This window comes from Rhinopithecus roxellana, chromosome 10, assembly GCF_007565055.1.
Source record: "Rhinopithecus roxellana isolate Shanxi Qingling chromosome 10, ASM756505v1, whole genome shotgun sequence".
In the NCBI taxonomy this organism is placed as follows: Eukaryota; Metazoa; Chordata; class Mammalia; order Primates; family Cercopithecidae; genus Rhinopithecus; species Rhinopithecus roxellana.
This window is the reverse complement of record NC_044558.1, coordinates 70,592,817-70,881,174: the sequence shown is the minus strand read 5'-3', so window position 1 is coordinate 70,881,174 and position 288,358 is coordinate 70,592,817. Positions and strand designations below refer to the sequence as shown.

The following is a 288,358-nucleotide window of genomic DNA, read 5'->3' as shown; positions in this document are numbered from 1 at the left end:
GCCTGCTAAGGAAACACATACGCTTCTAAGACTGGGCTGAAAGTCTCCTCAGTTTTGATTCCCTTCTCCCAAAGGATAGAAGATTGTCTTTCTTCTTGCCACCTGTGTAGCTATTACTAGATTATAGTGTTACTGCTGAACAAGCCTGGCCTTCAGATGAAATTAGACTGTGAGCTCCATGAAGATGGAGACATTCTTGTCATGTTTGCATCCCTGTACACAGCATACAGTGGAGTTGAAGATGTACTGAAGGAGCTGAAGAAGCATGGTCTGACCATGTGTCCAAATTGGGATTCAGAAAACCAGATCACTCTAATGCTAGTTCAGAGCTCTTCCTCTGATGATACATTTTCTGCTACTTAATGTTATTGAGTACAAACTAGCAGACCCTAAAACAAGGATTTAACCACTTCAAAACTGGAGGTGTTTATCAGAAACAGAAGATAAAACTAATAACTAAAAAAAGTGATCTGGGAAAGAGGGAATAATACTAGACAAAAGATAGAAATATGAAAATTTTAAAATAAACTTGCTATCAGTTCTACACTGTCATTTTCAGAATATTTTTCAAGGCTAACAGATTTCCCATCTTCCTTCATTCACTTTTGAGCAGTATGTCGGCAACTTCCCTAGAAAATGATTAAAGTTGTGGGTTATGTGGGAGAGATCAATCCATTCTTCTTTGAAGTAGTGTGGCTTAACAACCGGTATGAGATATTGCTACCCTTGCACTCTGGTCTCTCTAAGGCCTAGAGTTAGGCCCTAAAAATTTAACAACTGGAAATCAAAATTTACTATAGAATCAATTGACAAATAATTTTAAAGAATACTTCCTTTTATTCTCCAATAAACTAAGATATAGATAAGATAGAGCTGCTTAGCAGGTGATATGTTGTAATGCCAATAGTTCATAAAATCATTCTAATGAATTTCAAACTATTTATGGAATTTTGGGAATTGTTAGTGTCCTCTCTTTTTGATGCTGCTGTCATTAGTTTAAAAGAGGCCCCTATCTGAACAAGATAAGACATAGGAAACCTGATTTTTTTCCCACTGGATTAACAGTCATTAGGTTCATGCTGGTAGTTGTGCATCACAAAATGACTTTTCCATCAATGATGGACCACATATAGGACAGTGGTCCCATAAAATTAGTTCAACCATTGTGGAAAACAATGTGATGATTCCTCGAAGACCTAAAAACAGAACTGCCATTCAACCCAACATCTCATTACTGGGCATATACCCAGAGGAATACAAATCATTCTACCATAAAGATATATTCATGTGTGTGTTCATTGCAGCATTATTCATAACAGCAAAGACATGGAATCAACCTAAATGCCCATCAATGGTAGACTGGATAAGGAAAATGTGATATATATATACACGATGGAATACTATGCAGCTGTAAAAAAGACCGAGATCATGTCCTTTATAGGAACATGGATGGAGCTGCAGGCCATTATCCTCAGCACACTAACACAGGAACAGAAAGCCAAATACCGCATGTTCTCACTTATAAGTGGGAGATAAATGATGAGAACACATGGACATGTAGAGGGAAATAACACACAATGGGGCCTATCAGAGCATGGAGGTTGAGAGGAGGGAGAGGATCAGGAAAAATAACTAATGGGTACTCGGTTTAACACCTGGGTAATTAATCTGTACAACAACCCCCATGACACAAGTTTATTATATAACAAACCTGCACATGTACCCCTGAACTTAAAATAACTTAAAAAGACTATAACAGCATATTTTTACTGTACTTTTTCTATGTTCAGGTATGTTTAGATACACAGGTACTTACCATTGTGTTAACAATTGCCTGTGGTGTTCAGTACAGTAACTTGCTATATAGGTTTGTAACCTAGCAGCACCAGGCTAGACCACACAGCCTAGGTGTGCTGTAGGCTACACAATATAGGTTTATGTAAGGACATTCTATGATGTTTACACAATAAAGAAATCATCTAATAATGCATTTTTTAGAATGTATCCCTGTTGTTAGGCGACAAATGGCTATATTTTGTTGTCAGTGAGAGGCAGGGCGTGCTGAGTGTAGATCCAGACAGCTTACTCCTTGACCCCATCAGCATTACTGTTTTTCTGTTTGTTTGTTTGTTTTGTTTTGTTTTGTTTTTTGAGACAGAGTCTCGATCTGTCGCCCAGGCTGGATTGCAGTGGCGTGATCTTGGCTCACTGCAACCTCCGCCTCCCAGATTCAAGTGATTACGCTGCCTCAGCCTCCTAAGTAGCTGGGATTACAGGCGCCCACCATCATGTCCAGCTAATATTTATATTTTTAGTAGAGATGAGGGTTCACATGTTGGCCAGATTGGTCTGGAACTCCTGACCTCAGGTGATCCACCAGCCTCGGCCTCCCAAACTACTGGGATTACAGGTGTGAGTCACCGTGCCCAGCCAGTATTACTGTTATTACTACCATCAACTCTGTCACATGCCTATTAATCCTGAGCACCTCTGGATCTAGAGAGGAGCACTAGAGATACCTATGCCACTTCCTCTCTCAGACAAGTCTGCAGCTTCCAAGGGCCCCCCTCACCTGCAGGCAACACTTACCAGGGCTCATTATGTATTTCATTAGGTGACAAGTGGGCTCAATGTCTTAAACCATTTACCATCTGGTGCAGAAGCTCTGCATTTCAGTATTTCTAATGAGTGACATGTTTGTTTGTAGCAGTGGCACTTACGAACTGAATATCAATCCTACCTAGAATGCTGTGGTCATTATCGATAAAATAAAGAATGAAAGTCAATTTCTCTTCAATCAGCCGAATAATCATCTAGAGCCTGTATCATAATTTCTAGAAACTTGGTTTTGACACTTAGGAACATGAAGTCAGAGAGAGAAACAGAAAAGTATTCATACTGTCCAAATTTCACGAATTTTTTTAAACATGAGCACTTAGTAAAAATCAAGCACTGGGTATATTTTATCTCATTCCATCCTTATATTAACTCTGTATTGAGATGTTGTCATCAGGTCATAGGTGTGAAAGGTGAAGCACAGAGAAATTAAGTAAATTGTCCAAAGTCTAGCACTTGAAGTAGTAAAGACAGAATTCAAATCCTCACCATATGTCTTCAGAATCTATTCTTTCAATCACCATGCTATCTGTCTTCCTAATAAATCAATGATTGATGTATTTTCTCTAAATGACCAGCCTCGGGTAGTGAAACAAATACTAATTTGGTTTGAATTCTGGTTTCTTTACTTATTAACTGAACTTTCAGCAAAATTATTTTATCACTATAACCCTTCTTTTTTTTTTAACCTCTAAGTTGAAAACAGTATAACCTTCCTTGATATAGTTATGAGTTAAATAATACAATAAATAAAAAATTATTACTATTGTACTTGGAACATAATAATCCTTTGGTGAATATCAATTTTGCACTAAACAATACCTGTCATTAGCATTATGAGGGCAACTACCACACCGAGTTTATCCTCATAAGTGAAGTGATAGTGTTATTAGCTATCTACTACATACATAATCCTCATCATGTGGCAGATGCTGTTCTAACTCTTTTACTTACATGAATTCATTCAATTCTCTGAACCACCTCCAATATACATTAGGTTAGGGTTATTGCTATTCCTGATTTTCAGGTGAAGAAACAAGGGCAAGAAAATCAGGTAACTTGCTCAAGGTCATTCGTAAACACACAAGCGGTGGAACCTGGATTTTAACCCAGGCCAGAGTTTGTGATCTCAACCACTGTTCACTCGTAACATACTAAAGTTTCAATAAATATTTGTAGAAAGAATGTGTAATTCCTGAAATTCCACAATTATTGTTCTTTTTGTTACCCTTAAGCTTTCTGATCCCTGAGAAATATGAACCCTAATGGTAGACCACTATAATTTCTTCACTTCAACTTTTATGAATTTGTTTATTGGTCCTACAAGGTTAACAGCTTTTGATAAAAGAGAAAAAAACATAAACAGCAACAAAAAATGATTAGAGAAAAGATTCACTTAAGAAGCTATGCTAAGCTGGGTATGGTGGCTCATACCTGTAACCCAGCAATTTGGGAGACTGAGAGGCTGAAGCGGGAGGATTGCTTGAGTCCAGGATTTCAAGACCAGCCTGGGAGACATAGTGAGATCCAATCTTTACAAAAAATTCAAAAATTAGGTGGTCATGGTGGTTCATGCCTGTTGCCTCAGCTACTTGGGAGGCTGAGGTGAGAGGATTGCCTGAGCTGGGCTCATACCACTGCACTCCAGCCTGGGCAACAGAGTGGGGCCCTGTTTCAGAAGCAGATGAAGAAAGAAGAAAGAGAAGGTGAAGGGGAAGGAGGAGGGGGAGGAGGGGGTAGGGGAGGGAGATGGAGAGAGAGAGGGAGAGGGTGAAGAAGGAGAGGGAGAAGAAGAGAAGAAGAGGAAGAGGAGGAGGAGGAGGAAGACGAAGAGGAAGAAGAAGGAGAAGAAGGAGAAGGAAGAAAAAGAAAGAAGAAAGAAGAAGAAGAAAGAAGAAGAAGAAGAAGCGAAGGGCTTTAGACTGAGCCTTCTCCTTGATAAAGGGGCATTTTCCTTTTCCTTTTCCTTTCCTTCCTTTCCTTTTCCTTTCAGTTTAAGCCTTTTCCTTTTATTGCCTTTCTTTTCCTTTTCATTTTCCTTCCCCTTCCTTTCCTCCCCTCCTCCTCCTCCTCACCTCTCCACTCCTCCCTCCTCCCTCGCTCTTCTTCTTCTTCGCCTCCTCCTCCCACCTCCCTATGCTCCTGACTCCAAATTAGTTTCCCTATCTTACAGCCCCTGAAAATCTAATACTTACTATTAGGGCTGAGACATAATCATCCTAATTTTAAAAATCATTTTTTTCTAGGATTGGAAGAAAAGGCCACAATGATATTTCTTTCTAGAACATGTATAAAGGTTTTCAACAGATGGACAGAATAAAATCCAGAGCAAAATACTTCAATCACAATTTATCTTTTGGGTTGGATTGTCTCAAAAATGCATAAAACAATAATAGTTTTAAAAACCTTATGTGCAACTTAGAAAAAGGTAATTCTCTTTGATAAAAGATATTTTTGAATACTTTATTTAGGTTGCCTTTCAATCTACTCTCAGTTTAGAATTTGTTCATATATCATCATTTAAGTAGACCTTCTGAAAACTGTAAGCGATACAAATACTAATAATTTGTATCTTAATGATAAAAGCATATTATTTAATCTATTATAGATTTTGAGGGTTCACAGAAAAGTATAAGTCTAAAACAAACTTCTAAATAAGTTAGATGATTTTTAAGAGATATAAATTTCTTAGTTAGGTGTTTTTTTTTTTTTTAACTTTATTGATGCCATCATGAAATAATCCCCTGCAATAAGTTTGCCACTAAGTTTTCTCACATTTACTGTGTTGGGAAACCATGAACCTGACAAATTGGAAACAGGTTTAACTATATCATTCTCTCCAGTGGTAAGAATTCCTTTCAGACTTGAGAAATGGCCTAAATGGCCAAAATCACATAACTAAGAATTTCTGAAGCTAGTTAGCTCTTGAACCCAAGGCCATCTCAATTTGATGCCTGTGATATTAACCACTACACATGCAACCAAGTATCAGACTATCCAAAAGGCATTTTGTGGAAAAGGGAAGGACTTGAAGACTATCAAGCCTTGGTATACCAATCCCTTGAAAGCTGGCACACATCAGCTTTGATGCTAAAATTCTTCAGGACACAGTATGAAGTGCTCATTTTTTAGTTCTAATCTTGCAATCTTGATTGAAGGAAAACCACTATGGACTTGTTTGAGAGTTAACAATTAGAAACCAAGTGATATGGTTTGGTTGTGTCCCCAGCCAAACCTTGATTTGTACCTCCCATAATTCCCACATGTCATGGGAGGCACCTGGTGGGAGGTAACTGAATCATGAGGGCAGGTCTTTCCCATGCAGTTCTTGTGATGGTGAATAAGTCTCACGAGATCTGATAGCTTTATAAAGGGGAGTTTCCCTGCACATGCTCTCTCTCTTGCCTGCCACCACATAAGATGTGACTTTGCTCCTCCCCATGATTGTAAGACCTCCCCAGGCACTTGGAGTTGTTAGCCCATTAAACCTCTTTTTCTTTATAAATTACCCAGTCTCTGGTATGTCTTTATTGGTAGTATGAGAACAGACTAATACACCAGGATACGACCAATGTCAAGCTTAAACATTCTCAAGTGGGAAATTCAGAAGTCATTTAGAAAGACAATAAACTATATGTTGGTTAGACTACGAACTCTGGAGTCAGGCAGCCTGGGATGAGTCCTGCCTCTGTCTTTATTTAACTCACTCTTAAATTTCTCTATCATTAAAGGACTGTTGTAAAGATTAAATGCAGTAATGTAAAGTGTTTAGTGCAGTGCCTAGCAAAACATAATCTCCCCTCCAAATCTCCCATTTTTCAGCTATTTGACATTGGGCAATTCACCTACTTCTATGTGCCTTAATTTTAATTCTGATATAAAAACATGAAAAATAATACAAATTTTGAAGAGTTGTTAACAGAATTAGAAAACTCGTATAAAATTTCTGACATTTAGAATTAATCGTAATTGTGATTAATATTAAGTAAATTTCAATTCTTTAACATATTATTAAACTAAATTTGGCTTAAGGTTGCCCTCTGTACCTTCAATCCCTTTCTAATGAACTACAACCTATGTTAGTAGGTAGACAAACTAAAAGCCTAATTTAGTAGTACAGTATATTTTTTGTAACATCTTTATCTTAGCCAACCACAGCAGCTGATCATCAGCCAATCATAGGCTGGTAAGTGATCAGATCATGCCTCAATAAGGCAAATGCAGAACTGTAACCAATGAAGCTCATTCTGTACCTGCTTTCCGATTTCTGTCTATAACTGCAGCCTGCATATATTGCCGAGTGGTGATCTCTGAACCTCTTCTGGTTCCTGTAAAAGTATTTTCAAATTTTCACATTTTAGAAGAAACAAACACTCTTCTGGGTTCTGAGCTAGTCAAGCAGAACCCTTAATTATTTGAAAAGCAATTTGTATATTTCTGTATTCTGGATGTTCCTTTTGACCCTTTCAAATTCTTTTTCTTGTTTTTTGTCCCTTTGATCTTTGGTAAATAGTGCAATGATTTGCATCTTTGTCCCAGTAAAGGAGGATTTCTTGAAGTCCCTCTTGTCTTCTGTTGGTTTTCCTTTTACTAAATACAGTGCCATCTGTCAATAAACACCATCTAAGCATGAGAATCTATTTTTAAAAGCTTGCTATTCTATTGTAGATTACAGAAAAAATATTTAAAAATTGACGTAAAGATAAAAGTTTACATACGTTCCCCCCAAATTTAAGCAAACAAAAAATGTAGGCTGCCCTCTCTAACTTCAGGTTCTACATTCATGGATTCAACCACCTGAGGACCTAAAATATTTGGGAAAAAACTCATAAAAATAACAACAATCAAATAGAAATAAACAATACAATGAACAACTATTTACATAGTATTTACGTTACACAAAGTATTATAAGTAATCTACAGAATATGGAAGGTGCATAAGTTATATGCAAACACAACACCATTTTATATCAGAACTTGAGTTTCATATATGAATTTTGTTGTCCTCGGGGGTAGGGAATAAATTTCCCACAGATGCTGCACGATGACTGTAGATGCAAACAGCAAGCTGGTGTGGTTTCATATTCAGTCCCAAAGTCATCATAAGATGACCACAGTAGATCCTTTGTGTTCATCCCACGAGAGTATTTCCTACACGAAAAAGTTCTTAGATCCACCCGGGTTGGGGCTTTGTTGATTGATTTGATTTGCATGCTCATCCATGAACATGTGCTAGAAGAGGATGGACCTTGCTCATTGGTTTAGGCCTAGGTTACAACTCCATTTGTTAACTGCACAGTGGGACCCATCAAACCCCCTGGTCAGAGAATAAAAAAGAGTTGGATCCCTAAACTAAAATCTGGGGTGATAGACAGAATGAGGAATAAGGACCTCAGGATGGTCAATAATCAATGTTTCTCACTGAGCATTCATATTACTTTACAAAATTAGTTCACGCTCCTCTCTATGACTGGATGGCAAAGTTACCATCACAGCCTGTATCAGTCCATTCTCAAGCTGCTAATAAAGACATACCTGACACTGGGTAATTTATAAAGAAAAAAGAGGTTTAATGGACTCACAGTTCCACATGGCTGGGGAGGTTTCACAATCATGGCAGAAGGTGAAGGAGAAGCAAAGGCACATCTTACATGGTGGCAATCAAGAGGGCTTGTGCAGGGAAACAGCCCTTTATAAAACCATCAGATCTCATGAGACTTATTCACTATCACAAGAACAGCACAGGAAAATCCTGCCCCCATGATTCAATTACCTCCCACTGCATCTCTACCATGACATGTGGGGATCATGGGAGCGAAAATTCAACAAGAGATTTGGGTGGGGACACAGCCAAAGCATATCACAGCCCCTGACAGGCAATAGACATCCAAGCAGTGCACCTACAGGCTTTGTTCTCAACATAGCAGGCAAAGTGATCTTGTAAGGGCTGGGCTTTGTCAATCCTAGTGTCTTTCTAGTTCATGCTAAGTAATAACCAAATGTTTTACAATAACGAAAGGGCCCTTCAGATCCTGGTCTCCCCATTACCTCTCTGTCCTTATCACCTACTACTTCTTTATCACAATCTCTGCTCCAACCATGCTGGCCTCCCCATGGATCCTCCACAACTGTGGGTGTCCCTCTGCCTGGAGCACTCCCCACTCAGACAGGCATTAGTTCCCCAGGTCCCTGAGGTAGTTCCCTTCTCTTCCCTCAGGAAGTTACTCAAATTCACCTCAGTCAATCCTTCCCTTGCCAACTTGTCTCACTTGTATCCAGCCTTCCCAAGATATCCTATTTCTTCTTCCCTGTTTGATTTTTCTCCATAGCATTTATCATCATCTAAAATACCTACATTAAATATTATTTTTTCTTTTTTTCTCATCACTAGAATATAAGTGATATGAGGTCAGAGGTTTTGGCTGTATCCCCAGAATACTTCATGACTGTATCCCCAGAACCATAACAGTGAGTGCTCAATAAATAACTGTGAAAAGAATGAATGATAGGTCGAGTAGGGTGGAGGATGCAATCCCAGTACTTTGGGAGGCTGAGGCAGCATATCGCCTGAGGCCAGGAATTTCAGAGCAGCCTGGATAACATGGTGAAACCCCATCTCTATCAAAAATTACAAAAATTAGCTGGGCATGGTGGCACACACCTGTAATCCCAGCTACTCAGGAGGCTGAAATGGGAAGATAGTTTGAGCCCAGGTGGTCGAGGCTGCAGTGAGCCGAGATGGTGCCACTGCACTCCAGTCTGGCAATAGAGCCAGACCCTGTCTCAAAAGAAGAAAATAAAAGAAAAGAAGAAGAAAGGAAAGGAGAGGAAAGAAGAAAAAAGTGAAAGGAAAGGAAAGGAAGAGAGAAAGAAAGAAGAGAGAAGGAGGAAGGAAGGAAAAACGGAAGGAAGGAAGGGAGGAAGGAAGGAAGGGGAAGGAGAAGGGAAGGGAAGGAAGGAAGGAGACGGAAGGAAGGAAAGGGAAGGAAAGGAAGGAAGGAAGGAAGGAGAAGGAAGGAAGGAAAGAGAGAAAGAAAGAAAGAAGAAAGAAAGAAAGAAAAGAAAGAAAGAAAGAAGAAAGAAGAGAAGAGAGAGAGAAGACGAATGGAAGGAAGAAGGAGAGAAAGAGAAAGACAGAAAGAAAGAGGAGAGAGAGAGAAAGAAAGAAAGAAGAAAGAAGAAAGAAAGAAGAAAGAAAGAAAGAAAGAAGAAGAAGAAGGAAAAAGCAGGAAGGAGAGGAAGGAAGGAGGAAGGAAGGAAGGAATGAAGGAAGGACGGATGGCCAGGAAGAAGGAAGGCAGCTGAAGGCGAGCAGAGAGAGAGAAGGAGAGGAAGAGAAAGAGGGCAAGGGAAGGGAAGGGAACAAGGAATAACGAAAGGGAAGGGAACAAAGAATAAGGGGAGGGGAGGGGAGAAGGAAGGAAGGAAGAAGGAGAATGGAAGGAAGGAAGGAAAGAAGGAAGGGAGGGAGGGAGGAAGGAAGGAAGGAAGGAAGGAAGGAAGGAAGGAAGGAAGGAAGGAAGGAAGGAAGGAAGCAAAGAAGGAAGAAAGGAAGGAAGGACCAATTCTCTTATTCATCCTCCAGGCCTTAGGTGGGCAAGTCTCCCTAGCCCTCCATACCCCAGGAAAGGTGATGTGCACCTGCTCTGTATTCCAGTAGCTCTTTCTCCATCACTCTGGGCTTCATCACGTAGGTGCTATTAACCTCACTCTTATTTCCCTGATGCCCAGCACAGAGGATACACTCAGTAAAAATGTAAATAAAGTTGAGTGAATAATAAATGTCTACAGTATGGAATTAACAGTGAATTCTCAGAAAGATTTCAGGAAATCTTATGTTGTATCAAATTGTCAGTTATCCCAGAGAGAAAAATAGGTTAACATAAAATGAAACTTTTTTATGTCAGTTTTGTAGGGCTACTATATCATCCCACTCATGAGAAGTTAAGTGTATACCCTGATGAGCCCCTGTTCTAAACCAAAGCATATCCTCAAACTTTCTTCAGTCATTTGAGTTTTCTATTTTCCTTTCAATGCCCATGACCCAATACACTCACACACCCACCTGACACAGTTTGTCATCGAATGCAGCATATTAAAGTAATATATTCATTCACATGAGCATACAGGCATGAATTATGAAACTTCTGAGACTCTGTTCTGCTCACAAAGTGTTCTATGGGTTGGAATAAGAGGCAGAAGCTTGAGCTAACCCAGGAGCGGGTGGGAGGGAGGAGCCCAGAGGTGATGCAGCTCCTGGGGCCCCACTCTGGCCCCAGCACACCTGGCTGTTCTGCCAGTGTGACTCACTATGAAGCCCCCTCAGAAGATTTGGCTGACATTGCTTCCTGCCCCAGTCAGACTTGGCTCCACAACTGGAACAGGCCACGGCCTGCAAAAGAGACCATGAGTCAATTCAACAGTGAGGAGCTGGGGAAGAGAGAGGAAATAAGGCAAGAACTGAAACTGTCTGTTAAAACAACATTCATTCCTCATAAATGTCATCCTTTATACTCATCCTTTAGCTCATCTGAAAGTCTTGTGAACGGTTTGAAATTCTAAAAATGATTTTCTGTTCTAGCTACTCTTCTACACCCAACGTGTGATCCAGAATAATTTTAAAGTTCTAACAACTGTGAATCTAAAGATGTTAGAGTAACAAAACTTCCAAAAAAGAGAGTTCAAAATAATCTGAACTCTCATCTATATAATAGTTTTGGTCTCATCTACCAAAACTATTATATATGAGTGGTTTGAACATAATTTGATTGATATTTGACTTAAGTTTTTATTGGGAAAAATACATTTATAAATGTCAAATGAATTGGTACAAAAGCCAGATACAAATGGAATTAAACCGAGAAACAAATAGGTAGTGCAGTACATCAGACTTTAATACTGAATTTTAGGCCTTTTAGGTAATATTGATTTTTTAAAATTCCAATACTACTGTACATCAAGTATTGTGAAACTCCCTGATTTTCACAAATACTAGTAATAATACAACTAATATTGAGTACATACTATACACCAAGCCAGATATTCTATGTTGTTGTAGATAACTCATTGAATCCTCAAGACAACTCTATCATGTAGACATTATCATTATTCCCATTTATACAACCGAGCAGACTGAGACACAGAGAATTTAAGTGGCTGTCTGTAATCATGCAGTTAACAACCTGCAGAACCAGGATTTAAATTCATGCTGCCTGACTCCACATCACCAGCCATCAGCTGTAATTCTTCTCAGTGACTAAAAGTCATTCTTAGCAATCACTGAGTTCTTCTAGCCTGCAGGCTAAGTCATTCTTGAATTGATAGTAGAGGATACTGCTTAAACACTCAACATATAACCTCCACTTGCTGGAAGGAGCTGAACCCCAATAGATTTCTGCCAGCTGGAAGTTATGTTGGACCAACTATATTTTCTACCCCAATTCCCATTCTCTATTAACTTTTTACCTTTAAGTGGTTCTTGGTCTTGGCTCATACTCATACTATTGACTATAACTTTTGTCCTATTTGGCCCTTGGATTCTCCTGTCATCTCGGAAAAATGACTTTATTTCACACTTCCAACATGGCTTACCTCTCAGAATAGGTTAAGGATTTGCTTTTATGGTACAAACCTAGGATTGACCCTGATTTTTATTTCTGTCTTTTCTGCAGCTGGAATACGACAATTGCTAATATTTACATTGATTCTGGAAGACTAGAGTCAATTTAAATACTGGCAATTCCATAAACAAGTACACTACATACAACAGTGTATAATGTCTTGAAGACACATTTTTTAAACTTTTATTTTAGGTTCAGGGTGTGTATGTGCAGATTTGTTATACAGGTAAATTACATGTCATGGGAGTTTAGTGTACAGATTGTTTCATTACCCAGGTAATAAGCATAGTACCTGATACGTAGTTTTTCTTTTCTTTCTTTTTTTTTTTTTTTTTTTTTGAGACCACTCTGTCACTCAGGCTGGAGTACAGTGGTGTGATCTCAGCTCACTGTAACCTCCACCCCTGGGTTCAAACAAGTCTCCCACCTCAGCCTCCTGAGTAGCTGGAATTACAGGCATGCACCACCATGCTTGGCTAATTTTTGTGTTTTTAGTAGAGATGGGGTTTCACTGTGTTCACCAGGCTAGTCGGGAACTCCTGACCTCAGGTGATCTGCCCACCTCGGTTTCTCAAAGTGCTAGGATTAAGGAATGAGCCACCGCGCCTGGCCCCCAATAGGTAGTTTCTTGATCATTGCCCTCCTCCCACCCTCCGCCTTCAAGTAGGTCCCAGTCTATTGTTCCTTTCTTTGTGTCCATGTATAGTCAATGTTTAGCTCTTACTTATAAGTGAGAATATGTGGTATTTGGTTTCCTGTTCCTGCATTAGTTCACTTAGGATAAGAGCCTCCAGCAACACCCATATTGCTGAAAAGGACATAACCTCATTCATGTTTTACGCTGCATACTGTTCCATGGTATATATGAACCACATTTTCTTTATCCAGTATACCATTGATGGGCATTTCAGTTGATTTCATGTCACTGCTATTGTAAACAGTGCTACCGTGAACATATGTGTACATGTGCCTTTATGGTAGAACAATTTATATTCCTTTGGGTATATACTCAATAAAGGGATTTCTTGGTCTAATGGTAGCTCTGTTTTAGTGCTTTGAGAAATCATCAAACTCCTTTTCACAGTGGCTGGACTAATTTACAATCTCACCAGCAGTGTATAAGCATTACAGTCCAGGCGTGGTGGTTCACGCCTATAATCTCAGCACTTTGGGAGGCCAAGCCGGGTGGATTACCTGAGGTCAGGAGTTCAAGATCAGCCTGGCCAACATGGTGAAACCTCATCTCTATTAAAAACGCAAAAATTAGCTGGGTGTAGTGGCACACGACCGTAATCTCAGCTACACGGGAGGCTGAGGCAGGAGAATTGCTTGAACCCGGGAGGCGAAGATTGCAGTGAGCCGAGATTGTGCCGCTGCATTCCATCCTGGGGACAGAGCAAGACTATGTCTAAACAAACGAACAAACAAACAAATAAATAAAAATAAATAAGCATTCCCTCTTCTCCCCAACCTCACCAGCATCTGTTTTTTTAATAATAGTCACTCTGACTGGTGTGAGATGATATTTCATTGTGGTTTTCATTTGCATTTCTCCAGTGATTAGCGATGTTGATCACATTTTCATATGCTTATTGGCCACATATATGTCTTCTTTTGAAAACTGTCTATTCGCTTCCTTTGCCTACTTTTTAATGGGATTGTTAGTTTTTTGTTGAAGATACATTTTTCCCCCCCATGGGCCATGACCAAGATTGCTTACCTTTAAGAACATTCCAAGTAAAAAGACCTTATAACATCTTCTCAAAATGACTGCATGCATGCTTAGGCTCTTCTCAAATCTTCCGTAAAAGTTACAATTCTGCACCAGATATTTGCAACATACAACTTGGCATGCTACTGTTGGCTTTTTAAGCTTAGTTGACTTGTAAGCTATAGACTTATTCAGATGTTGCTACCATACATCATCCTAAAGCAGCAGAGAATGTTGAAGAAGATTAGGTAGCCATCACTGTAACCCTTCTTTATATCCTAGCTCCAATTTCATGAGCAGCAGCACCATGAGCTACCAAATGGGGAGGGGATATCTCACTCATTGGTTTCTATCCAGGCCTACCTGAAAACTTAAAAGAAAAATAATTTGCTTTTAAAATTAATTCGACAATATTTGTTAAGGATAAATTATGCACCAGGTAGTGTGGTAGGATTAAAGGTACTGTGAGGATTAAAATAATAATAATAATAATAATGTTTAATTTTTTACTTCTTTTCATTCTAAGATCTACACTAAGCACTAAAAATGTAATTCATCCCTTCAACAACATTATGAGATAAAGCCTGTTATTATCCCCATTTTATAGATGAGAAAATTGAGGCACAGTAAAGTGATTTGTCTGAGATCAGATAGCTAATATAGAGAGGAGCTGGATCCTAATTCTGACTTTAGTCTGAATCCAGAGTCCTCACTTTAAACCATCCCACGCCCACATGTATTTATAGAATACATCAGATGTGCAGATAAATAATTTTAGTCTTGTTTGTGTTTATTCTTCATCCACACATCTTTTAAGTCCCTCTTTGGTAGATACTCTTCAGCTCCATCAGTATGGTTGGGTTTCAAGGGTTCTGCTATACACTGTGCAGAGTTCAGCCAAGCTCATGTGCCGCTCCATGCCAAACAGTATTAGAGGCATTCCTGCTAGGTCGTTACAAAGCAGCAAACTATTAGAAACATTTTGTCCATGACTGTGGGACATAAACATTTTATTATAACATTTGATGACTAGAGGCACAAAGTGAAAGAAACCATGGCTGTTATTTGTTGATTTACCAGTGCAGATGCTGAAAGGGAGAGTCACCTGCTAGTTCCTCTCCCATTGGTGTTTCACAACAGAGTGTCATCTAGATGGTTTTAAGTTTCCCTGAGACAGGTGACTACTGACTGCCAGGAAATACTGTCCTTCAGTGATAATGCTTTTATTCCTTTCAGTTCTTGGAGCTGTTGGTTAGAAAATTAAAGCCTAGATATGGCCAGATAATGAAGAGCCTCATAGGCCATGCTAAAATGCCTAGACTTTTAAATTTTATGTTATTCATTCCAAGTGCTCCAAGCCCTAACATGGTTTCTTCCCAAGGTCTGGCTATCATACTTGTGCTAACTTTTGCTAACAAAAGCTCTCTCCTCCCAAAGGAAAGAAGCAGGTTCCTCTGAGTCCCCTTTTGTTTTTCACTAGGCCTGACCTTGGGCTCTGATCTTGGACTGTTAAGTCTAGTTTCAGCAATAATCCTTCTGTTTTGGTTTAGTGAAAATCTGCCATCTTGGTCTCTGATCAAATTCCTCTCCCTACTCTTCATATCCTAGGGCCCTAGCCTTTAGTACAAACCCGTCAGGTCTAGTTAGCTAGAAGCCCCCGGCCTTGTTGTTTCCTGTTAGCAATTTTCCACCCCCTGACTCCCACCCTGCTCCTTGGCTATAAGTCTCCACTTGTCTTTGGCGTACTTGGAGTTGGACCTGTTTTCTTGCCCCAACTGCAAAACTCCCCTTGCAGTATTCCCTGTTGAATAAAGTCTTTGTTGAGGCTCAGAAAACAATACCCTAAAATAAAGGCCTCAGAAGCAAAAGTTTTTATCTGACCTTCTCCCATCCTCCTGTGTCTCATTGCCCCCCTCTCCGAAGGCCAGCCATGGAAACTAGAATCCCTATTCCCCAGAGCGAGTTATGGAAACCAGCATGTGTTTTCCCCAAAGCCACTGATAAAACCTTAAAATAGTACTTTAATCTTCCCTCTGCCTTTCTGTGTAAAAAACTGGCCATAAAGAAATGATCTGATCCACCTTGTTTTTACTGTAGGTCATAAGACCCTCATTTCAGAAAGGGTCCTGCCCCAAGCCCAGAGGAAGGAATGCTGCTCAGAGAGGCCGGGAAAAACCTAGACAGGCCTTGCTGGGTCTCCCACTCAGTCTGTTAGCATTTGATCATACCCTTTTCCTCCAGTCATATTTCTACAAGGCTGTCCATACTTTGTTGAACCTAAACATAAAAATAGAAAATCCTCCCTGTATCTTTGGGTCTTCATTCTGAAGGCTCTTGTGTACACACATTGAATAAATATGTGTGCCTTTTCTCAAATTAATCTGCCTTTGACAAGCTGATTTCTCAGTGTCTCTTCAGGGGGCCCTTGGCATCTACATCTTCCTTACCACCTTTAACAATTGTTATGAATATTTTCACTTTAGTACTTTTTAATGCCTTTCTTCTGTGTCATTAAAAATATCTTTTGGAATCAGCTCCATTTATAAGTTGTTGATGAATCACAACAGAGACGCTGTGTGTTTTCTCAGAAATTTAAACTTTCTATCATTACTTTTTCAAATGTTTATGAAAACTGAAATAAATCAATTTTTAAAAATACTGAATTATACCAGAAAAAAGGGGCTTAGAACATTTTATTAATAAGTGAAAGGAAAATAGATTTTGGAGCCCCCAAATCACTAAAGGGAAACTGTGTCTGGAATTGGTTCCTTTTGGTGGGTTCTCCGTCTCACTGACATCAAGAATGAAGCTGCGGACCCTCGCGGTGAATGTTACAGTTCTTAAAGATGGTGTGTCTGGAGTTTGTTCCTTTCAATGTTCAGATGTGTCCAGAGTTTCTTCCTTCTGGTGGGTTCATGGTCTTGCTGACTTCGGGAGTGAAGCCACAGACCTTCGCAGCGAGTGTGAGCGTTACAGCTCTTAAAGGTGGCACGTCTGGAGTTGATCCTTGGGGTTTGTGGTCCCGCTGGCTTCAGGAGTGAAGCTGCAGACCTTCCCTGTGAGTGTTACAGCTCTTAAAGGTGGCACACCCAGAGCTCCCGGTGGGTTCGTGGTCTTGTTGGCTTCAGGAGTGAAGTTGCAGACCTTCGCGGTGAGTGTTACAGCTCATAAAGGTGATGCAAACCTAGACAAAGAGCAGCAGCAAAATTTATTGCGAAGAGCCGCCACACCTTGGAAGGGGGAGAGTCTGAGGCGATTGGCTTGGGTGGCCTGCTTTTATTCCCTTGTTTGGCCCCGCCCACATCCTGCTGATTGGTCCATTTTACAGAGTGTTGATTGATGTGTTTACAAATCTTTAGCTAGACACAGAGTGCTGATTGATGCATTTACAATCCTTTAGCTAGACAGAAAAGTTCTTCAAGTCCCCACCAGACCCAGAAGCCTAACCAGATTCACCTCTCAAAACTGGGAACTTCTTAGGGCAAACCTGTCTCACATTCTACACAAAGTGACCCCTCTGCTCACTGAGATAAATATACATCTGATTGCCTCCTTTGGAGAGGCTAATCAGAAATTCAAAGGAATGCAACCGTTTATTTCTTATCTACCTATTACCTGGAAGCCCCTCCCCCACTTCTGCTTCAAGTTGTCCCACCTTTCCAGACCTAACCAATGTTCATCTTTTCATCTTCCATATGTTGATTGATGTCTCGTGTCTCTCTAAAATGTGTAAAACCAAGCTGTGCCCTGACCACCTTAGGCACATGTCACAACCTCCTGAGGCTGTGTCACAGGTTTGTGTGCTCAATCTTACAAAACAAATTTTCTGGCCGGGTGCAGTGACTCACGCCTGTAATCCCAGAATTTTGGGAGGCCGAGGCGGGAGGATCACTTGACATCAGAAGTTCAAGACCAGCCTGGTCAACATGGTGAAACCCCATCTCTACTAAAAATACAAAAATTAGCCAGGTGTCCTGGCATGTGCCTGTAATCCCAGCTACTTTACTCGGGAGGCTGAGGTAGGAGAATCACTTGAACCTGGGAGGCAGATGCTGTACTGAGCCGAGATCGTGCCGCTGCACTCCAGCCTGGGTGACAGAGTGAGACTCTGGCTAAAAAAACATAAAAATAAAAAAATAAACTTTCTAAATTAACTGAGACCTGTCGCAGATATTCAGGTTCACAAATATATGGCCTGAAACCTGTCAAGTCTCAGAGTAAAATTTGCAAATGAACTCATAATGATTTTCAGTTTTCTTTGATAGTGAAGTAATACTCAACAGTGTACAAAAAAATCTGTCCATTACTAAACTCAAAGTAAAGTAAAAGCTAAGCAGCTTTAATTGCAAAAAGAAACAAGAAACAAGTGATCAGCAACCAGCAGGGCTCATATCAACTTGTAAGATTACTCTGCTTTTCCTAAACATAATATGCTATTGAAGGAAAATAGTTTTAAAATATTCAATTAAAAAGAAAAGTTTCACATATTAAAGATGTTGTTTTGAGAAGCAGTATTTCACTCTAGAAAGTGAGATTTATTATGATTATACAAAAATAACATTTCCTGTCACTAGAGTGGATTTTCATGGTTTTTCCAACTTTCTGAAAATACATATTGTTAGGGCCTAACCAGATGAACTGAATCCTGGAACTGGATCAGACCAGTTGAATTGCTAACATTCCACCCTGCCACCTTAATCTGATAATTCCAATCCTTCATACAAGTATCCTAAACCACATTTAAATTACTACCTGGGGGAGCATTTATATCTGCTAATGACATAAACAGGATGTGTTAGCTGAAATTCTTAAAGGCTTGCATAACTCAACTGGGATTTCTGGCAAGTAGTTGACCAAGCTGTTTGTTTTTAGACGTTAGGACCTTCTCCTTTTCTGCTCCCCCTCCTCTTCCTCTTTCTTCAAGGAATTCAAGGACAGGAACAAACTCATTCTATTTAGACTCTGTCTAAAGTCTACCTTTAATGCTCACATAAGTTGAACAGATCCCTCTTGGAAGGATATTATTTTTCACCATAGGGAGCTCTGAGCAGATTTTCTCCAAAGAAACAGAGGCTGAAGCAGAAAATTCGAAAAGATTTTGACGTGTGAGTTGCTGAAACTATGATTTAATTCTCTAAAATTATGAAAAAATCAAGCATCAAATATAAAAAATATTGAAATAAACATTCCATTCATGTACCTGCAGCCCAATTTCATCGAATATTGGCATTTTCGACACAACTTCTTTAAAAATCTTTTTAAAATGAAATATTTCAAATTTGAAGCCCACAGTGTACCCATTCCTCAGTTCACTTCTTTCCTTCCCAGATTTTACCACAATTTTAAATTTGTACTTATTATATTCATAAACATTTGATACTTTCATCATAATCCATATAGTTATATAGAGACATATTTAAGATTAATATATTTTCATCATTCATTAACAATGTATTATTTGTTATTGTGTTTCTTAAGAATTCTGTTTTGCATATACAATTTTTGTCGATTTTTAAAAATTATATGCTATATATGTAATTCTGATTTTTTTAAGCTTTATATTGTTTGATATGCATTTTCTCCTGCTGATGGAGATCTAAGTTGTTTCCATCTTTTTCCTATTATAGTTAGGCCTTGTTTCTCTCAAGTTGAATGTAAACAATTTCATACATCAACATCAAACAAGGCCATCTGTGGCTGTGATAAATCAGGACAAAAAGCAGGAGTACTATATAATCATGTTTGAAAATAGACAAAAATATAGACATTGTTTAACCAGCAAAAATTACCAATCACACCTCTATCCTGGCTAATATGTGTGCTGCTTCTTTACCAATTATACCTTTCTATTCATTCTATATTTCCTTCCTTCTAGATAATATTTAATAAAATACCCAATCATACAATTACCCCACTTCCAAACAGCATCCAATTCAGAACAAAGTCAGTTATACTTTTAAAACACTCACCCAAATCACTGAACATGAACCTAAATCCATAACAAGTCTCAGCTGAGATGCCTCCCAGCTTACCATAGTGAGTGTTCTCCCTCAGCACAAGTCATCAACCCAACTTGTTCAACCAGAGGTGTGTTCCTGGTGGTCCTTGGCTGCAGAGCACCAACACTACTGAGGCTGAACACCTTTCCACATGGACGTTGGGCAGAATAACCATCAGGACCACAAGCTGATTTTGTCTCCAAGATAATCAGACAGGGCCTATGCTCTCTATGGTTTCCTTTTTCTTCTTTTTTCCTGAATTGATAACTTGTGTCCTTTTTTCTTTTTTATTATTTATGTATTTATTTTAGAGACAGAGTAGCGCAGGCTGGATTGCAGTGCCACAATCATGGCTCTCTGCAGCCTCCAACTCCCAGGCTCAAGCGATCCTCCTGCTGCAGCCTCCCAGTCCTTAATCAAATAATAACTCTTTCTTTCTTCCCATAACTGCCCAAAACAGAGCTATTAGAAGCTCTATCAGAAAGAATGTATTCCCACTGTTTTATCCTTCAAAAAATTTAAATTTCATATCTGTTTGTCAGCTGAGATTTCTCATAGTCTCTGAGCCACTGATGGTCCTGAACTGTTGTGGCCTTATTTTCTTTAATATACTTTTTCTACAACTTAATGGTATTGAAGAGGAGGGTATGTTAAACACATGTGCCCTGTCTGCCATCTTGAGCTGGCAATAAGAATAGAAGTAATTATGAATTTTTAAGAAATATTCCAAAATTCCCTACATATATTTCTTGGCTGGTATTGAAATGTATAATTGATATATAAATGAATACTCCACACAAAACATTTGTATAAGTGAATTGATTATTAATTATATTAATTAATGTATAAGTGAATACATTAATGTATAAGTGAATACTCCAAACAAAACAGACCCATTGACTATAACGTAACTATAAATAAAGCAATGATGAAGAACTAGGTAGCATTTGCAGGAGCTTTTCTTGGCATCTCACTTGCCACTATATATTCTGCCACTTGCTTCCATTTGCTCATATCGTTTTGAAATCACTTCTCCAGGGCAGTGTGATTTTGCTTTTCCAGATGAGGTGAAATGAAGAACAAAAAACTTTTCTAAAGATATACTAATAGAGTAATACATATATTTTTAATGCTAAGCATTTACTTTTATATAGTTAGCTTAGTCTATCAAAGTCTAGACAAACTATGGAAAACGAATTTTTAAAAACTTTTTTTACTAATTATAAAAGCAGTTCATATTTATTAGAGAAAGTTAGGGAACACATTCAAGCACAATGAATGAAAGAAAAATAAATGTATCTCCTATCATTAGAATGGGGAACTTCTTGAATCTCAGTTTGGCCTATGAGTTCTCAAAGTGTTTAATAATGGAACTAAGATATGTGTCAGCTGTTTCCTTCATCTGATTGCACTACTCATCAGTTAGCAAGTTTTTTTTCCTAAGATCATGCAGAAAGGTATCCTAATGAAGACTTTAGAATTACTTTTCCTTTTCCATAGAAAAGGCATAACTTTGGCTCGAATTTGTCAAATTATAATTTTTTTCATACATACTCTATTTATTTATTTATTTATTTATGTATTCAAAATAAGAATTCTTCAGCCATTCTGTACTGACTTTAAAGTCAGCAATTTCAAACCTGGTTTGCCTGTATTTTTCTTCTTTTTGTTTGTGCAAGTAAGATTTGAAAAATGCATGTGGGTTTCAAAACTCCTGCTGTGCCAGCCATGATTTCCCATAAAAGGGGGAACATTTATTTGTGTATATGAAGTCCTGGACAGCAGTACTTGGTCAGACATGAGACAGATGTATGTGTGCACAGCTGTTTGTGTTTAAGAACAGAATAGAGACATAAATAAGGTTAGATATTCTTGGTTTGCTGCTAGAATATTTTCATATAGCATATTCAAAGGAATATCTGTCATAACTCAAAACAAGGAGAAATTTATCAGAAACAGAGCACAGAGACCTTCCCCACAGCCAGGATAAACAAAACCAATATGGGCCTATCAAGCTCTCGTCTTGTAAAATAAACTTCATTGTACAAAAGAAAACCACCTGATTTATTCCTGAAGATATTGTCAGATATTTTCCCAAAGTCAGATAGCACTGTCTTCTATGAAATTAAAAGATAGAGGTAGATTTTTTTCTGACGTGTCTATTGCTGTCAGAATTGCAGTTGTATTTAAAGCTAATAATGCTAGAAAATAACGTGGTGTGAAGAATAAACATTGCTGTCTTTGCAATTCAGCTTCCTTCCCTAGCTATGACACACTAGCAAACTGTTTCTTTTATGGAAAAAAAAAAAAAAACCTGTACTTAAGCAATACTGCCACTTTTCCAGTATATTTGAACGGCAAAATAATTCCTAGAAAGATTCTCTTCTCTGTGTGATACCAAAAGGCTCAGAATAAAAAATTACGAAGCTGAGGCCCAAGGTCAAAGAGATTTCTAGAGAGAGTCTTAGAATTTGTTTTATGGCTATGAGAATGCAGAAGTGTAAGAACTAACTCAGGAAAGACTAACATGGAATATTGCTAATTCTTTTATTTATTTATTATTATCCTAATGCATAAGCCCTGTCCAATTAAGAAAAGTTAACTATGCACTACAGGATAAAACAATTTATTTGTAAATCAAAATTCATTCTAATAATTTTTTAAAAGAAGGTATAATTAATACTCATTTTCACACTGTATCTGTCAGGATTTTCACATCTCAACCCCTCCTTTCTCTCTCCTCAGGTCTTTCCTTTAAGAAAAGTCCTTTAAGAACTTAGAGCAGGTCTTCAGGGTAACTACACACTTTGTTTAGAAGATACTGGTGTTTTGATGAAAATCCTAAAACAACTCCTTTAAAGGGTTTGTTTAAAAGAATCCGCAACATGGAGATATCCATAAGACTGAGATGCTACACTTTATTTACATAAGTTTGGACTTTGAAGAAGCGTTTTGCTTTGTTTTGTTGTCAACCCAATAAATCATATTGAGAACCATGGGTGACTTACAATGTTCAAGACCTGAAAAAGACAGCTAAGAGTGGTCTGGCCTTTTAACCTCTACTCTGATTACTTAGCTTTCATTAAAGTCATATGATGAAAACAGAGGATTAAAAATTAGAATTGCCTCTAGAAATAAAGTATTCCACACTATGTCTAAAAGTAAGTAGACTGGCTAAGATTGTATAGGTCTCCCAAAATTGTAAAACCACTTTGATACATGTACGTAGCATTTCTTTAATATATTTTTAGAATTACATATTTTGCATAATTATGCATGCAGTGAAATCTAATAGGAAAACAATGGAAAAAGAACAAATTAGGGGAACAATGAAAAGTGCTTTTTATTCTTCCCAGAAACTTGAAATTAATACATGAAGCACTGTTATAAAGAAGTTCATGCTGTAAAACAAAACATGTGTTTTATTGCCATAGATATATGGTAGCATCATAATTTAAAGGGGAGGAAATAACCTAGAGAGTTATATTCAGTATTTTTAAGAGGAAGCATTTTAAATTAAATTATATTTGGAATAAACTTTTAGAGTGTCTATTTTCTGATCTGTATCTTTTATCCTTAATCTTTTTACTCCGAGCATTATGTCAGGAATAAAGGCTGATGACTGCTAGTAGAGAAAGAAAATTAGCAAATTTACTAATTTAAATGCTGGCACAAATCACAGGGAAAAAAATCATGCAACATAAGACAATGCAAAGGTTTTATCCTTACACCTGCTTAGTGCCACGCCTACCAGGATAACACCTACAACATAACAGGAATTCCGTGAGGGAATTCCTCAGCGAATTCCTCAGGACCATATCTTCAGTCACTCTTGTATGGCCACGTACTTGAACAATGTTACTTTTGCAGAAGGGAGTGCCAATTCTGCCTACATGAAAATAAGAACAATGTGTCATATACCATCTACTGGCAGTCTTTGTCTTTTTACTGAACCTAAATACATCTATAAACATTGTATAGAACTGACGTTCCTGTTTAGCACATATAAATGATATCAGGTTTTACATTTAGTTCTGCAATTCTTTTGCACTCAAAATTAAATGGTTGAATTTTATAGGTGTTGATTTTGAGTTTTCTCTGTTTGTACTCAGAAGTTCGTAATTTAGAACCTAAAATACGCTATTTACAATGCTTATGGATTCTAGAAAGAATATACACATTGTAAATAAGCAAAAATCTTCTCCTGAATACTGTGTAAAACTACAAAGCTCTTCAAAAGTATGTCATGTTGCAAAATTGCCTAACTGAATTTCCAACTTGCCCATTTTTCCAGTAGACAAGTGATTATTTTGCAGGAAATTTTCTCAAAAATGAATAAGTAGGTTGTCATATGAGACTGCATGGCATATGTGTTCTTCACCTGGTAAGATATCTAGATTCGGAATAACTCGCAATATTCATCAACAAAATTTAGAAAGAAGAGTTTTCTTCAACAAAATAATTGTTTTAAGCAAACAAGAAAAGAGAAGCTTAAAATATGCATACTCAATGATACTGTTGATATTTGAAATAAAAAAACACTGACAATTTTAATAACTGAAGGGCTGGGTCTGACACTCCTACATAAATATAATGAACTTACCTCAATTTGTGAAAGGTAATGTCTGATATTACTATTTTAAAAAAAAAAAGGAACAAACTATTAGGTTAGTGCAAAAGCAATCGTGGTTTTTGCCATTACTTTTAGTGGCAAAAATCACAATTGGTTTTGTACCAACCTATTACTTAAATGTCCTAAGTCATGGCTGGGTGCAGTGGCTCATGCCTGTAATCCCAGCACTTTGGAAGGCCGAGGCGGACAGATCCCCTGAGATCAGGAGTTCGAGACCAGCCTGACCAACATGGAGAAACACTGTCTGTACTAAAAATACAAAATTAGCCGGGTGTAGTGGCACATGCCTGTAATCCCAGCTACTCAGGGGGGTGAGGCAGGAGAATCACCTGAACCCAGGAGGCAGAGGTTGCGGTGAGCTGAGATCGCACTATTGCACTCCAGCCTGGGCAACAAGAGAAAAACTCCATCTAAAATAAATAAATAAATAAAATAAAAAGTTTCTTAAGTCAGGTTTAAAACTTACAATCACAGAGAAAGCAAGTGAAAAAAATCCATATATTCATATGCTTTGTTCCTAAATTAATGATACAGTAAAGGTAAAGAACCAAACATGAGAACGAAATGGGTGGACCGAAGGTGGGACACTGAATTAGCTACTTTATATGTTCCATTAATGCACTCGGTGGAAAAAATTAATATAATACATTGTCAGTTTTTAAATGATATCAATATTTGTTAACCAGGCTTAGAAGCTCTTTTTGAAATGTATTAGCCATGACAATAACAAGAACAGCTACATATCATTAAGTTTTTAATATATGCCAGATGCAACATGTAGAGAGATTACATTATATAATAAATATAGGAGAATTTTCCTGATAACCTAGTAAGGCAGGTTTTTGTGGAGTTTTGTTTGTGTGTTTGTTGATGTTGTCGCTGCTATTTCATCTCATGGTTTGGAAAATTGAAGTTTAGAGAGGTGAAGAAAGTTTTCCAGGTCACCAACTAATAAGTGGCAGATCCAAACCCAGATCTGTTTTATTAAAATGGACAGTTTCCAAATTTAAAAAATACAGACACAGGACAGGACATCCAGTTGTTCGAATTTCAGATGAACAACAAATAATTGTTTAGCATAAGTATGTCCCATGCAATCCTTGGAGCACACATATTCTAAGCAATTATTTTGTTGCTTACCTGAAATGTATGTTTATTTGGGTAGCCTGTGTTTTGACTGGCAATCCAACGCTAAAGCTGATCCAGTTTCTTAACTCCCTGCTATTCTGACTCTGAAAAACCAGCAAGGCTGACCCAGGATGAAGCAGAAAACAGCCACCACGTACTTTGCTTTCTGGACAAGTAAAGATCAGTGATCACTGTCTAGCTGCCCCTTCAGCATCGTCCAGTAGTTCAATTGTTCTCAATCTTATGTGAGTGTAAATATCATCAAGGGTGCTTCTTGAAAAAGCAGGTTCCCTGCCAGGGTCTTTGGCTAGGCCTAGAAGTGTACATTTTTAACAAGAACCCCAGATGTCTCTATGCAGATGGTTCTTGGCCTATTCCCTGAGAAACAGTGAAACATCTGGCCTGCTGAAGAAAAATGTAATGCCATTTGAAAAAGTGCTAGAAAAACTAAAAATCATTTTAGGGATTTATGTGGGCTACCAAATGAGGTCTGACCAAAATGATTAGAAATGCAGTCTGGAAAAATATAAGCTGAGAAAAGATACTGTTGAACTTTATATTGTCTTGACCCAGAGATCAGTAATATTTTTTAAAGTGGGGTACCCAATTAAATCCAAGGCATATTTGATAGTCCACTACTGTTCTTCTGGACATTAGCCAAGGGAATTAAAGGCTGATGCCCTTGAAAATGCTGGATACATTAAATTTTAATATTTCCTTTTTTCCCTGCTAGGTTATTCATTTTCAATGAAAAGCCTACTCTCTACTAATCCAGTTGGTCATTTAGGGTACAGATGATTCAATCATTATGCCCTTCTTCTAAATTATATTATCCTACTGATCTTTAGAACCTTCGTGTAGACTAAGACTTTAAAATGAGAACCAATTTGAGTAAATTAGTGTAGCTAAATGTTTTTCACCTAAATGCTGTAAAAGAGCTCAAATCCTAAGAAATCTTATAATGGTTTCTTACATTATAATGTATACATTATATACATTTCTTATTGAGTTGCTAAGTAACTCAGTTACTTTGTAATTTTATCTCAGAACATTTTTTTCAGAGACAAGGTATTGCTATGTTGCCCAGGCTGGTGTCACACTCCTGAGCTCAATGCATTCTCCCACTCATGAGTAGCTGGGACTACAGGCTCATGCCACAGTGTCCAGTTCTTTATCTCTCTATATTCTTTCTAATGTTACCTATAACCATATTGGTATCTGGATTCTTAACTGTTACATTCTATTTTCTTTCCTTATATGTCCACAGTATTTAAAAATCTGTTATTTCAGTAACAAGATGGCTATTTTTAAAAAATAATTCACATCAGCAACAATCCTACCATTCCTAATTTGCAGTTTTATGCCTCCTAGAAAGAACAGAAAGCCATCAGCAGGTAATAACTGACCAAGCTTTTAAGAGTCATTGAATCATCTTCATTTTATATATTATGCCAATGATTTTCCCAAAGTTTCTGTTTGTATGCTGAAATACCACATCAAATAGGTTTGGATCTGCAGTAAATATCAGAGCCATGCCTCAAGTAAATAGGCATAGTGAATCTTCAGAGGGATTATTAGGTAAGTGTGTTAGTCTGTTCTCACACTGCTAATAAAGATATACCCAAGACTGGGTAACTTATAAAGAAAAAGAGGTTTAATGGATTTACAGTTTCATATGGCTAGATGGGTGTCACAAGCATGGCAGAAAGCAAAGGAGAAGCAAAGGCATGTCTCGCATGGCAGCAGGCAAGACAGTGTGTGCAGGGGAACTGCCTTTTATAAAACCATCGGATCTCGTGAGGCTTATTCATTATCATGAGAACAGCATGGAAAAAACCTGCCCCCATGATTTAATTACCTCCCATTGGGTCCCTCCCAAGACACATGGGGATAATGGAAGCTACAATTCGAGATGAGATTTGGGTGGGGACACAGCCAAACCATATCAGTAAGAATTATTTGTCATTCATGTTGGAGCCTGTCATGTGCTGAATTCCACTTCTGTCTTGCTCTCTCTCAATCTCTCTCTCTCTCTCTCTCTTTCACACACACACACACACACACACACACACACAAACACACACACACATCATACCACACAGAACTAGAACTATGTTATTTGTATTAACATGCTCAGGACTAAAGGTATGAGAGTGGCTCCTCATCTCTCCATGGAACTTAGAACAGAAGCATTGTGCAGCCATTTCTTTCATCCATAAAACATTTTCTTACATGACATCTACTTTTGCTAGATGACTGAGTGGTTGGGTAAATGGGATGGCACTCTACTGTCCTTACTAAGAATTATGTATTCCCACTAGTAGATAGCATGTACAATTTCACTTACCTAAAGAATTCTGGGTCTTTTGCCCTTCACATAGACTTCTACATTGGCTTATCAGTTTTTTCAAAATGTCTATTAGTATTTAGGATTACATCAAATATATAGATCAGTTTAGGAGAAGGCTATTGTGTCAATAAAATTGAGTCTTCCAGTTCATGAAGCTATCTTGTCATTAGTTTAAATTTTCTTTACTTCATACAGTTTGTTTTTCAATTCTAGAATTCCCATTTAGCTCTGTTATTATGGTTTCAATTTCTCTGCTGAATGTGCCATTACTCCACTAAGTTTTCATTCATTAAAAATATGATTTATGCTTATTTTTAGTTTATTGAAGATAGGGATACTATCACTTTAAAATTCTTGTCTGACAGTTCTCACACACAATTCATCTTAGACTCAGTCTCAATGAATTTTCTCTAGAGAATGTGGGGTTTTTTTTGCCAGTTTTCTTTTTTTGTTTCATATTTTGGGGACTCTTGGATTGTATCCTTGACAGTATGAATTTTAAGTTGTAGAGATTCTGGATTCTATTGTTTTTCTTTGATGGATGTTGTTTCTTTTGTTTTAGCAAGTAATTTTCTTGGCTGCATTTGAACTTCAAAACATTCTTGATTTTTTTCAGTGGTATCCCCTGTCTCAGCTCAGCTCTTTTGCCTTTTGCTGGGCTGCTTTGAGTCTGTTTTGTGCCTATCTGGTTCAAAGGATAGTGAAAAATGCAGCCAGACAGAATTTGAGGATTCTTTTCTGGCCCTTACCCTTGTGAGATTCACCTGCTCTCTTTAATGGTTAAGGTTTTGTGACTACATGCTTCTGGTTCCCCTTGCCAAAAAGACTGGCTTTTTGGTATGTATTCCCCTAGTCTGCACCTAGTCCAGGTAAAAGCTGTAGAGAGGGAAACCTACTTAAGGAATTCCCCAAGTTCCCATGTCCAAGCAACATGGATTCCCCACCAAATCTGCCTTCTTCTGTTCACCGTTTAGTACTTTCATGCAATTTCTTTGTGTGCTACATCCAGGTTTTCTAATTATTTTCTGTAGAGTGACTTGTCCCATAGGGTCTTAGTCTATTATCCCTTAGCCTATTAAATAGAACTCTCTACCTAAGAAATTAGTCCGCCACATTGCAAAGATAACATTGAGTCTGTGAATTAAACTTGGACTTTTTGGAAATACTCTCTTTACCCCACTAGAGACAACTTCCTTAATTACTGGTGAGTCCAACATGGCTAGACCCTTTCAAGTCAGGGTTGGTCACTCTTGAACATCTAGATTCTAGAAATTCTTTATCTATTACACCACAGTTTTTCCTTCATCAGTATGGACATTAGCCTATAACATCAAATGGTAAAGCTGAAAGTGACAAACCCCTGGTCATTGTTTTCAAAAGATTAAAAAAAAAAAAGTAAAAGAGAAAATGGACAGTTTCAACTGAAATGAGATTTGGGAAGTTCCACAGGATTTGTTTTCCCATGCCTTTTTTGACTTTGGTCCCTGTTTTAGGTGTGACTACTGATACAGCCTGCTCTTCAAACTGTCCTCTTGAAACTGATTTTAATCTCTCTTTTTTTAAAACTTTAGTGGATTTACCAATTTACTAATTAAATATTTATTTTCTAAATGTTTACCTCTCCCTCCCAATTCTGTTTTTCTCTGGCACTTATCTTCATTTCCCATGACTTTTTCCCTTTTAATTTACCACCCACTAAGACTCTAGCTTACCAAATATTCTTAATATAACTTTTTAATTGAGCTGTTCTTGAATCCCTCTTTCATTCTCAAATCCCTACAGATTCATGGCAGAGACAGGTCACCAAAGCTTCAATGTCTCTCCTTCTTTGACTTTCTTCATTTTCTTCTAACAGCAGACTTAGCATTCTTCTTGCAATACTGAAAATATTTGCTTAGGATTTTATCCTAATATCCCACTCAGTGAGACATCAGTGCTAATGAAATAGCAGGGAAATGTCACAGAGAATTTTCTACACTCTACAACTTAGTGACTAAAGGGATCTTTATTTAATTAAATTTTATATCTGTCTAATTTTCAGTCTTAAACAACACTGAATTTCTCAGGGTGCTTATTTGCATGTTTCCATTTCTTTTGTGTTAAGGACATCTTGAATTGGCTAGATATCAGGAGAAAAGTCATTTTCCCTTGAATACGATGATATGGTTTGGATATTTATCCCCTCCAAATCTCATGTTGAAATGTAATCCCTGATGGTGGAAGTGAGGCCTGGTGGGAGGTGTTTGGTTCATAAGGATAGATTCCCTCATGAATGGCTTGGTGACTTCCTCGTGGTAATGAGTCCATTCTCACTGTGAGTTCACATGAGACCTGGTTGTTTAAAAGGGTATGGCACTTCCCTTCTGTCTCGTGCCCCCGCTCTCACCATGTGACATCACCTGCTCTCTTGTTGCCTTCCACCATGATTGTAAGCATCCAGAGACCCTCATCAGAAGCAGATGCTGGAGCCGTGCTTATACAGCCTACAGAACTGTGAGCCAATTAAACCTCTTTTCTTTATAAATTAGCCCACTTCAGGTATTTCTTTATCGCATTGGGAAAATTGACTGACATGTATGTGTGGTAAATGGAATTTGCCTCATAGACATACTCTAGATTTCCCAACAGTTTCAGAGTGAAGCAGGTCACTGAGCAGGGCCATCATCCAGGGGTCTCTAAAAGCCCACAGACATTGACATCTAATCAGAGAGGTCAGGCAATATATAAATAAACTGTCAGTAATGATTTTTTTAAAAAAATATTATTTTCCTGTAGGTTGAAAGGAAGATAACTGCTAATCTCTATGGATCTGAAATAGTTTTGCAGTACTTACTCTGTGTCAAATACTGTATGTTTTGACAAAATATGTCATGCATATTAACCCAACTGCAATAGGTTCTATTCTCTTTCTGCTAAAGTTCAAGAACATATATAAGATCATACACTTAGAGTGTGACAGAGCTGGGGTTTGTGCCCTGGGATTTAGTTCTAGAGTTTGTCCCCTCACCCAACCCGAAAACCTGCTTCTTAGTGTATGTCACTTATATCCTTAATAGAGAAGAGGACTCCAAGAAAGGACTCAAATCCAACAATAAATGGAGAATAGAGATGCTAGGATAAAAGAAAATGCTCCAAAGAAACTTAGAATCTACAGTTAAAAACAAATAGTAATAAAGCGAAAGAGAGCACATCATATATTCGACTGAACCATTTTTGTATATCAAAAATGACTGAATATCAACAATTTCAAATGATTCAGTCTAATATTAAACCAGGATAATTAAAATAGATTCTCAAAGGGAAAATCTACTAGTAGCTTGGAATTAAAAGCATTAGCTGGTTTAGCGAGGTATAGGAATTAGTAAGATGTGGTTGGGTGAGATGGCTGAAGTTACATTTTTTTTTTTTTTAAGACAGGGGTCTTGCTCTGTCGCCCAGGCAATCTCCGCTCACTGCAAGCTCCGCCCCTCGGGTTCACGCCATTCTCCTGCCTCAGCCTCCGAGTAGCTGGGACTACAGGCGCCCGCCACCATGCTTGGCTAATTTTTGCATTTTTAGTAGAGACGGGATTTCACCATGTTAGCCGGGGTGGTCTCGATTTCCTGACCTCGTGATCCGCCCTGCCTAGGCCTCCCAAAGTGCTGGGATTACAGGTGTAAGCCACCGCGCCCGGCCTCAAGTTACATATTCTTAAAGGTCTTTTCTGTCAATGTGGGAGCGTGAGGGAATAAAAATGTACTGAAAGTCTCATGTTAGTGAAGAAAGGCAGAGCTAGGAACAAGAATGCCTTGGTGTGGTGTGCTGTGGGTCAGCATTTTCTTTTTGTAGAATGGTGGAGAAACATGTGTTGATTACAGCATCAGAACAAGGAAGGTTGCTCCCGGGAAGCTGCTCTTCACTGCAGGCATGTCGCCAGGCTCTGCAGAGCAGGCAGGTCAGGGAGGGGGCTTCCCCTTTTGCGAATGGCAAATGAAATTTCTCAAACCCGGTCAAAGCTTCTTTCTCTGTCGGAGGTATCATCCACAGTGGTAGAGAACCTAAATATGCAAGTGCCTTTATGAGCTGCCTCTGGGAAAATACAACAATGTAAAAATATCGTGACCTAAAAAATCTGTCTGAATTTGTACTGTTGGGCAAAGTTGTAAACATTGCTGACATTTCTTGATGTCAACTTAATTGTACTTTCTAACATTCTTTCTTCATTGCTTTTGACTAGACTGACATATACTCATAATTACAGTATTCTTAATAATTATATCTATGTCCAAATGTCTTTAAGAAACCAGAACATACAACTAAGACTACTTGAGAAAAAAGCTTTTAAATGATTATAATGTTCTTGAAAATGAATAGTTAGAAGCAAGTTTTGGGTAAAATCTTAAGAGCCATATTTGTTTCTGTTTTCCATTTCATTTCCCTTCTCTATTGAACAGGATGCTCTCTGAGTTAGCATATGCTCAATGCTTGTGTAGTATTTAGATTATCTTTGGAAAAGGTTGGAATTTTCTTTTTACTACACAGTTAGCATACTTACTGGGACACAGCAAACTTAGATACAACTCCAGTGTTACTGAAAAGGGAAATAAAAACTTGAAAATTGTAGAAAACACTGTAATTTGCACACATTGTTTAATATGTCCATTTTAGCATGGTATATTGAATTTAGCAGAAAGGAGGAAATTCATTAATAAGAAAGTTACTTGAACTGGAAATAATGGTATAACTTATGACCCTCTGGGAGAAGGAGGCTAAATAGAATCAGTTGAATCTGCGACAGACTCAAAGTTGAGGATACTTGAAAAGGACAAAAAAAAAATGCAAAGTATGCTAGAGAAAAGTCATACTAATTGATGGGAGTCCAGTGACCAGTGCCCAATATCTACTGAAAATTGGAAGAGGTTAGGAGAAGACAAATCATTCCAGTAATAGCAATCATCAAATACTTTAATATGTTTAGCTGAGAGATTATATTCTCCTCCCTATAGCCTGGTTGAGAATTGACAGGTTTTTAAAACTTTTAAGTTCAGGGGTACATGTGCAGGTTTGTTATATAGGTAAACTTGTGTCATGGGGGTTTGTTGTACGCATTACTTAATCACCCACATATTAAGCCTAGTAGCCATTAGTTATTTTTCTTGATCCTCTCCTTCCTTTCACCCTCTGCCCTCCAATAGGCCTCAGTATCTGTTATTCTCCTCTAAGTGTCCATGTGTTCTCCTCGTTTAGCTCCCACTTATAAATGAGAACATGCAGTATTTGGTTTTCTGTTCTTGTGTTAGTTTGTTAAGGATGATGGCCTCCAGCTCCATTCACGTTCCTGCAAAGGACATCTCATTCTTTTTATGGCTGCATAGTATTCCATGGTATATATGTACCACTTTTTCTTTATCCAGTCTACCACTGATGAGCATTTAGGTTCATTCCATGTCTTTGCTATTGGGAATAGCACTGCGATGAACATGCATCTGCATGTGTCTTCACAATTGAATACTTTATATTTCTTGGGGTATATATCCAGTAATGGGATTGCTAGGTCAAATGGTATTTCTGTTTCTAGGTCTGAGGAATTCCCACACTGTCTTCCACAATGATTGAACTAATTTCCACTCCCATCAACAATGTATAAGCATTCCTTTTTCTTTGCAACCTTGCCAGCATATGTTATTTTTTGACTTTTTAGTAATAACATTCTGACTGGTGTGAAATGGCATCTCATCGTGGTTTTGATTTGCATTTATCTAATGATCAGTGATGTTGAGCTTTTTTTAATATGAGTTTTGGCCATATAGGTCTTCTTTTGAAAAGTGTCTGTCCATGTCTTTTGCCCACTTTTTAATGGAGTTGCTTGTTTTCTTCTTGTAAATTTGTTTAAGTTGCTTAGAGCTGCTGGATATTAGACCTTTGTCAGATCCATAGTTTGCAAAAATTTGCTCACATTCTTCAAGTTGTCTGTTTACTCTGTTGATAGTTTCCTTTGGTGTGCAGGGGCTCTTTAGTTTAATTAGATCCCATTTGTCAACTTTTTGCTTTCGTTGTAATTGCTTTTAGCATCTTTGTCATGAAATCATTGCCTGTTCCTATGTTCAGAATGGTATCACCTAGTTTGTCTTACATGGTTTTCACAGTTTTGGGTCTTTCATTTAAGTTTTTAATTCATCTTGAATTAAGTTTCGTGTATGGTGTAAGGAAGAGGTCCAGTTTCAAGCTTCTGCATATGGCTAGCCATATCACAGCACCATTTATTAAATAGGGGAATCATTTCTCCATTGCTTGTTTTTGTCAGATTTGTTGAAGGTCAGATAGTTGTAGGTGTATGGGCTTATTTCTTGGTTTTCTATTCTGTAACATTGTTCTATGTGTCTGTTTTTGTACCACTACCATGCTGTTTTGGTTACTGTAGCCCTGTAGTATACTTTAAAGTAGGGTAGTGTGATGCTTCCATCTGTGTTCTTTTTGCTTAAGATTGTCTTGGTTGTTTGAGCTCTTTTTCGGTGCCATATGAATTTTAAAATGATTTTTCTAGTTCTGTAAAGAATGACAGTGATAGTTTGATAGGAATATCTTTCAGTCTGTAAATTTGGGCAGTATGACAATTTTAATAATATTGAGTCTTCCTATCCATGAGCATGGGATGGTTTTCCATTTGTTTGTGTCATCTCTTATTTCTTTTAAGCAGTGGTTTGTAGTTCTCCCTGTAAAGATCTTTCACCTCCCTAGTTAACTATGATCCTGATTTGACTCTCAACTTGACTGCTGTTGGTGTATAGGAATGTTAATGATTTTTCCACATTGATTTCGTATCCTGAGACTTTGCTGAAGTTGTTTATCAGCTTAAGGAGTTTTCGGCTGAGACTACAAGGTTTTCTAGATATAGGATCATGTGATCTACACACAGGGATGGTTCGGCTTCCTCTCTTCCTATTTGGGTGCCCTTCATTTCTTTCTCTTGCCTGATTGCCCTGGCCAGGACTTCCAATACTTTGTTGAATAGAAGGGGTGAGAGAGGGCATCTTCATCTTGTGTCAGTTTTCAAGAAGAATGCTTCTAGCTTTTGTTCATTCAGTAGAATGTTGGCTATGGGTTTGTCATAGATGGCTTTTTTTATTTTGAGGTATATTCCTTCAAAACCTAGTTTATGGAGAGTCTTTAACATTAAGTGGTGTTAAATTTTATTGAAAATATTTTCTCCGTCTCTTGAGATAATAATGTGCTTTTTGGCTTTAGTTCTGTTTATGTGATGAATCACATTGAATGATTTGCGTGTGTTGAACCAACCTTGTATCCCAGAGATGAAGCCTACTTGATCATAGTGGATAAACTTTTTTGATCTGCTTCTGGATTTAGTTTGCCAGTATTTTGTTGAGGATTTTTACATTGATGTTCATCAAGGATATTGGCCTGACGTTTTCTTTGTGTTATTGTTGTTATGTCTCTGCCAGGTTTTGGTATCAGGATGATGCTGACCTCATAGAATGAGTTGAGGAGGAGTCACTTCTCTTCAATTTCTTTGAATAGTTTCAGCAGGAATGGTACCAAATCTTCTTTGTACATCTGGAAGAATTCAACTGTGAATCCATTTGGTCCTGGGATTTTTTTGATTGGTAGGCTATTTATTACTGACTCCCAGGCACTGGAGGGGCAAGGAAAGCAAAATCCTCCCACACAGACAAGCACCAGCAAAGCATTGTGTGGGAGTTGTTGGTGGCCCTGGGGAAGCTGCCGTATGGGGAGGGGGTATGGAGGCTGTTGTGTGGCTGTAGGAGTTGCCATGCTGGAGCTCTCTGTTTATCAGGAACAGTCTGCCAGTGCAGAAGCTATGGTACTGGCCCCCTGGGCACGCAAGACTGCCTGCCAGCAGGTGTGGCCATTCTGGGACCTGGGAGAAGCCATCAGACCAAAGGGTGCTCTAGTCAGATCGGCTTTATCTGATGGGCAACATTGCCCTGCAGAGTTCATGTCTGAAAGTTCCCTTAGAGCTAACATCTCCTATGGGAACAAGTAGAGACTAGGGAGTTGGCTATCCCTGGCTGTGTTCTGCTATAGATGCTCCCACACCACACCCTCTGGGCTCCACATCAGCTGGTGTGCTGCCTCTATTCCTTCTCTAAGCAGCTCTCCATGCCAATTTGAGTGCCCATGGTGGTCAAGGGGTCTCCTCCTACATGAGTTCTAGAGACCCATGTTGAGAGTGGGTTACTCTTTGCTAGTTCAACTCACCTGTGCCTCGGGAGCCACTGGGGGCCAGGAATAAGTCCCAGTGCATTGTAGCCCATGCAGGGTTTCTAGCTTTCTCCCCCTTCAGCCCAGCTTCTCTGTCTTCCCTTCATCCACTCTCAGTGCCTTCCCTCTAAAGATCTGTCAGAAGCAAGCCAGTCTTCTCAGTCCCTCAGTGAGAGCTGTTCCACTGCATCTAATTGGACATCTTGCCACCAAATCAAGAAATGACAAATATTATGAAAACAACCAACCAAAGAAGAAAATTGAAAAGGGAAAAATGGAAAAAGATAAGGCTTGCTGAGATGAGAAAGATTAAATTTGGGGTTCTGGACTGTGTAGCAAGAGCATACTTCAGACAACCTGAAACCTGAGTCTGCTGAGGAGTGCTGTGGGCTTTTAGGAAATCTATCTTTGTTTTGTTGAATACCCCAGTAAACACCCTGGAATGTGTGGGAATTATTTATATCAGTTGCTTCTGGTGAGTGGGCTGGTCTTCAAAACAGTCAAGGTGAGGGAGATGTAGATATAAAGCCCTTCCTGAAAATGGCCGAAGGAGCATCTCACGTCTGGGGGCATCCTCACTCCTCGTTGGCGACATCCTTCACATTTTACATCCTCTGTCATTAAATAAACTTTGGACCCTTCTCTGTTGAGATATTTTCTTCAAAAACACCATCACACCATTGTAACCAACATGATGAAGTTTAACTAACTACTCATAGAAAGGGATAGCAGAACTAACTTCTAAATTAGCAAGGGGAAATTTTTTAAAAATATAAAAGTCAAATATGTAGTAATATAAAAAGGGCATAAAAAATATATACTTGAAAAACTAGAAGCAGCCAAGATGAACTCCCCTCTTAAAAGACACAGACTGGAAGATTACATTTTTTAAAATCCACATTTTTTTTTAGGTGAAACATGCTAAAACTCTCATGATGAATAAATGAAAATAATGGAATGGCAAAAAATCATATCAGGGAAGTTCTGCACAAAGCAGAATTCAGCAAATATGCTGTGGGGAAACCCCCAGTGAATTTGAATTATATCAGTCTTCTAAGGTGTCACAGCACACCCCTATACCAGTCCAAGCATGGCTGATCTCTCCTTCGCCTGGCAGAGAATAAGGAAAAAAGAATAAGGAAATAATTAGAATAAGGAAAAACACATGGAGATCATTAGCTTACCTCAGAAAGTTTCTTCCTCTTTGGGATTTTAGTTATCCTGGTAATCCTTGCTTATATAGATGAGTGAGTTGAGGAGGAGTAGTTCATCTTCAATTTCTTTGAACAGTTTACACAAGGAATGGTACCAGCTCTTCTTGATATGTCTGGTAGAATTCAGCTGTGAATCCATTTGGTCCTGGGCTTTTTTGTTTGTTTGTTTGTTTTTGTTTTTGGTTGGCAGGCTTTGTGATGTCTTTTAAAAATAGGCTTGATGTTTTTAAAAATTTAGCTTTTCTAGGTCAAAGTAGAAGTGCTGGTTTGCTGTGACCTCCTACATCCTCCTTGAAGTGGAAATCCCACTTATCTATTAATCTTTCTAATTTCATTTGTCTCCCTCTACATCCATTCAGTTGCCAAGTCTCATTGACTGTTTCTGCCAAGTTGCTTGAATTTGGTTCCATCTTTTCTTATTCACAGCCACCACTTTGGTTAGTCATTGGATTATCTTCCTAGGATAACTACAGTGACATCTAATTTCCCCATCTCTAGTTTCTGTCCTGTACAACCAATGCTCTAGACAGTTCTGTAAACTAATCATTGGTAAGTGCAGCTCCAGTGATGTTGGTCTCCAGCTAAAATATTTCCATGGCTTTCTGACAAGGTATAATGTCAAATTTTGTTCCCAATTTAATGTCAAATTTTTGTCCCATGTTATCTCTTGTTTTATGATTCATATTGCTTACACTTCATCCAAACAAGACTACTTAGTGCTCCCTTAACATACTCCATACATTGCCACTATTTGTCCTTTGTTATGTTGTTCTACTTGACAAATTGACAAGTATTTATTCATTTACCCCTAAATATCTGCTTACAGAATCCTACCCATGATTCAAGTCACTGTTTAAATGCTGCCTACATCTTCGTTTATGCTTCAACAGGATCTCATGACTTTGCCTGATTCTAAATCTTTCTGGTATGTAGTTTTTACTTGTCTTTTGGCACTTACTAAAAATTCTTTCCTACCTTATATTGACTTGTCTATCTCCATTAATAAAGCATAAAATTTTGAAGTCAGGGACCCACTTGTACGATCTGGTAAAACATACACCTATTAAACCATTTTGGGCAGCAAAGAAGAATATCTGTGAAGGAACAAAACAATGAACCACATAATCTGTCTAATTGTACATAGATATTTTCTGATGTGGGAACCTATTCTCTCCCTTTTCTGCTTTGTTTCTCAGCATATTTCTGCCATACTAGAAGTAGGAGATATTCATATTGCCTCTAATAAATGGTTGGAGTAAAGTAAACCTCTTGGTTGGTTGTCTGTTTTAGCTTTTTCACCTTCAAAGCCTTTGTATAGAGATGATTTGGAGCAAGTAGAAAATATTGCTCCAAGCAGCATATTGTCTTAGTTTATAATTCATCTTGAAGTTTAAATATTCAGTATTTGTCCACAAAGTGCTTTCAGCACCTCAGAAGAATAACATAATTCAAATACAAACTGCCATTATGTTGTTATCTTCAGCTCTCAGTTTATGAGGTCATATTTATTATTCGTGTAGTGGAATACTTTACATTTCTACAAATCCTTCCCAGAAACAGTCCCACCCTAAACAAAACTGTTCAAAGTGAAGATTCTTAGTTTTAAAGTAAAAATAAATAAATGATAAAACTGGATAAAATGATCTGTTAAGGCCCATTTGGAACCAAAGAGCATCAATGAGAAACTTTATAAGTGAAGCAGAGAAACATTTATTTGTGCATCAGCTAAACTCTGTTGCCTGCAAAGTATCAACTGTCATGTTCTGTAAAACGCTGTGAGTCATACAGTTCCAACAAGCACTTTTCACTGTCTATCATCAGCCGATGTGGACTCCGAGCGTGGAGAAAACGAGCATAAGGGTCTCAAGCCTGAAATGATTAATAACATAGTTGAAAGAGATTATAAAAGGAAGATTCTTTCTTGTCATTGGATAATCTGTTATAAGCTATTTGGGTTGTATCTACATTTAATAAAATAACTATTTAATTCAGTAAACCTGGTTTAAAAATGTACAAGCTAATAAGTGTAAGTCATGTAAATAAATATAGTGTAAATAAATATCATAAATATAGTGATTTACATAATTTTAAACCAAATGTTCCCTGTCTCTGAACTCCAGGAGCAGATTAAAAAGCCCCAGAGGAGGAGTGTAACAGAGGAGTAAGAGTGTAACCCCTAAAACCAGACTGCCTAGGGTCGGATCTCCAGCTCAACAATTAGCTATACAGCCTTGAGCAGGCTGATTGTAATTGCTCAAGGTATACCATTAGCCTGTATAACACTAACCTTGATTGCAGTATCAGTTACTGGTTATATACATTTGTCAATACTCATGTAACTAAACACTTAAGATCTGTGCACTCAATTTTATATAAGCCACATGCAGTAAAACAGAAAAAAATATTTTAAAAATAGCATTCTTATATGAAGACAAAAAAAACCCAGTAGTTATCACGTATGTTTGTTGTAGGGATTAAATAAGATAACACATATAGCCCAGTAGCATTGCTGCCAGTTTAGTATAATCTACAAAAAAAAAAAAAAAAGAAAAAAGATAACACATATAAAGTACCCTACAATTTATAATTATTTGAGTAAGGGACCAAAATTTTGCAAGGTAAATATTACTATCCTTTTTGTTTGTTTGTTTTAAATTAATGAGGAGGCCTGGAGCAGTGCTTCATGCCTGTAATCCCAGCACTTCTGGAGACTGAAGTGGGTGGATCACTTGAGCCCAGGAGGTCTAGGCTATGGTGAGTTGTAATGGTGCCACTGCACTCCCACCTGGGTGACAAAGCGAAACCCTCTCTCAGAATAATAATGATAATAGGGCTGGGTAGGATGGCTCATGCCTGTAATCCGAGAACTTTGGGAGACCAAGGCAGGTGGATCACTTGAGATCAGGAGTTTGAGACCAGCCTGGCCAATATGGTAAAACCCCGTCTCTACTAAAAATACAAAAATTAGCCAGGAGTGGTGGCACACGCCTGTAATCCCAGCTACTCTGGAGGCTGAGGCAGGAGAATTGCTTGAACCTGGGAGGCAGAGTTGGCAGGGGCCGAGATCACGCCACTGCACTGCAGCCTGGGCAACAGAGTGAGACTCCGTCTCAAAAATAAATAAATAAATAAATAAATGAATAAATAAATAAATAAATAAATAATAAATTAATTAATTAAAGAGGACGCATAGTCTTAAAAATGTATACAGTCATCCTTCGGTATTCATGGGAGATTCATTCCAGGACCTCCTATGAATGCTAAAATTAACAGATACTCAAGTCCTTGACATAAAATTGTGTAGTATTTGCAACCTCCCATATACTTGAAATCACCTCTAGATTCCTTACAATGTCTAATATAATGCAAATGCTGTGTGAATAGTTGTTACACTGTATTGCTTAGGGAATAATGACAAGAAAAGTCTGTACATGCTTAGTACAGATGCAATTTTTTTAAAAAATATTTTTGATCTGCCATTAGTTGAATCCATGGATGTGAAGGGCTGATTGTACTAACTTGCCAAAGGTTTAAAGCTGAGCTTTAAAACCTGATCTGTTGAATGTCAAAGTTTTCTTCACTGAAATAGAAAATTACAATGTGGACCTTCTTTAGGAAGTTTGGCTGGATTGAATGAACAGTTTGGTATAAATTCTGTTCTTTTCCTGTAGTTTAACCATGGGAAAGTCTCTCAAGTCATTCAAATGTTGTAGTAAAAATATTCTGAACACAGAAAATTCAAATCTGAAAGTTTACAATTGAAAATCTTAAACTGGATACAGCAAGGGAGGGATGAAAACATTATGGAAAACGAGAAATTCATTCTTGCTGTCTATTAAACACTAAGGGAATATTTTGCTGTTTCAAATCTGTTTAGAACTGGTACTTTTCAGATGGACAGCCTAATAAATGGTGGTAGAAAACAGATAAACTCTTTGCATGACTTTTTGGAGAAATATGTATCAACATGAAAAATATATAAACATAACATTAGGTAAAAACCATGTTATTTATATGGTTTGAATAAAAAGAAAATCATTATAAACTATACAGCTTGTCTGTATGAACCTATTTCCAAGTGACATTTTGTAGGTTATGAAATATTCACCTAAAATTACCATTTGTATATAAAAGACTTATGAAAAAATCTCCAAATTTCTTCTAAATCACAGTTTAATTTAGTTCCACTTTTTAGCTCATCTCCATTTGGATCAATGAAGGTGATCCTGAGAATTAAGTAGCACTTTAAGTAACATATTTGGCTTTTATTCTATATTAGTATGATAAACTCCTTCATATCTTAAGAGTCATTCTCTTTGATTTTTGACATTCTCACATTTTAAAGAAATTATGTAAAGGGTTTGACTATTCTTTTGGAAAATCTCATTTAACATACATCAGTAGCAGGATTTTTATGTAAAAAATCAATGTTTCTGTCATTTATTCATTAAAATAATACTGGCTATCTGTTCAGAAAGAAAAAAAAAAAACGTGTGCAAAGTGTGACTGGTATAGAAAGGCATCCTCAGAGAACTTTCAAATTAGCAAAGGGAAACAGAATTCATACTGAAATGACCATCGCAGACATTAATATTTAAGAATGTCATTTAATACAAGGGCAGTGGACTCAAAGTAAGAAAAATATTTCTGAAAAGGTAGTTTATTCTGAACACAGAAAGTTCAAACTAAAAGTTTATAATTAAAAACCTTATATCTGATACAGTGGTAATATAGAAGACTTAACAGAGAGTGATTCAATGAGAAAAACTAAAATGAGCAGAGAAACAAAAACACAAGAGCAGAGACCCAAAAATAGGAAAATAATAAGAAGATTAATACCAACCGGTATAACTACAAATTTCAGGTAGTAGAGAAATAGGAGATAAACATTAGAAAAAATGGTTCGTGGCAGATTGAGAAAGTCTGAAATGCCAGAATAAAAAGTTTAGATTTTTATTCCACAGGTTGTGAAATGCTGGTTTTATCTTTATTCTAAGCAGTGGTTTCCAAAGTACGGTCTTAGGAATCCTGAGGTCCTCCAATGAGTCTCATGAGGGGTTTTATGAGGTCAAAACTATTTTCCTAATACTACGACAGTAATAGCAGTTGTCATTCTCACTGCCCCAGAGTTTGCAGTGTAGTTTTCCAAGATGTGTGAAGTAATCCAGGTGTCTTCTCTTAAGCAAGACATTAAAGAGATTTATAAAAGCATAAACACATGCCATTTTTCTCAATAATCATGTTTTTGTTTTGGAAAATGTTTTTCATAAAATATATTATTTATATTAACATGTAATGGTGTATTATAGGTATTTGAAAACAAATTCATATTTTTAGAGGTTCTCAGTTTTTATTCCTCAACTAAATAAAAATATATAACCTACCTAAACAAAAGCTCTTTGCTGTCTTCATTATTTGTAAGAGTTTAAAGTGATTCTGAGACCAAAATATGTGAGAACCCTAACAGTAATCTGGTCTTGATATAGACTCAATCATGACCTCTAGTGGATACATCCAGCCATTTTGTAAACTTGAGGATTTCAGATTCAGTCACCAAATTTAAAAGAAAAAAAATCATTTGAAACCTCACTGTCATTTCTTCTTGAGAATTCAGTCATGATCTTCTACCACAGGTACCAAATCTAGTTTCAGGCACAGTGGCTAGGGCTACAGTTTTCCAAGGTATCCCTGGACCACCTACCTGCTTCAGAATCACCTGTGAGATAGGCTTACAAGGAAGATTCCTGGGCCTTATCTAGAACTTTCAATCAGAGTCCCTTGTGATGCAGCCCATCTGCATTCCTGAAACTGGATCCTTTCCTTACCCCTTATACGAAGATTAATTCAAGATGGATTAGAGACTTAAATGTTAGACCTAATACCATAAAAACCCTAGAAGAAAATCTAGGTAGTACCATTCAGGACATAGGCATGGGCAAGGACTTCATGTCTAAAACACCAAAAGCAATGGCAGCAAAAGCCAAAATTGACAAATGGGATCTAATTAAACTAAAGAGCTTTTGCACAGCAAAAGAAACTACCATCAGAGTGAACAGCAACCTACAGAATGGGAGAAAATTTTTGCAACCTACTCATCTGACAAAGGGCTAATATCCAGAATCTACAAAGAACTCAAACAAATATACGAGAAAAAAACAAACAACCCCATCAAAAAGTGGGCAAAGGATATGAACAGACATTTCTCAAAAGAAGATATTCATACAGCCAACAGACACATGAAAAAATGCTCATCATCACTGGCCATCAGAGAAATGCAAATCAAAACCACAATGAGATACCATCTCACACCAGTTAGAATGGCAATCATTAAGAAGTCAGGAAACAACAGGTGTTGGAGAGGATGTGGAGAAATAGGAACACTTTTACACTGTTGGTGGGATTGTAAACTAGTTCAACCATTATGGAAAACAGTATGGCAATTCCTCAAGGATCTAGAACTAGATGTACCATATGACCCAGCCATCCCACTACTGGGTATATACCCAAAGGATTATAAATTAGTCTACTACAAAGACACATGTACACGTATGTTTATTGCGGCACTATTCACAATAGCAAAGACTTGGAATCAACCCAAATGTCCATCTGTGACAGACTGGATTAAGAAAATGTGGCACATATACACCATGGAATACTATGCAGCCATAAAAAAGGATGAGTTTGCGTCCTTTGTAGCGACATGGATGCAGCTGGAAACCATCATTCTTAGCAAACTATCACAAGAAGAGAAAACCAAACACCGCATGTTCTCACTCATAGGTGGGAACTGAACAATGAGATCACTTGGACTCGGGAAGGGGAACATCACACACTGGGGTCTATCATGGGGAGGGGGGAGGGGGGAGGAGGGAGGGATTGCATTGGGGAGTTATACATGATATAAATGATGAATTGATGGGTGCTGACGAGTTGATGGGTGCAGCACACCAACATGGCATAAGTATACATATGTAACAAACCTGCACGTTATGCACATGTACCCTAGAACTTAAAGTATAATAAAAAAAAAAAAAAAAAAGAACCCCACAGTGTTCCTATCAACACTGACATTAAGATTCTTGTTTTAGTATATTTGTGCTGTACTTAAGAGTTTACAAAGAATCACCAAAAAATGGTGGTTAAGACTTACATGGAGTCAAAAACTTTTGCTCAGTTGTAATTTCAGTTCTCACAGACTTAGGTGCTTTTCCACTAGAAGATATCTTGTTATCAGGTAGACATTTAGAACCTAAAGTTGATGAGTCTGTCCAAAGATAAGAAGAACTTGCAGGTCCCTAGTGAGACCTTAATTCATCAGAGAACCACTCTACTCTCCTGAAGGAGGAAAGTATGAGTCAAACCTGCACTTCTAAGACTAACATGCAAAAGAATCACTAGAGATTGCAAAACTTAAAATATTTACTATCTGGTTATTTACAAAAAATTTGCCTACCTCTTGGTCTAGATCAATGTTTTCTAAGCTTTAACAAACAAATAAATCTTCTAGGGATCTTGTTAAAATGTAGTTTCTGATTCAGTGGATCTGGGGCCAAGATTCTTATTTCTAATAAGCTCCCAGGAAATGCTGCTGAGCTGCTGGCCACCTGAGAGCAGGTTTGAAATGCAGAACCTTGGGCCTGAGGGCATGCCCACTGACTTGGCAGGTACCTTTCACCAGGAAGCACAGGTAATCCTCATGCCAGTGAATGATTACACCGGAAACACTGGTGTCATCTATAAAACAGAGCATGGTTTTTGACTTCTGACAAAGCTGCATTGGAATCCCACTCTTATTTGTCAGGTGTAAGAACGCAGCATACAACTCAAGCTCTCCCTAACATCCTCTTTTTCCTCTTTAAAGTGATGACAAAAATACTTTATCCACCCACATCATAACCTTGTTGTGAAAGTGGAATGAGACAATGGAAACAATTGGTGAATAATAGCTAACACATACTGATAGCCAAGCCACTGCTGTGAATAATTTACAAACAAAGAATCAAGAAACTGACAAAGAAATTCGGAGTACTGGAACAACTTGTTTGAATTCAGGCAGAGAAGGGTAGAACTGGTATTCATTCTTGGCTCATATTATCTACTTCTGCCCTCTTAAAGGCCCCAGCCCTGTTCAAAGGTCTGTGTTGATGACTTCTATTATGATTCGTGAACATATTCCGAGACACATCTCTATGCACAAATGAAAGAAACCTACAATCTGGGCCAATAGGAAAAATGTTGCAAACCTCAGTACACACACCTGACCTTTCCAAAACATCAAAAAGCAATGGAGTAAATCTAAAGTTATCCTGACCAATATCCTATGTTAGGGCAATTTTTTTTAATGAAGATTAAGCTTCAAAATATCCAGCAATAGTCAACTTTTATGATGACTATATCACATGCTGGAGGAGATAGCAGTGTAAAAGGACCTCAATTATCTAGTTTCCTCATCTTTAAAATCACCTTAGAGATTGCTCTCAGGGCAGTTATGACACCAAAGCCTCCATCTGCTTACAATTTCCTTTGCCTTCTGAGAGCTATTTCAGTCCTTGCTATTTTGCTCAGCAGGAAGTCACCATCCCTGCTATTCACTTTCATTTTTCCTTCCTGCCCTTATTAGAGGTTACAGTCATTGAAGGGTCTTTGGAAAAGCTTTATAAAAGGCAACAGCATCCTCTACTGACCGTGACTTATAATGTCAAAGGGGCACCAACTCTGGCATTTGAGCATGATTTGCGTTACTTCTGCTTTAGTACCCTTATCAGGGATTTTTTTATGTCCTTATTTTATGCTGACTTTCATATTAAAATGAAACATTGGTGTGTGAACTCATTTTGATTAGTGAAATAAAATGGCTTTCAGCAGAATAGTACACCAGGTGTTGTTTCAAGAAACATATAATTCTCTGCATATGGCATGGCCTTGTTTCAGAACTTCCAGGGCCTGCATTGTGATTCTTTGCCTAACTCTTGTCACAAATTCCACATGGCATTTTTCCCACCGTTGATACTTCCAGCACCATAGGACCTGTCAGATCACATGATCCAAGTGGCAGGGCTGCTTGGATCCCAACCTGAGTGAGCTATAAGCCCTTTCCCACTCTAGACGCAATTCGTAGAACTCACACACTGTCCCATAATTCAGTAGAAGAGCCAAAGCAGTGTTTTTAGTTGCGGAACATGCTGCTTCAGAACGCAAAGAAGTCTTGCAGCTACTTTGTTCTCTTTTTCATGGTAACAGCTGTAAGATACAATACTTTGATTTTTATCAGGATGAGATGTCCCAGCAGAACTCTGATCACTAAAATCCCTTAACTCATAGGTTTCTGTCAGGTTTCTGATGTTTTTTATGGGGTTTGTCTCCCCTCCTCTGGAGTGGGTATATCTTACTTAACAAGACCTCCATCGTGTCAGCCACTTCTTGCTCATCTAATCCAATCTACATATAACCATCAATGTAATGGATCAATGTGATGATCAAAGATGACCACATGATCCATATTTCTTTGGAGTATGACTGTCACAGAAGATGAGAAAATTAATACAGTCTTGAGGTGAAGCATAATTGTAAATGTAATTTTTTGGGTGCAATCCATGTGATTATTAACCATTTCTAATCTTCTTCCCTTTGGGGGATAGAAAAGAACACATTTGGTACATTGGTGGCTGCAGACCATGTGTCTGAGGCCATATGAAACTGTTCTAGCAAAGAAACCACTTCTGCCACCAAGATTGTGTTGAGAATTACTATTTGGTTGAGTTTGTGGTAGTCTATAGTCATCTTCTAGGATTTGTCCAGTTTCTTCAGCATACAAACTGGTGAATTAAATGGAAATAAGATGGGAAAGACTACCCCCGGAACCTGGATTCGTTAGATCCTTAGGGGTGGCACTAATCTCTGCCATCCTCCCACAATATCACTACCCCTATAATGTGATAAGACTTCCAGACTGGGTGTGAGATTTGGAGACCTCCATCTTCCCCACTATGACAAATCTCACCCCACAGGCCAAGGACCCAACGTGAAGTTGTACCAACTGCCATGTGTTTCAGTCCCAGTTGTACCTTCAGACTAGAGGAATAATCACCATTGGGACCTGTGGATCTATGGACCTAGTGAACCCCCTATAAATCAGAACACAGCCAGGATTCCATTTATTATCTGGACTTCATCCTAATGGTTATGATGACACTTCAGGTCTCCAGATGTAAGTGTCAGCTCAGACCCAGTATTTAATGGTCTCTGAAATGCACAGTCATTCCTCTTTCCCTAGTGCACAGTATCTGAGTAAATGTCCACAGATGTTTCAGGGGAAGGACTGGGGAAACTATTAGCATATAAACTCACCAGGGTTTGGCAGTCTTTCCTCCTGGATACCAAGCGACTCTTCAATCAATGGGTGTTGGGTCTGAAAACTGCAAGTCCAAACATTTGGCAAAGAATAACAGTGCTTGGTCTCCTTTGATGTCTTCTACTGGTACACACTGAGTAGTGCCTTTGTTGACTCCCCTCATATTTTGCCCCTTGAGATGATGTGTTCCATTGACTATCTCCATAACTCTCAGCAGGGCAGGCACCCTCAAATGCCACTTCTCCAGCTTCTGCCAGTACATATTGGCTAGGTCTCGCAGCTCCTTTGGGAAATATCTCTTTTCCTTTGTTATAAAGCCCAGTAAGTTCCTAGCTGGGTCATGCTGTGACTTAATCCTACTTATAGGTCCAGTGGCTTAGTGCCCAGGAGGAGAAGGAAGGGCAGATACAGAAAGAGGTACCTAAAGCCTTGTGGAAGAGGGACCTCTGCATCATCTTCCAGAATGGAAGGAGTACTGGTTCGTATTAGGGAGAGGCTGGCCATTTCTGCAGGGTCAGAAAGTTCAGAAGTCTTTCAGTTCAAAACATTCAGAGGTATCAGGCCAAGTGATTCTCTTCATGTGTCCCAGGGTTTCCCAAACAGGTCCTACCCTTGGTTTATCTTCTTTTTGTTTCCTTATGTTGCTAACGTTGATCTTACAAGCTGTGATTGTGTTTTGCTTTTATTTAAAATTACAAAATATTCTGGGTCTTTCTTTAACCTACAAGTTGTTTGGATGTTTTGTTTTTAATATCCAAATTGCATTTTCTGACACTATTACATTTTCACATTTCTTCTTGTAGTCTGTCAATTTTTACTGCTTATATTTTGAAGCTATGAGTTTTGGTGCGTGGGTTCAGGATTGCAACATCTTTCTGATAAATATTTTCTCTGGTTGTGTCAGAGGCATTTGAACCAGAGTGACTCCATCTTGAATAGGGGCTGTGTAAAATAAGGCTGAGACCTATTGGGCTGCATTCCCAGGAGGCTAGGCATTCTTAGTTACAGGATGAGATAGAAAGTTGCCACAAGATATAGGTCACAAAGATCTTGCTGATAAAACAGGTTGTGATAAAGAAGCCAGCCAAAATCCCCCAAAACCAAGAGGGCAAGGAAAGTAACCTCTGGTCATCCTCATTCCTCATTATACGCTAATTATAATGCATTAGCACGCAAAAAGACACTCCCATCAGCACCATGACAGTTTACAAAGCCATGGCAACATCAGGAAGTTACCCTATATGGTCTAAAAAGGGGAAGAACCCTCAGTTCCAGGATTTGCCCACCCCTTTCCTAGAAAACTCGTGAATAATCCACCCCTTGTTCAGCATGTAATGAAAAAAATATTCTTAGACAAGCAGCCCATGCTGCTGCTCTGCCTATGGAGTAGCCATTTTTTATTCCTTTACTTTCCTAATAAGCTCGCTTTCACTTTACTCTATGGACTTGCCCCAAATTCTTCCTTGGATGAGGTCCAAGAACCCTCTCTTGGGGTCTGAATGAAGACACCTTTTCAGTAATAGTTGTTTGTAATAACTGTCTTTACCTTTTGCAATGCTTTAGGCTTAAAGAATATTTTGCAAATTTTAATAATTCCGCAAGTTTCATACTTACCTAAAATATCTCCTCCTCAGCCCCTTATTTTCAACTTTTGCAATCACTACATTTTATATGCATTTCTTTAAAGCACATAAGCTGGACTTGAAAAATGAAAACAAAACCAAATTTACTGATATATCTTGATTCAGTTTTACCATCTATTTTGTGCTTTTTGCCATGCTTTTCCTTTGTTTACTTTATTTTCCTCCATATCTCCTCCTTGATGAATTTTTGTTTATATTCTCTTTCTCCTATCCTTGTTTAGGAGTTAGAACTTTTAATAGTCACCTTTATAATTTTAAACATGCTTATTTAACTAAAGTCTAAATTTTATCTCTCTACTTTCTTCCCAAACAAAATTAGATCTTCAGAAAGTTTTAATTACAAATCACCCTCCTACCTCTTTCAAACTCATTGTAGGTCAGCATTTTAATTTCAAAAACAAGACATTTTTATTGTTAGTTTTTGCAGTCAGGGCTTATTCAGATTTACACAGATTTTAACTAAATCCTTTGCATTTACATTCTGAGATCAATGCCTTTACTACTGATGTAAAATTTTTAATGGTCAGTAAAGGGTCCATGAGTAGGTCACTGAGCAAGGGTCCGTGAGTAGGAAACACAGTATTTGTATGAAAATAACTTTATTCCACGTTTATTACTCTTTGTCTGAGTATACAACATTGGAATGACCGTTCATTTCCCTCTGCACTTTGAGCTTGGCTATGCATATTGTGGTTGCTGCTGCTCTATCTTATCCAGCATCTCTGCAGTGAGTGGAGACCTATGTTACCCCAGCTCACAGAGTGGCCATAGCCAGAAGGTCTCTCTAAGAAAAGCTTTCAAGTAGAGCCCCTTCAAGTTGGGATTTCCTTTCGTTTCAAACAAAAACAATCTGATTTATAAACCTGGCTTTGTCTACTCATGTGTTGAGGATATGAGCAAGATTTTTAAAATGCTTTCCCACTTCACAGTCCAAGTCTAAATGAACCAGATAAGTTTTTCCTTTTTGTCCCATTGTACCCTGCATTGACTTGAATTATAGCACTGTCACAACCAAATTCACTTACTTTGGGTATGCCTAGCTCCCACACTAGAATGTAAGCATGATGAGGGTTGAAAAGGTGTGTACTTAGAATTGTATCCCTAGCTCTTCACAGGGTACATATATAAACAATGTTTCTTAAATGAGGCAATGGATGAATAAGTTATATTTTCTTTGTTTTATTTTTTCTTTCATAGTTAGGGTCTCATTCTTCTACGCTGGAGTGCAGTGGCACAATCATGGCTCACTACAGCCTCAAACTCCCAGGCTCAAGCAATCCTCCTGCCTCAGCCTCCCAAGTAGCTGAGACTGCAGGCATACTCCACCATGCCCTGCTAATTAAAAAAAACTTTTAGTAGAGATGGGGTCTCACTATGTTGCCCAGGCTGGGCTTGAACTCCTGAACTCAAGTGAGCCTCCTGCCTCGGCATCCCAACGTGTTGGGATTATAGGTGTGAGCTACTGCACCTAGCCATTGATGTTTTCAAAAGTGGGAAATCTTAGACCTACTTCTGAATTTCAGTGGCTGTATTAGTCCATTCTCATGCTGCTATAAAGAGTTGACTGAGACTGGCAACTCTTAATTTATAAAAGAAAGAGATTTAATTGATTCACAGTTCTTCATGGCTGGGGAAGCCTCAGTAAACTTACAATCATGGTGGAAAGAAAAGCAAACATGCCTTTCCTGACATGATGATGAGAAGGAGAAGTACCAAGCGAAGAGTGAAAAACTCCTTATAAAACCATCAGGTCTTTTGAGAACTGACTCATTATCAAGAATAGCAGGATGGAGGTAACTGCCTCAGTGATTCAATTACCTCCCACTGGATCCCTCCCACAACATGTGGGGATTATGGGAACTACAATTCAAGATGAGATTTGGGTGGGGACACAGCCAAATGATATCATTTCACCCCCAGCGCCTCCCAAATCTCATGTCCTCACATTTTAAAACACAATTATGCCTTCCCAACAGTCTTCCAATGTCTTAATTCATTCTAGCATTAACCCAAAAGTCCAAATCCAAAGTCCCATCTGAGACAAAGCAAGTCCCTTCTGCCTATGAACCTGTAAAATCAAAAGCAAGTTAGGTATTTCCTAGATACAATAAGGGTACAGGCTTTGGATAAATACACCTGTTCCAAATGGCAGAAATTGGCCAAAACAAAAAGGCTACAGGACCCATGCAAGTCTGAAATCCAATGGAGCAATCAGTAAATCTTAAAGCTCCAAAATGACCTCTTTTGATTCCATCTCACATCTAGATCACACTGATGCAAGAGGTGGGTTGCCAAGGCCTTGAGCAGCTCCACCCCCATGGCTTTGCAGGGTACAACCCCCCTCCCAGCTGCCTTTGTGGGCTGGCATTGAGTGTCTATGGCTTTTCCAGGTACATAGTGCAAGCTGTCAGTGGATTTACCATTCTGGAGTCCGGATGATGGTGGCCCTCTTCTCACAGCTCCACTGGGCAGTGCCCCAGTGGGGACTGTATGTGGGGGCTTCAATCTCACATTTTCTTTCCACACTTCCCTAGCAAATGTTCTCCAGGGGGGCTTCACCTCTGCAATAAACTTCTACCTGGACATCCAGGAGTTTCTATATGCCCTTTGAAATCTAGGCTGAGGTTCCCAAACCTTAATTCTTGACTTCTGTGAACCCCTAGGCTCAACACCACATGAAAGTTGCCAAGGCTTTGGTCTTGCACCCTTTGAAGATATGGCCTGAGCTGTATGCTGGCCCCTTTTAGCTATGGCCAGGATGCAGGGCACCAAGTCCCAAGACTGCACAAAGAAGCAAGGCCCTGTGCCCAGCTAATAAAACCATTTTTTCCTCCTAGGCCTCTGGGTTTGTGATGGGAGGGGCTGCCATGAAGACCTCTGACATGCCCTGGAGACATTTTCCCCATTGTCTTGGCAATTAACATTTGATTCCTTGTTACTTAGGCAAATTTCTACAGCAGGTTTTAATTTCTCCTCAGAAAATGGGTTTTTCTTTTCTATCACATTTTCAGCCTGCAAATTTTCCAAACGTTTATGCTCTGCTTCCTTTTTAAACTTAAGTTTCAATTCCAAAGCATATCTTTGCAAATACATATAATTTAATTATTTTAACAGCACCCACATCACATCTTGAAAACTTTACGGCTTAGAAATTCCTTCTGACAGATACCCTAAATCATCTCTCCCAAGTTCAAATCTCCACAGATATCTAGGCCAGGGGCAAAATGCCACCAGGCTCTTTGCTAAAACAGCAAGAGTGACCTTCATTCCAGTTCCCAACAAGTTCATCATCTCCATCTGAGACCACCTCAGCCTGGACTTCACTGTCCATATAAGTTTCAGCATTTTGGTCAAAGCATTCAACAAGATTCTAGGAAGTTCCAAACTTTTCCACTTCTTTCTATCTTCTTCTGCGCCCTCCAAACTGTTCCTACTCCTGCCTGTTACCCTGTGCTAAAGTCACTCCCACATTTTTGGGTATCTTTACAGCAATGTGCCACTCTCAGAACCAATTTACTATCTTAGTCCATTCTCAACCTGCTATAAAGAACTGCCTGAGACTGGGTACTTTATACAGGAAAGAGTTTCAATTGACCACATGGCTGGGGAGGCCTCAAGAAACTTACAATCATGGGGAAGAAAACACATCCTTCTTCACATGATGGCAGGAAGGAGAAGTGCCAAGCAACGAGGAAAAGGCCCCTTATAAAATCATCAGATTTATGAGGACTCACTCACTATCATGTGAACAGCAGCATGGGTGTAACTTCCCCCTTGATTCAATTACCTCCCAACAGGTTCCTTTCATGACACATGGGGATTATGGGAACTACAACTCAATATGAGATTTGGGTGGGGACACAGCCAAACCATATCAGTAGTGGTTCAAATACTTCCCGGACTTCCTTACTAAGGCGAGTTGTCTAGAATCTCAACTAGGTGAGTCATGTAGAATCTCAATAAGCTGGGGTTTTGCCATTAACGAGTACATCTTTATTTCAGTAAAGTAACTCATAAGCTTCTTTATAATAATAATAACATTGTACCACTTAATGAGGAGCACTTATATTTGAACTTGATGTGCATCCTTAAAGGCATTTGCAGAACAGTTATCCCTGGAACAGAAAAGACTAGAGGTAGGTATGTCTCACCAGAAATGTACAATCAGATACGTTTTTACTTTCAAACAAGACTTCATATGTTTTTACCTTTGCTAAAACCTATTAGACCTTAAAGAACCAGGGCTTTTATTTTGCATGGTTGTAAAACTCATGTCTTGATCCCAAAATTTTATTTACAAACATAGACTAAAAGATTCAAAGAAGCCATGCGAGCCTACAAAAGAAAGTTAATAATTCTATGTGGGTTATGATTTGGCTTATGGTTAGAATTAGAAAGTGACCTCTATCTCTACATTTTTGAAAGAACTGCCTCTGGCAGCATTAAACACAGACTGATATTAAGTAGAGATTGCATAGTGATCTTTTTTTCTTTTCTTCCCTGCTCTTTGCTTCAGAAACTGTCTGGTTAATTCAACACAAAATAAATTATTAAAGCATATCCAGTTGAGCCAGGAAGAAAGGCCAAAATCACTCCCCTCGTTGGTGCACTGAAGATTTGCTGACATAGCAGCTGTGCATTGAACTTGTCAGCTTGCTCTACTGATGCATGATGCTGCCACAAGAGCTCCTGCTGCTGCCTCTGGGCCCTGGATCTAGCCATCACCAATGTGCCATCTGTCACTGGTGTGTACTGCACTGCTTCTACTTCTCAGAGTCACTAACTTCTGATGAAAATCAGTGATGGTGCATCTGACTGTTGGAGCTGAGGTCGTATGTCTGGATCTTAGTTGCAAGGGAGGTCAGGAAAGCAAGTGTCTGATATTTTCAGCCTCTTCACTGGGAAACGTGATTCACCTGATAAAGTGAGGCATTCGTGAAACATAAGAAAAATGATGTAGATACTGAACACAAAATAAATGATGACTTTTCTCCAGGGAATGTCTCCAGCAAGATTTTAAACTATCCTAGATTCCATGCAACTTTCCTTTTCAGTTACTTTTTCTCACACCCCTCCCTAAACCCCAAGTCTGGGATTTTTTATACCTCAATGACACTATACCTCTTTTATTTCTGGCTAGTCCTAACTAAAAACAAAACAAAAGCAAAACTCCAACACTTCTTACTTGAGAAAATTCTAAAAACTGCATACCAAACTAATTATATACTGTGTGATGACAGGGACTGTGTTGACTTGGTCAATTATTCTTAGTCTAGTGTCTTGGTTAGAGTTGTTTTCAATGAACACATGCGGAATGGCTTTGGGAAATTCATCTCTATTGAATTAGGCCATTAGGCCAGGCTCTGGGAAAGTTGATTCCTCTTGGCTATCCAGACCTTGTTCAGAGAAAGCAGAGAGATATCCCATCACCTGTCAGATTTGATATATTGGTGGTGGTTACTCAGGAAACTATACTAAGAGTTTTGAGGATATATCCAGATTGATTAGCAGTAGGAAATGTCTGGAATGATTAATGCCTACTCTGGGTGCCAAATGGGAGACTATTGGCACATTTCCTGGTATCTACTAACTCTGGTGTAGATACAGATACATTATTATTATCTTTTAAAATTTTACTTTAAAAAAAAAAGCAAAAGAGTTTTTTAAAAAAAAATACTTTTATGAAATGATGGAAAGACAGAACCAAAAGTCAGTTACTAGCTGATGGAATAGATAAGTGTTTCCCTGTAAAGAAAGTCTTCGTGCTAATGTAACTGAAGTTGGCTACACTCTGGCTTGGTTGGCACCTTCACAGATACCTCATACTGACATCATCTTTTTCAACCATCTGGGTTATACATTTGATGAAGCTGCTTAGAAAGCACTTGACATTACCTTCCAAGATGGTTTTATGATAGGTCATGCCAAGGCATTCATTATATGATATGTTGAAACAGAAGAGAAACCGGGCAAAGGAAAACAGCAGAGAATTAGGAGGAAGATCAGAGAAAAAAGGAGTCAGAAGGGGCAGAAATGGCAAGCTCTAAATGAGACCACTGTTGAGAGATCTAATCCACACATTAGGCTGTGGCTAATTTTTTCCAAGGTGAGGGGTGATTGCTAATTCAGAACAGGTCAGAAGCACAGCAGTGGTGTTCAGTAGAGATGGATGGTGAGAGCACCAGGTTTAAGTCAGATGGTCTATACTGCAAATAATGTATGGAAAAGCAGAAAGCCTCTTCACTTTCCCTGGGACTTGTGTTTCCAAGAGGCAACACTTCCTCTACTCCTCACTACATACACAAAATGTTTGTATGCTTTAGGATTAGTTCACAAAAGTATTGACCCTACAGGTCATCATGACAATAGTACTGATAGCTAACGTTTATGAAAACTTATTATGTGCCTGACCTAGTGCAACATTTTACATATTAATATCTGCAACAAAATGAGACAGGTACTATTAACATTCCCATGAAACTCAAAGAAATCAAGTGATTTTCCCAAGATCACAGGGCATACATAAGCAGTAGAGCTGGAGTTTTGACCCCAGAACCAGTCTTATACTAACTATAATGCTTTCAAAACTGCTTTCAATATTTAAAATAAAGGGATTTTGCTAACTGGGTCATTTGTACTCCTCAAAACATTTTTATGAAGAATAGCTCATTTAATTTCACAATTTTTATGCTGGGAGGGTAAGCAAGACATTTTTTCTTCTATTCATTTTGCAACTGAGAATACTGAAGCTCAGATTGTATCAGTGTTTTGCTATGAGACCACACATTCAAAAAGTGGTAGAGCACATCAAAAACTCGGGTTGTCTTAATTATAAAACACTGGGTATAAAACTGTGACAGGAGTATATCTTTGCTTTCACATATGTAAGTTGAACAGTTTTCTGTATCACAAAAGTGAACAGTAGATTGATAAGCTACCCCTGAACAGTTTTTTACTCTTATTAAATACCAAGTAGCTTTACACATTTAACAAATAGTAACTCCTAACTAGTGCACCAGACACAATTTATACATATAAACTTTCACAGCTGAAAAGTACCTTAGAAGTTATTTGTTTTGAATTTCTCATTTTATAGCTGAGGGAAAAAATACCCAAGTGGTGAAGTTATTCAATGTTGCCTTATTCGTTACTGCTACACCTTGGTCCAGAAAGCCTCTGTTCACATTCCACGTTTTCCCCCTGGATAGAATAAAAATTCCTGAAAAAAAATTATCACATGAAAAGCTTCTTTATTTTCTCCTGGAGGTCAAGGAAGATTTTATATTGTTAAGAATGTTCTCAGATTGAAGTTGCAAAAAGAATACATGTATGTATGAATGTAGGATATTAATATAGATGTCGATATCAATGTTAAATTGGGTTGAAGACACCTCAAAGATAGTTTACCTAATGCATTGCAATAGGTGTGCCTCAAGATTTCCAGGAAAGTATGGAAGAAATTAGGTTGGTAATTTTTATTGATTCTTCTGAGGAACTGTTATGGCCAGCAGATGCCACTGTTGTCAGTGTAACTATTCTTTCAAGTTTCAAATACGGAAAATTACTAGAAAAAGGGGTAAGTGAAATGTAGCAAAAGTAATCATGTTATCTTTTAAAGATTAAGTAGTGCAAGTACTGTATAATTGAATCCTATTATTTGCCTTTTAGCAAAATAGTAAACACTTAGCAAATAAAGACATTCTAAAATTATAAGAAAAAAATTAACAGGAAAGAATGAGGTCTCTACGTTTGAAAATAGTACTCATTTTTAAAAATTAGGGGGGCGGAGAAAGATGGCCAAATAGGAACAGCTCCAGTCTCCAACTCCCAGCGTGAGCGACACAGAAGACCGGTGATTTCTGCATTTTCAACTGAGGTACTGGGGTCATCTCACTGGGGAGTGCTGGACAATTGGTGCTGGTCAGCTGCTGCAGCCCGACCAGCGAGACCTGAAGCAGGGCGAGGCATTGCCTCACCTGGGAAGCGCAAGGGGGAAGGGAATCCCTTTTCCTACCCAGGGGAACTGAGACACACAACACCTGGAAAATCAGGTAATTCCCACCCCAATACTGCACTTTAAGCAAACGGGCACACCAGGAGATTATACCCACACCTGGCTGGGAGGGTCCCACGGCCACGGAGCCTCCCTCATTGTTAGCACAGCAGTCTGCGATCTAACCGCAAGGCAGCAGCGAGGCTGGGGGAGGGGTGCCCGCCATTGCTGAGCCTTAAGTAGGTAAAAAAAGCCACTGGGAAGCTCGAACTGGGTGGAGCTCACAGCAGCTCAAGGAAACCTGCCTGTCTCTGTAGACTCCACCTCAGGGGACAGGGCACAGCTAAACAACAAAAGGGGAAGCAGCAGAGGCCTGTGCAGACGCGAACGACTCTGTCTGACAGCTTTGAAGAGAGCAGTGGATCTCCCAACACGGAGGTTGAGATCTGAGAACGGACAGACTGCCTGCTCAAGTGTGTCCCTGACCCCTGAGTAGCCTAACTGGGAGACATCCACCACTAGGGGCAGTCTGACACCCCACACTTCACAGGGTGGAGTACACCCCTGAAAGGAAGCTTCCAAAGTAAGAATCAGACAGGTACACTCGCTGTTCAGCAATATTCTATCTTCTGCAACCTCTGCTGCTGATACCCAGGCAAACACGGTCTGGAGTGGACCTCAAGCAATCTCCAACAGACCTACAGCTGAGGGTCCTGACTATTAGAAGGAAAACTATCAAACAGGAAGGACACCTATACCAAAACCCCATCAGTACGTCACCATCATCAAAGACCAGAGACAGATAAAACCACAGAGATGGGGAAGAAGCAGGGCAGAAAAGCTGGAAATTCAAAAAATAAGAGCGCATCTCCCCCTGCAAAGAAGCGCAGCTCATTGCCAGCAATGGATCGAACCTGGTCAGAGAATGACTTTGATGAAATGAGAGAAGAAGATTTCAGTCCATCAAACTTCTCAGAGCTAAAGGAGGAATTACGTAGCCAGTGCAAAGAAACTAAAAATCTTGAAAAAAGAGTGGAAGAATTGATAGCTAGAATAATTAATGCAGAGAAGGTCATAAATGAAATGACAGAGATGAAAACCGTGACACGAGAAATATGTGACAAATGCACAAGCTTCAGTAACCGACTCGATCAACTGGAAGAGTATCAGCGATTGAGGATCAAATGAATGAAATGAAGTGAGATGAGAAACCAAAAGAAAAAAGAAAGAAATGAACAAAGCCTGCAAGAAGTATGGGATTATGTAAAAAGACCAAATCTACGTCTGATTGGGGTGCCTGAAAGTGAGGGGGAAAATGGAGCCAAGTTGGAAAACACTCTTCAGGATATCATCCAGGAGAACTTCCCCAACCTAGTAGGGCAGGCCAACATTCAAATTCAGGAAATACAGAGAACGCCACAAAGATACTCCTCCAGAAGAGCCACTCCAAGACACATAATTGCCAGATTCACCAAAGTTGAAATGAAGGAAAAAATCTTAAGGGCAGCCAGAGAGAAAGGTCGGGTTACCCACAAAGGGAAGCCCATCAGACTAACAGCAGACCTCTCGGCAGAAACTCTACAAGCCAGAAGAGAGTGGGGGCCAATATTCAACGTTCTTAAAGAAAAGAATTTTCAACCCAGAATTTCATATCCAGCCAAATTAAGTTTCCTCAGTGAAGGAGAAATAAAATCCTTTACAGATAAGCAAATGCTTAGAGATTTTGTCACCAGCAGGCCTGCCTTACAAGAGACCCTGAAGGAAGCCCTAAACATGGAAAGGAACAACCGGTACCAGCCATTGCAAAAACATGCCAAAATGTAAAGACCATCGAGGCTAGGAAGAAACTGCATCAACTAACGAGCAAAATAACCAGTTAATATCATAATGGCAGGATCAAGTTCACACATACCAATATTAACCTTAAATGTTATTGGACTAAATGCTCCAATTAAAAGACACAGACTGGCAAACTGGATAAAGAGTCAAGACCCATCAGTCTCCTGTATTCAGGAGACCCATCTCACATGCAGAGACATACATAGGCTCAAAATAAAGGGATGGAGGAAGATCTACCAAGCAAATGGAGAACAAAAAAAAGCAGGGGTTGCAATCCTAGTCTCTGATAAAATAGACTTTAAACCATCAAAGATCAAAAGAGACAAAGAAGGCCATTACATAATGGTAAAGGGATCAATTCAAGAGGAAGAGCTAACTATCCTAAATATATATGCACCCAATACAGGAGCACCCAGATTCATAAAGCAAGTCCTTAGAGACTTACAAAGAGACTTAGACTCCCATACAATAATAATGGGAGACTTCAACACTCCACTGTCAACATTAGACAGATCAACGAGACAGAAAGTTAACAAGGATATCCAGGAATTGAACTCATCTCTGCACCAAGTGGATCTAATAGACATCTATAGAACTCTCCACCCCAAATCAACAGAATATACATTCTTCTCAGCACCACATCGCACTTATTCCAAAATTGACCACATAATTAGAAGTAAAGCACTCCTCACCAAATGTAAAAGAACAGAAATTATAACAAACTGTCTCTGAGACCACAGTGCAATCAAACTAGAACTCAGGACTAAGAAACTCAATCAAAACCACTCAACTACATGGAAACTGAACAACCTGCTTCTGAATGACTACTGGGCACATAACGAAAGGAAGGCAGAAATAAAGATGTTCTTTGAAACCAATGAGAACAAAGATACAACATACCAGAATCTCTGGGACACATTTAAAGCAGTGTGTAGAGGGAAATTTATAGCACTAAATGCCCACAAGAGAAAGCTGGAAAGATCTAAAATGGACACTCTAACATCACAATTAAAAGAACTGGAGAAGCAAGAGCAAACACATTCAAAAGCCAGCAGAAGGCAAGAAATAACTAAGATCAGACCAGAACTGAAGGAGATAGAGACACAAAAAACCCTCCAAAAAATCAATGAATCCAGGAGTTGGTTTTTTGAAAAAATCAACAAAATTGACAGACCGCTAGCAAGACTAATAAAGAAGAAAAGAGAGAGGAATCAAATAGACGCAATAAAAAATGATAAAGGGGATATCACCACGGACCCCACAGAAATACGAACTACCATCAGAGAATACTATAAACACCTCTATGCAAATCAACTAGAAAATCTAGAAGAAATGGATAATTTCCTGGACACTTACACTCTCCCAAGACTAAACCAGGAAGAAGTTGAATCCCTTAATAGACCAATAGCAGGCTCTAAAATTGAGGCAATAATTAATAGCCTACGAACCAAAAAAAGTCCAGGACCAGATGGATTCACAGCTGAATTCTACCAGAGGTACAAGGAGGAGCTGGTACCATTCCTTCTGAAACTATTCCAATCAATAGAAAAAGAGGGAATCCTCCCTAACTCATTTTATGAGGCCAACATCATCCTGATACCAAAGCCTGGCAGAGACACAACAAAAAAAGAAATTTTTAGACCAATATCCTTGATGAACAAGGATGCAAAAATCCTCAATAAAATACTGGCAAACCGGATTCAGCAGCACATCAAAAAGCTAATCCACCATGATCAAGTGGGCTTCATTCTTGGGATGCAAGGCTGGTTCAACATTCGCAAATCAATAAACGTAATCCAGCATATAAACAGAACCAAAGACAAGAACCACATGATTATCTCAATAGATGCAGAAAAGGCTTTTGACAAAATTCAACAGCCCTTCATGCTAAAAACGCTCAATAAATTCGGTATTGATGGAACGTACCTCAAAATAATAAGAGCTATTTATGACAAACCCACAGCCAATATCATACTGAATGGGCAAAAACTGGAACAATTCCCTTTGAAAACTGGCACAAGACAGGGATGCCCTCTCTCACCACTCCTATTCAACATAGTGTTGGAAGTTCTGGCTAGGGCAATCAGGCAAGAGAAAGAAATCAAGGGTATCCAGTTAGGAAAAGAAGAAGTCAAATTGTCCCTGTTTGCAGATGACATGATTGTATATTTAGAAAACCCCATTGTCTCAGCTGAAAATCTTAAGCTGATAAAAAACTTCAGCAAAGTCTCAGGATACAAAATTAAGGTGCAAAAATCACAAACATTCTTATACACCAGTAACAGACAAATAGAGAGCCAAATCATGAATGAACTTTCATTCACAATTGCTTCAAAGAGAATAAAATACCTAGGAATCCAACTTACAAGGGATATAAAGGACCTCTTCAAGGAGAACTACAAACCACTGCTCAGTGAAATCAAAGAGGACACTAACAAATGGAAGAGCATACCATGCTCATGGATAGGAAGAATCAATATCGTGAAAATGGCCATACTGCCCAAGGTTATTTATAGATTCAATGCCATCCCCATCAAGCTGCCAATAAGTTTCTTCACAGAATTGGAAAAAACGGCTTTAAAGTTCATATGGAACCAAAAAAGAGCCCGCATTGCCAAGACAATCCTAAGTCAAAAGAACAAAGCTGGAGGCATCACGCTACCTGACTTCAAACTATACTACAAGGCTACAGTAACCAAAACAGCATGGTACTGGTACCAAAACAGAGATATAGACCAATGGAACAGAACAGAGTCCTCAGAAATAATACCACACATCTACAGCCATCTGATCTTTGACAAACCTGAGAGAAACAAGAAATGGGGAAAGGATTCCCTATTTAATAAATGGTGCTGGGACAATTGGCTAGCCATAAGTAGAAAGCTGAAACTGGATCCTTTCCTTACTCCTTATACGAAAATTAATTCAAGATGGATTAGAGACTTAAATGTTAGATCTAATACCATAAGAATCCTAGAAGAAAACTTAGGTAGTACAATTCAGGAAATAGGCATGGGCAAGGACTTCATGTCTAAAACACCAAAAGCAACAGCAGCAAAAGCCAGAATTGACAAATGGGATCTAATTAAACTAAAGAGCTTCTGCACAGCAAAAGAAACTACCATCAGAGTGAACAGGCAACCTACAGAATGGGAGAAAATTTTTGCAATCTACTCATCTGACAAAGGGCTAATATCCAGAATCTACAAAGAACTCAAACAAATTTACAAGAAAAAAACAAACAACCCCATCAAAAAGTGGGGAAAGGATATGAACAGACATTTCTCAAAAGAAGACATTCATACAGTCAACAGACACATGAAAAAATGCTCTTCATCACTGGCCATCAGAGAAATGCAAATGAAAACCACAATGAGATACCATCTCACACCAGTTAGAATGGCAATCATTAAAAAGTCAGGAAACAACAGGTGCTGGAGAGGATGTGGAGAAATAGGAACACTTTTACACTGTTGGTGGGATTGTAAACTAGTTCCACCATTATGGAAAACAGTATGGCGATTCCTCAACGATCTAGAACTAGATGTACCATATGTCCCAGCCTTCCCACTACTGGGTATATACCCAAAGGATTATAAATCATGCTGCTATAAAGACACATGCACACGTATGTTTATTGCGGCACTATTCACAATAGCAAAGACTTGGAATCAACCCAAATGTCCATCTGTGACAGACTGGATTAAGAAAATGTGGCACATATACACCATGGAATATTATGCAGCCATAAAAAAGGATGAGTTTGCGTCCTTTGTAGGGACATGGATGCAGCTGGAAACCATCATTCTTAGCAAACTATCACAAGAACAGAAAACCAAACACTGCATGTTCTCACTCATAGGTGGGAACTGAACAATGACATCACTTGGACTCGGGAAGGGGAACATCACACATCGGGCCTATCATGGGGAGGGGGGAGGGGGGAGGGATTGCATTGGGAGTTATACCTGATATAAATGATGAATTGATGGGTGCTGACGAGTTGATGGGTGCAGCACACCAACATGGCACAAGTATACATATGTAACAAACCTGCACATTATGCACATGTACCCTAGAACGTAAAGTATAATAAAAATAAATAAATAAATAAATAAATAAATAAATAAATAAATAAATAAATAAAAGAAAAGAAAAATTAGAAGTTCATGCAATGGCCAATGTTGATTGATAGCTACATTTAGTAGCCAAGATATATTTTATCCTGATGAGTGACATTGAGGGAGAATAAAATGAATTAATTCTGTTCCTTTTTGTTGTTATAGCATCATAAAACAGCTTTATATTTTTCAAATCCGTACACAGTTGTGAACAAGTTGTTTTTGCAAAATTTATTATATTACTATCTTCTATTTCCATCAGTGTTTGTACATGATGTTAGGGGTTTTTTGTGTGTGTTTGTTTGTATGTTTGTTTGTTTTAAGAGACGGTCTGGTTCTGTTGCCCAGGCTGCAGTGCAGTGGCACTATCAGAACTGACTGCAAACTTGACCTCCTGGGCTCGAGCAATCCTCCCACCTCAGTTTTCAGAGTAGGTGGAATTACAGATGCACACCACCATGCCCAGCTAATATATAAAGGATAATTTATAGTACCTTATTTATTTTAAAAGACATGTTTAAAACAAGAATTTATATACAATTGTATTTGAGGTTTATAACACTGAAGGTAGATTATGATAAGTTAAGGATCTATATTGGAATTCCCAGAGCAAACACCAAAAATAGAGAGAGAATTACCTGTTTTACAATTTTTAAAATTGCAGTACTGACTTTATTGATTACAATCTCTCAATATCAATACTACAATTGGAAAAATCAATAAATATATAGAAAAGATTTAAACACTATGATAAACTAACTTGACATAATTACTGATTGGACAGGAAAATGAGATATTTTTATTTTAATATAGAAGAGAGGCAAACATGGTTTATGAATGAAGAAAAGGAACCAGTGGTGAGAGAAAGGAAAGGGAGACAGAATAATCAATGGGAAGAAGTCCTAGAGAATTCAGAGTAGGGGAAATTAAAGGCAGAGGTTGAGTGATTATCCTCACACATGAGCAGGGTAATTGTTTCTCCATCAGGGCATGAAAAAAAAAGAGAAAATAGTTGCAGGGAGCATGCCATCTTAAATGTTAAACAAGTAAATCGTTATAAGTTGTATATTAATATTTGCAACTAATTTAAGGTACAATACAAAAGCATGCTTTTTGGCAAGAGATTCTCAAATGTTTTAAATTATATCCACATAAAACTGCTTGGCTTTTATTCAGAAATATGACTTTTTTTTTTGTTTCTCTTTTTTGGGGCAGAGGAGGTGGAGAGGAGATGTGTAAGTGGCAGGAAGTTGAAAGAATTTACTTTCAATGGTTTTCTTTCTTGTAAAATAGAAAGTAATGCTACCTTCTGAGAATTTGGGGTTAGAAAGGAGACAAAATATTTGAGCAAAACAGCAACACTTTGACATAGACACTGTGAGGACAAAGAAAATGAACTTAAAATAACAGTCCCAAACTGTAAATTTATATATTTCTTGTTCCCACTCTGATGGTAACTTTTAAAAAGTCCTTTAACTTAAAAAAAAAAAAAAAATCCTAAACCAAAACTGACAAAGGTAATAAACAAGTGATTCTCAGAAAAAGAAACCAAATGTAAAAACATATGAGAGATCCCCATCTACTCTGGTATTCAGATAAATATAAATTCAGACAATGAAATACCATGCTATGTCCCATCATATTAGAAAAAAAAAAAAAAAAACCCAGAAATTCAGGTGTCAGTGAGAACGTGGATCAACTAAAATTTTTATTCTCTTCCAGTGGTAATTTAATTTACTTAAATACTTTGCAAGTACTTGGGCAAATTCTAGGGAGGTTGAAGATGATGTATCACAAGGACCTGCTTCTTGCCTTGGGAGAGATTGTTAAGTCCCCACCGATTTCCATAGATCTGGCCATCCTGCCCTGCAGAAGCACATTTCTCTGCCCCACTGCATAGGACTCGGTCCTGTGATCTGGTTTGATCACTTGAATCAGAGTAGACACCAATAGTCCTTGTATATACAAGCTTTCAGAGGCATTGCAAGCTGTTGCCAGTTTTCCTGCCAGGTTTCCTCTGCCATGAGAAGGACAGAGATAGGAGCTGTGCTTCATCCTAACTGCACAAATTTGATTAAAAATTTCTTAGAATTGGCTGGGTATGGTGGCTAACACCTGTAATCCCAGCACTTTGGGAGGCCGGGGCAGGTGGACTGCCCGAGATCAGGAGTTCAAGATCAATCTGTCCAACATAGTGAAACCACGTCTCTACTAAAAATACAAAAAATTAGCTGGGCATGGTGGGAGGAGCCTGTAATCCCCTCTACTAAGGAGGCTGAGGCAGGAGAATCGCTTGAACTCAGGAGGCAGAGGTTGCAGTGAGCCGAGATTGTGCCATTGTACTCCAGCCTGGGCGACAAGAGTGAAACTGTCTCAAAAAAAATAAAAATTAAAAATTAGAATTTCTAAAGTGTTTAGAGTTACAGACCTTTGCAGTGAAAGTTCTTTTTTTAACATGTAAAGACAATAAAGACAAAGTGCTAATGAATCTTAAAAATATGTTTATTTAAATGTTTATAAATTGTAAGATTCTAAATATGCATGAAAAGATTCCTGGAAAATGTCACACGTTTTGTATTAATGTTTGTAACTGGCTTAAGGCACATAATACAAAATACTTCTTTTGATACAGACATCTTCAAATGTTTATTTAACCACACTGGAACAAAATTGCATTAGAGCTTTACATGGCACAATACATCTGTAATAAATGTTTGGTTGGGAGAACAACACTTTGTGGGTAAAACAAGTACACTAGTATTCACTGGCAAAAATCTATTAGTAGATTCCACGGTTTTTTTTTTTTTTTTTTTTTTTTTTTTTTTTTTTTTTTTTTTTGGTTTTCAGAGTAGGTCTCCATATTAAAATATTATTTGTCTACATGTCTTTCAAAAGCATATTATTATATAATACATGGTTAAATTATCTGCATGTAAAAACTCTTAATACCTGAGAATTTGCCAATTAATAGTTAATTTTTATACTCCTTTATGTTCTGACTTTGAGAAACCTCTGATATAAAATAACTTAAACATCTCTAATAAAACTTTTACATATGTAAATATATTTTTATGTTTACCAAAATAAGATCTTCAAAATTAAAAGAATTCTCACATATTTAATTAATAGAATACAGTACATAACTTGGAGAAAATAGATTTTTAAAGAATATATATACACACACAAGAATTATAAAGGCAAAACAGAATATAAACATTATAAAAACAATGTATTGTTCTTATAAGTACAGTCAAATTTGAGGTAGATCTTAAAAATTAAATTATATCATATCTTTATTATACCCACAAAATTTTTTATTTACTATTTAACCCAAACATACATTTTTAATACACAATTTGTACCTCATTTGAGGACTATTTTTTTAATTGAAGCACCATAATCCACAAGTAAAAATTAAAGGAAAAATAAAACAAGGTATCTAAACTGTATGAGTAGGAAGTATAATGGCTCTGTGCTTTTTTATGTAGCTATTGATTTGCTATTTGTCAGAAAGATTAAATAATGTTTATAGTAATTTTGAATGTTTATTATCCTAATATTTACTTGCTTCATTTTAGCTAGTAGAATAAATTTCATTGTACAGTACAAAGCTGAGCAGAGATTTACACATGTGTTTATAGGTATAAGATAAGTGTGATCCAGTCCAAGATATTAAGAGCAGCACTGTCTTGGTATAATTCATTCAATCCTGGTATTCTCTGTTATAAATTATTATGTTATCTTAAAAAAATCCTGATTAAAAGAACCTTATTAAGCAGTTATTTGAATCCCTGATGAGCACCCTGAAAAAAACTCAGAGACATATTAGACCTGGAAATCTCGGGAAGGGAGAAATAAAGAAATGAGCACCCGTTATTTGAATGTTCCAGAGAACATTTCCTCTTTAGGGCATACATCCCCTTTCTAAATGTTCATATGACTTGAATTGGGAGACCAGTAGTCATGTGAGGAAGACACTTTCCACAGTACCCTCCACACTTGCCGAAAAATCTGGTTCCATCCTGAAAATTGGAAGAAGAAATATAGAAGAATCTTATACAAGCTAATGTCTGCATGCAAATAGCAGAAAAGGCAAATGCTTTGAATCATATGGCTAAAATCATTAGCAGAGGTTTCCTATAAGAATTGCATTTGAGGTCAAAGATCATACCCTTTTGATATTAGTTCAAACTGGTGGACATGGGAAAGTTAAAGGATATTAGATAACCTGAGATTCATTTTAGCTAATTGAATATTATATACCATACTATAATTTAGACAATTTAAATCTCAATTAAGATTTAAATCCAATCCACATATTTCAATCTCAATCCACATATTTTTCATCTAGGTCTCTATTTGCTTCAGTGAGTCTATTAAAACCTCTCCCAATTTGCTATCCAGTATTTACATAAATTTATATAATGTTCTCTTAGACCAAATAAAAGAAGGATATTGTATAAACTTGACTTTAAAGGTATATAATTCATATTCTATCCCATTTATTTCAAACATCTCGTGGAGGCATTAGAAACACACGCTGCAGAAAAGTATAGAAGGTGGTAAAATGGAGAAGAAAACTTAAAACTGGGCTGAAAGTAGTCACTAGAATTAGAAAAGAACTAAAATGGGAGATTGTTCCATAAGCAGAGCAGTTCACTGAGGAACAGGTGACAGAGGTGGGCTGAAGCGGGTTGGTCAGGACATGATAGATGCACTCTCGAGATGCCTCACATCTTTAGGTCTAAAAGTGAAGACTGAAGACATTTCTAGAACACGATGCAAAAGCAGGTTGAACTCCTATCATATCTGGAAAAGGTAATTTTTTAAAATCTAAGGGAGTAAAGATAGAGAAGAAAACTGTAGGTTCTGGGGACATTTTGAGATGGAAGAATGTTTTGAGAATGGAAGCTTTTGAAGTTATCTTTTCTTTCTAAAGCAATTTTAGCTCTGGAGAACCTGAGTACACAGAGAAGGGAATGGCAGTAAAATCTCAGAGTTGAATAATTCCCTATTCCCTCTGTTGTAGTAAGAACTCGATCTTCATTAAACTTATTGGCAAAGGAAAATATGTTTGCATTTCTGTAAGTGTGTCTGGATTTTACCAATCAGTTTCTCACCGGGCATCAGATCTCAAGAAATAGTTATGTGCAACATTTTTGATTGAGATAGAAGTTCTCAATGAAATAAATAATGAGTTAATCTTTAGAATAGAAGTTAATAAAAACACAAATCTTTTGTTAAGTAAAGCCCAATTTTATCATCTTCAGAAACAGAATGTTTTAAAGGCTATGACTATCAGAATACTAAGTTTCATTTATGAGAAATATTTATATAAATAGAAGTATAACAAAAATCACTTTTATCATAAGAAATAAAAATCATAAAACATTAGAGTATACAGGGGTTGTTGCTGGTGCTAATTTATGTGTAATATAAGTGAGAACAAATATAACCTAGATCCAGGTTTACTATGGGCAGGGCTATGTTATCTAAGACACAATAACCGTGAGTAATAGAAAGCGTTTCTTGAAGTGTACATGTTGGAACATTATACCTGCAGAAAATTAAGTGGATTCTATTTGGATAATACAACATGTGCTATAGTTAAAATAATTATATAAATAAACTATAAAAATAGTTATAATTATATATATAAATACTACATAACAGTCTATATTTTTACAAATAAAATAACAATGTTATCTAGATAAAGACAGGAAAACATGAGTACAACATAAATACATAATCCTAATTCTTGAAAAAACTGTGAAGAATATTTGTTAAATGACAAGGGTCTCCAACACCACCCCCATCACTAAAACAGTGAGGGAAGAAAACAAAACTTAACACTCATTTTGAAATATTAAAACCTGCAAACTTTCAGTAATTCAAGTATAGTAAAAAACATACCTTCTTGGAAGACCTGTATTTCAAGTCATTAGCTCCAAACTTGAGATAGACAAAACCTATACGTCCTGGCATTTGGCAATTTATGTCCAGACATCTATAGCCCATATATGGATTCATAAGTATACAAAACCTACACATGCACATTAATACAAATGAATCCCATTTCATTTCATAAATTGATGTTGTGCTCCATTATATATAATCTACCCATTATATGCAATAACTCTTTAGTCATCAATTTCATACAAGTTTACATTTAAGGTAGAGAGCCTTTAATGGTAGTTCACAGCACAGAAGTATTTCAAACAGGCTTTTTGATCCTGCAGGACTTACCTCTGATCTTCGTATGCTGACAGAGGTATAACTCCCCTGAGCAAGCCACTTTGCTGTGCTGGATATCTTCATCCCAGTTCCTGCTAAATTAATGCTAAACTGTCCCTGGATTGTAAATAAAACAAACAAAACTAGATGGAATTTATAAATATTTAAGAATGCTCTTGGCTAACAACATCTGAATAGGAATTATATAAGGATGGACTCAAAATACTCTTCAAGGGTCTTTCATAAAATGAAAGAATATCGATATAACCTTACTGTAAAGAAAATGAACCGGTTAAGGACTTTGAAAATTGATTACAAATAAGTCTTCTCAATTGCAAGTGACAACTGAATTAATACTATATAATGCTGTTTGTGGAGAAGTAACTCTGCCCAACTCCAGGACTCTATGATTTGACAACTAGAGCTAATGGTCCTGTAGAAATTAGTAAATCCTGACAGAAATAGCGTTCATGGGGACCAATATTTGCTGCACTTTAACATTTCTACACTTTCTATTTTTGACCCTTCATTGCTAACTTCTATGATGTTTCACCTATTTGACGTGTTTTCCAGAATCTCTGTTATTGCCCCATTCCTTTTGTGATAAGAATATTACTTCTTAACTCACCACACAAAACTATCTAACATAATATTATTGTCCTGGCAATTATATCTATTTTAAACACCAAAAACGGTGTTTAGATGTGTGATGCCACATGGTTTACACACATTATGGTGTGTGGGTCCCCTATGAGCTTTATGATCTAATTCTTTCCAAGTACAGGATCATTTTTATGTCAAAATATTTCAGACTGTCTTTGTTAACTATTAAATTGCAATGTTAACTGAGAAAATGTGTGATTAAAATAGGTAACACTTGTGTCATATTTATATAATTTTATAGTACAGATTTAAGCATTGAAAAGTAGAACTATAAACAAGTTCAGTCTACTGACAATGTTCAGTATGCATATAGATTCAGAACAATATTAAGACATTCTTCAATAAATAAACATACGTGTGCATGTGTCTTTGTAGTAGACTAATTTATAATCCTTTGGGTATATACCCAGTAGTGGGATGGCTGGGTCATATGGTACATCTAGTTCTAGATCCATGAGGAATTGCCATACTGTTTTCCATAATGGTTGAACTAGTTTACAATCCCACCAACAGTGTAAAAGTGTTCCTATTTCTCCACATCCTCTCCAACACCTGTTGTTTCCTGATTTTTTAATGATTGCCATTCTAACTGGTGTGAGATGGTATCTCATTGTGGTTTTGATTTGCATTTCTCTGATGGCGAGTGATGATGAGCATTTTTTCATGTGTCTGTTGACTGTATGAATGTCTTCTTTTGAGAAATGTCTGTTCATATCCTTTCCCCACTTTTTGATGGGGTTGTTTGTTTTTTTCTTGTATATTTGTTTGAGTTCTTTGTAGATTCTGGATATTAGCCCTTTGTCAGATGAGTAGATTGCAAAAATTTTCTCCCATTCTGTAGGTTGCCTGTGCACTCTGATGGTAGTTTCTTTTGCTGTGCAGAAGCTCTTTAGTTTAATTAGATCCCATTTGTCAATTTTGGCTTTTGCTGCCGTTGCTTTTGGTGTTTTAGACATGAAGTCCTTGCCCATGCCTATGTCCTGAATGGTACTACCTAGATTTTCTTCTAGGGTTTTTATGGCATTAGGTCTAACATTTAAGTCTCTAATCCATCTTGAATTAATCTTCGTATAAGGAGTAAGGAAAGGATCCAGTTTCAGCTTTCTACTTATGGCTAGCCAATTTTCCCAGCACCATTTATTAAATAGTATTCACAATAGCAAAGACTTGGAATCAACCCAAATGTCCATCTGGGACAGACTGGATTAAGAAAATGTGGCACATATACACCATGCAATACTATGCAGTCATAAAAAAGGATGAGTTTGCGTCCTTTGTAGGGACATGAATGCAGCTGGAAACCATCATTCTTAGCAAACTATCACAAGAAGAGAAAACCAAACACCGCATGTTCTCACTCATAGGTGGGAACTGAACAATGAGATCACTTGGACTCGGGAAGGGGAACATCACACACTGGGGCCTATGATGGGGAGGGGGGAGGGGGGAGGGATTGCATTAGGGAGTTATACATGATATAAATGATGAATTGATGGGTGCTGACGAGTTGATGGGTGCTGACGAGTTGATGGGTGCAGCACACCAACATGGCACAAATATACATATGTAACAAACCTGCACGTTATGCACATGTACCCTAGAACTTAAAGTATAAAAAAAAAAAAAAAAGCCAAAAAAAAATAAATAAATAACTCCAGAGTAATCTGTGACAAATCACTTACATGTGAAGAGGCTGTTGAGTGCCCACAAAAGCCAAACTCTGGCTCTCTGATGGGTAAACACATTTTCATATAGCCTGTGGCTTTCACCATAGAACACCAGCAGGCAAGGCATTACCACACACATTTTAGGTCCCTGGACAGAGGTGCCACTTAAGGAATTACGAATGTGCTACCCTAAGTTATACCAGTGCAAGGTGATGGATAAGATGGAGGTGGGCCTCAAATCCATCTGTGTATCAGAACCACTTGGGACTTTGCAAAAATGCAGATTTCCAGTCTCTTCCCAGAGACACTAAATCAGAGTATGTATCTGGGCCGGGGTCTGGTAGTACTTTTGAAAATCTATAAGCGGGCCGGGTGCGGTGGCTCAAGCCTGTAATCCCAGCACTTTGGGAGGCCGAGACGGGCGGATCACGAGGTCAGGAGATCGAGACCATCCTGGCGAACATGGTGAAACCTCGTCTCTACTAAAAAATACAAAAAACTAGCCGGGCGAGGTGGCGGGCGCCTGTAGTCCCAGCTACTCGGGAGGCTGAGGTGGGAGAATGGCGTAAACCCGGGAGGCGGAGCTTGCAGTGAGCTGAGATCCGGCCACTGCACTCCAGCCTGGGCGACAGAGCGAGACTCCGTCTCAAAAAAAAAAAAAAAGAAAAGAAAAGAAACTCTATAAGCTGATTGCCCTACACTGTTCCTTGGGTTTGTATTTGGGAACCACCGACCAGCTAACTGTTTTAGGTATAGTAACTTCCCAGAAAATATATTGGTTTCATCTAGAACTCTAGATATAAGCCTAATAAATATTTCTAAGAAGAAAAAAAAAAAAAAAAAGACATTCTTCAATTACATCACAATATCTCAATGGCTTAAGATTCATGAATCTTTAGCAAGACTGACAAAACACTGGATTTTATATTATATGAATGAAAATATTATCTTGTCATAAAAGCAAAGTCTAAATAAACTCTATATATAATGTGAATTATTAATATTGCTAAAACAATTAGATATCAATTTAGTCATTAACTTGGATTTCTTAGCAATCTTATATTGTATATTTCTCATTTAAAAACAAATAAAGATCAAATATTTGTATAAAACAATGATAATAAATGGAGAATTTTCCATTGCAGAAATAATTAGTTTTAGATAAATTTCAAAGACAATTTATCACATACAACATCACTTGGTTATGAAATTTAGAATATGAACTCTATGTCAGCTTCATTGCTGTATTCCCAGAGCACAGAACAGGGCCTAAGTTCTCAATAAGTGTTTTCAAATGGATGAATTAAGTGCAGCTTTAAAAACATTAAATAGTAGTATTATAAAAGTAAATACACAAATACATATATAAAACTCTTCAGACTCTATGATAATGAATGACACTAAAACTAGACAAAGTGGTATTTTATGTTCACAAATATTTGAATAAAAAGAATTGATTCTTAGGATATATTATTCCATTTGATACTTAATCAACCTGATACAGGTTTTTTGCACTGTATACCTCCAATCTCACATTTCTTCTCAGATAGGCTTTTCACCAAATAAAGTTATTAAAAAATGAAAATATATTCTATCATGTAAATTTCCTGTAACCAGATCCTCCTTGAGTGCCCGGATTGGGCCATGCAACCTAAAACCGTTTTTCCATTCTTCCATTTGTTCTCTACCTCCCTGATCAATATGCCTTAAAAATATTCAAATGTATATACACTGGAAGTAAAAGGAATGAATCTGATGGACTACTAACAGCCTTAGGTGGTCATCAACACAATTAGTTGAGTCTAGAACTATTGATTGTTCCATTTCTCTGGACTAATTTTCATGAGCTTTATTTCTGTTCTTAGTCCTTACTTAAAAAACTACATAATACGATCTCAAAAAAAAAAATGGTAAAACAATTATCTGAAATTTGGTATGATGTTGACGGAGCTGAAAATACATCTCACTCATTTGTTCAAAATTAACTGACTGGCAGAGATGGTGTCAAGTACCATGAGATCAGACAGATCTCACTCTAAATCTGTCAAGTGAAATAGCATATGTACCTAAAAAAAGTAATTCAACGAGAGAGCTATAAGTGCCATAAAAAGGTACTTATACATTCCTATAGGATTTTAGAAGTAATAAATAAGTGAATAAATGTGTTAATTCCAATACTTCATTTAAGATTAAAATTTAAACCTCAAACCTAATCTTTAACCTAAAAATTGTTCAACATATGAGGTCTCTCTCTCTCTCTCTCTCTCTCTCTCTCTCTCTCTCTCTCTCTCACTGTCTCTCGCTCCATACATGCATATGTAGTATGAAATGTCAGGAGAGTAGATACGCAGTATGAAACTTATCTCCTCTTCTACTCTCCTGACATTTTGAAGAAGCAGTCACTACACAAATTAAAATTTCAGTAGCCAAATCACAAATGGAAGGTAATATGATTCAGAAGACCTAGGAATTCAATAAATTGGAAGGTTTATTCTTGAGTAACTGGCTGTGTCAAAGAAAAAGGTAGGTATGGGTATAAGATAGAGAAGAAACATATAGATAGATGCAAGTTTTAACGTTTCACTTCTTGGATTGACTGGTTGGTTCATGTGTGCTCATTAAATAATTATGTTTTACAATTTTTAAATGTACTGTACACATTTTATTATGTATATACTCTATAGATCTAATATAATACCAATACAAATTTTCCATCCAGAATCTCTGTAGATACAGAGAGTTGATTCTAAAATTTATAAAGAAAGGCTATGGATATAAATAGTCGAGATAAGCTTACAAAAAAGAATGGAGCTGGAGGACCCGTACTACTTTAACACTTATCATAAAGCTATCCTAATCAAGACATATGGTGTTGGTGAAGACAGACACACGTAAATCAAAGGAAAAAAAGACCCACATAAATATGGCCAGTACTTTTGACAAAGGTAGAAAGGCAAATAAGTGGAGAAAACATTGTCTTTTCAACATGTGGTGTTAGAAAAATTGGGTATCTATATGTTTTGGACTCAGATGAAAAATTACGTCTATAAATCCCCCAGACTTAGTACAAAATTTTTTTTTTTTTTTTTTTTTTTTTTTGAGGCGGAGTCTCGCTCTGTCGCCCGGACTGGAGTGCAGTGGCCAGATCTCAGCTCACTGCAAGCTCCGCCTCCCTGGGTTTACGCCATTCTCCTGCCTCAGCCTCCCGAGTAGCTGGGACCACAGGCGCCCGCCACCTCGCCCGGCTAGTTTTTGTATTTTTAGTAGAGACGGGGTTTCACCATGTTAGCCAGGATGGTCTCGATCTCCTGACCTCGTGATCCGCCCGTCTCGGCCTCCCAAAGTGCTGGGATTACAGGCTTGAGCCACCGCGCCCGGCCCAAAATTTAATTCAAAATAAATTGTAGGTCTAGGTGTAAAGCATAAAACTATAAAAAGTTTTTGAAGAAAACTTCCAAAAGGAGAAAAATCTCAGTAATTTGAGTTTATTTAATGATTTCTCAGAAATGAGTCTAAATGTACAGTCCATAAAAGAAAAATTTGACTTTATTAAAATTGAAAATTGCTTGGTGAGAGATACTTAAAAGAAAGAAAAGACAACGTTTGGACTAGAATGCCGTATCCAACAAAAGACTTGTATCCAGAACATACAAAGAAACTCAACAGTAAGGAAACCAACATCTCAGGTTTTAAAATGAGTAAGACTTGAAAATGCATATCACCAGCTGGGTGCGGTGGCTCACACCTGTAATCCCTGCATTTTGTGAGGCCAAGGTAGGTGTATCACCTGAGGTCAGGGTTCAAGACCAGCCTGGCCAACAGGGTGAAACCCTGTCTCCACTAAAAATATAAAAATTAGCCAGGCGTGGTGGCAGTCGCTTGTAATCCTAGCCACTCAGGAAACTGAGGGAGGAGAATTTCTTGAACCTGCGAGGCAGAGGTTGCAGTGAGCTGATATTGTGCTGCTGCACACCTGCCTGGGTGACAGAGCATGATTCTGTCTCAAAAAAAATAAAAATAAATAAATAAATACTTAAAAATGAGCATAAAAAGACAAAGGACATAAAGAGAGAGCAGGGGTAGCAATGTTGATAAACGACAAAGGAGAATTTGAGTCCCCAATCATGAAACCGTGACAAGGAAGTGCTGAAAGTAATAATCCACAAAGAAGACATAACACATAATAAATATTATGTATCAAATCATACAACAACTTTTATGAAGCAAAATCTATGAGATATGCATGGAGACACAGATAAGGGAGGAGACCACCCCTCATATTGTCTTGTGCCCAATTTCTGCCTCCAAAGAAAGAAGAAGTAAAAACTAAAAGGCAGAAATGAAATCCACAGGCAGACAGCCCGGCACCACACCCTGGCCTGGTAGTTAAAGATCGACTCCTGCCCTAATCGGTTATGTTATCTATAGATTACAGACATTGTAGAGAAAAGCACTGTGAAAATCCCTATCCTGTCTTGTTCCAATCTAATTACCATTGCATGCAGTCCCCAGTCACATACCCCCTGCTTGCTCAATCAATCACGACCCTCTCACGTGGACCCCCTTAGAGTTGCCAGCCCTTAAACCGGACAGGAATGGCTCACTTGGGGAGCTCAGCTCTTGAGACAGGAGTCTTGCCAATGCTCCCAGTCGAATAAACCTCTTCCTTCTTTAATCCAGTGTCTGAGGAGTTTTGTCTGCGGCTTGTCCTGCTACACAGACACACCCTAATAATAGGAAAAATCAATATACCACTTCCAGTAACAAGAGAGATCAAGTGAACAAAAGGACATGATTTAAACAATGTAATTGAAAGGGTAGATCTTATGGATATATATTAAACTCTACAACTTGCTAATAATGAATACACATTCCAAATATCTAACAACTGACTTTTAACATTCAAACTGGATGCTGGCCATAACCCACTGACATTAGCCAAATATGATTTTTCTCCTACTTTTATGTAATTACCAACCAGTTAAAGAGATCCACATTACTTTGGTTTTTAAAAGTTTTTGTGGCTTTGCAAAAAGTACAAAACATTTACTTTACTTTTGACATATGCATTCTAAAGTCACACCACACTCCTTAATTTCATCTCATATTGCAATGTGGCAAAGTTTATTTTCCCTAAAAAGCGCCATATGTGTCCATGCTCATTTTAGCATTTCTATCCCAGATTATCCTGTCACATGCAAACACAGAGGATGTGGGTTTGATGAATCCCAAACAACAGTATAAGTTCTGTGACATCAAACATCTGGAGAGTATTCATGCAGATGCTGTGTAACATAACACAGAATCTAGTTTATATATTGACAGAACATCTCCAAAAATATTGGGCAGTTTGTATTTTTGGTAACAGTAGCCTCAAGCAGAGAAATACAGGCTGAATATAGAAGGGCACAGTTCCTTTTGACAGCATGTGTCTATGCCCAATAACATCTAATTTTGGAAATGGAGCATTTCTGAAATTTGCGTTTCAGAAATGCCTAGAAAACCATGCAAGGGAGACATCTCGCCCCAGTGGGCAGGAAAAGCATTTTATTACTGGTTCTGCCTATGACTTTCTTAAGGATCTTGGACAGACTGTTAACATGGAACGTCTGTTTCTTCAGTTATAAACTGGGTAATCTCAGTTTACAGCTATATAACTTTTTCAAGATCTTATAGGGAAAAAAGGATTACAGAGAAATTGGAGAAACGGAGTTAGAAAGAAATGGAAATAGCTATCTTATTATTTAAAAACCTGATTGTGCAAATATCTCATTCAAATTTCATGTACATGAAGAAATATTTTATTTGTAATAATTGGGTTTCTGTTCAGATATTTCCTATAAGGAAAGTTCATTAATAAAATAAAATAAAATTTGATTCCATTTGACAGTTATATGATTTACTTGTATATGCATCTCCTGTTATTTTCTTGATGTCTCATTGACCAGACCTTTCCCAATTCAACGTGTAATGACAAGGACCAGATTTCCAGAACTGGGTGACCTTTCCAAAGTAACAACATTTGTTAGGCCTTGTATTAGCAGACTAGGTTCCATTGTTAATTTACTTATCTCTGATTACATCAAATCTATGACCAGAAGGCATAGCTTAAAAGGAGGATGGGTTGTTGGACAAGTTGACCAGTCTTGAGATAGGTTAACCATTGTAGAATGTATAATCTCCATTTAAGAGGGTTGGAATGGATGTGTCACCAACAAAAGACATCCACATATCAAGGAAAAAACTGTTTAGAATGTTAAAAGTTTTAGATTACACATCCTTGACTTAAGAACAGGTATAAAAAGAGACAGTGCAGGACTTCAGGAGAGGAGGGGCTCAGCAGGGAAAGGACAGTCCTGGGAAGGGAACTGAATGGGAAGTAGTAGGTCAGAGTCACCATGTCAGAGATGGGTATTCATCACCAACATGGCTGAAATAGGGAATTGGAAAGAAGAATGGACATAAATAGAGCTAGCCAGCCTCAAAGATTGAATGAGAACATAGGATTCCTCTGCAAAGTTGCCTGCCTTTAAAAATACAATCATGTGAGGAAGCACTTCTAGAATGGTGATGTGAGGAGCCCATGGACACTCTCTCCAGTGAACAAACACCACTGGTGAAAATTATAACTATAACCACCACTTAAAGTCTCTGAAATTTGTTCTATGTTTATATGGAAAAGGGAGAAACATTTATTCAAGAAAATGTATTAAATCTAGGTAAGAACAGTGAGAATCTGTGGCATCTGAAGCATGGCTCACCCTCTTTTCCTCCCACCTCAGCAAGATGATCGTTCTAATCATGGTGAATGCAGTTAAGGATATAGGACTCCATTCTCCCCCAGCTCCCTGTTAAGGCTATGGTTTCTCTTTGAGAGGGGCAGGCCACCAGCATTTCTTATTCCACCCAGCTCTGTACTGCAGAAGTTGAATTATAGGCAAGAGTAGCTGAGAGTCTGAAGCTCCCTTCTTCCACCCAGTCCCTACTCACAGAGCAGTCAGTCCACCCCAGGCATGGTAGATCAAGCACACTAGGCCTCAAATGTCCCCACAAAAAATCATTGGTAAGGCAGACACGCCATGCTGAAAAGGTCAAAAGTCAAGAAGACCAGGGATTACTGCCATGACTCAGCACTCCATTTATACAGCAGGGGTGTTACTCTGAGGAATGGATCACTGTCCCTGTCCCCAGATACACAGTATTGCAGAGCTTCTTCCCAGGGAGAGAATCAAGTTGTAAAAATAGGAAATTCACTAGCTTTTCCTATTGTGACTGAGCTTATTTGGAATAGAACCTGGAGAAGTTCAAGTCTAAGTACTCTACGGAAAAGAAGATTTTAGTGGTGTGTTGTTAAGAGGAGGGTAGTAGCTCAATGAAGGCAAATGGTAGATAAGATTGAAGTTTAACAGAGAGAACCAAAGAATGAGGCAGCTAACAAAGGCTCTTCTTGGGGACTTTCCTGATCTCAGAGACAGACTATAAGACTAATTGAGGCCATGGGGTCTCAATTTAATTGGATCAGTTTATGGAGTTATTTGTGTCCCCAAAATATTGTTGAAAGAATAGGGAAATTGTCTAGCAATGAGCGGAGCTCTTGCTAAGCACCCTATCAGTAGAGACAGACCACGGATAAACTCAAAATAGTTTCAGGGAATGAGAACTGAAGAAAGCCCAGCTAAGACCATTGTTATCCCTGAAGGAGAGGAGTATCACGGTCACTGTGCATGCCCAAGACTGTGCCCACTGAGGAGCAACATCAAAGGCTGCACACTACAAGAGAAATAGAATTCACTGATAATTATGTAGATAATTATAAAATATGGTATAATTGCTTATGTCTTCACTTTCCTCATTTTAACTGATTTAAAGGCAGTCGTACAAACCAAGGTGTATATAATTCTATTATTGACCTGTAATATATAGACGTGTAACATATTTGACGATAAGGGGACAAATAAGACAGGTGGAAGCAAAGCTGTTTTAGAGTTAGGAAATGACACAAGACAATAAGTCAAATCCACAGGAAGAAATAAAGAGAACCAGAAATACTAAATGAGAAGGTTTACGTAACCAACTCTATGAATATATAATTGCTCTATCTTCTCTCATATTATGTAAAAGACATAAAATTATTTAAGTTAATATAATAACAATATGTTGCAAGTTTGTTGCCTTTATAAATGGTATATGTGTAACAAATATAGCAGAAAAAGAGAAGAAACAGGTCATTTATAGTAGTACTGTCTTTATATTTCACTGGAAAGATAGGAAGGTTCAATAGTAAAATGTAAAGTACATTCTGATAAGACACATACTGTAAGCCTTTGAATAACCACTAAGAAAACAATTCAAAAATAATGAAAAAATTGAGGAAATTAAAATGTTACACTAGAAAACATTCACTGAATAAAAAAGAAAGCAGTAAGGAGGAACAGTTGAACAAAGACAACATGAGACATATAGAAAACAAAAAGTAAAATGGCAGATGTAAATCCAGACATAGCAATAGTAACGTTCAAGAAATCCAATCAAAGGCAGTAATCCAACAAAATACTCTGTAAGAGACATTCTTAAGAGCCAAAGATATAAATAAGTTGAAAGTAAAGGGATGAAAATATATATAGCAATTCTAACAGAGCTGAAGTGGCCACACTAATATCAGATAAATTAGACTTTAAAACAAAAACATTACTGTAGATAAAGATGAATATTTTATAATAAAAAGGTCAATATGTTAGGAAGTTATGACAATTATATATTCATGTACAACAAAACCTCAAAATAAATGAAGCAAAACAAAGTACATAAAAGATAGAATTGAGAAATAGACAATTTAAAAATTATAGTTGTAGAATTTCAGCAGATAGAACAACTAAGCGGAAGATCAACAAGAAAGGAAGAGTTGAACAACACTGTAAACCAATAAGGTCTATAGTCTATAGAACACTTCATCCAACAACAACAGAATGCACATTCTTCCCAAGAATGTATTGAAGATTTTCCAGGACAAACTATATCCTATACCATAAAATAAGCCTCAATAAATTTAAGTAAATAAAATAACACAGAGCGTGTTTTCCAGTCACAATAAAGGTTGAAATCCAAAAAAGAAAATTTGGCAAATTTACAAATATGTAGAAATCAAACTCCACACTCTTAAATAACCAATATATCAAAGACATAACTATAGATAATAGAAAATAAAATAAATTAAAGGAAACACACAACATATCAAATATTTTCAGATGCAACAAAAGAATTGATTAAAGGAAAATTTATAACTATAAATGTCTATGTTAAAAAGGAAAAATAATCTCAAATCAATAATCTACCCTTTTACCTTAAAACACTGGAAAAAGAAGAGCAGAGGATTATAATGGAATACTATGAACAATGTGTGACAACCAATTAGTTAACTTAGATAAAACAAACAAATTCCTAAAAAGACATAACTACCAAAACAAATTCAAGAACAGCAAAAATTTGAATACATCTATAATAAATAAATAAAGTAAATTGGTAATTAAAACAACTTTCACAAAAAGCCCAGGCTCAGATGGCTTTCCTGGTAAATTCTACCAAACATATAAAGAATACATTTTTCACAAACTCTTTCCAAACAGTACAATAGGAAAAAACATGTCCCACTACATTCTATAAGGCCACGACTTCTGTGATACCAAAACGAGACAGATATCACAAGAAAAACAAAGATACAACAATCTCTCCTACAAATATGAAATATTCTCGAAAAATACTATCAAACCAGATTTAGCGATATATGAAAATAATTATACACCATGACTAAGTGGGATTTATCACATGAATGCAAGATTGTGTTTCAACATACAAAAATAAATCAGTGTGGTAACACTCTATCCAGTAATGGACAAAAACCACAGGATCTTCTCCAGAGAAAATCCAACATCCTTTTATAATAACACTTAAGCTCGAAACAGAAGGACATGTCCTCAACCTGAGCAAGGATATCTAGAAAATACTCCTAGCTGACATACTTAACATACACATGAAACTAACATACTTATTGCTGAAGGACTGAATGCTTTTTGCCTAATATCAGAACACAAGGATGTTCACTCTTGCCACTTTTATCCAGTATTGTACTAGAAGCTGTAGTCAGGGCAATAAAACAAGATAAAGAAATAAAAGGTATCTAGATTGAAGAAGAAGTAAAATTATCTGTATTCACAGATGACATCACTGTGTATAAAGAAAATCCTAAGTAATCTACTGTTATGAATGAATCTACTGTTATGTAATGAACTAATAAATGAGTTCAGCAAAGTTGCAGAATACAAGATCAATCCATACAAATAAAGGCAAAAATTAACGATTTATTTGGGCCCCAGATTTGGGTTCTCCTTACCAACAACTCTACCTGTCAAAGCCTTCTTACTGTTGAGCTGGAATCTACTGCCCTATCAATGCCTCCTGGAGGAACACACATGACCTCATTCTTCTTTCATGGTATGGTAGTTCTTTAAATATGTAAAGATCGTTACCATTATCTCCCACTCTTTTCCTGGCTACCTTCTCCATTTTCCTTAGTTGACATGATTTAAACCCTTCCTTCTTTCCTATGATCCCCTCCTACTCCTAAGTAGATTGAAAATGATCTTTTACAGATAGAAATTTTAAAATAACCATAATGTTTCAGTATCAAATAAAAATAAATCCTTCCATCTTGCTATTTTGTTTTGTAACCTTATGATTATATTAGGTTGTTTATAAATCACTCCCTGCTCTAAAGGAGTCATACTGAACTCATGCTGGGTGAATAAAACGCCTGTCTTTTTCATGTAACATCACCACATTCTGTTTGAGTTTCTGGACCTGAGTTAAGATGTATAGATTTATTCAGGCTTTTATTCATTTCAGCCTGCAGTTCCAGTGTCTCTTGATCTCCTTTAAGTTCTCTAACAGAAAATGTCCTCTCTTCCTAATATAAGCATAACTTCAATGTCATATGATGAAAATTATAAATGGAATAGTCTAAGAAGAGAGGCCTATGACAAACTATTAACTACTTCTCTTCAAAATCATATCAATATAGTAATTACCACTTGTCTCAGGTAGTAGATTTGATTCATATATTCCATTACCAATGAGTCACCTAAAAGTGCTATATTCATCTAGCTTACAATCCTTCATCTTATCATAAAAATATTGTTTTCATTATCTATGTAAAATCTCTACTTAAAAATGTGAGAGTAAATTTTCTTCTAAGAAGCATGCTCTATATTGCAAATCATGGAAATGACATAAGAGCATGTGAAGAGAACTCTGGAAATAAAGGATAAAAGCAAGAATAAAAATATGAAAATGTATTCAATATAAATTTTACCGATAATAGACTGTCATTTGGAGGATGTTACAGACCTAGGAAGCTATTAGAACTGATGTCAGCAGAAGTGTATGAAAGTCACATGCTTGTGATCCGTTCCTTTGCCTTTTGACAAATATCTATTCATTTCCATGGACTAAATGGAAAGATGAAGAAACTGATAACATATTATGGAAGAAGAAATAGAATCTGTTTAAAATTATTGTTATACCTTTTATACAAACCCAAAATTGGCAAAGATGCTTTTCCTCCAAAGGTTATCTATAACTTTTGAAACAAAGTGTATATATGAAGCTTTACATTTCTATTTACTTATGTTTATTGCAATATTCTGGTCAAAAAAAATAAATGAAGAGAAGCTATAATTTTTTTTCACAGTGAAAGAAAATTAATCAAACAAATATGAGATACCTGTGGGCATCTGACAGCACTGTAGCAATCTCCAGCTGTGGCAAATGGAACTGCATTTCCAAATATTGTTTTGGAAAAACAAAGGTCTGTAGCTAGAAAATAATAAATAGAAAATAATAAATGAAACTCTTTAGCATGGAGATAATAATGCAATCTTTGTCATCAAACACAGAGTTTTCATATTACTTACTTAGTAAACATACATATTTATATATTAATTTTAAAATTTTAAGCACAAATGCCACAATTCTAGTGTATAACACAGACTAGGCTCTCAATGAATAAATTTTGTTTAATACAAAAATGTTCATATCATAAATTGCCCTAACAAATGGCAAGCATATTAGTAATTAAATAGAAGATTGAAAACTAAATAAATGCATTATTACATTTGAAGTCACAGAATATCTGAAATAGATAAAGTGGGGTCAGAAGCAAAATCACTGGAGAAAAAAAGGTTATGTAAACATAAATGACAAAACAATAAAATTGAAAGCTTATAGACAGCATATATAAAAATTCATTTAGGTAATTCATTTAGGTAATTCAAAATCTCTCCACAGAGAAAAATCTCTCCACAGGAAACCAGGAAGTTTTCCATGGTTTACCAGAGTCAGCTTGTAACAAATAGTGACAGCCAACTGTGTGCGTCTCTTCCCAAGCCCAGGTACAATGAGGTCATGTTGGTAGCTTATGATTGGTCATGGCAGGAATATATACACCACGTATATATTAGTGCCTAACACCACAAATGGGACTTTTTCTTCCCCGGATAACTGGTGGTCATTCATCTGCACACCACTATTTATTGTGGCATTTGTGGGTTAGGCTGAAAGATCAGAGACACAACTTTCAAACCATCTATTGTTACTATCTCCAAAAGCATGTCAGTCAACAGCCAGTTTCATCAGCCAATTACACAATGATGACTCATAAGTATATATGCAGTTCACTTGACTCTGATGAGTTACAGCACATATATCAAACTCCTATTGGGCATCATTACTTGGGTGACCCACAGATATCTGTCATTTAACATGTTCAAAGCTAAATGAATTACCTTTTTCCTCAAATTTAATTGCCCTGCTCTACTTCCCATTTCACTAAACTATATTACCATCTGTCTTGTTATTTTAGAAACCTTTCTAAACATTCCATGTCACTAATTCCCACACCCCTTCTATCAGAAAATCCTGTAGTGTCTACCTCTTTAATATTTCTCAGATGGGTATCCTGACCCATGTTTCCAGTACTCATCACTTTTTATCTGAATTGTTACGTTAGCTTCCTAATCATTTTTCATGGATACAATTTGTTCTGCCTCCAACCAACTACATTCCTTCCCCTGCATATGCCTTTACGCTTTTATTCCAATGGCTCCTATAACTTGCAAGATAAAATTCAAATGGATAGTTTCGTATACACTGTTCTTCATGATCTGTTCCCTGCTAACTTCTCTAATAAGCTACCATCCCCCAACCTACATTTGATTTATGTTTACACAAAACTAGACTGTTTTTTATTCTCTGATACCACCAAAATGCTTCTCCCTTCCATGCTTTTGTTCATGCTTCTCCCTCCTCCTAAAACTCATTTTTTGCCACTTTTGTTAACTCAAAGTTGTCTTGAGATTGTTCAAACTATCTGTTCCTATAAACCTCTTGAGAAAAGCAAGGACTTTCAATGCAACAGATACTTATTTACAATATATTTTGCATTGGGCAGTATTATAAATATTGTGAACACAGCAGTGGGTGAAACAGAGGCCAGTGGAACCTGAGTCTTACCAGGAAGAGACAAGTTATAAAACAAATATTACAGTATGTTAGGGGTGATACTTGCTATGTAAAGAAAATAAAGCAGAGAATAGAATGGGGAGGAAGAGAATTTAGTGGTGGAGAGTGGTTCTGGACGGCCTTATTTAGAAGACGAATTTCAGCAGAGACCCAAAAGAAATGAAGGGGTAAAACATACAGACAGCTACAGATGAATGTTCCTGGCAGATGCAACAACAAATGCAAAGGCCTTAAGATGGGGGCATACCTGGTGTGTTCAAGGAACAGCAAACAGGTCACTGTGTCTATAGTAGGAGTGACGAGGGGGCTCGGGGCAGCAGAAAACTGAGAGGGAATAGAGGTGGGAAGGTCATGTTGACTTGTGTTGACCAGTGAAAGGCACAATTCTGTCCATAACAGCATGCACATTGAAAATTCACCTGACAGAAGTTGATGCTGAATTACATGTGGGTGTGGAAGAAAGGTAGAAGATGAAGGTGTTGCTAGGTTTTAGCTAGACTAAGTAGACTATTATTGGTGGCATTTACTGCAGTGGTCAACATTTGGGTTTGAGGAGCAGGTTTGGCAGGAAATATTAGAAGTTCAGTTTTGGATACATTGAGTGTGACATGCCTATTAAACATTCATATGAATACGCTGAGTAGACAGTTGGATTTTGGAGTTTAGGGTAGCAGTCCAGGTTGGAAATGTGCATTTGGGACTGTCATTTAACAGGTGGTACTTGAAATCTATAAATTTAATGAGATTCCCAAATAACAATTGAATCCTACAGCTCCTCAACATTCAGAGTTGTAGAAGATGAAGAATAACTTGCCAAGTCGAGAAACAGTGAGAAAGACAGGAGAAAGAGGGGTCAAGAAAGGCGCAAAACCATTAGAGGATGGTATCCTGGTAAACAAATGCTGCTGATGAATCATGTAAGATGAAAAACAAGACTTTATCATTGGATTTAGGGAAACAGGTTATTGACAACTTTGATAAGGACTGTTTCCTGGAAGTGATATGAATAAGAGATTGATTAGAGTATAGCATGGGGAAAGAGAAATTGGAGAGTGCAAATTATAACTCATTTCAGAAATTTTACTATAAATGAACACAGAGAAACTGGACAGTGGCTGGAAGGGTAAAGGTCAAGATTATTTGCTCATGATTATGATGAAAGAAATAATATGTTTCTCTATGAAGAATTTAAATGATTCAGCAGCAGAATTGAGGATGTGAGGGAGATCATGAAATATGCTGAAATAATGTTCTTGAGTAGGTACAAGGCACTGAGTTTAGAGGACAAGGAGCGGGATTTGCCTTGGATGGGAGCATGAAGAGTTCATCTGGGTAAACAGGAGAAAGCAAAGGAGATAGGTAAAGATTCAGGTAGGTGGGTAGATGTGGCAGTGGGAACTTGAGCAATTCCCTTCTGGTTGTTCTTATTTTCTCAGTGAAATAGCGAGCAAGATCACCAGCAGTGAGTTAGTAGAATGGAGGTACTAAAAATGTGGAAATTCGAAGCTAGAAGAGAAGGTATAAGTTAGAAAAGCAGGAGAGAGAATGGACTAGGGAAATGCAATAGAGTTACTTGGCAGTGCCATGGATCCCTGTAAGCTTAGTACTCATGGGTTTAAAATGGTATCAGTCAGAAGGGCTAGTATTATTTGCCACATTCAGTTTTATGCTACAAGCACAGAATGGGTAGGAGGTTTAATTTAATCAAGGCTGGATTTTTTTACCATACAAGTTTGAGGAAGAAGAAGAGAGGAGCTGAAACTGTATATATTTGACATTGTATGCTCCAGGCCCAGATCAATGCCTGGCAAAATGGCAGCTTTGTTAAAAAGCAGCCTAGTTAACAGCAAATAAGCTACTGAGTGCCTATTAGAAACTTAGAGTGCTAATAATATGCTTATAACCATACACATTATTAAATGATAACCAATATTTATATAGCATGTACTCTATCAGGGATGTCCAATCTTTTGGCTTCCCCGGGCCACACTGGAAGAATAATTGTCTTGGGCCACACATAAAATACATTAACACTAAGAATAGCTTATGAGCTAAAAAAAAGGAAAAAAAAAAAACCGCCTCAAAATGTTTTAAGAAAGTTTACAAATTTGTGTTGGGCCACATTCAAAGCCCCCCTGGGCCGCATGAGGACTGCAGGCTGTGGGTTTGACAACCTTGTATTATATGTAAAACAATGACTAGATACGTTACAAATGTCATCTCTTAATCATCACCAAATAAGAACAAAAAAAAAAAAAAAGAAGGAAAGAAAAAGGAAATGAAGAAAAAACCTTAGTGGTAGTTTCTCATTTTACACATGAGGGAACCGAGGCTTAAAGACATATGCCCAACATGACACAGCTGATAAATGAAGATGAAGAATTACACCCAGACAGTCTAGAATTTATTATTGTAACCATAGTAATATAATGCTGCCACACTGTAGTAGATGGTGGATATTCAGTAAATCATAGCCATTATTATTAATAATAATGGTTCATAATTGTATGACTATAATTTATATATTATGTATTCATGCATATGCTTTCTTAAATTTTTTTCATTGCTTTCTATGACTTATGCACCATGCTAGGCACTGACGATTCAATGGCAATTGAGATGGAACCTCTGCTAGTGAAATGCACTTTTTTGCCTCTTCATGTAGATATGTAAATTTCAGGATGGCAGGCTGCATTTGCCTGGTGTATATTAAGTTCTATAAAGATGTTTTGACTTGATTGTATTATAAATTATTTTCTAGACAAGCAATACGATCTATAATCTAAGGTCTGTGAGTAGGACTTTGTTTTTCTTAATGCCAGTTACTAATTGTATGAATGGAACAAGTTGCTTAACTTCCGTATTACTTATAACATTATGATGTAATACCTGCCTTAACTAATATAAGAGTGTTAAAAAGGTCAAATGAGATAATGTATGGGAAAATACCTGATAAATTATCATTTGAAACTAATTTAAATGATTACTTTAAATCCTGCAAAAAGGTTCCACAAGTAGACTGAGGATATCAACTTTCTTATCCTTAATGTACCTGAGGATTTTAAGGTAGAGGATTTTATCTTGGAAGGGCAGTATCTTACTTGTCACTGTCATTACATTTTTATTAAGAGTCTCCAGCTGGGAGCGGTGGCTGATGCCTGTAATCCCAGAACTTTGGGAGGCCAAGGTGGGTGGATCACCTGAGATCAGGAGGTTGAGACCAGCCTGACCAACATGGTGAAACCCCATCTCTATTAAAAATACAAAAAAGTTAGCCAGGCATGGTGGCATGTGCCTGTAATCCCAGCTACTCGGGAGGCTGAGGCAGGAGAATTGCCTGAACCCAGGAGGCGGAGGTTGCAGTGAGCCAAGATTGCACCATTGCACTCCAGCCTGGGCAGTAAAAGTGAAACTCCGTCTCAAAAAAAAAAAAAAAAAAAAAAAAAAAAGTCCTCATGGTGCATGTCATTGCAGAGGAAGTATGTAGCTAACTGTTTTTTAAAAAGTAAGCAATTTTTGCACAATGCCAGGTCCTTCTCTGTACCCTGGCTACCATATATACCAACATATTGTTAGACATTCATAAGCAAATGGAGGCTTTTTGATTTTAAAATGTAGATTGAGCACTTACTTTTAATTTGCATGGAAGTGAGATCAATTCTTATTTTGCTGAAAATAGTGTATCCAGCAGCTAGGTGTCCACTGTCACATTCACAGTCTTCCCTCCTACTCCCATTAAAAGGACATTGATATGGATTTTTTAGTCTGTAACAACATTGGAATATTTTAGTATTAGGTGCAGTTACTAGGCCATAATGTAGATTATCTTTGGGAATAGAAAAATAAAACACACTCCTGCTCTTCGATATTATAATGTCAACAAGTTAAGAAAGAAGTAAAAATCACTTTAGGTGAACCTACAAAATTCTCAATGAAACATCTAAGAAGAGTTTGTAGAAAAATAATTCAACTGCAATTCTTCTAGCTTTTATTACTGGAATTAGTTTGATTTTATGAAAATGCACATAGTTCTTAAATTCTTCCCTTCTCCATGTCTGACTTCTCAGCCACAGTATTCTTAGTCAATCTCTCTGTCAATAGTCAGTATTAACAGTACAGGTTAATATTCAAGCCTTTATTTCTGAACAGGCATTAACAACATCTGGTTTAGGTCGTAACATGTCTACCTGCTCCCACATTATTTGTCTAACATCTAAGCTATTCAAGTATCACTCTAAAGGTTAGAAGTTCCAGTTCTCTCGGAAGATCATGAAAATGCTCAGATAGACCAACACACATCTCATACCTAAAGCCATACACTTCAGAAAAGTTTTCTTCACCTTGGGCCAGTGTTAAATATTCCTTAGGGTTCTCCAAGTGCATGTCTGCACAATGAATCTAAAGAAAAAATGTAAACATCTAGAAAAACTTTTTCCAAAGTCAATGATCAACGTTAAAATAAAATAGGAACTGTTTTCTTAATACCTTTATTATTCTTCCCTTAATGTTAAGGTAATAGTCACCATCCTTTCTAATGTGGTTTTTCACTTGAATTTCTTTGCAGGTGGTAAATGATTTACCTTCAAAGACAAATTAACACAACTTAACACAGAGCAAATTACAAACACAGCATGAACCTAATCATAGAAACGTTGCTACACTCTGAGTATCTGACACTTTGTTTTGTGGAGTGTGCAACTACTACAGATATTTAGTTTAACTGAAACTTATTAGAAACCCTTAGGTATTAGGTAGAGTTTTGAAGTCTACTACTTACAGTCATTGGCATAACATTTCTTTTGAGCACCTGGTTTCAAATGGTTTAAACATAAGTCACTGGACAAACCATGTTTGGTAACGCATTTCACCTGTCTCTTCATTATCCCAATTCCACAAGTCACTGAGCACTGTGAACAGAGTAAAATTTGAAGATAAACTATATTATGAATCATAAGGCCAGAAAATCCAAGTCTCCTTTTCTTAGACCAGGTATTTCTGGAGCACACTGAAGGTCAGTAGTGGCTAGATCCACAGAAGACACAAAACTATGCTGGGGGTTGGAGAGTCACAGGTGGGAGAAATCCTTAGGCATGAGCCTGAATCTATTATTTCTCAGTTACTGGCTTCTTTTCATTCATTTTGTGCAGTTAGCAACAATACATTGTAAATACTTCATAAACATTAGCCAGTGATGGTAATTAAGACTATCTCATTAAGTTATGTGCTAAGTTTGCAAAGTGATATTTACTTGCTTTCTATCAATTAAATTGGAAACAGAATATGATATAACTTTTATTACTCATATGTTAGATTTATTTATTTCTTCACTTAACCAATAAATATTTCTTAAGCACTTACTCAAAGTGCAAGCCACTGTGCTAAGTCCTCTAAGGAACAGAAATAAGTATGAGTTATGGTCTCTGCTTTAAGCAAGCTATAGCAAGCATCAAACAAGAGATAAGATATTTATATAAATAACTAATAAAGTGGTTTTTAGACAATAGTGGTCTGGGGCAACTCTGAGGATCTAATTAGGTGTACAGATTACCAGATTTCCCATACCTAGAAAGTCTTATTCAGAAGTTTTAAAATTCATAATTATACACTGACCTTGCTCCACTTTCCAACTTTCCAAGTGGCCAAATGCAAACAGCTGTTAATGCATTTGTAAACCTGAGAGGAAGGCACCACAGGGCATTCCTGATAAACTATAGGCCGAAGTCGATGGAGCTTATGTTTCTTAGTAGATGGGATCCCGGTGCAATATGTAATCCTTTGTCTGTAACTAAATCCACAGTTGTTTGCACACTGAAAAATACATGATTAAAAGAGAAGAAAATGTCATTAACTTTAGCCAGGGCTTAATATTTGTCAGATGCTTAATATACATTATGCTGTGTCATTTCCACAATAATCCTATTTAATTAGTTTCATTTACAGATGAGCAAGCATAGGTTCAGACATTAGACAAGTTTCCCAGAGTTGTACCAACAAATGAAAGAAACTCAGATTCAGGCTAGATTTTCTACCTGTAGTGCCTGTGTGTGTGTGTGTGTGTGTGTGTGTGTGTGTTTTAATTACATTACCATCTCAACTGTATGAAACTATGTCTCCCAATAGGCACAGCTTTGGAGGAATAAAACATATTGAGGGTCCTTACTGGAAATAAAGGGTATCTATTAGCCTTAGATCACTGGTAACAATGTATAAGTTAGCACACATGTATCTTCATAGATATCATGTAAAGTCTAATAACATTTGGCTAAAATAGGTAAGCGATTTAGGTGTAAATTAAAGCCCCAATCCAAAAATGGGCAAATAGATTTCTGCTTTTAGCAAAAGTGGAGTAACAAGGAATAGAATTACCTTCTAACTTAAAACAACCAAAACATCTGGACAAAATATATAAAGCAACGGCTTTTAAGACACTCGACCTTAGATAATAAAGAATAGTAATCCATGACAGATGAGAAACAAAGTGACACTATAAAATCATTCCAGCCTACTGCTTTGAAAAACTTTCCAGGTCTTGGCACAATGAAAGGAAGACAGCAGAGTTCTGACCAGTAGTGTGTACATACCTGTGAGGACACCAACCAAAGTGACCAACCAACCAAAAGGCTTAGAAGTTACTTTTTCTAATGATCACACAGAACCAAATATAGTGCCTATTCCCTCCAGCTAGACTGGAAAACTTAAATACATGAGGAAGTAGGTAAAGTACTCAAAAGAGTCTTGCCACAGTAGAGAGGAACAGTTAACCTAGATTAAACAATATACTGGTCTGCCTAACACATCTTAAGTGCAAGGCAAGAGAGGGTCAAACTGCTCTCCAACAAAATAAATGCAATCCAGAGCAAAACTCAAAATATATGTATAAGAATAAAAAATATCTAGTCACCAAAAAGGTAAAATTCATGGCTGACATGCAACAGAAAATTAATTGGCATGCAAAGAACCTGGAAAATAAGACTCATAATGAAGAAAAAACCCATCTATCAAAACATCCCTAGAGGGGTGACATCTGTGAAAATGGAAGAGTAAGGACATCTAAAAATTCTCTCTTCTATAACGGCAGTGAGAAAATGGGCAAAATTTTCCAGATCAGTTTTTTTCAGAACTCTGGAAACTGACCAAAGACTTGCAGCAATCCAGAAGGCATTTATTCAACAAACATGGCTTACTCTTGGTAAGAAGAGCAAGTTTTGTGATGGTTTAACTTCCTCTATTTCCATCCTCTTCTTTCTAGCTCCATGGAAACCTTTAAAATCAACAGCCCTGTAATTATGGTGAAACCAGAATTCTGGCAGCCACTGGAGGGGAGCAGAACAGGTTTGGGCATCATTCAAAGCCACATTCTTAGAGAATTGTCATTATTTGAACTGTTTAGTGATTTTCTGGAAGACCGCACTTGCGAGAATCTCTTTGTTTGACCTGACTTGCTCAGTTCTAAAAATCTAGGGACATTTGTTGCGCTCAATGAAAAAACCATTGTTTAACTTTGCAGTTTCCAGGATGTCGAATAACAGTTGGAGCAACAACAGACTAGCCAAAAAAACTTAAAAGGAAAAACTAGGGAATAAGATATTCATCAGACCTTTGAAAAGCTCCATTGTATTAATGAGATCTAGATGGCTGTGAACATGCATCAGATTGTACACATGTCCAGGTCTGTCTGCAAGCTCAGGAAGCATCTGAGAAGGGCCTGCAGCCTCTCCTCCAGCTGACCTCAAGGCTCTACACAAACAGAAAGTTAGGATATAGGAACTGTTGTCATCTACCTGATGGGTGTTGAAGGCCACACCGTACTCCCAACTCCCCAAAACACAGTACTTTGGCAAAGTCTAGGGAACCAAAATTATTGGTTCCAGAAATTAAGGAAATTACTGTTCACTCATAGCTGACAACTAAACTAAGTGAGCAGAGACTTCAGTGGCCATGTATGACAAATAATACAGACTTTACAGTTAGCTCAGAAAATTCACTAAAGAAACAAACAACAACAAACAGCAGCAACAACAAACCCTGGGGAGGAGGGAGACGCTGAATAGACTTATCACAAGTAAAGAGATTAAATGTGTAACCAAAACACTTCACATAAGAAGAGCCCAGGACCAAATGCTTAAAGAATTAGCACCAAGCCTGCCAAAACTCTTCCACAAGATAGAAGAAAAAGGAGTACTGCCTAATTCATCCTATGAAGCCAGTATTTCCCAAAACCAGACAGACATCACAAAAAAATAAAACTATAGCCCAATATTTCTTAAGAATATAGATGTAGGGGGCGGAGCAAGATGGCCGAATAGGAACAGCTCCAGTCTCCAGCTCCCAGCACGACTGACACAGAAGACAGGTGATTTCTTCATTTTCAACTGAGGTACTGGGTTCATCTCACTAGGGAGTGCCAGACAATCGGTGCTGGTCAGCTGTTGCAGCCCGACCAGCTAGAGCTGAAGCAGGGCAAGGCATCGCCTCACCTGGGAAGAGCAAGGGGAAAGGGAATCCCTCTTCCTAGCCAGGGGAACTGAGTCACACAACACCTGGAAAATCGGGTAACTCCCACACCAATACTGCACTTTAAGCAAACGGGCACACCAGGAGATTATATACCACACCTGGCCGGGAGGGTCCCATGCCCACGGAGCCTTTCTCATTACTAGCACAGCAGTCTGCAATCTAACTGCAAGGCAGCAGCGAGGCTGGGGGAGGGGCGCCCACCATTGCTGAGGCTTAAGAAGGTAAACAAAGCCCTGGAGGATCGAACTGGGTGGAGTTCACAGCAGCTCAAGGAGGCCTGCCAGTCTCTGTAGACTCCACCTCTGGGGACAGGGCACAGCTAAACAACAACAACAACAACAAAAGCAGCAGAAACCTCTGCAGATGCAAACGACTCTGTCTGACAGCTTTGAAGAGAGCAGTGGATCTCCCAACAGGGAGGTTGAGATCTGAGAATGGACAGACTGTCTGCTCAAGTGGGTCCCTGACCCCTGAGTAGCCTAACTGGGAGACATCCTCCACTAGGGGCAGACTGACACCAGACACCTCACATGGTGGAGTACACCCCTGAGAGGAAGCTTCCAAAGCAAGAATCAGACAGGCGCACTTGCTGTTCAGCAGTATTCTATCTTCTGCAGCCTCTGTTGCTGACACCCAGGCAAACAGGTCTGGAGTGGACCTCAAGCAATCTCCAACAGACCTACAACTGAGGTTCCTGACTGTTAGAAGGAAAACTAACAAACAGGAAGGACACCCACACCAAAACCCCATCAGTACATCACCATCATCAAAGACCAGAGGCAGATAAAACCACAAAGATGAGGGAAAAGCAGGGCAGAAAAGCTGGAAATTCAAAGAATAAGAGCGCATATCCCCCTCCAAAGGAACACAGCTCATCACCAGCAACGGATCAAAGCAGGACAGAGAATGACTTTGACGAGATGAGAGAAGAAGGCTTCAGTCCATCAAACTTCTCAGAGCTAAAGGAGGAATTACGTACCCAGTGCAAAGAAACTAAAAATCTTGAAAAAAGAGGGGAAGAATTGATAGCCAGAATAACTAATGCAGAGAAGGTCATAAACGAAATGACAGAGATGAAAACCATGACACGAGAAATACATGACAAATGCACAAGCTTCAGTAACCGACTCGATCAACTGGAAGAAAGAGTATCAGCGATTGAGGATCAAATGAATGAAATGAAGCGAGAAGAGAAGACTAAAGAAAAAAGAAGAAAAAGAAATGAACAAAGCCTGCAAGAAGTATGGGATTATGTAAAAAGACCAAATCTACGTCTGATTGGGGTGCCTGAAAGTGAGGGGGAAAATGGAACCAAGTTGGAAAGCACTCTTCAGGATATCATCCAGGAGAACTTCCCCAACCTAGCAGGGCAGGCCAACATTCAAATTCAGGAAATACAGAGAACGCCACGAAGATACTCCTCTGGAAGAGCAACTCCAAGACACATAATTGCCAGATTCACCACAGTGGAAAAGAAGGAAAAAATCTTAAGGGCAGCCAGAGAGAAAGGTCGGGTTACCCACAAAGGGAAGCCCATCAGACTAACAGCAGATCTCTCAGCAGAAACTCTACAAGCCAGAAGAGACTGGGGGCCAATATTCAACGTTCTTAAAGAAAAGAATTTTCAACCCAGAATTTCATGTCCAGCCAATCTAAGTTTCTTAAGTGAAGGAAAAATAAAATCCTTTACAGATAAGCAAATGCTTAGAGATTTTGTCACCAGCAGGCCTGCCTTACAAGAGACCCTGAAGGAATCACTAAATATGGAAAGGAACAACCAGTACCAGCCATTACAAAAACACGCCAAAATGTAAAGACCATCAAGGCTAGGAAGAAACTGCATCAACTAACGAGCAAAATAACCAGTTAATATCATAATGGCAGGATCAAGTTCACACATAACAATATCAACCTTAAATGTAAATGGACTAAATCATCCAATTAAAAGACACAGACTGGCAAACTGGAAAAACAGTCAAGACCCATCAGTCTGCCGTATTCAGGAGACCCATCTCACATGCAGAGACATACATAGGCTCCAAATAAAGGGATGGAGGAAGATCTACCAAGCAAATGGAGAACAAAAAAAAGCAGGGGTTGCAATCCTAGTCTCTGATAAAACAGACTTTAAACCATCAAAGATCAAAAGAGACAAAGAAGGCCATTACATAATGGTAAAGGGATCAATTCAACAGGAAGAGCTAACTATCCTAAATATATATGCACCCAATACAGGAGCACCCAGATTCATAAAGCAAGTCCTTAGAGACTTACAAAGAGACTTAGACTCCCATACAACAATAATGGGAGACTTCAACACTCCACTGTCAACATTAGACAGATCAACGAGACAGAAAGTTAACAAGGATATCCAGGAATTGAACTCATCTCTGCACCAAGTGGACCTAATAGACATCTATAGAACTCTCCACCCCAAATCAACAGAATATACATTCTTCTCAGCACCACATCGCACTTATTCCAAAATTGACCACATAATTGGAAATAAAGCACTCCTCAGCAAATGTACAAGAACAGAAATTATAACAAACTGTCTCTCAGACCACAGTGCAATTAAACTAGAACTCAGGACTAAGAAACTCAATCAAAACCGCTCCACTACATGGAAACTGAATAACCAGCTCCTGAATGACTATTGGGTACATAACGAAAGGAAGGCAGAAATAAAGATGTTATTTGAAACCAATGAGAACAAAGATACAACATACCAGAATCTCTGGGACACATTTAAAGCAGTGTGTAGAGGGAAATTTATAGCACTAAATGCCCACAAGAGAAAGCTGGAAAGATCTAAAATGGACACTCTAACATCACAATTAAAAGAACTGGAGAAGCAAGAGCAAACACATTCAAAAGCTAGCAGAATGCAAGAAATAACTAAGATCAGAGCAGAACTGAAGGAGATAGAGACACAAGAAACCCTCAATGAATCCAGGAGTTGGTTTTTTGAAAAAATCAACAAAATTGACAGACCGCTAGCAAGACTAATAAAGAAGAAAAGAGAGAAGAATCAAATAGATGCAATAAAAAATGATAAAGGGGATATCACCACAGACCCCACAGAAATACAAACTACCATCAGAGCACACTATAAACACCTCTACGAAAATCAGCTAGAAAATCTAGAAGAAATGGATAATTTCCTGGACACTTACACTCTTCCAAGACTAAACCAGGAAGAAGTTGAATCCCTGAATAGACCAATAGCAGGCTCTGTAATTGAGGCAATAATTAATAGCCTACCAACCAAAAAAAGTCCAGGACCAGATGGATTCACAGTTGATTTCTACCAGAGGTACAAGGAGGAGCTGGTACCATTCCTTCTGAAACTATTCCAATCAATAGAAAAAGAGGGAATCCCCCCTAACTCTTTTTATGAGGCCAACATCATCTTAATACCAAAGCCTGGCAGAGACACAACAAAAAAAGAGAATTTTAGACCAATATCCCTGATGAACATCGATGCAAAAATCCTCAATAAAATACTGGCAAACCAGATCCAGCAGCACATCAAAAAGCTTATCCACCATGATCAAGTGGGCTTCATCCCTGAGATGCAAGGCTGGTTCAACATTCGCAAATCAGTAAACGTAATCCAGCATATAAACAGAACCAAAGACGAAAACCACATGATTATCTCAATAGATGTAGACAAGGCCTTTCACAAAATTCAACAGCCCTTCATGCTAAAAACGCTCAATAAATTCGGTATTGATGGAACGTACCTCAAAATAATAAGAGCTATCTATGACAAACCCACAGCCAATATCATACTGAATGGGCAAAAACTGGAAAAATTCCCTTTGAAAACTGGCACAAGACAGAGATGCTCTCTTTCACCACTCCTATTCAACATAGTATTGGAAGTTCTGGCTAGGGCAATCAGGCAAGAGGAAGAAATCAAGGGTATTCAGTTAGGAAAAGAAGAAGTCAAATCGTCCCTGTTTGCAGATGACATGATTGTATATTTAGAAAACCCCATTGTCTCAGCCCAAAATCTCCTTAAGCTGATAAGAAACTTCAGCAAAGTCTCAGGATACAAAATTACTGTGCAAAGATCACAAGCATTCTTATACACCAGTAACAGACAAACAGAGAGCCAAATCAGGAATGAACTTCCATTCACAATAGCTTCAAAGAGAATAAAATACCTAGGAATCCAGCTTACAAGGGATATAAAGGACCTCTTCAAGGAGAACTACAAACCACTGCTCAGTGAAATAAAAGAGGACACAAACAAATGGAAGAACATACCATGCTCATGGATAGGAAGAATCAATATCATGAAAATGGCCATAGTGCCCAAGGTAATTTATAGATTCAATGCCATCCCCATCAATCTACCAAAGACTTTCTTCACAGAATTGGAAAAAACGGCTTTGAAGTTCATATGGAACCAAAAAAGAGCCTGCATTTCCAAGACGATCCTAAGTCAAAAGAACAAAGCTGGAGGCATCACGCTACCTGACTTCAAACTATACTACAAGGCTACAGTAACCAAAACAGCATGGTACTGGTACCAAAACAGAGATATAGACCAATGGAACAGAACAGAGTCCTCAGAAATAATACCACACATCTACAGCCATCTGATCTTTGATAAACCTGAGAAAAACAAGAAATGGGGAAAGGATTCCTTATTTAATAAATGGTGCTGGGAAAATTGGCTAGCCATAAGTAGAAAGCTGAAACTGGAGCCTTTCCTTACTCCTTACATGAAAATTAATTCAAGATGGATTAGAGACTTAAATGTTAGACCTAATACCATAAAAACCCTAGAAGAAAACCTAGGTAATACCATTCAGGACATAGGCATGGGCAAGGCATGGGCAATGTCTAAAACACCAAAAGCAATGGCAACAAAAGCCAAAATTGACAAATGGGATCTAATTAAACTAAAGAGCTTCTGCACAGCAAAAGAAACTACCATCAGAGTGAACAGGCAACCTACAGAATGGGAGAAAATTTTTGCAATCTACTCATCTGACAAAGGGCTAATATCCAGAACCTACAAAGAACTCAAACAAATTTACAAGAAAAACACAAACAACCCCATCAAAAAGTGGGCAAAGGATATGAACAGACATTTCTCAAAAGAAGACATTCATACAGTCAACGGACACATGAAAAAATGCTTATCATCACTGGCCATCAGAGAAATGCAAATCAAAACCACAATGAGATACCATCTCACACCAGTTAGAATTGCAATCATTAAAAAGTCAGGAAACAACAGGTGCTGGAGAGGATGTGGAGAAACAGGAACACTTTTACACTGTTGGGGGGATTGTAAACTAGTTCAACCATTATGGAAAACAGTATGGCGATTCCTCAAGGATCTAGAACTAGAAGTACCATATGACCCAGCCATCCCATTACTGGGGATATACACAAAGGATTACAAATCATGCTGCTATAAAGACACATGCACACGTATGTTTATTGCGGCACTATTCGCAATAGCAAAGACTTGGAATCAACCCAAATGTCCATCAGTGACAGACTGGATTAAGAAAATGTGGCACATATACACCATGGAATACTATGCATCCATGAAAAAGGATGTGTTTGAGTCCTTTGTAAGGACATGGATGCAGCTGGAAACCATCATTCTCAGCAAACTATCGCAAGAAGAGAAAACCAAACACCGCATGTTCTCACTCATAGGTGGGAACTGAACAATGAGATCACTTGGACTCGGGAAGGGGAACATCACACACCGGGGCCTATCACGGGGGGGGGTGAGGGGGAAGGGATTGCATTGGGAGTTATACCTGATGTAAATGACGAGTCGATGGGTGCTGACGAGTTGATGGGTGCAGCACACCAACATGGCACAAGTATACATATGTAACAAACCTGCACGTTATGCACATGTACCCTAGAACTTAAAGTATAATAAAAAATAAGAAATAAAAAAATAAAATAAAAAAAGAATATAGATGTAAAATTCTTCAACAAAACACTAGCAAAACAATTCCAGCAACACATAAAAAGGATTATACACCATGACGAAGTAAGATTTATCCCAGGAATACAAGGTTATTGTAACATATGAAAGTCAATCTATGTAATACACCATACTAATAGAAGAATGAACAAAAAGTATGATAATTTCAGTAGATGCAGACAAAACATTTGACAAAATCTAACACCCTTTCATAATATACACACGAAGCAAACTAGGACTAGAAGGGTACTTCTTCAATCTGATAAAGAGAATCTACAGAAAATCTATAGTTAGCATACTGAATTAGGAAAATTAAAAGTTTTCATACAAACAGCAGGAACAAGACTGAAATGTCTGTTTTTACCACTTCTATTTAACATTATTCTGGAATTTCTAGACAGGGAAATTAGACAAGGAAAAGAAACAAAAGCATCCAGCTTTAAAGCAAGAAGTAAAACTATATTTGTAGAGAAGATAACATTGTAAGCAGAAAATCCCATTTAATCCACACACTAAATAATTAAATCCCCCCTGCCAAAATTTTTAATACACAAAAAACAATTCTATTTCTATACACTAGCAATGAATAATCAGAAAATGAAACTAATAGAACAATTCCATTTACAGAAGAATACAAAATACTCAGGAATAAATTAAACAAAAGAAGTGCAAGATTTGTACACTATATGACATACTTGAAATAAGTCAAAACCTAAATTAATGGAAATTCATACCACATTCAGAGATAAGAAGACAATATTATTAAGATAATAATATTTACCAAATTAATCAAGAGTCGTTGCAACCTCTAACAAAATCTCAGCTGGCTCTTACATAGAAGTTGACAAACTGGTCCTAAAATTCATATGGAAATGTGAGAGACTCAGAATAGCCCAGTAATCTTAAGGAGGAAGGAAAACAATTGGTTCACTCATACTTCCTGACTTCAAAACTTACCATAAAATTATAGTAATCAAGACTGCTTGATTACTATCAATATAATATTGATATTGTAATAATATATTGATAGGCATATAGATCAAGAAAATAGAATTGAGAGTTCAGAAATAAACCAATACATTTATGGTCAATTGTCAATTGATTTTTGACAAGGATGCCAAACTAATTCAATGGGGGAAAGAATAATTTTTTCATGCAGAAGGATGAAGTTAGACCCCTACCTCACATCACATACAAAAATTAACTCAAAATGTATCAAACTCCTAATTGTCTGAGCTAAATTTATAAAAGTCTAAGAAGAAAATATAGATATAAATCTTTGTGACCATGAAGTAGGCAAAAGTTTCTTAGATATGATACTTAAAGCACAAAGAACTAAAACAAAAAACAAAATTTCACTTCATCAAAGCATACTATTAAGAAAGAGAAAAGATAACCCACAGAATTGGAGAAAATATTTGCAAATCATCTAAGTGATAAAAGTTGGTACCCAGAATATATAAATAATTTACAACTCACCCAGTGAAAAAATGAGCAGCCAGGTATGGTGGCTTATGCTGTAGTCCGAGACTTTTGGAGGCCCAGGAGCCCAGGAGTAAGAAACCAGCTTGGGCAACACAGGGAGACCCCGTTTCTAAAAAAAAAAAAAAAAAAAAAAAAAAAAAAAAAAGCCAGAAATGGTGACACATGGCTGTAGTCCCAGCTACTCAGGAAGTTTAGGTGGGAGGATTGCTTGAGCCCTGGAGGTCAAAACTTCAGTGAGCTGTAATTATACCACTGCACTCCAGCTTGGGCAACAGAACAAGAGAGCATCTCAAAAAAAAAAAAATAAAAGCCGGGTGCGGTGGCTCAAGCCTGTAATCCCAGCACTTTGGGAGGCCGAGACGGGAGGATCACAAGGTCAGGAGATCGAGACCATCCTGGCTAACACGGTGAAACCCCGTCTCTACTAAAAACTACAAAAAAAAAAAAAAAAAAAACTAGCTGGGCGAGGTGGCGGCGCCTGTAGTCCCAGCTACTTGGGAGGCTGAGGCAGGAGAATGGCGTAAACGCGGGAGGCGGAGCTTGCAGTGAGCTGAGATCTGGCCACAACACTCCAGCCTGGGTGACAGAGCGAGATTCCGTCTCAAAAAAAAAAAAAAGGGGGGGGGGGCAAAGGGGCAGGAGATTTGAACAGACATTTATCTAAAGATACACAAATAACTAACATACACACGAAAAGATACTCAACATCATTAGTCATTAGAGAAATGCAACTTAAACATAAAATAGATACCATTTCATACATACTAGGATGGTTATGTTAAAAAAAAAAAAAGATGGATTATAACAAGTGCTGATGATGATATGGAGCGAGAAATAGGAACCTTTATACATTGCTGATAGGAAAGAAAAATAGTATGCCCACTGTGGAAAACAGTTTGGCAGTTCCTCAAAAAGTTAAATAGAATTACAATACCCAGCTATTCTATTCCTAGGCATATGCCCAAGAAAATTGAAAACATATGTCTACACAAAAACTTGTATGCAAATGTTTCTAACAGCATTATTCAAACGTCAAAACTGGAATCAATCCAAATGTCCATCAACTGACAAATAAATAGACAAAATATAGTATATTCCTACAATGGAATATTATTTATCATAAAAAGGAATGAAGCAATGATGTATGGTAAAATTTGTATAAAGTTTTAAAATATCATGCTAAGTGAAAGAAGCTAGACACAAAAGACGACATATGGTATGATTACATTTATACCAAATGTGCAGAACAGACAAATCCATAGATACGGAAACAGATTAGTGGTTGTCTGAGACTAGGAGAAAATGTGAGAATAAGGAATTACTACTTATGGGTGCAGATATTTTTTGGGGAGTGATAAAAAGTTTTGGGATTAGATCATGGTGATGCTTGCACATACAGGTGATTATACTAAAATTCGCTAAATTATAAACATGCGCATAGATGTTAGGATTAGATGTCCAGAAGAGGACGTTAAAATTATAATTAAAAAAAAAATCAAGAAAAAAATAAAAATTGGGAAATTTTACCTGCAAAAAAAATTAGTAACTATGTTTCATATGTTCAACATGTTAAGTAGAGATATGGAAGATATAAAAAAGTTGAAATTAAACCTCTAAGGATGAAGATGATAATTGCTTAGATAAGAAACAGACTGCATGGGGATCAGACATCAGAAAGAAAAGAAAAGCAAACATAAAGACATCCATATAGTGGAATATTATTCAACAATAAAAGAAAAAACTACTGATACATACTACAACCTGATCAAATCTCAAAATACTTACATTACAGTAGATAAAAAAAGTATACACTGTATGATCCACTTATATAAAACTCTATAAAATGCAAACAAGTATAGTGATAGATCACTGCTAGAAAACAGGTGAGGTCACTTATTGGGTGAGGAGGGAAAAAGGAGGTGGGGGAAGACATTACAAAGCAGCACAAGGAAACTTTTGGGAGTGATGGAGATCCTCTTTATTTTGAAAATGGTACTGGTTTTATGGCTGTGTACATGTGTTCAAACTTATTAAGCTATATATTTTGAATATATGTAGTTTACGGTTCATCAATTACACCTCAGTAAAGCCATTTCTCAAAAGTGGACAACTGTACAGGGCCAGTTTGCCAAATCGTTCCTGGTGGTTGGTTTCACAGTTGGCACCTACTAACACTTCAGACTTGCACTAGAGTTTAACACATTGTCACTATTACTCTATTTGCACCATCCAACTGTCAGGGCTCTCATTCCTTAGATTGATATGCATACCATTGTCTGCCCTCATATTCAAATTTTATACCCAGTTTCAGCTGTGTCAAATTGTAGATCCAGCTGCTTTATCAAGGAGCAAAAATCTCAACTTCCTTTCTTTACCTTACCTGTGATGAGTCTGCTGTTACCACAAGGTAATTGCAAGGTGGGTTCCTGCAATTCTTGGATGTAAGAAATATGGTTGAAGAATTATAGACTATTTCATTCACTTGTCCAATTTGGTTATCTGTGCACTCCGTTCGTTGATGTGAATCTTTTCTCTCACATGATGTTGAACACTAGAAATGCAATAACCAAATGAATAACACATTCTTATATGCAGTGTCTTTGAAAATTTACTTGTTGATACTCACATTCAGCCTCTCTCTTTCCATCCCCTTGTGCTGCACACAGTCCTGACTCCAACATCGCCTCTGAGAACAAGGTCGGGTGGACTGATCACACATTTCTTCAACCACCGGACCAACACCTTTCAGTCTGCAGTATATATCCCTCTGCTGAACTCCAGAGCCGCAGGTCACAGAGCACTACAAAGGAGTCCCGTTGATTTGAACAATTAGCTAAGAAATACCAAATTATATAAAAATAGCCAATGGAGCCATCACATATTGTTTATTTTAAATATAGCCTGGTATTATAACATGAATTAGATAAAAATACATACAATAAGTGTTTTTACCATTATCTCTGTAAATGTATATTTTCTCTGTTTGCATAAGGTACTTCAGCTTTATAGAAACCCTGACAAGTGAATCAAGTTATAGTAGACAGCATCCCAATCAATGACTCTGTCTTCTGACTTAAATGAGTATAATGTCTACAAAAATTACCACACAATTAATCATGAATTATTCCACAACATTGCTTTTAAATGTCAATTAAATTCTTAGATTATACTCATTATCTCTCTCAAAGAGACAATAATTTCTAAGATTGTGATATATTCATCTTTTTATCTACAGTACCTACTATAGTTTTTACCTATTATGGAATCCAAATACTTGCTATTATTTTTTATACTTTAAGTTCTGGGATACATGTGCAGAACATGCAGGTTTGTTACATAGGTATACATGTGTGGTGGTAGTTTGCTGCACCCATCAACCCATCATCTTCATTAGGTATTTCTCTTAATGCTATCCCTCCCCTTGCCCCCAAACCCCTCAACAAGCCCTAGTGTGTGATATTCCCCTCCATGTGTCCATGTGTTCTCATTGTTCAACTCCCACTTATGAGTGAGAACATGCGGTGTTTGGTTTTCTGTTCCTGTGTTAGTTTCCTGAGAATGATGGTTTTCAGCTTCATCCATGTCCCTGCAAAGGACATGAACTCATGTTTTTTATGGCTGCATAGTATGCCATGGTGTATATGTGCCACATTTTCTTTATCCAGTCTATCATTGATGGGCATTTGGGTTGGTTTCAAGTCTTTGCTATTGTGAATAGTGCTGCAATAAACATACATGTGCATGTCTTTATAAAAGAATGATTTATAATCCTTTGGGTATATACCCAGTAATGGGACTGCTGGGTCAAATGGTATTACTAGTTCTAGATCTTCGAGGAATTGCCACACTGTCTTCCACAATGGTTGAACTAATTTTCACCCCCACCAACAGTGTAAAAGCATTCCTATTTCTCCACATCCTCTCCAGCGTCTGTTGTTTCCTGACTTTTTCATGATCACCATTCTAACTGGCATGAGAGGTATTCATTGTGGTTTTGATTTACATTTCTCTAATGACCAGTGATGATAAGCTTTTTTTCATATGTTTGTTAGCCACATAAATGTCTTCTTTCGAAAAGTGTCTATACATATTATTCACCCACTTTTTGATGGGGTAGTTTGTTTTTTTCTTGCAAATTTGTTTCTTTGTAGATTCTGGATATTAGCCCCTTGTCACACAGATTGCAAAAATGTTCACCCATTCTGTAGGTTGTATGTTAATTCTCATGATAGTTTTTTTGCAGAAGCTCTTTAGTTTAATTAGATCCCATTTGTCAATTTTGGCTTTTGTTTCTATTGCTTTTAGTGTTTTAGTTATAAAGTCTTTGCCCATGCCTGTGTCCTGAATATACGGTATTGCCTAGGTTTTCTTCTAGGGTTTTTATGGTTTTAGGTCATATGTTTAAGTCTTTAATTCAAATTTTTGTTTAATGTGTAAGGAGCGGGTCCAGTTTCAGTTTTCTGCATATGGCTATCCAGGTTTCCCGACACCATTTATTAAGTATGGAATCCTTTCCCCATTGCTTGTTTTTGTCAGGTTGTCAAAGATCACATGGTTGTAGATGTGTGGTGTTATTTCTGAGGCCTCTATTCTGTTCCATTGGTCTATGTATCTGTTTTGGTACAAGTACCATGCTGTTTTGATTACTGTAGCCTTGTGGTATAGTTTAAAGTCAGGTAGCGTGATGCCTCCAGTTTTGTTCTTTTGCTTAGTATTGTCTTGGGTATACGGGCTCTTTTTTGGTTATATATAAAATTTAAAGGAGTTTTTACTAATTGTATGAAGAAAGTCAATGGTAGTTTGATGGGATTAGCACTGAATCTATAAATTACTTTGGGCAGAATGGCCATTTTCACAATAATGATTCTTTCTATGTTTTCCTATTTTTGTGTGTCCTCTCTTATTTCCTTGAGCAGTGGTTTGTAGCTGCCCTTGAAGAGATCTGTCACATCCCTTGTAAGTTGTATTCCTAGGTATTTTGTTCTCTTTGTAGCAATTGTGATTGTGAGTTCAATCATGATTTGGTTCTCTGTTTGCCTAATATTGTTGTATAGGAATGCTTGTGACTTTTGCACATTGATTTTGTATCCTGAGATTTTGCTGAAGTTGCTTATGAGCTTAAGGAGTTTCTGGGCTGAGACGATGGGGTTTTCTAAATTTACAATCATGTTATCTGCAAACAGAGACAATTAGACCTCCTCTCTTCCTATTTGAATACCTTTGTTTTTTTCTCTTGCCTATGCCCTGGCCACAACTTCCAACACTATGTTAAATAGGAGTGGTGAGAGGGTATCCTTGTCTTGTGCCAGTTTTCAAAGAGAATGCTTCCAGTTTTCGCCCACTCAATATGATATGGGCTGTGCGTTTGTCATAAATATCTCTTATTATTTTGAGATATGTTCCATCAGTACCTAGTTTATTGAGAGTTTTTAGCATGAATGGGTGTTGACTTTTTTTAAAGCATTTTCTGCATCTATTGAGGTAATCATGTGGTTTTTGTCATTGGTTCTGTTCATGTGATGGATTACATTTATTGATTTGTGTATGTTGAACTAGTCTTGCATCCTAGAGATGAAGCCAGCTTGACTGTGGTGCATAAGCTTTTTGATGTGCTGCTGGATTCAGTTGGCCAGTATTTTATTGAGGATTTCTGCATCGATATTCATCAGGAATATTGGCCTGAAATTTTCTTTTTTTGTTGTGTTTCGGCCAGGTTTTGGTATCAGGATGATGCTGGCCTCATAAAATGAGTTTGGGAGGAGTCCCTCTTTTTCTATTGTTTGGAATAGTTTCAGAATGAATGGTACCAGCTCCTCTTTGTACCTCTGGTAGAATTCATCTGTAAATCCATCTGGTCCTGTGCTTTTGGTTGGTAGGCTATTAATTACTGCCTCAATTTCAGAACCTGTTATTGGTCTATTCAGGGGTTTGATTTCTTCCTGGTTTAGTCTTGGGAGGGTGTATGTGTCCAGGAATTTATGCATTTCTTCTAGATTTTCTAGTTTATTTGTATAGAGGTGTTTATAGTATTCTCTGATGGTAGTTAGTATTTCTGTGGGATCAATGATGATATCCCTTTTATCATTTTTTATTGTGTCTATTTGACTTTTCTCTCTTTTCTTGTTTATTAGTCTGGCTAGTGGTCTATTTTGTTAATCTTTTCAAAAACCCAGCTCCTGGCTTATTGATTTTTTTATTATACTTTATATTTTGGGATACATTTGTAGAACATGCAGGTTTGTTACACAGGTATACACATGCCATGGTGTTTTGCTACACCTATCAAACCATAATCTACATTAGGTATTTCTCCTAATGCTTTCACTCCCCTAGCCCCCTGCACCCCAACAGGCCCTGGTGTTTGATGTTCCCCTTCCCGTGTCCATGTGTTCTCATTGTTCAACTCCCACTTATGAGTGAGAACATGCAGTGTTTGGTTTTCTGTTCCTGTGTTAGTTAGCTGAGAATGATGGCTTCCAGCTTCATCCATGTCCCTGCAAAGGACATGAACTCATCCTTTTTTTATAGCTGCATATACTCCATGGTATATATGTGCCACATTTTCTTTGTCCAGTCTATCCTTGATGGGCATTTGGGTTGGTTCAAATTATTTGCTATTGTGAACAGTGCTGCAATAAACGTATATGTGCACATGATTTTTATAGTAGAATGTTTTATAATCCTCTGCATATATACCCAAAATGGGATTGCTGGGTCAAATGGTATTTCTGGTTCTAGATCTGAGGAATCACCACACCGTCTTCCACAATGGTTGAACTAATTTACTCTCCCACCAACAGTGTAAAAGTATTCCTATTTCTCCACATCCTCTCCAGTATCTATTGTTTCCTAACTTTTTAATGATCACCATTCTAACTGGCGTGAGATGGTATCTCATTGTGGTTTTGATTCGCATTTCTCTAATGACCAGTGATGATGAGCTTTTTTTCATATGTTTTTTGGCCCCATAAATGTCTTCTTTTGAAAAGGGTCTGTTCATATACTTCACCCACTTTTTAATGGGGTTGTATTTTTCTTGTAAATTTGTTTAAGTTCTTTGTAGATTCTGGATATTATCTCTTTGTCACATGGATAGATTGCAAAAATTTTCTGTAATTTTGCCGTTCTGTAAATTGCCTGTTCACTCTGCTGATAGTTTCTTTTGCTGTCCAGAAGCTCTTTAGTTTAATTAGATCCCATTTGTCAATTTTGGCTTTTGTTGCCATTGCTTTTGGTGTTTTAGTCATGAAGTCTTTGCCCATGCCTATGTCCTGAATGGTATTTCCTAGGTTTTCTTTTAGAGTTGTTATGGTTTTAGGTCTTATGTTTAAGTCTTTAATCCATCTTGAGTTAATTTGTGTATAAGGTGTAAGGAGGGGGTCCAGTTTCAGTTTTCTGCATATGGCTATCCAGTTTTCCCAACACCATTTATTAAATATGGAATCCTTTCCCCATTGCTTGTTTTTGTCAAAGATCAGAGGGTTGTAGTTTTGTGATGTTATTTCTGAGGCCTCTGTTCTGTTTCATTGGCTATTAATTAGTGCCTCAATTTCGGAATTTGTTATTGGTCTATTCAGGGATTTGACTTCTTCCTGGTTTAGTCTTGCGAGGGTGTATGTGTCCAGGAATTTATCCATGTCTTCAAGATTTTCTAATTTATTTGCACTGAGGTGTTTATATTATTCTTTTATGGTAGTTTGTATTTCTGTGGGATCAGTGGTGATATCTTCTTTTTCATTTTTATTGTGTTTACTTGATTCTTCTCTCTTTTCTTCTTTATTAGTCTGGCTAGTAGTCTATTTTGTTAATCTTTTCAAAAAAACACGTCCTGGATTCATTGATTTTTTGAAGGGCTTTTCATGTCTCTATTTTCTTTGGTTCTGCTCTGATCTTAGTTATTTCTTGTCTTCTGCTAGTTTTCATATATGTTTGCTCTTGCTTCTCTAGTTCTCCTTCGCTTATGAAGCTTAGTTTGGCTGGATATGAAATTCTGGGTTGAAAATTCTTTTCTTTAAGAATGTTGAATATCGGCCCCCACTCTCTTCTGGCTTGTAGGATTTCTGCAGAGAGATTCGCTATTAGTCTGATGGGCTTCCCTTTGTGGGTAACCAGACCATTCTCTCTGGATGTCCCTTAACATTTTTTCCCCCCATTTCAACCTTGGTGAATCTGTCAATCATGTGTCTTGGGTTGCTCTTCTCCAGGACCATCTTTGTGGTGTTCTCTATATTTCCTGAATTTGAATGTTGGCCTGTCTTGCTAGGTTGGGGACGTTCTCCTGAATAATACCCTGAAGAGCGTTTTCCAGCTTGGTTCCATTCTCCCTGTCACTTTCAGGTACACCAATCAAACGTAGGTTTGGTCTTTACACATTTTCCCATATTTGTCAGAGGCTTTGTTCACTCATTTTCATTCTTTTATCTCTAATCTTGTCTTCACACTTTATTTCACTAAGTTGATCTTCAATCTTCTTTCGCTTCATTGATTCAGTTATTGATACTTGTGTATACTTCATGAAGTTCTCATGCTGTGTTTTTAAGCTCCGTCAGGTCATTTACATTCTTCTCTACAATGGTTATTCTAGTTAGCAATTCCTCTAACCTTTTCTCAAGGTTCTTGGCTTCCTTGCACTGTGTTAGAACATGCTCCTTTAGCTCAAAGGAGTTTGTTATTACCCTCCTTCTGAAGCCTACTTCTGTCAAATCACCAAACTCATTCTCTGTCCAGTTTTGCTCCCTTGCTGGTGAGGAGTTGTGATCCTTTGCAGGAGAAGAGGCATTCTGGTTTTTGGAATTTTCAGCCTTTTTGTGCTGGTTTTTCCTCATCTTTGTGGATTTATCTACCTTTGATCTTTGATGTTGGTGACCTTGGATGGGGTTTTGGCATGGACATTCTTTTTGTTGGTGTTCAAGGCATTCCTTTGTTTGTTAATTTTCCTTCCAACAGTCGGAACCCTCTGTTGCAGGTCTGCTGGAATTTGCTGGAGGTCCATGCCAGACCCTGTTTGCCTGGGTATCACCAGCAGAGGCTGCAGAACAGCAAAGATTGCTGCCTTTTCCATCCTCTGGAAGTTTTGTCCCAGAGGGGCACCCATCAGATGCCAGCTGGAGCTCTCCTGTATGAGGAGACTCCTCCTGCTGGGAGGATTCTCCCAGTCAGGAGGCACGGAGGTCAGGGACCCACATGAGGAGGCATTCTGTCCCTTAGCAGAGCTCGAGTGCTGTGCTGGGAGATCCACTGCTCTCTTCAGAGCCAGCAGGCAGGAACATTTAAGTCTGCTGAAGCTGCACCCACAGTTGCCCCTTCCCCCAGATGCTCTGTCTCAGGGAGCTGGGAGTTTTATCTATAAGCTCCTGAATGGGGCTGCTGCCTTTCTTTCAGAGATACTCTGGCCAGAGAGGAGGAATCTAGAGAGGCAACTTGGCTAGAGTTGTGGAGGGCTCCACCCAATTTGAAAAAATGAGTTGTGGTGGGCTCCATCCAATTTGAACTTCCCTGTGGCTTTGTTTACACTGTGAGGGAAAAACTGCATACTCAAGCCTCAGTAATGGCTGATGCCCCTCCCCCCACCAAGCTCCAGCATCCCAGGTTGACATCAGACTGCTGTGCTGGCAGCAAGAATTTCAAGCCAGTGGATCTCAGCTTGCTGGACTCCATGGGGGTGTGATCCGCTGAGCTAGATGATGTGGCTCTCTGGCTTCAGCCCCCTTTCCTTGGGAGTGAATGATTCTGTCTTGCTGGCATTCCAGGTGCCACGTACAAAAAAAAATCTCCTGCAGCTAGCTCGGTGTCTACCCAAACAGCCGCCCAGTTTTATGCTTGAAACCCAGGACCCTGGTGGTATAGGCACCTGAAGGAATCTCCTGCTCTGTGGGTTGCAAAGAGCAGGGGAAAAGCATTGTATCTGGGCCGGATAGCACCATCCCTCAAGGTACAGTCCCTCATGGCTTCCCTTGGCTAGGGGAGGGAGTTCCCTGACCCCTTGTGCTTCCCAAGTGAGGTGACGTCCCTCCTGCCTGCTTCTGTTCACCCTCCATGGGCTGCACCCACTGTCTAACCAGTCCCAGTGAGATGAACTGGGTACCTCAGTTGGAAATGCAGAAATCACCTGCCTTCTGCATTGGTCTCACTGGAAGCTGCTGATAGGAACTGTTCCTATTTGGCCATCTTGGCTAATTCATTGAGTCATGATTATATTTCAATGGATAGGAGTTTTGGAAAGCTGGTTGTGTAAATTGTAAGCATAGACAACCTTGTCTTAACCTCTCCAAGTCTTGTTTTTCTTATGTGTACAATTGTGTGTTATTTGTGAAATGTCACAGAACACTTTCCATACATTTATTCCTGTCAATACCTCTATAAAAGAGGCACTATGGCTGAGGACACTGGGACTCGGAGAAGTTAAAGTCCCTTGCCTGAAGTGCTGCCTATAGTTAGTGATTGTCTTAGTCTGTTCAGGCTGCTATAACAAAATACCATAAACTGAATGTCTCACACACCAGAAATTTCTTTCCCACAGTTTTGGAGGCTGGAATTTCAAGATCAAGGTGCTGGCAGATTCTACATCCAGTGAGAGTCGACTTTCTGGTTCCTACAGGGCACCCTCTCACTGTGTTCTCACATGGAGGAAGGGATGAGCTAGCTTTCTGGGGTGTCCTTTAAAAGGGACTAGAAAAGGCCCCACCTCCTAATACCATCACCTTGGGGTATAGACCTTCATCATATAAATTTTGAGGAAACATAGTCATTCAGATCGTCCCATTCTTTCCCTGCCCCGCTCCTCAAATTCATGTCCTTCTCACATGAAAAATACATTCATTCCATCTCAATAACACCAAAGTCTTAGTTCATTCTAGCATCAATTCAAAGGTCTATAAAGTCCAGACTCTCATCTCAGTATCGACTCAATCAGATATGAGTGAGATTCAAGGTATAATTGATTCATCCTGAGGCAAATATCTCTTCAGCTGTGAACCTGTGAAATCAAGAAAATTATGTGCTTACACAATACAATGGTGGTATAGGCAAGTCATAGGATAGACATTCTCATTCCAAAAAAAGAAAAGTAGAAAAGAAGAAAAGGGTAGTAGGATTTGAGTAGGTCAAAAACCTAGCAGAGCTAACAACAGTAAATCTTAAGTCTTGAGAATAATCTTTGATGTAATGTTCTACCTTCTGGACACACTGGGGCAGGGATCGGGTCCTCAGGGCTCTAGGTGGCATTGCTCCGTGGCTTTGTTGGATTCAGCCCATGCCACAGTTCTCATGGATTGTAGTTTGGTGCCTATGGCCCTTCCAGACTGAAGTTGCATGCCAGTGGCTCTAGTGGTCCGGGGTCACGGGGGCAGCTCTGACACCATGGCTCCACTAGGCATCACCTTAGTGGGGACAATTTTTTCTTTTTTGCCACTTTAGAACAAGGATGAACTTTCCTCCATAGTCCAATAATATGATAACATGTTATGATTTCCATCTGAGACCTCATGGCCTTTACTATCCATATTTCCATGAACATAGCTCTGCCCTTGCAAAGGCCTTCTTCCTAGCTCATGTGCCCAAGTCCGTAGGTAGCTCTATCCTTTGAAATTTAGGTGGAAGCTGCCACACAACCATGACTCATTTACTCTGTTTGTCAGTGGAGATAGTCCCATTGGACACTGCTAAAGTTTATCACCTGTGCACTCCGGACGGCTGGCCATCACAGCCATTGCTATAGTTGGGACCACTGGAGACACACCTGAGGTAGTTGAGATATTTATTATAGTAGCACCTCATTATCAGTACCAATTTTTTTTTATCTTAGTCTATTAGGGCTGCTATAACAAAATACCATAAACTCATGGCTTATAAACAACAGAAATTTATTTCTCACTGTTCCGTAGGCTGGGAATTTCAAGATCAAGGTGCTGGCGGTGTCAGTGTCTGGTGAGGGCCTACTTTCTGATTTATAAAAGGGTGCCTTCTCACTGTGTCCTCACATGGGTGAAGGAACAAGCTAGCTCTCTGGAGTGTCTTTTATAAGAGAACTAATTCCAACAATGAGGGCTCTACCCTCATGAATTAGTCAACTTCCAAAGTCCCTACCTCCTAATACCATCACCTCAAGGGTTAGGATTTCAACACATGCATTTTTTTCAGGTGTGGAGTTGGCAAATATTCAGATCACAGCAGCAGTGAAAAATAGTTGAAGTTCAGTTCTTTTTTACTCCAGACCGAGTTCTTACTGTGTTGCCTCCTGGGGATGAAGAAGGACTTGGCAATCTTTCAACTCTAGGATGTCAGGTGTTCCAAAATTAAATAGTAAAACCATATAATAACAGAGCTTGACTACAAGAGTTGTGATGCCAATGTTAATAAAGTGTAGAGTATGTCTAATGATATTTAATTTGTGAGTTTCATTGTTTATATTCCTTGTCATTCCAGTAGGAATTGCAGGTCATAATGAGTAATATTGTTTGGGGATCCATTAGTATTCCCAACTGTAATATTATAAGGGGGAAAAATCAGGTTATTCACCAAGTTCATTATTTCTGCAGGAGTTCCAGAGTAACTAATTTCCTTTTCACAACAGTAAATATATATCTGCAAAATACAGTTTTACCCTGTATTTTGAAGAAATACAGTGTATTTCTGAAAGAAAGTTAAAAGCCCACAAAAGCTAAGAATTTAGTTTACCCAGTAGAGTAAAATTCCTCTCATAAACTGTGCCAACATTTTTACTGGAAAAGCACTTTAAATGTAGTTTTCTCTCTTGTGAGTATAAGCAGCAACCACTGACTTCAAAGAGGATTTTTGTTGCTTTACTTATGAAGTAAAAGATAAGGCATAACTAAATGTATAAAATCTTATGCGTATCTACAAATTTCATCTGCACTTTGTGTATGGCACAATATTAAATAGACTAAAATGTCTGGATGTAGTTTAACTTAAATGAATCTCTTCTGAAAATGTCTAGCCTATAAAATAAAGCTCCTGAAAATATTTTTCACAGCTAATTTCAGAAATATAAACTATATTTGGAAAACATCCTGCCTCTAAGCCTGAAAAAGAATTCCTGGAAAAAAATAGTTTATAAAACACAGTTCAGCAAGAAGTTCTATTAGGCAAATACAATTTCCTACAACTAGATAAACCACACTTGATTATTGGTCCTTTGATCCTAGCATGAGTTTTTAAAAATCCACTTAGAGAACAGCTAGCTACTATATTTTTGATATGAACTTCTTCTCTAAAAAGAAAAAGAAGGGACTACTAGTTGGAAGAAAAAAGTAACTTGTTTTTCAGTTTTTAGGAATAAAAGTACAATAGCGTAAATCAGTATGGTTTTAGATTTTAACTTAGAAGAATTCATTGCTTAAATTGAATATTCCTTAGCCTGCTGTCATCAATAACCCCAATTGCCAAATTCAACAGAAAGTTTTCAAATCTTTTCTTAGTTAATCTCCCAAACACATTTGGCACCACTGATCACTTTCTGTTGAATCATTCTGGTTTTGTAATTGAAACTCCTTTAGTTCTAGGGGGTCTCCTCTTACCTCTTGAATTGCTCCTTCTTAGGGTCTTTTACTACTTTCTCTGCATATTCTTTAAATGTCAGCATATCCCAGGGTTCCATTTATAACTGGATTCTCTTAAAAAGCTCTTTCTGAGCAATTTTTTCTATACTTGAGTAATTTCTAAATGCTGTCTCCAGCTTTGATCACAATTCTGAGTTCTGCATTTATATTTTCATGCATTTATAAGAACTGTCTCATGTATTTATAAGATTTTTTATATGTTTTCTACTTAGATACGTCAAAGGCACCTAAAATTTAACATTTCCATGACAAAACTCTTTCCCTTTTCCCAAAGCCATTTCCTTCTATGGTTGCAAATATAGGGAAAACACTATCATCCACTCTTAAGTGGCTTACTAGAATGGCTTCCCAAGGTACATTATAACTCCCATTATTTTAACTTTTTTTTTTTTTTGAGACAGAAAAAAACTTTTTTTTTTTTTTTTTTTTTTTTTTTTTGAGACAGCTTTGTTGCCCAGGCTGGAGTGTAGTGGCGCGATCTCGGCTCACTGCAAGCTCCACCTCCCGGGTTCACGCCATTCTCCTGCCTTAGCCTCCCGAGTAGCTGGGACTACAGGTGCCCACCACCACGCTCAGCTAATTTTTGTATTTTTAGTAGAGACGGGGTTTCACCGTGTTAGCCAGGATGGTCTCGATCTCCTGACCTCATGATCTGCCCGCCTCAGCCTCCCAAAGTGCTGGGATTACAGGCGTGAGCCATGCGCCCGTCCTTTACAGTTTTATAGAACTAATATTTATAAGCATGTCAAATTTTGTCTTTTAAAAAAATCTGGGTAATGAATGTAAAGGCATTGTGAAGCTATAAGTGCAATTATAACACCAACTAACTGATTGGGACGCACTACTTCATCTATATTGTATAACTCAATCCAGACAGTTCATAAATATCATATTTATGAACAAATGTAGCACTGCATACATTAGTGCTTTAAAGACTTGAGAGTGGAAATGGATTAGGTAAATTTTAGCAAATCCACAGGTACTGTAGCCATTACAGCTATTGTAGAGCAGAGATAAGGAAATATTAGATTGTGCATTGCAAAACGGGTTCAAAGCTGACTCACTCTGCTGTGTAATAAATAATTATTTAAAATGAAAATAGAGAATTCTTCTCTTTGGATGCTTTGTTTATAATTTTTTTATTATGGATAAGGTTTTGATTTCATTAGTCACTTATTTGCAACTATGGTTTATTTCAAGGGAATCAATAATATAGTAGTACCATTAGCATGAGTTGTATAGTATTTTAAGGTTAAAGAGACTCTAGGAATAAGTAATCCTAATTTCTCTTTCATTATGAAATCCTTCTACAACAATAATGAATAAGTGACCATAAAACCTACTCAACTTCATTGTGGGTAGGTTCACTGTATTGTGAAAGCAGCCATGGCATTTTTTAATCTCCAATGTTAGCAAATATTCTCTTATATTGAACTAGAATATTTTTTAAACTTTAATGCACTGTCCAGGATCTGTCTGCCTTTTAAATGTAGAACAAATACATACCTACTTTCATGTGAGAAAGTATGAAGACATGAGGACTGGAACTGTAGCAGCCATTTTATGACCATTACGAGTTGAACAACAGAATCACAGAAATGCCAATCCAGCACTCTAATGTTGTAGAGCTGCTGAATTAAAATTAAAACCAGCAACTCTCTGATTTTGTTACGTAAACAAGAGAAGCCTTTGTAGTTTAAACCACTAATAAAATCAGGACTCTTGCTACTAGCAGCAGAACACTAGACAACCAACATAGTATAGGTGCTACCATTTAATTGTTTTTCTCTGGAAAATTGTCAAGATTTTTCTTATAATCTGTATTCCAGAATAGGCACTACTCCAAATATCTGATCAGGATATATTAGTGCCCAACATTTTGAACATCATCCTTCTGTTAATGTAACCTAATATGTTAGTGATTTAAGCAACTCCATATTTAATATGTGATCAACTATATCCTCAGTTATTTACCCTTTAACCTGTAAAATAAATAAATAAATATATATGCAACAGATATTTTTACATTAAAAACTTGCAATGAATTCAGCACAACTTCGAAATTACATTTCTATTGACCACATTATTATATGTAGTTCAGTGATGGCCTGAAATTGTGAACTTCATGTGTCCTTCTTGGCCAAAGGGGCAATAATTTGCTAAGGAAATATAAGGATGAGCTAATGTATAATGATAATAATGGAATAATGATAACTAGTATAATGGAGAAAGCTCAAATAGACCTGTGTTCAAATCCCTGCCCCCAACATTTCCTGCACTATGACCTACACAAGCTTCTATTTTTTCTTTTTTTTTATTATACTTTAAGTTCTAGGGTACATGTGCACAACATGCAGGTTTGTTACATATGTATACATGTGTCATGTTGGTGTGCTGCACCCATTTACTCATCATTTACATTAGGTATATCTCCTAATGCTATCCCTCCCCCCTACCCCCTCACCACAAAAGGACCTGGTATGTGATGATCCCCTTCCTATGTCCAAGTGATCTCATTGTTCAATTCCCACCTATGTGTGAGAACATGTGGTATTTGGTTTTCTGTTCTTGCGATAGTTTGCTGAGAATGATGGTTTCCATTTGCATCCATGTCCCTACAAAGGACACGAACTCATCCTTTTTTATGGCTGCATAATATTCCATGGAAGCTTCTTAACCTTTCTATAAGCTGCTGTTTCTTCATCTGCCTAATGCACATATTAATACCTGCATTTGTGGGGAATAAAAACTCTTATATGGTGTCAGGATGTGTCCCTTGCTGCTCCCTTCTTCTTCTCATTTTTTTACTTTTGTTATGGAGATTCAACTATTTATGCCTTGAAAAGTTCGATAAATGCCTTACGTTAGAGTGCTCGTCACCTCAGCCTACCCCAAGAAAGGCCACTTTAAATATTAAGAAAGATGATAAAGGAGGAGCATTAACAGACAGCATTGAAATGAAAAACAGAATTTCACTAGCTAGAAAAAATTAGGAAGCAAAGTTTACCCAGTGCTGGAAGCAGGAAGACATCCTCCCTGTCCCTGAACTCTAGTCTACCTTCACTAGTAGAAATGTCACTGACATTACAAATGAAGGGATCACAGATTCTTAGGAGCTTTAGGGACTTAAAAAATTAACATTTACTATTTTTCAAATTATAAAACATATACATATATGTCAGAAATTCTGAAAATATAGAAATAAAGATTTATACTTATGTATTTTTGAAATTACACAATATGGAATTACAGAAATACAAAATCTCTTAAACATCTAGCATTTAGCATACAGTTTCTTTTTTTTTTTTTTTTTTTCCAAATTAGGGGCTTTGGGTGGGGGCACTGGACAGCAGATTTGTGGGATTTTGGAAGTTATATCACCTTTGGTCCCAGCTCTGATCTTACAATGCAAGTAAGAAAATGATGGATCTCAGCTGCATCCATGTCCCTACAAAGGACACAAACTCATCCTTTTTTATGGCTGCATAGTATTCCATGGTGTATATGTGCCACATTTTCTTAATCCAGTCTGTCACTTATGGACATTTGGGTTGATTCCAAGTCTTTGCTATTGTGAATAGTGCTGCAATGAACATACGTGTGTGTGTGTCTTTATAGCAGCATGATTTATAATCCTTTGTGTATATCCCCAGTAATGGGATAGCTGGGTCATATGGTACTTCTAGTTCTAGATCCTTCATCATTCTCAGCAAACTATCGCAAGAACAGAAAACCAAACACCGCATGTTCTCACTCATAGGTGGGAACTGAACAATGAGATCACTTGGACTCGGGAAGGGGAACATCACACATCGGGACCTATTATGGGGAGGGGGGAGGGGGGAGGGATTGCATTGGGAGTTATACCTGATGTAAATGATGAGTTGATGGGTGCTGACGAGTTGATAGGTGCAGCACACCAACATGGCACAAGTATACATATGTAACAAACCTGCACATTATGCACATATACCCTAGAACTTAAAGTATAATAAAAAAAATTATTTCAAGATAAAAAAAAAAAAAGAAAATGATGGGTCTCAAAGAAGGTGTAAGCAGCCAAGAGGTTGATTTGACCTGATTCTATATTGAATATTGTTGTGTGAGATTCTTTAGGTATCTAAATGGTCCAGCAGATTTGCCATGATTAAGGGGAGGTGAGAATTCGGAATATTTGTTTTTCCTAAATAGAGATTGTGCATTTGGATGGCACTTAAGTAAGAAGATGGAATGTGAGACAATGAAGAATCTAGAACCATACTAGCTTTAAAAACTTGAATTTACAAGTGAAGCTGCTATTCCCAAATAGATAAAATTAAATTTTAAAAATCCCCTTGCTTCCAGGAAGTGAGGGTGGGGTGTGTGTGTGTGTGTGTGTGTGTGTGTGTGTTTTAAATGATTCAATTATTTAATTTGCATCTAAGGATATACATCTGAACATAGAGGACAAATGGTCCTGCATAGCAACGTTTGTTCCTGTTTAGCAACAGTCATTAAAATGCATTACTAAATCCTTTCATTAAACAAAAAGATACAAGTATCAAATGAAGAGTGTTCCTTCAAAACTCATTTGAGCATCTCTGTGGCCAAAATTTACCAAATGAGTCTTTCCATTTGAGGCATCATGTAAAATAGTAATAAAATGAAATTATTTTAAGAGTGATTATATTAAAGCAATGTTACAATTTATACAACTGGAATAAAGCAGCAACCACTGATTATCTTGTAACTACCTCTGAAAGTACACTTCTGTTTAATACATTATTATATGTAGTGCAATGACAGCTTGCAATTGTTAACTTCGTCTGGATGCTTTTTATCGAATAAATCAAAGGGCAATGACTTCACAAGTGGTCATCTGTTTCTGGCAGAGATTTGAGGACTGTGTGGGTGAATGCAACTAATTTCTATGACAAGGAAAATCAATTCAAAGAGAAGAAAGCAAATTATGTCTAAAAAAGCATCTATTTTTTATAGTTCTTAAACATTCATATTTGTATTTTTGAAGTCCCTGAAATACATTCCTTTAGCAGATCTTACATAATTTCATATTTGGTGGTAAGCCAAGGCCAATTTGTTACCACGGATGATGGATTCACTATTGTGGAGCTGGAGGTTCAGAGACAGAAAGTGTCTCTCATGAATACCAGCCACAGCAGCTACAGCAGCTGCACAGCAGCAACAGAAGCTTTGGGGCCAACAGGAATATTGGTGGCCAAGACATAAAAAGTCTCTCCCACTTCCACTCCCATGTCCCTGTGGCTCCTGCCTGATGTAGGAACTGGGAGTTAACTGCTGGACAGATCTCTGGCCGTTCATGTTCAGTGCCTTTAGAATGTTTCACATCCTTAGGGGAAAGCTACTTTGCCATTATCCTGCCACACCTCTATCCAGATCAAGTAAGGCAAACCTCCACTTTTAGTAAAACCATAATATGAGAAACATAATAATTTAAGAGATGGTGAGTATTTTTGCAATTAGATCACAGTATTCAAAGCAAGAAGTATTTAGCTTAGATAGGTGCTTAGGAAACAAAATATCCATTGTCGCCAAGAGAAAAAGAGATACTGGTCTGAGATAATTCTGAATAAGTGAGCATGGGTTAGGTTTTAGTCTTACTCCCTAAAGATAATGCTTAGTCACAGATTCTATTAAGTGACCCAAGATGATATTAAGCAACACAAGCATATCTGAGTTCTGAGCTCACACTATATGAATGTAAATAATGGTCAAAATGTATGTAGAGAGGCCATTATAGGCTCGGGAACAGATGACGATGAACTATTAAACTAGACTGGGGTGGGTGCAATGGAGATTCAAGAGCTACTTGAATGAGAAATGAGAGAATCTGTTGAGTGACTAACTATGGAGGCAAGGAAAAAGGATAAGGATGGATCCAGTATTTCTTTCTTGAACAACTTAGTAGGGAGTAGTGACATTTACTAAATTAAACAAGTTAATAGAGAAATCTTTTAAATCATGACATCTGGTAAAGCATGAAAAATAATTGATTGATTTGATGAACATTCAATATAGAAGCAAATGCCCAATAATACATCTTTTTTTGTGGGTTAAAAAACAGACACATTAGCCTCTAGTTTTCTTGACCATAAGCCCCAGCACATTAACACTTGACAGAGGCTGCCTCTTCTACAAAGACATTTGAGATTTTTACTCAATTTGGGAGGCTTTTACTCAGCATCAGTGAGGCACTGACATAATTCCACTCCAAAGCTGCGTGCCCTGCATTGACATGCTGAGCACAAAGAGAGAATGATGATGACTTTGGACCCCAGGGGAAACTCCATTTCCTTCTAGCTCCCCAATAGACAGACTCAAACATCTGACAGAGATAAGGAGGTTCCATGATGAGAAGATGGCTTTCTTTTTCCCTTTGCAGGACTAGGCCCTTTAAGAAATAGATAAGCTCTCTGAGGTACTGAGCAGCCAGATGGCTATGTTGAAAGTCTAGCCCCATTGAAATCAGTCCTCAGGAAATTATTCCAGCTATCTTTTCTGACTTCTTTCATGGCTTTTTTCTTCTCAATATTTCCCAAGCTGGTGGTGTTTGACAGTCATTTTCAAATGCATGCCTACCCGAATTTAAATTTTGATCTCTTTTCTCTGAGCATGCCAAGTGGTATCAATTACCCTTCTTTTATAGGCTAAATTGTTAGCCTGGGTCTCATTTATTTATCAACTTCATTTTTGGTGAGTCTTTTCATTTTTGGTGAGTCTTTTCATTCTAGCACAGCCTAGGCTATCTATCTCTGACAACTCCCTAACTCTCAATCTCTGATTACAATCCCATCTGGAATTTACCAGTCCCTTCTCCAGGATTCAATCTTAGCTAAAATCCAAAAGTTGGGGGTAGAAACAAGGCAGTTACAAAATGTATCATCATATATATTTTTCTGTTAGACTGCAGAGAACAGTATTATGATTATCAGTAGCCCCTGCTAGTATTCAGTAACACAATTTCTTGTTAAGTTTATAGTCACAAAAATCAAATGACTAGGCTGGGCACAATGGCTCATGTCTGTAATCCCAGCACTTTGGGAGGACAAGATGGGAGGATTGCTTGAGTCCAGGAGTTTAACAATAGCCTGGGCAATATAGCAAGACCCTGTATTAATTTTTTAAAAAATCAAACGACTAATTTATTATTTAACTATAAACTTAGCAAATGTGTTAACACTGTTTAGTCTTGATACTAACAAAGCATAGTGCAAAAAAGTACATAACAATACATTTTAGAGAAGTAAAACATTAAAGGTTATGAAAAATAAGAATGAATTAAGATTTTCTTTTTAAATACAAAATTACATATATAATTATAAAATATACATCATATACCTCATTCCAGCTATTGGCTTTCCATGAAGGGCATCTGACAGATCTACAGGCTTTGTGAGTTGGAGGTTTCTGTACTTGACTGCAATTTGTGTCTTCTAATTTCCTTTGGAATTGGTCAATGCAAAATACTTCCCGGTACTTTCTACCTTTACCACAAGAAGCTGAGCACTAGAAAAGAAATATGAATGCACTTGATTCATTTTCTTCTTGATTAATTTAAGCTTATCTTAAAGAAGTACAAAATGTAACAATCCATACATAATTGCTTTGATATTTTTATTAAGATATACTCTGGTATTTCTAATTAGCAAAAAGTTAAAATTTACCAATCTGCTCTGGACTATCAATTAATGTGAATATTACAAGGTAATATGATTACATTTTTATAATTTATTCTACAAAAAGTGTATTGATTGTCTACAATATACCAGGTACTCTTCTGACACACCAATGCTTTAAATCTTTTAAGGTTAGTCTATCCTCAACTAACTCCTTTTATCATCCAATAAAACTTGCATTCAATTTTGTAGAATCAATACCCATTTTATTTTTATCTCCATATGCTTTTCTATACTGTAAAGTATGTTTTCTATATTTAAAAATTTTAGTAATCTCTCAGTGCAGGAAACTGTGATTGAGAAAGCAGAAAATTTATTTTTTTTTAGCATTATTTCAATTCAGGTTGTTTTTTGCATCAGTCTGGAAGACGTCTTTCCCTACCATCGGCCCTCTGATTTATTTAGTAAACAAAAAATAACTGAAATATTTTTAAAAATATAGGTAAAATAACGATTTGACTTCATTTGTCAGTCAGTTTTCATTTTATGAGTGAGGACAGTGCAATGTGGTAGAAAGCACTTGGGCTCTGGCATTGAGTACCACTTCGGCCACTTACAGCTGGGTAACTTTAGGCCCATTTCATAAGCTGTCCAAGCCTTGATTTTTATTTTTCATTTATAAAACATGAGTAGTAACATCAACCTTACAAACTTGCTATGAAGATTAACATGAGATAAAGAATATGAAATGTCTAACCCAGACCCTATTACACTTGGTAAATCCTCAGTAAACATTTAGCTTCCTCTTCTACCATTTTCCTTCATATGGTCTCAGAGAAGATATTGACAATTTTAGCATGGTATATGTACCAGGGGAAAGCTAAGCAAAGAAGTCATGGAGTCCAGACAACCTTTCTCATTCCAACAGTTGGCATATGGTTTCATTTAGAAACTACATTATGCATTTTATGCATATTGTGAATTCCTAGAATATTAGACTATACGGACTATTTGATACTCAAATAGTTTAAACTTTTAAAAAATGAACAGTCTGGAGATAATTTACCTTTTTATATTAGCAGCAATATGTTGCAATAATGCATTGATTATTAAGAACTATTATCATATCTTAGATGTTCTCTACCTCTCCTCCACCTCATTAATACTTACAGTCATTCCATGCCACTTAGAACACACTTGGTTCTGTGAAAATCTCTAATGGTGGATCTTCGTATGTTGTATTAAGATACATTCTTTCCTCCTATTGATCTAGACCTACCTATATGCTTTATCGTTCCTGACCACATATCTTGGGCACTTTCCTTGCCTCTTTCTTTTCTTCATTGTTTACTTTTCAGAGTATAACCTATTATATACTAAAACAATCAAATATTATTGAGTGTCAAATATATACTAGGGACTGTGCTGACTACTTTGAGTATGTATATGTTCACACATGGAAGAATAATTTTCCCCAAAATAATACTTTTAAACTGTGACCTTTTGAACAAAGGAAACATTGATTACCCCCTCTGCTAGTCACTTTATTAAAAGGTAATAATTATTGCGAAGTCACGCAAAGATTCATTAAACAGCATCTCTTGCTTTTGCTCTTGATGTATCCTCAAAGTGCTTATAATCTAAATGATACACATCATCTATGAAGTGAATTATACCAGTGTAGGTCTTAATATTGCACTCAGTGAAGATCAGAAAAACAAAAACACTACACGACACTAAATACCATTAAAAGGATACAATAAAAAATGTGATGGAATTTAAAAATTCATGAAATGTAGCCATTTCTTTCTAGGATATTTGTAAGTGCTCAAAGAGAAGGTAATATTTAAATTCATTCTTGAAGGAGAGGTAAGTTAGGTAAGTTTGTTGACGGACAAAGGTGAATGGTCTTATATCTATGTTTGATATGACTTATCTAGACATTGTCCAGGTGTGTCTGTTTTGTAAAATTCCCAGAGGTCTTTTAACAATGCCAAGAATCCAAGAATCAGCCAGTAAATATACAGTAACTTGTTGATATTTCTGATAAGAATTGCCAATTCACTTACAAAGTTATGTAACATAAGAGGGGACAAGTTAAATTCCAAATTCTAATTAAGAATTCAGCAATACATTTCCTTTATAAGCATTATCTATGAGTGGAATGTAAACTCACACAGGTAGTACACTGCCAAAGTTAAGAATTATTTTTCAAGAAACTGAATAGTCTTCTACTCTATAACTTTAGGTCATCTTTGCTTCTCTCTCTTCTTTGTTATTTTAATCAACATAAATCTATTTTTATCAATCTTTCTATTTTATAATATATAAGCATATTTTTATGCTTTTTTTGCTCAAGAGCTGGCAATGGCTCTCTTATTGTCTTAATAGCAAGTCAAACTTATACTCCTTGCTTTCTTGATCCACCAAATTTTAGTCAACATGCCTTCCCAACTTTATATTTTGCTGCTTTTCGCCATGCAAACCTTTGCTCCCTTTAAGCATAATTGCTTTCTCTTTAATGTGACATATTCACTGAAACACGGGGCCTAACTCGTTATTTCCTTTACCTAGACTAATCACTTCCTCTAATAATTATCCTTAAAGCCCTAATTCAATCCCATGTCTAGAGTAAATACACATCAATCTTTCACTTCCCTGAACTGTTCTGAGTCCTACCCTGTTTTTAGCACTTCATCATTTTCTACATTTTCAACTTTAGTCACATGCTTCATCTACCCAGCTTCCTGGAGGTCAAGCCCTTTTAGATCACCCATATCACATACAAAGTGGCATGTGTAATAACTATCAGCTGATGGATGTTGATTAATGGTATAAGCAATTTTTAATTTGCTTTTATTAAACTCTAAAATAATTTACTTAAAAATTTTAAATTCCATGAAATATATTCATTGGTTAAAAAACCAAAAGTCCTCTAGGAATGACAGAAAAAAATACAAAATCAAAGAATTACAAAATGAATTATGCTTTAGATATACTTAAGTAAAGCTCTTTTTCTCCAAGATCTGAAGAGGGTAAGTACAGATTCTATCCTAGAGATTTAAAGAGGAATAAGCCCAGCATTTTATCATATTTGATGAAATCCCATCTGGGGATTTCTCTAAAGTAAAACAGGACATGTTATGCAAAGAGTTATGTTTTAGTTGGAATGAGGCATCCATAGAGTAAACAACTAGTGATACCTTCCTTTCAATCCGCAATACATTCTGAGTTGTAAGGATTCCACAAAATAGCCCATTTGGTAGGAGTATTCAAAGATGCAGTGTTTTCTTCTGGTATCCCAGCAATCTGTTGTTTTTTTCCCTCTGTTTTATAACCCTGATACCATCATAGTCTTCTGAGGTTTTATTTAATGCTGTGTAATTCATTTCTAGCATTCTCATCAAAAGAATTTTTCTTGACAATCAGCCCTGGTTCCCTTAATTAGTCTTAAACTCTTGCTGAGATTTTTTTTTTTTCCCAACGACTACTATAGAACAGTAGATACAACACAACCCATTTCAGAAGTAGTGATACTAAATAAACATACAAGTGCCCCGAACTGATAATTCTTATAAATTAGGTGAAGACAGATGTCTAAGATAAAACAGGGAATCTGAAACAAATGCAAATTTTGCAAGTGCTGAAAATGTAGTCCCCTCTAACATGATAACTTTGGAACAAGTATATTTTTATTTTTAGTGAAAAGCTGTACATAATTATAGAGTAAGATTACTTCTCATTTTTAGGTGTGGATTTTTTTGTTTATATATAGGATACTACAGAAGAATGAGTGTATTGACTTAATTTGTGGGAGTCTTGTCAATTAATTCTGGAAACTTAAATTGTAAAACAAAATAAAATAAGGAAATAAAATTCATTTAGCTTTAGTTCTAGGATGGAAGTTTTGTTTTTTTAGGCTTCCCTAAACTATTATATTGATCTGGCACTGTATCCCTTCTGACAGTACGGGGAAACACACAGGTACTGGTTAGAATTAATATGTACCCTAACTAGTAATTATATATCCCTGAAAAGTAACTGTTACAGTAGTCATGCATAAACTGTGCCCTTTATAGATTTTACAAGCTGGATAACTATAAGTAAGTTATTTAACCTCACTAGACCTTCATTTTTCATATGTAATATTGGTAAAATAATACTTATTTCATATACATCTCTGGGTAAAGGTAAGATGAAAGGCATTTTTTTTAAAGAGAGAAATAGCCAAACTAAGAAAACTCTGAAGACATCTGTAATGCTATAGCAAAATGCAAAATAAAATAAAATAAAATCAATAAAGAACTAAAAGAGTAGTGCAGAACATCACATTGATTAGATTCAGGACAAGATTGAAAATGTCTCCCATAAAGCAAATGGAATAGTGAAGATGAGACAGATAGAGAAGAGATGGAGAGTTGACCTATGAATGTTGTTTCCTGGAAAATACTCTGTTCATTCCCAGCTCAAGTTATCATATCATTGCACATGCATCATATCATTTTCTCCCACTCCAACACGTTCACCCATTTCATCCCTACATACTTTTCAGTGGTGAGTTTAAATCTCATTTCCTTCTCAAAACTCCCTTCTCTGATGGAGGATGTCTGATATCCAATTTAGACGAGATTAGATCTTACAGACTTTTTTTTAGCACCCTTTCTTCTTTGCTATACTCAGTACACCTGTAATTGTCTGTTCTATGTCTCTTTCCCTTTCCAGACTATAAAATCTGCTGAGAATAGACATATTGTAGGGAAACACACCCACGCACGCACACACACATGCGCACACGCATACGCACACACAAATAGCACCCAGAATCACTCGTTTTTAATTTAGTGTGTCACGAATCATTCTACCTTTCTTTTACAAGGAGGAAATAATACCAATGCAGCATGAACCATAGGATCTGGCATCAATTTACTGACCAATGTTTATCTGAAATAGTAGATACTCCTCTGGCACCACATGAACTGATTTAGATGGTACATTTCCAATGTAATAGTTATTTTACATAGTAATGATCATCCTCAATTTTAGCTACAAAAATCCTTAGTTGGCTATTTGAAAAAAAGACCTGAAGTTTGGTGTATAAAAAATCAAGTGAAACTAAAATTAAGAGTAAGCATTATTTATCCATTGGATTTTTAAATTAAGCTTGGCTAGAAAAGTAGCAGATATCCATTTCATTTGCTACTGCATAGCTTCATCTATGGATGAAGGTATATATATATTTGTTTTTATGTTAATCATCTAAACTTTGGTTAAACTTCTAAAAGAGTATCAAAACTAATATTTAATATGCTAAAAATTAGTCTTTGAAACACAATATTAGAAAAAGGCTTTGACATCAACTGTAAGTTTTATGCTAAATATTTTAGTGAGTATTAAGATAAAGTTGATTACTGAGAGAGACTTCAAAGAAAACCTAGTTTACCTTCATACATGTTTCCTTCATATAAATTATTGTGTTATAATTTAAAATTTTCTAAATCTGTACATAGCCTAAATTATTGCCAGCTGAAAAAACTTTCAATGAGTGAATTTGACAATGACTCTGTTGCTGAAGCAGAGATTGTTTAGTTATTCCAGGTTAATCAGTAAGAGCTAGAAGTATCTTACAACAGCTAAACTACTGCTCCTTAAACATGCCTCCACATTTGCTGATAAGAAAAATATTTTAAATTAAATAGAGGCCAGGTGAGGTGGCTCATGCCTGTAATCCCAGTACTTTGGGAGGCTGAGGCCAGATGATTGCTTGAACCCAGGAGTTTGAGACCAGCCTGGTAACAAAATGAGACTTCATCTCTACAAAAGACAAATTAGCCATGCATGGTGATAGTGATGCACATCTGTGGTCCCAGCTACTTGGGAGACTGAGGTGTGATGACACTTGGAGCCCAGGGGACGGAGGTTGCAGTGAGCCAGGATCACCCCACTGCACTGCAGCCCGGGCAATAGAGAGAGACCTCTTCTCTAATAAAAATTAAAATAATAATAAATAAATTCAATTAAACATTCCAAAATTTGATAATATAATTGTAAACATTTCATATACTTTTTCAAAAACCATTTTAGGGATGGTTAAAAATTATGCCACTTAATTTTTTAAGCTACCATAAATAACCTAACTAGACGTAAACTTCATAATTATCATTTTTCTCCCTCAATCATTTTATTTTAGTCCTCTATTGTTGTTATTAAACAAAAAATGACAATAAGAAAAGACAAAACTGAATAAAAATAAATGAGGTGGCATTATTTAAATTCACTTTGGCTTTTGAAATTTTCTGATTTTTTTTAAAAACACAATCCTTAAGAAGTCATCAAATGATCAGATAAAAACAAATTTTTACTTTATTACTAGATATGCCACTTTTCTTTATCTGTTTTCTGACAGCAAGGTGCGTAAGTCATTGTTGAAAGTGTAAGCGCTTATAACCATATGGCTGGGTATCATGTCTATCCTATTGCTCATTTTATGCCAGGTATTAGCTAATTTCTGCAGACCACCAAATAAAGCATGCTGAGGGTTCATGCAACCTTTTTGTTTAGGTAAAGGTAAACTTAAGGAAACTCACATATTATACATTACAAATTCAAGTCCACTTTCTCATTACAAACCAGAAATCATTTCCATCAAGATAGGTGCAACTTCATAAGATATATCATACAATACATAAAATAGAGTGGTTTTTATTTAAACATCCACATATTATAATAGCTAAAGATAATCAGATGTTGGAGTGTCTCTCTTGGAACAATTTGAGATGATTAGTTGTGTTTTCCTTAGTCTTTGGCAATTCCAAATGTATCGATGAAGTTTTCAACATTAGAATATGTATTATTTGTCCTGTTTTTATCTATTTTCAAAATTAAAATATTTTATGCATCTGCAGCAAAGTTAAATTAAAATATTTTAGTAAAAAACACATTATAGCTATTTTTGCTAAAGAATTTTTTAAATGATGTTTGATTATATTAAATGTCTTTAGAACACTATTATGAAATAAAAGATTAGTGTATGAAACAACATATTAAATCAGGAAATGATAGAATTTCAGGTCTAAACAGACCACAAATTAGATATTTTGAGAAATAAAACACTATCATGTGTATGCATCCATGTATTTGTCTTTCATTTTTTTTTAGAAGCCTATAATAACATTCTTTAAATAAAACAAGGAGGCTATATCTCAATCCAGAAGCCAATGATACTTGTAGATCCAAGAGAAAAGCCCACTATAGGAAAATCTTAGATAAGAGTTCATACAACTACTTTGTAATTAAGGGAATTCCCTAGAATGAAGAAACCTTTTTTAAATTGAGTGTCTCAGCTAGCAGCAAAGTAAAACATTAAAGTAGCTATAATAGAGTAGTAGGATGTATTTCTGCTTAAAACAAAAAAAAATTGACAAAATATGCATATTAAGAGTAGAGTGTCAACTCTAAAATACTACTGCTACTGTTCCTTTAATTCAATGCACATGTGCTCTAGGGAGTAAGACACTAAATCCATCAACAGGGACCCCATTCATAGTGCTTCCTGAAAGATTATACTTATAGTTTTAAAGTTTAATGGAGTTTGAAAATGTCCTTTTTAACTTGTTACAGGCGTTCTTTGACTATTCAGCTCTAATAAGCCAAGACAGCATTTGGTTTTAAAAATATTTATCACTGAAATATTTCACTCCATTGCATTGCATCTAATCATATTTAAAATTTGTAGCTCCAGACTTTTAAAAATTTAAAAATCAGATTAATTTGCAAATATATTTGACTCTCAAAGGAAAAAACCAAATGATTTACAACAAATATATCCAGCAGACTTTCATTAAATTAATATCATTGTAATAATCATATGTAATTTTATATTATTTTGAGCATATATGTATATGTACATACACTCATAATGAATTTACAGTTCTTGGCTAATCCATGCACTATGAGAGAACTTACATGAAATTCATGTAACTCAATTGGAAGTAATAAAGATAATTTACTATAATTATTAATATTTTCTATATTATAATTTTGGAAAAGTTTTGTGATTATTTTCACTTTCAAATATAAAACGAGGGAAAGCTGCAGTAACTTATGCAAGTATCTTGTACAGAAATATTCACTTATCTCATTTTATAATATTATTTTCCACAAATAACTATTGGAAAATCAGAACAAGAAATCATCCTAGTGAGTGGGAATTAAAGGACTCAATTGATTGGATTAATTTTCTTCAATAGTAAGTTTTGATAAAGAATCATTTCAAACCTACAAACATTAGTTCTTGAACTTGAGTGTATTTTGGTAGAAGCAAGAGTAAATGTAAGTCTAACTCAAGATGTGAGTACTATTTGTAGCAAAAGTACTCAAGAAAAATTGCCATTCATTTAAAGCTTGTAATTTATACTTTTAACTTTCTAATAATATTGTTTGTGTGTACTACAAAGGGGAAATGAACATTTTGGACTCCTCTATAAAATCTGTTTAGCAAGTGGAACTCACCTAAAGAGTTCCTGTTTGGAGTTTTTATTGACTCATCCAGTAACATGAACCTTTACAAGTATAGGGTGACATGGAGAAAAATGGTATGGTTAATATGAGAATAATGCAAGTCTTGTCTATTTTTAACAATTTCTTTGGGGCCATTATTGCGAATTCACTTTTTCTTAATGTTTTTACACAAATCAACTGAAACACTGCTTTTGCAAGAATGTGCGCCAATTCCATTATAAAAACTCCACTCCCATCTTACCCCTGGGAGCCTACATCCAGAAGCATGACCGTCTGCCTTCTTGGACTGACAAATGTAGAAAACTATTCAGTGTGAGTAGACCATAAAAAGATAAAGAGATCAGAAAAATATCTAAAGCATACCTTTTAAAAAAAATATTGTCTTTTAAGGCATTACTTACTATGGTAACATTTACAAATTCTTAAAATCGAGTGCCAACAAAATAGCAGGATTTACCATTTCAAGTTTCCACAGATGTTTTATGTGCTAGCTGTGGGAGTTAACAGCCATAAAGCCAAGAAGTTTGCTTTTAAGTAGGGTTATAAAGGCCTAAAAAGGAATATGCACAGAGTACTCTGAGATGAGAAATAAATGAGTTCTATGCATGCTTTGAAAAGAGAAACGTCAGAGTTGAGATTAAAAGACCACACCCACTGCACATATTAATGTCTGTTTTCCATATGTAAAAAAGTTGAGGGAGAATGTTTTAGAGATTAATTTCATATTTCAATGAATTTAAGTTAATTTCTAAGATTTTGCCTTTAATCACACAAAATTATTTGTATCAATATTTAAGTCGGGGTTTCATCATTTTCACTAGTGGAGAGTAGCAGATGGAATAATAATCTAGTAGTAGATGAGATTTGATGTCAGAGGCCTACAATTGAATCTCAGTTGTCAGAAGCTATGATAATAATAACACCTACATCTCAAGGTGGTTGTGAGATTAAATTAGATAATGTATGAATAAACCTGAAATAGTTCTTGACACAATAATTTAAAAGCATACTAAACCTCTATTCCCTTTTTTTACTTCCTTTCTCAAATCCTGAGTGTGTCTTTATCAAAAGACAATAAAGATAAACTATCCCCCCAAAAAAATATACTGTAGTTATGACAGAAATGTAGATCCTATATGGACAAAACAAAAATCGAATACTATGACACTAAAACAATAAGAATTCAGACAAACCTTTTGATAATTAAAAAATATAACTAAAATAAAGAATTCAATATAAAGTTTAAATATTGATAAAGTTTCCCATCAAGTAAAATCAAAAGACAGAAGTAGAAATAGGAAGATAAAAACAAGAAAATTAGAAGACCAATCCAAGAATCCCAATATTCAACCAGAAAGAGTTAAAAAAAAATGGTTGCATAGCAATTATCAAAGTGTAATACAACCAATTTTCCCAATACAAATCTTTTTAATGAAAGAGCTTACAGAAAGAACGTCTAGCAAACTAAATTTTAAGCACATTCGTAAACACTAAGTCACTTCACCAGAAACTGTAAGAATGACAGGGATAAACAGAAAGGAAATACCAAAAGCTTCAGTGGAACAGGCATGGAAACAAGGGCACATAACAACAGGGAAGGAATCAGAATGCATTCGGACTTCGCAATAATAGCTCAGAATGCTAAAGTAAAATAGGCAATGCTTTAAAATTTTTGAGGGAAATTATTTTCAAGCTAGAATTTTATAGGTAGTCAATTATTCCAATATAAGGATTGACTAAAGAGAGTTCCAGGTTTGCACAGAAGGAAAATTGTACCTCTCATTTTCTTCATTTTTAAGGAAGGTACTGGCAGGAAGAAGTGTTTTAGTATGAGAGGGTAAACCAAAAAAAGAGAAATATATGTGATGTAAGAAAAAGTTATCAAAACCAAAGACCAGTGAAAACACTTCACAGGATGAGAGACTGGTAAAGCAGGGTTAAGGTCATCTGTGCCAGATCAGAGGAGGCAGATTGAGGGTGGAGGGGTCTCTGGAAGGAGTCCAAAATACAGGAAATATCTGAGCGTTTAGGAAAACCGTTTATAGATATTTTACATACCTGTTCAAGCCCTTGAAGAAAAAAAAACAGTGATTAAAACATAACAAAACTAAGCAAATTTTAAAATAAGGCAATCCACCGCAGGAAAAATTAAGAGTTGTGTAAGAAAGGACAGTACACTACTTGGCTCCACACTGACATAGCAGCACTGCTGACTTAATCAAAATTGATTTGGAATTAATTTGGAATTCTCAACCTCTATAAAAGGGAGTCAACAGGTAAATTTGTTTGGATATATCCAGAAACAGCTGAATAAGCCTATTATTTGGCAATATGGAGGGTAAATATCAAAAGACACAGATGAAAGGATTAGAGATTACTTCTAGGGGAGGAAAGACTTGGATTTCTGGAAAACAGAAGGCAGAGAGAAACAATTGTCTTCAAATATTTGCCCTATAGGGGAGGAATTTGATTGATTCTTACTTCAGGGTGCAGAATGAGAATTGGAAGCAAATGTTTGTTTAGTTTTCCTAAGAAGAAATGGGCTATATTGTATTATGTATGGCCTCCAACTTTCGGAAGTTTCACTAGGACACAACTGCAGCTTTACGCACTTCAATTGGAAATTGTCTTCAAAGAATTTATGCTTTGTGTAGATAAGAAGGGATAAGAAAGAGAAAACTGGAAGTCTTCCCCAATTTTAAAGATATGATAAAAAGAGAGGGAAAATTATATCTTAAAAATATTTCAAGAATCACAATAATTTAACTCTTTAGATATATGCATTATTTATGGACAAATGAAAACATTGCATTATTGTTGTTTACTCAAATGAGAAAAATGCAAATTCTACCTGAATTACGGGGCATCCTTTGACAGAAAGGGATTCTGCCATTGTTTAGTCTTCAAAATTATCAAATCAGTGTCAAAGTTTTATATTGCCTCTTTTACTATGACATCAGGTGTCTAAATAAAACCTTTAAGTTTTCCCCAGACTTTTAAATTTTAGCTTCTGATAAAATCGGTTTTCAAAAAGCATCTGTTTTTTGTTTCCCTGTTTTTTTTTTCCAGACGAAGTTTTGCTCTTGTTGCCCAGGCTGGAGTGCAATGGCACGATCTTGGCTCACTGCAACCTGTGCCTCCCCGGTTCAAGCAAGTCTCCTGCCTCAGCCTCCAAAGTAGCTGGGATTACAGGCACCTGCCACCATGCCTGGGTAATTTTTGTATATTTAGTAGAGATGGGGTTTCACCATGTTGACCAGGCTGGTCTTGAATTTCTGACCTCAGGTGATCCACCCACCTCAGCCTCCCAAAGTGCTGGTATTACAGGCATGTGCCACCACGCCCAGCCCAGCGTCTGCTTTTTAATACCATAAGCTAAACATCTTTCCAAGTAACGTCTCTTTTAAAAACATTTATAGAATTCTTCTAAGCATGAAAAATAAATAAATTAAAAAACATTTCTCCAATCTGTAAGAATAAGCAACTATTCATCACAGTTTTCTCCATATTTTGACTTTAAAAATAACTATGTAAAATTTTCAGAGCTTCAGAGTGACACAGAAAACTTTAGAGAGAGCATTTAATAAAATACAAAGAAATCTATTAAGGTACCTCCTCAGTGTATACCATAATATTAAATCGCCTACTTTACCATATATGAATACATGGAATACCTTATTAACGCACTAGAAATTTGAATAAAATGATGACATTATAAATGAGAATTCTAAACTCAATAAGGGCAGAAACCAGTTCCATAAATGTTTACTGAATAAGAAAATGAACCGATGCTATGTAGAAAAAAGCCATAGGAACAAGCTTGTATATATAGAGATAATCAGGCTTACATATGCTTTCTGTATTTCTACTCAAATTATTTTTATACTTTTTTACATTACAAAGCTTCAAATTGTCTAACATTTTTGCTCCAGAAACGTTAAGATCTGATATACTATTCTACAGCTACTCTTCAGTGGAGAGAAAATTCAGTCGCCTGAGCATTTTTATTTAAAGGGTGCGGTTTTACAAAGTTGAAATGTATACGTACAGCAAAGACCTTTTAAATATGCAATCTACTTTATCTGAATGGCGCAGAGTTGAATGATCTTTAGTCCCACAAAAATAACCCTGAAAGGAAAGCTGCACGTAATAGATCTCTTTTTCAAGATTTCTGTTGTTTTGTTCTGACTCTAAGGGATACCCTGTGGATCAACAGAGACAAGAAAGTTCTCCTGATTTCAACTGATTGACACCTTGCCAATTTTAGAAGAGAAACGCTGACAAGGAGACAGGATCCCATTTGAGCCACTATCCGTGAGCCAGCTCCCTGCCACAGAAGAAATGTCCAGGAGTGAGGGATATGTCATGTCTGATTATCTTCCTGATTTCTAGATGTGAAAACTCTCCTAAGGCCCACGAATAAACAATAAAGAGGTTGCCCTCAGATAGAACAACGAACATTCTCTAGCTGATAGAATAGACAACTTTCTTTTTTTTTCTTTTGAGACGGAGTTTCTGGCTCTGCCACCCAGGCTGGAGTTCAGTGGCGCGATCTCAGCTCACTGCAAGCTTTGCCTCCCAGGTTCAAGCCATTCTCCTGCCTCAGCCTCCCAAGCAGCTGGGACTACAGGCGCGCGCCACCACCCCCACTAATTTTTTGTATTTTTTGTATTTTGTATTTTAGACGGGGTTTCACCATGTTAACCAAGATGGTCTCGATCTTCTCACCTCGTGATCTGCCCGCCTCAGCCTCCCAAAGTGCTGGGATTACAGGCATGAGCCACCTTCCCCAGCCAGTAATAATTTTTTTATTAGTGTATCAGTATAAATTCTTTTTTTCTTACCTTCTCCTAAAGAGAACATAGTCACATTGTTTACACATTATCATTTATACTTTATCATTCACACATTTTAATTATCACACTATATTTAATGACATCACAAACAGAATGATTAATCATCAGTGACACAAAATGTCTTCTGATTTTTTTCTATCAAATATTATAGGGTTTGTGTATGATGGGCAAAATCTACTATAATAAAAGACATGAACTTTCCTAAATCTGTGTTTACACCTTGAAAAAAGTTATAGGAAAGAAATAGAAATAGTTCTACTGCAGGCAAGTCTTTTTCTGACAATTTTAATGATTATAACAAACTAGAAATCTGACTGCTTGCTTTGGTATTTTAGGTATGTTGTTATTCATATTTTAGAGCTATTTTAATTTAGAGTAATTCTTACTAATAAATACCACTTTAAAAGAAATATTTGTCTCAAAATAATTTGACAATCATATGTTTATTTCAATTATCTAAACTTAATGATTAAGCATATCAAATTGATTTTATAAAACTCTTTTTCCTGCAAATTTAATTTCATTGCAAGTTTCTACTGATTTTGAATGGGTTTTAACTTCCAGAGATAGAATACTTTACCAAATATCAAACTGATATTCAAAACACCTGAAAAAGCTAACAATAATGAAACTTGACTCAGGGAGAAGAAAATTCATTTCTTCCCTTTTCAGCCCTTGAAGAATCTTTCCCATCCCATATCCCACCACATTCCTAAACACTTACCTCTGCACTCACATGATTGTGTGCGCAGAACTAACCATATGTATATTCTTTCGTTTTAACATTTTTTATTGTGCTGTAATACAAACTCTCCTATGTCCTGATCTAATTGTATTTTTATCCTCCACATCTGTTAGTACCTAACACGTAGTAACTGCTAGGTAAATATCTACTGAACAAATAAACTTAATAGAAATTCATAAAGATTAAAAATTAGGGATTTAGCATTTTTTAAAAGGAGAAATAGTGCAGGGAGACTAATCTTTCTTATCTTAATTAAACTGGCAGAGTAAAGTAGCAAGTTTTCCCTCCTAAAAAGTTTGCCTTTCAAATAATTTTAAAATAAATCTTTGCTATACACACAAGCCATCCATTCTCTAAACAGAACAGTTTGCTCTTCTCTCCATATTTGTTCGTTTTAATCCTCTCAGAACCTCCCGTCTATCTACTTAATGCAAAGAAGTAGAAACTCATTTACTGTTGCTACTTCTCAGTAGCTATTTCTGGGATTGGATGGCCATAAAAGACTGAAATGAAGCGGTGATATGTCCTTCAATACATATATTTAACAAGGTACTTATACCCAGAACCAAAAATAACTCCCATATATCAATAAGATAATGCAGAAAATCCAACAGAAAAGTGGACAAAAGACTTCCATAGGTGCTTCAGAAAATAGGATATCCCCTGGGAATAAACAATTTAGCCATCAGAGAAATGTCAGCTACAACCACAAAGAAATACCACTACATACTCACTAGAATTACTAAAATTTAAAAGTCTGATAATATCAAGTGTTGGCAAGGATTTGGGGCAACCAGAATTCTCATACAGCCACTTTAGAAAACTGTCATATAGTATTTACTAAAACTAAACTAGTTTACACTATATACACTAAGATCCTGCAATTCAACTCCTGGCTACCTAGCCAAAAGAGACGGACATACATGTTCACCAAAAGACATGTCTGAGAAATGTTCATCACAGCATTGTTTGTAGGTCCCACACTAAAAACAATCCCAAATATTTGTCAACTGAAGGATAAATATTAATACAAATCATATTAATTCATCTATTAATAGAAGTCATAGCAGTTACATAAAAGCCATAGAAGTTATATGCTTATATGACACAGTACTAGATTGCAATGAGAAACTACAATTACATGCAACATAAATGAGTCTCAAGTACGATATCCTAACTCTCACAAATGTTCTAAGTTCCATTCATATAAAGTTCAAAGGCAGGCAAATGAATCTATTATGTTTGATGTCAGAAAAGGGGTTGCTGATGCTCTCCATTTGAGCATTGTCTACATAAGTGTGTTCACTTTGGAAAATTCATTGAACTGGACCATTATGATTTGAAGTTTTGCTGGATGTCTTATTTCCATAAAAGTTTACTTTAAAGAACAAAATAACAGTCCAAATTGATTCCTCTCTTATACTAGAGTACAACTTCCTCAAGTAGACTTGTTTCAAGTTGTTTGATATATTATTAATTAGCCTTTTCTACCATATTTCGATATTTAACTCCTTGAGAAAAAATAATACATACTTACTGGATAAGTGATAACAATAAGCAAAATATATTGGGCCTTTATGTAACAGGCCCTATTCCAACCACTTTTCCTATTCCATTTTATCCTTAAAAAATACCCTCCTTAATTAGCTACTATTTTCATTCTAAGAAAATGAAATGTTAGAAATGCTAAGTAACTTGGCAAAGGTCACTGAGTAAAACATGAGTCAAATCGAGGCATTCTAATACCACAGCTCTTATTCTTACCTACAAGATCTCGGATAGACGCAATATTTACTATTTCAAGGCTTAGGAATAATATGTCTTCAAACTTTTTTGATAAATGAAAGTTCACATTTCTCTTGGTAAAGTCAAGATTATATTCTCTTACATGAGACTATCTAATACAAAATCTTGTTATGCATCATCACATGGGTCCTCAGCTTTTGGAGCATTCCTTCCTTGACTTTTCATCTCCAGTCTGTCACTTTTCAGTTTGCTGATATTTTATGATAAGAATTGTCCACTAAACTTCTCAAGATACAGTTCTGATACCCAGTCCAAAAAAAAAAAAAAAAAAAAAAATCAAGTTTTTCTATACCTATAGAATTTTTTTTTTTTTTTTTTTTTTTTTTTTGAGACGGAGTCTGGCTCTGTCGCCCAGGCTGGAGTGCAGTGGCCGGATCTCAGCTCACTGCAAGCTCCGCCTCCCGGGTTTACGCCATTCTCCTGCCTCAGCCTCCCAAGTAGCTGGGACTGCAGGCGCCCGCCACCTCACCTGGCTGGTTTTTTGTATTTTTTTTTAGTAGAGACGGAGTTTCACTGTATTAGCCAGGATGGTCTCGATCTGCTGACCTCGTGATCCGCCCGTCTTGGCCTCCCAAAGTGCTGGGATTACAGGCTTGAGCCACCGCGCCCGGCCTATACCTATAGAATTTTTTAAATTTCTTAGGCATGATCCTCATTGGTCCTCTTTGACTTCGCCCTAATTCATATTTCTAATTGTATCCCACCCCTTGTTCTCACAAACCAGTTTCACAAACTGGCTTGTCATCATAAACAAGTCACACTGAACTACTTTTTTTCTGGTCTCTATAGTTTTGCTCTAGATGGTCTCCTACCTGATACCTCTTTTCTCACTCAAAATCCTATCTACCCATCAATCCTTAGACATATACCTTCTCCCCCATAAATCCTTTCATGCTTCTCCAGACGCATATTTTCTGACTTCCTATGATATCCCTTTCTGGCTTCTTAGAGTTATTTGCATGTATATTTAATTTTCCCTAGACTGTGAGTCCTTTGAGGAGAGTATGCCATTCTTATTTATCTCGTTTTCCACAATTCTTAACCCAGTGCCTGGTAGATAAGGGATCTCAATAATCTTGAGTGGAAAGGTACCTGCAATTCCGGCAGTGCAATGGCCATGATTCCCTTCATAATTACTTCTAAGACCTCTGGGTTTCCCTGAGTCACAGCTGCAAAATATCAAAAGCTGTCTAATAGAATCACTTTTCAGCTCAGTTAACCGACACAGAAGGATTTACTATGTGACCTAATAACTGAACTATCAAAAACTTTGCAATATTTCACTTAATTCTTACAAGTATATGTAAAACATATAATAATGTAGAAGAGTTTTAATATATAAACAGCCATATTACAACATAATGTGATAACAAAGTACCTTCCTAGGTATGTCCTACTAGTAGTTAGGACTTGGGTAAATTAGTGTATGAGGTTAAGTACAATCTAGGGGGTGAGGATTACAACCAGGAAGCAGTCAATAGTGGCTATGAAAACAAATTACATAATTCCAATACTGACTCCAATTTATAAGGTTTGAGATATATTATTAAACATATATTCCTCATAGGTATCTAAGTTTCTAAGTCACAGTCTTTCAAAAGGATATATTGCTCAGAGGCAAGGGTGATTCACTGGAGTGCCCAAAATATTATTTTTTTAGGACATATACTCATATTTGTTCTATCTAACATTCCAGGAAAATTAGCAAGATTTACTACATGGGGCTATATATCAGTCTGACAGACAACATTTATAACTCATTAGGTTTCCTGACAGAAGAAGGAGACCATCACTCTGTCATCCACTTTCAGTGTATTCACTGCAGCTCATACATGCCCACTGAGGAAGATATATGAACTCTATGATACGTATAAACTCATAATCCTCTGTAGTGAGATGAGGAGTGCCAGGAGGAACTGCAACTGCTGCTGCTGCTGGTTGGTTTATGTTTTAGTTTTAAGCACACAGACTTTTGCTGGTTACATTCAAAGTCATAATGATGAATGGGCTCATAAAGATGGATTACCAATTTTTATATTACCAAAAAGAGGCTTGTTCCAAATTTGCTGAATTTTTTTCTATGAGAAAAATGTGATGCCTAATATTTAGTCTTTAAGATGAAGAAAACATTTAGCGGTAGTTGAGAAAGCAACTACTTTTGGAAACGCCCTCTACTCAGGAGATAACATTTTGAAATGCTTGGAAACGTTTCTACTGCTAGGTGATTTTGCCAAGTGCATTTTCTTTTCTTTTCTTTTCTTTTTTTTCTTTTCTTTTTCTTTTTTTTTTTTTTTTTTGAGACGGAGTCTCGCTCTGTGGCCCGGGCTGGAGTGCAGTGGCCGGATCTCAGTTCACTGCAAGCTCCGCCTCCCGGGTTCAAGCGATTCTCCTGTCTCAGCCTCCCGAGTAGCCGGGATTACAGGCACACGCCACCACGCCCAGCTAATTTTTGTATTTTTAGTAGAAACAGGGTTTCACCATGTTGGCCCGGATGATCTCAGTCTACTGACCTCGTGATCCGCCCGCCTCGGTCTCCCAAAGTGCTGGGATTACAGGCATGAGCCACTGCGCCCGGCCTCGCCTAGTGCATATTTTTAAAACTTTGAAGCAAAAATTTCAGAAACAATATGCCACTTGTATATTTTTAAAATGTTGAAACAAAAATTTCTAATCTGTTTAAATGACTTCCAAATATTTCAAAGTTTCATTGAGTTTTAAAGCTTCTTGTTAAAATATTAAGCTACAGCTTCTTTTAGTAGTACTTCAAGAACTGAATGACATGGAAAACAGAAATTTGAGAAACAAATTTCAATTTTTTCCCAATAATTATTTATACTGGATTTGAAGTCAATTACTGGTATATATCAGGAGTATTCAGTGATAAACTTTGTTATTTGGAGATATTTTGTGAGGTATATTTTTCAGCTAAAGAAGTTGTTGAAACCACATATTGAAATAAACCATATTTTAAAACTGCTATAGCACAGTGTTGAACCAACATTTTCAAAATTAACAAAACATTCTACTATTTTTTAAAAAATTAAATGGTTAGAATAGTTGTGAGAGAAAAGTTACCATTCACAAAATAAAAATTATATTTAACATTAATTATTCAACTTACACTTTTAAATTTACACTTGTATATCTTCTATAAGTCACATAATCATATGTTAGTTTATGTGTGCAATGTATGCCTATATAATACATATATATAAGGGCATATGCTCAAAATTTTCTACTGAGAATGATACATATGATCAAACAATTAAAAATCAAATGACTTAAAAATGTTTATTCCTAATAAGGAATAAACATACGAAAGTTAATGTCTGAGTGATGTGATAATGTAGAAATTAAAATATGATTTTCTCAAACTATTGGAAGGTTAACACACAAAGGTTCTATAACAAAAATTTGGGATATCTAAATGCACTAATATTAAGAATGCTTATATATTTTCTATAAACAGCCTCAATATATAGCACATAGATATTGTAAAACACTAAGAACAATTTCTTGAGATTCTTAAACATTCCTGAAGCATTATGCCTGAAAAATAGGAGAACTACCATGGAAACATGGACACTTTCACTTTCTTTAACATGGAAACATACAGAAAAAAATATGGCCTATAATCATTTCATATTGAGAGTTTTTAGGGTTATTTTATACTGTACATTCCAACTTCACTCAACATTATAACACACACACACACACACACACACACACACACATACACATACACACAGTCTCCCCTTTTATGATCTCACCATTAATTAGAGTATTCACTTAAATTTTTCCCAGGCCATACATTTCAAATCTGCAGGCCCCAATTTTGTCTTCAAAATTATTTTCAGAGCATCATATCTAGGACAAACTATACATCCATCTACATCCCCTTCTTTGGTGACATATGAAATGCATATGTGCAGAAAAAGTAAATGCTGCAATTATGCAAAATATTATTCTTTTATGGTAGGGAATTAGAACACTGCTTCTCTCTTGTCAGGTTATGATAGAATAGCCTACTAGTTTAGGCTTTGTAGAAGGAACAATTGCCGAATTATTTTATTGTTAAATACAATCTTCATTACTAATTATTGGATTATCTCAACCTAGTAAGCCCCAAATATTATGGGTCTTCAGTATGATAAATCACATGACTGTTACTGAAATGTGTTAGGAATCTCACCCTGCGTTCTGATCGTCTGTTTATTAATTACATGCATTACTAAACTGCAAACACCTAGTCCACAGTGCCTGGTTCATTTCTAGTGACCAATACAATGTCTAATATGTAGTAGATACTCACACTTTTGGGGAGAATCAAGGAATGTATTTTAGAAAGATACAGTAGAAAACATAATAAATGGAGAAATACTAAATACTTAATATTGTTATGGGAAGTGTATTATAAAATTTATTTTTAAAATAGATTTCTAACCTTACTACGCTTATGCATCTTTTTTAAATTTAAGAAAACAATTACGATAAATGTTTTCACTGAACACTTTACAAAGTCAACATAAAGAAGTGGCAGTTTCTTGAAACTATTTGCCTACACATTACCTGGCTCCTGCTGGCCTTAAGAGCAGTAGAGGCAGTTTCTTGCTGAGTGCATCTCTCTTAAATGGGAGCTACAGGGGGAGTCAGAGCCCAACACCCTTTGCTCAAACCCTCAGTGCTCTTTTCAAATGGACAAACGTCAGATTTACTGGTGTTTGCTGCTACTACATGCTCATTTCTTCTCCTTCTTCTTCTTCTTTTTTTTTTTTTTTTTTTTTTTGAGACAGGGTCTCGCTCTGTCACCCAGGCTGGAGTGCAGTGGCACCATCTCGGCCATCTCGGCTCACTGCAACTTCCACCTCCCAGGTTCAAGTGATTCTTCTGCCTCAGCTTCCAGAGTAGCTGGGATTACAGGCCCAGGTAATTTTTATATTTTTAGTAGAGACGGGGGTTTCACCATGTTGGTCGGGCTGGTCTCCAACTCCTGGCCTCAAGTGATCCACCCACCTCGGCCTCCCAAAGTGCTGAGATTACAGGCATGAGCTACCACGCCCAGTTTACACGATCGTTTCTGATAGTGCTTCTATTTGTTGCATTCCATTATATCATATAATAGATTTAGTACAGTATATATTTTTTTCTGCACAATGTTTCGGAAGGACTTTTTTTAAGAAGAAACACCAAGTGAATGCACCAGAATTTAGGGTTCAAGTAGCAAGCTTTCATTTAAAAAAAAAAAAAAAAAAAAACTTTCTCATGTTTTTGTGTGAGGAGAAACAATCTTTAAGGCAAAAAGGAAAAAAATATATATTCTATTCACTACTGTTGGACAGTCATCATTCCCAAAGCACACTGGAATACACTCTATTTGTTTACCAAATATTATTTCATTCTACGTCAGGAATAAAAACATTCCAAGAAAATAAATAACTTCTAAAATGAAACTTAGTGAGAAAATATAAGTTGATTAATATAAATTTACTTAAAGAGCATTTGCTAGTTGAATTATGTTACACGTAATGTCGCTTACTATATATGAATGAGAAAAGTAAAACTTTTACTCACCCTTTAAAGACTACTTTGGTCATAAGCATATCTATTTTTAACTTATTAAATAAATTTGCTTACATTATTAATTTGTATTCATTGTTTATAATATATAAAAAGAAAATTTACAAAAACTTCACAGTATTTAAAAATTGACAGCTAACAAATAAGTCTTATATTTTTAAATCTCAGTGTTAGTTTCTAACAGGAATATTATGTAAAAAATACAGTAGCTTATACATAAACCACAATTATGAAAACATATACTATTCAACAATTAAATGTTTAATAAGAGAAATTAACAGTTTGTTATTTAAGGAAAACGCCATCAAAAGACAGGAGGCATTCCTTATATTAATAATACAAGATCTGTTCAGTGACTTAGAACATTTTAAGTGCAAGAAGTAAAAATACAACATACATATGAATGACATAAAACACAAAGCCACAATACTCATTAATAAACAGGTTAAAACACAATCATTTCACGCTGACTAATCACCAGAAATGTAGCCATTGAATTAACAAAGGTTAAATTTATTTATTCCTTTTTTCATTACAGCACAAGACTTTCTACAACATGAAGAAAATTTAAATGTATCTTAAAACTTTCTAATAATAATTTAAATAATTTTACATTTCACATTTCCTTTGCTTTAAAATGAAAAATGTTTCTGAGATTTAATGTCACTCACTCATACACACACACATGCATGCATACACACTCCTAATTTTCTACTTAGTCAATAGGATCTGCTGAAGTTAAAGTTATCCATGAAAGAATATTACTCTGGTATGCTAATAAGGTATTCTGAAGTTTGTCTAATATGCACCAACACTGAAAGAGGTAAAATGTTATATTTGGTATTGACAACAAAACTTCAGATCTCCTAAACCCATTTAATATAAAAGGCTAATTTAACAAATAAATATGCTTCATATAATAAAAGAAATCCAGTCATTCTAATGATATGTAAGTACTTCATACATATAAAAAAGTAAATAACTATGTTTGTAAAAATTCTATACAAACATTTATTGTGATTTTTAAAACTTCAATATATTCAACTTATCAAAAAAATAAAAATATTACATTTCTTCATAGTGCAAAGACTGAATTATTCAATGAACTCCTTTTGGGATATACATGTAATAAACACTAAAGAATTCTGCACATCTGCCTTACTATTTGGCAATCTGTGATTATTGTTTTCTTGGTCATTTGTTTTTGTGAGGTTGAAAAGTCATCTATATACTGGACTTTAATGAACATTTATATTTTTCACTTGTGACATAATTTACATACAAAAAAATAGCATAACAAAAATATACTGGAATATAGTATTAGATACATTTACATAAACATTGCATGAATATCACAGTGGATATGTAGAGAAGGTTGATAAACCTTAAAATGTAAAATATCAAAGGATCAAAAACATCTAAAACTGACCTGGAATGAATTATTTGTAATTTTAATATTCTATAAATCTAAGTAGATTTTTATGTTAAACTTAAAAGCATTATAATGTTTATTAAATAGAACAGGGGTCAGCAAACTCTTCCCAGAAAAAGCCAGATAGTAAATATTTCAGGCTTTGTGGGTTACAGAGTTTCTATTGCAACTAATTGATGCTACTGCTGTAGTGCAAAACCAGCCATAGATAACACATAAACAAATGAGCATGACTGTGTTCCAACAGAACTTATTTACAAAAATAGGTGACAGGCCAGATTTGGTCCATGGACCATAGTTTGCTGACCTCTAAAACAGAGAATCTGACTCAAAAACACTTAATTTTAATTGTTTCAATACCTAGTATAAAGCATGAGACCTGAGTAAATGTTTAATGCTTGGTGAATTAAAAGCATGAATGGGTAGGGAAAATAAAATATCTGTGCTCAGAAACAAATGCCATTACAACTCAGTCTCATTAGTGGTTAGGATTCTGCTTTCCTAATTGGGAAAAAATTCCAAGAAAGTAATCCATAGCGTTCTTAAGAACTAGGCTTGCAAACTATAACCAATAAAATGAAAGAAGATGCAACAGAGACATAGTGAGCAGAAAGTGGATTTCCAATCTAACATAGCTAATAAAAAATATCTTTTTATGGTGAGTTCTTACAGTATTTCAAATCTCCCAAAGTAAACTGTAAACTCCATAAGAATAAGAAATATGTTTCAATTATCTCTGGATCACAGTACCTAGGATATATAAGATGGTCAGTAATGACATTTATTAAATACATATGTGAGTGCTTTCCATGGTAAAATATGTTTTTCATTAGATCCACAAGATGATGGTCCTTTGAGGCAGCAATTTTACTTTAAGATCCTCCTATAAAGTTAAAATGTTCTGTTGTTTAACATCACCAGTCACACTTTGACTATAAAGATGAATTTCAGCCTGAACCAGAGCTTGACCTACTCTTCAAATAACATGACTTGAAACTTGGGTTTGCATCTTATTATAAAGATGTTTGAGTAGGGCAAAACAAAACAAGTGCAGGCATCAAGTGTTGGTTACAAAACTGGAGTTATAACTAATTTTCAAATAAAGAATCACTTAGCTTTATAAATTTAATTACAAATCGATTATAAACTCGAGTCAGTTTTTCAGTTAACGGAAATGTACTTGGTCATTCACGATTTAAAAGATCAATGGTAATCAAAATGCCTATTTCAATATAATTATATATTAATTACTCCTCAAAAAAAGATATTTGAAGACCACTAAAGAATCATTCACGAACAAAGCTTATGAGTTTTGTCTATGGCTCCAATAAAAACTCAGAAAATCAAAATATTCCCAAACCACGGTAACTCCACAAAGTGGGAGAAATGCATAATCATATAAATTATTACATAAATTAAACTTTGGCATGACATATGTAAAAAACTGTAAACAAGTTACGTTATGGAAGTAAATTTCTCTACTTTTTTAAACATAATATTTTCACATTTCCAAACAAAATAGTAAGTCAGATAATGACAAAAAACAAGTTTTAAAGAATACTATTTGGCTTTTGGATCAGTTATGGATATCAACAGATGAAAGCCACACATAATTATATGCTTAAACAAGACACAGCCTTAATTTGCCATTTTTACAAGCACAACGTCAACATTTTATATAAATGTAAATAATATAATATTCCTGATTAATTGACAGCAAACCAAAGATAAAATGGAGAAAAATATTTCCATTAGAACAGTGGTATGGTCCAAAGTTCACATATTAAAAAATAAATATATAAAATACCATTATATATGTGACACTACTTGAAATTAAATGGATTCCTCTTCCAAATATCAAATTTCAAAACACAAACCAAGAGGGTCAATGATCTACTCTACAAAGAAATCAGAGAAGATAAAGTGTATGCATTCCACAATTTATAAAGAGAATAAATTAAAGCAAAAGAGACAATATAAAGCAAAACAAAACAAAAAAGAATAAGAATATTATCATACCATACACAGCATGGAATACCATGCAGCTGTAATAAGGAATGATACCATGTCCTTTGCAGGGACATGGATAGAACTGGACGCCATTATCCTCAGCAAACTAATACAGGAACAGAAAGCCAAACACTGCATGTTCTCACTTATAAGTGGGAGCTGAATGATGAGAACACATGGCCACATGATGGGGAACAACATGCTGAGGCCTGTTGGGGAAGGAGTGTGGGGGCCAGGGAGAACATCAGAAAGAATAGCTAATGGATGCTGGGCTTAATACCTAGGTGATGGGATAATCTGTGCAGCAAACCACCATGGCCCACATTTACCTATGTAACAAACTTGCACATCCTGCACATGTACAACTGAATGTAAAATAAAAGTTGAGGAAAAGAAAAAAAATGAACTCTTCCCTCACTCAGACTCAAACTTTAAAGTATGACATATTAACAAGCAAGAATACTATCATACCGATGTCCATGGTTCCTGATGCCATGACACATCAGCAGGGCAAGCATGCATATGACACTGTATTACACTAGGTGGCTTGTTTACGATTTCACAGTTGTGATCTTCTAATATTTGGCCATTGGGAAATTGACATATTACAAGTCTTGATTTTATTCCTCCTCCACATGTTTGTGAACACTAAAAACAAGAATAGGAAAATTCAAAACTATGTGGTTTTAAAGAGAATAATGTATTGCTTCATTCAATGTTTAAACATAATCAGTAATTATGTTTACTCTAGTAATGTTACTCCAGTAATGGTAGAGTTTAAGTTTATAATTACTTCATAATTATCAACATTTCTCCCTAGATAAAAAAAAAAAAATCAAAGTTTCAATTCCACGACTTTAAAAGTTGACTAGATTTTGAGGATTAGTATCATAATATATTTCAATAAGATATCCAGGACCTGTAAGAAAATGTTGGCAGGTCAAGCCAGAATAAAAATTTATTTATCTAAATAATGAGCATTAAGTACATAATGTACAATATCCAATCAACAGGTTACTAAATAACCATGAAAGCTATTAATAATAAGGGTATGTCTAATTTTATAAACATGAAATGTTCAGTATATATAATATAAAAACAGCAAGTAATAAAACAGCTGTATAATATGAACCAATTTCTAAAACTCATGTAGAACAAAAGCCTGGCAGGAAATATACCAAATTTTGTTAAAAGGTTGTATTTACATTTGGACATATAATTTGAATTTTCAAAACGAGTGCATGCAAACTCAGAAACAGAGGTTACTTTAGTTTTGGAAAATAGTAAAAGTGTATCTTAAAAATGTGCTTGATATGTATCAGCACCTGGTCTGAGTGTACTTTAAAAACATGGCTTCAAACTCCCAGTGAACAGAAATTATGTGCTAAAAATCATTAAGCAAAAATATTTGATTAATTTAATTAGGTCATTCATTTTAATTTTCCAAAGCTAATAGAAATACTGGCTTCTTATTTGTTCCCATTCCACATTATGAAGGAAGTTAGTATTAAAAGTGACTTTAAAAAATTATCTTTTTATTTCCAGTGCCTACAGAGTGCAAGTGAATGAAGCAAGTGCTCAATAACTGACAACTATCTGGCTTAAAGAAAAAGATTTGCCAAATGCATAACTTAGTAATAGGATTAAACATGGTTTATATTTTATTCTAGTTTTCTATTTTTATATCAACCTAGTTGTCTAAGAAATTAAGAGAATAAATCAATTTTAGAAAGATACTAGTAGTTCAAAGATATATTGCCTAGCATATTAGATTCTGTTGAAAAATCTAGAATATGCATTTTTAAAATCATGAATGAGTGACCTAAACCATAACAGAACATTTATTAACAGAACATGGCTTAATTACTCAATTAAAAAAAAATCTAGTCAGCAGAATCACTTGAGGCCAGGAGTTCGAGACCAGCCTGGGCAACATGGTGAAATTCCCATCTCTATTAAAAAAATTAAGAAAAAGAGCCAGGCATGGTGACACACACCTGTAGCCTTAGCTACTTGGGAGGCTGAGGTGGGAAGAGTGCTTGAGCCCGGGAGGGGGAGGTTGCAGTGAGTCGAGATCACTGCATTCCAGCCTGGGCAACAGAGTGAGACTCTGTCTCAAAAAAACAAAAAAATCTTTCTCTACATAGTATAGTGAAATAAGATGATCGAACAGTATAGGATGCTTTTTACTTTTGGTCTTCTAAGATGTAATAATCTCACAAGTTTAGAAAATACTATGACTTACTTCTCCCCAATTTCCATAGTTCCACTGTGGACAAGGCCCTGGACCACAGTGCTGTAACTCTGGAGGCTTGGAGGCTGCATCGCAGTAACTAGCACTTTGTCCATTTTCATCCTGGCAGACCACAGCCCTACGCTGAAGTCCTCCAGAACAACTGCTAGAGCACTGACAAGAATAAAACACAAAATATGCACAAACTGCAGATTCCACATCATTAATTTACATGGTAAAAAAAAATCAGCACTGACTCAATCAAAATCAAACTCTACATTAGAATCTCCTTCATTGGAATAACAATTTGAAGTGAGAAATCTGTCAAAACACTTGAGTTTTACTGGGAGCTTCATTAGAATTTGTTGATGAAAAGGTGGGACTTTCAAGTTTGCATTAGGAAACAATTTTCACTTTTATCATAAGTGTTAAGTAAAAAATTGAAGTTTTGAGGTCTCACTAGGAATGAATAAAAGCATTAAATTATTTAACTTTACACTGGTGTGTTTCTTCATTTTGTATTATTAATCTCATGTACAATATGAACTATAATTATACCATGTGTAGTTTGTCACGATTTTATACTAGCTTATTGTATTGATATCATAATAATTTTGGGGTTTAGGTTTATTCATAACATTTATAGTCATACCCCTTAAAGGGCTTTCTTTTGTTTTTATTATAATGAATTCTACTCAGATTGTTTTACAGTACATTCCTCTGTAATCATAATAACATTTTAGTGCATAATTCAATAAGAACTCTAGCATTTGTAACGAGCATCAAAAATGCTTAATCCTTTTAATATTTAAACTAATGATCTTCAAATAAATTTAGCATTTAAAGTACTGGTGGCATCATATACATACCTGTGAAAAGGATGTAATATAACAAAATTATAGAATTAATATAATTCAATAAAAATGGCTTACTGATCCCCATGGTCCAGTTCTCCACTGGTTTCCTCTGACTGATGGATGGACCACCTGATTTTCATTATCTTCAAGTTTGTGAGTTAATGGCAAATTCGTGCTTAGATAATAGCTTGGCTGCACAGCAGAACTAGGAAAGTGGCTGTGTGCAGGCAGGCAGGCTGCTAGGCTACATTCCTGTTCCATCAAAGGGCGAACTTCAGGATCACAGTAATTCTCATCAATTGGCTGATGGTAGTTCATGCATAAAACTTGTCGTGTTGTTTTTCCATGGCCACAGGAAGCTGAACACTGATCAAAAATTTAGCCAAGGGTAATATACAACATTAATTTATATTTAGTATCAAATATATTTAAATTTTTCATTTTCTTTTGTTCTCATAAGAATACTTACGGGTGACCAATCCCCTGCTTGCCACTCTCCACAAGGGGTAAAACAGTCCCATATTTCAGCAGGTTGGGGCAAGTGGGCACAATATGATTCATCTGCTATTCTATCAAGAGCATCACGGCAGCTTACATAGCGGGCTTGAGTGCCTCTTCCACAAGATACGGAGCACTTTTTAAGAAATCAAATTGTATCCAGGCATTACACAGTAGTACATCACCCATGTCCCTTATACATAGCTGTTACTCACATTTCTAAAACATGCAGTTTCTTGAGAAAATTTAAATTATTATAGATAGTATCACTTGACATCACTTCTGAGTCTAATAAAGATGGGGTACTGAATATTCCAATCAGTTTAGATCATAAATTTCACAAATAATGTATAATAATTCAATAATACATAAATATAATGATTTAAAATGATGCTTAGTTATTTGCTAAAATTAAGATACTGAAAATATTTTAGGTATGAGAATCTTACAATATCAATAAAAATAATTTTGATATCTAACATTTATTACTAAGTAACAGATAGATATAATTCCATAATTAAAATACTCAGAGAACATGTGAAACTTAAAAATACATATTCTATAAGATTTTAGCAATGTATACTCCACATATATGAAAGCTTTCCATGTAGAAAAACAACACGAAAATGTTTGTAGCGTAAATAAAAACTGATAAAGCCTAATACTATATCTGCTTCTCATAACAACCTGTGACATAATTATTATTATTATTCCCATTTTGAAGATTAGAAAATAGACTCAGATGGGTCCCTGAGCAAGTTGGCCAAATAGGAACAGCTCCAGCCTCCAGCTCCCAGAGCAAGTGACACAGAAGACGGGCAATTTCTGCATTTTCAACTGAGGTACCAGGTTCATCTCACTGGGGAGTGCCAGACAATCGGTGCTGGTCAGCTGGTGCAGCCTGACCAGCAAGAGCTGAAGCAGGGCGAGGCAACCCCTCACCTGGGAAGCACAAGGGGGAAGGGAATCCTTTTTCCTAACCAAGGGAAACTGAGACACACAACACGTGGAAAATCGGGTAACTCCCAACCTAATACTGCGCTTTACCAAGGGTCTTAGCAAATGGCACGCTAGGATATTATATGCCACACCTGGCCCAGAGGGTCCCATGCCCACGGAGCCTTCCTCATTGCTAGCACAGCAGTCTGAGATCTACCTGCAAGGCAGCAGTAAGGCTGGGGGAGGGGCGCCCTTGATTGCTGAGGCTTAAGTAGGTAAACAAAGCAGCTGGGAAGCTCGAACTGGGTGGAGCGCACCACAGCTCAAAGAGGCCTGCCTGCCTCTGTAGACTCCACCTCTGGGGACACAGCACAGCTAAACAAAAAGCAGCAGAAACCTCTGAAGATGCAAATGACCCTGTCTGACAGCTTTGAAGAGAGCAGTGGGTCTCCCAGCATGGAGGTTGAGATCTGAGACTGGACAGACTGCATGCTCAAGTGGGTCCCTGACCCTTGAGTAACCTAACTGGGAGACATCCCCCACTAGGTGCAGACCGACACTTCACACCTCACATGGCTGGGCACACCTCTGAAACAAAGTTTCCAGAGCAAGAATCAGACAGCAACACTCGCTGTTCAGCAATATTCTATCTCTTGCAGCCTCCGCTGCTGATACCCAGGCAAACAGGGTCTGGAGTGGACCTCAAGCAAACTCCAACAGACCTACAGCTGAGGGTCCTGACTGTTAGAAGGAAAGCTAACAAACAGAAAGGACACCCACACCAAAACCCCATCAGTATGTCACCATCATCAAAGACCAAAGGCAGATAAAACAACAAAGATGGGGAAAAAGCAGTGCAGAAAAGCTGGAAATTGAAAAAATCAGAGCACATCTCCCCCTCCAAAGGAATGCAGCTCATCGCCAACAACGGATCAAAGATGGACGGAGAATGACTTTGACGAGTTGAGAGAATAAGGCTTTGGTTGATCAAACTTCTCAGAGCTAAAGGAGGAACTACATACCCAGTGCAAAGAAACTAAAAATCTTGAATAAAGAATGGAAGTATGGATAACTAGAGAAGGACATAAACGAACTGATAGAGATAAAAACCATGACACGAGAATTACATGACAAATGTACAAGCTTCAGTAATCAACTCGATCAACTGGAAGAAAGAGTATCAATGATTGAAGATCGAATGAATGAAATGAAGCAAGAAGAGAAGTCTAGAGAAAAAAGAGGAAAAAGAAATGAACAAAGCCTCCAAGAAATATGGGATTATGTGAAAACACCAAATCTACGTTTGATTGGTGTACCTGAAAGTGAGGGGGAAAATGGAACTAAGTTGGAAAACACTCTTCAGGATATCATCCAGGAGAACTTCCCCAACATAGCAGGGCAGGTCAACATTCAAATTCAGGAAATACAGAGAATGCCACAAAGATAATCCTCAAGAAGAGCAACTCCAAGACACATAATTGTCAGATTCACCAAAGTGGAAATGAAGGAAAAAATCTTAAGGGCAGCCAGAGAGAAAGGTCGGGTTACACACAAAGGGAAGCCCATCAGACTAACAGCAGACCTCTTGGCAGAAACTCTACAAGCCAGAAGAGAGTGGGGGCCAATATTCAACATTGTTAAAGAAAAGAATTTTCAACCCAGAATTTCATATCCAGCCAAACTAAGATTCATAAGTGAAGGAGAAATAAAATCCTTTACAGATAAGCAAATGCTTAGAGATTTTGTCACCACCAGGCCTGCCCTACAACAGACCCTGAAGGAATCACTAAACATGGAAAGGAACAACCTGTACCAGCTATTGCAAAAACATGGCAAAATGTAAAGACCATCGATGCTAGGAAGAAACTGCATCAACTAACGAGCAAAATAACCAGCTAATATCACAATGACAGGATCAAGTTCACACATAACAATATTACCATTAATGTAAATGGACTAAATGGCCCAATTAAAAGATACAGACTGGCAAATTCGATAGAGTCAAGACCCATCAGTTTGCTGTATTCAGGAGACCCATCACACATGCAGAGACACGCATAGGCTCAAAATAAAGGGATGGAGGAAGATCTACCAAGCAAATGGAAAACAAAATAAAGCAGGGGTTGCAGTCCTAGTCTCTAATAAAACAGACTTTAAACCATCAAAGATCAAAAGAGACAAAGAAGACCATTGCATAATGGTAAAGGGATCATTTCAACAGGAAGAGCTAACTATCCTAAATATATATGCACCCAATACAGGAGCACCCAGATTCATAAAGCAAGTCCTTAGAGACTTACAAAGAGACTTAGACTCCCATACAATGATAATGGGAGACTTCAACACTCCACTGTCAACATTAGACAGATCAACGAGACAGAAAGTTAACAAGAATATCCAGGAATTGAACTCAACTCTGCACCAAGCGGACCTAATAGACATCTACAGAACTCTCCACCCCAAATCAACAGAATATACATTCTTCTCAGCACCACATCACACTTATTCCAAAATTGACCACATAGTTGGAAGTAAAGCACTCCTCAGCAAATGGAAAAGAGCAAAAATTATAACAAACTATCTCTCAGACCACAGTGCAATCAAACTAGAACTCAGGACTAAGAAACTCAATCAAAACCACTCAACTACATGGAAACTGAACAACCCACTCCTGTATGACTACTGGGTATATAACGAAATGAAGGCAGAAATAAAGATGTTCTTTGAAACCAATGAGAACAAAGATAAAACATACTAGAATCTCTGGGACACATTTAAAGCAGTGTGTAGAGGGAAATTTATAGCACTAAATGCCCACAAGAGAAAGCTGGAAAGATCTAAAATTGACACTCTAACATCACAATTAAAAGAACTAGAGAAGCAAGAGCAAACACATTCAAAAGCTAGCAGAAGGCAAGAAATAACTAAGATCAGAGCAGAACTGAAGGAGACAGAGACAGAAAAAACTCTCCAAAAAATCAGTGAATCCAGGAGCTGGTTTTTTGAAAAGATCAACAAAACTGATAGACCACTAGCAAGACTAATAAAGAAGAAAAGAGAGAAGAATCAAATAGATGCAATAAAAAATGATAAAGGGGATATCACCACCGACCCCACAGAAATACAAACTACCATCAGAGAATACAATAAACACCTCTATGCAAATAAATTAGAAAACCTAGAAGAAATGGATAATTTCCGGGACACTTACACTCTCCCAAGACTAAACCAGGAAGAAATTGAATCCCTGAATAGACCAATAGTAGGCTCTGAAATTGAGGCAATAATTAATAGCCTACCAACCAAAAAGAGTCCAGGGCAAGACGAATTCACAGTGGAATTCTACCAGAGGTACAAGGAGAAGCTGGTACCATTCTTTCTGAAACTATTCCAATCAATAGAAAAAGAGGGAATCCTCCCTAACTCATTTTATGAGGCCAACATCATCCTGATACCAAAGCCTGACAGAGACACAACAAAAAAAGAGAATTTTAGACCAATATCCCTGATAAACGTCGATGCAAAAATCCTCAATAAAATACTGGCAAACAGGATCCAGCAGTACATCAAAAAGCTTATCCACCATGATCAAGTGGGCTTCATCCCTGGGATGCAAGGCTGGCTCAACACACGCAAATCAATAAACATAATCCAGCATATAAACAAGAACCAAAGACAAAAACCACATGATTATCTCAATAGATGCAGAAAAGGTCTTTGACAAAATTCAACAGCCCTTCATGCTAAAAACTCTCAATAAATTTGGTATTGATGGAACGCATCTCAAAATAATAAGACCTATTTATGACAAACCCACAGCCAATATCATACTGAATGGGCAAGAACTGGAAGCATTCCCTTTGAAAACTGACACAAGACAGGGATGCCCTCTCTCACCACTCCTATTCAACATAGTGTTGGAAGTTCTGGCCAGGGAAATCAGTCAAGAGAAAGAAATCAAGAGTATTCAGTTAGGAAAGAAGAAGTCAAATTGTCCCTGTTTGCAGATGACATGATTGTATATTTAGAAAACCCCATTGTCTCAGCCCAATATCTCCTTAAGCTGATAAGAAACTTTAGCGAAGTCTCAGGATACAAAATCAATGTGCAAAAATCACAAGCATTCTTATATACCAGTAACAGACAGAGAGCCAAATCATAAATGAACTCTCATTCACAATAGCTTCATAGAGAATAAAATACCTAGGACTCCAACTTACAAGGGATATAAAGGACCTCTTCAAGGAGAACTACAAACCACTGCCCAGTGAAATCAAAGAGGACACAGACAAATGGAAGAACATACCATGCTTATGGACAGGAAGAATCAATATTGTGAAAATGGCCATACTGCCCAAGGTAATTTATAAATTCAATGCCATCCCCATCAAGCTACCAAAGACTTTCTTCACAGAATTGGAAAAAACTGCTTTAAAGTTCGTATGAAACCAAAAAAGCACCCGCATTGCCAAGACAATCCGAAGTCAAAAGAACAAAGCTGGAGGCATCACGCTACCTGACTTCAAACTATACTACAAGGCTACAGTAACCAAAACAGCATGGTACTGGTACCAAAACAGAGCTATAGACCAATGGAACAGAACAGAGTCCTCAGAAATAATACCACACATCTACAGCCATCTGATCTTTGACAAACCTGAGAGAAACAAGAAATGGGGAAAGGATTCCCTATTTAATAAATGGTGCTGGGAAAATTGGCTAGCCATAAGTAGAAAGCTGAAACTGGATCCTTTCCTTACTCCTTATACGAAAATTAATTCAAGATGGATTAGAGACTTAATACCATAAAAACCGTAGAAGAAAACCTAGGTAATACCATTCAGGACATAGGCATGGGCAAGGACTTCATGTCTAAAACACCAAAAGCAATGGCAACAAAAGCCAAAATTGACAAATGGGATCTAATTAAACTAAAGAGCTTCTGCACAGCAAAAGAAACTACCATCAGAGTGAACAGGCAACCTACAGAATGGGAGAAAATTTTTGCAATCTACTCATCTGACAAAGGGCTAATATCCAGAACCTACAAAGAACTCAAACAAATTTACAAGAGAAAAACAAACAACCCCATCAAAAAGTGGGCAAAGAATATGAACAGACATTTCTCAAAAGAAGACATTCATACAGCCAACAGACACATGAAAAAATGCTCATTATCACTGACCATCAGAGAAATGCAAATCAAAACCACAATGAGATACCATCTCACACCAGTTAGAATGGCAATCATTAAAAAGTCAGGAAACAACAGGTGCTGGAGAGGATGTGGAGAAATAGGAACAGTTTTACACTGTTGGTGGAAACGTAAACTAGTTCAACCATTGTGGAAGACAGTATGGCGATTCCTCAAGGATCTAGAACTAGAAATACTGTATGACCCAGCCATCCCATTACTGGGTATACACCCAAAGGATTATAAATCATGCTGCTGTAAAGACACATGCACATGTATGTTTAGTGCTATTCACAATAGCAAACACTTGGAATCAACCCAAATGTCCACCAGTGACAGATTGGATTAAGAAAATGTGGCACATATACACCATGGAATACTATGCAGCCATAAAAAGGATGAGTTTCTGTCCTTTGTAGGGACATGGGTGCAGCTGGAAACCATCATTCTCAGCAAACTATTGCAAGAACAGAAAACCAAAGATCGCATGTTCTCACTCATAGGTGGGAATTGAACAATGAGATCACTTGGACATAGGAAGGGGAACATCACACACCGGGGCGTATTGTGGGGAGGGGGAAGGAGGGAGCGACGGCATTGGGAGTTATACCTGACGCAAATGGCAAGTTGATGGGTGCTGACGAGTTGATGGGTGCAGCACACCAACATGGCACAAGTATACATATGTAATAAACCTTCACGTTGTGCACATGTACCCTAGAACTTATAGTATAATAATTAAAAAAAAAAAAGAAAATAGACTCAGAAAGCTTCAATTTCTTGTCCAGAGACACAGAGTTCTTGAAAGGCAAAGGACTTAGCCATTAATTCTTAATTCTAAGCCCTATACTTCTTCGATACCATCAAAAAAACCTGAGAATAAATGTATACATTAATTTGTGAAATCTCTAGCAACCATTTTGTTGATGTCTAAAAGCCTCCATAATAGAAACACTGTATCTACTAAAGAAATTCACTTACTGGGGTCCAAGAACCATGTCGCCATTGTGCCATCTTTTCTATGAGAGCAGTTGGTAATGAAGTGGTCTTAAGTTTAGAAATAAATGGGCAAGGTGTAAGTACACAGTTCTGTTCAGAAGAAAAATGGATATCGTAAAACATTAATTAATGACTGATTTGTATAAAATCTAATACTTCATTTCTTCTGTATGTCTCAAGAACAGTTCTGTACTAAATTACAAATTGGTAATATGAATGTTTTCATCTTCAAAAGCACTAACTACAGTATTGTCAAGTGTCTGTAGTGGATAATGACTGAATCCTAAAGTTTGGACCATTCTGTCTGATTGCTGAAAAGGAAAAGATCATCAGTCCTTTAAAAATACTGCTCAGCTGAAACATTCTGAATGGACACAGAGCTCTACCTTAAAAAGCACAATATACTTTAGGAGTTCATGATATTTATAATACTAGATATACTCCTTCTTCAGTTCAAATAATTGAAATTCACAAGTTAAATGAGTGAGCCCTCAGCAGCTAAAGAGTAAAAAAAAAAATTTCATTAATAAAGCTACAAAGCTGGCAAAACCAAGAACAATAAATTCTATTTTTTCCCTCTCTCTCTCACATACACATTTTTAAGGCATACAAGTTTAAGTGGAAAAAAATAAGTAATCATGGTGTATAAAGTTAAAATGTTGATGTTGAACACATCAACAATCTTTCTGTCTCGTAAATCTTTTTGTTTGTAAACCATGATTCTTTTTACCTGTCTGTCGCTAGGGCGACTAGCTTCATGGCATTCTGTGTCTTCTAACACTGCACTAACTAGCTCATTGACACATTTAACATCTCGCATCTGATACCCATGTCCACATGTCGTTGTGCACTGAAAGAAGAATATAAATAGATATTTAAAAAACATTGCTTTCCAAAAGTTACATAAACTTCTATTTTCTTAACGAATACCCTGTTAATGATATACTTCCAATAATCTTTTTATCAGTCCTTTATTTTAGATTTAAGACTTAAAAAGAGCAAAGTCAATAAATATGCATATTTATTCAAATTTAGTAAATGCCAATCAAATATTGAAGTTAACCAAACTGTACAACAACTAATGTATCCTAAAAAGTTGTCATATAAAAATATAAATAGAGGCCTGATATTTTAGAAACAGTCAATATGATTTAAGGAAACTAAATACTTTTCAAACACCACCTAGTGTATGCATGTCCTTTAATATACTAAGTAAATTTTAAAGAGACAAAGAAGGAACAGCATATGATAAAGTTAAAGGGAAAATGAGAGAAGGCTTCCTGTCAATTGTGGCAACCTCTGCAGAATAATAAGCTACTCCATCCTCATCCAGCCTGATCATTGCTCATCCTGCAGACTCCTAGCTGCCTGTTCAGCGAAACATCTAAACAATGCCTATCCTAAAAACAATAAAGATATCAATGCAGACACAGAGATGAAAATATTTATAATCTAAATAAAGCTGATAAAAGCATAAAGTCTGTAGCATTTTGGTTAACAAAAGGGAGTTCAAAAGCAAAGCTGAAATATTTATTACAGCAAAATTAGCAGTACTGTCAACATGTTACACATGAAGGTTCACATTTCAGGGTTGTTGTTTTTTTAATAAATCAAGCCAAATTCCATTGCACCCACTAAGGGAGGAGTAAATATAACACAACTTTTGTGTTATTCTGTAAAGATAGATCAAATTAGAAAAACCCGTATCATATACTCACAGGTCCCCATGGTCCTACTTGCCAGGAAGCACATGTATGAAGTTCACATGGACTCAGAGACTGAGGTTTGGTACTTGAGTTACAGAAGCCATCACTCAAGTGATCTTCATTCAGCTGACACCATACCTGCCGCTGCTTTATTCCTTTACCACATGTAACAAGGCACTGTTAAGAATACAACTGATCATTATTTATTTGTAGCATTAGTCAACACAAATGCCTTAAAATGATGCAACGATCAATTTGCATAGGAAAATACAGTTGAAAAACCATTCCCAAATGCATTTTCCCTCACTCCTCCAGAAATATTCACTGGGTAAAATCAGCCTGCCCCTAACTTCTGCTGCTAATTCCCACTGAAACATCCATTTATCCTAGAAACAAAGGTGCAAAACTAACCTTAGAATAAGTATTCATCCCAGGCTGCTGTGGACCCTGGCACTTTCTTATGCAAAGGGTTATAGATTAAATATCAGTTAGTGTTATTGCTAGTCAGATATTGTAAATAGTATAATGACAAACTATCTTGTACATTTCTTTCTTTTTTTTTTTTTTTTTTTTTTTTTGAGACAGTGTCTCACTCTGTCACCCATGCTGGAGTGCAGTGGCCAATCTCAGCTTACTGCAGTCTCTGCTCACTGATACCTCCACCTCCCAGACTCAAGCAATCCTCCCACCTTAGCCTCCCGAGTACCTGGGACCACAGGTGTGTGCCACCACACCCAACTAAGTTTCACTATGTTGCTCAGGCTGGTCTCGAACATCTGAGCTCAAGCAATCTTCCCACCTCAGCTTCCCAAAGTGCTGTTATTACAGGCATGAGGCAGTGTGTGCCTGGTCTGCCTTGTAAATTTCTGATTGCTTTGATAATAGTTATTTACAAAATGATGAAATAAATTTAAGGACTTTTAAATTTTGTAGTCTTAGATTACAAAGCTGTACTAACACCATATTTTAATAGTTCCAAGCCTCATGTGTTTAATGTACCTCACTCCATTCACTAGCAGCCCAACTGGGACAGGAAAATTCATTGCAATTCTCTCTTGTCACTCGGGACAGTTCTTGGCATTTATTGTCAGCAAGACGATGGCCAAAGTTATTCATACAATAAGATTCTCGAGACCTTTCCCCTCCTCCACAACTCCTGGAACACTGATTTTAGAAAAAAAAAGTGGTAACTAATGGAAAAAAATCAGATTTTCAACAAAACTGTACTTTAGAGTAACATAAATAAGTAATTAGAAAAAAAGGGCAACTTTTTTTAAGCAATCATTTTTATTGTACCTGAGACCATTCTGAAAAATGCCATCTTGTGAAGACACAGTTACCACGGCATAGTTCTCGGGTAGGAGGTTTAAGTTGGTCACCACAGTAGTGGTCATCCACTTGAACACTCTGTCCTTTATGAATGGAATACTTCATGCAATGGATGTCCAAGGTTCTATATCCTTGACCACATTGGGTTGAACATTCACTTTTGCCAATAACATGCCACCTTGAAAAAAGATGTTATTATACTTAGGAGGTATATTACGTAATTAAAAATAGGTTCAGAGACACTCATGCATTCAGTTTTTAAAATTCTGAGAGTTGATGGACAAACCACCAAAAAAACAAAACCAGTCTGGAGCCAGGAAGCCAGCATTATACTACTGACCTCATGCCAGCATTTGGTGGCAGCTTTGGAGGTACATCCAAGGAACCCCAGGCTTCCTCAAAAACCTTTGAAAACAACTGGTTTAGATCATGATTACCCAATTACTTAGCAGCTGATTTAAGACAATAACTGCATATATCTGACTCCCAATCAGGTAGTTTCTCCCTATGAAATCCCTCTATAAGTATTTTGATTTTATGACCAGGGAATGTCTAGGAATTTGACTACATCGATAAAAATAAAGCATTTAAAAAGTTAACTAGTTTTTGTAAAGTACACCACACTTTCTCATTAATTCATGTAATCTATATTTAGGCATGTTTCCAAGGAAAACATGTTTTCCACAAGTAAAAATGTTAGTTATAGCCAAATTATCCCAATTGTAGTCTAGCATTCATCAATGTGAGGGCACCCGAATAACAAAGCACAGAATTCACGAAATTCATTTCCATCCCTAATTGCATTTCAAGAATTTCACTGTACTTCCTTTTACTACTATGTATTGGATCCAACTTACACAGGCAGTTCTACTACTGTGCTTTTGCTATGTCGTCAAACAACACCATAAATATATAGAAATTCTCATCAAGTGAAAGAGGTTCTGGCCATACCTGAATGTTAAAAGGTACCTGCTACAATGCTGAAAATAAATGTATAAATATGATAGATGGACTCATTGTATACCATGTCACTCCAAGACCAATCATGCACACACACACATGCACACACACACACAAAACCCAAATAACAAGAAATTTAAATTAGAAGTATAAACTTCCTGTCGTGATCTAGGATCAATTTCCCTGAAGTTTAATGCACAAAATACTGATAGAATCTCAAGGAAATCAATCAATTTGATTTCTCCAATTCCCAAACTTCAGAAGTTTACTGGTTCATTAATTCAGTGGAAAATAACGAATCATGCTACAAAATTTATTGTTTCAGACCTTTAAACCATCCATTTTCAGATTACAATTTACTTGTATTTATTTTACAGACAACATTGCAATCTTTTTCTACACAAAATGTTGAGGCCTATATACCAGTATTCAGAAAATACTATGAACGAAAATTCAAATCATCATGTACTGAGTTTTACTATAAATTAGTGAGCCTGAAATTTTTTCATGGCAGGGCAGATGATGAGTAATAATTATATGTCCACTCTGTGTCAGTCACTGTGTTAGACATTTTAATCTTAGCTCACTTATTAATCTGGTTATATTACATATTATTTCTCTTTTACCTTAGTTCACAGTCTGTATTGCAACTTTGAGTAACAAATGATGGAAGTGGCAATTGGTCACATTTTTGATCAGACACAACACTATGATCACTCTTATGTATGCAAGTTATTTTTCTTCGCTGAAGACCTTGGCCAAAGTCAAATGAAAATAAAAAACGAAAGAAAAATTCACAGTTAGATGTTCCATAATTATGTAATTCTGCTAATAGCTTAAAGGAGCCAGCTAAGCAAATAAAAATTTCCAATGCAACACACAGGATATACCAGTATATTAATCTAGTGAGGAATGACTTTTTATAATAAGTAAGCTGAATCCTGAATGACTGAGGAGTTTGCTTAATGAAGAGATGTACAGAAGATGGGACAGGCATTGGAGTAAAAAGAAATTCACTACAGTGGGATAGAGTGGTTGTTGGTGAATAATTGAGTAGCTGAGGACAATGCTGTTGCTATACAGTACACTATAGTACTGTCATCCATCAGCTTCCTCAGCTACCTCCCCTTTCCCTGCAAGAGGATTACACATCTCTATTGCTACAATGTTATAGTAGCTTCCTGTAGGGGAAGAACTCTTTCCTGTCCATCAGCATCAGGCTTTTTATCAACTGACTGAAAAGGAATATGACCTATTCCAGTCCCACCCAGCTCTCTTTCCTTTTTCCCTCTGCCTCCAGAACATCATTTCCCAGATAGAGCTGATCTTTCTGCCTGGAATCATGAAAGAAAAAGGCATAGACAACAAAAAGATCAGTGTTTGTCACTGGTTGTGGGGGAAGGAAGGAAGAATAAATAGATGAAGCACAAGAGATTTTTAGGGCAGTGAAACTACTATGTATGATATTATTTTGGTGAATACATGTCATTATACATTTGTCAAACCCAGAGAATTTTTACACAAATAGTAAACTTTAATGTAAACTATGGAGTTTAGTTAATAATAATGCATCAAAATTGGCTCATCAATTGCACAAATGTGCCACACTAATGCAAGATGTTAATAATAGAGGAGTGTGGAGGAGAATGGCAGAGGGAAGATGGATAAATATGCAAACTTTCTGTACTTTCTACTCAATTTTTCAGTAAACCTATAACTTCTCTAAAAAAATAAAGTCTATTAAAAAAAAAGAAAAAAAAAAAAAAAAAAAAAAAAAAACATGGGCACAGATACCAAGTTGGAGTAGAGCCATAGCAAATTAGCAGCCAAAACATGATATGAGCAATAAATAAACCTTTATTGTTCCAAGCCATTAAGGTTTGGTGGTTGTTTGCATGCAGGATAACTACAGCAAAAGCAAACTAAGAGAAGCAGTCATAACTGACCAGACTCATTTGAATTTTATGCTTTCTGCAATGAGGAGACAGTAAAGAGTTTAAGCAGTCAGTGACATGAACAAATTTCTGTTTTATCAAAGTTCAACTCTGTGCTTCCACTTAACTAAATATGATCATATATGTTATCTCTGCTCCTTCCTAAATATCTTTTGAAATAACTATGAGAAATTCTGAAAAGGCACAAACCTAAAAGAACAAAAAAAGAAAAGAAAAAAAACAGCAAGAAAAGGAAATTTTGAATATGAAAAGTAGATGGAAATAACTATTTAACAGAACCAAGGAAGATGAAACCTAACCCTGCAAAGTGGAAAAGTAAATAACAAACAAATCATTCATGACACAGAACCCAAGAAAGGCCCAGGAATGGTAAATAGCAGGTTCCTCTGACAGGGTGAATATGTGAGGGGTAGGCCTGAAATAATAGAGAATTAATTGAAAAGTATTTGAAAAGAACGGTTAGACTACTAGCTTCCTAGTTGAGAGCAGCACTGTTCAATGAAAGCAGAATGTGAATCACATCTGGAACTGTATATTTTCTAGTAGTCACGTTAAAAAAAAAACAGCTAAATTATTTTTCGTAACCTTCATGTTTAGCCCCAAATATTTAAAATATGATCATTTGAACATATCAATATAAAATTATTAATAATATATTTTACATTCTTTTTTCATTCTAAGACTTCCAGATTTAATATGTATTTAACACTTATAGCACATTTCAATAGATTAGCCACATGTGGCTACTGGCTACCATATTGCACAGCATAGCTCTAGAAAAAGTAAATTTGAAGGCATAAGACACAGCTGAGAAAAGGTGGGAACACACTCCACTGAAACAAGGTGGCTAAGTAAAGTTCCCCACACTTAATGATGTGATCCCAGCCCATTCAGTTCACAATCTCCTGCTGGCACCATGCCAACTTCTGTTATCCCATAGCACCCTCATGATAATCAGAAGATGAGAGAATTCCTCTCTTGCAGGACTGTTTAACTCAAGAAAAAAGATCACCTGACAATAACATTTGAGACTTCTCTCCAATGACATAAGAGAGGGCTACTTAATGACCAAGTTACTCTATAATGAAACTTCTAGTTAACTTGTGTGACCCACAGAGGACTTTCAATCAGAATTTTAGCACTTTTAAAACATGAACAAACAGCACAAGATCACTAGACATTTTAGGAAAGCCTCTAACACACAAGAAAAAAGTAAAATGAACAAAAACAAACTAGAACTAGGATGAAACATGTGTAAGTGAGGGAGCAGAAGAAAACTTAAGGACTATGATTAATACACTCAGAGATACGATAGAAGGCAGTACATTCATAAAACAAAAGCAAAATGTTATGAGAAGAAACATTAAGAAAACAATGACATTGAGAGAATAAATTAGAAAATTAATAGCAGTTTAGGAATGTGAACACCCAAATAATACTAGTTTCCCAAAGATAAAAGAGAAAAGTTAATGTGAGGAAGTCATCTAAGAACATGATAAAATTTATCAAGACAAAGATTTATGTTTCTAAATTGGAATGGCATCTTAATTACCTAGAAAAATAGATGAAAAAAAAACCAAATCAATGCACATTGTCCTGAAATTTCATACCACTAGAATTAAAGAGAGGATCCACAAAACTTTCAGAATACAACATGCCATGTACAAGCACAGGAAATTGGAAAACAAGCCAGAAAACAAGGCTTTCAAAATTCTAAAGAAAAACAATCTCTATTTATACCAGTTGAACTACTGATTGAGCATGAGAATATAGTTACGCCATTTTCAGACATGAAAGGTCTCAAAAATCTACTTTTCTTCTCAAGAAAATACTGAGGGATATGTTCCACCCAATGAAAGAAGTAAATCAAAAAGAGGGATTGACAGGATTTAGAAAATAGGGAATCTACACAGAATACTGAAGAGAATTCCCAGGACAATAACGAAGGGAAATCTCAAGATGACAGTCATTAAACAAGCCTAAAAAGCAACATGAACAAATTAGAGAACAGAGGGCCACAGTAGCCAGAGGTAAAGAAAAAGTGAAGGAAAAATCAAATTGATAGATTCTATAATATGCTTGAAAATATTAAGACAAAATGTATAGTTCTGACAAAAAGTTTAAGGACCGATAACTTTCAGTACACAGAAAAAAACAAAATGGAGGGAATTTAACTTTAACTTCAGAGAAACTTAAAAAATTACAAAAAAAGGGAACATAATCATAGTTCACTATGTGGTAAAAGAAATAAGTTGCTTTTCCCCTGCGCGTGATTGTTTAAGAGAACTCTCCTGCTTTGGACTCCCAAATCATCTCTCACCACGTTTGTCCAAACTTCCATTTTGAATCTTGTTATTCTTGGTGTGTTCACTGCATTTTAAAATGTTCTTTCATTCTCCTGTTGCTGGAATTTCTCCTTCTAACTCCCCATATCCATGGTCACAGACGAGCTTACCCACTCAAGTTGGAATGCTGATCCCAGCTCCCCAAATTCCAATTCTCTTCTAAAAGGATATGCAGGACCTTTCTGTCGAAATAAATTTCTTCCTTCTATGTTAACCAAAGCTCTGTGTTTTCTACTCTAGCATTTATACCAGTCTATGTCGCATCATATCCTTGTATCCCTCGACTGAGACACTGCTAAAACAGGAACAATTGTTCCCATGAAATCATTCTGGGAAGCACTGTCTAGATGCCACAGGACCAAGACTGTGCCTCTTCCTGAATAGGGCACCACAGTTCCTTTGGCACCTCGTCAGTTCAGATGGTAGACTGTTCTTTACATTCTCACCATCTTTTGTCATCGGCTCTGGCTGCCTACTTTCTATGATAAGCTTATCTCCACATGGTTCTGAGCTTCCTTTGCCCTGACCCACTCATGCCCTAATTCCCAAACTGTTTCTCTATTCTTCATGAAGACTTTTCTTCCATTCTACACAAAACTCTCTCTCGTCAGCTTCAATCTCCTCAAAATCTGTTCCCTCCACCTTTTCTTAGGTCCACACTGTGCATATCTATAGTACTATATTTACCATTTTATTAATAAATTAACATATATATTCATGCACCTGTTTCAAGCACTAGAATAAAACTTGAATGCAGAATTGGGATAATCTGAATGTATTCCCTCAATAAATACTTACTGCATTGAACATAATATTACACAATTAAATATTCATAAGTACAGACTGCAGACTCTAGTCTTCCCACTTTTTTTCCCCTCTACAAATTGCCCTGCTGTTCCCACTCTGCTCCTTTCCTCACTCTATTTCTTTTCATTTTTCATGCCATCTACATAATTATACTTTCTACTGGTCAGGGAAAGAAAATAAAAAGATGAAAGAATGTTTGTTATCTCAACAATAAAAGAGGAAGCCAAGTTGTTGAGAAAGACTGTGTGGAGATGAGTGGAAGAAAAGGCAGCTATTTCACCAGGAAGCAGGATATATATAAGTTAGAGAAACTTTCTGTGGCTGTGAAAAAGAGAACGAGAATGGGAAAGTAAAAGAACAGTAATAGACAGAGAAGGGTGAAAACAGTAACATTAAATAGTGCTGTTAAGTGTAAGAAACAGAAAGAATTGGTGAAAAAAGTAGAAAGGAAAACAAGATTGAAAACCTTTATATGTCAGTGTGGGATATGCATATGGACAGTGGGGAGGAGTCCTTAGGCAGCAAAGACTCAAAAGTACCCAAAATGACGACAGAATGCACAGTCAATCTTTTGTCCCTTATTGAATGCCAGCGTACCTTGACACATTTTGGTACAGCCTTCCCATGGTCCATAGGGGTCCCATGTGAACACGTCGCTCCTCTCTTCCAAAGGGATATTGAAGGAATAACGTACATCAGGGTTGTATAAATTACCCACACATAACACCTCAATAAGAACACAAAAGAACGTACAATTAATTCATAAAAAATATTCTTAAGACATCATTTTATATTTGATAACGTTAAGCACTTAACCAGTAGTTTACTAATATAATTAAATTTAAGTGTTATTATTGATAACTGAGAATTTACCTGCAAAATAAGTTCTTTCTCTTGTCGATTAGTACTATTAATTCTTTCAACTGAGTTGTTTGATCCACTGTATTCAATAACAGTTCTTGTTCCTTGCACATTGACTTCTTTCTTTGATCTACTTAGAACAAAATTTCCATTGAAAAGAAAATTTCCTTCAGCATCAGATAATGCTGTAAAAGAATAATGAAATAGTAACACCAATCAACAATACAGAAAATACTTGTTTAACTTTTTTTTTTTTTTTTTTTTTTTTTTTTGAGATGGAGTCTTGCTCTATCTCTCAGGCTAGAGTGCAGTGGCAGGATATCGGCTCATTGCAACCTCCGCCTCTTGGGTTCAAGCAATTCTCCTGCCTCAGCCTCCTAAGTAGCTGGGATTACAGCCATGCACCACCACGCCCAGCTAATTTTTGTATTTTTAGTAGAGACGGGGTTTCGCCATCTCGGCCAGGCTGGTCTCGAACTCCTGACCTCAAGTGATCCACCCGCCTCGGCCTCTCAAGTGCTAGGATTACAGACGTGAGCAACCGAGTCTGGACTTGTTTAACTTTTAAAGTTCAAATCCTTTTTTGAAATTAAAGAATGCAAATGAAAATTAATGTTGAGGAAATAAACTTTATTTTACTGTAATGTGGGATTTTATCAATAAGTTGGGTAACTTCAGCACATCAGCCAAAGATATTAAAATAAGTTCACTCTATACGTTTATATCTCAGATGGTCATCTTCTTTCATGAGGCATGTAGCTTCAGAACAAGAAGTGGGAAAGCAGAAAGAAGTCATGACCCCAGCAGACAGATTAGTTAAATCATCCTGGTCATCAATGGTAGGGAAAGAAGGAGCAGCCAGACTGCTGCATCATTCCGTTTATGCCTGTCTTAGAAAAAAGGTACAAAGCTTTAAAACTCTAGGGTCAACATTCTAGAAGGCCATGCAATGACTATGTCATTCTCTACACAAACATCTAGATCTTTCATAGAAAAGCCCTGTATCCCTGTTAATACATACGTGGATATCTGCTTTTCAGAATGATACTATTTCCCTCTCTGTTCATGTCCCCTTCTTGTTCTCTTTTTCCCAGTGACAGACATTAATATATGCCTATAGAATATGTATATGTGTGTATTTATTTATATATTATATATACAAATAGATAAGACAATTATATAGTATGTATTAGAAATGTTACTTTTTAAATATAAAATTACATGTCACCCACAATCATGCAGTAGTAAAAAGAAATGAATGTGGGGTTAAAACAATGGATTTAAGTTTAAGTTGTTGCAATTAATGTCTATGTAATCTTGGACAAACCTCATACTCAGTTTCCTAAACTGCATAATAGAAATAATAAAAATTTCTATTTCAGTCTTTTAGTCAGGATCAAGTTTGAAAAATGTTTTTAGGCGTGTGAATTGTACAGTACTGTGCTATTTATTTTTAATTTTCAAGAGGATGTGTAATATCTAAAATTTTACACTACAAGAACCCCTATATTAATCAAATACTTTTTTGTTTGCTTTACTTAAGTTATACTTTTCAGTGGAAGAATAACCTTTCCAGAAAACATTTGTTTGGCATTCCAGGAAACCTCACCGAAAGCACACAATTATCTATGGCTAAACTTCCTAATATAAATACAACACCCCTCTGAAAAAATCCCTAATATTTAAGGGATTATTGTAAAATAAATTTGGTATTTCTGTGTATATGTGGACTAGTATAACTGTCTTTATGAATTACACTGAATTCAGTGAGGAACAAACAAAGTTCTATATTTAGTCTGTGACATAGAAATTCCTCTATTTAAGAATCTGTGCTTTATCAGATGTGGCTAGGTCTATTTAAGGGATTATTGGTTCTGTTAAACCTAAGGGAAATAAACAAAACCTTACTGGCTTAGACAAAAAAAAACTACACATTTCCCTACTTTTAGTTACCAAACTTCATAAATATAAATGTTTTAAAAATTCCTTCTATTGACATCACACGTCTATTTTACTCACTTCAACTTAGACTTTGATATTTCCATTTATAATGCTCTCAAAAAGTATACTGATACTTTATTGGTGAGCATTTCTTTCTTTTTTTTTTTTTTTTTTTTTTTTTTGAGACAGAGTTTTGCTCTTGTTGCCCAGGCTGGAGTGTAATGGCACAATTTCAGCTCACTGCAACCTCCACCCCCTGGATTCAAGCGATTCTCCTGCCTCAGCCTCCCGAGTAGCTGGGATTACAAGCACCTGCCACCATGCCTGGCTAATTTTTGTACTTTTAGTAGAGACAGTGTTTTGCCATGTTGGTCAGGCTGGTCTCAAACTCCTGACCTCAGGTAATCCACCCGCCTTGACCTCCCAAAGTGCTGGGATTTACAGGCGTGAGCCACCATGCACGGCCAACATTTCTAACTTATAAAGTTGAGAAGAACCTGTGATCCAGACCCAGATCGATATATTTGTCTACATTTGGAATCTAAGAGGTACCTATTAAATTATTTATTTCCAATATGGTAGCATATATCTATGTATATGTACTGAAGTAATATTTTTAGCATGAGGAAAAGAATTTCAACTAAATGTAAAAGGCTAATAATTCTAACTATTTACACTTGATTTTAATAAAATATTTTGCATTTTTTATTGAGGTGAAACTGACACAAAATTAACCATCGTTAAATGAACAATTCAATGGCATTTAGTGTATTCACAACGACGTACAACCATCACCTCTATCTAGTTCCAAAACCTGTTCACCCCAAAAGGAAACCTTGTACCCATTAAGGAGTTGTTCCCTTTACATTTGACTTTATAGTTCCAAATGCAATTCCTGAGATAGGCTGTTCATTATAGATTCAGATTGCCAGTTACATAGGTTAATTATTTGAGTCAATAGTCCGCATCTTATTAATGTACAGCAGATGCTTTCTCAATATCAGCTCTGCACCATTACCTACCTACTCCAGCTTGGTGAATTATAGATAACTCACTATTAAGATATTTCTAAGGCAGAAGGAAAAGATTTTTAAAGCATCCTTTTCATATTTGTGTCTAAAGTGAAATTCTTTAAGTCTGAAAGCTAATTTCTAAAAATAAATAACATAAATTAAGTTTATACTTTAGAAATAGCTAACAGACAATATATTGTGACTATATTCATTAACATATAAAAATGTGAAACCACAGTTCTTTTTCTAACTTTTTTAAATACAAGAGCTTTTAAAAAACTGTATTTAAATACTTTAGCTACATAGTAAAAAAAATAAAATAAAATAAGAAAATTCTTTAAAACACTTAACCCCAAGGAATTCTATAACTAATGTTAGACAAAATGATAGAAGAGTATTTTATTCTAAATACGCATGCAACTAATTGAATATAACTTCTGGTTATCTAAACTATTCACATGAGAAAAAAACTGAAGACAAATTATTGTTCAGAATTTCATTAAGTTTTTTTTTAAGTAATACATTTTGGACTGCTTAAGAACATATGTATAGGGAGCCCTAAGCTCAGTATGAAATGAAATTGCATGTTTGCTAAAGGGACTCTTGTTGCCTTCCAAGAATTTACATAAACTACAGACATCCATGAAATTGCAATGAGCCACATACTGGCTGTTGTTTATGAGAAATGTTTACCAAGGTAACTGTCATCTGGTTGTCCAGAATAGCTGTACTGACGAATGTCAACGTTTGTTGCTCCTGCGGGAATCTTTACAACAACATTATAACCTGCAATATAATTTTACATATGTTAAATTTCACAAAAAGCAGATGACCCAGAGGTTATTACTGCTGAATGAATGAAAAATATGAATACCATAGTCAGACTTAATTTTGTTGTGTCTTTACAAAATTACACAGTGGTTATTCCTTTTGCGTCAGTACATTACACAAATTGCTGAAGACTGAGAAAAAGTGGTTGTTGTCTAGAAACAGAGTTTAAGATTCTTAGCTTTTCCTAATCTTTTCCTACTTCTAATATTCTTAATATAGAATGGAATAAAGCTAGTATTTTAGCTCCTGAGACACTTAGTTCACATATTCACTTTTAAGCTTGGTTAATGCTTTTGTATTTTATACTGGGAAAAAAAATAGAGGATTTCAAATATAATTCACAAGTCCAGGAGATATTAAAATAGTTGGTCATTGCTATGATATGTTCACACAGCCTCAGTAAATAGCAAAATAATAAAATTTTTCAGTTCCATTATTGAAAAATCATAAAAAAGAAAAAGTTTAAAGCTCAAGTTTTTCTTGAGCTTTTATTTATAGTATAAGCAGGAATCCCTTTATCTATTCCCCAAATTTTACATTATTTTTACAAGAATACTAATAAACTTGTTATGAGAAAAGTAAAAAGTTTACTCAAGTGAAACGAATGTAGTATTTCCATTTTATGAGGCCAAATTCGGCAACATTGGCACTGCTCAAAAGAGGAAACATTTTATCTAACATATATTAAGAAAAAACGTTTTACATTTTCATGAAACTAAAAACACATTCCATAGTTGTCCAAATACTCAGGTTTTTAAATATACAGTTAGTTATACTCTAAGGATATTATTCTAAGTTTTTCCTTTTCCTTATTAGGATTTCCCCCTATTTAATGAGTAAAAGAAGTAATTTTTCTCATACACTACCTTTGATAAATATGGAATGGACTTAAGAAGACAGTTTAAAAAGAGTTTAAATTTACAACCCTAATGTCAGACTATCTTGCATGTGTTTTAGAGCAGCCTTATTTATATCTAAGGCATCACATTTTTAGTGTAAGATGGTAAATAGTTTCATGATTTAGTATACACTAATTGCATGCTGGTTGTAGGTTATTGACCTACAAGAATAATTTTAATTAACCACCTTTTCACTATAAAATATTTTCACCCACTACTTTTACTATTTATGTCTTTACTATTTATTATATTTTTTTCAAGAAAGCAAGCCTAAGGCATTGCAAAGGTGGTAAGATGAAGGCTACCACCAGGGGGCAGAAATGTGACAAATGCTAATCAGACCTTGCAAATAAGTTTTTTTTTTTTTTTTGAGGCGGAGTCTCGCTCTGTCGCCCGGACTGGAGTGCAATGGCCAGATCTCAGCTCACTGCAAGCTCCGCCTCCCGGGTTTACGCCATTCTCCTGCCTCAGCCTCCCGAGTAGCTGGGACTACAGGCGCCCGCCACCTCGCCCGGCTAGTTTTTGTATTTTTAGTAGAGACGGGGTTTCACCGTGTTAGCCAGGATGGTCTCGATCTCCTGACCTCGTGATCCGCCCGTCTCGGCCTCCCAAAGTGCTGGGATTACAGGCTTGAGCCACCGCGCCCGGCCGCAAATAAGTTTAACACACTGTTCTATTTGCAAACTGATTAATGCACAGTACAATTTTCACAAGATTGCATATTTGATCTTAATTTGGTTCATGTGGCTTTATCCTGGAAAAAACATTTTTCGGTAAATACAGACTGTAATAAGTATGCGCCATGCATTATATAAGGGAATCAAATGTGTGTAGCTCTCAAGAAATAACTAGAAAAATCATATATCAAATCATCTAGTAACTGAGATTCATAAATATCAGAGTATAAAATGTACTGTTTTACATATACATAAAAACATAAATATTAAGTTTTAAATTATACTGTTTTAATGGAAGTAACCATTTGAACACACATAAACACAATTTAAAGCTGAACGGCAAGACTGTAAAAAATAGGCTAGAACTTGAGAATAGTTTTGTCAAGATCTGCACCCATAAAGTGGCCACGGCATGGTCTTTGTTGATAAACTGCTCTCACTTCACTGACAGATATTTTCTGATGTCTTGAATATAGCAACAGTGATCCCACAGTGACAGCTAACACTGGAAAAATTCTACAATGCAATTTTAACTACAAGATGTAGAAGAAAACACAGAAGACAAAGGTCAATGGAATTGACGGGTCAAAGGGTACAAAGACAAACTCCTTCCAGGAATGTTTGAGAGTGCCTGGTTATGTACATCCTTGCCAATATTAGGTATTATGATACTTCAAAATCTTTGTCAATTGATTTAATTAAAAATAATATCTTGAGACGGGCGGATCACGAGGTCAGGAGATCGAGACCATCCTGGCTACCATGGTGAAACCCCGTCTCTACTAAAAAATACGAAAGATTAGCCGGGTGCACTGGTGGGCACCTGTAGTCCCAGCTACTCGGGAGGCTGAGGCAAGAGAATGGCGTAAACCTGGGAGGCGGAGCTTGCAGTGAGCTGAGATCCGGCCACTGCACTCCAGCCTGGGCGAAGAGTGAGACACCATCTCAAAAAAAAAAAAATATATATTGTTAAAAAAAAATAAGCTAGGTATGGTTGTTCATGCCTGTAATTTCAGGACTTTGGGAGGCCGAGATGGGAGGATCCCTTGAAGCTAGGAGTTTAGACCAACCTAGCAACACATTGAGACCCATCTCTACACACACATACACGAATTAACTAGGCATGGTGGTGAGCACCTGTAGTTCTAGGTACTGGGGATGAGGAGGTGGAAAGATTGCTGGAGCCCGGTAGTTCAGAGCTGCAATGAGCTATGATTGTGCCACTGTACTCCAGCCTGGCCAACAGAGTAACGCCCTGTCTCTAAATAAATAAATGAATAAATAAGGTTGTAAGAAATAAATTTAATTTGCAAAGAAGGTTTTAAAGATCTGCTTTTATTATCATAAAAACAAAAAATCTTGCCCAGAAAACATTACAATGGAAAATATCTTACATATTCTCATGATTTTTTGGAGAAAAATTAAATCATGGTCAATATGTGATCAAGATACTGCCTGGAAAATCAAATGTGACAATAATTCTGAAACATTTAATTCAGAAAAAGATTTAAGTTAATGGTTTCATCCTTCACCTTCAATCAACATTTTCTATGTACTATTAATAAGAAATGTAACAGGCCAAGTCATACCAAAAAAAGAAAGTGTTTCAGGTAATGAAAATATTTGAAAGCAAGTTTCCTGGAAAAAAAAATCACAAATATATACATTTTAGGTTATAGGGAAAGAAAGCATTTCATTATGGGAGGATTATTCACATATCACACATCATAGTCAAACAGCACTGAATTTACTCTAATAAATGCACCTAATACATTTTTAAGAATCAGATTTGCCTGGGGCAGGTGAATTCATTAATCAAGGATACATCTGGTCTAATACAGTATTTAATTTTTTTATATTTAGGAAATTTTTCCTTAACAATCATTTTGGACTAATGGTATAGCGTAGACAAAACAGTAACAAAGGATTACTATTACACATTCTTTACAGATTCCATTATTATACTAAATAAAAGGGAAAACTAGAAACAAATACACAACTTACCATAATGAGAACTGTTGAAGACACCTGTTATTGTCTTGCATGAAGAGTTGTCCCCACCACACACTCCACATTTGTCTATCTTGGCACTGGAGTTTAACACATGATCACAACCAGCTGCCTTCAAGACACAATTACAATCAATATTATAAGAATGACTAATTATGAAGAAAAGAGAGAAGATCCAAATACATATAATCAGAAATGACAAAGGGGATTTACCACTGACCCCACAGAAATACAAATAACTTTCAGAGACTACTATGAACACCTCTATGCACATGAACTAGAAAACCTAGAAGAAATGGATAAACTCCTGGACACATACACCCTCCCAAGACTGAAGGTGGAAGAAAGAGAATCCCTGGACAGACCAATAATGAGCTCTGAAATGGAATCAGTAATAAGTAGTCTATCATCCAAAAAAAGCCCAGGACCACATGATTCCCAGCTGAATTCTACTAGGTGTACAAACAAGAGCTGGTACCATTCCTACTGACACTATTTTAAAAATTGAGGAGGAGGGACTCCTCCCTAACTTGTTCTATGAGGTCAGCATCATCCTGATACCAAATCCTGGCAGACACACGACAAAAAAATAAAACTTTAGGCCAATATCCTTGATGAATACTGATACAAAAATCTTCAACAAAATACTTGCAAACCAAATCCAGCAGCAAATCAAAAGCTTATCCACCACCATCAAGTAGACTTCATCCCCAGGGTGCAAAGTTGGTTCAACATACACAAATCAACAAATGCAATTCATCACATAAACAGAACAAAATACAGAAATCACATTATTATCTCAACAGATGCAGAAAATGCTTTCAATAAAATTCAACACCTTTTCATGTTAAGAGCTCTTCATGAAGTAGGCATTGAAGCAACACACCTCAAAATAACAAGAGTGATCTATGACAAACTCACAAAGGCTATTATACTGAATGGGGAAAAGCAGGAAGAGTTTCCCTTGAAAACTGGCACAAGACAAGGATGACTCTCTCACCACTCCTGTTTAACATGTACTGAAAGTCCTGGCCAGTACAATCAGGGAAAAGAAAGAAAACAAGGGCATCCAAATAGAAAAAGAGGAAATCAAACAATCCCTGCTGGTTGATGACATGATTATATATCTAGAAACTCCACAGTCTCGACCCAAAAGCTCCTTAACCTGACAAACAACTTCAGCAAATTTGCAAGATACAAAATCAATGTACAAAAATTAGTACCATTCCTACACACCAATAATAACCAACTTGAGACCCAAATAAGGAAGACAATCCCTTCACAATGGCCACCAAAAGAATAAAATACCTAGGAATACAGCTAACTAGGGAGGTGAAAGATCTCTACAATGAGAATTATAAAACACTGCTCAAAGAAATAGAGATGACACAAACAAATGAAAATATTCTAAATATTCTATGCTTACAGATGCAAAGAATCAATATCACTAAAATGGCCATACTGCCCAAAGCAACGTATACATCCAATGCCATTTCTATGCAACTACCATTGATATTTTTTACAGAACTAGAAAAAACTATTTTAAAATTCATATGGAACCAAAAAAACAGCCTAAATAGCCAAAGCAATCCTAACCAAAAAGAATGAAGCTGAAGGCGTCATGCTATCCAACTTCAAACTATACTACAGGGCTACAGTAACCAAAACAGCATGGTACTGGTACAAAAACAGACACACATACCAATGGGGCAGAATAGAGAGACCAGAAGTAAGTCCACACAGTTACAACCATCTGATCTTCAACAAAGCTGATCAAAACAAGCAATGGAAAAAGGACTCCCTATTCAATAAATGGTGCTGAGATAAATCGTTAACCATATGCAGAAAAGATTGAAACTGGAAACCTTCCTTACATCGTATAAAGAAATCAACTCATGATGGATTAAAGACTTCAATGTAAAACCCCAAACTATAAAAACCCTGGAAGACAACCTAGGCCATACCATTCTGGACATAAGAACTGGCAAAGACTTCATGATGAAGACACCAAAAGCAATTGCAACAGCAAAAATTGGAAAATGAGATTTAGTTAAATTTAAGAGCTTCTCAACAGCAAAAGAAACTGTCAACAGAGTAAATAGGCACTCTACAGAATGGGGGGAAATATCTTCAAACTACACATCTGACAAAGGTCTCTTATCCAGCATCTATAAGGAACTTAAATAAATTTACAAGGAAAAAAAAAAACCATTAAAAAGTGAGCAAAGAACATGAACAAACATCTTTTAAGAGAAGACATACATGCAGCCAACAAGCATACGGAAAAAGTGCAATATCAATGATCATTAGAGAAATGCAAATCAAAACCAAAATAAGATAGCATCTCATGCCAGTCAGAATGACTATTATTAAAAAGTCAAAAAATAACAGATGCTGGAAAGACTGCAGAAAAGAGAACGGTTATACACTGTTGGTGGGAGTGTAAATTGGTTCAACCACTGTGGAAAGCAGTGTGGAGATTCCTTAAAGAGCTAAAAACTGAACTACCATTCAACTCAGCAGTCCCATTACTGGATATACACCCAAAGGAATATAATTTGTTCTACCATAAAGACACATGCAGGTATATGTTCCTTGCAGCACTATTTACAATAGCAAAGAAATGAAATGAACCTAAGTGTCTACTAATGGTAGCCTGGATAAAGAAAATGTGACACATATACACAAAGGAATACTAGGCAGCCATAGAAAAGAATAAAATTATGTCCTTTATAGGAACATGGATGGAGCTGGAGGTCATCCTCCTTAGCAAACCAACACAGGAACAGAAAGCCAAATATTACATGTTCTCACTTATAAGTGGGAGCTAAACGATGAGAACACATGGGCACAAAGAGGGAAACAACACACACTGCGGCCTGTTGAGGGTGGAGGGTGGGAGGAGGGAGAGGATCAGAAAAAGTAACTACTAGATACTAAGCTTAGTATCTAGATGATGAAATAATCTGTACAACAAAACCCTATTACACGAATTTACCTGTATAAAATCTTGCATATAGACCCCTGAACCTAAAATAAAAGTTAAAAAAGAAAAAAAAAAAGAATGACCAACTATAAGAATGGCACTTTAAAGTTTACAAAGTTCTTTTCACAAATATCCTTTCAATTACCAGGAGATTCAGTACAACAGAATTGTTTCAAAATATGTACTCATCTTGTTGTATGTCAATATTTTCACATATCTATTTACATGGTCTAAAAAGTCATGTTTATTAAAGGGTCATCCACAGACCTCCTGCATCAACATCACATGGGGTGGTATTTAAAAAGACAGATTCCCAGATCTTCTGAATTATAATACTTGGAAATAAAACCTAGGAATCTAGGTTTGTAACACGGACATTGATTCCAATAGGCACTGTCATTTGAAAACCGCTCTTAAAAGAAATGTAATTCAAAGAGACTAAAGAATGAGTATGTAAGTAACACATTAGAATACTCCAAAAAGATGTCTTTCATAGTTATTATTTTAACTCATGACCTTAGAACTCTGCAAATAATCTTAGTTTCAAATAAATATTTAAAAGCAACATTTTCTCTAAAACTAATACTCAGCATAACAGTACTTATTTTAAAAACTGAATGAATATGCAAATAGATGGCTTGTTCCAGAAACTTCAAAAAACCAAATGCAGCTCCTTTCCATGAAGAAGCTGTCCTCTGCATACATTGCAATAACTCTTTCCATTGTTTGGAATGGCCCTCTAAATTTAGTGATCAGTAAAGAAAATTTCTTAAGCCTCGTGAATTTTTTTATATACAAGGCAGATGTTTTCAAAATCAAAATTTTAAGTATATATTTTCTGAAAGTAGTATGCCTCTATATGTTCAGATAATCTTCATCATAACTTTTGCATTTTGATATGACTTTAAGCTGCTAATTTAAAGCACAATTTTTTTCAGGCCACTGAATAACCTTTTCAGTATTTAAGCTGTTTCCAACTTAAATTATTTTAACTCTCTTTGAACATCTCATTAGCTCTTTGGGTGAAGGGTCTTTATCACCCAGATAAGGTAATAGAGACTTGTTTACGGGGAGATTAAGTTTGCCCTATAGAGTTCCACTTTAACCAAAAGAATAAGTTCATAAGATTATACTTATATTTTTAATTTTTTTATTGTTTATTTTTAAATTGACAGATAACATTGTATGTTTTTATCATGTACAACATGATGTTCTGAAGAATATCAATACATTAAGGAATGGTTAAATCTAGCTAATTAATAAATGCATAACCTCACGTAGTTATCATTTTTGTGGTGACAGCACATATCCACTAAAAATAGAACTACCATATGATCCAGCAATCTCACTACTGGGCACATATCCAAAGGAAATGATATTAGTATATTAAAGAGAGATCTACACTCCCATGTTTATCACAGCTCTATTCACAATAGCCAAAATATGAAATCAATCTAAATGTCCATCAGTGGATGCATGGATTTAAACGATGTGGTTTATATACAAAATGGTATATTATTCAGCCATAAAGAAGAGGAAACCCTGCCATTTGTGACAACATGGATCAATCTGGAGGACATTATGTTAAATGAAATAAGCCAGGCACCAAAAAACAAATACCATATGATCTCATTTATATGTGGAATCTAAAAAAGTTGATCTCATAGAAGTACACTTACTCTATTCTTTAGACCACATTCACTAGCCTAGTTCTCAAACTTGCCATCCATTCTCAAGATTGCCATTGCAATGTTTGTGCTTTAACTCAGCATCTCATCAGCTCTGACCTAGAACCCTGTTCAATGGACCACCTGTCTCCAATCTTCTAAACCCAATATTTTGAAGATTCCAATATGCAAACTGAATCACATCTCTCGCTTGACTTCAAATGCTTCTATGTGTTTCCAAGGAGTTAAGAAAACAAAAGTGCATTTGACAACCATCTGCTGGTCCCTAACTCCAACTCTGCTCCCATAATTCCTCGCCTTCCTAAAACCTACTCATTTCGATACTTGGCACAAGTCTCATGAGCTCCATGAAAGGTTCTCTGAATCCTTTACCCACCTCCCCATAAAATAAGACACTCCTTCTTCAATAACTCCATGCTACCTTGCAGATGACCCATAGCACTACATTGTAATTGTTTACATGCCTATTTCCCCCACAAATCTGTGACCATCTTGGAAGTGGGATTCTCTGCTCCAATCTTTTATCCTGGTGACTTGAACAGTATCTGACATCTAGTAGCTACTCAATCAATGTTTGTTGAATGCACATAAAAGTAAGTGACAGAGAGCTGGAAAGAAGAAGGGAGAATATCAATGGTTTTAACGGACAAGGAGAACGTTACTGTAGAAGGTTACATTTAAAGTAGCAAAATCACTTTACAATCCTTGTATCCTATTAATTTCTATCTTTTTAGGAAGCTGACCTCATTTCTATTTTGATTATGAGTACAATAGACCATAGGAAGTCAGAAAATTTAACTGAATGCTTTGTTGGGGCATTTTTGATGACAGAGAATTCCCAGTAACCAGGCTAACTATACTTCTATAGATAGCATGATAACAAAGGTTGCTTTGTTGGAATGCATAAGAACATATACTGAGATAGTAAAAGTAATATTTGGTTATATAAATAGAAAAAAACATTATTCTTAAAGTCACTTTAAATACAACAGAAACTTACAGTTTACTTACCATACACCGGCCTTGAACACAGATGTCATGAGTTTCATTTCCACAAGGAGTACCATCTTCAACCATATACTTCAATAGGTAGAAATCATTGGTTCCAGCAACCTGACAATAGAGTTTACAACGATCTTTTGTGCCAACTGTAAAAAAGAAAAAGGTCACATTTTTTAATGTATAATAATAAAGCTATGTGTTCTTATGTCTCAGAAAAATTTACATCAAAGAAACAGTATAATTTACTTACTGCCACTGTATCTTGGAAGCCACCTCACATTAGAGGGAATGCCATTGATGTCCAAATGTTTGCCATTAAAATCAGAGCATTGCTTCTCTCGAAAGTCTTGTGTGCCTTTTGGACATGAATCAGTATTACATGATCGAAATTTCATCCTGCGGCCCACACAGTAATTTCCTCCGTTTCTTGGCCTAGTCAAATTCATTACATTTTAAAGCATATGAGTACAACATTATTGGTGCCACTTACTTCTAAAAGTTCCAATCTTTTCTAGGATCTAGAAAACCAATGAAGTCCCACTTTTTAACAGAAGTATGTAACATGAGTTTTAAGCAATTCTATGGATAATGAACCACTAAAATATCCATCTTAGCGTGGACAGTGAGCCTAGAGGGCAGAAATGATATCTTATTCTTGACTAGGTTAACCAGTAAGAAACCAGCAATGGAAGTTTGTTCTTAAACTTCCAAAAAAGGGTTTGCTCATTTTCTGGAAAGAAAAAAAGACATGTCGTGAGCCAAAGACAGTAACAAAGGCAGATGCCTTGTTAAATAAAAAGAAAATACATACACATCTTTGTCATGTATATCTTATTTATCACTCAATTTAAGGAGTTTTATGGTATCAATCTATATCCATGTTATTTTGGCTTATGCCAGAAAATAAAATTTTTTTGCAGAATTTTTGGAATATAAAGACTTCTAGTATAATTTATCCTAAAATTTAAATGAACCAAGATTTTATTCAGAGTAAGTCACATTTCTGCAATAAAAATGCTTATTAATAATACTTTAAGTAAAGAGAATCACATTGCTTACCAACTTCTATATCATATATACAACAGAAACATTAATTTAAAATCTTAATGCAATATCTAAGCTCTTTTAAATAGTTTGATGAGGGGGATATATGCTTTAGTACTTATTCAGCTAAAGACAATGATGCGTCTATAACACAAGAAGCAGAGAAAAGAAAATATCACACGTCACATTGCACAAAACAGTAAAAATACCGGTAACCAAACTATACATGTTGTCCAGAAGATCCAAAACATAAATGAAAGGAGCCAGGATGTTTCACTGGGCATACGGTAAATGTGAAAATGCCATTATATAACTGTCATTCATATTTAAAAGTATGTCTCAAAATTTATACTAAATTGGCCGGGCGCGGTGGCTCAAGCCTGTAATCCCAGCACTTTGGGAGGCCGAGACGGGCGGATCACGAGGTCAGGAGATCGAGACCATCCTGGCTAATACGGTGAAACCCTGTCTCTACTTAAAAATACAAAAAACTAGCCGGGCGACGAGGCGGGCGCCTGTAGTCCCAGCTACTCGGGAGGCTGAGGCAGGAGAATGGGGTGAACCCAGGAGGCGGAGCTTGCAGTGAGCTGAGATCCGGCCACTGCACTCCAGCCTGGGTGGCAGAGCAAGACTCCGTCTCCAAAAAAAAAAAAAAAAAAAAAAAAAATTTATACTAAATTAAAAAACAAAAAAATGAAGAACATAGATCTCAGTTCAGATTATAAAATTTAATCTATTTAGGGTTTTTTTAAAAATGTCTGAATCTACCAAAATATAAATCAATATGGCTTAAAGTGTTCCAGAAGTTTTCTGAATCTCAGAAACTTACGGACTGACCTCCAGTTTTAGAAGTGAGTGAAACTGATGTTTACTTTCTGGTGCCTTGAGATAATCTTAATTTATAGTGACATAAAAAAGACATACTCGGGACGATTACAGTGCCTGGTTGAGCTTTCGATTCCACCTCCACATGTTCTTGAACAAGAACTGTAAGGTTCCCATGGTCCCCATTCACCATTTACAGGACGTGTTTCCATTTCTTTGTTTACACATAGCCCACGACGGCAATGCTATAAAAATAATAAGCACAAAAAGAAATGATGTGTGGCTCTAATTAGAACATCACAAAAATTGTAATAGCAGCATAAAGATCAATAGAAGAATAAACTAAACAATTTGAAGCAAGTTGTTGTTAATTCAGATTACATTTGAAACCATTTTATGAATATTTCCTACCTACTGAGTAAGATCTGTGGAATACAAAAGGAGTGTAATATTTCTCTTGGCTTTAAGATTTAGTGTCACTGGGGAGGAAGGAAAAATTAAATAGTAAAATGGAATATGGGGGGTATTTTTTTAATAGAAGAATCAAATACTAGGTTAATATGGTATATTTCCATCCTTCCATTTTTTTACTCAAAGTATCTATTCACTCTTCCACTCATAAAAAGCTTTCTACTTTATCCTATACAAAGTCTCAAATGACAACCTTCTTTCTTTACTTTCATCAAGAAAATGGAAACTTACAGAATAATCTGCTCACAGTCTCTCACCACCTGTTCTACTCATTCAATAGCATCTGCACTCATACATTCAGACCTGCTACCTGTTAGCATACATGGAAAATTCACTGTCCCAGACAAAGTCAACCCCTCTGCTTGTGCACTTAATCCCATCCCTTCTCACTACACCAAACATCACTCCAGCAATTCTCTCATCTCTTCTACATCATTTCAGTGACAGCTAATCAAGTATGACCATGCAGTCATGCCAGTCTATGAATTAGTTACCAGACTGAGAGAAGATAACACAACTTGAGAGTAAGCATTTCAAAATTTTTTAAGGATTTTTACAGAGAAATTTTATGTCTAAGCAAATAACTTAAAAATTGTCTTATGTTTATTTTTAATTGCGGCAAAACACGCATAACATAAAATTTACCATCTTAGCCATGCTTAAGTATATAGTTCAATAGTGTTGTGTATATTCATTGTTGTGCAACCAATCTCCAGAACTTTTCCATCTTGTAAAACTGAAGCACTATGCTCATTAAGCGATAACTCCCATTTTGTCCTCCCTGCTACCTCCTGGTAACTACCATTCTACTTTCTGTTTCTATGAATTTGACTACTCCAGATACTTCATATAATTGAAATCCTATAGAACTAGTCCTCATGTGACTGGCTTATTTCACTTAGCATAATATGCCCAAGCTTCATCCATGTGTCAGAACTTCATTTTTAAAAATGAATAATATTCCATTGTATGTTGTCTCAGTCCATTTTGTGATGCTATATAAGAATACCCAAGATTGGATAATTTATAAATAACAGAAATTCATTTCCCACAGGTCTGAGATCTGGGAGATCTAAGGTCAAGGTACCGGCAGGTTTGGTGTCTGATGAGCCCATTCTCTTCTTCCAAGATAGCACCTTGCACACTGCATCCTCTGGAGGGAGAGACTGCTGGATCCTCACAGGGCACAATGCAGAAGGACCGAGACAGCTCACTCCTGAAGGCTCTTTTATAAGGCATTAAATCCACCCAGGAAGGAAGAGCCATTATGCCCTAGTATTATTAAACAGGCCCCATCTCCCAATACTGTTACATGGGCAATTAAATTTCAATATGAGTTTGGGAGGGGGCAAACATTCAAACCATAGCATATGCATTTACTACATTTTATTTATCCTTTCATCCATCAATGGACACTGGGTTGTTTTCATCTTTTTTTTTTTTTTTTTTTTTTTTGGAGGTAGAGTCCCTCTCTGTCACCCAGGCTGGAGAGCAGTGGCATGATCACAGCTTACTGCAACCTCCACCTCCCACGTTCATGTGCTTCTCCTACCTCAGCCTCCCGAGTAGCTGGGTCTACAGGTGCACACCACCACATCCAGCTAATTTTTGTAGTTTTAGTAGAGACAAGGTTTTGCCATGTTGGCCAGGATGGTCTCAAACCTCTGCTTACACCTTTAGATATTGTGAATAATGCTGCTATGAGCATGAGTGTACAAATATCTCTTTGAGATCTTGCTTTCAATTATTTGGGTATATATCCAGAAGTAGAATAGCTGGATCATATGATAATTCGATTACTAATTTTGTGAGGAATGGCTGTTTCCCATACTGTTTCCCATAGAAAAATTTGGCTTATATTTTGAATGATTTTTTTCCATTTTATTTTCCTAGTCAATAATTTTTATACTTTGTACAAAAGTATCAGTTTATAATCAGATATTTTAGAAAAGAATGAAGACAATCTGTTACTACAGATAATTTGCAAAGTAGTTCCCTGGATTATTCTCATTAACATACGAACACAGCTCTTATTTCTCTCACTTTCAGAAAACAATAGCAACAACAAAACCTTTCCTATATCTCACTGCCCTTACCAGTTGCTGTCCTGCTTCTCCTTGAAAGAGCCGGCCATGTTCATTCTTTAACTCCTCTTTAATTCTCTCATAACCCCACCCCAGCCAGGTTTTTATATCCTATTCCTCCATTAATCTGTTCAAATTGCTAGAAATGAAAAATGCTTGTTCACTGGTGCTGCAAAGAAATAGCACTTGAACATTAATTTTCTCAGCAAGGCAAATTTTCCTTTCTGCAAAAAGGGTGCTCCTTGCAGATGGAACAATGGCAAGAGCACATCTAGACACGGCAGGGGCAGGAGTTCTTACTCTTGACACAGAGAGCCCCTACTGCTGTGTCATTCCCCTACTGGCTAGGGTTGGACCACACAGTCTAAGCTAATTCCAACTGGCTATTTTAAAAAGAGCAGGAGTATGAGCCGGAATGGCGGGGTGAGTAGTTTGGAATGGCGGGGTGAGTAGTTTGGCAGGAAGGATGATTAGGAACAGGTAACTAAAGATGACTTAGGTCAGAACAGGTGACCAAGGGAACAGATGTGAACTACTGTTTAGGAATGGCAGGAAAGTTCTTTACTGAAACTTTAGAGGCAAGGAGGCAAAGAGAGCCAGGAAGTTAAACTTTAAAATGGAGATTCAAAGAATAAGAGAGCTGAACATACTGACATACTGATTCTTTGAAGAGAAACTTGGGGTTCACTATATTTAACAATGTATAGGACACCAATGGCCAGTTCTCATTCTCTGTCTTCCTTATCAGCAATATGTGCATGATTAATCACTCTTCTTCTTTGACATACTTTTTTTCTCTTCATTTCCAGGGCTCTTGGTTTTCTTCCTTTCTTCGTAATTAATTGTTCTCATTTTCTTCTGTTGTTTCTTCTTTATTGTGTGACAACTTAGTGTTGGAATGTTTCTCCAGGCTCACATCTCAGTTTTTTTATTCTTTTCTGTTAACAGTCACTTCTAGTCCAGATCTCTCTCTTAAATTATCTTCTTCTTTGTGACAACTTAATGTTGGAATGTCTCTCCTGGCTCATATCTTGGTTTTTTAATTCTTTACTATTAACAGTTACTTCTAGTCCAGATCTCTCTCCTAAACTCCAGACTCATATATATGCCTACTTACTTATGACTATTTACTGGAATGTCTAATAGACATTTCAAGCACAGCATATCCAAAAGAGAATTCCTGCCCTCCCAACTCAAAACCCACTTTTACTGAGTTGATCTAAGTTGTTCAGCCAAAAGCCTAGTCATCATTTCTCTTCTTCTTCTTTGAACACTCCACATCTGATACATTAGCTAGAATAAATGTTGTACTTCCTTTTAAAATGTATCAAAAATTGACCTTTCATTATCTCACTACTATCACTCTGGTTTGAGCACTAGCATCCCTTACTTCTATCACTGAAATAGCTAAGTAGATGTCCGTTTTCACTCTTGTGCCTGATAGGTTAGCCTAACACAGTTGCTAGAATGATCTCTTTTTAAACTAAGTCAAATCAGGTATGAATCCATTCAAATCCTTCATAATTTTACTTTGAGTAAATACGCAGTTCTCACAATGGCCTTTGCGAACACCAAAAATTTAAGACAGGTCCCAGTTAATTTAGAAAGTTTATTTTGCCAAGGTTGAGGACATGCCCATGATATAGCCTCAGGAAGTCCTGATGACATGCACCAAAGGTGGTCAGGGCATAGCTTGTTTTTATACATTTTAGGGAGAGATGAGACATCAGTCAATACATAAGAAGTACATTAGTTCTCTCCAAAAAGGCGGAGACAGCTCAAAGCAAGCCCCTCCCCACCCCTCACTGGGGACTTCTAGGTCACGGGTAAGTGACAGACAGATGGTTGCATTCTTTTGGGTTTCTGATAAGTATTTCCAAAGGAGGCAATTAGAATATCCATCTATTTCTGTGAGCAAAGTGATTACTTGAATAGAATAGGAAGCAGGTTTGTCCTGAGACCTTCCCAGCTTGAAGGGTCCTAAGATATTTTTCTTTCACACCTGCAATGCCCTACGAAATCTTCCTTCAGCTTCTCCTTATAAGTCTCTTTCTCTCTTCACTTCACTCCAGCTAAAATGTCCTCCTTGTTCTTCTTTGAACACTCCAGGCACACTCCAGACTTAGGAGCTCAGCTATTCCCTTTCTTGGGAATTCATTTACCCCAGATATCCTCATAGCTAACCCTCTCACCTCCTTTAAGACAGCTAATTTGGTAACTTCATATAATGTCTGTCCTAACCATCATATTTTAAATTGCAATCTGCCCTCTCTTACCATAAAACTTCTAATCAGCTTTCTGCTCTATTTTTCTGATCCATAGCACCAACCAGTTTGATGGTACTACTATATTAATTATTTATAATAGTCTAGTCTCCCTCTAGAACTTAAGCTACATGAGGGCAGAGATCTTGTTGAGAGACAGGACTAGCTGGATTTCCTAGGCCGACTAAGAATCCCTAAGCCTAGCTGGGAAGGTGACTGCATCCACCTTTAAACACAGGGTTTGCAACTTAGCTCACACCCAACCAATCAGGTAGTAAAGAGAGCTCACTAAAATGCTAATTAGGCAAACACAGGAGGTAAAGAAATAGCCAATCATCTATCACCTGAGAGCACAGCAGGAGGGACAATGATCCAGATATAAACCCAGACATTTGAGCCTGCAACGGCTACCCTCTTTGGGTCCCCTCCCTTTGTATGGGAGCTCTGTTTACACTCTATTAAATCTTGCAGCTGCACTCTCTTCTGGTCCATGTTTGTTATGGCTAGAGCTGAGCTTTCACTCGCCATCTACCACTGCTGTTTGCTGCCCTCTCAGACCTGCCACTGACTTCCATCCCTCCAGCTCCAACAGGATGTCTGCTGTGCTCCTGATTCAGGGAGATGCCCATTGCCACTCCTGATTGGGCTAAAGGCTTGCCATTGTTCCTGCATGGCTAAGTGCCTGGGTTCATCCCAATCGAGCTGAACACTAGTCACTGGGTTCCATGGTTCTTTTCCATGACCCATGGCTTCTAATAGAGCTGTAACACTCACCGCATGGCCCAAGATTCCATTCCTTGGAATCCATGAGGCCGAGAACCCCAGGTCAGAGAAAACGAGGCTTGCCACCATCTTGGAAGCTGCCTGCCACCATTTTGGAAGTGGCCCACCACCATCGTGGGGGCTCTGGGAGCAAGGACTCGTGGTAACATTGTCGGTTTGTTAACTCATGTATCCTACAGCAACAGAAGAAAATGAGAAATAGTGTACCTAAAATAGTGCCTGACATAGTAGGCCCTTGATAAATCTTTGCTGATTGAATGAATCCTATAGCCAAGCTTATAGCAGTAAAAATGCTTTGTGTTCTCCATTACAAAAAGTCATTCAATATAAGAAAGCCATATTAGAAGTGGAAAAAAAAATCATAATGTGCTATGTGCATGTGCATTTTGTAAGCATCTTGCATGAACAATTTAAGTAATCCTTACTCTTTTTAAAAAATAATTTGAGAGACTAGAGCATGAAAATGTTATAATATTATACTCTTCACCATGTAGTAAAATTAACTCATTATCAGAAGGGTTCACCATGGCTTCACACAAATTGATTTACTAGCAAAAGTGTTCAGCACACAGACTCATTAGACAGTCACAAGATAAACAGAATAAAGAAGAATGTTAAGGCAAAATTATAGAATATTTGTTTAAAATGTCCCTTCAATAAAAGGTTTATTTAATACTGAATACAGCTAAATATATAGGGGTTCACTGTGTTTTATTAATTTTAGAAAGAGAATTTATACCTATTATAATCCACATGATACTACCCCAAATACCACCTTTGCTTTTAATTTGCGTTGGCTCTAAAGTAAATCTTAGCATTTCATCACATTTTACTTGAATCTCAATAAATCCATGCCTATCCTACCATCTCAATGGGAAAATATTCAAATGGCTAATAAGCACATGAAAAAATGCACAAGGTTTATAATAATCATGGAAATACAAGTTAAAACCACAATGAGATTCCATTTTATACCTAGTAGAATGGCCAAATATTTTTAAAAGACTAACAGTATCAAAAGTCGGCAAGAAATACAGAGTAATTGGAACTTTCCTCCATTGCTGGGGGGAGTCTAAAATGGTGCACACACTTTAGAAAATTGTTTGGCACTTTCTTATGATGTTAAACATACACTTACCCTATCATCCGGCAATTCTATGCCAAGAGAAACACAAACATATGTCTACAAGAAGACTTGTACAGGGATGTCCATGGCAGTTTTATTCATAATAACCAAACACCAGAAAGATTCAATATCTATTGACAGAAGAATTGATAAATTACAGTACATCTGTATAGCTGAATTATACTGTGGTATAAAGGAATGAACTGCTAATGCACACGATAATATGGATGAAGTTTGTTTTCCAGATTTCCATATCTTTTGGAAGATTTCCATATCTTTTGTTGAACAAAAGATGCCTGTTCCATTCCACTCCTTCAAAAAAGAGGATGTTCTTTTTTGACAAAAACAAGAAAAAACGAATCTCTGGAAATAAAAATCAGAAGAGGAGTTTTCTCTGGAAGGAAGGAAAGTTGTCTCGATAGAGGCACAACTGAATTTTTGTTGCTGTTGGTTTTTTTTTTTTTTTTTTTGAGATGAAGTCTCACTCTTGTCCCCTAGTAGTGCAAAGGCGTGATCTCGGCTCACTGCAACCTCTGCCTCCCAGGTACAAGCGATTCTCCTGAATCAGTCTCCTGAGTAGCTGGGATTACAGGTGCCTGCCATCATGCCTGGCTAATTTTTGTATTTTTTGTAGAGACAGGGTTTCGCCATGTTGGCCTGGTTGGTCTTGAACTCTTGATCTCAGGTGATCTGCCTGCCTTGGTCTCCCAAAGTGCTGGGATTACAGACCTGAGTCACTGCACCCAGCCACAACTGAACTTTTTAAAGTGATAGAAATTTTTATTGGGATGTTGGCTATATGTGCATCCACATTTGTTAAAATTCATCAAATTGTATACCTAAGATCTATGCATTATACTTATATATACCTTAATTTCAAAAAATCATGTTTATGCCCTAACTGGATTTAGAATATTAATAAATTAGCTATAAATAGTATATCTCTTAATATTTGTAAATATATCAATTACTACTTTTGCCACAGGCAATCAATCCTGAAGGTTCATGGCATACAGTAACTTGAAAATTTGCTGAGGAGCAGAGGAAGATGCCAGTCCTGGATTTTAATCAGGTGAACATCTTGGAGCACATCTTCAAATCTGCCAATATCAGCAGGCCAGCATTCATACTTCGAAAAGATTTTTTTTCCTCTGCTCAGCCTCAGGTAGTTACTCTCACAAATGCCACCTTTTACTCAAAAAGCTATCTACTAATACTAGTCACAAGAACTGAGAAAAAAGTAAAGTCCTTTAAATAATTCTTATCCAACAAATAGAAATGTTATATAAAGATCAAATTTTAAAATTCAAAGTCAGCTGAACTGAAAAAGCCAACTAGAACATTCATCCTAAAATTGCAAAAAGGTTATTAGTGTGTTAGACGATTTCAATGAGTACTTCAGCTGCTACAAAACTTGAAGTTTCAAATAAAATATTAGTAACCAATTAATTTGTGATGTGAGCAATATTCATAGGAAACACACACCTTTTGATGTAAGTGACTCAAGAGAAAAGCAATAACTAGTATAAATATTTCAATGAAGCAAGAGGGGGTAAAGGCACAAGTTCAGCTACTGAATTGACCTTATTTTTAAGAAGTTTATCTTTTTTGGCTAATGTGAAGATAACAAAGAGGCAGAATTAGCCAATCCATTGCCAAAGAAGTGTTCCTTTTACACTGAGGGAGCTCAGAGATGCTGACAGACTAAACACTTAATGTAGTCAACACTGGCCACTGAGGTCCTGGAGCACAAAGTACACTCTGACTTCATGCTCTCACAAGACACTTTTCATTATCATGGTAAGTGTTATCATTCAACGTCACGTTTACAGTTTCAAATAAGTTCATGACTGTTGGAATAATAAAGACACAGCACAATAGGTGGTTGATTTTAGCAGTATAATGTATCTTGATACACTTAGAAACAATAAAGGTCTAAAGAAGCCACTTAAAACTTTCAATTGTATTAACTGAGTTTCAAGGGAGAAAACATGAAATGGAAACATCCCTGAATTTGTAGAATTTGCCAAAATATTAGGACTGTTATATCTGTCCTCAATTTTAATAACAATGCTATAATATACATAGATAACTATATATCCATGTAGTTATTTATATGCTAACTATACAAAACTTATTCATCTGCCATAGCTTAGAAATAGGGTAAAATTAAAAATTTAATTCAGTTGACAATGTACTATATCAAACAAACATGGCAATAATAATTCAACTAGCTGAAGAAAAGTTGACAGCAAATAACAAACAGGGTGTGAAAATGCAGAGCAATCACATCCTTGGATAATATCTTTATACAAGACTCACCCTTCAAGAAAACCTACCATTCCAGGACCACAGTCTGTTCCATCTGCTGGTGGCACGTGTTGAGTGAAACAGCCTTTGTGAAGCTTTTCTGCACTTGTGCACCACAGATGCATGCATATATTCTCCTGAGTAACAAAAGGCAGGCAAGCCAGTGTAAGGATAACACTACAACACTGGTTCAATTCAGTACTACACGTTGGTTTATAAATTGATCTATTTCCTAGTTCTATGGTAGAAGCTGAAACTAATCAGCAAATTTTTTTACTAAGTAAGTTCTAGTCATTAATTTTCTTCTAAATACATAAAATTGTGACATTTTCTTTAAAACTTTTTTAAAAAAAACTTTATTCATACATAGAATAGGAGTTATAAATTGGAGTGGAAATTTTCAAAATTATTTGAGATAGTTTTCTCTCTTTACAAGATATTTTTCTAAAGAACTTTTTATTGTTAAATGTTATTCATAAGAAGTTGCCAGAAGCTGCTTTTGATACAATGGTGGAATGTATGAATAATCTGCATTGAAATAATGTATAATGTATACTGAAGTTTCCTATTTTGTGAATATAATGCATACTTTCAACATTTGAACAAAGGGCTCTGAATTTTTCGAAAGAAACAAAAGTCCACAGAGAGCCATACGAGCTATACCCAATATGATTCATTTCTTTTTTTTAATTTAAATTCAAAATTTATTTAGTGTCTAAATCAGATTGGAACGAAATGTATCTTTTATAATGATATTTTAAGGTAAATCTTCCCCACGTCACCATGAATGTTTAAAGGCTTATTGAAATTTAAGGTTTTAGGAAGAATAGTCACTATGTGAAATGAGCTTTGCCTGTCCTGCATTCTCTAATCAATCCATTCATTCAACATTCAATAAGCATTTATTTTGTGGCATGTACTGTGTGACAAATCCTAAACTGGACCCTAGGAATAGACATAGATATTTATTTTAATGACTGAGTAAGTCTACATTCCTGGTCCAATGATCCTCACAACCTAGTAGGGAGGGAAGCAATTAGGCAAAAATATATAGGGAATAAGGAAAACTGAATGAGTACTCTACATGGAAAAGTAAAGCATGGATTCACCAAAGCAGTGACATTTATTCTAAACTAAATCTTAAATTTACACCCACATAAAAGAAAATCATAATTACAGATCCAATAAAAGTGTTAGGATCAACTATTTCAATGAAAAAAGTATCTCGTCTATGAAAAATCCTCAAAATATTATAAAATAATAGCTCAATGAAAACTAAACAATATGCCCCAAATTTAATTCTTTTGGATTCAAATATATGTAAAGGAAAATGTACTCTATTAGTTAGATTCCTGGTGCCTTTAAAACAATTCAGATTCAAAACACCTATATTTTCTCCTTAAACTCGAAATAATATCATTTGAAAATTAATATTTCAATGCTTTTAATTTTCAAATTATATAACTTCCCTGTTTTCTAAATGAGAATACTGCATAGGGATTTGTGAGAGTTAACAAAGATAATTTTTAAGTACCCCAAACAGTACCTGACACATAATAAGTAGTCAATAAGTTTTAATTTTCCTTTTCTTAACCTCTTTTTGATGAATACTAAATTATCAGACTTAAAAGCTGTATTTAGTTCAAGAGAATAAACACATTTTGAAATATATTCTAAGCATAACTTTATGGTAGCTTTCAAACAAAATAAAGGAATTTTCTTTTCTTACTATATGGGGACACATTTGTGACCCAGGACCAAACGCAAGCTCACACTGCTTGTTTCCATCATATCGTGATCCAGGAAGTTCTGAAGGCAGATTATATATTTCTTCATCTGGTTTGTCAAGAAGACATTCCCCGTAGCCAGTACTGTACCAATGACAGAAAATAAAATATTACGAATACAATGGATGCATTCCAGTATGATTCTTTATCACATTTTCTGTAGTTCTTTACTTTCAAAGAGAATATCAGTATTTATTCATAACTTAAAAAACCAACTCACATCACTATCAGTATAGCAATGTTCCTAGACATAAGGATGACCTCACAGCTTACAAAGGACCTTTAATGTGCATGTTTGCACTTGATCCCCACAACCACCTTGAAGGTGGCAATTTTAAAAAATGATAAGCAATAAACAGAAATTCATCAGAACATTATTTATGAAACATACATCCATATCACACTTTTGGTCTACTTTGCTATCCAATAGTAATGCCTCAAGTGTAATGACTAACTGTTAAAATGTTGGAAAAACAAGTTTTAAAATCACTTGAGAAAGTATATTCCCAGTACTAAACAACAACAACAAAGAAGCTTCAAAAAGTTGTATGCTGTCTCCACCTCAAGAGGTCTTTCGAGGAGGGAATATAGCAGAATGGATCACTGGTTTTGGGAGCTTATATTTTGGTTCCATCAATTCCCAAGATGCATGGCCATGGACAAATTTTTTAATCTCCCTATCTCCCTGAAACACAGTCTCCTCATCTGTAAATTGAGAGTGGTAATATCTTTTTAACATGCTATCAGAATACATTATAGGTTTGAATGACTTAGGAAAAAGCATGAGAAATATATATATTACTCCTAATTTACCATGCAATGTCCAGTATGCAGAAAACTCTGTGGAAATATACAGCTATTCCAATTGGGCTAAGAGTAACAATTTGTCCCACTGCAATAATTAAAATAAATCTTTTTTTGAAAAATTGTACTGGTTAAAAGGAAAAATATAAATTTTCCAACTAAATGAACATGTAACCTTAAAAATTTCCTTGGAAGAAAATCAAAATACTACCCTCTTCTAAAAAGAAAAGCACGCCATTGGTATTTTTACATGTCACATCAGTATTTTTAACTATTGAACAAAGCTATATACAATTCTGTACAGATCAGCAAGTATAAATTGTGCTTTTAAGTCAAGCTCCCATAGAAGTATGTATTATCACTGTTGGTTATAATTCAAGGATATATTTATAAATATATATTCCAAAGCATGATTGTATTTGTTCGCTTAGGTTTCATAAAGAGAGAGGGAATTAGAAAATACTAACGCTGTTAAATTGATGGTTAGAATATATCAGTAGAAGAAGTGAAGTAGTGTGACATTTACACAAAAAGATTATTGGGAAGGAGTTCAGGCTTGCCTTTTGGAAAAGTTTCAGTGACTGAGAAAGAAACACCATTTGGACAAAAGAAATTGGGAAGCAGAGAAACCTGAAGGAAGGTGGAGAAATGAGGCAAGAAAAACCTGGATCTACTACCTCTCTTCAGAGCTAGAAAGAGCTCCTGAAAGACTATGTAAAATTAGAGACTCGACATCTCTGTGACTTTAGAGAACTATCAGAATAATCCATAGTTTGACTTTAGCTATTCTCTGTCCTTCAGGGGCACCTCAAACTTCAGCCACAAAAATTTCTCTCAAAATATTGCTTAGTCACTTCGAAAAAACTCAAAAACACATAAGGAAACTGGAATTCCCATAAGTCTCCCATCAAACATAGTTTTCATCACAAGAAAGAATCCAGAATAAAAAAAATAGCTAGGTCTGAACCACAATAAAAATATTAACTTTAAAGAGTGAAATTATATATATATATATATATATGTATACACACACAACTCTTCTTGTTCTTAAACATCCATTTGTACAGTGAAAGCAAACATAAATTTAAACAAGAAAAAGTTAAACAGAAATTGAACTACCTTTAAAAATATCAATTTCAAATCTTATAATCGAATACATGTTCAATTATGTAACATAAATTTACTTACTCTAGGAATTCAGTAATATATTTCCGACTACAGTTTGACCAGCTCCAAGGACTCATGTGAAAACTTAAAACAGGGGCCATTACATGATATTGCATAACATTCATTTCTCTACATCTAGGACTATCATCATGTTCAACACCAAGTCTAAAAATAAAAATAAACACTTAAAAGGAATATCAAAAGATGCATACAATATTAGTAACAGATCCTTTATAGTCGCATTATAATACAATATAAAATATAGGTAAATATGCGTATATCATAATTTGAACTTCATCTATCCATAAGGCCTTACAATGTTCATGTTTAGAAGTACCTGATGGCTGAGAAATATTATAGGCTGGTGATCTGGCATCTGAATCTACACAATCAAAATATTTGGACTCTGTTGCACCTCATCACAATATGGACCACAGCATTGATTAAAAAAGTGCCTGCAGGTTCAAATGGATATCCCATGTTGTGGATAGAGATGTGTGTGGATAGAGATCAGGTAAAGGTAATACCATACTAAATTCTAGACCATTGACTATGGCTACAATATCACAAGAACTTTGTGAATCCCCAATTCTCATCATTCTACAGTATCCATCTATTTTATCTGAAAGACCCTAAATACTATTTCAGGTCCATACTTCCTAAGTGATGCCCAACAGAACTACAATAATAAAAACATTCCTAAAGGGCTGTCAAATCTTCATGACTTAATTATTAAGTAATTAGCAGGTCGGCAGCAGATCCTATACAATCTGGGGGGGGACTCAAGTATAAGCTGAAGTTTAGAAGGAACACTGAAACCACTTCATTCAGATCCTTGCCTGCTAAAATTTGTATTTAAACCATTTTCTAAATTAAACAACTTACCCATATACTAGAGACACCTAAAGAGTTTCTCAGGAAGAAAACAAATATCTAAGATGGTACTCTCTGCAAAAATAGTCTTCTACTGGTCAGCAGCCTTGAAAACCAGCACACAGTGCTACCCAGATGTTGTTGCACTACTTCTACTGTCCTCAGATATTCTGCTCATCCTATCCCCCCACTTCATAAACAACTTACAAAATAAAGTGTGTAGCTTGTTGATGATTATGAGATATAACCATGCAAAAAAGGAACCGAAGAGATGATCGTTTACTAAAAATTATCTCCATTTGACATTATTTTTCCCGTTGAATGTTCTAATGATATCTCAAGGCGTGACTAGGAAATTAAATGTGGTCAAACTAACAGAGGCAACTGTAGACTCAGGTCCTTATTAGCAGATAATAAAGAAACACCAGGAGTTCTGAGGGGTACATTTAGAATCTTTTTTCAGAAGATACATTTGTAGGGGTTTCTGATTTTCCACGGAAGCTCCAAGGGTATCATGAGAAATCACGGCCTCTATTCTTACAACATAGAATCCCAGCATATTTTTCAGTAATGCAGGAAAAGGTAAGAGAATCCCAAATTTTTATGAGCAACTATGGAAAAAGTGAAAACTTAAAAAAAAATCTTTTAGTAACTAAGAAATTCCCATGGGCAATATCCTCTGTTGGGGCACATTACTGAGAGCAAGAAATGAGTTGGTATTACAAATATTTGGGGGAGTCCCCCAGAACCAGGAGCCCATGCAGGCCCTCCCATAAAATGGTAGAGGACAGTACCTGGTCATATATAGGATAACAAGAGACAGAGGCCAGAAGTGCTTGTCATGTATCCAATACAGTAAAGGAAATAAAAGAATTCCCAAGTTCTAGTTCTTTGCTTAGTCTGTTGATCTGTGCAGCCTGTCTGACCTAACATAGATCACAAAAGAGCCAGAGTTAGCATTTCAGGGAAGAAAATTACACTAATAACATTTTATGAAGAAAAAAAGGTGCTAATTACTCAACTGAAGATGGAATTTCAGGCATTCTGTGCAAAGATAAACAGAATGCACATTAAGGAGGTGACAGAAGGTACTTACGTGTGCCCAAGTTCATGGGCTATAGTAAAAGCAGAAATGAGTCCTTTTTCTTCATTAATAAAGCAGCTTTGTAAAGGATCACATATGGTACCTAAGTATGATAAACCTGAAAAATTTCACATTTGTATTTCATCAAAATGGAAAACACTACCAAAATCATAAAGTAAGAACTTAATTTTGAAGCATTTAACCATTGACGTTATTACTTAGAAAAGAATACAGAATTGGCTGTTAATATTGAATGAATATTTTAGGAGTGAAAAAAAGAGAATGGAATGATTTATCTGCAGTTGAAATCATCTTTGCAATTTTTTGGAATCTTTTACTGAAGTAAATAATCCAAAAATGCAGAGTGAGCAAACAACTTTTTAAAATTTTTTAAAAAATGTTTTAAAAAGAAAAGAATATTTGCAGGAAGTATGAAGTGTTTTAACACATTAGTGTGAATAGCAGGAAAGAGATTAAATGTGTTGATTGGTAATAGAAAAGCTAATAAGAGAAGAAAATGGTACAGAACTCTACAAATCAATGGAGTTTCTTAAATTTTTTAAGGTTTAAAGCAGTATACAAATATTCAATTATCACATGACATGAGTGAAAAATATGTTAAGTGGTCAGAATAGTGTCTGGCATTTAATATATGTTAAATACAATAAAATGAATTTATAATATAAGCATTACTGCAGTCACTGAATAATTTTGTAACATTTCCGCAATAGGAAATGTATTGCAAATCAGGATCTGTTTAGTCCTGTATAAAGAATAACATGCAACTCAAATGTGCTGTTGAAAGATAAAGGTATGAACTGGCTGGACACCAAAGACAGCAATAATTATAGTTTATGCAGTCCTCTAAAAATAGTATAGAATAAGAAACTCAAAATAAATATTCATTAAAACAATCCATATTTCATCACCAATCATGTTAGTTTTTCATTTACTTATTTTTTAGATTAACATAATCCCATGATTTTGCTATTACTACCCTACAATTTGGTTGTAAATTTACCTGCTTTCGTAGAACTCTTCCTTCACAAAAAAAAAAAAAAAAAAAAAAAAAAAAAAAAAAAAAAGATTTTTTCATATATAAGATCATTAGTTTCTTGCTATAAAGCTTTTGCATTTAGAAATTTCTTAATATAGAATAAACTGACTTCCATTAGCTCCTAGTTTAGCTCTTCCCTGCGATGTCGTTTTTATTCTTAAAAACTTGAACATCTTCTTAGCATTTAAGGTAGATGTCCTAACAACTAGAATGTTTTCGTTGTGCTTTAAGAGAAATGGAAGTTAAACTGAGGAATCCAAATAGGCTGAGGAAAAGTCAAAAGATGAAGTTCATTAGCCAATAGTTTTTAACAAAAAGGAAAGATTTGCTCTCTTTCAGACCACACCGTCAAAAGGTCTTGCTTCGGCAAGGTCCCTCTAGGAAACGAGCTTTTTCCTTACAATGAAGACTAAAATTAAGCAAGGAAAAAAATTTAAAAGAACAAAAAAATTATTTCTCTGTAGAGAAATTATTTCCTCTGTAGAGTGTGAGGGAATTACCAGCTTCCTTAAGATTCTACAATTGATGCTTGCATGTTCAGTTTTTTAGTGAATCATCATCTTTTTATATGTTTCTTTTGTCAGGATAAGTTCAAGGGAAACACATTTCTTTCATGGACATTCTACAGTAGGATTTATTAGTATTTTCAATTTGCCAAATTGTACAATTCCAATATTTTCATTTTTAGCGCTGTGCAGATATTTGGAACACAGTAATGAGTCCATTACCAACAAAACTTTATGTTTCATGCTTAAAGGTATGTACATTTTAAACTGAACATTTTAGTCAAATAAGAGATTTGTAAAAATATGTATCAAATGTGATTAGAGACCAAGCTCAAATATTCCTGTAAGCAGGCAACACCAACAAAACTCAAAGTAAATGGTTAATATTATGGAAACATGCCGCTGGTTGATGGTTTGTGTCTAGACTCATTTAAGCTAATTCTGGATTCTCTAAAAGTCTAAAGATAGAATAAAGCAGCATGGGCCCAAGCTTGATACAGGTTCCCTGTGTTTGGAAATAAAAGAAGCTGCATACAGTCACCCAATCTAGCCATCCTGAAGAATGAAAATCATTCTGCAACATATTTTGCAAAACATGGTCAGGGACTGAGACAACAATAAATGTAAATGGAAATATAATGGAAAATCTAGTAATTACTACCAACATTTTGTGTTTATCATTAAGAACTCTCCTTAGTTTGTTATCTTTACATATTTCAGATGAGAAAATAAAATACTAATGCTTGCATTAATATAAGCTGTGTGGTCTTGTGCAAATTATTCATCCTCATCTATAAAATTAAAGTAACAGTTGTTCTAATATAGTATCTAATAGGAAGCATTCAAATACCTTAACTATCATTATCATCATTACTCTTGACTTAAGGAATAATAATGCTTTCATCATCATATTATATGTTTCTGAATGTCATTATAATTGATGTACATAGGAGTAGCAGAAAGCTATAAAACCATAATTGGGGACTAGAAGACCAACCATTTCTATAGGAATAGTCCAGAATGTCTAGCATTCAATCACTAAAAAAAAGGTAAGAAATGACAGATACTCAGTAAAAGTTTGTACTACTTAAGTATAAAGATGGGACAACAGGATATAGATACTGCAAGAAATATATTCAATAGATTCTTGTTAAGTGATCTCATAAAATACACTTAACAAAGTCAGAGAATAGTTTGTAGGGAGGAAGAAATTCAGTCTGTTGTAAAAATTAGAGCAACAAGTGTCTATTTCTACAAGTGTGGAAGACGGGCATTTCTAAAGAATCCCTTAACATAAACTAGATATTTAATAAAAACTAGGTTTCGATTTATGCCTAGCTCACATGACTAGTGAGGACTATCAAGTCCAAACCTCAGTGATTTAGCACACATATGTCTCTCTCTTTCTCTCTCTCTCTCTCTCTCTCTCTCTCTCTCTCTCAATATGCAAGCATGCAGGCATATGTACACACATACACATACATTCATACTTTTCAAATTCTAAGTGGTAAGCAATGAATAATAAGGATAGATGCTATTCTGAGGGCAAATACTGATAAAAGTAATATTATCCAAAGAGTAAGAGCTTGCTAGAGGAAGCTTCAAGGTGGATGTGGATGTTGAGTTTTCTTCATTAAGCCAGGGACTCCAGTTATGAACACTCTTTGGATTTCAACAAGAAATAAAAATCTTCTCTGGAAGAAAGCACACACTTCTTGAGCTAGCAATTTTTCAATCCCATGGCTTAATATTAAATAAATATAAGCTCAAAATCAAAGACCATCAAATAAATAAAGAGAACATATGGAAAAGCAGAAATAAGATGTATGGCTATCAAGTATTTCAGATGTGTGAATTTTCAGATACATAATATAAAAATTATTCCACATAAGATGTTTAAGAAAATGAAATTCAATTAAAAACATGAACAAATATTTTTTAAATGTAAACAAAATGAACAGGTAGATTTTTAATAAGAATTAAGTAGTATCTTTTACATTGAAAAATATATACATTTTAAAATATAAAATGTGAAGGTTGGGTGAAATACCAGATTAGACACAGCAAAAGAGAGAGCCAATTATACTAATTTATATTAGTAAAATGGAAATTAAAGCTGCTTGAATGAGGCAGGAAGAGAAAAAGAAGTGAAAGCATAGAAAACACAATAAGAAGACCTAATACAGATGGAGTAGAATCCCGTGGTGAAAACAGATAAAATAATAGGATAAAATTCAAAAGAAAAAAATGAAAATTTTCCAAAATTGCTGAAAGATCAACAGTAGATACAGGACTCACAACATAACCCAAGCAGGATAAATAAAAAGAAACATATCTATATTAGGATGAAGTTTTAATGAAACTGCTCTATATTCAAGACAAAGAGAGGATCTTATAAAAGACAGATCACCAAAAAAATCTACAACTAAACCCACTATAGATTTCTCAATAGCAAAAGGCAGACACAACACAATCATATATTCAAAATATTGAGAGAAAATAACTGTCATCCTAGAATTGGCAACTAGAAAACTATATTTCAAAAATAAGAGTATTTGCCTGTTAAATCAGGAAACAACTGAAACTTATGAGTTATTTTAGTAAATTATTGAATCAGAAAGAGTGGGTTGTGAGAACCCCCGACGCTGCAGCCAACTCAGACAGATGTGTAGGTACCCTGGGCACCTAATACTTGCAACTGGTGCCTGAATTAAAGACAGTTTTATAAGACTGAGTGCTTAAACCTGCGGAGTCTGACACAAACTCAAGGTATTAAATATCAGAAATGAATTGAATTGTAGAGTATTCAGTGTCTGGAGAGTTGAAGAACTGCTTGTTGGTGTGGAAATAACCCATATATGTTTATTGTGAGTGACAACAGCTCAGACACACCAACTCTATTTTTTCTTTAAAAAACATTATCAGAGATAAAGAGAGTCACTACACAGTTGTAGAAGGTTCTATTCACTAAACTATATATCTAATAAGTTAACCTTCAGCTGGATGAAGTAACTAACTGTAATATTATGTGAAGAAAGTGACAGAGATTTACTTCATGTTTCAATTAGTAATGTAATTAGTAAATACACAGTTGATCTGAATTACACAATTAGCAAATTTGATTTAACAAATGCAGAACTCAGAGAATATACATTCTTTTTAAGTATACATGGAGTATTTTCTTAAATTGGCTACATAATAGATCATTAAGGAAATATCAAGATTTCAAAGAATATCAATAGATCACATTCTCCAGCTACAATAAAATTAAATTGCAAGTCAATAAACAAAAATAACAAGTCTCCACACATTCAGAAATGTTTAAATTCATTTTTAAATAATTCATGAAGCAGCAAATAAATCATGATGGAATTTAAATATGTTTTACATACATTTAGAATTGTTAATGACATGGAAAATACTAATAAAAACTTATGAGACCCAAAAAAGTGATACTTTGAAGTAAGTTGATAGACTTAAATAGTAAAATTATAAAAGAAGAAATCCTGGACATTAATCAGTTAAGCAATCAACTTACAAATAGAACAGCAGGAGTAAATTGAAAAACAAAACTACAAGAAAAATAACAACGAGCAGACATTCATGAAATAAAAATAAGACATAAAAAGCAAATAGTTGGTTCATTAAAAAGACAAATGAAATAAACACTATTTCAGTGAATTGATCTATTAAAAAGGGGGCACAAACAATATCAGAAATAAATTGAGACACAGCTAGAGGGAGAAAGTTTAAAACAATAAGAAAATGTTATGAAAATAATGTAAGCTAAAAAATGTTACTAGTAAAAGACATAGTCAAATATCTAGAAAGAATAACTTTTCAAATATATTTAAGAAGACATAAATAAAATCTGATTTCCACTGGAGAAACTCCATAAATGGTTAACCTTCCGCAAATAAATATGATGGCAAGTAAACGCAAATGGTTTTCTACGTGGGGCGTACCAACTGTTCAAATGTTGAAAGGATGTATCATTCCAATAGCACATAAAATCTTCTAAACTTGGGGAAAAAAGTAATACATCCTAACTCATTTTATAAGGTGAATGAAACCTTATAATCAAAATTAGAAAACTACACTAAAATAAAGGAAAATTACAGGTCATTTTCACTCCTGAAAATGTACGCATGAAGTTAGCAAGCGGAATCTAGCAGTGTGGGGGGCATAGAGAAGGAAAAGTCTTGTTCAAGGTTGGTTTACCATTAGAAAAATCCATGCTGCAATAAACATGGAAATGCAAATGTTTCTTCATCATATTTATTTCAATTCCTTTCGCTATATACCCAGGAGTGGGATTGCTATATCATATGGTAGTTCTATTTTCAGCTTTTTGAGAAATCTTCATACTCTTTTCCATAATGGCTGTAATAATTTACCAGCAACAGTATACAACATAAGTATACATCAATGCATAAGTAGATAAAGAAAATGTGGTACATACACATAATGGAACACAATTGAGCCTTTAAAAAAGAACATTCTATCATTTGCAACAGGATGGATGAATCTGTAGGGCATTATGCTCAGTGAATTAAGCCAGGCATAGAAAGACAAATATCACATGATCTCAGTTACATGGAATCTGAAAAAGTCGAACTCTGATAAGTAGAGAGAAGAATGGTGGTTTCCGGATGCTGAGGGAGTGTGGGCAGATATTGAAGGTAGGGAATGGAGAAGTTCTTAGTCAAAAGGTACATCGTTTCAGTTAGACAGGAGGACAGTTAGACAGGAGAAATAAGTTTTTGAGATCTATTGCCACAGAAGGGTGATGATAGTTATAATAATGTATTATAAATAACTAAGAAAGTACATTTCAGATGTCTCACCAAAAAAAAGAACAATAGGTATGTTAATTAGCTTGATTTAATCATTCCACATTATCTATGTATATCAAAACACCACATTTTACCCCAAAAATGTATATAACTATGATTTGTCAATTAAAAATAGTATTAATTTTTAAAATCTAAGGAATTCATCAGATTAACCCATTTATACAGGAGGTTGCACATTTTTTTGTGTGAAAAATCAGACCTTGGTGATGAACTTGAGCAGTAGGATATAAATAACTTCCACAAAATTAGCGTTCCAATGATGGAACACTAAACATAAATGGGTTAAGATGAAATAATCATGTGATTATTTCACTTTCTGCAGAAAAAACACTTAAGAAAATAAAACATATATCATTGTTTAAAAGACTCAGAAAACAAGGATAATAAATTTATCTGCTAAGAACCTATAGCAAATATTTTTCTTAATGGTGAAACCTTAAAATATTCCTTTTAAAATCCAGAAAGGTCTCTTCATCTTTCTATAAGAGGTTTGTATCTTGCAGTAAGATAAGAAAAGCGTTATAAGGATTAAAAAACAGGAAATATATTGCCATAATTCACAAACATAATTATTCACATAACAATCCACAAGAATCTACAAGTGAAAATATGAGAATTAATTAAAGTGATGAATCAGGTGGCTGCATTTAAAAATCAACAAGCCAAATAATCTGTTGCATTTCTATGGACCAGCACCATAAAACATTTACTTTAACAATAGAAAATAAAAGTCTTTTTTTATTTTTTATTTTTTCCTCCAAGATGGCTAACTGGAGGTATTTTTGGCACGTCTCTCACACCTGGAAAGACAAAATAGTGTGTGGAACTCACACTGTGAACTTTTTTCCAAGGAGCAACCCAGAAACTCAACCGAAAAATGGAAAGAAACCACAGACCCTTTGAAGGAAGCAATGAGCAACAGCAACAGCCTACATCATGAGCAGACGGAAAATGGAGCCTCCCAAGTATGAATGGGGGAGAGCCTGCCACCATGAGACACACTCCCACAGGGGAGCCAGGAAATCCAGACCATGGGGAGAAGGCATTAACCCTACCCAGTGCTGCAGCTGATTTAGTGAGCAGTGGGGAATAAACGAGAAGGAGCAGCATCAGTGTGTGCACTCCCAGTCTCCAACAGGGATGGAAGAAAGCCATTTCTGATCCTTTCTCACAGGGAACCTCACAAAAGTTGGCCAGCTAATTTAGGCAGTGGTAACAGGTTGAGAGAAGCTCCCAATTGAGGTTTGCAATATAATCTCAAGTGGGAACGAACCTCATTGGCCAGACCTGAGGAGCAAGCCTGAAGTGTGTTAACACCACGGGGGCAAGAGCTGGACACCTTTGCTTCATGGGCAGACAGGAAAGGGTGTGGCCTGAAAGCCACTCTGTCTCCATAGGGAAGGCTTATGGTCTGGGGCAGTTTTGAATTCTGAAACAAGCTGCCTGAACCCCAGTTAGCTGCTGTTAGCAGATCACTGTGGGTATAAGACCTGCCTTGCAAGAGTGTGGGAGCTGAGTGGGGCTTACTGCCACCTCCCAGTGTAGATTCTTTTGTGTAGCAGAGGCAGCTGTGCTCCTCCCTGGAACATTAATCTAGCAGCCAGGAAACTGTCCTCTGCTTCCCACTGGGGCTGCTGCTTGTGCCTACATGTGGGGAGCCAGAGCACAGACTTGCCTGACCCATCCCCAACCTAGCTTTGCCCCTTCACCTGCCCTGGTAGCATAACACAAAAGACAAGGACATTTGTGAGTTCCATGGCTCCATCCATTGCCTGAGATATCAGAGTACTTCCCCTAGGTAACATAAGGCAAGCACAAATTCCACTGCTACCACCGTAACTGGTGAACTTTTGAAAGCACCATCTCCTAGCTGGTGTGCAACTGAACAGCCAGTTACAACATCTATAAGTCCAATTTTCTCCTTCCTGGCTCAGGAAGGTGCCTGCATCACCCTGGCTAACCAGGAGATCTTGAGTCTGTCCATGAGCCAGTACATCACTACTACAGCTGACATTTGAGAAACCCAACACACTAAGGCTACTTATAATGAAGGAAATCTCAGAGTCTACGTCACTCCCCTCCCACCTCCATCAGAGCTGGTACTGGTACCTGCTACTGGAAAACTAGAGGACAGGCCACATCTCTGGATCCCTTGAAGACATTCTCCAGCACCAACCTGGGGTGTGGCAGCGTCACTGGGCAGCTACACCCAAAGGAGCAGCAGGATTCACAGAAGCCTGGCTCTCAGGGACTGCTACTTCTAGGGGGAAGGGGAGTTTACTATATTAAGGAAGCACCCCATGGGACAAAAGAAACCAGACTGGAGGCCATGAGTCCCTGAATTTTCCACCTGTGGGGAGTTTCAGCAGAGGCATAGGTACAGTTCTGAGCTCAGTGGGGAAAATCTGTAGCCCAACCCCAAGAGTCAAGCAGCCCTGGGGCTCATGAAGGGTCTTAGAGAAGGGGACTTCTCCCCCTTGCCATCTGTAGACAGCCTTTCTGGAGTGCTTCAGGGTGACAACATCCCCACGGGAGGAGCACCCTCCAGGTCCAGGTTTGCACAAGAGGTAGAGTCACAACCCCTCTCTAAATGGAACATGAGCATTCCTAAAAATGAAATGAGGTGTTTGTCTGATCTGAATAGCCAGAACATTGGGTCGGGAATGTGACTGGGTGGTGGATCGCTTTCCTGCTGGCTTGTAAGGAGAGTCATGGTGGCTCCTTCTCTTCCCCTTGAAAAGACCTCAGGGCAGCTTCTCCAGCCTGCTCTGTCAAGGCTGAGATGTCTGCCCAACACTGGGGTCTTACATTTACTCAACTGCTCTAGCCACAGCCAGTTTTTACCCACGGGTACTTCTTACTGGCCTGAAGCATGAACTATTCAATCCAGTAAATAAAATATTGGGATAAAACACTTTTTACAGTGCACACCATGGGGCAACAAAATAAACGTCATAAGACCTCTTCCATTCCAGCCACACAGTGAACCCACAGACCCACAAGATCACTATGACAACCAGCATCTGAGAAACCCATTGCATGGATTTTCTATAACCAAAGAACTCATACTGAGTCCACCACTGAAAGCACCCAAAACCAAAGCTAGGTGACAATAAACTATGAACATTAAGGGCACATCCTCAATGGGGGAAAAGTGAAATTCTAAAAAAAAAAAAAAAAAAAAAAAAAAACCCAGTTGAATCAAAAATAAATACAAAAATAATTAGAAGAAATAGTCTACCCAAATGAGAAGGAACCAGAAAAATAATTCTGGCAATATCAAAAACAGGGTTGTATAACATCCCCAAAAGATCACACTAACTCTCCAGAAGTGGGTGCAAGCCAAAATGAAATCTTTGAAATACCAGATAAAGAATCCAAAAGGTTGATTATTAAGTAACTCAAGGAGATACAATAGAAAGGTGAAAAACAACATAGGATTTTTCAAAAATTCAGTATATAAATAAAAAATGTTCTAAAGAGATATTTTAAATAAAAAAAATCAACTCCTGGAAATGAAAGACACATTTAGGAAACTAGAAAATGCAGTGCAAATTTTAACAATAGACTAGAAGGAATCTAACAATAGACTGGAAGGGATAATTTCAGAGCTCAACGACAAGACTTTCAAATTAACCAAATCAGACAAATTTTTTTTAAAAAGAACGAAAATAAATGAACAAAGTCTCCAAGAAATATGAGATTATGTAAAATGGCCAAACCTAGGAATTACAGGTGTTCCTAAGGGAGAAGAAAAATCAAAAACTTTGTAAAATCTATTTTGGGAATAACTGAGGAAAATTTCCCTGGCCTTGCTAGAGATGTAGGCATTCAGACACATTCAGACATTCAGAAAGTCAAAGAACCCCTGAGAAAATCATTGCAAAAAGGATATCACCAAGGCTTACCGTCATCAGGCTATCTAAAGTCAATACGTAGGAAAGAACCCCAAGGCCAGACGGATTCACTACTGAATTCGATCAGACATTCAAACAAGAATTAGTATCAATTCTACTAAAACTATTCCAAAAGATGGAGGAGGAAATCCTCCTTAACTTATTTCATAAAGTCAGTATTGCCCAGATACCAGTCAAGAAAGGACATAGCCAAAAAACAACAACAACAACAACAACAACAACAAAAACACTACTGAACAATATCCCTGATAAATATAGGTAGAAAAATCCTCAACAAAATACTAGCAAACTGAAGAGTGTATCGAAAAAATAACTCACCATGTTCAAAGAGGTTTAATTCTAAGAATGCAGGGATGATTCAACATACACAAGTCAATAAATGTGATTCATCACATAAACAGAATTAAAAATAAGAACCAAATGATCATATCAATAGATTCAGAAAAAGAACTTGATAAAATCCAGCATCCTTCTATGATAAAAATTCCCAACAAACTAGGCATAGAAAGAAAATATCTCAAAATAATAAAAGCCATATATGACAAACCCACAGCCACAATCATATTGAACAGGGAAAAGCTGAAAGCAATCTCCCTGAGAAGTGGAACGAGACAAAGATGCCCACTTTCACCACTTCTATTCAACATATTACTAGAAGTCTTAGCCAGAGGAGTCAGGCAAGAGAAAGAAATAAAGGGCATCCAAATTGGAAGAGAGGAAGTCAAACGATCTCTGTTCGCTGATTATATGATCGTATACCTAGACCATCTTACAGACTCCTTCAAAAGACTCCTAGATCTGATAAATCAGTAGAGTCTCAGGTTTCCAAATCAGCATACACAAATCAGTATCACTGCTATGCACCAAAAACAACCAAGCAGAGAATCAAATCAAGAACTCAAACCCTTTACAACAGCTGCAAAAAATAAAATAAAATACCTAGGAATACACTTAACCAAGGAGGTGGAAAATCACAAAAAGGAGAACTGTAAAACACTGCTGAAAGAAAACATAGATGAATAATAAATGAAACAAACAGATACATCCCATGCTCATGGACTGGAAAAATCAATATCATTGAAAATGACCATATTGCCAAGAAATCTACAGATTCAATGCATTTCTATCAAAATATCAATATCAGTTTTCAAAGAATTATAAAACAACAATTATAAAATTCATATAGAACCAAACAGGAGCCCAATAGCTAAGGCAATCCTAAGCAAAAAGAATAAACCTGGAAGCAACACATACACAACTTCAAACTATACTACAAGGGTATAGTAACCAAAATGGTGTGGTACTGGTATAAAAGCAGACACTAGACCAATGGAACAGAATAGAAAACCCACAAATAAAGCCAAATACTTACAACTAATTGATTTTTGACAAAGCATACAAAAACATAAATTGGAGAAAGAATACCCTATTTAATAAATGATGGTGGGAAAGTTGGATAGCCACATGTAGAAGAATGAAACTGGATCCCTATCTTTCACTTTATACAAAAATCAACTCAAGATGGATTAAATACTTAAATCTAAGATTTGAACCCATAAAAATTCAAGAAGAAAACCAAGGAAAAACTCTTCTGGACATTGGCCTAGGCAAAGATTTATGACTAAGAACCGAAAAGCAAATGCAACAAAAACAAAAATAAATACTGAACCTGATTAAATTAAAAAGCTTCTGCAAAGCAAAAGAGATAATCATCAGAGTGAAAAGACAATGCAAAGTGGGAGAAAATATTTACAAACAATGCATGCGACAAAGGACTAATATCAAGAATCTACAAGAAACTCAAGCAAATCCGCAAGAAAACAAATAATCCCATTAAAAAGTGAGCAAAGGACATGAGCAGATATTTCTCAAAGCAGATATACAATTGGCCAACAAATATATGAAAAAATGCTCAACATTACTGATCATCAGGAAAATGCAAATTAAAACTACAATGAGATACGATCTTACCCCAACCAGAAAGGCCATTATTTATAAAGTCGAACAACAACAGATATTGGCATACCATTGATATTGGCATACCACTGGCAACAACAGATATTGTACACCATGGATATTGATTGGCAACAACAGATATTGTACACCACTACTCAGACACAAACAAACTATGAAATAGTGTCTTTTGTAGCAATTTGGATGGAACTGGAGGCATTATTGTAAGTGAAGTTACTCAAGAATCAAAAACCAAATACTGCATGTTCTCACGTATAAGTGGAAGCTAAGCTATGGGTATACAAAGGCATACAGAGTGGTACAATGGACACTGGAAGCTCAGAAGAGGGAAGGGTGTGAGGGTGGGAGGGGGGTGAGGAGTGAAAAGCTGAGTGAAAAACTGCCTATTAGGTACAATGTACACTACTCAAGTGATGGGTGCACTAAAATCTTAAGACTTTACCACGATATAATTGATCCATGTAACCAAAAACCACTTGCACCTCTGAAGCTATTGAAATAAAATAATTAATAAATTAAAAAATTAAAGTCTAGCAAAAGTTGTACATGACACATTGACAGAAAATAATTATTGAATGACATTTTAAAAGTCTTACTTAAACAGACAGATAAATGTTTTGAGAACTTAACATGCTGATTCTAAAACTTCCATAGATGAACAAAAGTCCAAAAATAGCCAAAATATTCTTGAAGAAAATAAGCTGATGGTATATACCCCACTGATTAATATTTATTATAGAAGTATAAAAATGAAAATATTACGGAACTGATGCATGGATAAATAGCAAGTATGGTCCCATAAAATTGTGGCATGATGTTGCAGACTCAAGTACATACTGAAATTTTATAAATGACATTGCAGATTCTCAGAAAAAGAGAGGAATTATTTAATGTATAGTTTGGAAAATTGGTTAGTCAAATAAAAAAAGATTATGAATGTAATTTCACAGTGAACTTCAAAGCAATTGTTTATTTTGAGGGTTAGAAGAAGGGTTTTTTTGTTTCTGTGTTGTTTTTTAAATAAGGTACAACTGATTTTTAAGAGTGGTTTAATTTGGGGGGTTGAGAGAGTGAAGGAAAGATGTTAAAAAGTAATGTTTAGATGAAAACAAAAGGGATGAATGTGGTTATAGAGCTCAGGTTTAACAAGGAAAATTTTTGGCTTTTTTTTAACCTATGTGTTATATGGTTAACCATCAAGGGATATAACAAGTTATTCCAGCTTTTCCAAATACTAATTATATTGGTTTTAAGAAGTCTCCATAATCACAGGTGGCATTTTCCCTTTATCTGTGGGAGTAGATGATGCAACCCACACAGTGACTTCGAACTTCTTTGATAGAATTTCCACTGCCTTGTTGAATTTCTCAGTGTATTGCATATCTTGCCAAATGTGAAATAATGAGTTCAGGAAAACTTCAACACTGCACATCATTTTGCATGAATAATACCCATTAGAGGTAAGAAGACTGACATGTTTTGTAGCATTTCCAGGTAAATAAAAATTTTATTGGCATTCACCATTTACTAGCTTTGTACAATATTATAAAGGTAGAAGCAAAATAGCAGCACATTGTGCTGGGCTTATAAGGATTGCTTTAACACCATTACGTTAAATAAACAATGTGCATAGTGTATTGGAAGTGCCAATGCTTGCAAATTTACAATACTTAAATATACTTAACATTCTAATGTATTAAAAGTATAAAGAAAAAAACTAAACAAGCATTAATAGCGATACTATGAAATCTCCAATAATTGTTTTGACTGTTGCCTTTGGCTCTGTAGTGCAACTTTTCTAAATTGTAATTACTATATTGTATTGCTTTGTGTTTCTTATTTGTTATACATAACTTCAGAGCTAAGTACCAGTACACCAAGTACTGCAATCACCTTTCATTTACTGTACATGCAAAGTAACAGCATACAATTTTGGTGATTAACAATATTCTTTTTTTCTTTAATAAAGGATATTTATTTGAATTTTTAAAAGGAATAAAACTAAATCTCTACTTAATACAATATCAAAAAAAATTACCGCGATGGATTAGAGATTTAAATGTTAAAGGACAAATTTTAAAATATTTACAAGAAAACAGGATAATATGTTTAGACCTTGAGTTACACAATGGTTTCTTAAAGAAGACACAGAAGGCAGAGCAAGATGGCCGAATAGGAACAGCTCCAGTCTCCAACTCCCAGCGTGAGCGACACAGAAGACCGGTGATTTCTGCATTTTCAACTGAGGTACTGGGGTCATCTCACTAGGGAGTGCCAGACAATCGGTGCTGGTCAGCTGCTGCAGCCCGACCAGCGAGAGCTGAAGCAGTGCGAGGCATCGCCTCACCTGGGAAGTGCAAGGGGGAAGGGAATCCCTTTTCCTAGCCAGGGGAACTGAGACACACAACACCTGGAAAATCGGGTGACTCCCACCCCAATACTGCGCTTTAAGCAAACGGGCACACCAGGAGAATATATCCCACACCTGGCCGGGAGGGTCCCACGCCCATGGAGCCTCCCTCATTGATAACACAGCAGTCTGTGATCTAACCGCAAGGCAGCAGCGAGGCTGGGGGAGGGGCGCCCGCCATTGCTGAGGCTTAAGAAGGTAAACAAAGCCCCTGGGAAGCTCGAACTGGGTGGAGCTCACAGCAGCTCAAGGAAACCTGCCTGTCTCTATAGACTCCACCTCTAGGGACAGGGCACAGTTAACAACAACAACAACAACAAAAGCAGCAGGAACCTCTGCAGACACAAACGACTCTGTCTGACAGCTTTGAAGAGAGCAGTGGATCTCCCAACACGGAGGTTGAGATCTGAGAACGGACAGACTGCCTGCTCAAGTGGGTCCCTGACCCCTGAGTAGCCTAACTGGGAGACATCCCCCACTAGGGGCAGTCTGACACCCTACACCTCACAGGGTGGAGTACACCCCTGAGAGGAAGCTTCCAAAGTAAGAATCAGACAGGTACACTCGCTGTTCAGCAATATTCTATCTTCTGCAACCTCTGCTGCTGATACCCAGGCAAACAGGGTCTGGAGTGGACCTCAAGCAATCTCCAACAGACCTACAGCTGAGGGTCCTGCTTGTTAGAAGGAAAACTATCAAACAGGAAGGACACCTATACCAAAACCCCATCAGTACGTCACCATCATCAAAGACCAGAGGCAGATAAAACCACAAAGATGGGGAAAAAGCAGGGCAGAAAAGCTGGAAATTCAAAAAATAAGAGCGCATTTCCCCTGAAAAGGAGTGCAGCCCATCGCCAGCAACGGATCAAAGCTGGTCAGAGAATGACTTTGATGAGATGAGAGAAGAAGGCTTCAGTCCATCAAACTTCTCAGAGCTAAAGGAGGAATTACGTAGCCAGCGCAAAGAAACTAAAAATCTTGAAAAAAGAGTGGAAGAATTGACAGCTAGACTAATTAATGCAGAGAAGGTCATAAACAAAATGACAGAGATGAAAACCATGACACGAGAAATACGTGACAAATGCACAAGCTTCAGTAACTGACTCGATCAACTGGAAGAAAGAGTATCAGCGATTGAGGATCAAATGAATGAAATGAAGCGAGAAGAGAAACCAAAAGAAAAAAGAAGAAAAAGAAATGAACAAAGCCTGCAAGAAGTATGGGATTATGTAAAAAGACCAAATCTATGTCTGATTGGGGTGCCTGAAAGTGAGGGAAAAAATGGAACCAAGTTGGAAAACACTCTTCAGGATATCATCCAGGAGAACTTCCCCAACCTAGTAGGGCAGGCCAACATTCAAATTCAAGAAATACAGAGAACGCCACAAAGATACTCCTCAAGAAAAGCAACTCCAAGGCACATAATTGCCAGATTCACCAAAGTTGAAATGAAGGAAAGAATCTTAAGGGCAGCCAGAGAGAAAGGTCGGGTTACCCACAAAGGGAAGCCCATCAGACTAACAGCAGAGCTCTCGGCAGAAATTCTACAAGCCAGAAGAGAGTGGGGGCCAATATTCAACATTCTTAAGGAAAAGAATTTTAAACCCAGAATTTCATATCCAGCCAAACTAAGTTTCATAAGTGAAGGAGAAATAAAATCCTTTATAGATAAGCAAATGCTTAGAGATTTTGTCACTACCAGGCCTGCCTTACAAGAGACCCTGAAGGAAGCACTAAACATGGAAAGGAACAACCAGTACCAGCCATTGCAAAAACATGCCAAAATGTAAAGGCCATCGAGGCTAGGAAGAAACTGCATCAACTAACGAGCAAAATAACCAGCTAATATCATAATGGCAGGATCAAGGTCACAATAACAATATTAACCTTAAATGTCAATGGACTAAATGCTCCAATTAAAAGACACAGACTGGCAAACTGGATAAAGAGTCAAGACCCATCAGTCTCCTGTATTCAGGAGACCCATCTCACGTGCAGAGACATACATAGGCTCAAAATAAAGGGATGGAGGAAGATCTACCAAGCAAATGGAGAACAAAAAAAAGCAGGGGTTGCAATCCTAGTCTCTGATAAAACAGACTTTAAACCATCAAAGATCAAAAGAGACAAAGAAGGCCATTACATAATGGTAAAGGGATCAATTCAACAGGAAGAGCTAACCATCCTAAATATATATGCACCCAATACAGGAGCACCCAGATTCATAAAGCAAGTCCTTAGAGACTTACAAAGAGACTTAGACTCCCATACAATAATAATGGGAGACTTCAACACTCCACTCTCAACATTAGACAGATCAACGAGACAGAAAGTTAACAAGGATATCCAGGAATTGAACCCATCTCTGCACCAAGCGGACCTAATAGACATCTATAGAACTCTCCACCCCAAATCAACAGAATATACATTCTTCTCAGCACCACATCGCACTTATTCCAAAATTGACCACATAATTGGAAGTAAAGCACTCCTCAGCAAATGTACAAGAACAGAAATTATAACCAACTGTCTCTCAGACCACAGTGTCATCAAACTAGAACTCAGGACTAAGAAATGCAATCAAAACCACTCAACTACATGGAAAATGAACAACCTGCTCCTGAATGACTACTGGGTACATAATGAAATGAAGGCAGAAATAAAGATGTTCTTTGAAACCAATGAGATCAAAGATACAACATACAGAATCTCTGGGACACATTTAAAGCAGTGTGTAGACGGAAATTTATAGCACTAAATGCCCACAAGAGAAAGCTGGAAAGATCTAAAATGGACACTCTAACCTCACAATTAAAAGAACTAGAGAGGCAAGAGCAAACACATTCAAAAGCTAGCAGAAGGCAAGAAATAACTAAGATGAGAGCAGAACTGAAGGAGATAGAGACACAAAAAACCCTCCAAAAAATCAATGAATCCAGGAGTTGGTTTTTTGAAAAGATCAACAAAATTGACAGACCACTAGCAAGACTAATAAAGAAGAAAAGAGAGAGGAATCAAATGGATGCAATAAAAAATGATAAAGGGGATATCACCACCGACCCCACAGAAATACAAACTACCATCAGAGAATACTATAAACACCTCTACGCAAATCAACTAGAAAATCTAGAAGAAATGGATAATTTCCTGGACACTTACACTCTCCCAAGACTAAACCCGGAAGAATTTGAAACCCTGAATAGACCAATAGCAGGCTCTGAAATCCAGGCAATAATTAATAGCCTACCAACTAAAAAAAGTCCAGGACCAGATGGATTCACAGTTGAATTCTACCAGAGGTACAAGGAGAAGCTGGTACCATTCCTTCTGAAACTATTCCAATCAATTGAAAAAGAGGGAATCCTCCCTAACTCATTTTACGAGGCCAACATCATCCTGATACCAAAGCCTGGCAGAGACACAACAAAAAAAGAGAAGTTTAGACCAATATCCCTGATGAACATCGATGCAAAAATCCTCAATAAAATACTGGCAAACCGGATTCAGCAGCACATCAAAAAGCTTATCCACCATGATCAAGTGGGCTTCATCCCTGGGATGCAAGGCTGGTTCAACATTCGCAAATCAATAAACGTAATCCAGCATATAAACAGAACCAAAGACAAGAACCACATGATTATCTCAATAGATGCAGAAAAGGCTTTTGACAAAATTCAACAGCCCTTCATGCTAAAAACGCTCAATAAATTCGGTATTGATGGAACGTACCTCAAAATAATAAGAGCTATTTATGACAAACCCACAGCCAATATCATACTGAATGGGCAAAAACTGGAACAATTCCCTTTGAAAACTGGCACAAGACAGGGATGCCCTCTCTCACCACTCCTATTCAACATAGTGTTGGAAGTTCTGGCTAGGGCAATCAGGCAAGAGAAAGAAATCAAGGGTATTCAGTTCGGAAAAGAAGAAGTCAAATTGTCCCTGTTTGCAGATGACATGTTTGTATATTTAGAAAACCCCATTGTCTCAGCCCAAAATCTCCTTAAGCTGATAAGCAACTTCAGCAAAGTCTCAGGATACAAAATTAATGTGCAAAAATCACAAGCATTCTTATACACAAATAACAGAGAGCCAAATCATGAGTGAACTCCCATTCACAATTGCTTCAAAGAGAATAAAATACCTAGGAATCCAACTTACAAGGGATGTAAAGGACCTCTTCAAGGAGAACTACAAACCACTGCTCAGTGAAATCAAAGAGGACACAAACAAATGGAAGAACATACCATGCTCATGGACAGGAAGAATCAATATCGTGAAAATGGCCATACTGCCCAAGGTTATTTATAGATTCAATGCCATCCCCATCAAGCTACCAATGACTTTCTTCACAGAATTGGAAAAAACTGCTTTAAACTTTATATGGAACCAAAAAAGAGCCCGCATTGCCAAGACAATCCTAAGTAAAAAGGACAAAGCTGGAGGCGTCACGCTACCTGACTTCAAACTATTCTACAGGGCTACAGTAACCAAAACAGCATGGTACTGATACCAAAACAGAGCTATAGACCAATGGAAAAGAACAGAGTCGTCAGAAATAATACCACACATCTACAGCCATCTGATCTTTGACAAACCTGAGAGAAACACGAAATGGGGAAAGGATTCCCTATTTAATAAATGGTGCTGGGAAAATTGGCTAGCCATAACTAGAAAGCTGAAACTGGATCCTTTCCTTACTCCTTATACGAAAATTAATTCAAGATGGATTAGAGACTTAAATGTTAGATCTAATACCATAAAAATCCTAGAAGAAAACCTAGGTAGTACAATTCAGGAAATAGGCATGGGCAAGGACTTCATGTCTAAAACACCAAAAGCAATGGCAGCAAAAGCCAAAATTGACAAATGGGATCTAATTAAACTAAAGAGCTTCTGCACAGCAAAAGAAACTACCATCAGAGTGAACAGGCAACCTACAGAATGGGAGAGAATTTTTGCAATGTACTCATCTGACAAAGGGCTAATATCCAGAATCTACAAAGAACTCAAACAAATTTACAAGAAAAAAACAAACAACCCCATCAAAAAGTGGGCAAAGGATATGAACAGACATTTCTCAAAAGAAGACATTCATACAGCCAACAGACACATGAAAAAATGCTCATCATCACTCGCCATCAGAGAAATGCAAATCAAAACCACAATGAGATACCATCTCACACCAGTTAGAATGGCAATCATTAAAAAATCAGGAAACAACAGGTGTTGGAGAGGATGTGGAGAAATAGGAACACTTTTACACTGTTGGTGGGATTGTAAACTAGTTCAACCATTATGGAAAACAGTATGGCAATTCCTCAAGGATCTAGACTAGATGTACCATATGACCCAGCCATCCCACTACTGGGTATATGCCCAAAGGATTATAAATCATGCTGCTATAAAGACACGTGCACACGTATGTTTATTGCGGCACTATTCACAATAGCAAAGACTTGGAATCAACCCAAATGTCCATCTGTGACAGACTGGATTAAGAAAATGTGGCACATATACACCATGGAATACTATGCAGCCATAAAAAAGGATGAGTTTGCGTCCTTTTGTAGGGACATGGATGCAGCTGGAAACCATCATTCTTAGCAAACTATCACAAGAAGAGAAAACCAAACACCGCATGTTCTCACTCATAGGTGGGGACTGAACAATGAGATCACTTGGACTCGGGAAGGGGAACATCACACATCGGGGCCTATCATGGGGCGGGGGGGAGGTGGGAGGGATTGCATTGGGAGTTATACCTGATATAAATAATGAATTGATGGGTGCTGACGGGGTTGATGGGTGCAGCACACCAACATGGCACAAGTATACATATGTAACAACCTGCACATTATGCACATGTACCCTAGAACTTAAAGTATAATAATAATAAAAAAATTTAAAAAAAAAGAAGAAACAAAAAAGCTAACGCTAAAAGAGTAGGTTTATAAATTCAGCTACATTTTATATTTTCACACATAAAAGAATGAAAACAAAACAACAAACTGCTAAAAGGTATTTGTAATACGTATAAACCAAAAAGGGTTTGGTGTCAGGAAGTTATAAAGAATACCTGAAAAGCAGTTAAGAAAGCAACAAATACCACACCACAAATATAGGCAATGTTTCTTTCATTTATTTCATTCCTTACAGAAAAAGAAATACAAATATATGAAAAGATGCTTGAATTCATTAGCAATCAGTGAAATGAAAATTCTAATGGTAATAAAATATATTACATTTAGACCAAAAAAAAGAGAAATCTGAAGATACCCAGTGTTTATAAAGATATAATCAAAAGGAATGTTTATTGATAAATGTATAAATTGGTATAACCACTTTAGAAAATAATTTGTTATATCTTATAAATGTGAATATTAGCTCACTTAGTGGCACAGGCATCTTAATACTAGGGATATACCCTAGCTCTTCCAGTGAAGTTCATGACACAAGAAAGTAGAATCAGCGCAAATACACACTAATATGATATAGATATATAAACTGTAGATGAAATATTATATAACAGTGAAAATGCATGAACTTCGACTACAGAATTCAAAAATAGGCAAAGTAATTTTTGTTTAGGAACACATATATATGTAATAAAAGCAAATACTTTTTGTTTAGGAGCATATATGTATGTAATAAAACTATTTTTCAAGAGACAGAAGGAATTGGTAAATACAAAATTCATGCTATTGGCTACCTCACGGGGAACAGCAGAGAGATGGAAAATGACTGAGCATAGACCACGCACTACTAGTGGCAAAGTTCTAACTTAAATCTAATGGTGAATTCATGGCTATTCATTTTATTATTTCCCTTTAAACTGGCATATAGGTGATTATGTATTATTTCTCATGCACAGCATTTGATATTTAGTAATTTGCATATAAATGTTAGTTCTTATTATTTTGTAAAATTTACAGCAGCAGAAATGAAATAAGTGACAAGTGTAATAATTTATCAAGATAATTTTAATCAAAATCACTAAAATGGAAAATGGAAAAAAGCCTAAACATTATTTTAAATAATTCAATAAACAATTACATAAGCTAAACTTAATTGACAAAATAACTTACCTAATATGTTACATTTCTCTTTAGATGAACAAATGTCTTCCCTTAAAATAAAAGATTTATTTTGAAGCATTTTTGGAAAATATTTTTACAACAAGCCAAAATAAAAACAAAGAAGCTTTAACTATGACATGACTACTATCGCAAGCTAACTTCTAAAATCTAGTTCATATTAACCTCTCAAAAAGTCTAAACCTAGAGTAATACACCATTTGTCCACATCAATAAGCAATACGTACTATATAATGAGTGTTGTAAATAGTCGAATCATTAACCAAGATCAGTGAAAAACTTTCTATTTTTAAAGTCTCTGCTTTTAACTTACACAGTATATGTAATATAATTTACCCTCATGATGATTCAATGTCATCATGAGCTTCAGTTATCATTCTCAAATAATGGTGTTCTCAGATGTTATCAAGTTGCTTAGTTTTTTTGCTTCTGCGTTACTTAGTCCATGGCCATTCAATTTGACGGTCCTTGTGTCTCCTTTCTAATCACCTCTTTCTCATAGCCCTTTCCTCCTCCCATAGTTAATCTGCTATCTCCAATCTCTCCTGCTTGGCTTCTAACTACAATCCAAGGAAGAACGATGGACTATATATAATATAATACTATGTATAAAATTAAATCAATTCTGCTTTGGTTTTGAAAAGAGATTAAAGTACAGTCATGCACTGCATAACATGTTTCAGTCAACAATAGACTGCATATATGACATCGGTCCTATAAGATCATAATACCATATTTACACTGTACCTTTTCTATGTTTAGATAGGTTTAGATACACAAATGCTTACCATTGTGTTACAAATTCCTGTAGTATTCAGTACAGTAACATGCTGTACAGGTTTGTAGCCTAGGACCACTAGGCTATACCATATTGCCTAGGTGTCTAATAGGCTAAACCATCCAGGTTTGCATAAGTACACTCTATTATGCTTGCATAAAGACTAAATCACCTAATGATGCATTTCTTGGAATGTGCCCCATCATTAAGCAACACATAACTGTACATGAACTACATGTTAGCTATTTTACATAGGCTAAAGCTTTTCGTTTTAGAATTCCAGAAAGCTGAGATTTATTTGAGTTTGATGCCTAAATAAAGGATTTCTTTGGTTAGTCAAACAAATATCAAACCTAGGATTTATATATTCTGGTAGTATCACTGTTGCTGAAACAAACGTGTGAATTAACAATGTATAGTATTCCTTGTAAAATGAATAATAGTTTTATAATAGCAGAAGCTGTTTTTCATATAAATAGGTAGGTTTGAGAATAACCCTAGCAAAGGTAGCCTGGCAATTAAGGCAGGCATTAAGCATCAAAACAAGGAACAGATAAATAGATTTTTAAAAGCAAAGGGAGTCCAAAAAGTGGACAAACGAAAGAAGAAAGTTGTTCTTCTTTCCAAGCAACTGAAATACCAAGAAGGGAATGAACAAAACCTGCTCTCAGTTCCATAACTATGTTAATTTCTTAATTCTCTCATTCTGTCACTAATATCGTTAGGAAATTGTTTTGTTTAGATCAGACCATTACTCAGCAACCTGACATTGCTAATTTCCTAGAGAACTAACTAGTATTCTGGTTTGAAAGAACAAAAGAATGTTTTTATTTGATAGTTTCTTTTGTAGTACAAATTCTCATAGAACACTTCTGTGTATTATTAACAAAGAATTATGAAGAAGTATCAGTCATGCAGGAGGGAAGAATAAAGGATTGTATGGGAAAGATTATTTCTATAATCATACCTAGTGATAAGAATAGCAGCGTCATGGTGGGAAGGGTGAACATCATCAACGTCATTCTGAGTTTGTTGCCATGAACAAAAGTTATTTAATGTGGCAGCACCATCAAAATTAATGACTGGCCCTTCCTATGCAAAATAAGCAAAGCAATACTGTATCAAAATATTAATGTCCTCTTTTCCTTCCAAGTTTATCAGCATCTGCACAATTTATCAAATAGCATTCTCACAGGCAAATGAAGGAGTGACAGCATCTCTTCTTCATATATTAACTACAACATATTTTAGCAATATCTAAAACGTGATCAAAACTGAATCTAATTAGATCTTCTTAATATAACCATCCAATATTTGGGAAAAACTTTTAAAAACTACTATATTTTAAATCCTCTGACATTAGGATTATAAAAATGAATACTAAGGTTTTTAATCTTTTATTTTTGACTTGTTTATTCATTTTTGTTACTTCCTTTGCTCAGTTAAACACTGCTGTCATTCTACTTTATTTCCATCACAACACAAAAGGATAATCTCATTCGTTTTCAAATCAAGTCTTTAAAGCAAACTTTAAAAATATCTCATTTCTAATAAGAATTCCATAATCTCTATGTATTGTCACTAAAAACTTACTACAACTAAGGTTACTAATTTTAGACCTGTTTCTTACCTCCTCGTGGTGAATCATAACTAATTTTACCACTACTATGTGTATAAAACTTCCAATACTGGGATCTTTGTAGATTGTTGCAACCTGCATGTAAAAAAATGTAGGATTAGTTGTTTAAAACGAATATTTCTTCTCAAAAGTAAGTTGAAATCAGTCACAGAGTATCAGTTCTCCAATTGCACTGCACATAGGAATCTTGGAATCTCTTAGAGTGCTTTAACAAATCCTCATGTTCAGACCACGTCCCTTACCAAATAAATCAGAATCTGCAGGATTGAGACCCAGCATCTTAAAGATTCTCAAAATTTGAGTATCTTACTTGCTACTGAGACTGATCCATGGATCAGCAGCATCCACATAACCTAGAGCTGATATGAAACAGAATCTCAGGCCCTACCCTGGATTAATGATTCACAGTCTGCACTTTAACAAGATCTCAAGTGTTCTGAACACACGTTAGCCTTTGGAACTGCTGTTATGGATGATTCAGCAAGAAATTCACTTCATTCTGTGTCATAATCCACAATTGACATGACTACAATACTCCATAAAAATATGTAAGTTTTACCTATTCTTTTCTGATAGTTCACCTAATCTTTCAGCCACAGTTGTATATTTCCAACTCCAAATATGATTATTATTTTTAAAGTTTAGCATTACCAGAATCCACAGAGACAGATCCATCTAGAATCATATAAACAGCCCTAGAAGAGGTCATGAGTCGCAACCTGGTCCTCAGTTTTCCAGGACTGGAGAATGTTAGGCACTCTGGATGGGCTCTGCATGGCCTCACTGATGATTCATGATCAAGGTGCCATCCCATTCGCTAATTCATATCCTCTCCTTGTAGCCATTATGGAGGTTGCCACTGCAGTAGGAGCATCTTTCATGGCCAATGCCACTGCCTGGTACTTAATTAGAGACATACCCCACTCTGGATCTGGGCTACCTGTGCAATGAAAACTGCTTCTAAACCCTAGATCACCTTCTTGTTGGCCACTGCCTAAGTCAAAGCAGCAATTGCTCCAGGGTGTGCTACTTCCCTCATTTGTTTAATAAATAAATGTTCAGTATCTACTCCTTGCTTTGTTGGCTACAGAAGCAGATATAGGGAAGAGAACAAAGGCCCTGACCTTGTGGAGCTTACAGTTTGTTAGAAGTATCACTACCAGAGCCCTCACTCTGTCAGTCAAAGCTGCTTCACCACAACATATAACATGACTGCTGTCAATGCCTCTTGTACCAAATGGACTACTACCAGAACTAGAGCCAAAAGCATCTTTAGAGCTGCTGACACTGTAGGGTCAGCATGAGCATAAATACATAGTCCAGCATCTGTACTACTGTTATGGCTGTGCAGTCTCTATTATTTACAGGTTTGTCATCTGAACCTATAGTGATGACTTTGGCTCTGGTAGTAGCATGTTTTGGCAAGAGTGGAGGTAGCCCCAGCGAGGTTGACAGTAAGTTAAGACAGGGATGGTCAGCTGATTGGCAAATTCAAGCAGGTCTGTTAGCAATGCAGTATTTCTCACTTTAAAATAGGAGCTGTGAATTTACGGTTGAATTTATAAATATTCATTTTACATGCAATGTTTTAAAATACATCTACCATGGGGGGAAAAAAGCACACCTGTAATTATGATTTTGGAGTTAGGCTTGATCCTGTGAGTTTAAAAATGGATGCTTTTCTAAGCCAAACTACAAGGTAAAAGATACACCTCAAAGGTATTTATAAAAGCTCTTTTTCCCCTATAAATGAGAAACAGCTATGAAGACTTCTGTGTCTCAGAATAATATGCATATCCAGTAGTCCAAGAAAAAAGAGAGTATGCACTATGAGGTGTCTACATGGCTAACTACTATATCCATTGTCCCAAGTATTTTGACTATGAATGAAAATCTGGATGTTATAGTATCAGCTATAAAATACATAACCACAAAAATATTTCCAGTTTTGGAAGGAAACAGATGCTGCACGTTTATTTAAAAGTGATAAATCTGCAAGCTAGAATTTGGAAAAAATGTCCCAATATTCTGACAGTATAATTTAAAATATATTACTACAGCAAAATATCCTTAAATGTAACACTAGGGAAAAGATAATGCAAACTATTGCTATGCAAGGTGGATAGTGGCTATAAAATATAGTTATTTAAGGCAAACAGACACAGGTTCCAATTCTAACAGCCATTTGATAAAACCTACTTCTAGGCTACTATAAGGATTAAATGAGGTGGTATGCAAATAGTATTTAGATTAGGGCCAGGATCATAGGGATCAATCACAGTGGCTATTACTCTTATTGCTACTTATAAAGCTTTTTCAGAAGAAAAGGCATAATACAGCTATAGATATAGATATTCATAATATTAGTTCTAGTACATGCATTTCAAGTTAATTATCACAGTATGTCTAAATTGGAAGCAAAGTATCCAAAAGCATGATTGTTTTATTATCTCTTTTAGTGCTTACTGAGTATCTACTGCCCATCAAACCCTGTGTTGCTTACTAAATATACAGAGCTAAACAAGGCATAATCTCTGCCCTTAATTCACAGTCCTCTGGGAGTAAAAGATACGAAAACAGACAGTTTGATTTACATAATTTTTACTTCCCCCAAAGAAAGTCCTGGAGATGGTATTTTGCTTTTACACTAAAATAGTATATTTCATTAAATAATTAAGAATGTCATCATGCTCATTTTTTCTAATTGTATCTCTTATTATTTTACTGACCTTTATAATTTAAGTGCTCATGTAGAATATATGTATACCTTTAACTATATTTAGATGCTTGAAGATACTGTTTTCAATAAAGCTAAATTGTGATTCAAGCAACGAATAGCCACAAGGCCCATTTGGTACTCAGAGAATTTTTGAAGCAGTATGTACAATGCACTTCCCTCATTCCTAAAACCACCACCCCAAATTAGACTGCCTTGATGATAGAATCCTATGTTTGCTATAAATAATAAATGAGTAAATATTAAATGATACATAAAATATTTATTCAATGTTTATTGTGTGCCAGATGTGTTCAAGTTTAAATGTATTAATTCATTTAATTATCACAACAAATCTTATGAGATAGGAGCTACTATAGTGTCCATTTTACAGATAAGAACAGTAAGATACAGAGAAATTAAGTAAGACACTGAAGATCCGGCAGCTGGTAGCAAAGAGAATCCAATTTTCATTCTGTACTGTACAGTCTGGCTTTAGAGCACTGACTACTTTATCTGATCTTTATTCAGCATTCCGAACCAATTAGCTCTTGGTAAAAACATTTCAAGACATTTCAAAACCCTGCTGCAACACATCCCCTGGCCACTGGTATTGTCCTGTTATGGTTACTTGCCCATGGCCTCAGAGAATCCCTAGCCAGTCAGCAGACCTGGGCTTTAGTTCCAGCTCTATTAGTAGCTACAAGCTAGTTGTTCATCCCTGAAAAATGGGTTTATCCTTTTTTTTTTTTTTTTTTGTCTTAATGTCCATAATATCCATGTGGAGGCACTGGGTACCCTTGGGTCACAATGCCCTTGCATATTGGATTAATATTAACCAGGTGCTGCTGGGGAAGAGTTGTGAAAGACATTTGTTTTAAAGAACTTAAAATCATTCCACAGTTTGAAAAATGAGCTAAAATAATTAGATATCTTCATGGAATCTTGAATAGGCTAACACACACACACACACAGATATATATTAAATCTGTGACACAGAGATATTATATACAGCATTTCATGCAACTATATGACCACAGTCCTTAGCTCCCCACTGCCCCCCATGGAGCATATCACAGGACTAATATTCCATTCCATAGACTACAGTTTAGGAAACACCAGACCAGATTTCTAATGTATCATCCTATTCTAAAAGCCATTTAATATTTTTAATATATTACCTTAATCACTACATTTTAGAGTGCCATGTATTAGAATTTTTATTGATCTACTTAAAATGTATTTAATCTTTTATTATTTAAATGTTAGTTTTCTTCACATAAGTAGTTCTTACTTCTTTATAGGTTTCATAAAATAGTAAATATTATTATTTCATGGATATTTAATGAAAGGTGAAGAAGAAATGGTATGAATTGTATTGTTGAAATCTTTAAGAAAATTCTAGGCAAAATATAGTTCATACAAAGCGTGAAACAAATTGCTATCACCATTAACTTACCAACCATTTTGAAAATAATTTCTAGATAGAGCTTTAGCAAACATTCATAAATGGTATGTTCATAGGCCACCTTCATTAAGAAGTACAAAGTCATCTATAAAAAACTGATTTTGACAAACAAATGTTTACAAAGATCATTACTCTTAACTTCATCAGAAAGATCTTTTCATTTTTAAATTGAAAATGATGAAATTCTATATACATACAGAGCAAATATGTGCAAATAATTAAGAATATGCAGAGCAATACACTGAAGGGAAAAATAATATAAATGGTTATACCTCAAGTATGAAAGCATATCATTAGTTTTTATTGTAATGTAGTTAAAAATCTTCCCCATCCTAATAACATCAGTAAAAACAACCAACAAAATTGAAAGTAAGGGTATAAAGTCAATGTAATGCAAATGAGGGTTTTTAGTTGATACATGCCTCTAATACTAGTAACCATATTTTAATGAAAGGGTTAATTCTTGAGGATTATGTGATGCTCCTTAAATTTACATTATTAAATCTGCAAGAGGGTGAATATTATAGAGTCAAACCTTTAGAAACACAATGAAGTGTGGAAGTCTTTTACTACTTAGTAAATATTTAAGGTCTATTAAATAATAAATTGAGTATCAAAATAAATATACTGAAGAAAAGTTGCTCTAGTTTACATACATTTTAGTAGCTTGATAATGCATATATAAATGCCATTTTAACCTGGTGTTGTCACCCAAATTCCCTAAGGATAAAGGTTTTAGAATGGCAGCTGAGTATCTCTGCTCATTTAACACAAACACTATTTCACTAGATATATTATACATCACAAGTGTGTTCTTCCCCACTAATTTTTTGTTTGTTTGTTTTTTGAGACAGAGTCTCCCTCTGTCGCCCAGGCTGGAGTGCAGTAGCGCAATCTCAGCTCACTGCAAGCTCCGCCTCCCGGGTTCACGCCATTCTCCTGCCTCAGCCTCCCGAGTACCTGGGACTACAGGCGCCCGCCATCACGCCCAGCTAATTTTTTTGCATTTTTTAGTAGAGACGGGGTTTCACCGTGTTAGTCAGGATGATCTCGATCTCCTGACCTTGTGATCTGCCCACCTCGGCCTCCCAAAGTGCTGGGATTACAGGCTGGGATTACAGGCGTGAGCCACCGCGCCCGGCCTTCCCCACTAATTTTAATGTTAATTCCCGAAACCCTTTGAGTAAGAAGGGTCTCTAGTCTGACAACGTTAAGTGCAACTAAAAAGTGAATTAAGTCACATTCTTTATTTCAATATCACTGCACTCAGGTATTTTGTTAAATTGTTGAAAGCAAAGACAAAGTTTAAGAAGACAGCACAGTTGTTTGCTTTGTGCAGGATGAGTAAGGATAGATAATGTAAGTTGTGTATATAACCCATTTGCTTAATCCTGAAAGCATTCCCTTATTTCCCCCATTATATCTGGAGCTCCACAGACAAAAATTCTTTCTCATCACTTTGAACTTGTCTTTATTGTATATCAAGCCTATGTCACATTGTCTTGACCTTTTCCTAAATTACCGTGATCAGAATATCACCAATAATCCACATGTGTGTTTGAATAAATGCAGTTAGTGCCTTCTAAAAACTGGAAAAAATAGGCAAAACCTGAACAGCTCCTTCCTAAACTGGAAATATCTGTGGACACTTATGTGCAAATAGCATTTCTCTTACCTCTTTAAAGCGGTTTTTGAAATGGACTTAACAAGTAGCAATAAAACAAGTTGGACTAGATTTGATCTCTACATAATGTGATCAACAGTCCCAGTTTGCTCAGGACTAAAGGGTTTCCAAGGACATGAGACTCAATACCAAAACTGAGCTAGTTCCAGGTAAAACAGGGAGAGTTTGTCACTCTTTCTCTTAAGTTCCCTTTCACCTTTAATATTTTTGCAACCATAAATATAGTTGTGATCATTGCTTTTTAGCCAATAAAAAAGCAACAATTTATGTATAGAACCATAGGCTCTACTAATTTTCGCGTGTCCTCATTTGAACAGTCTTTCAGTGAGAGAGAAGAAAAGCACTAAACCCAGGTAGCTTAGAAGTCATCTAAAATTTGGCTACTTAGGAAGAAAGAAAGCATATACAAAAAACTCAAAGTATCTCAAAAGGGAGACTTACCCTCCTTAATTTTTCCTCCTACCCCACTTTATTTGGAGTGCACACCTCTTCCTCAATTTTGCTGCCTCTATCTCCCTGAGAATAAAAGCTTAACACAAACCAGATGACTGTGTCTATAAAAATTCTGTCTTCAACAGAAAGCTGCTCTCCTTCTAGTAGGCCTAAAAATCCAGAAAATGAGAAGTACATGCATTGATCTGTTGTTTCAAGCATTGTTTCAATGAAGATTTGCTTTCCATGAAGTCAAAAGGTCTGTCTGCATTCCCTTCAATTAACTCCGGCTTTAAACTTTCCATGGACAACTTTAGTTATCTCAAAGTATGTCACAATATCTTCTAACAGTGATGATATTGATTTTTGTTTGTTTGTTTTTGAGATGGAGTCTTGCTGTGTCGTCAGCCTAGAGTGCAGTGGCACAATCTCAGCTCATTGCAACCTCCGCCTCCCAGGTTCAAGCGATTCTCCTGCCTCAGCCTCCCAAGTAGCTGGAATTATAGGCACACGCCACCACGTCCAGCTAATTTTTGTGTGTTTAGTAGAGATGGGGTTCACCATGTTGACCAGGATGGTCTTGATCTCTTGACCTCGTGATCCACTCGCCTTGGCTTCCCAAAGTGCTGGGATAACAGGCGTGAGCCATGGTGACTGGCCAATACTGATTTTTATGTAAAATGTAGATAACAGAACCTTTCTGAGGATGGTGATGTCACCAAAAATGCATGAAACTATTCCAAAATTAGTCCTGTGTTTATTCCTTTATTCCTTCTAGTCAGTATGCCCAAACACTGACAATAGTTATCTGTCATTTACCATGTTTTAAAAATCTATCAAATCTAACATTTACCTTCAGTATCTCTCCCACTCAACTTTCTTTCCTTATTTATTTATTTATTTACCTTTGAGACAGAGTCTCACTCTGTCAGCCAGACTGGAGTAGATTGGCACGATCTCGGCTCACTGCAACCTCCGTCTCCTGGGCTCAAGTGATTCGCCGGCCTCAGCCTCCTGAGTAGCTGGGCTTACAGGCATGTGCCACCACGCCTGGCTAATTTTTGTATTTTTAGTAGAGACATGGTTTCACCATGTTGGCCAGGCTGGTCTTGAACTCCTAACTTCAGGTAATCTGCCTGCCTCGGCCCCTCAAAGTGGTGGGATTACAGGCGTGAGCCACCAAGCCCAGCCCCAACTTTCTTAATGAATGCCATCTCCTTTAACCATTTTCTATTGCAAAGTATATCCCAGTGTTCCATATAATTGATACAATCTTGTACATAACACTTGACATCCTCCACATCATAGTTTTCATTAGAATCCCTTCATAATTTAGAGTTTGCCATACTAACATTTAGATAATTATACATCTAGGTAATACATATAGGTAATTTTACTTCAAATTCAGAAGTAAAAAAAAAAAGTAATTAGGATAAATTTCTATCTATACTTCTGTTATCATTTACAAAAATTCAATTGAAGTAAACAAAATAAGGGTCAATTTTACACAATTTCAAAAAATTATTTTATATATCTCTGTTTTTATTTATCACAATGCACTGAATTCTGAAAAACAATATTACTTTTAGTAATACTTTAACCATGTTTCCATTCACACTTTCAGTAACTATTTATTGAGTACCCACAGTATCAGATACTGTGTTTAGGCAACATAGACTATGGTATAACAATAAGAATTGGGGGCGGAGCAAGATGGCCGAATAGGAACAACTCCAGTCTCCAACTCCCAGCGCGAGCGACACAGAAGACCGGTGATTTCTGCATTTTCAACTGAGGTACTGGGGTCATCTCACTAGGGAGTGCCGGACAATCGGTGCTGGTCAGCTGCTGCAGCCTGACCAGCGAGAGCTGAAGCAGGGCGAGGCATTGCCTCACCTGGAAGCGCAAGGGGGAAGGGGATCCGTTTTCCTAGCCAGGGGAACTGAGACACACAACACCTGGAAAATCGGGTAACTCCCACCCCAATACTGCGCTGTAAGCATACAGGCATTCCAGGAGAATATATCCCACACCTGGCCGGGAGGGTCCCACGCCCACGAAGCCTCCCTCACTGCTAACACAGCAGTCTGCCGCGATCTATCGGCAAGGCAGCAGCGAGGCTGGGGGAGGGGCGCCCGCCATTGCTGAGGCTTAAGTAGGTAAACAAAGCCGCTGGGAAGCTCGAACTGGGTGGAGCTCACAGCAGCTCAAGGAAGCCTGCCTGTCTCTGTAGTCTCCACCTCTGGGGACAGCGCACAGCTGAAGACCAACAGGGGAAGCAGCGGGGGCCGGTGCAGACGCGAACGACTCTGTCTGACAGCTTTGGGGAGAGCTGTGGATCTCCCAAATCGGAGGTTGAGATCTGAGAACGGACAGACTGCCTGCTCAGGTGTGTCCCTGACCCCTGAGTAGCCTAGCTGGGAGAAATCCCCCACTAGGGGCAGTCTGACACCCCACACCTCCCAGGGTGGAGTACACCCCTGAGAGGAAACTTCCAAAGGAAGAATCAGACAGGTACACTCGCTGTTCAGCAATATTCTATCTTCGGCAACCTCTGCTGCTGATACCCAGGCAAACAGGGTCTGGAGTGGACCTCAAGCAATCTCCAACAGACCAACAGAGAGTCCTTCTGACTGTCAGAAGGAAAACTATCAAACAGGAAGGACACCTATACCAAAACCCCATCAGTTCGTCACCACCATCAAAGACCAGAGACAGATAAAACCACAAAGATGGGGAAGAAGCAGGGCAGAAAAGCTGGAAATTCAAAAAATAAGAGCGCATCTCCCCCTGCAAAGGAGCGCAGCCCATCACCAGCAACGGATCAAAGCTGGTCAGAGAATGACTTGGACGAGAGGAGAGAAGAAGGCTTCAGTCCATCAAACTTATCAGAGCTAAAGGAGGAATTACGTACCCAGCGCAAAGAAACTAAAAATCTTGAAAAAAGAGTGGAAGAATTGACAGCTAGACTCATTAATGCAGAGAAGATCATAAACGAAATGACAGAGATGAAAACCATGACACGAGAAATACGTGACAAATGCACAAGCTTCAGTAACCGACTCGATCAACTGGAAGAAAGAGTATCAGCGATTGAAGATCAAATGAATGAAATGAAGCGAGAAGAGAAACCAAAAGAAAAAAGAAGAAAAAGAAATGAGCAAAGCCTGCAAGAAGTATGGGATTACGTAAAAAGACCAAATCTACGTCTGATTGGGGTGCCTGAAAGTGAGGGGGAAAATGGAACCAAGTTGGAAAACACTCTTCAGGATATCATCCAGGAGAACTTCCCCAACCTAGTAGGGCAGGCCAACATTCAAATTCAGGAAATACAGAGAACGCCACAAAGATACTCCTCCAGAAGAGCAACTCCAAGACACATAATTGCCAGATTCACCAAAGTTGAAATGAAGGAAAAAATCTTAAGGGCAGCCAGAGAGAAAGGTCGGGTCACCCACAAAGGGAAGCCCATCAGACTAACAGCAGATCTCTCGGCAGAAACTCTACAAGCCAGAAGAGAGTGGGGGCCAATATTCAACGTTCTTCAAGAAAAGAATTTTCAACCCAGAATTTCATATCCAGCCAAACTAAGTTTCATAAGTGAAGGAGAAATAAAATCCTTTACAGATAAGCAAATGCTTAGAGATTTTGTCACCACCAGGCCTGCCTTACAAGAGACCCTGAAGGAAGCCCTAAACATGGAAAGGAACAACCGGTACCAGCCATCGCAAAAACATGCCAAAATGTAAAGACCATCGAGGCTAGGAAGAAACTGCATCAACTAACGAGCAAAATAACCAGTTAATATCATAATGGCAGGATCAAGTTCACACATAACAATATTAACCTTAAATGTTAATGGACTAAATGCTCCAATTAAAAGACACAGACTGGCAAACTGGATAAAGAGTCAAGACCCATCAGTCTGCTGTATTCAGGAGACCCATCTCACATGCAGAGACATACATAGGCTCAAAATAAAGGGATGGAGGAAGATCTACCAAGCAAATGGAGAACAAAAAAAAGCAGGGGTTGCAATCCTAGTCTCTGATAAAACAGACTTTAAACCATCAAAGATCAAAAGAGACAAAGAAGGCCATTACATAATGGTAAAGGGATCAATTCAACAGGAAGAGCTAACTCTCCTAAATATATATGCACCCAATAAAGGAGCACCCAGATTCATAAAGCAAGTCCTTAGAGACTTACAAAGAGACTTAGACTCCCATACAATAATAATGGGAGACTTCAACACTCCGCTGTCAACATTAGACAGATCAACGAGACAGAAAGTTAACAAGGATATCCAGGAATTGAACTCATCTCTGCACCAAGCGGACCTAATAGACATCTATAGAACTCTCCACCCCAAATCAACAGAATATACATTCTTCTCAGCACCACATCGCACTTATTCCAAAATTGACCACATAATTGGAAGTAAAGTACTCCTCAGCAAATGTAAACGAACAGAAATTATAACAAACTGTCTCTCAGACCACAGTGCAATCAAACTAGAACTCAGGACTAAGAAACTCAATCAAAACCACTCAACTACATGGAAACTGAACAACCTGCTCCTGAATGACTACTGGGTACATAACGAAATGAAAGCGGAAATAAAGATGTTCTTTGAAACCAATGAGAACAAAGATACAACATACCAGAATCTCTGGGACACATTTAAAGCAGTGTGTAGAGGGAAATTTATAGCACTAAATGCCCACAAGAGAAAACAGGAAAGATCTAAAATTGACACTCTAACATCACAATTAAAAGAACTAGAGAGGCAAGAGCAATCACATTCAAAAGCTAGCAGAAGGCAAGAAATAACTAAGATCAGAGCCGAACTGAAGGAGATAGAGACACAAAAAACCCTCCAAAAAATCAATGAATCCAGGAGTTGGTTTTCTGAAAAGATCAACAAAATTGACAGACCGCTAGCAAGGCTAATAAAGAAAAAAAGAGAGAGGAATCAAATCGATGCAATAAAAAATGATAAAGGGGATATCACCACTGACCCCACAGAAATACAAACTACCATCAGAGAATACTATAAACGCCTCTACGCAAATCAACTAGAAAATCTAGAAGAAATGGATAATTTCCTGGACACTTACACTCTCCCAAGGCTAAACCAGGAAGAAGTTGAATCCCTGAATAGACCAATAGCAGGCTCTGAAATTGAGGCAACAATTAATAGCCTACCCACCAAAAAAAGTCCAGGACCAGATGGATTCACAGCTGAATTCTACCAGAGGTACAAGGAGGAGCTGGTACCATTCCTTCTGAAACTATTCCAATCAATAGAAAAAGAGGGAATCCTCCCTAACTCATTTTATGAGACCAACATCATCCTGATACCAAAACCTGGCAGAGACACAACAAAAAAAGAGAATTTTAGACCAATATCCCTGATGAACATTGATGCAAAAATCCTCAATAAAATACTGGCAAACCGGATTCAGCAGCACATCAAAAAGCTTATCCACCATGATCAAGTGGGCTTCATCCCTGGGATGCAAGGCTGGTTCAACATTCGCAAATCAATAAACGTAATCCAGCATATAAACAGAACCAAAGACAAGAACCACATGATCATCTCAATAGATGCAGAAAAGGCTTTTGACAAAATTCAACAGCCCTTCATGCTAAAAACGCTCAATAAATTCGGTATTGATGGAACGTACCTCAAAATAATAAGAGCTATTTATGACAAACCCACAGCTAATATCATACTGAATGGGCAAAAACTGGAAAAATTCCCTTTGAAAACTGGCACAAGACAGGGATGCCCTCTCTCACCACTCCTATTCAACATAGTGTTGGAAGTTCTGGCTAGGGCAATCAGGCAAGAGAAAGAAATCAAGGGTATCCAGTTAGGAAAAGAAGAAGTCAAATTGTCCCTGTTTGCAGATGACATGATTGTATATTTAGAAAACCCCATCGTCTCAGCCCAAAATCTCCTTAAGCTGATAAGCAACTTCAGCAAAGTCTCAGGATACAAAATTAATGTGCAAAAATCACAAGCATTCTTATACACCAGCAACAGACAAGCAGAGAGCCAAATCAGGAATGAACTTCCATTCACAATTGCTTCAAAGAGAATAAAATACCTAGGAATCCAGCTTACAAGGGATGTAAAGGACCTCTTCAAGGAGAACTACAAACCACTGCTCAGTGAAATAAAAGAGGACACAAACAAACGGAAGAACATACCATGCTCATGGATAGGAAGAATCAATATCGTGAAAATGGCTATACTCCCCAAGGTTATTTATAGATTCAATGCCATCCCCATCAAGCTACCAATGAGTTTCTTCACAGAATTGGAAAAAACTGCTTTAAAGTTCATATGGAACCAAAAAAGAGCCCGCATTGCCAAGACAATCCTAAGTCAAAAGGACAAAGCTGGAGGCGTCACGCTACCTGACTTCAAACTATACTACAAGGCTACAGTAACCAAAACAGCATGGTACTGGTACCAAAACAGAGATATAGACCAATGGAACAGAACAGAGTCCTCAGAAATAATACCGCACATCTACAGCCATCTGATCTTTGACAAACCTGAGAGAAACAAGAAATGGGGAAAGGATTCCCTATTTAATAAATGGTGCTGGGAAAATTGGCTAGCCATAAGTAGAAAGCTGAAACTGGATCCTTTCCTTACCCCTTATACGAAGATTAATTCAAGATGGATTAGAGACTTAAATGTTAGACCTAATACCATAAAAACCCTAGAAGAAAATCTAGGTAGTACCATTCAGGACATAGGCATGGGCAAGGACTTCATGTCTAAAACACCAAAAGCAACGGCAGCAAAAGCCAAAATTGACAAATGGGATCTAATTAAACTTAAGAGCTTTTGCACAGCAAAAGAAACTACCATCAGAGTGAACAGGCAACCTACAGAATGGGAGAAAATTTTTGCAACCTACTCATCTGACAAAGGGCTAATATCCAGAATCTACAAAGAACTCAAACAAATATACGAGAAAAAAACAAACAACCCCATCAAAAAGTGGGGAAAGGATATGAACAGACATTTCTCAAAAGAAGATATTCATACAGCCAACAGACACATGAAAAAATGCTCATCATCACTGGCCATCAGAGAAATGCAAATCAAAACCACAATGAGATACCATCTCACACCAGTTAGAATGGCAATCATTAAGAAGTCAGGAAACAACAGGTGTTGGAGAGGATGTGGAGAAATAGGAACACTTTTACACTGTTGGTGGGATTGTAAACTAGTTCAACCATTATGGAAAACAGTATGGCAATTCCTCAAGGATCTAGAACTAGATGTACCATATGACCCAGCCATCCCACTACTGGGTATATACCCAAAGGATTATAAATTAGTCTACTACAAAGACACATGTACACGTATGTTTATTGCGGCACTATTCACAATAGCAAAGACTTGGAATCAACCCAAATGTCCATCTGTGACAGACTGGATTAAGAAAATGTGGCACATATACACCATGGAATACTATGCAGCCATAAAAAAGGATGAGTTTGCGTCCTTTGTAGGGACATGGATGCAGCTGGAAACCATCATTCTTAGCAAACTATCACAAGAAGAGAAAACCAAACACCGCATGTTCTCACTCATAGGTGGGAACTGAACAATGAGATCACTTGGACTCGGGAAGGGGAACATCACACACTGGGGTCTATCATGGGGAGGGGGGAGGGGGGAGGAGGGAGGGATTGCATTGGGGAGTTATACATGATATAAATGATGAATTGATGGGTGCTGACGAGTTGATGGGTGCAGCACACCAGCATGGCATAAGTATACATATGTAACAAACCTGCACGTTATGCACATGTACCCTAGAACTTAGAGTATAATAAAAAAAAAAAAAAAAAAAAAAAAAAAAAAAAAAAAAAAAAAAAAACAATAAGAATTTAAGGTAAAATGTCATATTTTAGAAAAATTATTGTATCTTATGATCTTCATGTCACAATAAACTGGGAATATCTAGCTAACAGAAATTTACAATGTCCTATAGATATGCACTGGCTAAGTCTTTTCAACTAAGTGAGCCTGAATTCCCTATATGTGAATAGAAGTACTTCCAGTCATGAGATATGTTCTAAATACCCTGAATCTATAAATAGGTGGCTATGTAATTCTTTTTTTTTTTTTTTTTTTTTTTTTAATTGTAGTTTCACTCTTGTTGCCCAGGCTGGAGTGCAATGGCATGATCTCAGCTCACTGCAACCTCTGCCTCCCAGGTTCAAGCAATTCTCCTGCCACAGCCTCCCGAGTAGCTGGAATTATAAGCACCCACCACCACACCTGGCTAATTTTTTGTATTTTTAATAGAGATAAGGTTTCACTATGTTGGCTAGGCTGGCCTCGAACTTCTGACCTCAGGTGATCCTCCCGCCTCAACCTCCCACAGTGCTGGGATTACGAGCGTGAGCCACCATGCTTGGCCAATAATTCATCAACTAAACTAGCATGAAAATGGCTACCCTTAGTGATTACTCTAAAATGACAGGTCTAATTCAGGAATGTTCCAGGGTGGTGGAGGGAGATACACACACACACACACTGTCTCACACACACACATGTAAGGATGAAGGGTGATTCCACTCACACAGAATCGGCACCCTTCACCAGCTCTAGAATACAGTTCTGTGGATACTAAAACTACCACTGCTTGACAAAGGTATTAACATCAGATCAAGGACCCTGAGAGTTATTGTGATCTTATATTCCAAATTTGTTAGGACAGTTCTATAAGTAACAGCCTATCCCTTTATCACCATAAATACATGTATAACTTAAGATGTTAGGTGTCCAAATTTCTGATTTGGAGAATATAGTCATAATAAAAAACGTATCTTCTCCCCTCTGTGCAGAAATAGGGTGAGGTTTTAAAATTCAGATTTAAAGAGCAAAAGATCAATGCAACTAGGACAGTTCCTGTCACTAGAGGGCAGAAGCCATTCATGTGATGAAGTAAAGAATAATTCAAGCATTTCTATAAGTGGTTTTGTGGATTTTTAAATGTTTTAGAAAGGTGTCCAAGTAACAGAATAGGATACTTGCTATACTTCTATCTAAACTAAACTTCAATGAAATCTTATTTTTGGCTTAAACTTAGATACAAAATTACATCTAAAAAGTTTGGAAAAAATTTTTTTAATTAGACATTTAAAATTTCATTAAGCTAAACATTTTAGGAAATATAAAAGTCATATAAGTTTACTTACAATTGACATTAGAGTCAGTATATAGTTTTGCAAATTCGATCCATGAGCAGAAACCACTTTAGCATCAGCTGTAACCATAATTTCAACGTATCTTGGATATGATATAAGACGTTTTTTCCTGGAATGTAATTGACTTCTTTCATCTTTCAATGGTACATTTTTTGATGGGTGTCCTAAAACTCTTTCTTTCATTACATTAAGATCTTCATTCATGTTTCTGTAGTAATGAAAGGGTAAACTGGTTTCCTTTATTTGACTTTCTAGGGAGAAAAAAAGAATATAATGTAGAACCATTAAATTGCATGTGACCAAAAATATCGCAAAAAATAGAATAGCCAAAATTATTTAATACTTACATAGCTGTTCCCAACATGAAAATAAAAGGACAAAGAGAAATTATTATTTAAAATAGTATTGTACAGCATTATCATGAAGATTGCTTTCTATAGTAATAAAAAGTTTGCAAAAGTTCACATTTTCTTAGATTTTACCAACAAGAAATTGGATCTAAGTCATATTTGAAAAGGTAAAATTGTATCTAAGTCATATTTGAAAAGGTATGACTATTCAAAAGTATTTATTAACTACCAAGTAGAAAATAAAAATATCCAGGACTTCTTATGTTTTTCTCAGTATGTAAATTAGGTTTTCAAGTCAACAATGACATTTAATCTCCTTACAGAGTAGTAACATTTTGTAGGGTGAAACTTTATAAAATATAGAACAAAAAAAACTTTCTTTACATGTGAAAAGCACCAAGAACAACAGAAAATTAAGCAAAATAACAATATATGGGTGAATCTATTGAATCCAGAAAGGCAAATGTTGCTATAATATTTTAAATATTTGATTACATAAAATACCTGATTTATTATGTTTGCTTATATATAAATACTGCATGAAAAATAATTGATCATTAAAGATTATTACAGTGCAGTACTATTCATTAGAGTCCTATGCACTTATGAAACTTACACATTTATGCCTATGCATTTAAATCTTAATTAATTGTCCTAATGGAAAAAATTCATAGGCTGCACAGGTGCTTGTCCTATTTCTCTCCCCTTCATTTTGTTCCTCTCCTTTCCTCTTTACTTCTTCCTCTTTTTCTTGGCTTATTTTTCTGCCAATTGTTTAGTGGTGGTATTTTCAATAGAAAAGTGGACCAAAGGAGTCAAGTGAGAAGAAATCAAAGTCCTGGATAGTTTATAAACCAAATAATCAACACCAAAGTAATCAATAACCAAGACATGGCTGTATTATAAGAATTAGGTATAAATATAAAAACATATTTCATTATTATTAAAATAATTCATTTTAAGTACTAACGTTATCTTATGGCTATAAGAAAGAAATGGAACACTGTAGACATTAAGTTTCCACAGATGAATTTTTTTTTTAATTAATATAAAAAATTTTATTTGTCTTATTCTTTTTTTTTCTATTTAACTTTTATTTTAGGTTCAGGGGTACATGTGCAGGTTTGTTCTGCACATAAACTCATGTCATGGAAGTTTGGTGCATAGATTACTTAGTTACCCAGGTACTAAGCATGTTATCCAATATTTGTTTTTTCTGATCCTCTCCCTCCTCCCACCCTTCATCCTCAAGTAGGCCCAGGTGTCTTTTACTTGTTGTGTCTATGTACTCTTGTTATTTAGCTCCCACATACAAGTGCGAACATGCAGTATTTGGTTTTCCGTTCCTGCATTAGTTTGCTAAGGATAATGGTCTCTAGCTCCATCCATGTTGTTGAAAAGAACATGATCTTATTCTTTTTATGACTACATAATATTCCATGGTATATATGTACCACCATTTTCTTTAGTCTACCATGAATGGGCATTTAGGTTGGTTCCATGTCCTTGTTACTTTAAATAGTGCTGCAGTGAACATACACATGCATGTGTGTTTATAGAATAATTTATATTCCTTTGGGTATATGCCCTATAATGGGACTGCTGGGATGAATGGTAATTCTGTTTTTAGTTCTTTGAGGAATTGCCACACTGCTTTCCACAATGGCTGAGCTAATTTACACTCCCACCAGCAGTGTGTAAGCATTCCTCTTTCTCCACAACCTCATTAGCATCTATTATTTGTTTATTTTTTGGTAATAGCCATTCTGACTGGTGTGAGATGGTATCTCATCATGGTTCTGATGTGCATTTCTCTGATGATTAGTGATGTTGGGCATTTCTTCATATGTTTGTTGGCTACATGTATGTGTTCTTTTGAAAAGTGTCTATGAACTTCTTTTTCTAATTCCTAAAAACATCTAGCTTTTAATATTGCTATGTTCCTAGGTTTTAACATTTATCCTAGTGGGAAATTCTGGAAATTTGACAAATTGTGCAGTCCTAAAACTTTTTCCTGCCATTTTCTCCTGAAGTGACTTGCCCAAGAAAATATCCTTGATCAATTACTGGACCCTAGAGGAGATCCCAGACATACCTGATATATAGAAATCTCAATCAAGGAAAAGATAAATATTTATGCTTTGATTTATTCGTTAATTTAAAGGAAACATTTATTGCTTGCCTAATGCCTATCAGGAAACATTTAGATACTGAGGAGCAAATAGCACCTCATAAAGCTTACACTCTAATTGAAAGAGGCAAAAAATAAATTAACAACATAGTAAAGATAAAATTTCAGGTATCTTGAGGTGCTTCAATACCAATTCAACCAAGAGACAAAAAAAATATGATTCTACCTACCAGAATGACTAAAATTACAAAGAGCTTTAATACCTAGTGGTATAATCACTTGAAAAACCTATCTGGCAAATTTTAAATTAGACATGCATTTACCCTATGACCCTGCAGTTCCACTCCTAGGTATTTATCTAAGAGAAGGAAAACATATGTTCACAAGAAAACTGGTATAAGTTCACAGCAAAACAAATATATAGACTGATGAACTACAATAAAGACCCCAGATATAAACCCTTGTGTATATGATCAAATTATTTTTGACAAGAGTGCCAAGACCACTCAATATACAAAGACTAACTCAAAATGAGTTACAAATCTAAACGACCCAAAATATTAAAACTCCTAGAAGAAACCATATAAAGAAAGTGTTTCATAACATTGGATTTGGCAGTGATTTATTGGATATGACATCAAAAGCACAGGCAACAAAAGCAAAAATAGACAAATGGGACTACATCTAACTTAAAAAATATTATTCAAAGGACACAATCAATAAAGCAAAAAAGCAGCTTATGGATTAGGAGAAAATATTTACAAACTATGTATCTGATAAGGAATTAATATCTAGAATATTAAAAAATTCCTACAACTCAACAACAGGAAAACAAATAATCTGATTAAAAATGAATAAAGACTTGCACAGTTTCCCAAATACATTATACAAATCATCAACACATACATGAAATGATGTTCAGCACAATTAATCATTAAATAAATGCAAATCAAAACCACAATATCACATCACACTCATAAGAATGGCTACTATTAAACACACACACAGAAACAGAGAGAAAGAGAGAATAACAAATGTTGGCAAGTATGTGGAGAAATTGGAAACCTTATGCACTGTTGGTAGGGTTGTAAAATGGTATAATCACTATGGAAAACAATATGGACCTTCCTTAAGAAACAAAAATAGAGGCCGGGTGCGGTGGCTCAAGCCTGTAATCCCAGCACTTTGGGAGGCCGAGATGGGCAGATCACAAGGTCAGGAGATCGAGACCATCCTGGCTAACACGGTGAAACACCGTCTCTACTAAAAAAATACAAAAAACTAGCCAGGCGAGGTGGCGGGCGCCTATAGTCCCAGCTACTCGGGAGGCTGAGGCAGGAGAATGGCGTGAACCCGAAAGGCGGAGCTTGCAGTGAGCTGAGATCTGGCCACTGCACTCCAGTTTGGGAGACAGAGCGAGACCCTGTCTCAAAAAAAAAAAAAAAAAAGAAAAGAAATAAAAATAGAACTACCATATGATCCGGCAATCCTACTGGGGTAAATATCCAAAAGCAATGAAAGCACGGTCTTGAAGAGCTATTTATACACCCATGTTCTTTGCATTATTATTTACAATAGCTAAGAAGCAGAAGCAACCAAATGTCCAAAGACAAAGGAATGACTAAACAAAATGTAGTAGTATACACATACAATGAAATATTATTCAGTATAAAAAAGGAAGGAAGGCATGTGTGTTGACATGCATCTGTTGTTCCAGGCACTCTGGAGGCTGAGGTGGGAGGATCACTTGAGCCTCCAAGTTTGAGGCTACAGTGAGCTATGATATACCACTGCACTCCAGCTTGGGTAAGAATGAGACCCCACCTCTAAAACAAACAAACAAAAACAACAACAACAACAAAAAGGAAGGACATGCTGTCGCATATGACAACATGAATGAACCTTGAAGTCATTATGCTAAGTGAAATAAGCCAGTTTTTTAAAAATCCTGTATGATATTACTTAAATGAGATACTTAAAATAGTAAAATTCATTGAAACAAAAAGTATACTGGTGGTTACCAGGGGATAGAGAAAAGGGAAAATGGGGAGTTGTGAATGGATATAGTCTCAGTTTGCAAGATGAAAAAGTCGTGGAGATCTGTTGCATAACAATGTGAATATACTTAACACTACTGAAGTGTACACGTACAAAGGATTAAGATGGCAAATCTCATGTTACTTTTTTTTTTTTTTTTTTTTGAGGGGGAGTCTCGCTCCATCAGCAGGCTGGAGTGCAGTGGTGCAATCTCAGCTCACTGCAACCTCTGCTTCTTGGGTTCAAGCAATTCGCCTGCCTCAACCTCCCAAGTAGTTGGGATTACAGGTGCACGCCACCACACCCAGCTAATTTTTGTATTTTTAGAGAGACAGAGTTTCACCATGTTGGTCAGGCTGGTCTCGATATCGTGAGCTTGTGATCTGCCTGCCTCGGCCTCCCAAAGTGCTGGGATTATAGGCGTGAGCCACCATGCCCGGCCACCTTTTTTTTTTTTTAACCACAATTAAAAAATGTTTCAAAGAATGTTTATAGCACTTTTATTCATAATAACCAAACCTAGAAACAACCCAAATGTCTGTCCACAGGAGAAAACTAGAAAGGACAAGAACTAAGCTTCACAAAGGGTAGAACAGTGGTTGTCAGGAGCTAGGGAGTGAAGGAAATGAGGAGATGCTGGTCAAACACACAAACTTTTAGTGATAGGATGAATAACGTCTGGGAATTGAATGTACAGCATAGTGACTATAATTAATAATACTGTCTTATTTAATGGAAATTTGCTAAGAGAATAGCTTTTATGTGTTGTCACCACACACATCACTCTGTGAGGCGATGATGTGTTAATTAATTTAATTGTGGTAATCATTTCACATGTATACATATATCAATCATCATGATGTATACCTTGAATATATACAGTTTTTATCAATCAATTATACATCAATAAAGCTGGGGTGGGGGAAGTGATAACAAAGCTTCAGCAAGAGATGCTTTCCTTATCCATACATGGCATCCTATTCTGGGAAAGGCTGACTATGCTAGCTGATGTAGCAGCACTGCATAAGATTTGCAATGTGGGACAACAAGCAGCCCTCACCTCAGAAGAGAAAAACCATCTCCACACTCCTCAAAAGAAAGCATCCCTCTTGTCAAGTAATTTACCACTTGTCTCTAGCAGAAAAAGAAATTCTGTCCTATCTTCTACTGCCTGTTACTATCTCACTGCCTGAAGAATCTCCAAAAGTCTGTCTAGCCTGAGCGCTAAGAAATTATATATCTCACTGGCTAACGATAATAAGTAAAAAATAACACAATTCAATTAAGAAAGCACTATGGTTTGAAGAAATCAGGCTGACAGAGACTAAACTAGAACATAGATGGTTTCAGTGCAAACTAAAATAATGAAAGATTGCCACATTATTCATAATCCTAAATGCCCATCAATGACAGAACAGATAAAGAAAACATGGTATATATACACCATGGAATTCTATGCAGCCATAAAAAAGAACGAGATATCTTTTGGGGGACATGGATGAAGCTGGAGGCCATTATCCTTAACAATCTAATGCAGGAACAGAAAACCAAATACTGCATGTTCTCACTTACAAGTGGGAGCTAAATGATGAAAACTCAAGTTCACAAAGAATGGAACAACAGACACTAGGGCCCACTTGAGAGTGGAGGGTGGGAGGAGGGAGAGGAGCAGAAAAAAAATAACTATTGGGTACCGGGCTTAGTACCTGGGTGATGAAATAATCTGTTCAACGAACGCCTGTGACACAGATTTACCTATATAACAAACTGGCACATGTACCCCAAACCTAAAATAAAAGTTAAAAAATAAAATAAAATAAAATGATGAAAGAAACAGTTTCTATCTGGAATGAGAACACCGAAGGAGATGATAATTAGATCCCAGAAAAAAAGTCTGCAATAAATAGCATAAATTTTTAAAGACTATTATTATTATCATTGAAACATTGAATAACACCACATAAGATAGGTGTTATTGTTTATCTCATCTTACAGATGAGGAATCTATAACATATTGAGCTTAAGAAACTCACATACACATTTGCTAAGTAATGGAAGTAGAAATAAAAACAAATAAAAGGAACAAAACTAAATAGATCATTTATCGTGATAAAACTGAACGGGTTGAATTTGTCCATCAAAAAACAAAAACTTTATAGAACTCAGTTAATAAACAAAATCTAGCCATATGTTAACTGATCAGTAGCATGGCTGGGATTCAAATCCTGGGGACCTGGTTCAGAGTGTTTTTTTTTTTTTTAGTTAAAATTTTTTTTACTATTAAAAAATATTTTGTGAGTACATAGTAGGTATATACATTTATGAGGTACATGAGATATTTTGATAGAGGCATATATTACATAACAACATCAGGGTAAATGGGGTATAAATAATTTCAAGCATTTATCCTTTCCTTGTGTTGCAAATAATCCAATTATACTCTTTTAGTTATTTTGAAATGTACAATAAATTATTGCTGACTGTAGTCACCTTGTTGTACTAGACTTTATTCATTCTATCTAACTAGGTATTAAGACCAGCATGCATTAGCTAGTTTCCCTGATGTTCTCCCTCCCCCAACCCTGACATGTCCCAAAGTGTGTTGTTCCCCTCCCTGGGTCCATGTGTTCTCATTGTTTAACTCCCACTTATAAATAGTGAGAACATAAGGTGTTTGGTTTTCTCTTCCTGAGTTAGTTTGCTGAGGATAATGGCTTCTAACTCTACCCATGTTCCTGCAAAGGACATGATCTCGTTCCTTTTTATGGCTGCATAGTAGTCCATGGTGTATATGTACCACATTTTCCCTTTCCAGTCTATCATTGATTGGCATTTGTTGATTCCATGTCTTTGCTATTGGGAATAGTGCTTCAATGAACATATGTGTACATTTATCCTTGTAATAGAATGACACAAGGACTCTGCTTGACAATGACGTTTAAAGACAAAAAGGAAAGAGAATCAAAATTTAACAACAAATACAGTGTTATCAATACAGATCTCAGGGGTTTAATTTCATCAGCAATGGAATAAACCATAAAAGAATATTCTACACAACTCTTTGGCAAAGTAATTGAACAATTTAGAAGAAATCTATAATTTCTTACTTGAACACACAGCAGTGTTAATAAATCTTGTCACTATAAGTAAGGAAAGTGAGAAAATTAACTCCAACATAGTTGGCCGGGCGCGGTGGCTCACGCCTGTAATCCCAGCACTTTGGGAGGCCGAGACGGGCGGATCACAAGGTCAGGAGATCGAGACCATGGTGAAACCCCGTCTCTACTAAAAATACAAAAAATTAGCCGGGCGCGGTGGCGGGCGCCTGTAGTCCCAGCTACTCAGGAGGCTGAGGCAGGAGAATGGCGTGAACCCGGGAGGCGGAGATTGCAGTGAGCCGAGATCGTGCCACTGCACTCCAGCCTGGGCGACAGAGCGAGACTCCGTCTCAAAAAAAAAAAAAAAAAAAAAAAAAAAAAAAAAATATATATATATATATATATATATATAGTTAAAAACTAAAATAAAAATATATGCCATATATGGGTATAATAACATCACATAAGAAGAAGAAAGCAAGGAGATGACAAACATGGAATTAAGAATGCTGGTTGCTTCAGGTAAGGGGGGGCAAGTGAACAAAATGGGTGAGGGGAGTGAAATTATGTGGTTGCATTTGGGTTGTTATCCAGGTCCTATATTTTGTATTGGGTCATATATTCATCAATATGTATTATATTATTGCTAAGTTCTTAGTAAATAGTAATATAGCAAACTGCTATTAAAGCAATATGCTGGCTCTCATCACTATCATATAAAATTGTTTTGGTAATACTAGCTAAAGCAATAAGAAAATAAAATGATATAAACAGTATGAATATTAAGAAGTTTATTGTTCTGATTTTATTTTGTAGATGAAAGGCTTGCATAACTGAAAAACCCAGGAGACAAAATAAGAAACCAATTAAGACAATAATCCTCAATAGAGGAATAGTTGACTAATGGAATGTTATGCAGTTGTTAAATGAATGAATTAGGTCTATAAGTTTTGATATGCAAGGATGTCCAGAATGCATTTTTAAGTAAAAATGTAAATGGTGTGTGTAGTTTAATCCCAGTTTTGTAAAAACAAACTCTTTTCCAAATATGCAAGTACTCATAAAATGTATATAATGAGCCTAAAAGGTATACACCCCAAACATTTAACAATAAGTGAGACAGAAGAGGGAGACAGTAAAACTATTACATGCTTTCTTTAACATCTCAGTGCCCTTTAAATTATTACGATGAGCTTATTTTGTTATTGTAATTTTAAATTTAAATGATTATTTTTTAAAATGCATATGTTACTATTTTCTTGGCTAAATATCTAATCTCATTACTTTTTTGTATTTATACCTAAGTGGTGTTACAAATGTTGATACAATTACCTTTCCAAATACCCTACATAAATGGCCACTATTCAAAGCACATTGGCCAGTTCAATTACATCATTTCTATGTAATGTATCCCTTTCTATTTAAGTCTCATTGAGTCAAATGTTAAAATAACGTGTTGTCTTTTATTAATAACAAGTGTATTATGACCCAAAACTAATTTTAAACCAAACCAAAATACAAAATCATGCTATCATGCAACAATGATAATCTGCCCACTAGAGCATAAAACACTTGAAAATTACAATCACTGAATATCTCTATAACAGCATGGTGTATTCTAGAATGCAAGGAGGATGTTAAAATAATAAGAATATAAACTACTAGAAAATTAGTGTTAAATAATAATATGATTAGAATCCCATAATTCTACTTGGATGTCCTACTGGCACCTCATATTTAAACATACAAAACTGAATTCATCATTTTCTTCTCCCATACACAGTTTCCCTTTCTATTCATGTGAGAAATAGCCTCCCAATACATATAACTCATATTCAAAACTGAACATTACCATTGGGCTCCTCCTATCCCTCCTTCACCCTTTGTATCTAGTCACCAAGTCTGGCCATTTCTCCTTCAAAATGCTCCTTGTATTGCTTCTCCTGCAGGGTCCTTGCCTCCACATTCATTCAGGTCCTTCTCACCTCAGAACATTATTAGAATAATGAATACAAAATTAGACACAAAGTCTCCCAAACGTTTCTGCCATCTTCAATCTCTTGTCCCTTCCATTCATCCTTCATTTATGTCCAAAAAGATTCATTTTTAGAAACATTCCTTTTATCTCATCCTTATTTAGGAAGAGATATAATGGATCCTCATTGCCCATAAGATACAGTCTAAGCCTCTCCCTACTAGCCCACCCCTAAATATAGTCACCACCACCAAGCTATAAATTCTCTAATGGCTGAGAACACTGTTAGGCAATATGTTCTGCCTTTTATAAGTGCTCAGTAAATGTTCGTGGAAAAAAAGAAAAAGGATTAGGACGAAGAAAGGAAGGATAATGGGGGAGGGAAATAGAAGAAAGGCAGTGAGAGAGGGAAATGAAGGAAAAGAATATATTGAAGAGCAAGACAAAAGAGTTGATCAGGCCAGATCTTCAGGGTAGGAACAATAATTGTGATGCACAATAGGAACAATTAAAAGACAGATATGTGATCTTCGATTTGCCTAATATTAAGTACAACATTCATTCTGATGTCTGTACACAGGCTAGAATTGATATAATGCTCTATATTTGACCAGATGAGGAAACACATTTTACACTTCTTCACTAGCATGCAACCATCCATTTTTTAAATGAGGACATAAAATGAAATGATGCTTATTCTAGACTTAACATCTCAAACAACTTGCTGAATGTGCAACATATCAAATACCTGGGTGGTCCTTGAGATAAAGTGTGACCATATCAGGTGTATTGTAAAATCTCACATTTTCTTATCATTTAAATTGTTTTCTGGATCTATTATATGTCCTGTGTTGCCACACTATTGTGTTTTCTTATTAATACTACTATCAACAACAATAAAGATACAATACTGAGTGCTTATTACATATCAGGTACTAGTACACTTCATATATGTTATCTCATTTAGCATTAACAAAAACCCTATGATGTAAGTACTATTATTATCCTCATTTTATATATGAGGATAATTTTTATATGAGGATAATAATCATAATTTTATATAGGATGATAATATTTTTATTATATATGAGGAAAGTGAGGAACAGGAAGGTTAAACTGCCTACTGTAATATAACTAATAAAATAAAATATCCTCATTTTATATATGGGGATGATAATTTTATGTGAGGATAATAATCATTATAATTTTATATATGAGGTTATTATTATTATATATGAGGAAAGTGAGGAACAGGAAGGTTAAACTGCCTATTGTAACATAACTAATAAAATATAAACCTGAAATATATTTATTTTAAAAATTAGGAGTATTTCATAACACAAAAGTGTATGAAAATCTACAGTCCTTTGTGATTTCTCAATATTATTAGAAATTTCAACCAGTACTTTAGAATTATAGCTTGTAGCTTATAAAATATTTCATAGTACTTTTTTCAAAGAGTTTCACGAGTTAATAACTGGAGCCCTAACTACTAATAATAAATTTGCAGAAGATTATGAACTTACCAGTGGCCAGCTGAAACTTGAAACAAATCATTACACCATCAGTCTTCTTCGCATCCCTGAATCACTTACTATTATGGTGCACATTTTAAAACACAGAGACATGTGACACAGATTAGGTGAAATTTCAACAGCCACCAACTGAATAAGTGGCATAACAAAGACATGAATTCAGATTTCTCAGTATCAATTATTTCAGCTGAACTCCACATCACATGACTCTTCTAAAAGTCGAATGTGGTAATATATGAAGACTGTTGAGAATGTAGTAACCAGGGTCATGTTGGTAAATGTTGATTCCTAAAAGACTAGCTACTCATATTCACAAAAATATGCATTACAGAGGTCCCTCTTGCATTGTAGAAGCACAGAGCTGAGCCAAGATTTGGATATAAAGGTTTTTGGCTCTATTTAGAATAAAAACCTGAGACAGATCTGATAATGTCCTTTCATCTAGTGGCCTTAAAGGAAAAAAGAAGGCACTAGAAACCTCCAAATTACCCCCATTAATCCTACAGATAGCAAAAAATCCTACCTCCTCCCACTATGTGTGCTAACAGGACAATGGAGCACACTGGTCAAGCGTCACAGAGTAAATATTTTTTATTCTTCCGCATTCTCAAGAAACCAACCCATGAGACTTGTTCTAAAGAAGTGTAAGACACACTTCCCTTAAAAGCTGCATCAAAGATTTCTGCATACATCAGAAACTGAAAACAGGTACACGTTAATTTCACAAACTCAAAGCCTTTAAGATTTTTTTTTAATGGAAAGGAACATGCACACCTACTGTCTCTTTCCAGCTTTTGGCATCGTAACCTCTACACTTTAAGAGCATTAAAACAAGGGGAACATTTGTACAGCCCTCTGCGTTTTTTTTTGTTTTTTTTTGGTTTTTTTTGGTTTTTTTTGTTTTTTTGTTTGTTTGTTTTTTTTTACTGCATTGACCAGGCTGGTCTCGAAATCCTGGGCTCAAGAAATCTTCCCACCTCAGCCTCCCAAAGCTCTGGTATTAAAGGCATGAGCCCCCATGCCTGGCCTCACCCTTTTCATTTTAAAAAATGCTTTCCTGGCCAGGCGCGGTGGCTCACGCCTGTAATCCCAGCACTTTGGGAGGCCAAAGCAGGCAGATCAAGAGGTCAGAAGATAGAGACCATCCTTGCCAACATGGGAAACTTCATCTCTACTAAAATTACAAAAATTAGCTGGGTTGGTGGGGGGGTACATGCCTGTAATCCCAGTTACTCAGGAGGCTGAGGCAGGAGAACAGCTTGAACCAGGGAGGCAGAGGTTGCAATGAGCCAAGATCTTGCTGCTGCACTCCAGCCTGGAGACAGAATGAGACTCTATCTCAAAGAAAAAGAAAAAAAAAAAAAGCTTTTTCCACATCTTCAAATGCGATTTACCAGAAATTCTAAGTAAAGAAGTCGGACTAAAATAAACCAATGGATCCTAATAGCAGAATTTAGATGGATGATTATACATATAACAATGCGATATTCCAAACTCTTCCTCTATTATTTCTTGAAAAGATTTTGCTTTTGAAAATCTTTTAATCAGTGAATTAAATATATACTCTAGCATTTGAACATGTAAATGAAATGTATCATTTTGTTCTTCAAAGAAAAACCATGTGTTCAGAATTCATGCTGAATATTGATATCTACTAAGTGACTCTTGCAAATGTGTGAGGCTGCTGAAATTAGAATATGGCATAACGCTATTAAAATTGACAGTAATACATGATTCTACTACATTAATCTTATCTTCCTATTTTCAGATGAGCCTTCATGGCACTCCATTTCCAAGCCATCTCCACTGACTATGATTTAACAGCATACAACAAATAACTCCCTTTTGTTTTTCAAATTTTTATACGGCTTGTTTCTGAGCTAGATCAACCACAATCTCTAACTATCTGCTCCATGTGTGTAAAATCATTCTAGAAATAATTTGAGATAATTTTAATTACTAAGAATTCTAAAATACTTCCCAAAATACAAAGGTAATTCAAAGTAACCATTTATAATTTTTAACTTCTCTATTTACTCCATCAATTCAAGTATTGATATAATACTATTTTCAACACCATTTTCAAATAACTTGATGAAATATTAGTATGAACTTTTCCTTTTATGTTATTAACTCTGTAATTTATGATGGATATTTGTTAAAAAGTCATAATTCAGATATCCAGGATATAAGCTAAGTTTATACTTTAACTCATTCTTTATTCTAATGCTACTCTTGCAAATTTTTTTATTACTCTACATTTACTCCTCCTGGCTCTGTAATTTCTGAAAGAGCTTTTGACTGAAAACAACAGAATTATCTATATGAAATGTCCATCTAACCCTTTATATTTTCTTAAAAGATTTTGTAAAATAAGAAACATTAAAGATATTTTCCAAAGTAAATCTAATGTTGAAAAACTTAGAGATGTAATTAAAAGATGGTCACTAAATGAATACTAAATGTTAGAAACAAAAATTCTATGTGATACATTCATAGTACTTAATATGTTTATTATGGAATCAATTTTATTCACATGGTTTTTATCAGCTGTTACTAACCCGTTCACTATTTTTAGATGTTGACAAAAGTAGGAAAAAATCAAACTTTAAAATTATTTATAGATTGAACACTTATTTTCAAGCAGGTATTTTATTTTACGCTACATCCCAGAATTTAATAATTCACCATTTTTCAAATGAATGTTTTGTCGATCTTATTTAACACCAAGAAAAATCTAGTATCTGGATACAGCTGAATATGTACAAAAGAAGTTGCAGACAGACAGGTCAGAGTGGGGAGGGAGGTTCCCCCCCTCCCCCCCCACCCCGCCCCACCGCCCCACCGTCTTCAGTTTTCTGGCTCTCTTTCAAGGGAGAAAACATTAGTCCTGAGGTCCAGTAGTCTGAAATGCTCTCCACACGAAACAGTATATTTGTTTCCTGTCCTGGTGATGGGTCCAACTCACTCCAACATATGATCTTTACAAAGTACTGAACATATGCTAGGGCCAGCCAAAAACATGAACCATCCTCCTTTTGCAGTTTCCCTTGCATTTATACTCTGTGAATGCAGCCCAGTCAGACGTGTCAATGTCTTTAAAAATAGGGCTGCTTCTGAATAGTGCAATTCTGAATCAGATTCTAATTGCAGATAATTAGAATTATTGCTTCCTTTTCATAAGCAAAGCATCATGTGGCTAAGCAGTTCTCTACTAGAGCCAAAGATTCAAATTGACTTCACTAGGCATTTACAATTAAGTGTTTGCTAGACCAAAGGAAAACTATAAAAGGAACTACATGCTGATTAGTGATCTAATATTTTAGATAGAAAAAGTTGTATATCTTGCTCTCTATAAATCTATTTATTTTTGCTTATCTTCTTTACCTGGCGAGTAAATCTAAATGAGTATCAACTTATAAAATAAAAATGATGTCCTCACAGAGTTTATATCCTATGGTACATTATTTTAATCATTCTCTTCAATAGGCTCTCATCTTCCTTGCTCTTCTTCTATCCAACACAAGAAAATTACAAACTAAATTTACTCTTGAACATAGATGAAAAATTCTAAAGATAACATTATCAAACCAAGACCGGCAAAAATACAAGGTAGACGTGACATTTGAGAATCAATTAATCAAATTCATCACATTATCTTAATAAAAGGAAATATATATATTTCTATATATATATAATCATCTTGGTACATGCAGGGAAAACACTTGATAAAATTCAACATCCATTCATAATAAAAATTCTTAGTAAACTAGAAATTTAGGAGAACTTCCCTAATCAGATAAAGAGTACCTAAGAAAAACCTACAACAAACATTGTATGTATTAGAAAAGGTTGAAAGCTTTCACTCTAAAACTTGCAATGAGGCAAGGATTTTCATTACTGCTATTTCTAAGGACAGTTCTAGAAAATCTAGCCAATGTAACAAAACAAGAAAAATAAAATATTGAAAGATTGGAAAGGAAGAAATAAACTATCTACATGATTATCAAGGTACAGAATCCAAAAAAATCAACAAATAAACCACTAGAGTACATAAATGTAGCAAGGTTGCTGAATATAAGACCAATATTTTTAAATGCCTACATTTTTATATAGAATAAACATAGCAATTAGAAAATAAAATTTTTAAAATTATATCATTTACAATACTGTCAAAAAGAATAATCTGACAACTCTCTTACTCTCAGCCCTCACCTACAACTTACCTGTCAGCTTGACCATTAAAATATATACAATATCTGGACACCTCTCGCTGTCTTCATAGTGACCACTCTAATTCAGCACCTCACCACTTCTCAACACAATTATTGCAGTATACTGCAGTACCTCCTATTGGTTTCCTTGCTTTTGCTTGTTCCCCTAGTTTTTTTTCCCACATCATCTGAGTGATCTCTTTACAATGTGGACTGATTATATCATTACTATGCTCCATATCTGACAGTGGCTTCCATTGCTAAAGTTATAGCCAAATTCAGTACTGTGACTTAAAATGTCTTAACTGTAGAGATGGATTCACCATGAACCTAAAAAGGCTTAAACTTTTGGTCTCTAGAAATGATGTATTCATAATTTTCTATTAAAGAGCACTCCAACTGTCTAATCTTTAGGATCCCACAACCTGGAGCCACCCATAACTACATGATCAGGCCTCCCACTACCATTCTTTCTACTGATTTCCTACAACCCTCTTTCCTCCCTCACTGCACTTGCACAGGATAGTCCTGCAACAGTGAGGAAGGTATTCAGTAAATATTTTATGAATCAATGAACAAAGTTTTTTAAAAAAAACTATGCTAGGGCAAGGGTGACACCTCATCTTGCAGAGTTCTTATGTGGGACAAGAAAAGGAGTCGCCTCTTAGCAATCAACTTTTTTCTTCACTTATTCAATGTCCAACTCCACTCTCATATTCTAACATGGAGCAGGAAAAACCTGTATGTGTTTTACCACTGCGCTCTTCTGGTTTTCCTTCTCATTACTTCTCCTGGTACATCCCTACCCCATGGTAAGAAACTTTTTATTTATTCACTCTATGCTACATTTTTTATTTTCAGCTGAATGCTATGCACTGATTCCTCCAGGGTTAGTAGTCAGTATACAAAAGAGACAGATAACGAATTCAGAAATTTATCTTATTTGCTGTTGTACAATCAGATTTTGAAAGTCATAACCTTAATATCACCTTGGTCTTTCTACTTGCAGCCTTCCCATCTCCCAAATAAAAAATCTGAAGAGTGGTCATCAAATAATCCCAGTTTGATAGAATATACACAAAATTATTAAATGCCATGGCAAAAAAAGAAATGATTTAACAAAAAACTGGGCAGTTTTGCACTATTTCTAGTTCTTGTTCTTTTACCACAGTCTGTATTATATTTGCTAATACCTCAGTTAAAATTTTTTTAAATGTAAAAAATAAATTAGGCACCAAAAAAAGGCTTCTTTTGGAGGGTGTAGGTGAAGAGAGAGGTGAAAGAGAGAGAATGGCTTCAGCCTTAACTGTGTTGAATCTACACTATCACTGGTACATCTAAGAAAACATGCATGACAGGTAGTTTATAGACCTGAGTTTTGGTCTAAAAACAAGCACTTAAGTTAAAAGTTTTAACATCATGTATCATTTAAATTCGTAGTTAAAATTAAGAAAGCAGAAAAAATACATGATCTATATTAAAAGATAGTCTAAAATGGTGGTCCAAGAAGAGCACTTTAAAAAAATGCTTAACTTAGAAGATGGGAAACCAATGACAACCAGGAAGGGAAGTGGGAGGAAAGAAAGAAAGAATAGAAGCAAAGTTGAAAGCAAAGTGTGCCAGTTAAGCCAAAGACGTAAGAAAATGCAGTTAGGATAAGCTGATGGATTGTGTGACAGGTTCCCCAAAACTGTAACAGTAAGACCAAGACAGATTAATGCTTTTGGCAGGTAGAAGGTCATAAGTGATCTTTGAAAGAGTAGTTCCAGTAAAAGGTTGGAAAGGAGAATAATATCTCTATAGTTATCTCTACATAGGTTTAGAAGCTTAAGCTGACTCTTTAAAACATCATTAACATGTTATAGTACACAATAATGGGCATGGGCATGGCCATATTTAAAATCCTCTGTCCCTACATTAATTAATGGCACCTTCTTTTCTGCTCACAAATTTATAAAATGTTATAAATAGTAGGGATTTCAGAAATCAAGTAAGATTGCAAAATGATGGCTAATGAAATTCAGCTCTCATGTTTCTTTTTGTTTTTTTCCACTTTAAAAAAAAATCTAGATTTTCATCTTCTTTGTAAAGTACAAATGATCTGGTTATACTGGTCTCACATTCCCAAAGCATCTTTTGCAAGAAGCAGGTATATTCCAGTGCCCAATGGACAGTTCAGTTCCTTCATGACACCTCACCTTACTTCTTTCTGGTAACTGCCTGATCCCTTTAGCTGTAAAGTTAGAAAGTTAATAAGGTAAAAACCCACAAGTTTCCCATTTAGTTGAATAGGAAACCAATTAAATTCATTAACTATTCATTATCTACTTTGAGTAAGACCCAGAGATCTTTAGGTCTCAAAGCCAGTTAGTAGCATAGCCAGAACTCGCTTACTAAGCAAACTCTGGCCTCTGCTGAAACTAAAAACATTGGACTTCCTCCAGACCAACGTTGATTAAATTATTATATTTAAAGTAAGGGGAAATAATCTGTACATAATTTTATTAAAAAGGCAGTTCTCATGCATTCACAAAAATATTTTCCAAATAGCTTACTCACAAAAAATAATATAAACGTCTCTTCAAAGTTGATAAAAATGTTTTCAGGAAATTGTCTTCAATTTACTTCTTTATGTAAACAAAGGATTTAATTATCTTAAATCCTTTTTTGATAAGGTGGCTTTTTTCTTTAATTCAGTCTCCCCACCTTCAGTCTCTTATCATTCAAAGCCAAAATTACATATTTTTTAAAAGCTGCCATAGCAACTAATACAACCATTTTTTAAAGCAAATTATATAATATCTGTTTTAAAATATTTTTGATAATATCTCTGCTTTAATTTTTTTTGTTTGTTTCCCCAATGCCTATGGGATAAGCAACAAAATCCTTAGAGTTCTTTCATAACTAGTCTCAGTGCACCTTGCCAGCCTCCCCAGACTACACACACACCTGCACCTTACTCTCCTGATATAGTAAATGGGTTGCTCTTTTCTACACGCAGCAGGACTTAGAAGATACAAATGCCACATTCCCTCTTGGCTAGAGCCCTGTTCTAACCAATCTTTATAAATTTTGTAACATTAGGTACTCAAAGACTGTAAGAATAAATAAATTTAGAAAACTTTCAGGAAAAGCACAGAAATTTAAAGCTGACTGACATCATCTTAAAACCCAGCTGTATTAGTTTGCTCTCATGCTGCTATGAAGAAATACCTGAGGCTGGGTAATTTATAAAGGAAAGAGGTTTAATTGACTCAGTGCATCATGGCTCAGGAAACTTAGGATCGTGGCAGAAGGTGAAGTGGGGAAGCAAGGCACCTTAATCACAGGCAGCAGGAAGGAGAAGTGCAAACAGGAAATGCCAGACACTTACAAAACCATCAGTTCTCATGAGACCCACTCATTATCATGAGAACAGCATAAGAGAAACCACTTCCATGATCCAATTACCCCCACCTGGTCCCGCCCTTGACACACAGGTATTATGGGGATTACAGGCCAAGGTGAGCTTTGGGTGGGGACACAGAGCCAAAGCATGTTACCATCTAAAGACATTTTGTTTTCACTTCCATCCAGTCATCTGTTTTATTGCTCTACAAATCCTTTACATCCTAACCCATGACACTGAGATTAGAGGGACAGAGTGGGTGATAGAGGAAGTGAAGCAAAACTAATGAGGTCTCCTGAGGAACACAGACTGGTTGTGATCTGCCCTTAGACACAAGCCATAGCAGAACTACACTTAACAGAATTCAGAGGCTTTTTTTCATTCCTGTGAATCTTTTTAGGGTCCTTCCTCACTTGGGTTTATTTATTTTGTATAGTTTTGTTTGATGGTGGTGTTTGTGGGGTTTTTTGTTGGTGTTTGTTCATTTCATGGGTTTTTAATTTGCTTGCTTTACCATTTCCACAGGATTTTATTTAGAATATATCTGACATCCATTTGAGAGCCTGGCATCCACAGTGACAAGGTTTACCAAATGTAAGTTGGATGACCTTGAGGCACACAGTGAACTTTGACCTTGGAAACAATTTAGTTCAAGGCTGAAACCACCATGAATTGTAATATTTTAGGGTCATAATGAATTAAAACTATCAACAGAAATACCGTATCAGAAAAAGATATCACTTTTCCTTTTCCATTTAATCACTTTGTCTCATGTGCTAAATCTGTAGGCCCACCTATTTAAAGGATTCTCTGGGGAACCTCCTGAAGGTTCATCCATTAGAATATATAAGACATTCGGTCCCTAGAGTGTGTGAGGGGTTGTTCCTTGCCCCACACTCAGAGAGTCAGAGCAAGGACTTGCCTGACCCAGCCCCCAGCTGGCTTTGCCCACCCCAGCACCCCCCTCCCCCCACCACCACCCTGGTAGCTTAACACAAAGGACAGACACTTTGGGGAGCTTTATGGCCCCATACATGGCCTGAGAAACCAGCGTACCTCCCCTGGGTAACTTAAGGCAAGCACAAATCCCACCACTGCTACTGTAGCTGGTGCTATCCTGCAAGCGCCACCTCCTGGCTAGAGGCCAACTGACACGGTCTGTTACAGCATCTCCAAGTAAACATTGTGCCCAGAAAGGAGTTAACTTGCACATGACTGCAGATATCACCATAGTCTGCAGCACCTTGGCTAATCAGGAGGTCCTGAGCCTGTCCAAACAGTCCAGTAATTAATGAGATCAATTCATTACTACCACAACTGGCTTTTGAGCAAGTCAGCACATTAAAGCTATCGACAACCAAGGAATCTCACAGTCTATGTCACTCCCTCACCACTCCCATCAGAGCTGGCGCTGGTACCCACTGCTGGGAGACTTGAGGACAGGTCACACCATTGGATTTACTGCAGATGTTCCCCAGCACTAGCCTAGAGTGTTGCAGCCCCATTGGCAGTCAGACTCAAAGGTGCAACGGCATTCCCAGTAATCTGGTTTTCAGGGATTCCTACTCCTAGGGGAAGAGGGAATGCACCACATCAAGGGAACAGCCCATGGGACAAAAGAACCCAGATAGCAGGTCTTGAGTTCCAGACCTTTCTGCTGGTGGCAAGTTTATATCAGCAGAGTCACAGTTGCAGTATTGGGTTCAGCAGGGAAAGTCTGCAGCTCTACCCCAACCCTCAGGTAGCCCTAGTGCTTGTGAAAGGTCTTGAAGACAGAGATTTCTTTTCCCCCTTATCCACCACTGCAGTCACAACTGAGGCTTTTCCCATAGGAGTTTGGCATGAGTACACCTATAACCAGCCTTTCTGGAATTCTTAAGGGTGGCTGCATCCCCAGAGGAAGAATACTCCCCAGGCGCAGGTTTGCAAGGGAGGTAGAGTCCAGATTCCTCTCTACCTGGAACATCAATATCCCTGCAGATTAAAGATCTGCCTGCCTAATCTGAACAGCTGGAACACTGGGTCAGGATTGTGTCTGGGAAGTGGATAGCTTTCCTGCTGACCTGGCAGGGGAGCTGAAGTGGCTCTGGCCTTTCTGTCTGATAAAACTTCAATGCATTTCACTGAGAGCTTCCCCAGCCACATCTGTCAAGGATGGGCCCTCTGCCCACCATTGGATATTGCATTTACTCACCTACTTTAGCCACAGCTGGTTTTTACCTATGGGCCTTTCCCTTACTGGCCTGAATATTCAACTTAGCAAATAAAATTCTGGGAAAAAATAAATAAAGTAAACACCATGGGGGAATAAGATAAGCTTCAAGAGACCTCTGCCATTCCAACCCTACAGGACACAGTGAACTTGTTCAAACACTGAGCACATTGCTACAACCAGCATCTGAGAAAGCTATCACTCTCTATGGTCAAGGAACTCATACAGAGGCTTCACCCCTGAAAGCAACAAGAGCCTAATTACACTACAGTAAACTATAAACATTAAAGTCACACCCTTAAGATGGAAAAAAATAAATTTAAAAAAAACACAATCAAATCAAAAATAAATTCAAGAATAATTAGAAGAAATATTCTACCCCAATGAGAAGGAACCAGAAAAATAATTCTGGTAATATGACAAAACAAGGCTCTATAAAACACGCAAAAGAACACGCTAGCCATCCAGCAATGGATCCGGATCAAGATAAAATCTTTGAAACGCCAGATAAAGAATTCAAAATGTTAACTATTTAGCTACTCAAGAAGACACCAGAGAAAGGTGAAAACGAACATAAAGAAATTTAAAAAACAATTCAGGATATGAGTGGAAAAAATTCTACAGAGATAGATATCAAAGAAAAACCAACCAAAAGCATCTGGGAACCTATAAAGGAAATCCTATCAGACTTCTAGAAATGAAAAACATGCTTAGGGAATTACAAAATGCAGTGGAAACTTTCAACAACAGACTAGAACAATTACAAGGAAGTATTTCAGAACTCAAAGGCAAGGCTTTCAAAATAATCTAATCTGACAAAAATGAAGCAAAAAATAATTAAAAGACATGAACAAAGCTTCTAAGATTACGTTAAACAATCCAAGTCTGGGATTATGTAAAACAGCCAAACCTAAGAATAATTGGTGTTTATGAGTGAGAAGAGAAAGCAAAAACTTTTGAAATTTTATTTGAGAAAATAATTGAGGAAAACTTCCCAGGCCTTACTAGAGATTTAGATGTCCAAATACAAGAAACTCAAAGCACTCCTTACTTATTGCAAAAAGGTCATCATCAGGGCATATAGTCATCAGGCTATCTAGAGTAAACATGAAAGAAAGAATTCTAAGAGCTATGAGACAAAAGCATCTGGGAACCTATAAAGGAAATCCTATCAGACTAACAGTAGACTTCTCAGCAGAAACCTTGCAAGCAAGAAAGGATTTGAGGTTTTAGCTTTAGCCTCTTTAAACAGGACAACTGTCAGTTAACAATTTTGTATCCAGCAAAATTAAGTTTCATAAATGAAGAGGAAATAAAATCATTTTCAGGCAAACAAATCCTGAAGGAATTTACTACCAGACCATCCTTACAATAAATGCTGAAAACAGTTCTAAATCTTGAAACAAAAGCTTTATATGCACCAAAATAGAATCTCTTGAAAGCATAATACTCACAGAGCCTATGAAACAATTACACAACGAAAAAAATATCTAGGTAACAATTAACATGATGAATGGAACAGTATCTCATATCTCTATAATATGGCTGAACATAAACGGCCTAAATTCTCCACTTAAAAGAAACACATGGGCAGAATGGATTTTTACAAATCACAAACCAAATATCTACTGTCTTCAAGACAGTCACCTAACACCTAAGGATTCATATAAACTCAAGGTAAAGAGGTGGAAAAATACACTGAATGCAAATGGAAACCAAAAGTGAGCAGTAGTTAGTCTTGTATCAGATAAAACAGATTTTAAAGCAGCAACAGTGAATAAGAAAAAAAGTCAAAGAAGGCATTATATAATGATAAAATGATCAATCTAACAGGAAGAAATTACAATCGTAAATTATATGCACCTAACACTGGAGCTCCCAGACTCATAAAACAATTACTACTAGACCTGAGAAATGAGATAGACAGCAACATAATAATAATGGGGGAATTCAATACTCCACTGATAGCACTAGACAGATCATCAAGACAGTAAGTCAACATAGAAACACTAGGCTTAAAGTACACTCTAGAACAAAGGAATCTAAGATATATGTACAGAATATTCTACCCCAAAAACTGCAGGATACACATTCTTCTCATCAGCACATGGAACATTTTCTAAGATAGACCATATGGTAGGCCACAAAACAAATCTCAACAAATTTTTAAAAACAGGAATCATATCCGCTGGGCACAGTGGCTCATGCCTGTAATCCCAGCACTTTGGGAGGCCGAGGCAGGTGGATCACGAGGTCAGGAAATCGAGACCATCCTGGCTAACACAGTGAAACCCCGTCTCCACTAAAAATACAAAAAGAAATTAGTTCGGCATGGTGGTGGGTGCCTGTAGTCCCAGCTACTTGGGAGGCTGAGGCCAGAGAATGGCATGAACCCGGGAGTCAGAGCTTGCAGTGATCCAAGATCGTGCTACTGCACTCCAGCCTGAGTGACAGAGTAAGACTCCGTCTCAAAAAAAAAAAAAAAGGAATCATATCAAATATCATCTCAGACCACAGTGAAGTAAAACAAGAAATCAACTCCAAAAGGAACCCCCAAAACTACACAAATACATGGAAATTAAACAATCTGTTCCTGAATGATTTTTAGGTTAACAATGAAATCAAGATGGAAATTCATAAACTATTTAAAATGAATGATAATAGTGACACAGTTATCAAAATTTTGGGGACAGGGCAAAAGTAGTTCTAAGAGGAATGTTTATTGCACTAAATTTGTACATCAAAAAGTCTGAGAGATCACAAGTTAACAATCTAATATACACCTCAAGGAACTAGAGAAATAAGAACAAACTAAATCCAAAGCTAGCAGAAGAAAATAAATAACAAAGTTCAGAGCAGAACCGAATGAAATTGAAACCACAAAAACAATACCAAAAAAATCAATGAAACAAAAAGCTGGTTCTTTAAAAAGATAAACAAACTTGATAGACCTTTAGTGAAATTGTCCAAGAAAAGAAGAGAGAAGATTCAAATAAGCTCAATTAGAAATGAAACTAGGGACATTACAACTGATGCCACAGAAATACAAATATCATTCAAGATTACTATGAATACCTGTATGCACACAAACTAGAAAGCCCAGAGAAAACAGATAAATTCCTGGAACCGTTCAACCATCCGAGAGTAAATCAGGAAGAAATAGAAACCCTACACAGACCAATAACATGCAGAAAGAATGAATCAGTAATTTTAAAAATTGCAAACAACAACAACAAGCCCAGGGCCAGATAGATTCACAGTTGAATTCTACCAAATATTCACAGAAGAACTGGTACCAATCCTACTAAAACTATTTCAAAAGACTGAGAAACAGAGGATCCTCCCTAATTATCCTATGAAGTCAGTATCACTCCGATACCAAAACCAGGAAACGACATAACAAAAAAAGAAAATACAGACCAATATCCCTGATAAAAATAGAAGCAAAAATCCTCAGCAAAGTCCTAGCTAACCAAATCTAAAAAGACATCAAAAAGATAATATACCATAATCAAGTGGGTTTCATCACAACGATCCAGGGATGGTTTAATGTACACAGGTCAATGAAGGTAATATATCACATAAACAGAATTAGAAACAAAAACCATGTCATCTCAATAGATGTAGAAAAAGGATTTGGAAAAAATCCAGCATCTCTTTATGATAAAATCCCTCAACAAACAAGGTATAGAAGGAACATACCTCAAAATAATAAAAGCCACATTTAACAAACTTACAGCAAGCATAACACTGAATGGGAAAAAGTTGAAATCATTCCCCCTGAGAACAGGAACAAGGCAAGGATGCCCACTTTTACCACTTCTACTCAACATAATACTGGAAATCCTAGGCAAAACAATCAGGCAAGAGAAAGAAATAAAGGCATCCAAATTGGAAGAGGAAGTGAAACTATCTCTCTTTACCAATGATATGATCAGGAAAGTGAAACTATCTCTCTTTACCAATGATATGACCTAGAAAAGACTAAACAGTACTCCAAAAGACTCCTAGATTTAATAAACAAATTCAAGACTTGGAACCAACCCAAATGTCCATCAATGACAGACTGGATTAAGAAAATGTGGCACATATACAACATGGAATACTATGCAACCATAAAAAAGGATGAGTTCATGTCCTTTGTAGGGACATGGATGCAGCTGGAAACCATCATTCTCAGCAAACTATCGCAAGAACAGAAAAACAAACACTGCATGTTCTCACTCATAGGTGGGAATTGAACAATGAGAACACTTGGACACAGGAAGGGGAACATCACACACCGGGGCCTGTTGTGGGGTCAGGGGAGGGGGGGAGGGATGGCATTAGGAGATATACCTAATGTAAATGACGAGTTAATGGGTGCAGCACACCAACATGGCACATGTATACATATGTAACAAACTTGCACATTGTGCACGTGTACCCTAGAACACAAAGTGTTAAAAAAAAAAGTGAAAAAAAGAAATCTAAATTTTAAAAAATAACAAATACAAATAAAAAATAAACAAATTCAGTAAAGTCTCAGGTTATAAAATCAACATACACAAACCAGTAGTACTGCTATACCAAAAACAGCCAAGCTGAGAGCCAAATCAAGAACTCAATCTCTTATACAATAGCTGCAAAAAATAAAATAAAATACCTAGAAATACACTTAACCAAGGAGGTGAAAGATCTCAACAGGAACTACAAAACACTGCTGAAAGAAAGCATAGATGAATAAAAAACAAACAGAAATACATCCCATGCTCATGGACTGGAAAATATCCTGAAAATGACCATATTGCCAAAAACAATCTACAGATACAATGCAATTCCTATCAAAATACCAAAATCATTTTTCAAAGAATTAGGAAAAAATCCTAAAATTCATATGGAACTAAAAAGGACTCCAATAGCCAAGTCAATCCTAAGCAAAACAAACAAACAAACAAAAACAAATCTGGAGGCAATATATATCCAACTTCAAATTATACTACAAGGTTATAGTAACCAAAACAGTATGGTACTGGTATAAAAGTGGGCACATAGACCAATGGAACAGAATAGAGAATCTACAAATAAAGCCAAATACTTACAACTAACTGATCTTTGACAAAGCATACTACATAAATTGGAAAACGGGTACCCTGTTTAATAAATGGTGGGAGAGTTGGATAGTCACCTATAGAAGAATGAAACTGGATCCCTATCTCTCACCTCGTACAAAAATCAACTCAAGTTGGATTAAAGTCTCAAATCTAAGACCTGAAACCATAAAAATCCTAGAAGAAACCCTAGGGAAAACTCTTCTGGACATTAGCCTAGGCAAAGAATTTATGACTAAGACCCAAAAAGCAAACATGACAAAAACAAAAATAAATGGAGCTTGAATAATTTAAAAGCTTCTGCAGAGCAAAAGAAATAATCATCAGAGTAAACAGACAACCCAGAGAATGGGAGAAAATATTTGCAAACTATGCATCTGACAAAAGACTGGTATCCAAAATCTACAAGAAACTAAAATAAATCAGCAAGAAAAAAGCAAATACTTCCATTAAAAAGTGTACAAAGGACATGAATAGACAGTTCTCAAAAGACGATATATAAATGGTCAAACGTATGGAAAAGTGCTCAACATCACTAATCATCAGGGAAATGCAAATTAAAACCACAATGGGATACTACCTTGCTCCTGTAAGAATGGCCATTATTAAAAAGTCAAAAAACAATAGATGTTGGCATGGATGTGGTGAAAGGGGAATGCTGATACACTTCTGGTGGGAATATAAATTAGTACAACCTCTATAGAAACCTGTATGGAGATTCCTTAAAGAACTAAAAGTAGATCCACCAATTGATCCAGCAAATATGACGACTGGACATCTACCCAATGGAAAAGAAATCATTATATGAAAAAGACACATGCACACATATGTTTATTGCAGTCAAATTCACAGTCGCAAAGATATGAAATCAACCTACGTGCCCGCTAACCAACATGCGGATAAAGAAAATGTGGTATATATACACCATGGAATACCAGTCAGCCATAAAAAGGCATGAAATAATGTCCTTTGCAGCAAGTTGGATGGAGCTGGGGGCCATCATTCTAAGTGAAGTAATTCAGGAATGACAAACCAAATACCATATGTTCTCACTTGTAAGTGGGAGCTACGCTGTGAGTATGCAAAGGCATACAGATGATATAATAGACTTTGGAGACTCAGAAGTGGGAGGGTAGAAGGCGGGTGTGGAATAAAAATCTACATATCAGGTACAAGGTACACTACCTGGGTGATGACTGCACTAAAATATCAGAATTCACCACTATATAATTCATCCATGTAACCAAAAACCACTAGTACCCCAAAAGCTATTAAAACTTTTAAAAAGAATATATAAAACCTCCAAGTATTTCTAAACAACAATGTGTGAACTGAGGGAGGAAAAAAAAATGCTTTAGATAATTTTAATTGCATTTGCAATGCTCCACTTTTACTAAAAAAAAAAATGAGTATTTATTAGCTAATTTTTAGGTCACTAATTAATTGCCTTTATTAGTGATTAAAAATCTATATGCTAATTGTACCTAAAATTGGAGGTGATTTAAGAATTGAAAAGGATACTACCTTTTAAATTTTATTAGATAAATATTGTAGGAAAAAAGTATTTTATGATTAAAAGAAAATGAAATCACATAGCTTTCCATTTGCTTTTTATTTGTAGCTTTCTAGTAAGTCTTTAGTACAAAACAATTTAACAAAAAAAAAAGCCTAGCTTTCCTTGAATTATATTCTTGTTTGTGAATGCAAAATCTTCCAAATTATGTGAAACATTTATGTATTCAGAATGTTACTTTGTGGTTTTCTTCCTAAGAAGCTAAACAATTCATTAAACAAGCTGCTCTTGAATCGTAGATCAGAACAAGTATAAGCTCCCTCTGCAGAATTCTATTGTGAAGCTGTACCCATTTGTGTTTTCTTTGAAGCCATAAAAAGGAAACCCTTATGCTCATATTAAAAGCATAAGAAAGGCATCTATTATGTCAATAGATATAAAACACGGCCTTAGACACAGTGAGAACCACTCTAAAGGTTAAGAAGTGCATTCCCAGGGAAAACCATCAAAGGCCTACATATCATTATATCCCAAAACAGATGGCATCACAGTGTTTGGAACTATAGTTTATGGACACCTACGATCTCAAATAAATCCTTGCTAATCCCACTCTTTTGTCTAAATTTTGTACTTTGATGGTAACTGCAGGTGCCTTTTCTCCATCATATCATTGCATGTCATTCTATGAATAGTGAAGATACGTGAACCTATATGGACACAACTCTTAATAAATACAACTTTTATACAATATGTAAGTATTTTACCATCCACAGATATACTCTGTAGAAATCTATGCTTCTTAGATTCTAATCTACTGTAGATCTTCAGTAGTCTAAATTTTACAGAAAAAAAATGATGAAAATATACCTCTCTCACAGATTGGTGAAACCATAATATTGATTTAAAAATCACTTTGTAAAACAATGTGGAATTATCTAGTATCCATGCATATATCCTGGAGAAACTCCCAAAAACAGGAGATGGGGGCAAGAATATTCACAGAAACATTGCTTCTAACACCAAAAAACAGCAAACAGCCCAAAAGCTCAACAGGAAAATTGATATATGAACTGTGTTACCCTCAAACAATGGAATGTTGTACAACAATAAAAATAAATGAACTGTTCCTACATGCACCAAAATAGATGAACCCCAGAAACAATACTGAGCAAAAAGGATAAGTCACAGAAAACTATATACAATACGTTTCCATTTCATATAAAGTTTAAACCATGCAAAATTGAGCAATATGTTTTTACTGTTACTTAGGTTCAGGAATTATTTTTTCATCTAAAATCCTGCTAAAAAATTAAATAATACTAATGTGACTAACAGATTGAAGTAAAAATTTTCTATATGATTATTTGCTACAAATCTCATATACTGAAAAACTTTTGGCATTCAAATTTAGTTCACTACAAAAAACGTTATCTACAGACAGAAAAATCTCTAATGCATCTGTACAGGTGAAAATATTGTTTAAAAGATCATGTCCTTCAATATTTAAGAAATATCACATGACCTCATTTATATGTGGAATCTAAAAGAGTTGAACTCATAGATGTAAAGAGTGGAATGCTGATTACCAGAGCTGCAGTTGCAGGGGGTAAGGAAAGATGTTGGTCAAAGGGCATCAAACGTCAGTTAGATAAGAGAAATAGGCCACTGTACTGTGCATGGTGACTATACTTAATAACAATGTAGTGTATTGTATTCTTGAAAACTGCTAAGAGTAGGTTTTAAGTGTTCTCACGACAAAAAAAAAAAAAAGAAAAATAAGGATGTGAGTCAATGCATATGTTAATTAGTTTGATTAAACCATTCCACAGTGTATACATACTTCAAACCAACATGCTGTACATGCTAAATATACACAATTTTTATTTCCCAATTTAAAAAATTAATTAAAAATAAATAAAATATCGAAGGGAATATGTAAATTATAACCTATCAAAAGATTTAAATAGTATCATTATTTAGCTGAAAAAAGTTTTATTTCACAGTTTACCTGACACATTGCAATACTTCAGAGTCTGCAGAAAAGAGTTATTTAATTCTTGTCTGTATATAAGATGTGGCTTGTTGTGATCATCTTCATACTCATTCCCATCTGCCTTCATTATAGGTTCTAAGAAATATTCACCATCATGTCCTTTAAATGTTCCCGTCTGAAAATAAAGGAAACAAAAATGAAATTTTCCTAACAGTCGCCAAGAAGAAAAAACACATAGTGCCACAGGTTAAATGAGCAGACAGAAGCAACACAGCAAGGAGTCTGTTCACTAAGAGCCACCATCTGAGCATAAAAAGTTTCCCTTCCATGGGTCATTTTTCTCTCTCCACTCCTATGTATAAAATCATGAAGACTGGATACTATTCCAACAGGCCAAGCTAAGTGACAGGCATTCCAGGTACAAAGAACAGCATAGACAAAAGCATCAAAATGGAAAAAGTGTTTAGAATAGTCTATAAATAATAAAGCCTGTGCTATTTTGATCTGTGGGAAAATGTGTACTTTAATACATTCGTGTTGAAAATATAAATCAGTACAATCAGTATGCAGAGCAATTTGGCAATGTTCAACATATTAATAATGTGTTTGCCCTTGAACACAGCAATTCCCCTTCTGAGAATTTATCCTACATATACTATACATTTGCATGTGTGAAATAATATACTTACAAGGTTATTAACCATAACATTGTTTTTAATAGCAAAATATTGGAACCACTTCAAAAGTCCATTGATAGAGTCTGTTTACATAAACTTTGGCACAACTATGTGATGGCATCCCTTGAGGTTATAAACAAACAAACAAAAAAAGAATGAACATTCTGTGTAGTGATATAGAAAGAACTCCAATACATATCATTACATCAAAACAAAAAAACTACAAAACAGAATGTATACTTCACTACTATTGTATAAAAAAGGAAGAAACCCAAAAACTAAATATTTCTATTTGCCTGGTTACTACTGAAAAAACTCTAGAAGGATTATTAGAAACAGTGCCGACAGAACTGGGAGAAACTGGGTGAATGTAGGATGGACTAGGTATGGCATTGTGCTTCCTATATGCTGTCCCTCTGCCTAAAATGTTTCCCTACTTCCCACCCTTCATCTCTACCTCTGCGTCATCACACTCAGTCTGGCTGGCTTCATCTCATCCTTCAAGTGTCAGATCAAATAAGAATCACCCAGAAAGTTTTTCCTTGACCAGCTTTCTAGGTAACCACATACCCATCCCTACTCCTAAAAACACATTACATCTGCTTGATTTCTTTAGCACATTTATTGTATGTTGCATGTACATGTTTGTTTGCTATTTAAAACTATTCTTCCCCACTAGACAGAAGTCTTTAAATAAGCAGAGACCTATCCCTGAATTTCTGCTGCTGAATAGACTATCTGAGATCTAGGCACATGTGGTAAGCAGTAAATACTTGTTAAACCATGAAAGCTATTATTTCCTACCTTTGCAAGCTCAGTTTATGTTAAGCAAAAGTAGGGCATAAATTTGAAAACTTAGGCTAGACCTAGAATATAAAGACTCTTGCTTGCAGGGATTTTTGTCAGAAGAGTCCACAAACTTCGTTGAGAAAAAAAATTACATCCTTATTGTCATTAACCTAATTATAATGAACCTATAAACTACTTCATGAAAGAAATGCTAAATTTGAATGTAGGCTACAAATTCCAGTAAGGTTGTCAATAGAAAGCACAGACATTTTCATCGCATGGTGATGTCTGAAATATCTAAAAATATTGCTTATGCTTATCAACACTTCAAAATTAAGGTAGTTATTAGTCTGCCAATACATCTTATTATTTAAGGTGCTAATAAAATACACATAACTTTTTTGAATATCTTGACAACTATATTTCAATATAAATGTTTTATCTTATATTTTTGTTAATATTTTAGGTGCATTGAGATTCTGAGAAGAGTTCATTTGTGAATCATTGAAGAATTCAAATAAAAGTGGGAGCGGGGAGCAGAGTCAAAGCAATAACTTTGAAAGACTAAACAACTGTACAGCTAAGGAAAGACTAGTGAAGGTAAATGTTTAGCCATCAAGGTATGAAATAACAAGAACTTGCACTCTGTTGGAAAGAAGCCCTAAAATGGTCAATTTATATGGATAGATCCCTCTCTCAAGTCAGGTGAGGGTAAGTCATCCAAGGGAGGCATTTATAATATTAATAGCTAATTCCAATATACAGATCAGACATTATTCATTTATATATATTCATCCATATACATATTTTATATATATATATATATATATATAATTCATTTCAACCTAATAATAATTATTTAAAGTAAATTATGTTATTATCCCCACTTCACAGGTGAGACAAATGAGGAACAGAGAGGTTAAGTCACTTGTCCAAGGCTCATGCCAAGTAGGTGGCAGGATCAAGATGTGAACCCAAATACTCTGGCTTCACAATTCATGCCTTAACTGATTACACTGCACTCATTATCATGTGCCAATTTTGATAGACTCTATGAACTAGTCAACAAATATTTAATGGGCACCTACAATGTGTCAAGAACCGTTCTAGGGGCTAAAGATACAGAGGTGAATATGACCAAATCCCTGGCTTCAAAGAATTTATACTCCTATGGTAAAAAGGCAGACAATAAATAAAAATATAATAGAATATGCAATAAGTGCAATAAAAAAATAAGATAAGGAGAGAGAGAATAAAAGAGGGTGAGGCTGGGGAGGCACTCCAGGAGGGGACAGCAAGGCTGAGGCTAGAATAATCAGGAGGTAGCTGTGGAAAATTCTGGGAGGACATTCCACATAGAAGGGAATATTCCAAACAGTGACTGAAAGGCCTAGAGATGAAAAAGTCTTAGCAGGTAAAGTGACAGAGAGAACAGTGAGGCTGCAGCTGTGCCAGCCAGGAGATACAGAGTAGCAGATGACACCAGACAGACAGAAGCCGGTTGCACTATTTATGCTTGACAGAAAGAAACACTCCTCACACCAGAGAATCACACAAATACATTTACCTACATTTAAAACTTTGTACTTTTCCACATGGAAAGGCATCTTTCTATGAAGACCCAATTCAGAAATGAATTACTGAATTACAGGAAGTATGATAAATGCAGTTTCAGTGAATGAGACTTCATTTCCATTTCTCAATTACAAATATCTTAATATAGGGATACTTTGAAATCATTGTTTTAAATTCCACTGCAAATAAAAAGCATATTTTATTTTATTTTTCATTTATTTATTTATCTATTTATTTATTTATTTATTTATTCATTTATTTTTGTTACCAAGGCTGGAGTGCAGGGGCATGATCTCGGCTCACTGCAACCTCCACCTTCCAGGCTCAATCCTCCCACCTCAGCCTCCCATAACTGGCGGAATTTTTTTTTTTTTTTTTTTTTTTTTGGTTGAGATGGGGTTTCACCATGTTGCCCAGGCTGGTCCCAAACTCCTGAGTTCAAGTGGTCCACCCACTTCAGCCTCCCAAAGTGCTGGGATAACAGGCGTGAGCCACCACACCCGGCCCTTACTTTTATTTTTAATTTTTGTGGGTACATAGTAGGTGTATACATTTATGGGGTACATGAGATATGGTGATACAGGCATACAATGTGAAAGAAGCACATCATGGGGAATGGGATATCCACCTCCTGAAGCATTTATCTTTTGATAAATGCTTTTCGAGTTACAAAACATCCAATTACATTATTTAAGTTATTTTAAAATATACAATTAAATTATTATTGACTATAGTCTCTTGTTGTACTAGCAAATAGGTCTTACTCATTCTATTTTTTTATACCCATTAACCATCCCCACCTCTCCCCACCCCACCCACCTTCTCACTATCCTTCCCAGCCTCTGAACTATCCCTTCTACTCTCTATGTCCATGAGTTCAACTGTTTTGGGTTTTAGATCCTACAAATAACATGCAGTGTACGTCTTTATGTGCCTGGCTTATTTCATTTAACATAATGATCTCCAATTCCATCCATGTTGTTAGAAATCACTGGATCTCATTCTTTATTATGGCTGAATAGTACTCCATTGAGTATATGTACCACATTTTCTTTATCCATTCGTCTGTTGATGGACACTTAGGCTGCTTCCAAATCTTGGCTATTGTGAACACTGCTGCAACAAACAGTGGGAGTACAGATATCTCTTCAATGTCCTGATTTCCTTTCATTTGGGTGTATACCCAGCAGTGGGATTGCTGGATCATATGGTAGCTCTACTTTTAGTTTCCTGAGGACCCTCCAAACTGTTCTCCAGAGTGGTTGCACTAATTTACATTCCCACTACAATGCACAAGCATTCCCTTTTCTACACATTCTGACCAGCATTTGTTATTGCCCGTGTCTTGAATATAAGCCATTTTCACTGGGGTAAGATGATATCTCATTGTAGTTTTGATTTGCATTTCTCTGGTGATCAATGATGTTAAGCATCTTTTCACACGCTTGTTTGCCATTTGTATGTCTTCTTTTAAGAAAGTTTGTTCAAATCTTTTGCCCAGTTTTTGATCAAATTATTCAATTTTTTTCCTATAGAGTTGTTTGAACTCCTTATATATTCTGGTTATTACTCCTTTCTCAAATGGGTAGTTTGCAAATATTTTCTCCCACTCTGTGGATTGTCTCTTCACTTTGTTGACTGTATCCTTTGCTATGCAGAAGCTTTTTAACTTGATGTGATCTCAATATGTCCATTTTTGCTTTGGTTGCCTGTGCTTGCGGGGTATTGCTCAAAAAATTTTTGCCCAGCCCAATGTCCTGAACATTTTCCCTAGTGCTTTCTTGTGTAGTTTAATAGTTTAAAGTAACATATATTTTAAATACTATTTTAACCGAACACTTAAAGTCATTTAAATGATTATGGCAATTATAGCCATAAAGTTCTCTTTCCACTGATATTTATTATTACACTGAAATCTCCTTAGAGGTAAGAACATCTTTACTATTCTCAGAGTTCCAACAACTAAAACATTGCCTGAAACACAGCAGGCACTCCATACACAGCTGCAGAAATGAACATTTTTGTAACAAACCTGGTGAAGTACCTGTTTTTTTCTCTTCCTATACCCTTGAGTAAGTAATTCTTTAATTTTTTGAATGAACATTCCTTTTTTTTTTTTTTTTTGAGATGGAGTCTCAATCTATCACACAGTCTAGCGTACAGTGGCGTGATCTTGGCTCACTGCAACCTCCACCTCCTGGGTTCAAGCAATTCTCCTGCCTCAGCCTCCCGAGTAGCTGGGATTACAGGCGTCTGCCACCGCGCTAATTTTTGTATTTTTAGTAGAGACGGGGTTTCACCATCTTGAACTCCTGATCTCGTGATTCACCCGCCTGGGCCTCCCAAAGTGCTGGGATTACAGGCGTGAGCCACCACGCCCGGCCTTTAATGAACATTCTTAAGTTACGGTACTCTTGAGACATGTATGGGGTATAGTTGTATGATGGTTTTCTTTAAATGCTGAAAAGTAAAATGTTTAGACACCCTTACATAGTCTGCTAATATGTTAGGATTACACATTTATAAATAGTTCAAAAATTAATGAAATTCCATCAGACATAATTATAGTCTATAAAATAAAAGGCAAAGCTATAAATATTAAGAATTCTTATCTATTTCTTGGATACTTTTCTAGGGCTGATACCCTAACATATTTCACTCATTCTACCAGTGTCTATTTTCCAAAGATAACTGCAAATCACTTACTGTCAACAAACACCAATACTCTAGCATTCTCTGCCTTCCTAGAAAACTAATTTTACCCACACTTATGAGAAGTAACAAAGACACTGTTTTTGAAACCTGAGTACATGGATCCATGGAAAATCCCTTTCTACCTTTTTTAAAAAGCATGCTGAAGAGGGGAAATGTGATACTATCTTGACAAAAGATACTAATAGACATGAGGCAGCTTGTTTACTCAACTAAATGTACCTACAAAACCACTTTAAATAACATCACATTATCTTCAAGCAATATGGAAAATAATTCTATTAACCATAGAAATTTTTCTTTCTTTCTTTCTTTCTTTCTTTTTGAGACCGAATCTTGCTCTGTTGCCAGGCTGGAGTGCAGTGGCACGATCTCAGCTCACTGCAACCTCCACCTCCTGGTTTCAAGTGATTCTCCTGCCTCAGCCTCCCAAGTAGCTGGGACTACAGGCAAGCATCACCATGCCTGGCTGATTTTTGTATTTTTAGTAGAGACGGGGTTTCACCATGTTGGCCAGGCTGGTCTCGATCTCCTGACTGCGTGATCTGCCCGCCTCGGCCTCCCAAAGTGCTGGGATTACAGGCGTGAGCCACCGCGCCTAGCCAACCACAGAATTTTTTTAACCTCCTTTTGGCTCAAACTCTGGGAAGCAGGTACTATTATAATGTGGCGATAAAACTGCACATGGGTCCAATCTGTGTTCCCATGTAAGAAGAAAATATAGTTCTATCCAGAAGCCATCAGCACCCCCTTTTAAGTTGTGCTAGAACACTCTAGGTTTTAAAAAATATTGCCTTTAAAACTTAAATGAAAGCTTGTAAGTTTGAAAACAGTAAGTTAAAAAATATTGGCAAATATTTGTCCTCAAACTGAGGATAAACACTTATCCTTTTTACTTATTAATGAAAGACTTAGAAGCATTTTGCTCCCATCGACTTTTCTATAACTTACCCCATTTCAGTGGACTTTTTGTTCAAATAATTAAAATATTAGAGCTTTCCCTAAAGGCTCCTAAGGAAGCACTTTAAATTTTTTTTTTAACTTGGAAAGAACCCAGCAAAGAATTAGCGGACTAAAAAAACAGGTGGTTCATAGAACTGTATTTAGATCATGCTATATTTTTAGCAACATGCCTATCTACAGATGGGCCCTGCAATTTGATTCATGATAAATGTCAATCAAATTCGCAACACTTTCTTTCAATGACTATTAAAAGCAGCAAAACTAGTTTTCACTTGGGTAGGAGTTTCTTGATTACTCAGAGTAATGATCTTCTATTTGCCAAGCTGTTTTGAAAGGCAGTTAAGTGACTATACAACTGGCTCCAATTTATTCCCATAGGCCAAAATTATTTATGTTTAGAAGATTTTATATAATTTTTTTCCCAAAGTGTTCTTATTTCAGTATCATGGCATTCATCCATATTTTTTTCAAAATACATAGCAAATACATGTACTTTTGCTACAACCAATAAGGTACTCTCAGATTTCATTAAAGGGTAATAACAAGTACAAAATACAAATCCTTTGAATTCCTTTCCCAAATCAATTATAGTTATCACATTAAACACTGTCAACTGGAGAGCATTTGGAAATAAGGTACTGCTGAAGTGTTGACTAAAATACTTAGTTTTTCCATCTTCAATCATAAATCATATCATGAGAATCAGTATGATGATATATAAGAAGAAAGCCTAGGTATGAGTTCTGGGTTTGTGCTCATAGAATCTTAGGTAAGTTACTTTATATCTTTGACCTTCAGTTCCATTGTCTGTAAAACAAAATTGGAATAATTGTATGTACCCAATTTCCTAGGAAAGTTAATGTGTGTTTAAGTAATATTAATAATAGGAGCTCAATAGTTGTTTTGAAATTGAATGCATTTTGAAGCAAGATGAAAAATTCTCCACTAAAAACACAAATGTTACAGCCACTCTTTTTACCACTGGCAGAGTATAAATGTTATATAATAAAAGACCACAAATATGAACTCTGAGATTAATTTTTATCTGGTGATAAGTAAAAATGTAAAAAGCTTTCTCTCTCTGACAGTTTCTCCTTATAACATCATTAATCATGCCTAGGAAATAGTGTACTATACACAAACACACAATGAATAAATGAATGAATCAATGATATGAAGAAAACATAAGAATTACCTCCAGATGCATAAAACAGAAAATTCATAGTAAGGGTTTAAAAAAAAAAAAAAAAAGATTAGTTGTTCTTCTCTTCTCTAGAAGCATTATTTACCTTCCCCATTCTGAGACAATTCCAGATCTCTAGTATGAAAGTGAAACAATAAAAGGGAAATAAATACGTTGCTGGTATCTTACCTTTTTAAAACAGACTGGTTGGTCTCTTGCCAAGTCCTGGCCTATTCAAATCAAGAATATAAAACAAAGACTCTGGACTCATCTATGCAAGATTTATGTAGCCAAAAGACACAAGTTCAAGGAGTGTGTCCCAGCAGCCTTGATAACATGGAGTAAATTCTGTAATATTTCTCATTCTTGTGGGCACTGAGGTGTTATGAAGTCATATGAACTAATTAAAAAGAGGAGAGAATTGTCAAAGAAAGGCCCTTGTTCTTGTGGGGTCTGCGTAGTGGCCCTCATATGGCTTCTCCCAAACTGTCTCCAAAATATCCGTGAAAATATAAAATCAAAAATCATAACAATGAGAAATTTAAAATAAGAAATCATTAAAAACTATTTTGTAGGTCTATAATGGAAACATACTCATGATATATTGTTAAAATATTCTAAAGCAATATTACTTTAAAACAAACACAAAAATACATATAATATCTAGAGGGACATATGGCATACATGTGCCAGACCACCTGTAATATTTGTGGCATATATTTTCCCAGTTTATTTTTAAATTTTTTTACAATTATTTAGACATGGTACTCTTCAATTATTATTTGGGAAAATCTATTGATTTTTTTTTATTTGTTATATCTGGTATTTTTCCCTACCTAAAAATTATAATATATTGTCATTTTCTTTTACTTTAGTAGAGTTGAAATTTTATTTGGTTTACCAATAAAGTGAGAATTCAAAATTTAGTTTTTCCCTATAATAAGTTCTTGTCATTAAAAGATTTAAAATAAATGCCTTTTAGGTTTTGGCAACTGTCACAGAAAACTAACTTGAAGCAATTATCAAAACTTGATCTGCTGTCAGAAGCCAACTAAGTTTTAAAGGGATTATACTGTCAAAGAAAACATTAGCCTGGACTGAAAAAGCTTTTGATGGAGTTCATTGTAAAATAACCTATAAATTTTCAGAATTACCCCAGCATTCTTGGAGCTCCCCCAAGACAAAATCCTCCTGAGACCCCATTTTAGATGAGGCCATGGAGGAAGACGGACGAGACCATTCCAGAAGGCAGAACCAAGGACCTGGGTAATTGAGGTCCAAGAATCCCAGCCAAAACCAAGGGCCGGACACTGTAGCTCATGCCTGTAATTCCAACACTTTGGGAGGCTGAGGCAGGAATGCTGCTTGAGGCCAGGAGTTCGAGACCAGTCTGGTCAACATAAGGAAACACCATCTCTACTAAAAATTAAAAACAAAACAAACAAACAAACAAACAAAAAAATCTGGTCAGGTGTGGGGGCTTGTGCCTGTTGTTCCCAGCCACTTGGGAGGCTGAATCAGAAGTATTTGAACCCAAGAGTTCAAGGCTACAGTAAATTATTATCATGCCAATGCACTCCATCCTGGGCAACAGAGCAAGGTCTTGTCTCAAAGAAAAAAAGAAAGAAAAGTAACGAGGAGCTTTTCTCCTTCCAGAGTAGTGAGTCTCCACAACTCCTCTTCAGGAGTCAAAAACTGCTAAATATCAGTGATCATTAGGTGTCTCCTATTCTTCTTTCTGTAGCAAGTTGAGGTTAGGGTTGCAGTCATGCTGGTCATGCTGTATACTTGGCTGGTAGCTGAAGATAATTTATCTTTTTAATTCATATTTTTCCAAGCTACGGAGAGCCACAACTTGACTTTATGGAGAAGACTGCATTATCCAGAGATCCTGGACATTGAGCCAGAGTCAGTGCCCCTGTGGGAACTTTGAGTTTTCTCCTTATAGACAAGAAAAATATGTTTGATGTGTGATCTGTTTGGCAAACAGAAGGGCAGCCTGTAGTAAAGACTATTGGTGATCACCAATATGGGTGTTCCTTTCTTACTCCTAGGAAAAATCAATGCCCCTCATTTTCCAGTCTTTTTACTTCTAGGTAGAACCAGGCAACTAGTTCTCCTCAATAGAATATACATAAATTTGGTTTGTGCCACCTTTGGGCTGAGAAAGTCAAGATCCAGTATATCTTCTCCACGCTCTTACTATAGTTATAAATTATATAGCTCATAAACATATTTGTAATTAATAAACACAGTATTTTTCAAATAGAAAACACATAACTGTACCACCAAAACCTAATAGTGGCTGTTAGATAATAAATGACTGATAAGTATTTGTTGACAAATTAACAATGTGTTTCTTCCTCTGCATATTAGTATGAGTTGGACAGCTTAAATATATTTCATATTAAACAGTAATTACAATAATTGCAACAGAAATAAAGCCACAAAAAACAAGGATGTGATGTGAGCTTAAATGAATGAACTAATAAATGGAACATGATTAACTTACGTATCATCTGAAAAGATTTAGTCAATACAAAATTTCTCAAATATGCCCAAGCACTTTAACTAAAATTGGTAAAATAATTTTCCTGAATCAAATGACTGATGTAAAGATGAGCTAGCTAAATATTTGGCATATATAAATAAAAGTTAGCTGCTTATCTTACTCATAATACATGTATTGAGAAATTCCATATAATATATTAATATGCTAAAAGAAATATGACTATCTTTTTCTACCTTCTAATTCTATAAATGAAATAGAAATGCAGAAAAATAACTTTAATTTAATATGTGATGAGAGTACACGTGCATAAAACGTCAACTTTGACCAAGGAAGTCCTGGTCAATTTTGCCAAGAGAAGATCAGGGAAAAAGGAAGGCAGCTCAAAATGGATCAGGAAGGATCAGTAGGAGGTTGAGGGAAAGGACATTCTATACAGAAAGAAGAGCAAATACAAATTCAAGCAATTATGAAGATTAGAGCAAACCTGTGATAGAATCAAACAAGTGTCTCCAGAATAATTACCTTTCTTGCCACTTCTGTCATTGCCTTTTTTGGTTAACAGCCACAAGATCATTCAGTCATTTAAGCCAGAGTCATTTAAACCTTTCTGGTCTCCTTCACCAATGCTCCAAAATTCTAAGGGGTCTCCTGCAAGGCTGCTCCACTTCAGCACTACGGACAGCTTGACAATTCTTTGTTGTAGGGGGCTGTGCTGTGCATTGTGGGATGTTGCTGGCCTCTACCCATGCTCTGCCAGTAACATGCTCACCTCAATGGACCCACAGTTGCGACAATTAAAATTGTCTCCAGACAATGACAAATATCTTCTGGGGGACAAAACTGCTCCCAGTAAGGAAGCACTGGTCTGCAGTAGCTTACCTTCCATAGGTACCCACTCTTCTCCCTCCCCCCAGGGACTCACTGCCTCCCCTGTACCCTGCACAATGTTGCATAAGAGGAGATGTGCCTCCTTACACATTGAACAAACCTACCACATACTGTTCAAATCCTCATTCCTTTACAATGCATTTCAGGACCTTAATAATCCCATTCCAACCTTGGCCTTAAACCCTCACTACCCAAACTACCCTGTTTTTCAGATGCACAGATCCACAGGAAGCCCTTGAATTTTCATATCCACATTTATTCATTCCTCAAAGTCCAGCTGAGAAGTCAGCAGCACAGGTCTCACAACTCTCTTAATCACTCCTTCCTTGATTATTCCATTCCTCAAGGTTTACACAGCACTTTTTATGCTATCCACTTTAGCAAGGGCACTTTGAAATCCATCACAGTGTTTGCACCCTGGCCATAGCTCCCAAGGGCTTCTCCCTGTCAGTAACTGAGTATGGTTGGGATACCATGGCAGACCTGTTCTTGAGAGCCATGGACTCTTATTCTGGACAAGTCTGGCTCAAGGATAGCTTTGCTCAACTTTGCTTGGACTGCCCAGCAGCCTAGAATGCTACTATCCAACATTCTTATCCTTTTTTTCCCCTATGTAAGTCTCTCTCCAGCTTTCTCCTTAGTTTCTCTAACACAGACACTTCCCCTAAATAAACACTTATCTTTGCATCTGCCTCTTGAAAGACCTGGACTAACACACACTAGAATGTTAAAAGAACAGCATAGGAAATTTTCTATACTACTGTTTGACTAGTATTGCAGTCAATACCAAAAGAGGTTCTTATTAGTTTTCCCAATAAGAAAAAATATGAATACAAAATGGCACGTGTAATAATCCATGGCTATATTAGTTCTGGGAAAATAGAAAGTTTGGAAATAAAAAAACTAAAGATTTGCCAGAATACACAAAAAAACAGTAAAAACACTATTGATGCTTTCTATATTTTTATTTCCTGTCTGAACAAGAAGTTACTCAATAATCAATTATCAGGGAGGTAGTGCTTGACATGTTGCAGAATGGTTCATGTGAGAAACTTCAAAAGTACACATGGCCATGACAAGCTACTCCATGAGAATACCGTATAAGTCAGATGCAATGTCTGGTGTTATGACATCTGGAAACTGTTTCCTTCAACCAGAAAGACAGCATTGCCTCAAATCCCACCAAGAAATAGTGAAGTTAACTGTCTAGGCAGTTGAGTTAATTCCTGGGGACCTTGGGAAGACGTGAACACCCTAGGTAATATGAGAAAAGGGCTACCAGAAGCACGAGGGATTGTCAGAAACAGCCTGTGTAAAGTTTGTCCATCCTACCCTGAGAAGTATATGCCAGCTTATTAAATACTGATCTCTAAATACTTTGGCAAGATTATTTATCAACATTATGAGATGATAAATAACATGACCATAAAAAAGAAGTTTAGAGTTGAATATAGGGATATTAAGTCCTGGTAACTATACATGCTATGGTAGCCTATCAATGGATTAAAAACAGAGAGTTTGATTAGCCGTTACATTACTTATAGATAATTTTATGATTCCATTCCATTTTTATACCTTTTATAGATCTTGGAAATGTATAACTAAATCTCTATTCAGAAATGTTTGAATCATGGGATGAGTAAATACACTTACGGGAAATAAAAATTATAGCGAAGAAAAGATTAGAAAAGCAAGAATTATATACATGTTAAACAAAGAAAATTTCTGCCAGACTCTTAGACTCTTCTGGTTCTTGGGCTCAAAACACTTAGGAAAAAAATTAAACAATACTGGTTATGGTTCAGAGAAAAACATAAATACCAAAACTTCTAAAAGTGGGTGAAATTTAACCATATAGAAATTAGAAGAAAGTATTAGTTCACATGTTTGGGGTTAATTCAACACTAAAAACTAAACTGAATTAATAAATACGTTGGGGTGTCAACTTAACAAATGGTTGTACAGAGATATTTTGAAAATATTAATTTGATTTGTTTTTCATTCTTTTTCTCTAAAAGCCACATTCTCCAGCCGCCACCAGAGAAGGGAAGGAGAGACTCTGCCTCAGTTGGGAAGATGGAAGGCAATAGGTCAATTAAATGAGATGTGAAAAGGAAACTCAGTAGATACTGGGGGGAAAAAAGGGCAATGGAGGCAAAGAAAACAGATGGTAAGATGTATGCACATTAACTTCTCCACTGGGGGTTTAAAATCCCAGAAACAGAAGGCATATTGCATTGTTTAAAGGGACTGCCCAAAGAGGTGTTCCAGGGTGCTGACTATGTGGTACTCAAGGAAGGAACCCTCTGAAAGGGTTCCCTATACACATCAAATTTAGAGGTGTAGAAGAGTTTGACAAAGAGAGGAACTGAATCCCTCTTGACTCTCAAATGCCATAGAGGACTCGAGGCCTTTAGAGGAGTCTGAAAGAATAGCAGTAGCATCACCAAACCAGTTTACCTAGAGAAGGTGATGCAGCAAGACTTTGTATTTGAAGGCTGCACAATGAATTACTGAGACAAGAAATCAAATGGATATTACAGCCAGAATTCAGAGGGATATACAGCACTAGTGAGAGTCCAGAGGAGGATGAGTCAAGACCAGTGAGCTCCCACTGAGCAAGGAGAAAAAAGGCCATAAGTTCTCAGGCCCAGAAATCAGCTGCTGTTAACAGAAAAGTACAATGAAACTATAGCACAAAGAACATCACCAGTCACTTGAGGAACTGAAGGACGGTACAATTTCCTCACCCCTCTCCCAAACAATACAAAGACCTCATAACACCTTATGACCCTGTATATAGTCAGTTTCCATCAATGTTCAATGAACTATTGAATCCCCCAATATATAAAACAATACCCATTAGCAGAAAAAAAAAATGAGATTGAATGCTCATTTCAATATATTCAGGAAAAGCATTTAATAAAATACAACATCCATTCATGATTGAAAGCAAAACTAAAGTAAAGCAAAAAGCAACTAGAAAAAGAATAGAACATCTCTAAACTAATAAGACTGGCTCTGAGAATCCTTCAGCAAACTTCAACCTTAATGTTTCATGGACTGAGAGACCAAAGCCAGATTATCAAGTACACAAGGTGACAAAGATAAATTAGGAAGCAAGTAGGAGCAGGGCCATCAGGTTAGCATTATTGAATTCCCAAGCTTTGTATCAACATTGATCTGCAAACAACTCAGCTGGTCCAGGCTTCAGATACTACAGTTTACCTAGATATAAAAACTAAAGGCTGATCTGAGACTAAAAAGAGGAATCTGGTATAATTACAAATGGATTCTAAAATCTACCAGGTTCTACTGTTTGATGAAACTATTAATCCAAAGAAATTTAATCATAGAGTCAGGGTAGAAATAAATATATATAATCATAAATACGTAGCTAATAACCATTTTAGTGCTAATATTAAAAAATGCAAATTTTTTAAAAAGTCACTAATCTCATCATTAATTTAGACTTACAATTGGTTATGATCACACTACTGAAAAAAATGGAGGTATTGGTACCTCTAGTTATTTCCAATGTTACTGGAAAATTTCTTTCTCTATAATGATTGAAGTATGCAACTAAGCCTTATACAATACAGAGAAATTATGTAAAATAAAGCTGAGTTATGGAGATATGAAAATAAATGTTTAATCAACAACTTCTGATAATATCAATAAATTAATCAAAAGCAGAGTACATATATGGGACTATTTACTTGCCATCGAAAGTATGACTACTATAGATGATTTTTCCTCTTCAAAAATTTAGTAAAAGAACATTCAGAACAAATCATTTTATTTGTTTGTAATTTCTAGTAATCCCTCAACTAAATTAAATAATTTTGTTCTGAATGTTTTATTATAAAATTAATATAAAACAAATGATTGATTTCATTTTTGATTAATGAGTACATTGCTAAAGAAGATAAACATTGCTGATTAACTTTCAGATAATATATTGTATAATACATTAAATGATCCACATAAATGAGGAAATAAAAATCTTCACACTTAACATTATAAAAATATTAATATTAATTTTTAGATATGTTAATAAAATGAACTAGGTAATAAAACAAAAAAAGTATGATGATGACTTGGGCAACTGTATCCAAACTGACACAGTGACTAGAAAGTTATGACTCAAAAATCTTTAACTGCTTTCGGAATTCAAAAAGAGGATAGTGATCATAAATACATGTATTTACTATGTACCCACAAAAATTAAAAATGTTTTAAAAAGGATACTGAATAACCATTTAACTACATCAACATTATGAATCAAAATGAGCAGGAACAGCATTCCCAATAATGCCTTCCCATCTGGAATGCTTTTCCATGAGAAAACATATTGACCATGACAAATTTGTGGTAGCAAGTCTAGGATTTTCCAGACAAACTAAACATTAGTTTAGAAAGGTTTTAGAAAGGAGAATTTTTTTGTCCTTTGAAGTTTAGGTGGCTATGTGAGGTTTTAGAAAGGAGATTTTTTTTGTCCCTTGAAGTATAGCTGGCTATGTAAATATTAGAGTGTGATTCTGTCATTGTGATGTTGCAAGTATTTTACATGGAAGAAAAAAGGAAATGGTTCTAGCCATTTCATGAAAAAAACAACTCAAGATAAACACTTGAAAAAGAGCTCACATACAGGAAGGCAACTTAAATCAATTAAGCCAAAGGAGTATTACATTTGAACTGCAGAGAAATGTTATCAGATTTTTATTTAATCAAAGAATAAACAGTGTTGATGTTCTAAAAATATCTTTGAAAACCTTTCCAGAAGTATCTTTTGTAAAAGTGTGTATCTGCTAAACAAAAGCTAGATACTTAGGAACTGTAGAATCCTGTAACCAAATTCCTAATTCTTGTTTTTTCCTGAATATGTATTTGTCAGAGGAGTTACTGATGCAGTGAGCCTATATATGTTTTAAAACAACTGTCCTTACCCTGGGGTTCCATGAACTTGGATGGAAAAAAGTTACATCTTTATTATCACTAACCTCTGATACTGCAACATTTCCTTCAAGTATGATTGTAGGTGAAACCACAGACATTGTGGCTTTGTTACCAATAAAATGATACTTTTATATCACATTATGATTGGTGTAGCTATGTGTCAACTGATTACCACCACAAAAATATAATAGACATAACCAACAGATCTTTGTAGATAGACTGTTTTCAAGTATGATGCATTTTGAACAGATTCAACCTCTTCCCTACTCTACTTCACATGCCATCCCCATACCATCAGCAAAACAAACGTTTCCTATTCAGGCCTTGCTAGTGAGAGCCATTTCATTTTATGTATATTCATTCTCCTTTCCTTCTATCAAATTCCAGAAACAAACTTATTTAAGTAAATACAGGGGATTCTGCCTCAACAGGACCACGAAAGGGTACATCTGAGTCAAACAGCCTGCCCTCCAGTTGGAAGCCACACTCCGCTTGTAACAGCGGTCCCACATGCCACTCCCTGAGCACCACTCCAGCGTCTGACACTTTCAGGAAAGATGCTTGAAAGAGCATCCTTCATCAGCGTTGCACAGAGGGTCGGTTTCGCCCAGCAGGCAGAGACCTGCTCATCCTGCCACAAGAGACTTCCTAAGGAGTTGCCTCTGGCTTGGTGTTAATCCTTCTGGTAGCTCAACCTGAACTCTAGGGTCATCAGCCACCAACTGGAAAACCCGAGGCCCTGTTCCCTGAATGTAGCCCTTGCCGGAATCCCAAGAAAATGCCAAGGGACCCGAGGACGCTTACCAGGCCTCCACATAAGCTTACGACGGCCTTGTAATCCTCCTGCGAGTTAACCTGGCCGCGGTAGAAGCAGTGGCGCAGGTCTGAGGGCCCTGCGTCGCTCTCCCAGGCCCCGCGTCCCGGGGCTCCCAAGTGCACTTCGGTGTAGCCGGAGGCCAGAAAGGATGCATCGGCGGTCAGGTTCAGCTGGAAGAGCTGTCCATAGGCAGTGACGCGATAGTGAGTTCTGAACGGCATGGGTTCCAGCGCCTTGGAGCTGCGTTTCTGCCGGCTGAAGTGGTGGCTCTGAGGGAACACTTCTCCAAATTCATTGACCCGCTCCGGGATCACTACTTCGTAGGAGGTCAGGGTCCTCACCAGGGCTTCTGCAACCACAGCGACAGGACCAGTGAGCTCCCACGCATTCTTCTTTGTCCAACCCTAAACTTCTTCCACCAAACGTCCCCGCTAAAGGTCCCAGGTCCCAGTACAGCCAGGGGCATGACAAATGCACACATGCTGATGCGCACGCACACACACACACGTGCACTGGGGCTGTTAGTGCTCTGCTTTCCCACACCCCCGACTTGCCCTACCCTCCCCAAGCAAAGACCCTACTAATAGCCCTAAGCAACCCACTTCCTTCCCCAGTACCTCCTAACCTCCCGCAGCCGCCAACTCCTTCCCTCCGGGTGCACGCGTCCCCCTGCCCCTTGCGCCCCCGCCGCGTGGTCCCGGGAGTGCGATGCGTCGCCGGCGCGCGCAATTCCTCGAAACCCGGCACAGTCGCGACCTCTCGGGTTGACTGGTCCGGGAGTCCCGGGAACCCCATCAGGGCCAGGGTTCCCCAACGGGCTGAGCCGCTCGTCCCCTCGACCTGCATGTCCCACTCGGGCCCCGAGCCCCCACTTCGCCGCTGAAGGAGTCTCGCGGTGACTTTACCTTGCCTGGGGTGGAAGTGAACTTCCCAAGACCTGGTGATGAAGAGCGAGAGATGGCAGAGCAGCCCAGTCAGCCACTTGGCCACCCACATGGTTCCACCCAGGGGACCCCGATCGGGGAGGCCCACCAGAGCCGCCGGCCGCCGAGCGGGCTTCCCTCGCGCTCAGATCCCTCTCCTCCCTCTCGCCCGCCGCTCTCCGCGCCGGCCGCCAATCTCCGCGCTTCAGCAGCTTAGGGAACAGCAGCGCGGGCCCTGGGCCGGCTCGTCTAGCCACACCGCCTGTCTCACTCGCTGAGCCGCTGTTTCATAGCACTGTAGCTTCACACCCCTTCCTGCCCCCGCACCGCCCTCAGAAACTCTCTGCTCAGGTTCAGCTCGGCGCGGGGAAGCAACTCGACCTAGCAGGAATGGTGCCAATATAGCCACCCCGGACCGGCGAGCGCAGGGGAGAGCCCGCCCCTATGGGCTGTTCCCGGCCAATCAACGGGAGGCGCGGCCCCGAATCGCCCTCCCCCGCGCAGCCCCCTCCCTTCTCCACCCAGCCGCAAGGGGAGTGCGGTCCCCTCCTGCTGCCCCAGCGGGCGCTCAACTTGCTGAGTAGCCCCAAGGCCCGGCTGGGCACCGACTCGGGACCTATGAAACCCAGCGAGATGCAAGCACCGGCGTAAGTGAAAGTTGCCTGGGGTTTTGAGCTCTTAGATGAAATGACAAGCATCAGATAGAAAGTTTCTGTTTTTTATGTTTCACGGTACTTTTAGGCTTCTCAAACAAAATAAAATAAGCTACAGCGGAAGTTCTTGTAGGCAGAGGATGCTACCAATGAAGCTCAGTGACCGGTCCTCACTTGCATGGGCCCCTGTGTGTGCTGGGAGTTGCTGGGAGTTGATGAGTGCCATAGGTGAGGCGAGGAAGCCGAGTTTGCACACAAGCACTTCTGGCAATTGCCGAAATAAATTCAAGAAAAGGATCTGAGTCTCCAAAGTTTTAGTAACTTACTGTGTTTTTTTTTCCTTCTTTCTAATACTCGTATTTGTACTTAATTTTGTATCAAGAGCCCTCCAAAATTATACAAACGTCAAGACCCACAGAACTTGGATCTGCCCTACCTGCGAAAGTTTTTGCTGTTAGTTCCACAGTATTCATATACCCTTTGTTTATAACATACAAATAACCCCATGTATTCACAACTATCCTCCTTAACAATTACTGTGGCTCTGAATCCAGTTGTCCCCAGGTGTCTGTTAAATTGAATACACCTCAGTGGTAGCCGAAATCAATTATTTTAGTACGATTTCTCATTTCTCAAATCCACCTATTTGATTTGCTGGTTACATAATTACTTTTCTCCATACCCAGTATGAAAGCAAAGCGGGAGGGAGTAGTCAGATTGTCTTGAAATCCCAACCAGGGGAGAGAAAGAATATGAGAAAAAAAGTAAAGGAGTATGTGAGTAAATCTTCACACATACAATGGAAAACACTTTTAATTTAGTACCTCCTCTGAGCTCTCAACAATGAAAATGCTGCACTCTTTGAACTGACCTCTGATGGCATGCCTCTGCACTTTTATGGCATACACTTGGTCATCTGTTGTTCACCACAAATGTGGAACAATCTTGTTCAATGAAAGAGGGTTTAATCTTACATCTCCCAAGGAAATCACCCAGCTTGGTGATAGTAATTCTTTCATAATCATTCCCCTTCTTTTGTACTCTTTTCTCACAAAGTGGTATTTCATTCACCAAAGAATTACAGACTTCTGGTGGGATGTTTTTCCTAAGCTAAACATACTATTATTCTCAACAAAACAAAAATGGACTTTACTCACACCTGTCTATTTAGTGGTTACCTTCAGTACATTATAATTGAGTCATTTTAATTACATGGCAGCTCTGAATGTGTCTTCACGTTAGGAGCCATACCTTCTCTCCTACAAATACCAGAAAATAGAACTGCACCTGTTTAATTGGCGATCTCATTGCTGACTACAGGGAAAATTTGACATTTCATTTCCATCACTGAATGTTTGTAACTCAGGGCAGTATTTATAATCAAGCGTTTGATTTCCAGCTTGCTCTAAGAATGGGGTGAGGGAATTTTGTTTGTTTGTTTGTTTTTGCTTTTGCTTTTGTTTTTGTTTGAGACAGAGTCTCGCTCTGTCGCCCAGGCTGGAGGACAGTGGCATGATTTCGGCTCACTGCACCCTCCACCACCTCCTGGGTTTAAGCAATTCTCCTGTCTCAGCCTCCCGAGTAGCTGGGACTACAGGCACTCACCACCACGCCTGGCTAATTTTTGTATTTTTAATAGAGACAAGGTTTCACCATATTGGTCAAGCTGGTATCGCACTCTTGACTGCAGATGATCCACCCTCCTCAGCCTCCCAAAGTGCTGGGATTACAGACAAGAGCCATCGTGCCCGGCACCATTTTTTAAATAAATGAAAAGGCATGTGGGATGTGTATTCTATATCATTATTATCTTTGCAATGTTCAGTAAAAAGTATTATTTTCCTCATTTCATAGAAGATAGACGCTACACTGTCATACAGTATCTAAGCTGGATTTTTACTAATCCTTTCTGACTGCAAATACCTTTTTGTTATACTGAGCTATAAATGTTATGATGTTCACATTTTCTCTCTTTTTTCTTCCTACTCTGCTAATGAAAATAGCATGAATAAGCTAATCTATGCCATTTAATTCAACCTATTTCCTCACATTGATAACTAGAACTATCACTTATGGAATTCTTTGAACTGTATGAAATTTGAAACCAGAGATTTGGGTCTAACTTGATGCTAATCCAGAGTGAATTATGTAATCTCTCTGAGCTTCATGGAGGTAATAGGTAAGTTAAATGGTATGTCAGAGGAATTCCATAAGTGGTACCTTATCCCAGTGCTTTGAGAGCCAGAGGTAGGAAAATCATGTAGGCCAGGAGATTGAGACCAGCTTGGGCAACACAGTGAGACCTCCGTTTCTAAAAAAAAAAAATT

General features: G+C 36.6%; 1 protein-coding gene across 1 annotated transcript; it reads right to left on the bottom strand.

Annotated features, from left to right (window-relative positions):
• Nucleotides 1–67,370: 67,370 nt before the first annotated feature.
• ADAMTS20 (ADAM metallopeptidase with thrombospondin type 1 motif 20) lies at nucleotides 67,371–285,451 on the bottom strand. The gene is made up of 39 exons (XM_010382396.2): nucleotides 285,361–285,451; nucleotides 284,443–284,804; nucleotides 267,396–267,555; nucleotides 237,836–238,095; nucleotides 222,284–222,367; nucleotides 221,621–221,745; nucleotides 219,867–219,907; nucleotides 198,066–198,171; nucleotides 196,118–196,261; nucleotides 194,068–194,209; nucleotides 192,368–192,472; nucleotides 183,400–183,545; nucleotides 181,682–181,863; nucleotides 181,441–181,577; nucleotides 175,750–175,867; nucleotides 172,032–172,124; nucleotides 168,397–168,569; nucleotides 168,121–168,250; nucleotides 163,043–163,169; nucleotides 161,424–161,634; nucleotides 161,127–161,291; nucleotides 160,140–160,304; nucleotides 159,152–159,271; nucleotides 158,404–158,511; nucleotides 151,261–151,425; nucleotides 150,867–151,157; nucleotides 149,947–150,108; nucleotides 148,173–148,349; nucleotides 122,481–122,648; nucleotides 104,174–104,347; nucleotides 103,928–104,098; nucleotides 91,185–91,382; nucleotides 90,352–90,481; nucleotides 90,060–90,154; nucleotides 89,881–89,972; nucleotides 89,206–89,339; nucleotides 83,779–83,870; nucleotides 69,685–69,789; nucleotides 67,371–67,460 (listed from the first exon to the last, which is right to left on the bottom strand). Exons 1-39 carry the CDS (start codon nucleotides 285,449–285,451, stop codon nucleotides 67,371–67,373), a joined length of 5,739 nt encoding a protein of 1,912 aa, XP_010380698.2.
• Nucleotides 285,452–288,358: the final 2,907 nt, after the last annotated feature.

Coding starts and splice junctions, on each gene's coding strand:
- ADAMTS20 (XM_010382396.2), bottom strand. CDS start 285,451: ATGTGGGTGGCCAAGTGGCTGACTGGGCTGCTCTGCCATCTCTCGCTC. Junction 183,546..192,367: donor CAGACTGTGGTCCTGGAATG/GTAGGTTTTCTT, acceptor TTATTTTTATAG/CATTGCCGTCGTGGGCTATG. Junction 122,649..148,172: donor ATCAGGAACCATGGACATCG/GTATGATAGTAT, acceptor TTTCTTTTCTAG/TGCTCAGCTTCTTGTGGTAA.